The sequence below is a fragment of the Trachurus japonicus genome, chromosome 20 (assembly GCF_045865225.1).
Source record: "Trachurus japonicus isolate A0001 chromosome 20, Traja_1.0".
Lineage (NCBI taxonomy): Eukaryota > Metazoa > Chordata > Actinopteri > Carangiformes > Carangidae > Trachurus > Trachurus japonicus.
In genome coordinates this window covers 13,295,339-13,536,926 of record NC_140926.1, presented here as the reverse complement: position 1 = coordinate 13,536,926, position 241,588 = coordinate 13,295,339, and the positions used below count along the sequence as shown (strand labels likewise).

At 41.9% G+C, this 241,588-nt stretch overlaps 6 protein-coding genes and 1 non-coding gene across 13 annotated transcripts; 4 read left to right on the top strand and 3 right to left on the bottom strand.

The window, feature by feature from the left end:
* Nucleotides 1-1,494: 1,494 nt before the first annotated feature.
* Nucleotides 1,495-6,264, bottom strand: cops5 (COP9 signalosome subunit 5). The gene is made up of 8 exons (XM_085763083.1): nt 5,988-6,264; nt 5,542-5,776; nt 4,543-4,671; nt 4,066-4,131; nt 3,740-3,825; nt 3,476-3,587; nt 2,575-2,723; nt 1,495-1,798 (listed from the first exon to the last, which is right to left on the bottom strand). The coding sequence occupies exons 1-8, from the start codon at nt 6,122-6,124 to the stop codon at nt 1,711-1,713; spliced, it is 1,002 nt and encodes a 333-aa protein (XP_085619209.1). The 5' UTR covers nt 6,125-6,264; the 3' UTR covers nt 1,495-1,710.
* Nucleotides 6,265-7,169: 905 nt separating this feature from the next.
* On the top strand, nt 7,170-18,375 carry cspp1a (centrosome and spindle pole associated protein 1a). 4 transcript variants are annotated; one of them, XM_085763080.1, is made up of 29 exons: nt 7,170-7,187; nt 7,275-7,347; nt 7,439-7,536; nt 7,655-7,735; nt 8,599-8,700; nt 8,900-9,261; nt 9,376-9,453; nt 9,981-10,072; nt 10,207-10,303; nt 10,399-10,456; nt 10,758-11,086; nt 11,173-11,297; nt 11,898-11,988; nt 12,124-12,235; nt 12,587-12,734; nt 12,826-12,987; nt 13,101-13,171; nt 13,320-13,463; nt 13,544-13,708; nt 13,905-14,009; nt 14,106-14,166; nt 14,311-14,437; nt 15,009-15,145; nt 16,190-16,327; nt 16,406-16,440; nt 16,534-16,597; nt 17,188-17,261; nt 17,379-17,505; nt 17,787-18,375. In XM_085763080.1, exons 2-29 carry the CDS (start codon nt 7,278-7,280, stop codon nt 17,978-17,980), a joined length of 3,447 nt encoding a protein of 1,148 aa, XP_085619206.1. In that variant the 5' UTR covers nt 7,170-7,187; nt 7,275-7,277; the 3' UTR covers nt 17,981-18,375. The 4 variants fall into 4 exon arrangements, with proteins under 4 accessions (XP_085619206.1, XP_085619205.1, XP_085619207.1 ...); XM_085763079.1 differs by having other exon boundaries at nt 9,978-10,072; XM_085763081.1 differs by having other exon boundaries at nt 7,171-7,187; nt 9,978-10,072; nt 12,841-12,987.
* Nucleotides 8,009-8,081, top strand: trnar-ccg (transfer RNA arginine (anticodon CCG)). Its single transcript has one exon. It is a non-coding gene; the product is annotated as a tRNA-Arg (tRNA).
* Nucleotides 18,376-18,429: 54 nt separating the features above from the next.
* Nucleotides 18,430-71,518, bottom strand: arfgef1 (ADP-ribosylation factor guanine nucleotide-exchange factor 1 (brefeldin A-inhibited)). 2 transcript variants are annotated; one of them, XM_085763076.1, is made up of 40 exons: nt 71,170-71,514; nt 53,855-53,885; nt 49,619-49,775; nt 49,290-49,436; nt 47,685-47,864; nt 47,180-47,233; nt 44,734-45,085; nt 43,957-44,079; nt 42,817-43,082; nt 42,123-42,256; nt 38,780-39,014; nt 37,867-37,966; nt 37,431-37,570; nt 37,226-37,334; nt 34,803-35,004; nt 34,553-34,664; nt 32,838-33,043; nt 32,637-32,721; nt 32,350-32,515; nt 31,343-31,494; nt 30,708-30,836; nt 30,455-30,613; nt 30,195-30,339; nt 30,010-30,100; nt 29,601-29,641; nt 29,278-29,447; nt 28,573-28,724; nt 27,344-27,516; nt 27,060-27,220; nt 25,997-26,127; nt 25,613-25,742; nt 25,331-25,466; nt 24,840-24,978; nt 24,418-24,490; nt 23,995-24,148; nt 23,745-23,884; nt 23,078-23,249; nt 22,792-22,930; nt 20,728-20,845; nt 18,430-19,851 (listed from the first exon to the last, which is right to left on the bottom strand). In XM_085763076.1, the coding sequence occupies exons 1-40, from the start codon at nt 71,291-71,293 to the stop codon at nt 19,630-19,632; spliced, it is 5,850 nt and encodes a 1,949-aa protein (XP_085619202.1). In that variant the 5' UTR covers nt 71,294-71,514; the 3' UTR covers nt 18,430-19,629. The 2 variants fall into 2 exon arrangements, with proteins under 2 accessions (XP_085619202.1, XP_085619203.1); XM_085763077.1 differs by lacking the exon at nt 47,180-47,233 and having other exon boundaries at nt 71,170-71,518.
* Nucleotides 71,519-73,372: 1,854 nt separating this feature from the next.
* On the bottom strand, nt 73,373-90,320 carry cpa6 (carboxypeptidase A6). The gene is made up of 11 exons (XM_085763452.1): nt 89,922-90,320; nt 86,953-87,028; nt 80,603-80,727; nt 78,752-78,866; nt 78,073-78,174; nt 77,876-77,980; nt 76,615-76,725; nt 76,054-76,144; nt 74,828-75,030; nt 74,589-74,673; nt 73,373-74,492 (listed from the first exon to the last, which is right to left on the bottom strand). The coding sequence occupies exons 1-11, from the start codon at nt 90,035-90,037 to the stop codon at nt 74,278-74,280; spliced, it is 1,344 nt and encodes a 447-aa protein (XP_085619578.1). The 5' UTR covers nt 90,038-90,320; the 3' UTR covers nt 73,373-74,277.
* A 7,405-nt stretch (nt 90,321-97,725) lies between these two features.
* On the top strand, nt 97,726-185,646 carry prex2 (phosphatidylinositol-3,4,5-trisphosphate-dependent Rac exchange factor 2). Its single transcript, XM_085763607.1, has 41 exons — nt 97,726-98,226; nt 114,426-114,497; nt 115,554-115,676; nt 117,208-117,312; nt 119,385-119,486; nt 120,413-120,574; nt 123,493-123,626; nt 124,517-124,620; nt 126,167-126,316; nt 126,881-127,022; nt 131,552-131,652; nt 132,698-132,801; nt 132,895-132,944; nt 136,504-136,579; nt 137,664-137,736; nt 139,254-139,396; nt 139,747-139,839; nt 140,789-140,937; nt 141,026-141,111; nt 143,220-143,356; nt 144,799-144,916; nt 145,581-145,765; nt 147,507-147,668; nt 150,221-150,443; nt 150,585-150,792; nt 154,085-154,264; nt 154,399-154,493; nt 154,989-155,071; nt 155,876-155,966; nt 158,994-159,122; nt 160,168-160,209; nt 161,481-161,578; nt 161,666-161,812; nt 164,973-165,075; nt 165,230-165,373; nt 165,496-165,610; nt 175,671-175,737; nt 176,079-176,269; nt 179,488-179,590; nt 182,557-182,624; nt 184,587-185,646. Exons 1-41 carry the CDS (start codon nt 98,089-98,091, stop codon nt 184,630-184,632), a joined length of 4,842 nt encoding a protein of 1,613 aa, XP_085619733.1. The 5' UTR covers nt 97,726-98,088; the 3' UTR covers nt 184,633-185,646.
* Nucleotides 185,647-186,094: 448 nt separating this feature from the next.
* On the top strand, nt 186,095-240,552 carry c20h8orf34 (chromosome 20 C8orf34 homolog). 3 transcript variants are annotated; one of them, XM_085764091.1, is made up of 15 exons: nt 186,095-186,935; nt 198,045-198,189; nt 198,344-198,475; nt 200,538-200,657; nt 200,902-200,930; nt 201,857-202,020; nt 204,977-205,143; nt 218,408-218,543; nt 222,284-222,369; nt 222,509-222,582; nt 229,172-229,298; nt 232,918-233,399; nt 235,280-235,376; nt 239,215-239,253; nt 240,080-240,552. In XM_085764091.1, the coding sequence occupies exons 1-15, from the start codon at nt 186,867-186,869 to the stop codon at nt 240,085-240,087; spliced, it is 1,875 nt and encodes a 624-aa protein (XP_085620217.1). In that variant the 5' UTR covers nt 186,095-186,866; the 3' UTR covers nt 240,088-240,552. The 3 variants fall into 3 exon arrangements, with proteins under 3 accessions (XP_085620217.1, XP_085620218.1, XP_085620216.1); XM_085764092.1 differs by lacking the exon at nt 240,080-240,552 and adding an exon at nt 239,515-239,620; XM_085764090.1 differs by lacking the exon at nt 240,080-240,552 and having other exon boundaries at nt 239,215-239,288.
* The last annotated feature ends 1,036 nt before the right edge of the window (nt 240,553-241,588 follow it).

The following is a 241,588-nucleotide window of genomic DNA, read 5'->3' as shown; positions in this document are numbered from 1 at the left end:
TTTTTTTTCTTTTTTTCTGAGAGCCAAACTAAGCATAACATCACCAGAGCTTAGTGGGGATCATTAGGTCTAAACACTCTCTATATTCCTAGATCTATTAATCATGAGTCCTATCAATCTGTTGCTCTCTTGCTCGTGCCAAATCTCCCGGTCGTTCACCGTTTAATTTATTATTTTTTCAAACAGAAATGTACAATGTACATTCCACTGTAAATCTGTAATGACTTTTTTTTTAGTACTGGACGACATACTTTGCAATTATAAAATTGCTAATGTTAAAAGAATAAAGTAAAATTTACAGGTAATGAATTTTTTGGCTGCCCACAATTTGACTTGATTTGAATTTACATAAATTTTCCTTTTCCACCTTTAGTCATGCATATTAATGTCCATCTGGTGATAATCACAATATTTACATGCCCAATGAGTTCAATATGTTTCACTTATTCTTAAATCACCATGAAAGACCAAACATTAGGCGAAACTATTTTAAAAGTGCATACTCTAAATACCTTCTCAGTTCTGTGACAGCCATCCATGTAATACATTTAAATATCTGGCAAAAACATGAGCTATTCAGTAGAATGTGTATGCAGAGAACCTATACAACAATCTCAAAATCCTAAATTACATTAAATATAATCTAATAAGTTTCCTCTTCCTAAACCATTGCACTGAACACCCTCCATTTTGAGACATGGCCTAAATAATGGTAAAAGAAAATCATTATAAGAAGTGCTGCCAAAACTCATGTGAGTGAGAAAAAACAGACAACTCCTCTGTCCCACTGGGATTTTCTCCTTTGCAATACATGACATCAAAAATATACATGTAGCCATTACAATACCATGAAAAAGACATGACACAAACCTATGCCAAAGTGGCTGTCTGTAAAAAAAAAAAAAGAAGCAGACTCAGTGAGTGTCTGCGTCGATGGAGAGCAGACACGTTGGGTGAATAGACTCCAGTGTGTACGGCTTCTGTTTCTGCACTGCATCACTGCCACACCACAACCTGACGAGCTGGCCACTCTGACGGACTGTGTACCACCGAGAGCCAAACTGCGCTGGGAGTGACTCCGCAGAGACATCGCGCACATGGCAGCCGATCCCTTTTGAGTGTATGCAGAAAGTTGAGTTTGTTGTTCCATTATGTAACGCTATGACAGGCTACACTTGAAAGACTGACTGGTGCTAGTAGGTGTGTTAAACGTGACCATGATGTGTCCCTACATGTTTGGCTGCAGGAGAATACAGCCCCCAAGACTTTTAGAAAAAGACAAATCATGAACGGAATCAATGCTGCAGTGCCTCACACCCAAGACTACTGTACTATATCTACTGTATAAAGGACTTAATATGTTAAGACAAACCATATACCCAAGTGTTCAATTTCTTTAGTACAATGTATTATGTACATATGTATTATCTTGCACAATACAGCCCTAAATAAACTTTTTTTTAAAGTGTAAAATACTCACATACAGTGGTTGCATTTTTATTTTTTTTTTATGTTTTATTGTTTTCAGCATGAATCCTGGGTGTATTCCTTAGCTACTTCAAGGACAAAAGAAGAAATTGAATAAAAAAAAGCACTCCCAAGAGAACTCACAGATAATACTACTCTTAGCAGTTAAACCATAAACCAATAAGGGCTAGACATGCACGAGAAATTTTCCAGGTGAGATTCAAATCAGCTCGTAGTTCAGGTTTAATTGGATGTGTTGATTTGATTGAAGAGTTTGTCCTTTATGACCTGAGACATCAGGCCGTGAATAGCCTCTATGGTTGTCTTGCAGCTAAAACAAAGCACAGTGGAAAACTGAGATTAGTAATTACCCCAAAACAGATACAGTGCAGACAGAGGTGACATTTACACTGGTATCAGCAGACTTCAAATTGCACTTAGCAGTTATTTTTGGGTTGGTTTAATTAATGAAAAGAAAAAAGTAATAGAAAGGCTGGAATAGGCTTAGAGTTAGATGAGTTACAATGTTCTTTTTCAGTTTCTTTAATCATAATACTTGTTATTCAAAAGGTATAAAACCCTCTACATCCTACATTGAGTGATAAATCATAAATTGAATCTAAAAGGTGAAATGAGTACAAAGTCCATAAAAATAAAATAATCAGTAAAAGTTTTAATAATAACGTAAATATTTCAGTCATTAGCCATTTTATCTCAATGTAAACTCAAACTATGGGTATTTTTCTGAAAATTTGAAGATAAATCAATTAATAAATACATAATTAGAGAGCTGATAATATATGACCAATAAAAGCTTGGTTGTAGACTGAAATTAAACATTTAACAAGAATTTAGAATTCAATTACATATACAAGAATTTCATTTAAATATGCTCCTGTAATGTTTTGTTAAGATACAAAGAAAAACTGTTCTACCAACAAATTCAGAAGTTGCACAGTGATAAAACATGCTCAAATGAATTAGAAGTTCTTTTTCCGTCTTTAGGGAGATAAAATATTGAGAAAGCAATGGGAAGGCAGGCTATAGTACTGCAATTATACTGCTCTAAATAAATAAAATTCACCTGGTAATTGTAAAAATATTTACCTATCTCTTGTTGCTTTTGCCAGTTTGTCCTCAGACTTCCTGTCATGCGTGTCCAACCCGAGCATGAAGCTGCCTCTGCCCAGCTGAGCCTCCGACTGCTCCAGCTTCTCCGACAGGTCAAACACCTGGCCTGTGGTGTAGTCGGAGTTCTGACCATCCAACGCACACACACACACACACACACACACACACACACAAACCAATTCATGCACAATTTGCAAACAAAAGCTCGATAACAAATTTTTCCACAAAGAACAAGATTTTTTTGCAGAATGGCAACAAATCTGTCTAACAACCCATAGGAACACTTTGTGCTGTGGTGAATGAAAAGAAGTCAGGGGAAAGTTTGCTTAAGGTGAGGCCGTGTTTTTAGTGGAAAAGGTAATTAAAACACAATGACACAGGGGCCCCTGACTTGGGTGACAGTGTAGCAACTGACAAAGCCTGTCACCCTTGGAGCAGCTCCTTCTTGACATCTAGTCAATTTATCTTCATCCAGAATGCCAAAGAGCTAACTGTTTGGATAAGCCTGATGCCTATTTAGGCTGTTTAGTCAAGCCCGGGACAGAGTGACTGCAACCACAATGGGAATTCACATGAGGGGCTTTCGATCTTTGGAATGAACTGCGGGGGCAAAGGAGACGATCCACTGTGAACCATGACGCCATCTATATCACTGGCGTCAGGTCCAACTTTAATACTTATCTCCTTTGTTAAAAAGTTCAAATTAAGCTTATTACCAATATCAACAAACAAAGGCACTCTGCTAACAGGCTGTAATAAATCACTACATCACAAGCTGGTGACCACACGTCTCAATGAGTTATAGTGTAATAATTAACCATAAATCAAAATGTCAAACAATTAGCGAATATTTTGATTTTTGAAGTTGCCGACATACCGTGAGCAGACTTGAGGAGCTTAAGGTATTGACCCAATATTTATTCCAAAGGAGTTCCAGGAGCTTTCTGTCGAGGGATGACTTAAAGTAAGTTACCTCCAGGGCATAATACCTGCATGAGACAAATCAATGCAAAAAACATGAGACATACTGACACATGCAAAGAGCACAACTGTGATTCATTCACAAATAATTTACATACGGTACTTGTGCAAGTATTAAATATGGTGATAACAATGTAATTTGTTGAATATCAACACTCACTGTTTACAGTGTACACCAAAGTCTTCAATCTTGTTCAGAGGGATTGTCTGATATTCGGAGGGTCCTTCATCAGGAGGTTTGTAACCCTGAAGATTAAGAAGAGGAAAAGCTGAAAATAACAATGGAAAAAATCATTTCTACACTAACAAGAAACTAATAAACAAGATTGTCAATAAATTACAAGATCACACACTTTAAGACATATAGTACAATAAATAGACAACAATAAAAACAACCATAAACAAAAAAAGAAATTCTCCACAAGCCTTGACAGCAAATAATTTTAATACTTCAAAATGTTGGAAATACTGCTATATTTGCTTTACCTTTGGGTAGGTTCTGAAGGCGCCAAGGTTGACTTTCCCTGCAGAAATAGTCCGAGTGGGGTCGATCTGTTGGAAGCAAGATACAGTAGAACAGGAAAACGCAGTCAGGGGTCACACAGACCTCAAGGGACTACTCAAATGTGGCCACCAGGAGCCCTCTGCTATGGCTGTCAGTGTGCTGAAAATACACACTTAATTATACGACGCCCATGGCATTTAAAGACTGCTAAACCAAATGAAGTGTAAATAGCATATTTGGTTGCAATAGCAAATTATTCATCTGTACTACATAGAGACCTACAACTCATACATCAACAATCTCACCCCCTTCTCAGTTACACACGCATTAGTGTGTATTGTCATACTTAGAATGAAAATTTACATTCCTAAATACTGTTTCCAATGGCGTGTAATTAGAAATAGCTGTAAACCATGTGTTTGGCTTGAAATAACAATGGTTAATATTTCCTGTCTTACCACAACAGCCACAAAGGGCTCCTGAAACTGCTGGTTGAGCATCTGAGTGCTGACATCTATGCCCGAGAGCCAGCATCCGTAGCCTGGATGACTGTGGTACCAGCCAATAGCATTCTCCAGCCGACCAACCTGAGGGATTAGACGTAGGTTGTTACTCAAGACACAAAGCCTGAACCATTTCATGGGCTTATATAAGACCAATATTGAAATATATGAGTAGTATCATAATACTGATTGAATGTTATTTTTCTACCACTGGAGGCAAAAGTGTATAAATCGTAATTTTGTAATCTTTTTTAGGACTATGGCTGAGTTAGCTGAATTAATGACTCTGATAGACTGATTTGAACAGAATTTAAATATGGAAATAGAACAAACATGTCAGAAATAATTTGTTTAATGCATTAAGCGCAGAAATAGATGCCCGTATTGAACAATATACAGGAAATAGAGCTCAACGATATGGATAACTATTTTCAATCACACCGTATGAAATTTCAAAGTGTGATATTGCACCATAGTGATATACAGAATTTTATGGATAATCCATTGAGAAATTGTTTACGAATAAGGTATCCGGGAAGGAATATCTGCTTCTGACTAATTAAACAAATTAAATACTTTACAGCGTATGATGTTTTATCATACTGTAAAACAAAAAACACACATTTCAGTATTTCCATACAGTGGTAAAGCTATTTGACTGTTAGGTAGTCAGGATTGGAAAATCTCAAGAGTTTTGAAAAATGTATATCATCTGACGATATGATATTATCCAATTCTAAATCTGAGAAAATATCAGATGTGTGTATCATGTAAAATCATCAGGTTAGTGTATGGTTTCCTAAAACAGCTGAATGACATATACCTAAGTCTCACACAAAAACCAAAACAAACACGATTGCAATTAATTATATCTAAATAAGTGAAGCACCAGTTTGATTAATCATTTCTAAATTACAAATTAAGTCTGATGTCTCTTCAGTGTCAGTGTCAGACCTGTTTGGCATTTTCAATGTAGGCAGCCATGTATTCATAGGCTGCAGCCTGAGCGTTGACTCGGGTTTCCGTGCCTTCCACAGGTAAGGCAAAGCTGTCCATAATGATCATGGTTTCACCGTCGACCTTCCCCAGCATTAGGCCCATCACCTCCAGGTTCCCCCCAGACCGGGCATGCATCACCATCTTCAACAAGGCCAAAGCTGAGATCTTGCAGTACTTGAAGTAATGATGACTGTGGGGTCAAATAAAGACATATTCACATTATATACAATATCAAACAGTAGACTCGTATACGAATATACAGCTAGCTGTACTGCTGTTGACAAAGTGACAAACTGCTAGTTCACGGCTAAACATGTACCAGGACCATGCGATACCAGGAATTTTCTTTTAACAAACATTTCAGCTTGTTGCTAAGTACTACATTACTATTGTATACTTACTCCTTTGTCCATGGCTTCGCAGCGAGGATTTCTTGTTGTTGCTTTTTGTCATATTTGTAAATTTCATCTATGCTCTGAACTTCCTGCATGCTGTTCGATAGCTCCCATGTTTTCTGCGCAGTGCTGCTCCCCGCCATCACGACTTATCTTGGCACACAAATTAGGTCGTTTAAACTCCTATTTATGCTCGAGTAAAGCGAAGAAATGTTGTATTTTTCCAAGTATTTGATTCCGAAACAGGGCGAAAACATCCACTCTCTCAGGGAGCCATGACAGTGAACGATACCAATGCACCAGAGCGCAGTCGCAGAGGACTTTTGTAATCAAATGTTTTAAATATACACAATTTATGTGTTTATAAGCTACTAAACATGTCATCATTACAAATGTATCGGACGTGTAACAATATTTTACGGTTTGCAATATTTCTTTCCCGTGATTTATATTTGTTTTGAAGTAGAGTCACCCCTCTCACTGAGAAACATGGTATATCCTTGGGGGGACGTCAACTAACCGTTGGGGACGCACTGACATCTAGCGGTGCTTTCCAGGAAGACAGGTACTGCTGTTTAGGAGGGGTATGTGTACTTTCGGTAATTTAGTTTTGGAAAATGTTGTGGTGTATTTACGAATTGATAAAACTGAAGCGAACGTTTTTTTTTAAAGTCTTTATCATAAAATCAGTCACCAAGGCTTAAGTGGCCACAATGGCTAGACGGTAGGCTAATTTATTTGTAGCTTAGTTGTTTGTAAACTTGAGTTCCACTGTGGTTTATATTTCTAAAACTGTTAGACAAGCAATATCTGAAAGGTTACAACTGTCGAATATTGTAACAATAGTTTGAACCCAAAACGGACGCGTTTTAGAGATCTTCTTTTAATTTTATGGCTTGGTTTTAGCTACGTTAATTAGTTAGCCTCTCCTGGGAGGACGTTTGTGTCATGGTTACCCCTAGCAACGGAATGATGCTTTACGCCTTGTTGTCGGTCTAGACTAGGTTTTAGTGTGTGTGGATGTAAATAATTCAAACATGGATGATATATATTACAATGAGTTATACAAGATAATTTAACAGGCATACATTTGTTACATTGTACTTAGAAAGAGACGAAGATTGGACTTTTTTCGAGGACATAAAGAGGAAACACAGAAACTTATATCATCGCTGAAGCCGGATATACTCATTCACGAAAATTGAGGTATGTAACATATCAGTGCATTGTAAATCCCTGACAGCACTACAGTGCTGAAACATTTACTAGCCTGTATGTAACTTTTCTTCACAGTCAATGACCTGTGACACTGTAAATATGTGTCCTGCATCAGCAGTACATGGAATAACCCCTCATCTAGACAGAGGTACTGTGCAAGCCCCAGACAATGAACAGGTTGTGTTCTATGAGTATTGTGTTCACTATAACTTTTAGACTGTATATTCTGTATTTTCCAGGTGTGGGTCTTGCTTTCCTGCTAGGAACTGACTATGAAAAGAGAAAACAGAAACTTAAGCAGGAGCTTCAGCTGGACTTCAAAAATTCGCTTGCCATGGTCTGATGATGTTTTTGGAAAACTAAATGATTAGTACATACATGTTTGTTTTCAAGTTGCCTCAACTGCATTTTGTTGACCCAACACCCTAACCTTTGTTGTCATATTGTTCCTCCAGAAAAAGGATCTGAAAACAAGGGAATCACATCCCCATAGGGACGGTCTCTCCCTACCTATTGATGAGAATAAATCAGCCAAGGTGTGTGTCTGTGTATTTTGTTTGCCTAGGCAAGTACTTGGGCAAAGATTTCGTGTGTCTGAGTGTGACATAACAACAGGAAGCCAGGTACTGTAACCATCCTTGGTTGTCAAAACAGGATATTTTCCACTGGCTCGTTCACAACACTGAGGGACTTGTTAAATTGCAATGCCTCAAGTTAGGGTGATGTGAACTGTTAGTTATAAAGTGCTTTGGTTGTGCTCATAGGGCTTTGCTCACCTCTGAGTGCATATTAATAATCTTGTTTATCGAGACCCAGTGGCCTAATGGATAAGGTATCAGCCTCCGGAGCTGGGGATTGTGGGTTCAAGTCCCACCTGGGTTGATAATGATGGGTGCCTTCAGTGGGCTTCCTGAACTTTAGTGAATTACTAAATGTGTATGTTTAGTATTTGCTTTACTTACTCTATGAGTTTCAGAAATTGTGTGAATGTTGCTTCAGTTACACAGTGTTTTAAGTGAATTGTACTATACCAAAGTGTTGCTGGTGTTTATCTTGAAATACACCCCCGTGGTTTAATGTGTCTGCCAACAATTGTGTTAATTTTGATTCCTTGATTGACATATCTGAAAAGTACAGATTTTTGTAATTTTTATTTCCAGAAGGTGAGTGACTGTGTTCATTGTTTTGAATATATTATGTTAAATTCATTAATTAGATATCAAAACAGAATAAATTTAAAGCTATAAAGTAGAAGGGGTGACACATAATATTGTTAGTCAGACAATAATAGTCAGATTTAAATATTTAAATACAGAGTTGGAAATACAGCATGTAACTGGTGCCCTGCCCGAATGAAACAGCTACGTTGTAGACATGACTGCATTTGCTTCTCTCATAGGAAAAACTGAGAGAGGAGAGAAATAGGGAATACAACCTCTTCCTGCAGGAAAAAGCTCAAACCAGAAGGTTAAAGAGGGCAGCTCCTCCTGTGACTTCTAAGGTAATGACAACAGTCAATAAACAATGAAGCACATTGATTTTTACTTCTTCTTTTTTTTTTTTGCAATAACAGTAATTCTAATACTTTCCGAAAATGTGTTGTGCTACAGTATGTGCTATGCAACATTTATACAATACAATATTTACCTAATACAAGGTAAATGCTTTCCAGTTTAAACTTTCCACATTTTCACTTTCAGTCTGGACAGTTTCAACCTTCAGATGCTGCATGCATTTCTTCTCCAGCTTCTCATCAGCCCATCCTCAACACCCACACAAAAATACCCCCTCCTTTCAGAGAGCGCCCAGCATCCAGGAGAGATGCTGCCACTCTGACTGATGCTCTGGATAATGGAAAAAGGGCTGAGACTTGGGAACCAGGCTATCGAGGGCGAAGGCGTTGGCAAATCAGCAGGCCAAAAGAGCTTTATAGCTCTGAGGAGGAGCAACTCACTGACAGAGAGGAGGAGCTAGATTTCAGACACAGGAGGAAAAAGCACATGCATACTCCAGAGCCTGTGTACAAAGAGAAGAGGAGAATCAGAGAACACAGAGCTAACAGGTGTAGCTGTTTTGTTCTGTTCTTCCTAAATTTGATTTTGAGTTATACCCATGTTCTTCACTAGTATATATGCACATGGTAATATAACTCCTCTTCTGTCTGTGTTTATGGCAGAGCTTCTCTGGATATAAAGGGGGTGGAGGCCCCTGACGTTCATGATAACAACAACAATGATTGGCTTTTGAAGTCTGAGTAAGAAAGATTAATTTCTTTGTGATATTTTATTGTTGAGGCAGAGTGATCCTTGATATAACAGTATTCATATGCAAAGCTCAATAGCCAATAATATCCTCCTGGAGAGTTATATAAATTTTCTCTATCAATAAAAGAACATAGGGTAACTGTAACAGCAGACAGATACTGATTGTTTCTGCCATATCTACTTATTGCTCTTCAGCACTTTTATGCCATTATGTTGAGCTACTGTCAGTAAGTTGTTAACATGTGGGGTGGTGATCAAGGGTGAGACTTGGCCCAGGTCCAGGCAAACAATTACTCACCCCAGTTCTATCAAGGGGGGGGGGGGGATTTATTGGAGAATGGGGCTTCACTCTCCATCTCTGTGTTAGGGACCAGAAAGCTCTGCAGGCAAAGTGTAAGACAGCGTGATGTGAAATGGCGGCTGGGTGTGGCTAAGAATGAAACAGATTGCTGTGCTGTTATCCTTATCTGCTGTATAAGGGTATCTTGTGAAGTGTCTGTGTATCTGTGTTCAGTAGCCTGCAAATGCCAGACAGCAGGAGGATGACTGCAAGATCCAGACCTGCTTCTAGCAAAGATAAGGTTGAGTTTGCTACTGGACTACTAATTGGTAAATGCTAGTTTTTATTATCCTTATTTTATAATGCTTTCAGACACACGTGACTTGTTGGATTTCTTATTGAATTATGTCACTTGATTTTGATTTTCTGCATAATCTTTTGTATGTTTATAACTGTCATGCAGGGGCAACAGAAGAGCAGACAGCCATTCAGATGAGGAAAGAACGGTACATGCAAGAGCTTCAGAAACAAATTGCAGAACAGCAGAGGAACAAGATGAGGTAAGTATTTCTTCCCTAAATGAACATTTTCATGAGAGGCGGCTCATCAGGAGTTAAGGAGACAGAAACAATGAGATGATTTGCTTTGTTTTCAGGGAGAGGACACTTGAGCTGAGGGTTGCAGTTACTGGAGCCACAGATCCTGAAAAAAAGGTAGGAGAACAGCATTATAAGAATGCTATACTTTTTCTTACATTTTTCTTTCTAACATAACAATACCCTGTCTCATTGTAATACAAACATTATATTCATAACATTCCTCCAGCATCTTTCACAGTTATTAGAATCATGGAGTCATGCAGAGTAGTAGTTTAATAGAAGTGGTCTCCAAAGCTCAATACACAGTTTCTCATTTGCCACTATAACTATCATGGACAATGATGATTTGATGTTTTCAGAGATCCTTTCTAAATGCTCTTGTCTTACGTCTTGTGATTTTGCATCATCTCTTCAGCCTGACAGACTAAAGCAGTTTGCAGCTGTAAATCGCCAATATGACAACTGGATACGGGATCTTCCCAACAAGCAAGGAATGGAATCTCAGGCCATAGAGAGGGAACCAAATTCAAGGCCTAAAGATAACAAACCTATGGAGGACACAGAACAAAGAGGCCCTCTGAGAAGGTCCCAGAAGGACTACAGGACAGCTCTCAGTCAGCTGGCAGGAAACACAATGCCTGGGTCTGGGATGGAAGCAGCACAAGGTGTTCCCTCAGTGGGCTATTTCAATATGGACTATCACAGGGACTTCTCAAACATGCTCGGAGAAGTGGATATTCCAAAGTAGGTTACTGCAGCTTTCTGTTCCTATACATTAGTGAATAATAAAAAAAAATCTGCATGGTTGTTTCTTTGATTTTATTTTTCAGGGTTGCTGATGTTCCTCCTCCAGTACCTCCTATTGTAGCTAATAATTACAAGACTCCACATGATGCAGCTTATTTCTACTATGGAATAAGAGACCCACTGGAACCTAATCTTCCTCATTATCAAAGTATAGTGTTTTTTAAGAAAAGCTTTGCTTTTATGTCTTTTACCGGATGTCACGTATACTCTGTATTACTGCTAACCATTTTTGAAAGCATTTAAAAGTCTTGAGTTTTTGTATTTGTCATGATACTGGTCAACAGTGTGTCTGGTGTTTTTGTGGCCATAAAATGACTTGAGGTATCTGGCACTTTCACCTTAGATGGGAGTTATTCACATTGCCTTAACTAAACTCCCAGGCCTCTCTGCAGAGAATTACCATTTATTATGGAGCTACTTTATCACCATATCAATGGCCAAGAGGACTTGGCATAGCAATTCATAAATCTCATTTTACAGCAGAACTGATTTTATTACTAAAGGGATGTGCTGTACAGTTTATTGGACATGAGTTCAGCAGATCCAGATGGCCCTGACTTCATTCAACTGGTCTGTTTGATTACATACATTTCCTTCCTTTTTTTCATTTTACTGCCAAATTTCTGCCCTAGCTTGGGGAAAATGCAATGTTGGAAAGAAAAGCTGGCAGATGGTGGCAGCAGATAGCCGATGAAACTGTTCAATACTGTGTATGTATTATCTTGTGTTTTTGTATTCTCTTCATCAGATGATCTGCCTGGACGGGTGCAGCAGCAGTCTGGGACTGTCCAGAGTCCTCCTCAGAAAGCGCCTCCTGTTAGACCCAATTATTGCACTGAGTCAGTGTCTATGCTTCCACCTTGATATTTGCAATGGAAATGAATCAACTGAGATCATTCATTTACCATGCACAATTTTAAACAATTTCAAAATGCATGCAATGACTTATTAATTGTCACTCTGTCTGCCTCTAGAGCCACAGATCAGTATCGAGCATCTCCTCTGGATGTTAGAGAGTTTCCTGAAGACAAGTCCAAGCAAAGGAAAGAGAGTGTACTGAGCTACCAGGAAGCACTCAAGCAGCAGGTACAACATCACATCTATGATATGTCATGCAACACTCTTTGGTACAACTTTTACATAATGTCTTGGCATATTTGTTAACTCAGTCAAAGGGCAGAGAGAGGCCGCAGCATAGTATGTCAGTGACCCATGTAACAGGCTGTTTCTTACATTATGATGGCAGAAGAGCCCCAGGCTTTGGCTCATTTAAAGGACGGGTTTCAGTTCTTAGTAGTAGATCATGGTGGAGTCATGGGGAAAGAAATGCTTTGTAGCAAGATTAACAGACAGACTTGCACTCCACTATATCAAGAAACAAATGTGGTCTTTGAAAGTGCATCAACTTTTGAAACATCCTAACATTCTGGTGTCCAGATCAAAGAAAGAGAGCAACGTAGAAGAAGAGAAAAAGAGGAGAAGGAACGTTATGAAGCCAAGATAGATGCTGAGATGAAAGCGTACAATCCCTGGGGGCGAAGTGGGGGTGGCGCTCCAATTAAGGACCAAAATGGCAACCTTTTTCGTGAGTTGGCTCTCAGTTTCTCATTTCTTAGGTCTGCAAAACCTGGGTCATGATACATATTTACACAATGTGCTTTAGCTACTTGTAAAAGTCTCTATGCTTTCAGATGACTCTAATCAAAGGAACAAGACTAATAAGGAGTCATATCAGAATCCTGTGTTCAAGAGTAGTGAACAGACACCAAACTTTTTGGCGAGAAATGGAGAAACTCCTGGAGTTGAAGCCAGCACTCCTATCTCCGATCAACAATCAGGTAGAGTTCAGTGCCGTGTGTCATCTAAATTATTCAGTGTACTCTCTGTGTGTATGCTATGCACCTTCTTCTTCTTATTGTTTGATTATTCTCTGTCTCACTTGTCCTTGTAGGTTTCAAAGATCAGACAATTCAACAGTCGCTCCCTGTGAAGGACAGATACAGAGAAGCCCTGCAACAACAGGTAGGCCACAGTCTTGAAATGCATTAGTGTGTGTGTGTATTGTAAAATGTGAATATAGTTTACATGTTTACAACCACTGTTGCAGTACCAAGCACTTTGAAAAAGTGTAAATGAACTCTAACTTGTGTAACTTTGTCAATACCAACAGATAGAGGAAAACAAAAGGAAGCGGGAAGAGGAGAGAGAACAAATGAGGATTGAGGAGGAGAAAGAAGAGAGGAGGATGGCAGAGCAAAGGGCTCGCATACAGCGGGAATATGAGGAAGAGAACAGGAAGCAAAAGAGGACTGAGGTGAGGAGCCTATGTCTTTGATAAGGAGAATCCAAAGCGGAGGGGTTCTCCTTACTCTTCCTTTTCTCTACTGTCTGCAGCCGAGGCAGGAGAACCATCAGGTGATCAACAAACCTGGGATCAACGGACCTACAACACATCTCCAGGACAAGGAAAAGAAGAGGAAACCAGAACAAGAGACTGAAAGGAAAGGACCTGAGTATACCAGGGACAGAGAGGAGAAAGAGGCAGAGTGGAGTTATAAGGTACAGTAAACCTGAAAAGACACTGCTACTATGCTGTTCACCACTTGTTATTATGCTCAGATATTTTGGATTTTCCTTTATCTGGTTTTACTTTGCTCTTGAAAATCACTTATTCATTTTATTAAGAATAGTGCAAAATAAATTAAGTTGTTATTATTGTTATTAACATATTTGAAATGTGATTCTACTTATAAAGGTGCAGAGAGAGCCATCTCCTCCTGTCCCTGCCCTGCAGAGGAAGCAGAGAAACCCTGTGGCATCCAGGCCTCCGTCTGTTGCGAGTCAACTTTCTTCCAGGACTGTAAGTCAATCATTCAGCAATGGGTGCATATTCTTTCACATTCAAGATGTTGTGATGTAAATATATGATAAAAAATGTTCATAATTTCCATGACAGGAGCGCATTATGTCAGCACCACACTATCAAGCAGTCCCTGTGAAAATACCCCAGCAACAAGGTAAGACCGTCTTTATCTGTACACCAAACGTCTCTTAAAAAAAAAAAATCTAATCCCTGTCTTGTAAATCATGAAAGTTCCATTTAAACATTTGTTGTACCCATCTGTGTCTATGTCCCCTTTTGCTCCCTCTGCTTGTTTTAGAGGATCACCAGGAAGTGATAAAAGAGCTGTCAGCCCTCCGTAGGTACCTGAAGAATGAACAGAAACAACTTGAGATTCAGTTGGACCAAACAGAGCGACAGGAGAAGCACTACAACCCCCCCAACAGGTAATACAGCCAGACACCCCAGGGTGTCCTAAAAGGTAATGTGTAGTCTTAAAATGAGTCATTTAGAAGAGCTATTAGATATGCTCTACCAATTCCGATCTAATTTCACCTAATACACAGTGAGATGCATTAAGGTAAAGACACAATACTAATTCTGTCTTGTTTAATTGGCAATGTTGATTTGATTTGCTATTTATATATTTAAAAAGACATTCTTGTTCTAATGAAAGTCACCCAGGTCCGATTGGCTTATCTCCTCAGATTTGTTTCAGGGACTCATTACTGAAGTAATACAACAGCATGATCCCCAACAGGACATGTTATTTTCATCTGTCTTCAGCTTGTAAATTCAGCAGGGTCAGCTGCAGTTCAGGATCCAGTAGGGATTAAGAATATTGCTGAAGGGCACTACAGCAGGACATGTTGTTGCTTTTCTTGTCATAGATGTATGTATTATGCAAAAAGGGTTGATAAAGTAGGGAAATGGAAAACATTCAGATAAATATGCTACTGGTACATTTTCTGCATTATTAGAAGTAGCTCTAAAATGGGGTTTGCCTCCTTTGCTCAGGCCCAGGAGACGTCCGAGAGCCGATGCCTTTGAGTCAGCGCATCGAGCTGAGCGGCCATCAACAACAAGAACTCACTCTGATGCTGCACGCATCAACATGCAAAACATCAGGGAGTTCAACCAGCTCAAATACAGAGGTACTAAAATACACTTTTACCAAGTAGACACAGTTTTCACTTTATAAGGGGACATTTATACTTGCTAATCAGATCACCCTCAGGGCTATAATGCGAGAAAAAGACACCCTTGGTTAATTGTCTGCGTGATCCGTATGCCTCAAATCTCCTAGCTCACAGTATAATGTGCAGTGACCCTCTGAATGCCGATGCTTCCTTCTAAATTACTCAGAGGTACAGTCATTACTGCAAGAAGATGTCACTGAATGTTCTTTAAAAATGCAGTCAGACGTTTTATGGTTATTACTTTTTTTGTGAAAATAATATATTCTCATAGCTTCATCTTCCGAAACCCGTCTTTTCATGAAAAATTAGTTCATTCTACAGAACTGAAACCAATTCAGCACCGCTTTCTATGCCAGTATATTCTGAACCAACCCACTTTTACAACTTTGAGGAAGTCATTGAGGAACCCTTTTATAATTGCCTCAGTCATGGAGTTGATGAAAGGATGAAGGAGCAGGATCATTGCAGTCTTAAACCAGCTGGGCACTGCCAGATGGTTCAGACTTTCCAGAGCTTCATCAGTCCCCCGTCTCCCTCCAGCCACACTGAAACTTTAATCTCATGAGGTCATGGGAGGCGTCCATCAGTGACAGGCAGTTTGGCAGCACGGACAGAGAATGTAAAGCAAGCGACCGAGGAAATGGCTTTGAATTCGTTCCCAGTCCGAGTTAATACAGGGGTCTGAGAGACACGCTGAGCTGCAGCTTGTAAAACCTACAAAATTGGACGAAATTCTAGTTTGTGTCTTTCAGTTCACTAAATCACTTATCAGACTTACACGTGTAAATGTTTGAGCTGTTGTCAAACCTTGATGGGACGTAGTAATGTGAAAACTGTTGATTTGTTTCTCTGAGCTTTCTGACCTTATGATTTTTTTTATTCTATATTACCGTACTAATTCTTCTGCAAGAAGTCACTATATGATTTCAACTGATTCACATACTGGACAATATCTCAAATGTCAGCTCAGCTTCCTCTGCTTACCTTCATGTTCGTCAGACACTTCGTCTCGCAAGGAGGTCCTTCACATGTACCCCGACCCTCCCACTGATGCACAAAGTCTGGACATCCAGCAGCAGGCACTTCTGCGTGAACAACAGCGCAAAATCAGGCTGATGAAGAGAGAAGAAGAGGACGGTCAGCAAACAGACGCACAATCACAAACATCTCCTCAAACTGTTGTGGTTTTTTACTAATTGCTGTCTTTCTCTTCAGATTCTTCGGAGCAGCAACAGAGCTATTATTACCCTGTAAGTTTTTATGCATTTTCATTCCGACACTCAGACTTGCTCAGCTTGAAGATGTTTCACTGGTGCCTACTTTTTTTTCTCACCTTGTCTTAGAGAAACAAACCTGGGCGCTTCATCCACAGAGACTCCATATTGCCATCTGAGACCGTTTTTATGGGTAAGCCTGGCTAAACATAGTTGGTCTCTAAAGACTGTCCCCTGTTCCTCTTTGCCTTTTCTTTCAAACAGGAGAACAATGTTTACATCAGTGAGCACCCACGCACAATAGTGGTGGGATTTTTCCCTTTTTCCAAAGCTCCAGATGTTTTCTACAAAGGTGACGTGGCTTGGGAGGTCAGCTACATGCACCCTCACAATAACACACAACAACAGCCCGTGCGCCAGGCTAATTTACCTCTTTGTCGCCGTGCCAGGCTTTTTTGTGGCACGTGCCAGCTCGTGTCTCTCTGTGTTGCAGCTGTTGCCAATGCAGGGTGCAAGGTGCCCATGACAGCTGCAGGGTGGCGATAGCACAGTGCCAGGCTTTGGGAATGATGGCAAAACAGAAATTGTTGAAAAGCTTTATGTAGGAAGGAGAAACATTCTTTCCCTTCTACCCTTCCCCACCTCTTCTCCTCTCATTAAAAAGTTTCACTGGACAGATACATTTTCATCTTTTTCACATTACACATATCTGAACTGGATGAACTTTGAGTGTCCAGCTGTAAAGAGGCGTGTCTAATGATGGATGGCTTTGGGCTTTGTCAGATGTTTACAGTGGGGATGCATGTGAAGAGCAAGTTCCCCAGCAGAGATTCCCACAGCGCTCAGCGCAGCATCAGGTGAGGACAGCCCAGCAGAGGAGACGTGACGATGATGTATGTTGCAGGTGATTTGATGCTTTCAGTACAGAATCTACTTTTCTAATTTTACAACATTAACATGTTTCTGTCAATCAGAAGACGCATGAACCAGACACTCAGTCGCTGCAGTCATCGACCAGCCTGACCAATGAGGCCGCGGTCAGAGCGCACAACAACCAGCACTTCATGAGACAAGACACTGGGGAACGTAACAGCAAACCAGGTGAGATGAAACATTTATATATTGTTAATTAGAAACTTCAGCCAAATGTTTCATTAACAACAGAATATCACACAAACAGCTTTTAGTGCATGAAATTTTAAATGTGAGATCTCAGTTAAGCTGTTAAAGTGATTTCCCACATTTCAATCCTGATTCCAAACTGTTAACTAAATCCCAAAACAAAAATATGTGTTGTGTGTATACAACATTCTATATTTCAGCCTTTACCGTCTGACTGCCTAAAGAAATGTGTGGCGAATAAACCTCTGTCCTCTCTCCAGTGCTGCAGTCTGGTGATGAAGGGGATGTCTCATCTATTCATTCTGCTCTGGAGAGGCGTGTCTCCGTGGAGACTGTTGCCACAGAGCCCTGGCTGCGGCCCGGCACCTCAGCAGCTGTAAAACACTCAGCCCGCAGAGAGAGGCCAAGCAGAGGGAAGGAGGCTCCGCCCTGGCTGACAGATGACATCACGTAGCTCTCATTACCTGATCTCCAAGGACGGGAAGCTGCACCGATGAGGCTCGCTCAACTCCCTCTTCTCTAGATGTAGGTGGCGACAGGGAAAGAATATCCTGGCTGCATGATGCTTGAATCACTTTACACTGTTTTGTATGTTAAATGTGGGGTTTGGTTTCAGAGCTTCAAAAGCTTATGCAACACCAGAGATTTCCAGCTACAAACATCCATTTCTGTCAGATTAGACAAGAACCATTTTAGCCAAAACTCACTGTGGTTAGTTTCTCTCTGCAGGTGAAGGGCATATCTGTGAATGTACCATGAATATATACACTGTACATTTGAATTTAGTTTTTTTTAGTTAAATATACACACAAGAGTATTATTTTGTAATAAAAAATGCTATACAAAATACTATTATCAGTCTTAAATTATTTAGACGTCTGTGATTCAGCGTTTCAAATCAACCAAGTTCAAAAACTTTATTGACCTAGAACCTGATTAGGATGCCAGATGATGTATTGTACAGAAAGTTGTACATAATCTTTTTTGCAACATAGAAAACTTTACATTGCTGTATCATATACATTTTGTTTTCTACATCCATGAGCAGGAATGCATCCCATTCATACTTAAAGCACAGCTAACATTTGTCATTTTCTCTATACAGATACCTTTCCCCCAAACCAAAGAAAAAAAAAAAATTAAATATATTATTAACTTTTGATTTTGTACACAAGAGTGAAAACTAAACTCAAACATGAAAACAGACTAGTGAATCAAAAGCAGCTAGCAATAGGTTGCTCTCTTGTCTTCCAGTTTCAGACGCCCAGTTATCATCTACCTCTGGTACAAACCTAAGAACATATAAAATGGAATAATTTAACCCTTCACTTTTCATGGTCTTGTTCAATTACAAATCGTACTGTATAGGACAATCTGAAGGAGATGGTACAGTCAAATAAATTATCACAAAAGTAAAATCTCCAGTGCATTCAAAAAGAGATCAAGTGCAGCAAATCCATTAGAGGAAAAAAAAATAAACAAAAATAAATGAAATCTAGTGTTATAAGATTATATTACATAGCGGCAGATCTGTACAACTAGTTTCATCCAAGAGGCTATCAATACTAATGTTAGCCATCTGCGGTGCAGACAGAAAGATCATCACTATCAATGTGTGATAAAATGTCACATTTCATAGTTACTGAATATGTCTTTTTGCATGTTGTTGAAACCATTCATTCTTAATGTTTTAAATATACAGTAAGAAGCACACATTTTTTTTGAAATATAGTATTCCTTCTGAGCAGATCAGAGATATGGGTGACTGTCAGTTGTTTATCAGTAGTTTTATCCAGTGGAGGCATTGCTACACCTTGTACAAGACATTACTTTTTTTATTGTGATATCAAGTACTCCATCTGGGCTGTTTGAGTGTATAGCAGTGTGTGTGTGTGTGTGTGTGTGTGTGTGTGTGTGTGGTGACGGGGTTAAGGGTGTGGGTGGGTGGTAGCAAATAACCGATTTGTAGGCAGCTATTTAGGCCAAGTGTTCGGCAGAAACCTGGTGAAGGACACAGAGCCGCGGAGCCACGGCGCAGTCACACAGATCGGAGGTGGAGGCTTCGCTGGAGCTCTGTGTTCCAGGCTGTTTTGTGGTGCAGCATCACTGGGCCTCGTCCCCGGCCTCCTCTCCCACCTCCGTGTCCGTCTCCTGCTCCGCGTGCGTCGGCTGAGGCTCCGGTTCGGGCTCGGGCAGCTGTGCAATGTTGAACACCAGGCCGATCCGCAGGTAAAACTTTCGGAGAACGGCCCGGAGCTCGGGGATCAGGTCGAACTGCATGATCTCACACAGCAGGGGGTAATATCTGGACGCATGAGCCTTGAACTTAAGGTGGAAATAGGATGAGAGACAGAAAGGAAGACAGAGTGAGACACATGTACTGTACAGAGACATCTCAGTGCTTGGTGCCAAGCAGAATAAAGTTAACAACTTAAAGGGATAGCTCAGCATCTTGGCAAATTGGCCCATTGTCATTCTCCCTATAGTCTTAGAAGACGCACGCTATTTTTAGAACGGTGGAGCAGAGCCGCGAGCTGCTCAGAGCTACGCTACGGAGGCTAATGGGATTTCTTGGTTTCCCTCATCAAACTCATCAGATACACAATCCAACAACTCCAAAACGCTCTGGTGGACAAGTTGTGACCTGCACATTCACCACACTATGAGATAATAACAGAACATTACAAGACGGAGTTGTTTTCGAGGCAAATACAGAGACTGCTTGCCGAAAAACTGCCCCCGACGGGAAAGTGCATCAGCGGTTTTGCATGAATTTACGAAGCTACTCCTAAGACTATAGGGATTATGGCAATGGGCCAATTTGCCAAAATGTTGAACTATCCCTTTAAAAGAACCATATTGGCTGTTGAGTGACAGCATCACTCTCTGATATCTTATGTTGAGCTCCATAAAGAGACTCAAGTGAAAACATAATATTAAACTTTGTGCACATGGGTGGAACTGTACCTTTACCATTTTTTGTTGCATATTAGTTTAAGAATTATTCTTAAAACATAAAAAAAACACACAACATGATGATTTAATCCATAAAATGCAACCAATATTGTTTCTGCTCTGCTGCACTGCTCCCTCTACAACCTTAATGTGATCAGCATGTAGATTCCCTCTTTACTGAATTTGTGTATTCATAACATGGCCACTAAGAGTAAGTTTAAGAAGAAGAAGGTTTTGGCTCCTTACCCTTTCGTCGCTGATCTTGAGCACCTTGGTGAGGAAGAGCAGCAGCAGGTTGGTCCAGGCCTCTCTGTGGCTCTCTGAGGTCAGGGCCAAGAAGTAGGCTACAGCTTCGCTGCACACACTGCAGAACACAAAAAAACAAGAAAGAAAAAGAAATGCAAAATTAAACACCAAGCAGAATAAAGTGAGTGTTAGCAAAGACAGAGTAAAAGCCGTGCTGTTCTGTAATGTACTGTAGCAAATCAGCATCTGCTTCCCTGCCCCACATGAAAGGCTGCCTGGGGAAGGATGATGATGAAGATCGTCTTCGGCCAGTAACTGCTAATTAAAGCCACTGACTGAGGCTATTATGAAAACAATTAAGATATTTTTCCACACAGTTTCAAGCTTGAGGAAAACTGACGCGACCTCTGACCTTTCTCGTCTGACCCTGCGGCCCTCTGCTGACATCAACGCCATCTGTTAGCCATTCACCCCCCCTCTCCCCCTCTCCCCCTCTCCCCCCGCCTCTCTCTCTTCCTCCTCCCGTCCTCTCCTCCAGACTCACAGCTCCGTTGCACTCCAATCTCTGACATTAATCACCTCCCAAATCTGCCCTGCACTCGGCGCTAATCAAAGTTGCATGTGTGCCGTACATGGCCTCTGGTAAACAAGGATGTGTGTGAGTGTGAGTGTCTGTCTGTGTGTGTTATATAAGAATTAAGGTGTGTTTTTGTTGCTCCCGGGTGAGCTGCATTTTTCAAAATACAACCATGATGACAGATAACAGTGTCTCAATGAATAAAGATTTCTGAGCCACTCTCACATTTAGACGCCACCCCTCCTCCTCCTCCTCCTCCTCTTCTCTATAATAATGAATGCAAGTAGGATAGACAGGCGGTGATTCTGCCTTATCTTGATATCATCATCAATATCAGGGCGAGGCAGCAAGACGAACGGGGTGGCGGCTGTTTTGCGAGGCGCTGAATAAAGACGCGGCGATGACAGCGGTGCTGACTGAACAATGAGAGATCAGTGCACTGATTCTTTTTGGATCTGTGCGGCGCGCGGCATCCGTTTTCGGATGAACTGCCGAGCTGTGCAGAGTCAGACTGCTCTGCCTGTGAGTAACCGACTGCAGTTAGATAGCAACATCAAAACAAGCGTCTCCTCCTCTCCTCTCTCAGTGCCGGTGTCTTTTCGTTTCTCCTCCCCTCTGAGGTTTGGCTGTTGACGTTTCTGCCCAGAGAAGTGTGATTCCTGTGTCCCCACATCAGAGCCAGTGATGCTGAATGTGTGAGAGCCATCTTTAGCTTTAACCCCAGTTTGACCCATCAACTCAGACATATTCATATACTCACACACATATATCAGTTGATATTAATATTCTTTCATATTATTATAATATTTATTTTCTTCTGGATGTCGCAAATTTAATAATTATAATTGAAAGAAAATAGAAGTTTAAACTTCTGAAACCTAATCAGACCCCAAAAAAACTCCCATATCCATAAATCCACTGAAATTACTGAACCACTGTGTTGCTTATTTTATATACATGTACACAGACACGTTTCCAAAGCATTCATTATATTTCATTTGCAAGGTCTCTGAATCAAATGCAGCATTTAGTTTTTGAATTCTGTCAAAGTGAGGGCACTTTTCTAAGCTGCAACATGCACCAATCTATTCCTCAAGCTGCTGCTGAACATATGTTTAGTGGGAGTACAAGCAGTTTACCCCTGCTAGACATAAAAATGATAAACGATGGTAAAGGAATGCAGACGGCATCATTAGTGGGATGAAAATGAGCCGAGCGACAACAGAAGCCATTATTGAGATCAGGAGTTCAGTCTGTTTAGGGAGGCTCTTAATGCTCTGTGTGCGCTATAGTCATTGTCTGTGGGCAGGTGGAAGGAAGAGAGCTGAAGGTTAACTGCGATAATTTGTGTCAGAAAAATATTAGAGGAGTGTCAGTGGAGGTGGCTGAGTGGGCGTCGTTCTCTGATCCACAGATTTCAAGGAGGAATCAGTAAACGCAGCGGTGAAGCAGTGGAATAAACATGCGTCACTCGTGTGGTTTCTTACTTCAGCAGCCGTCTCTGGACCTCTGGCCAGGCGTCTTGGCGGCTCTCGTCTGTGTACATACGAAACAGAATTCGCAAGCCGCAGGCCAGGCTGCTGGTCTCCTGCTTCAACAGGTTGGGCTTTGACTTTCCTTTGAAACCTTGAACACACACACACACAACACACATGAAGGCAAAAGAAATGGAGAGCTGCCACAAGATGCCACACAGAATCCCCCACAGCCGCGCAACTTGGCGACGCGCCTGAGGTTGATTCAAGAGATGCAGACGCTGGGTTGGCGTCATACCTGCTTTCCACAGCAAAGTCCTCTGCTCGTTGTTGGAGTTGAAAGCTTTGGCGAAGCTGTGGGACTCCAGCAGGCAGTCCAGCAGCTTGAAGAGCTGCTCTGAGGTCAGGTAGCGATACATCCCCTGGTCCTGGGTTACCGTGGGGACGTCGGCTGCATATATAGCATCTCGCTTCAAAAAGACAAACACACAACGTTTAATTAATCTTTTAAGTCACATAGCTTTGAAAAAAAAACAACAACAAGATGCACAATGTTAAAGGTATAGTTCAACATTTAGGCAAATTGGCCCATTGCTATATTCCCTATAGTCTTGCGAGCAGGTTCGTTACCTTTAATTGTCGGTGCAAGTTATTTTTAGAACAGCGGAGTAGAGTCGCAAGCTTGTCCACGAGAGCGTTTTGGAGTTGTTGGATTGTGTATTTGATGAGTTTGATGAGGGATACCAACAAATCCCGTTAGCCTCCGTAGCGTAGCTCTGAGCAGCTCGCGGCTCTGCTCCACCGTTCTAAAAATAGCTTGCACCGACAATTAAAGGTAACAAACCTACTCCTAAAACTATAGGGATTATGGCAATTGGCCAAAATGTTGAACTATCCCTTTAAAGCTTTGAGAGAATACGGCTGATTATTGATCATGATTGTCACTGAACCACAGCTGTTTGTACCTGAGCAGCAGCAAAGTTCTCAGCGTCCTCCTTCTTACTGGTGGCAGGAAAAAACACAATGTTATCGATGGTCTGGATGAGCTCCAGCTGCACCACGCACTTTATCAGCAGGGCTGAGAATAAACGCTGCTCCTGGACTTCTGTGGATCACACAGGTAAACGGCCATCAGAACACACACATAAACACACACACATAAACAGACATGAACAAACAGTGGTGGTCTGTCTTTGAGTAAGTCAACAGACTCACTTGTTGGGGTCCTGCTCCTGTCCTCACACACTCCTGATGCTGTGCTGTACTGACTCTGTCGCCGGTTCTCCATGGCGATCCTGTCAGCGCTGCTGATGGAGTGCTGGTCCTCAGAGCGGGACTGGATGTCCACTGACTTCTGGGAAATGGAGTCCTGGTGGAAGGAGAAATTATACGCACAGAGCACAAACATATAAACTATGTTTAGAAATGAAAACCTCATGAAACGAGAGTGGCAAACTTTTTATTTCTGAGCAGTAAAATCGAAATAAAAGGTAAATTATAATATATGTAAATGATATTCAACAAATATCCCAAAGAAAAATATGTTAATTTCACAAAAATGATCGGCGCCATATGCAAAAGCAAGAACAAACAGTCATTCATTCACATGCAAAACAGAAAAATATTGTATTTCCTCACCAACTGTTTGTCTGACAGACTCTGTGTTGTCAAGTGTTCTCCCTCTGCTCCCGCTGGTCTCCACGTTAACAGCCTGGGAAAGAGGAAAAATAAATCATATTCATTCTTGTACAGAATAACAAATGAGTTGAGACACAGCAGAAAATTACCCGAGCCAGATAATACATCAAACCAAACAAGGTCTTAATTTAGTTTTTAAGTCTCTGTTGATTATCATTTCTACTTCCTTAGAGATATCTGTTTGGTTTGTATTTAGAAGAATCAGATTACACCAAAAACTCAGAGCAAATTGATTGTGGAAATGACACAGACAGTACATTTTATTTGCTTTTAATGACAGTAATCAAGGCAGAGTTAGAGATTTTAAGTCCTGGTTTGTGCGTGAATTATAAAGCATGTCTTGTCTTTTCTTTTTTCCTTACGAGTGTGGGATGGTGGTCTTGAAGATGTCCAGCATGCAGTTACACGTCTTGTCCCAGGTCTCCGGGGAAAACTTCTCTCCGTTCAGGATGACCACATTCTCTAGACAGTTGGTGCCTGAACGGGCAAGCTGCTCATTATCTACAGATGCAGGGATGGAGAGGGGGAGGAGGGGGAGGAGGAGGAGGCAAGAGGAGGGAGAGATAAGGGAGAGGTTATTTGAAAAAGACCGGAGTGACATAAAAAGGTAAGATTTATCAATAGATAAAGCTGAGATTTCATCTTTTGTCTGTTTTCTAATAATAGACACAAAAATCAATTAAAAGTTATTGATCTTTTGGTTAATCACAGCCAGTTAAAGGATATTTTCAGTGACATGATGACTGTTTCTTTAGCTTCTGAAACAAATTTGAGCCTTAATGGGCGCCACACATCCTGGAAATCTTGACTTTATCAAAATATCAAGATAAAGAAGAGGTTGCTGTGCACTCACCTTGCTGCACACACCAGTAGAGCTGAGCCAGGATATCGTCCAGCAGGACGTCATTAAGAGCCTCGAAGTATTGGGTGAAGACATCACAGATGGCGTAAAGTGCATGGTTGCAGGTGGTGGTCATCCACTCTGCTTTCTGCGGAACGCAAACACAAGTTCGGTCAAACACCAAAATACACCGAGAGACCACACAGGTTGTCGTGTTGTGATATTCTAGGTCCATTTGTGTGGATTTCACGGGATGTAAAAAAAAACGGCTGAGGTGAGAGAGCGGTCGTGTACCTCCGTCTGTTGCTCAGGCAGCTTCATGTTGTCAAAGATCCTGAAGACAATCCTGAACAGGTCTTGCCACCAGTGTTTTTCAAAGGTGTGCCCGTAGGTCTTCATCACTTCAAACATCACCGTTAGCCCCCTGAGAAAAACACACACACACACACACACACACAGATTTGTCCTTTTCCTTGATGCCGTAGCTGAAATTTGCTTTTTTTAGGGCACATTTTTAAAAGTCACAACCCTCCAGCTTCAGAGAACCTTCAATGAGACCACACGGAGGCTGCACTCGCCTTTATCTCTGCTTTTACATTCAGCAGGTGCTAAAACATTTCATAATTCACACATTTCAAGCTGTTTAAAAACAGCAGGTTAAAGGTGAAGCCCGCCTACCTGGTCCTGACATCCAGCTTACACCTGTTGATGATGCAGGAGAGCTCGAAGAGAATAGGGAACCATCCCCGCACCCACACGCGGTCTTCAGGCGCTACATTCATGTCATCACTGGTGTAGTCTTTGAAGGCCTGCCAGAGAAACAGGAGGCATTTTCAACACTCTAGCATTTCTGCCTCAGGGAAGAATTAACCCTCCTACACAAGATACGCGTCTCCGTTTATGCCCTCTATACACACAAACGTGCTCTCTCTCATGCCTCCGTGATGCACAGATCCTCCCTCTTTGTGTCAGACATGAGGAAAATGATAGTGTTCCACTGAATCTTTGCACAAGGCACATTTTAATACAGACTGGTATTAAATTCATCCTACACTTTAAGGAAGCACAAAGCCTTGATGATACGTTTTCAGTGTACTCAGACACATTGCGTCTAATAAAAGCTTCATCATCTGATCATATTTATTCCTACCACGGCCATGACTTGCTGCTTCATCTTCTACCTAATAGCAAACACAGAGCACCTTTAAAAGTAAGAAATAATAGAAGAAAACTGGCTCAAGACTGATGCCCCCAGTAACAAACAATGGATGTCAATTATAGATGCTTTACTGGTGATGGAACATCTTACATATAAGCTGAAAATGAAAGAAGACCTCTTTGTAAAAAGCTGGGGAAAATGGTTGTCATATAAGAAAAGACATGATTAATAAGGATGCCTAAACACATAATTACAAAACTGTACACAGGCTCTGTGTTTGCTCTGTATTGCTTTTTTTGTTTCTTTTTTGATTGTTTGATTGTTTATTTTGGATTTTCTACTCCTTAATCCTGAGGAGATTGTCTGGCAATGTATTGTCAAAATTGATATCCAAAATAAATAATTAAATTTGGTTATTATTGCTTTTTTTTGTTTCTTTTTTGATTGGTTGTTTGTTTTGTATTTTCTACTCCTTAATCCTGAAGGGATTGTCTGGCAATGTATTGTCAACATTGATATCTAAAATAAATAAATAAAAATTGTAAAAAAAAAGTGGAAGAAATAAAGCGGTTAGATATTGACCTGTGGCCTCTCTGAGACGTATTTGGCGCAGTGTCGGATGAGGCGGATGGCTTCCATGCTGGTGTCTGGGAAGGAGGCATTACAGGCGAACTCTGACAGACACTTAACGGCATCCTGGAAGGAGTCGATGGTGGCCGCAAAGTGCTTTTCAAATACATTCGCTGAGGATAAAAGAGTGGCAAAAGTAGATAGACGGAGATTAAGAGCAAGAATTTAGTATCAGATTTGATATGTGAAGTTGTTGTTACATGGTTCATAGCTGATTGTGTGTGTGTTGCACTTACTGACGATGTGGCCGGTGGTCTGGAAGGCCAGCTCTACAATGCTCTCGTCCTGATCCGAGGCGGCCAGGTGGAAGACAGAGAAGATATTCTTCCAGCCTGAGCGGATGTTTGCTGCCTGGGAATTTACCATCTGGGCTATACAGCGCACCACCATGTCTCTGATGGTGGGAGACCTGGAAAAGAGAAGACGGGAGAGTGAATTGGCAAATGGAGAGGAGGAGGTCGAGAGTCGTGGAGAAGGAGCAGATAGAAAGCGAGGAGACAGACTCAAAGACGGGAGTGGGTGAAGAAGAAATTAAGAAGCATGCGAGCTAATCAAATAAAATGATGAAAATTCATCTCTCCATTGAAGTCAATTAGCTTTGAAAGCTCTTATTAACATCCTCAATTCCATTTTCAGACAGAAACCTTAATTCAGCGCTGGCTGGTCTTGGTACGACAGGTTTGTACAGCAACTGTTGCCATAGTGAGGAGCGTTCCTAATTGCTCAGTAGTTATGAATGAGAGAAATGCTCTGCCTCCACTCACCATTACACACACGGACACACACACACACACGTAGGGGGAGGGCGGTGTGAGTGAGTCTAATGGACACACCGCGCTGCAGGGTTTACATGGCCGCCTGCCATCTCCTCTCCGTCGACGCTCTCGGCCTGTTCAACGTGTGGGTGGATTTAAACTTACACCGCTTCTCTTTCACATCAATGAAACGTGTGATGCAGTAAAACAGCTCGCCTTCAGACGTGCCGCACGCAGATAATTACAACAGCGAAGTCAAACTCATTTATAAATGATAGCTGTTAAATTCCCATTCAAGACAGATTCGGGCCAAACAAGAGGGGAAAAAAAGGGGCTTTTTCATAAATTCACTGAAAGAGTAATGCAAACAGACTGAAATGGGCCAGTTGAAATTGTCCTGTTGCTTTGCACTGAGTGAACAACCAAACAATATGCTTACTCACTGCAGTGGAGAGAGAGAAAAAAAAAGACGGATAGAAAGGGAATGAACAGTGAAGGCAGAGAGTTGCTACAGGGGCGGAGGAGAGGGGGGGTGGGGGTGGGGGGGACTTGATCCAGTGTTTGTCTGCAGCCCACAAATAGTCACCACTCAGCCACAATACAGACCCTGTCTTCACACAATCCAGCACTGCAGACTTGACACTGGTGTTGTAACATGAGCTCCGTCTCACAAATACATGCACTCTTTTTTTTCTCTTTTCTTTTCTTACCTGTTCTTTTTCATGATGTGCTCGAAAGGCCTCAGGAAGTCTTTCTGGAATCTGAAGTTAGCCAGCTCGCCCTTCTCTAAAAATTTCATGGACAGTTGCCTGAGAGAGTCCACCGCGAAAATGGCCACATCCTCATTGGAATTACAGCCGACCTGCGCGGAGATGAAACGTTTCGGTATCATAAAACTGGATTTTTAACATTTTTCATCATTTTTTCAAGTCAAGTGCAGCTTCCAATGAACAAACTGTCCTTTTAGTACAAGACAGGGCAGTGAAACAAGCAGCTAGGTGAACAGACGAAACAGTTTATGCTTCACGTAAAAAAATTTTTTTTTAAAGTTTTCTTAAAATCCACTTTCCAATATGATGAATGGCTGCTCTGATGATTTCATTTTACACACGCCAAAACCAGTTTGCAGGTTCTCAGTGAGAAAAAGAGCGTGTCTATGAATTCCAAACTGCCAAAAAGCTTTTCTGGCAACAATGTGTGTACATAAGTGACTGAAATCATCTTGCAAAGCGAAGGAGGTGGGAGTGGGAAAAAAATGTTTGCTGCTCAGTTTTTTCTTGTTTACCCTCAGGCTTTAGGGACGTCTAAATAGTCAATAATTAAAACTATTTAAACAACATTTTTTATCCAACGCCTACAACGTGCTTCTGTTTCTGAGTATCTGTGCCTGATGTGGGACACCATCCCTCACCCACCTTGTTGAAATGGTCTCCGATCACCTCCCAGATCCTGGACCACTGCAACCTGATGCGGCCCATGTTGTAGTAGGAGATCTCCACTATTTTTTGCAGGCTGAACATACGTGGGTGTGTCGGCGAGGCCAGCTCATCCATGGACACAGCGCACAGCCAGCGCACAAAATCAACTGACAAATAGACAGAAGATGTTGGCAATGAGCAAAGAGAAAAAGGTGCTTTTGTACAGGCAATGTGACTCACGATGATCAAAAATAGCTAGAATGCACCCGTCCTTGAAGTGGCAGGTAAGTACAGAGTGGAGCTGGTTCAGCTCGACTCACCTATCGCATTGCCATCCAGTCTGGTAGAACCAGTGAATATCCTGAAGCAGAGAGAGATGAGGATGATTGCTTAGAGACACATTCAATTAGCAACTTTTTAGACAACATAAATCTGCACTCTTTCCAAAAACAGAGAATACAAGGGGATGAGAACAATGTCTGATGCAAAAGAGAAGCATATGTGATCACAACATGCTGTCTGTTAATGTTCAACTGCCTTTGAATGCTTCAAGGAAATCTCAAGGAATCTTTTGTCCTTCTCTGTGCTAGAAATTCAATATTTGGTTTGTTATACCACATTATAGCAAACTAAGAATGGATTATATTTTTAAAAAAAACAGGCATGGGAGTAGAACCGAAGTATCGCAGCCTAAATTTTGTTATTTTCAGTCCAGGGTGACGACATTACCTGTCGACAGCAACCACCACGCTCTGAGAGCTGGTCTCTCCGATGGATTCCTGAATGCTGGCGATCTGCTTACGGTCCACCGTCCCTCCGACTGCAGAGCAAAGCAAAGAGGATTCAGACAGGATTCAGACTAAAAAAGTGCCAGTGATATTGTACATTTGTGCATTTGTAAGACAGTCACTGACCTAGACCCAGGTACTCGTCGTTGCTCTGCTCCTTTGTACTAGTGATAAAGCCCTCTTTGCCCCGCACCGTCCCTGAGATGTAGCGTGCCTTCACTCCCGTACCGATGAGCTGAGCCAGTTCCAACTGACTGATGCACTTCATGATCTGAGAGGAGACATATCAAAAACAGTGACACATTTGGAGGACAGTGAGAGAGCAATGGACATCTCTGCTGTGAGAAATCCGAGAGACATTTTAAAGCGAGGTAAGAATATCAAACCTCATGCCAGGAGTTGCCCAGGTAGTTGCCATCGGTGTGGGCCACAGTGATGAGGGTCTTGATGGTGTCGATGTTTTTCTGCTTCATTTCTGAGATGCCAGAGCTGGCTGTCAGCAGGGTGAACCGCGCCAGGGCCTGGACGTACGCATCCCTCTCCAACTGTAACAAAAATCAAGCCAGTGTGTCAGAAACACCGCAGCGTTAGCAGCAGGGCACAGCAATTATTCCTCCGGCTCTGACAGCCAGCAGTTACCTGTATGCAGAAGATACATGCTATCCTGATGGCGCAGCGGATTCCTTCCAGACACAGAGAGGCCACCTCGGTGTCGTCGCAGTCCTGCAGGCCCACGCTGAAAGCGGCCAGGAAGGGCGTCCATGCCAGCTGAGGAACAATAGAGGAGGGTGAGCTGTCCAATTTGTGTGTGAAACAGTGTGTGTACTGTAGTGGTGTGCATCTTCACTGGCCTCACGATTCAATTCCATTACGATTCATCAGTCTACACACATGGTCTTTTCATTATTTAACATAAATGGTCGGATGAATATGATAACTTTTAATTTACATAATAATATTTAAATGCATTTCCACAATACAGCAGCTTCCTTGGAGTCTGAACACACTAAGAAAAAGAAAAGGCCGAGCCTATTTAAAGGTGCACTTGTTAATTTCTCAAAAACAAAACATAAATCTTGGCATTGTGCTTTAAATTAAAAGAAATCACTGTCTCTGTATGTGAACAACATCATTTAACCTGAATGAATTATTTAAATCTAAAAATCGATAATGTGACATAACTGCATCGATTCAGAATCGATGAAGACGATTATCTTCGACACCCCTAGTGAACTGTACCTCACGATACATCTGTGTGTGTCTGCTTGTGTTACCTTGAACATGGGTCTGACGTGCTCCAGATGTGTGGCGCTGGTGAAGGGGGCCTGGACGTGGCTGACGGCCTCCATCAGAGCCTTGGCCGTCTTGGCCATCTGCTCCATCTCAACGTTGTACAGCAGACGCCTCTGCTTCTCGCTCGCCACACCTGAGCAAGAGTCAACACCACAGGGTCACACACTGCACAGAAACACCCATACAGAGATTTTTTTTCTTCTTCTAACAACCAAACTGCACAAAATTATGCTAATTTTGGGTAAGCAACTGTACTGTCTGCTGTATATTTTAATGAAGCTTCAGAAATAGCTGCATCCAAAGCTACTCCTCCTGTGCTTTATACAATGCTGCTTGAAAGTTTGTGAACCCTCCAAACATGGTGCCTGTGATAGTGCCCAAATAATTTGATTCTGAACTCATCTGTCCAGAGAATGGACATCCAGAAGGACTCTGGTTTGTCCAAGTGATCTCTGGGAAAGTTTAAACGGGCAACTTTCTTTCTTGAGAACAGAGACTTCCTCCTAGCAACTTTCCCATTAATGACATGTCTATTTATTTTTCGCTTGATTACTGTATAGACACATGTACATTTATCCCAGGTGCTGCCAGAGAGGTCTGCAACTCTCTGGAGATGAGATCTTACAAAACCTTTCCTAAGGATGTCTCATTTGATTGGTCTGCTTAATTGATTACTTGAGCACCCACGTGTGTTTCATCCGAGTCTATCACCCACTTGACTTTAACCGATGCAGCTGGGGTTCACTTACTTTTGCAAATCACGTTCACATACTTCACTGGCTACACACAAAAACAAGTGCATGGAATTGATAACCATAAACCTGACATTTCATAGATGTGATGATAAAATAAGAGACTCATGATAAAAAAACAAAAAAATCAAAACTACTCCTAGGGGTTCAGAAACTTTAAAGCAGCACTGTAAGTCTCATCAACAACAAAGACATCAGGTAGAAGATGATGAACGCGTCATGGCAGCCAGACTCACTGTGCTTGTTGGATTTCATGGTGAGCTCCTTCGTCTCCTTCATGGCAATCTTTTTCCCCGCGATCTCGTCGTAGATGGCCGAGAGGTACTCCTCAGGCAGGTCTTTGCTGTCGTTGATGCCTCGGTTCATCTTGATGTATTGCTCTTTTGTCATCTTATTCTTCACCTTTGCAGACGACAGCGAAGATATGGGTCAAAAGCTGCTTATGCAACCCCTCTGATTTATGTTGCGCTCATATCTGACTGCTGTCCCCAAGGCTGCCACCCCACTGAGGCGAAATGCTTACCTGTGGACTGTGAAGGTCTGTTGTCAGCATGATGATGGAGTAGGCAAGGACGTACGCGGTGTCAGCGCTGGCAAAGAGGGTTTGTCTAGAAAAATTGAAATGGGAGGGAGGGACACAGAGAACAGCATGTTGTAAAGTGCGTGGGCCAAATTAAATTCAGCTCTTTTCATCGGGATCTTCCAACAAGAAATCTAAGCTCACCCCTGATTGCACTCCAGGTATCTCGCTGCAAATTTCTCCATGAGCCTGTCGATCTTCTGCGCCTCTCCGGGGAGCCGAAACCCCTCCAAGAACATCCTCAGAGCAGAGACAAAGTCTTTGCCCTGGAAGTCCATTTGATCCACGTATGCGTACATCACCTCTTTATTGAAACGGTCATTATCCCCGAGGAACTCTCCCACCTGGGTCTGAAAAAACAGGATCAGACAGAGGTAAGTCTTGTGTTTTCCATGCATGGGAGTCTAAAACGATCACCTCTTATTTTCCTGTTCATAAGAGGGAAAAGCGGAGTGAGAAAATCGATTCAAGCCCTGCAGAAGAGCAACTTATTTGTCCTTTCTTATCATTTCCTGCCACTAGAAGCTAATAAGAGCCACTAATGGCAGGAACCCTCCAATAAGTGTGAATTGGATAAATACATGTTACACTTCCATGGTTACCCGCTCTGTTTGAAGCTGTGCTGCTACTGCAGCTGAGGGCCCTTGTTTTTAACGGATGCTATGAACACTCTTTATTGCTGATTACTGCTGTGAACAAGACGCCTTTGAGGCTGTCCAATCAAGGCCGAGTGTGCTCCTCACCACAGTCAACATTTAACATTGTGCATGTAACAGGGTTCCTACACATTTGAAATGTCCAAATTCCATACTTTTTCCAGACCCTAATTTCCAGATTTCTCGGTAAAAAATTCAAATAATTTGTGATATTTGAGTAAATAGTTGTGCAATATATAAAAAAAATCATGCAATTAATCATTTGTTTTCATTTGTATTCTGAATGTGTATGCCATTATGTAACCAAATAATTTCCAGGAGATTTTAGCTATAGGTAGCACATACAAAAATAATTAACCCAGATAACTTCAGATAAGACCAAACCCAGATAAGATATTAAGATAAATATATTTCCATACAATAATTTCCATTTTCCATACTTTTCCAGACCTGGAAATGTATAAAATCAAATTCCATACTTTCCATACTTTCCATACTTGCGTAGGAACCCTGATGTAAGATTCTGGGTTAGACCAGCTGTTTGCTGCTCATGGACAGACATTAGATTATAGTGCAGCCTCTGTGTGTGGTTTGACTAGCTGATACACACAGCAGAGCTGGACTGGCGTCAATTATCTAGTCTATCATCCACCAGGGGATACAGCAGTTTCAATGTCTTAGATCTGAGACAAAAAATTAAGTAGCACAAAGACGGAAGCTGATGATGATGTTGTTCCAAATAATGATGCAAATGCAGTAAGAAATCATCAAGAGTGCAGTTGCATCCAGAAATTATTTCAGTTCAAATTGTTTAACAAACAAACAACATTTTATAATCACACTTTTGAGGACATATAACAGTTTTCTTCAGATTATGCATCGATGGGTAAGATTTCTGTAGAATTGAGATTAATTTCTGTTTCTTTTCAATCTGATTCACACAACACATGTTTTGGAGATTGAATGCATCACATGTACAGCTGGCACAATCTTCCCATGTGCTTTGGCTGAATATCACAATCATTCGATCCACTCTTGGATTTCTCCAAGTGGAGAAACACTGTAGTCAGAACATCTTGACCGGGATCAGTTTGTACTGTCACAGAGTTAAAATGTGTCGTTGCGCAAGCAGCACAGCAACAATATGATTTTAGATCTCTCTTATAGAGTTTGGTTTTAGTCGAGAAAAAAAAAAATTGTTACCGAATCAAGTCTCTCTTCCTGGTGCAAGAACTGAGCAAGGTCCTCTGGGGTTGTACCCAGCATGCCTTGCTCTTGAAGGTACTGGATTCCTCTCTTTGGTTTCTTGTTGAAGCTGTGTAAGGTAAAGAAAACAAAACTCGATGTAGCCACAGTATCAATGGGACAGAATGAAAGATTTAACTGTGTGTGTGTGTGTGTGTGTGTGTGTGTGTGTGTGTGTGTGTGTGTGTGTGTGTGTGGTGACACGTACAGGTCGATGCCCTGCTCGATGATCTCCTTCTGCTGTTTGAGGACTTCAAACTGCTCGGGGTTGTCGGTGCCTGACATCTGGGTGCTGTAGCTGCCGATGCCAGACGAGGCCGTGGAGTCCAGAGAGTTAATGCTCCCATAGCGGTTTATGGTCTCGGGGGCCTTGGTCTCTGTGCTCTCCTGCTCTGATGGCTTCTCTTGACCTGGGGAAGGGGAGGGTGGTGGCAAAACAACACAAGATAAGATCACCCAGGAGGGATGAGTCAAAAACACACCAAGTGTCTCTATTGTTACTGTAAGAAGCAACCCCCTGACATCATCATGAAGATGAAAGTTTTAAATTGAAACTCTGTTGCTGGCACAAATCGAGCCCCGAGGCTTTTAAAAAAAGAGCTAACTTACAGCTAGAACTGCAGGAGAGAGACTTTAGTAATTGAAAGTGGAAACTGCAACAGGGATCAAAACGGCCCTGAGGCCCTCTTAATGATTGTTGTTGGCAGGGAGGGTCTGCACGCTCACATGCACGGCCTAACAAACACACACTTATTCACACCGACACACAGAGCAGGTGCAAGGCAGGGCAGGAGAGGAGAGGAGGCTGGTATAAAAGGTGGTTTATCTAAAAGGCTCCAGGGTGTCAAAGAGGAAGCGGCCAGAATTTAGAGGCTGAAAAAGCTTCTTAATCCTGCAGAGAGGAGCTGGGGGATCTGCTGCTGCTGGGGCGGGTACACCCTGTAGCCCTGAGTTAAGGCCAGGCGTCTGATTACCCGTCGGAAACTCTTTAAAACATTCAGGACAGTGCGGTAATGTGAGCTCGCAGTGCGCCTCCCATTCTTAGCCTTACAGAGTGGAGAGAAACAGGTGGAGGGATACAAAGGGAGGGAAGGAGGGGAAACAAACGGTGAGTTTATGCTGTGTAGTGGGGAAACGCTAATTTACATTTTCAGGAAAAACATCAAGTTGGATTTTTACCCATTTAGTTTTTAAAACAAAATGCTTTTTTACATTAGTTTAAATAAATCCAAACACGGCTCTGGTTACGGTCTATGGGGTGTGAGTAGGTAACAGGAAACCCTAAAAACAACACAGGTTATATGATGCAAGACTAATCCAAAACTGCCTAAAGCTACAAACACAACAGAGCTTAATATGCACGATTCCCATCACAGCAACATGTTGTTACAAACACCTCATACAGTTTTACCTGCTCTGGCTTTGAAGTCATCCAAAAAAAAGGAAAGAAAGGGGACAATTGAAAGAACGGAGATGAATATAGTTCTGTGATCCTGTTATTCTGTTGTTTTGAAATTAGGGTTTATAACTGAGTGAGAGGAAAAAATCCTACAACAGCCAACAGGGTGAATTTAACATTCAAATGTCAAATTCTGACCGATGAGCTTCTGCTACATCACTAATGACTTGTCATAAGTTTCGGCCTGATAACGTCCCTGCTTTCCTCTGCCCTGACAGCTTAGCCCGAGGGTAGCCTGTGGTTTCCCTTCCAAGGACTTGTGGGATATCTATCCAAGCCTTTTGCAAAGCAGCACTTTATTCCTCAGTTTGAGCTCCTCCTTCGGCAAACAGCAGAGACTCTGTGTTGTGCAAAAGACACAGGAGTCTCACACACAGGATCTGCTCCTGAAGGGCATTTCATCCCACTTGGGCCTGAAGGTATCGCTCTGTTTTAAAGCTAAACTTTCTGGATCAGCCTGCCTGTGCTGGACTCGGAGCAGTGTCTCGTTTTCTCCTCCGGCTGTAGCCGAGTTTGTGGATGCTCATTTTCCTTCTCAGTAGCAGCAGCTTCCCTGATGAATGCCAACTGTCAATCCTACGACTGACTGCAGCCGCTGCTGATGGACGAGAGCTTCATCGCTAACCTCAGTTAACCTCAATGATGAACTGCTGTCAGAACGGAGTGACCAGCGGAAAAAGACTAGTTTGAACCTCGGCCATCTCATCTATGATACTTTCAAAAATACAAGTTAAACTCTCCCTAGATTATTGAGGATAAGCGACAACCTGGATTTTTTCCAGGATGTGCCTTTTTAAAGTGTTAAAATAAATCCAAACTTACACTTTTGGACAAGTAATATATAAATCACATGCAGAACTTTCAACAATAAAACCAAACTCTCTTCAAATTCCTTCCAGGAATTACACAACACGTCCCCTTGTTTCATTCAGCTTTGACCTGAGTGATTGCACGACAGCTCAACAGCAACAGATTATTCTATGTGTCGTTACCCTGAAGTGGAGGATAAACATGAATTCTGACAGTGATGTGCCTAAAGACTAAATATTGGATCAGTGCGCAGAATGAGAATGAATTGAAAGGTCATTTCTTTCCATCTCGTATTCAGCTCAGGTGTGACAGCTGCCAGATCGTCCTGATGAATTACAGTCACGTTGGTTTTGGTGTCTTACCAAGGCTGGTCTGGGAGTTGGGGTTGACATATTGGTCTTTACTCCACTCGACCATGCACTTCAGGATGGACACTAGACATTCAAGGCCTTTCTTTCTCAGGGTCAGCTCCTGGAGACGTTTAGAAAAAAATGTAACCACGAGGTTAACACAACAGGTGTAGAGTTACACAACATCAGATTTAATGTTAGAGAAACAAAATATAACCTGTAGTGGTGTTGTGCCGAGCTCATGCCCGCCGCGACCCTGCGCGATTTTTGAGAGGTCGTTCACCAAGCGTTCAAATATGTTAGCAGCATTCAAGTCACAGTCATAGTTCACGTATATGTCCACCACACTCTGGGCATCTGAAAGACACAGATGAGAAACAGACGGAAAACTTGTGAACAACAAATTCAGACCATGTGCACTGTTTTTATGGACGATTAATAATCTGAATAATTATATAATTTATTAAGGGTTAGTTAAACCATTTCATTAATTGGAACCTTTATAAGTATTATGTAATTAGAGGTTTAGGTGTACTACAGGCTTCACTTCATTACTGCATCATTATTTAAGAGCAAGCTGTTATTATTTACTCACGAAATATCAGTGTTAGAGGGGAAATTACTTTGAAAGAAATGAAAACAGTGACACAAACCTGCACATATTCTAGTGAGGGTTTGTATGACCATCCACTTGTGGTCGTAGGAGCTCGTGGACGTCTCCAGGATGTAGAGGAAAATCTCCTTGAAGAAGACCTGCAGGCAGAGACCACGTGACGGTGAGGAAGACAACAGGCAGACAAAGTGAAAACAGCATCAGAAACCCCCCACATAAATTCACTTGTGTGGACACAGACAACAGAGCGGGTGCTGGTCACGCATTAGACACTCACAGAACAATACACTGCAGGCAATAGAAAAGAAAAAGGTGAGTGTGACTCAATTACAACAAGGTGGATGAATGTGCGCAGGCTCAGCTCTCTGAGAGTCCACTTCTTCTATATCATTTATGTCGGCTGCCTGCTGTATGGAGATGTTGGTGTTCTCCAACAAAGAAAAAGGAAAAAAAGATACTGAGAACATAAAAGAGCTTCTATTCTCACATATTTTCTATGTACATTATAACTTGCAGTAATAGAAATAACAATGCATCATGGAAAAATAACATTACGATGAATTTACGTTGCTGTGTTGCAATTAATATTTTGCACCCACTTTCTCACAACCTTCTCACTTCAGTCATGAATTTCCTGTGTTTCCCTGAAAGACTGTCAACAGCCAGAAAAGGTGTGAAACGGCTGCATGTGTGGATGTTTAAATATAGCCGCGCTTAGCCAACTAGTTCATCAGGTTTTCCCTGCGTACTCGATCTGAATCCAAATAGAACAGGACTAAAAAAAAAAAATGAAAGAAAAAATTGAACACAACACAAATTACCAAGTGGAGAGCATGCAGCAAGCAAGTATGTGAGTTGTTTCTGGATAGCCGTCACTGTGTCGCACTAAAAGCTTTTCAGTGGACAAGTTAAATGCCTTATGGTTTCCTCTGTTTTTAAGCACAGAATTTTACCTCGATTTGCATCTTGAGGTGCGTCTTGAAGTGGGAGAGCAGAGTGAGGAAAATGGATAGCGAGAGTTCGAAGACCTCAGGCACCGAGGACACGCCGTTCTTGGACAGGGCCACGCACAGGTACTGCTTGATGGCGTTGATGAACATCTCGTTGGTCTTGAAGATGGGCCCGGCGTTCTGCAGGATGGACAGCAGCAGCTGGAGGGACAAGACCTTCGATCGCAGCTCGTGGGACCTGAGGAAGTTCAAGCAGAGAGGGATCAGCGAAGATTTGACACTTACCCATAGAAATAAAGTTCTGGTAACGATGCGAAGTTCAATAAGTAAGGATGAATACTTTTCTAATAAGGGAAGAGATGAAAGTAAGAGAGCAAATACTGCCTGTGTGTAGTTTTGTTTGTTAGTGCATAAATTGCAGGTTCATGCCTGTATCTTTGGCTCTTTGCTTTGCTGTGTTCCCTAACAACCCTTTGAAAATGAGGCTGGCTGCTGCATAAAACAACTTAAAGGATTTTTTTCCCCCAGCCATCTGCTCAAGACTCTTAGAACACATTATCCAATTTGATGAGCATTAACATTTCAGGCATACAAACAAAAAAAGGGAGAAAAAAAAGAGAAAGAGAGGGAGAGAGAAAGTAGACTCACTTAAACCGAGTACTTATAAATGATGATATGTCCTTCAAGCAAAGTTACACCTCAAAGAAGCAGCTGTGTAATGCACACCACATCACACTGTGTCTCTCCATCAGAGAGTTACAATCTTCAACAGCCTTCAAAGAAATGCTGGGACAACTAAATCAAATCTCCTCTGCGTGTGGAGCTTCAGCTTGTCTGAACTGTTTTTCTGCAGCAGCAGGACAGGAAAAAAAAAATATAGCTAAAAAAAAACATACTTTCAGCTACTTTATATGCTGAGATCGGCTGCTTCTCTGCAACGTCTTCCATCTCTGGCGAGCAGACAAAACAGGATTTATGTGGCACAACAAAAACATGTTTCTACATCTCGCACTGCAAACGGCCAAAAAATATGGACTAGAAAAACCTGACACTGAAGTTACAGTAAGATCGTCATGATGAAATGCAACAGCAAACTGACATGGGTTTCCATGGTAACATGTCCTCAAAGCAAAATGGTAGGGAAGGGAAATGATGGAACAGGACAATGTAGAAGTGTGACAAAAACACATTATGTTTATCTAAAATGATGCAATTTTGAATGAGGGGATTATTGGTTGGGATTGGGACACATTTTACTTTTTACATTTTAATTTAAAAAAAATGCAGCTTCTGCATCACTTGGCCATATATTTTGATTATATTGTGAATTAATTGTGAAGATAAAATCTGCTCTTATCAAATGTCATTTACACATGAAGTCATGATGAAAGAATGCAAAGAAAAACCTAAATCCAAAGACTTGTATAAGAAACTACATTACCCATAATTCAGTGACAAAATCTTTGGTAGTTTTGCTCTTCCATGCAAATTAAGTCACTTGGGGTGTGTTATAGAAATATATGTGTTTATTTCACATCCCATCAACGAAAGTCTGAATTAGATTGTTAGCATTTCTAATAACTAACACAGTTTGGAGAATACAAAGAGGGAATTATCAGATTTGACAAAAGTCAGTTGAAGCCATTGTTAATAGGATGTGTCCATATTTGTTTTCAGCATTTATCCTTGTCTGGATTTGTGTGCCTGAATGTAAAAATCCATTTGACAACACAGGTCATTTTTGTATGTTTCGTACTAAAAAATAACCTCTGAGGTCTAACAGGAAAATAATAAGCCCTCCGGAGAGAGGAAGTGATGTTTTTAATGCACCATGAAGATACAAAGTAGTTTGTGATGGTTAAGGTCATAATAATGCTGCTGGTTATCCTGTGTGCTGTGTTGTATGTGTGCGGTTCAGAGAGGGAAACATCAGGCAGGGCAGCCTTGTTAGAGGAGTGAAAGGTTTCTGTCTGGCACTGACACGACACATCAGTGCTCAGGTAATTGACATGGCCTTCATCAGACAGACAGACGCAAATGCGCGCGCACGCACACACACACGCACTTTTCACCACATTAATTTTGAAAGCCATTCAAGTGTGCGCTAACATTTTGCCAACTGACATAAAAAATTTGAAAAGATGAAACAGATTTTTAAAAAAGTAAACAAACACATATCAAAGTCACGCAGCAGACACTGTGTGAATCGAGTTACACGCAAGAACCAGATGCAGGAAATCCTGTTTCACATAAGATACTGCTATCAGGACGAGGCAATCAGATGCCTCTATTTTGGCAAAGCAGAGCATGGCCAGAAGAAATATTGACTGTTGGCAGAATCAGATCATTCCTGTCTCCTTTATGTCGCTTTGAAAAAAAGGGAAATGGTTAAAGGGGGATTCTGTGCTTCATGAAAAAGAGAAGTGATTCATAAAGTGCTGAGCAATGCCTCATTGTCTCCTTCATCATTTTAAACCATGATGCATGTCTAGTCCTACAACCAACACACTCTTTTTCCCCTTTTGATATTCACAACCCATTCAACCAACACATAATAAGCTGGACATCATCCATGTGATTAAAAATAAATGTTCTGTCTATGTCAGAATCTAACATGGTGATTACAAGTTAATGACACTAATTATGTCCATTATTTTGCTTCCTCCATTGTGAACTGTGGAAATTCTGGTGTGTTTTTCTAACCAGGTTTAAAAGTTCACTGTCTGTAATGTTTAGTCAAGAAAAGCAGCAATAGTTAAAGGAAGGGTTAACATGTGGTGCTAAAGGTTGCTTTAAAGTTAATAAGTTGGGTGCAGCCGTCATAGAAAAGGATTCACCCAGATGCAGTGTTTACTCAAAGTTAAGACAGCAACTACTGATCATTTTGATCATTGCTGGAGTAATTGTAGTATAGTATTTAAAATATCAGATTATATTGAGAAATCTTCATCTGCCAGATCAACAGTTTAAGATCTTAAGATATTCAGTTTTCTTTTTCATAGGGGAACCAGCAAATGTTCACATCTGGAACCAGTACGAAATAATTTAATTATTAACTAATAAATAAAAGTGTTACACATTCAGATGATGAACTCATTAATCCATAGAAACTGAGAACAAAAAGTGCACGGTCTTGTTGAGCTAAACAGTGGACCAGCACACACAAACAGAAATCCTTATAATAACAAGTATCCTTCCGGTGTGCGCAAGTATATCTCTCTCATTTTTTGTGCAGACACAGAGACGAAGAAACAAACAACAAACCATGAAATTTAAGACCACTGAAAGATCAAGCTTTATAAATGCTAAACAAAATATGATCAAGCCAATCAAAATCCGTTCTTACTTCGGGTCAGGCGGTCCATCCGACAGCGGCTTCATCGACAGTTTGCAGAGTGAGCGAAAGACGAGGAAGGCATCTTTCTGGAGGATGTGGGAGAACTTAGCACCAGGTGGCTGGCCCGGTGCTCCTCCAGATTCCTGCACGGCAACAAAAACAGGGAGGGAAAAAAAATAGAAATCAGTGTGTAGTTAGTAACATGTTATTCAACTGAATGGAACATCCTCCAGCCCGCTCGTCATAAACAGTGTGATTACAAGCTTCCAGATCTATTAGTTTTGTTTGACCCTGATCACCACTGAGTGCAATCAAACTTAATTGCAGAGTTCATATATAGCTGAAGAGATGGATGATTACATAAGACATTCCAGGAAATATGTTCACTTTAATTACTGAGACTGGCTTCAGCGGTTCCCAAGGTGCGTGTGTTGACAATCTCATTCAATATTTTGTCTTCTGATTAAATCAAGTGGTTCATTTTCCTCTGGCTTACATCCAATACAGCTGTAAAATATTAATCAAATTAAATATGTTTTTTTGACAGGGCTCAACACACTTGACAGTCATGAGACATAAAATTAACACATATTTAAAACAATTTCTTGTGTAATTTACTTGCTCTTGTGTTATTCAGTGGCTCGTACTTCCTCCCTATACAGTAAATCATGTTTTGTTTCCACAACCGTGCTCCGTCCTTCACCTGAGTGTCATTGGATGAGACAGACAGTCTGTCATCAGGCAGCGAGGGGGTGAAGCTGGCAGAAATAGGCGTGCCGGGGATCCCGTTGGCATGGACGTGCTCGCTGTCGCTGCCCAGGGTGCCCTCGTCCTCCAGAGAGCTCTGGGTGCCCTCGGTCACCTCGGTCACCTCGGTCACCGCTTCGGCCGGCTCCGATTCTGCCGGCTCGCCCTCACCGGCGGGCTCCTTGGTGTCGGAGCAGAGGTTCGCAGGGTCCAGGCAGTGTCCTGTGGTGACGATGGAGTGGGGGGTTAGATTGACGAGGGAGACGCAACTATTCTCCCAATTTACTGTCCCCTTGCCATCCCCCCCCCTGGCAAGGAAACATTAAATTGTCAGTCTGGTATTTGACATGATGTTCTGGTCAAGTACAAAAAGAGAAAATGGGCGAGCGGTCAGGTTAAGAGAGGATAAAAGAGTCCATTTCTGCTCAATGTACCACCGGACCATTGCAGTCTGTTTGTCTATTTGCTGCTGAAGGGTAAAAGTGAACTGAAAAAGGACGCCAGAGCACTTTCCTATTGTGTGTGTGAGTTAATAGAGCTTTTTTCAACAAGCATAAAAAAAAAAACAAGATTTCTTTTTTACTTTAACACACAAAGAACGACTACTGCGCCTTCTTTTTGTCAGCCTCTGAGGAAACTTCAGGGAGCTTGACCTGACCTAAAATTATAGTGTTGCATCCCAGCAAGAGAGGGCTGGGTTTAGAGATGTTTGGTTCTTTGCCTTTCAGACACAATTTTTACCCAGAGGTGCTTGTTTATGCCGAACAGGAGCACCATCTTGGAAATAATTCATCTGTCATGTAAGGTGCAGCATGGATAGTCTGCATTGTGTCTCTTTCTTAGCTCCCTAGTTGTTCAGTGAAACGCTAAATGTACCATAACTATAAATCCACTCACTTGACGGTTACTTTAAAGGCAAAATCTATAGGTGAAGATTCATTTTGCGCGTTTATTTCTTTCAAAGGCGGTTGAATGACTCCTTCAACATTAGTGTGACAAATGTGCCTGAAGATAATTATGATTTGGGAGACCGTGTATTTTCCGTTCATAGCACACGCTGCAATTTAAAAATAGTCCCACACAGAGCATGACTCACCTCCTGCAACAGTATTGACGACCTCCTGCAGGATACTCTGGACTATTTCTTGGGCTTTCTCCTCATAGTTTGGAGTCTCCTCCTCCTCCTCGCCGGCCTCTGAATGCTGCTGGGCTGCTGCATCTGAACAACACATGCACACTTTCAGGGGACACACACATCATCCTTTTTTTTTATCTAACTAAAAAGGTGCAGAGTGCAACAGATATATTCTGCTGCAGGCATGAAGCTCTCTGGACCAGCGTGCATAGACTTACAGAATCACTGAATGACTGATTGTTCTTTTTTATCCTCCTCCTTACTGCCCTACGCCAGTTCTCTCAATGAATTTGGCATCAAATGTTTGGTAATAATAGTAAACATAGGTTCTGGCTGCGTCATGTTCTTTGACTGAAACTGCACAGGATGTGAAAGGGAAGCTTTTAATGTGCGTATTCAGGGTGTTCACTTCAACCAATGATGTTTCTATGAACACATAAGCCAGAATGGATATGAAAGATCTTTGTGTGTGTGTGTGTGTGTGTGTGTGTGTGTGTGTGTGTGTGTGTGTGTGTGTGAGGCCTAATGAATTTGAAGTCACTGTGTTAAAGAGTTTGACAGCGAGTAATGTGGTCAGCGATTTCATTTAATGTGATGGGCATGTGAAGGCTGAAAGGACGGGATTTCTTTCAACCGGTTGAAATTTCATCCTCGTATTAATGACAAGCAGGAAAGTGTAGTTTTCTGGTATTCTAAAAAATTCAAGAGAATAAAAGGATCCACTTCAGCCGGACTCACTCTGAGCTGCTGCAGTAGCTTGATCCGCCTCCGTCTGCTCATTTTCAGCCACGCAGAAATCCGACCCGTTCTCTGGATCCGGACTCTCGTAGACCGGCCCCGGCTCCTCCTGCTCCCCAGACACAGACCTGCTGCTGCCCTCAGGGGCCGGTGTCGACGGGGTGGACGGGGTGGATGGGATGGTGATGCTGGGGGTCGTCGGGGTGACGGGGCCGTTGGCCTCCGGGGTTTGACCCTTGGCCGGTGGCGGGTGGATGTGAGTCTGGAGCTGAGGGGAGTCTGGCTCAGTGTGCTGGGTGACCGGCGAGTGCTGCCGGTGCCGCTCTCTCTCCAGCTGCTTCGCCTCCTGCAGCTGTGGGACGGGGGGGGTGGGGGGGGGTGGGGGTTACAACACACGTACGCAAAAAATAAAAAACAAAACAAAACACACACACACACACATACACGAGCACACACGGAGGACGGCAAAAGCATTCATAGAGAACAGGCACATGCAACACACACGTACGCACACAGAGAAAAAAGACGGGTTAAGACGATGTAAACCAACTCATAACAACAATTACAAGTCTGAACAACCTGGCTAGACTCTCAGAGGACTGAGTGAGCCCACAGCAGGGCCGCAACACTTCCATATGTGAACGCAATGGGCGAAAGACAGCTATTGGGACAATTTCTCAAATTTCAGGAAAGTAAAAGCTTATATTAAATGTGTGTTTTCATGGTAATATATATGAATGCACTCTGTGAGAAGTAGGCCATGCCACTACAACTGCAATGAGACGAACTTTGTGGAATCAATTCATTTTGGTGGAAAATGGCTCGTACGGCCACGTCCTGACTCCTGGCTGATGTGGCATGACTGACAGGTATTACCACTGCTTCATATTGAGGGAGGGAAAGCGTTGCTGGGTAGGTCATGAGCTAAAAGTAGGTCACAAGAAATTTACACATGGCTGTGGTGTGCTGTCAGTGAACATTGTTGTTATTTCAGGTCAGAGATTGCCACACGGCAGAGGTAAAGTTTGGTTTTGAGAAAAATCAAACTATCTCTACGGCTAACCTCTGCTGATCGTAGAGGAGAGGGAAAAAAAACACTTTTATGCACAGTTACACATTCATAGCAAACACCAATACAAGTTCCAAAAACAGAGAGCAAACAATTACAAGCAGTGGAAATTCTCTCAGCCAAGATAAATTAACAACAGCCCATGGTGCATTTTCAGTCCAAGTGCATTTGTAGATTTGTTGGGCGTAAATGTTTGAAAAAAAAAAGAAAAAAAAAGACTTGAGTGACTCAAAGAGAAAAAGCACAGTAACTTAAGAGAGACATGGGTAACAGCTGGAAATATAAACAGTGTGACACATTTACAAACCGATGATGATAGATGGTGATCCTTCAATCTAAAACAGACTAGCATTTAAAATTCTTGACTGTAATCCACAATATAAATCTGCCAAACGCGGGAGACTGATGGCCAATATGAATCTGTGTCTGTAGCCATTCTCATGACACAATTATACATCTGTTCTACAAGCCAAACCAAAATCTGCATCTGCATTTCATATCTAGTTCCTGCACAAAACCCTTTTTATTAAACCCGCTGTGTCTCGTTATCTTCCATCGGAAGATTTAACCTCCAATTAAATCATGCTGCTGTTGTCACATTTAAATGTAAACACCTGAATTCAATGACGGAGCACTCTGGGTGCAACAATTTGTATTGGATATGAGCCACGGTAACAAGGCCAGACAAACACGCCTCCACTGGAGGGGACAGACGAGGCAGCACAAGCAAACTAAGCTCATTATTTAAATGCCACCTCAGTCGGATAGTGAAGGCCGTGTGAGAGTGAGCGAGACAAACCCTATGTGTGTGTGCATGTGTGTGTGTGTGTGATCATACCATGCTGAGCTGCAGTCAGGAGGACACACACACAAACACTGAAAGTGGATCTCCCTGTGCAGCAGCACAACACTATGCAGGCAGTGACAACACAACAATAGGCCTCGTCTCTATCGCTACCCCTGACTGTTCTGTTATATCTCTATGTCGACTCTAAACTAGTTGCTCATTGTTCTAAAAGAACTGCGTAAACCCTTTGGAGAAACAAAGTAACACAAAAACAGCTGTCAGGACCGAGACAGGCGGAGCTGACCTGTGATAAAACATTTATCACGCCCAGGTGAGACTGTAAACTAAAATGTAAATTGGTTGCGGGAGAAACGAGATGATTTGTAGGCAAGTCAACAAAAGCCACGGCAAGCATATGGTGGAAGAACTACACAGCATACCTGCTCCTGTGCAGTGTAGGAGCAAAGGAAGGAAACGGATGAGTGCATGAATGAATGAGGAAAAAAGCTTAATGTGCAAATACAGATACACAGAGAAGAGTTTGAAAAGAGTTCGGATCAGGCAAGTCACGGCAGTCCTGCACGCTTTACCTGGCGGTCACGCTTTCTGGAGGCCAGAGACCAAGATAGCTTGTGATTTGTAAGCTATGTGTCCAAAAGGAAGGGAGGGAGGCAGGTGAAGAGGGGGAAAGTGTCATTCAAAAAGAAAAAGATGACATTAGAGCAAGCTTTTCTTTTCTTTTCTTTTCTTTTTTTAAAGGCTAAAATGTCCCTCTGGACGTAAAGCAAACACGACTTCAATCAAATGAGGAATATGCGTTTTTGGATAAACCCATAAAGCAGAAAGCTTTCACACAGAATATAATGTATTTCAATATATTACAATCTAATCTGAATCCAAGCCAAACTAACTTTACAGATTAATAATTAGTTGCATCGTTTCAAAACTGCAAGCTCATATTTTTAAGTCAAAGAATTGCAGTTTGTGTTGGTACTGTAGAAAACTTTTCACTTTCGTAACTGTCCCCTCTCTGATGATGTGTGTAAAAAGCATTCTGTGTTATTACTGCGGCGTGTGTCTGAGGGTTGGACATACTGCTTGATTCTCCATGCGTGCAAAGATGACGTTGAGCATCTGTGTGAGCGTAGCCTTGGCTGTGGTCTGGTTGATGAGGTTCTTGCTGGCCAGGTAAATGTTGTAACAGGTGCGGACGGCCTGCAGGACGGTGCCCTCGTGGATTTCTATGTGCTGAGAGGTTACCGCTGTTAACAGAGCCTGCAAGGAAGGAAGAGCAAAGAAAGACTGAGTAAAATAAAGAAAATCAAACTGACAAGTGTGTTAAAAGATCTTTTACTTGGGATCACATGATAAAAAGGACTTTTAAGGGAAATTATTATTCTACACTTTTCCCAAATTTCCTAACTGAGTTTCCTGAGGCCTCATGTAAAAAAAAGGTAATTTGTTCCATTACAAAGATTTCAAAAACAAAACAAACCACCTCTATAGATGGATTGTAAATGTATGCAGATATAAATAGTCACATTGGCTATTCACACCAGGTGCAAATAATATTATTACTGGCTACCCACACCTGTGTGGAAATTTGCCTTTATTAAAATGTCATCGGCTAATAAAGAAATTTTATAGTCTTGACCTGGCATCTGTACGATTATTATTCTGAGTAATCCCTCGCAGAGTGTAATGGACTTGTTGGACAACCCTGTCTACTTCCTCTTTCCAGACCAAATAAGTTTGATGTGGCTCGATCTTTTCTTATCCTTGGCTTCGCTCTTTGGATAAGAGACAATACTTGGATAGTTTTATTAAAGGTCTGATGGAATCAAAATTTCTGTAATTATATTTATATTGAACTAATCAAGATCTGTCTCTGCACCATTATACTGTCTGTAGTTTATCATAAAGCTGTTACCTTTAACTTTTAACTTGTACCTTCACTTTGTCAAATGCCAGTATGTCTCTGAAGCCTCTTTTCACACGTGTGCTTCACTACATAAATGCTGTGGAAATTTCACATGATGGTGACATGTTTAAAAAGCAGCCTGAAGGGTTTGCCAAGTCCTTCTAGTAGTTCTGCTCAGGACCTGTTTCATTTTTTTTTTCTAAACTTCTCTCCCGCAGTTTGACAACACAAATGACTGTTTGCAGGTTTTTAAAAAGCAGAAAGTATTATGTGAGAAAAATGAACTTTGAACGAGTCCTGCAATTCATACCTCACTGATAATGAAACTGATTAACACATTTCATGGACTAAGAGGTTTTTACAGCCTGTGGGAGGTTTTGAAGCTTTTACCTACTATTGTTGGTCTGCAGTCAAGCCACGAGTATAAACAGTCAATCCACACTTTGAACAAAATCTAAAACCTATCACAGGGGCAGAATTGTGAGGGCTATTTAAGCTTTGTGGCAAAATATTCAACTTGTTGTGGGGACAAAACAAAGAAAATCAACCTAAAAGATTCAGAATGTTTTTATAGAAACTATGCTGCCTCTATATATATATATAAAATCACACTTTTTGGTGTGGAAGATGAAGATTGTCTCTCTCTAAATCATCCAAATCCCAATTTTCTTGACAAATAAATATTAATTAATAAGCTAAAAGAGCGCCAAGATCTCAAATTACAGTGATTTGCCTTTAGGAAATTACCGCTACAGGGAATTAAAAGAGGAGTAACACACCTTAATAATCTGTAGCTGAACGCCCTCATCAGTCTGCGGCCCTTGAAAACAGGCGCAGATGGTCTCTATGATCCTGTCGATGAGCTTCTTGCCCGGGGCCGTGTTGTCCGGGGCGCTCCCTGTCAGGTGGCCGTACGCTATCAGCTTCTACAAGTCAGATACATACGCAAACACAAATGTAAACACACGGGCACAACCTGTAAGGGAGAGTATGACCTGATAGCCATTATACGAAATAAGACATGGGTAAGAAACTGCATATAAAAACCATATAAAAACATGCATGCAAACTATAGGGGGTCTGCAGTCCAACGTGGCCTCACACTGACCTGTAAACAGTCGAGTGAGGTGATGACGATGCGGGGACATTTGGACTGACATGCCAGCTCAAACGGCAAGAAGTACTTGTCGGCTTCAATGAAGTTGGTCTTTGATTTGATTGGCGGTAAAGTGCTGGAACCAGATTTGCCGTCTCCGCTGGGTGGACTATAGAGAGGAACAATACAGAAAAAAACAAAAGAGATAGAGACTGTGAGGCGAACGCTGCGATCACACGGTCCAGTCTGTCGGCCGGAGTCACTGACAGAGAAGCGAAGAGTTCAGAAATCGTCCTGACAGACTCACACTCCCTTCGACATCCAAGCATGATTAACAGTGCGTGAACAGGTTAGTGCTAACAATGGTATGTTTGAGTGTACAGCCTCATCCTCAGCTCCAACAGGATATTAAACCTCCTCAACCTGAAAACGTCTTGCCCTGCATACCGCTCCTCAAGGGAAACTGCAGACTAACAAAATCTTTATTACACTGAATTTGATACGGTGCCTGACTGCTTGAGATTTTTCACTACATCTCTCTATGGGAGGGGCAGCAACCTCAGAGGTTTGTTATTCAGGCTCAGACGTTGCCATGTGCTCATGCTGACGAAGCATCTACCCGGCCTCAGACTGGTAACTGTGCCTTAAATCAAATGATACGACTATTTTCTTCTGAATTTTTTAAAACGCACAGAGACACAGACATAAAATATGGACCGGTGCTTTCAGCAGCCATGTGTGTGTCTACAGCTACAGCGTCCCCCAAGCACAACCACCACACCCAGACTGCACTAGCTAGCTGGAATAAGGAGAGGAGCAGGAGAAGAGTGAGAGGGAGGGAGAGAGGAAGGGAGGGTTGCTTTGTTTATGCCTTGGCAAGGGAAAAGGATGACTTCAGCTCTTTTTAGAGGGACGACCTCACTGAGTGGGGCAGGACACAGGCATGGAGAGAAACAGAAGAAGAGGGGAGAGATGGAGCGCCTTGTGAAGGAGGGGAGGCGGCTGAAAATACTACAAGAGGTCTATTTGAAAACAAAGACAGAAACAGGAGATGGCTAAAAGGAATTAAAGAGAAATTAACAGAAGAGACAAAAAGAAGAAGGGTGGGAGGTTTAAGAGCATAGTAGGGAGGGGAACAAAAGATAATCCAAAAAAAAAAACAACAGAGATAGGAATTAAAAGGAGTTGGAGAAGGAACAAGAGATATGGTGCGAAAACCTTGAATCTGTGTTAACACAGCGCTCTCGCCATTTGCAAAACCTTTTTTCCCGACAACAACATCAAAGTAGAGCTGTGATTCAGCAAAGAGCATCCATTCTGCCGGCTCCTGAGTATGGTCTGACCCAGTCTCCATCTCTCTCAGCTATTGTGTTGTGTGTCTGCGGGGAGCTCTCCTCTCCTCCTCATGCTTATTCCTGGACTCGGTGCTTAATGTCAGCCGGCCTGCTCTCTGCCTTATAATCAGCCCAATGTCAGACAGAGCCCGCTTAGAAAACATAATGTGGACATTAATTTGGTTTTTAGTCAGCAAGGTGCACATCCAGGACTGTAACTACTGGCTGCTTCGCTTAAAGCAACAGCGTGTATTTTGTCTGTGTATATGACAGTAGCCTAGTTGACAAAATCACATTGTCCTCATCAAGTTTGCTTAGCTGTCATGAGAATGCTAAAAGGACAGCATTACATTTTAGGAGACATGCTTATTGTCTTATATCCTTGTAATACCACAGTTTTACCTACTTAGAGGTACTTGCAGGTGGCTGGAAGCGGTGTTTGTGCTAAGCTACAGTGTCTGCTAACTGTCTGCTGCTTGTAGGATCCTTTATTCCCTTTACTGAGCTTGTTATGAGTCGACATGGAGATGGCGTGCTCAGAAGAAAAGCTCAGACATCTTCAGTACCATGACAACAGGGATATGAAAGCTCAGTTTTTCATGATAGTTAATTAATCAACTCCTTAGTCATTTAAACATAATATCTTCTTTTTACACCCAGAACCAGTCCCATTAGTTACTGTATATCGTTCTGACTGCGACTCTTGTGAGCTCTTATCCAGGTTCACCCAAATGTTTTATCTGAGTTAGATATGAGTCATTCTAGTGGGTAATTTTAACATTCGAGTAGATGTTCGTAGAGACAACCTGAACCATTGATTTAGTTCACTATTAGACTGAATCGAATTGAACTTTAAATGAACCCACTCACTGTTTTAATCACACCTTCAATCTTTTTCTAACGTCTGGCACAGAAATCGAAAATGAACATTTAACAATATTTCCCAAAACCCTCTTTTATCTGACCGTTTTCTATTAACAGTTCAGTTCACAATAAAGGAGTACACACCATTTGAGGGAAAAATCCATTACAACAGGTGTTTATCTGACAGTACAGTAATAAGATTTAGAGAAAGAATCCCGTCGGTATTCAGTCTATCATATGTCAGTACAATGGAGGGCAGCTATCTCATCCTAACTCCCACACAAGGTGGTGATCTTGTTGACAGCGCTGCAGCCTCACTGCGTACAACACTGTGGCACTTCTCAGAAAGCAGGTAGTGAGTCAGAGGATGCTTGCTTCTTGGTACAACTCAGAAAACGTGTCCTCTAAAGCAGATTTCAAGAGAGCTAGAAAAGAGGTGGCGTTCCCCTAATCTGGAAGAATTTCAAACACCTTGGAGAGATTGGCCATTAACATATGAAAAAGCCCTGTAAAGACAGAACCTCCTATGATTCATTGTTAATAGAAAGAAAACAAGTGCAACCCTAGTAACCCTCATAGTGATTTTTCTAAGCTTCTTTACAAATAACATTGTGACTACTGGAGAAAAGATGGCTGACTCAGATGACTGTAACTGCGTTATATTTAGACAGCTTCTCCCCTGTAGATCTCTATAATTTATTCAGCTAAACCAGTTTATTCAAAGATATTTTTCCTTGAATAAACTGTAATATTAGGTCTGATCAGCTGAACCGCATTTATAGCACAGAAACAGCTTTGTTACAGTTACCAATGATCTCCTCATGGCCTCAGACAGTGAACGCATCTCTTAACTTGTCCTACTTGTAGAGGAGCTTCTCCGCTGTCGTCAAGTGGTTTCTGTTTGTAGGAACTGTTGGTTTTCCTCTTAGTATCTTATTCTGTGAAGTACCTTGCGATGATGTAAATTACGATTTGGCACTTTACAAGTTAAGTTAAACTGGATTTTATCTAGTTAAACTGGATTTTATCTAATCTACTATTTCAACCTGATCAAATGAATTCAAAGAAAATCTCTTATATAGAAATATTCCTACAGTGATATAGAATTACATATACTGGGATGGATATTGCCTATTTCCAACTCCTACTCTTGGGATTTAAATCCGTCCTCGTATGCTATGCTACACAATTGATGTGCAAAGAGAAAGAACTTAAATGGGACGACAGGCCCACAAGAAACGTCTTCCTGTGTGTAGCTGTGACGCTACTGCATCTACATATGATGAAAAATAGGTTAGAGCTGCAAAGTACCAGAGATTAATCCAAAAGCTCCAGAAGCGGGAGCGTTTGAATGAGTTGGGTGTGGCTCATCATGGCTTCTTCATCTATCTATCTTTGATCTAGAAGTCCTAACCTCAGGGGTAAAATTTGGATGAAGTCGCTTACTGGTAATGCTAATTTGGAGAGAATAGAAGAGCTGGGGAGATATAATGGGCTTTGAAAATGGAAGGAGGGAAGGAGGGAGTGGGGGAGTGAGTGAGGGAGGGAAGGACTGTGTGAGAGTGAAAACAGTGAGGGATAAAAAAAAAACATTTTAGGGAAATAAAATGAAACAGCAGGAGGAGGAAAGGTTGCTGAATAGGAGAGGTGGCACTCGTGCTATGTTTCATTCCAAAGCCCACGTTACTTGGCAGCCCATACACGAGCATACCAAACACACACCAAAGACACACACACACAGTCTCAAAAACAAGTTAAGCATTAGGCAGGGGTTCGTGAAGAAAGCCTTTAATGAGAAGGCAAGGGGCTGTTGGGAACAGGCCAGGCAGAAAGACACAAACAAAAACACACTAGAGGCTTGCACACATACACACACACGCACACACACAATGTTCTAATCCAGTTTAGTTAGTGGTCTGAACACAGGAGAAAGCAACAGAGAGGCTCAGAGTTGAGCCATGAATTTTAGCACGCCTGCAGAAACAGACACAAAAACCAATTAAATGACCCTCGCTGCCGTATTGTGTTGTATAATTCATCAGTTGCTTACCTTAATTTTTCTGATTCCTCTTTGATTTCCTCTGAAACAAAAAGAGAAAGGGGAAGAGATGTTAAATTAGTCAATTATGAGCCACGGGGAATGTAAATTCTGCAGTATTTTACTCAGCTAATGACTCCATGGGGAGTGGAGCACATATCAGGCCTGGCAGCCACAGCAGTGGTTTTATTTATGAAGAAAGAAATCTTAAAAAAAAAAAAATCCTGAATTCACAACTTAAGTGTTCTTGCACATCAGATCAGATGATGCTGTTGAAAAGCTTTTTAAAGGCCACATTTCCCTCCCAGACTGCACAGCACTGTTTAACACTTTGCAAGAAAAAACAGTGAATTGTCAGACAGACATGACTGTGATGAAAGTATTCCAGCTGCATGAATGTCCGTGTTGTCATGGCGATCGCCTTGTTTACATCCCACCAGCAAGCACCACAAGTGCCTGCTTAATGTATTGCCTCAGCTGCAGTACAGTCGCCAAAAATGTAAATCATTATTAACTCTGCGTTGCTGTGTCCATGAGCCACCAGGCCAACATTTGTGTTTATTTCACAGATTTCCTGGCTTGAAAATAGTTGTATGAACTTGCTGAGCACTGGCACCGAAAAGCAGGAGTAAAAAAAAAAAAAGAAAAGGAGAGACAGACCCACATTGGGAGGGATAAGAGAGAAAGAGAGACAGAAATAGATCTCGAGAGAGAGAGAGAGAACGAGGGGCCAATTGGTACGAGACATTAAAGGGAGCCTTCAGTGAGGAAGCTTTTTAAAACACAGTGGCAATCGGCACAGTCCTCACAGAATTGCACCAGCCAGCATTGGTTGGAAAAACCCCACTAATACAATGACAGCTCAATTATTTCACTGCTGGAAGGCTAACGGTCCTTTTCAAAGAAATCCACTTGTCGAGAATATTTAGCACTTAACACTGCGTGAAATTAAATTAAAGCTGTTTTCCGCCATGTTTTACTGTACGAGCCATGAGGGACGTGATAACTTATTCATAATTTGTTACATTTGTTAAATAAAGACTGGTGACAAATCAAAGAAACATCCAATAAAACGGGTCTCGGTGAGGTGCTGGGCCAACGTGTGCAACCAAGACAGCTTCGGCGCACCGTCACCATGGCATCGATGCTACACAATGTTCACATCTCCCACTGGTGTTCAGTATAGGGTTGAGATCTGGTCACTGCACTCATCAAACCATTCAATGACCCCTGCTGCTCTGTGGATGTGGGGCTTGTCAACTCATCACCTGTCTGTACATGTCATCTGGCCTTCATCTCATCATTTCACAGTGAAGCAGGAACCAGTAACCTACATATTTGACATTTATTATGCTCAGTGAATGACTAATGAATGATTTAGCAAATAACAAAGAACTGTCTGGCAACGCAAATGTCATGTCAGTGAAGCTCCTATCAAGGCTTCACTGCAGCCGGTGTGGAAAGGCACTTGTTACCTGAACACAAATATCAGAAACATGCAGGATATTATTCTTCCAGTGCTTGGAACAACAGCAACTATTCCAAAAATTTCAGCCATATGCACTGAATTCGAAGCACATGACGGATAAACCTAAAGCGCGGTTGACCTGAGGTGCACTCCCCGCTGCCACGGTAAGATGGAAAAGGCAGCACGAGGAACGACGCTTAACAGAAACAAACTAAATCAGAGAGATGCAAGCGTGCAGATGGGGTTTGTGTAGATGGAAGTGGATGTGCCGAGACGCCAGGCGGTGCCAATTAACTTGTTATAATGATGACAACGTCCTCATATTGTCTTTGCCCCTCTGACTTTTATTGTGGGAGCCATTGTTGGGAAGCCTCTCATTATATTGTGTTTGTTGTGTTTTGTTTGTGTCTTGAGTGCAGCACTGAAATGGTCTCATTACAGAAATTTTTCATCCACCAGGTGTTGACTTGACTGAGTGTTTCTGACTGCTGCTGTCTGTCCTGCCCATAAACATAGCTACGATATGAACCAAATATCTTGTTTGTAATCGGAAGTTTTATACCATAGCTGCAAACTTGCAATCTATTACGTTTTATTATTAATTAACATGTGACCTGTTTATGATTATTATGAAATATAATATGACTATATGATATAAAACAGAAAAAGCTGCATGATCCCATATTTGAGATAGAAATAGAATAGCTTTCTCTTCTAAATATCAGAATTGTTGATGTATTTCCGGTTGATTAGCTAATCCATTCATTGAGAAATTGTTTCAGCAATAATTACCACAATCATATCTATTACATTATGATGCTCATGAAAACTAATCAATGCAATCCTCTCACTCTGTCTCTGCTTGTGGCCTACTCTACTCGCTCTCTTCAAACTACAGTGCAATCTTTCATCTTTCACAACAGACAGAGGCCACCATCACAGAGCCAGACCTCAAAGGACACCGGTGTAATATCACAATGTACTCTAAAGAAAAAAAAAACATGTCTCTCTTTCTCTTGTGTTGCTTTGTGTGAGCAGCATGCTGCTCTGGAACAAACCTGCTGCAGGACCCTGGTGCTCTCTTTCCCTGGATGTGTGAAATTACAAACATGCACGGGCTATTTCACTTTTAATATCAGCGTCAGTTCAAATGAATTCTGAAGTGCAGGGTTATCAGGATTTATGCAAATACACACGTCAAATGAGGAGATGGGCAGAGGCCACACACACACACACACACACACACACACACACACAGACAGTTGGATGGGAGACATGCAGATTGTCACATTGACTGTGTAAGTTAGCCATCAGATAATTAGCTCGGTGTGTCAGGAGCTTTGATGAGGAACTGTCACCCCAGGATTTGAACAGCGAAACCATGGCAACAGCGAGCGGTGGCGTTGGTGATGAGAAAGAATAGACGTATAAGTGCTGGATAGTACTTCTGGGACCGGGCAGACGACGAGCCGCAGATTAAAGCCGTGGAATCATGACTGATCTGTCAGCGAAGCCGTTTCAAAACAAACACACACAGTTACACGGCGCAGACATGTGCCAGAGAGGAGAGCACGGATAGCCAAGTGGGACTCAAAACACACACACACACACACCTCAAACAGTTATTTATTAATATGCATCATTTCTTTTTACCAACTGAGCAACGATATCTTCATCACAGATGGCTGATTTCACTCTGTTTAAGTTTCCCTGAATAAATCAAAAGCTGCCCAAAACATTCAGAACCATAGTAGCTTGAATACCATATGGGTAGAGGTAAAGTAACACATTTAATTCAGTGGACAATTTAATTAACACAGCCAAAGATTAGTGATAATATATTATAATAAATCCATATATGTATACATATGCCTATACACAGTATTAGAGAGATAAAGATTAGTGAAAATATATTAGAATAAATCCAGCTAAATAAATTTATAAATGAACTTATTGTATAGATTATAATGACAAGGAAGCTTGTCATTATAATCTAAAAAGTTTTACCTCTTCCAACTCCATTTCAGATATGAAAAGTCTAATTATTTTCATTTTCAATTATTTCTATTTTTTCATGTGCTGTCTTTGTAAAGTATTTATTTGTTATGTCTGTCCATTACTGTATTATTTCTTATTTCTTTTAACATGTCCGAAATAAACTGAAACTAACTAACTAACAAACAAACACTCTAAAGCAAACTGTATACAAAAATACTTTGCCTAGTTTTAATAGCAAATATGAGCTTGTGTTTCCCTCATGAGCCAGAAAATGGCAGCGTTTTAGTCACTAGTTTATCCAAACCTCTATCACCCTCCACCACCTCTCTGCAGCAGTCGTGCCAAATAGTGCTGACCTTGAAGACGTCGTGTTCTGTGCCCTGATTGTCCCAGGGCCGTGGTATAATAAAAAGAGGAAGAGAGAAAAAGACTTGCGACACTTTAACTGCTCCCAATAAAAAAATTTGAACTTTATTCTATCATAACATAAAGCAGACAACGTTTCAAACCTGCCGGCTCTTCATCAGGTCACTTGTGTTGAGACACCTCAGCTGGTAGCATTTATAAATAAGGGTTAATTTTATAAATGTGACCAATGTGTCGCGAGTCTTTCTCTCTCTTTTTGTCATTTTTGTTATCACATTTTTTGGACTCAGCACCTGATAACATGGATGTGCGTGTGTCTACCTCCTTTTAATAAAAAGAGAAACAACAGCAGCAGCAGCAGCAGCAGCTCAGTGGAGTGGGTAAAAACCTCCTCCACACACGAGGACAGTGATGCAGATGAAACTGAATGGCTCACCACTTTTCAATCTAATGAGTCCATGTGAAAAAGACCAGAGGCCCACTGAGGGGCTTTTGTGAATCAACTGGTGAAACACTACACCACGAAAGCCCACAATCGGTGCATTCATTTGAAAAATGTCCGTCTCGGTATGCGTAACATCTTAAAAACACTGTTTACACCGAGTCAGAAACAATTATGTGAACGATAACACTGCAGCGCAAAGAAAAAGTACAATAACTAAACAAAAACTTTTGAATCATAGTGTGTTTGTGCTGCTTTAGGTGAGGACAGGATTACAGCTGCATTCACTGGCCCTCGGGATGTGGCTGAAACACTCTCACACGTTGCCTTTACTGCACCCCACAACAGAGATAAGACACCCATTTCACTGACCAGATACATTAGAGGGAGCCGTCCAGCTCTCCCAGACCATACCTCAACATACACTAAAGCCTCTGAGAGCTCTATATAATGTATGAGAGCAGCCCACTAAGCCTCTGAGTCGCCTCGACAAATTTCCTCTTCCTCAAGATACTTTTCCTTCTCACTCTGACTTTGACCCAGATCCTTACAGTAGGTGACAGTGAGACTTTAAATGAGCATTAATGTCAGTGTGCCACATCCGCCCTTGGAGACAGTCATTTCAGGCCTACATTTCATATATCTTTCATCATCTTGAGACAAATGGGTCAAATGCATGCTGAAACCCCCCTGTTCTCCAGTGTGTTGTTATACATACAGTATGTTGGCTTCTAGCAGCCACTGACAGGTGAACCGCTTGGATTGAGCAGTAGCGTTTACAAAGGCCGCGGCTAACTCTGACCAAAGTCGCTCCAGATACTTTAAGTGTGAGCCTTTTACTCTGGTCTCAGTTTATATGGAATCCCATATACCCTGAGGTTGTCATCTATTCAAGGGCCCCCCCTAAAGCTGCCTCTAAGCTGTGGAGAAGGTCAGTCAGAAGCTGGCTAATCATTTCTCCACTCTGCTATGGAGCGACTACAGTCTCCAAGCCTGGATAAAGGCTGGAGTGGGAGGAGAGGGGGAAGATTTCAGAGAGCAGGCAAGAGCACAAAATGGACATGCATGACTGCCGCTGGGTGCATCCCTGCTCTCTCCAGTCAGGTACTTTCCCAGTGACAAATGATACTGAAGCACCTACAGAATTAACAGTCTTTGTCCTCTACATGGGGAAATAAAAAACTTCCTGAAATAAAATAATAGAGAAAAATACCCATCGCTGCAGCCTCAGCTATTGCCAACAAACCGTGACACCCATAAAGGTTGCTGCTGAGTCAACGGCGTGAACCGTCTCAACACGATATGTGAAACGTATCCTCCTTAGAATCGTATTTATTGTCGCGACTCTGCATGTCTGTCTGGCGAAGACGACGCAGCACAAACATCCCGGTGCATCAGCCTTAGTGACAGACTTATTAAAGCAAACATAATAGCGTGGGTCCCTCGGTGCGGCGGAGTCTGACATACGACACCGACAGAACAAGGCCGTCGCTGGTGAAAAATACATGAAGACGATGACGAAATCAAGAGGAAAGCTTCAGCACCTCGGCCTCAACTCGGCTCGTACAAAACAACCAAATACCACCTCAGTCAGCAGCAGCAGCAGCAGCAGCAGCATGTACGGAGTACGGCTGCTACATTCTTGCACTTAGATGGAGAAACATCATATCGATGGTCCAGGTGTGTTAAGTAGTGTACTCTGTATGTGAGGCGTCCTGAAACCCCAGGAGGAGGACAGCTGTTATTCTGAGACACAACGGAATAACACCCTCACAGCTTCAGGTGACAGCGTCTGACTGCGATGTCGGGATTAACAACCTGATCTAGATGGAGAAAAAAAAAAACCGGCAACATCGCACTCAATCGCTGAACTTGACAATGAGCAGGGACGTGTTTCTGCGGTGCCTTATATAATGCGCTGTTTCAAAGGGGCTTATCAGTGATCCCGTCAATCACACTTACACCGAGCTAAAGCAGAAGCTGATCGTGGCTTAAATATCATCTATACAATGGTGCAGTCAGCCTCTTAGGATGCAAATGTGCAGCTGTCATAGATAAGGCTGATGAATCAGCAAAAGGAAGTATTTGGGAACCTCCCTGTTAGAGGCAGGTCTGTGTGTGTGTGTGTGTGTGTGTGTGTGTGTGTGTGTGTGGGGGGGTTATCAGTTCAAATCCCCTGAATATCTGGCACTGAGTGTGAATGAGCAATGTGCTTCCCCTCCTGCAGCAACTACTACAACAATCCTTGGAGAATTGCAGTTTACACCCTCCCAGCTTCACTGAATAAATAAACACCAGCGAGGCCAAGACTAGACTGTATGTGCTGGAGGGAGGGGAGGGGTGGTGGTGGTGGTGGTGGTTGTGTTTAGCTACAATACATGATGGTGCATTTTAGAAAATGCAACATCCATTAAACACCTACAGGCAGAAAGGCAGTCCCCTTTCATGCTGTATCGCATCAAAGTCTAACTGCTTCTCAAGGCAGCATGACAAAACAGCCTGCTCCCCGTCTCCAACTGCTGACAAGAGCTGCTGGCAGGCTGGACCTCGGTGCTCTCCTCCTTCCTGTGGGTGCCGCCGCCCTCCCTGAATGGCGTGACAAAGCGCGAGCGCCCCGCTGGGAGTGCTCGCCACAGGGACGTCGGCTAAACCAGATTCATTAACACAGGAATCACAGGTCCTACAGTAGCTACCCCACCACCCCCCTTGGTGTGTTGGAGTTCATGTACTGTAATGCATTAAGCAAATGTAAGACACAGAAGAGTGAGGCTTCACAGGATCCTCCCCCCAAATAATGGATGTCATTTCGAGCATTGTAAGGATTCATTTATGTGACCCAAAACCCGACTGTGAAACGACAACAGCTCTTCAACCATAAGAGCTTCAATACTGTTCTATTTATAGTGACAGGAGGGAGACTGGAGCAGGTGGCAGCAGTTGGAGCAAAACTTAAGGGAGGTAAACACTGATGTTTGGGATAACAAACATTTTTTTATGACTGACTGAGTTCAGAACTTGTTTCATTGTGTCAAATTAGTCTTTATTTTGGTGACCACTACACAGTACAGACTTAACTTAGGTACTGCAACTGATTTGCCATCATGAGGTGTAAAGTTGTGATCATGACATTTTAATTGTCTTCATTCTTAATTCCTGGATATGTACAATTATATATCATATCTACACAAGAAAATGCACACTAGAAATTAGGGCTTGATTAAAATGGGTTAAAGGGATAGTTCAACATTTTGGCAAATTGGCCCATTGCCATAATCCCTATGGTTTTATTAGATAATAATGGAACGTTATGAGACAGAGTTGTTTTTGAGGCAAATGCAGAGACTGCTTGACGAAAAGCTGGCTTGCATGAATTTACCTCGAAAAATTGCGTGGTGAATGTGCAGGTCACAACTTGTCCACGAGAGCGTTTTGGAGTTGTTGGATTGTGTATATGATGAGTTTGATGAGGGAAACCAAGAAATCCCATTAGCCTCTAGCAGCTCGCGGCTCTGCTCCGCCATTCTAAAAATAGCTTGCACCGACAATTAAAGGTAACAAACCTACTCCTAAAACTATAGGGATTATGGAAATGGGCCAATTTGCCAAAATGTTGAACTATCCCTTTAAACCAATCTAATACACTTGACACCTTACTAAAACACATTGCCTGCATTCCAGCTTTCTACCATGTTTACAAGGGGCTCTATTCTGTTTTTGTATACCACCAGTGGAGAGTAGGTCTCTGTGGATCTGATGTGGTGCTAAGGTTTCTATTCATGCCAAACATAAACAAATACACAAGTCCAGCAGCTCGTCTGAGGTGCAGTACATCTGCAAAATGTTGCTGAATTCGAGGCAAAGCAACCATTATTTTAACCCAGGGGGGCCGCTCTGCTTGCTCTGCGCACTGACGCATGCTGTCAATGTGGACACTTCATTTCAAATCCCCGGCTGGTAGTTATTTGTTCATGCAGCCCTGCAGTTCTCTTGCAAAGCTGTGTGCCAGGAACACATTGAAAAAGAGATGGCACATTTGTAGCGCAATGGACTGCAATATACAAAGCAATACTGCAGATATATATCCGTTTAAAACGTCTTGATCATCTTGTTATGCTCTTAATCCAAAGTTTGGAAGAGAGGATGTTGCTTATCACAGCCTTACAATGAGCTGTGAAACAAAGTGCTCTCACTCAGTCACTGGCTCTGTCTGCTACGGAGAGCTCTACTGAGTGGCATCATCGTTTACAGGAGATTTCAACAGTGTGTGGAGCCATGCAATGACAAGTCTGGGAAGCTGAACCCACCTGGGCAAATATTCCTGCTGACTAAAGCTGTTGGATCAACATTAATTCAAGAAGTAGATATTCTGCCGGTAAGACGCTCGCCGTACACAGAATCTCAAACACGCACAGATACAGTGCACATAATATGCATACACATGCGCACGCGCCAAAATTCTCAGAAGCGCTCTAACGTTTCATCAATTAAGACACAGCAGAGCCTGCACGCGGCTGCTCCACCGGCGGGAGGGAGAGAGATAAACACACAACTCACTGGAGACGCTCTGCAGCACGTCACAAGACCGGCAGCAAGAAAACAGCTTGCTGGGAGGGGACGGCGAGTTCACAGACACGGAGTGAGGAGGGAAAAGGGGAGAGAGAGTGAGAGAAAGCAGGGGCTAAGGCAAGGCTGGCCTCCAAAACAAATCAGCTTTATAAACCTGTCTCACACCAGCTCCATGGTTTGTGTCCATGTGCAGTTTGCAGAGTGTGTGCACAAGGCTGCAAGACAGGGACAGTTCAACACTGTACTGGCACGTGTTTGGTTTTGTCTTGTTGTGTTCTGTGTGCAGCCATTAAAATGATCCAACAATGAAGGAAGGAAGGAAAGAATGTATATGGAAAGGCAGCAGGAGGGAAAGATGGAAGAGGATGGAGGTAAGGAAGGTAAAAAGGAAGGAAGGTAGAGAAGGACCAAAAGATGGAAGGACAAAAGGTTGGAAAGGAAGAAGGGGAGGATGGAATGAATGAAAAAAGGAAGGAAGGAAGGTTGTAAGGTTAGAGGTCAGTCTGAGTGAGGATGTGGAGAGGATAACCCACCTCCTGCCTCCTGCAGCACCATTTGCATTTCAAAGAGCTTAAAGCCCATCTGCATCTGGCTGGCATCCCACTGTTGGCACCCATCATTTCATATTCAGTGATCAACTAAAACTCAATCCAGTGCCATGTTTTAACCTCAGTAAAACACTGGCGTTTGGACCACTGACGGCGTGGTAAGTAACACACCTGGTAGGAGGGAGAGGATCAGGACACAAACTGTGATTTCATGATGGTGAAAAACAAACTTTTTTTTATTTTTTCCATCAGTCCATTCAGCCATTAATCAGATATCAGCCTTGTGAGATGATTTCTAATCGGATAATGTCCGCAGGCATAATAATGAAGACCACAATGTAGCTTTGTGCCACTAAGATAAGCTAATTTGAGGATGAATCAGCGTGTAGGTGTCCACCTCCGCCTCCAACAAAACACAGGGGCAGGGGGCGACCACCACAGAGAGCCTGAGAAAAATCAGACCCCTGACATTTCTTTTGTCCAGGCTGAAAGGAAAGGTTGCACAGCAGTAATTACATTTGGGGGTGGGGGGTGGGGGGTGAGGGGGGGGGGCACTGTCAGAGGTTGTCTGGACTACCTAATCGCGTGTGCGTTCATGAGTTTGTCCCCGCCTGTTTGTGTATGTTACGTCTCTGTGTGTGTGTGTGTGTGTGTGTGTCCAACGAGCCCCCTCACTCACTCTTGCATAAGCCTGTCTCTAATAACTACTCTCACTCCCATGGCTGAATCAAGGCTCTCATTTTCCAGCCAAAAAGTCACAAAGCACTCAGCTTCCACATGCCCTTGATTACTCAGCTGTTGGCTTTGTTATTGAAATGAATTCATTTTTAATAACTCTGCACCAGATACATGATTTGGCACTTTTCTGCTCCGACGCTATGAATGGCACTTTTGGACCTCTGAAATAGGGTTATTATTATTGTGCAGGACTGTGCGGCACAGTGGAGATTAATAGCGAGTCAATGGAGGATAAATATGTGTGCTAACCGGCATCCTGCTAAATTCATTCAAAGTGCCTTTCTCAGAGTGCCTGCTGTCGTTTTAGGCCCCAGCATGTTGGGAAGCAAGGCATCATGGGAGCAAAAAGTACACCCAAGAGATTTAGTTTGCTTTCAGTCAGTTGAATTATTTTTAGCTTGAAACATAAAACACAATGGTATTTCTAAAAGGGGGTAAAATCTAAGTGGCATTTGAAGGTTTTGTCTTTACACCTCTGTACCTTGAACATTTTAACATTCAGAAAGAGGAAGCTAGGATAACTAACTTTTTCCTCAAAAGGAGGAACCAAGTTGGCTGTCCCTGCTAGTACTTCCACAAAATGTTGCTTTCTATTTGTTTTTCTAATTGTTCTGAATTGAATACATTTTTAAGGCCAGCTGCATCCCTGACACCACACTCGTGTTTATTACACGTCACAGAAAGAATGCAGGCTTGTGAATGTTAGCTGTAGAGCAAATAATCATTGTGTCCAGCTAGCACAACATGTATTACATTAAACTACCCAGTTTACCACAAGACATTACCACAAGTCATAAAGAAAAGGGTGCTGAGTCATGGAATAACATAAGGCCTTGACAGGGCAGATGGGTCAAATCAAAAGTTAGCATCTTTATGCACATGGCATGGACGCTAAAACCACAAAGAATTAAGTTTTATTTCTACTACTGTATTCTGTAATTACAATGTTGTAAGTAAATATGCTGATTATGTCTAGTACATTTTGTTTAATTTTAAACTTGTGTTTCTGCTGAATAACACTGCCTCCTGACTTTCTTATTTTCAGAGTCCTTCCTCCTCCAACTGTAATTGTGATGAATTTTTAGCTCGCTACCAAATTCCCTTAAATGAATACAAACGACAGATCAATGCAGGATGGATAAAACAGATAATTAGTGAAATGAAACAGAAACAGAAGGGAGGAGAGAGAGAGGAGGGTCCCTCTTCATCCGCTTCATCTGTTTGCGGTATAATTAATTTATAACCTGTCCCAGGACTGAAGGAGGCATCAGTGAAGAGACATAATGTATTATGTATGGAGGTATCAGTGTAAGAAAGGAGAAAAAAACAGACTTTTCCTTCTCAGTTTTGAAGCGTCTCCTCCGTATAGATAAAAGGATTATTTATGCTTTCAGAGCAAGCACTGGCCGTACCATGTTAACTACTCTACTGCTCATTATCTGAATACCAGTCAACCTCTGGGGTTACAAGCAGCTTAAGCGTCTGCACTTAGTCTGAAGGGGAGAAACGAGACAGAAACCAGGCACTAGGCCTCACCCTTTCCTATCTCTCCCCTTCTCTCAAGGAAATGATGTACGGACTAAATGTTACAGTATGTTTTGGAAAATACTACGCATTCAGTGTCCAGTATTACCTTTGGTTATATTCCACCTGACTTCATGAAACTAACGCTGAAATGTAAGTTTGATAATAATAATGACATGCAATTAGTCCTTCAAATCATTTGTCTAGTAAAAACAACCAAACCATTGTTTAATGTTCTAAAATTTGAGAAATGTTGCTTTGTGTCTTTGATTTGTTACAAAGCATGGCTGCCTCACCAGGAGAGCTGACTTCACTTCCTTTGTTTGTAGCTCTGCTGTGGCTCAAAGTATGGACGTCTTTTTTTTCCACAAATGCACATAGTATATCTGACTCCAGTTTAAGTCAAGCAGTGGAACAACCTCTGGATAACTCATTCAGTGCCATGACCATTTGCAGCACCCTGGCAAATTAAGGCGACATTAAAATGCAGCTGACAAGTGCCATCTTTTCCCCTCGTTTACACTTTCTCATCCCCGGCAATGCCTGCTAGTTCTGTCAGTAGGTTACCTGGTGTGCCTCTGCTGAATGGAAATCAGAATGAAATTGCTTGCTTTCAACTTCAGGGCTGATACATTTCTGTCAGGAATATGAAGGATGCCGGCGCAAAAAAAAAAAAAAAAGAAAAGTTGTCAGGCACACAAATCAAAAAGGCTTTTATTATTCAGTCAGAATACAGAGAGCCCTCATCTCCTGCACTTCAGATTTTGGGAGAGTTGTGTCGGTCTTTGGGGAGTCACGGTAAAAAAAAAAAAAAATCTTAATTAACAAATGGGACCGTATATAGCCTGGCGCTTATCGTGGGTCAGCATGTGGTGGCTATGGTGCAGCTTATCACCGAGGAGCATGTGTTCACCATCATTAATGATCACAGGTCCATTTGTCCTGTTGCTTTCCCAACCAGGTTTTTCCAGCTCTGAGGGAATAGGAGGCTCGTCGCCGCAGCGATGGCCTTGAATTTGACGTGAAAGAACAGCTTGAGGACTCTTGTTGATTTTGTCTGTATTTACAGCTTTTATTCAAGGTTCCTTTAACCTTGGATGGAGAAATATTTTGCTACAGATTTTTTTTTTTTTTTTACCACAGACAGCGACATTATTTCAACCTGACATTTGGTCTGTGTGTGGTCTAAATTAAAACCTACAGCGAAGCAAAAAAAAATTCCACATGAAGCTTTTATAGTGAAGAAGCTTGTTTAAAATCTTGTATATTTCTGGCAGTGTTGCTAATAATTAACCAAGAATGTGGGTAAAGGTACTTTTAATTACTAACTTTTATAGATAAAATCAGCGATTTGTAATTGCATTAAATAACTGCAACAATATCCATGGATTACTAAGGAGATGGGGACTAATGAATCAGTTAAAAAAGATAAATCCTACTATCATAGCTTGCCCAAAGTCAGTGTACCATGTCAGAATAGCTGCTAGCTCTTGGTGTAATGCCATTTCTTTTCTTAAGACTACCTCTTGCTGCAAAACATTCAGATTTAATGCCAAACCTTCAGACCATGAGGTACACACCACAGGCACTCAAACTGTCAATACCTCGGAGCAAGTGAGCTGACAAACCACTTGACAGCACAACTCCTCCTCAAAAAAACAACTTTGCAATTCATAATTCAGATTCACTATTTACTTGACATGCAACTGTGCTGCTTATAAAACCAGAGTAAGCCAGTCAATCCAACTGTAGCCTACCTGCTCAATGTGAATCAGCTGAAGTAAACAGGCTGCTGATGAAGAAAAGCCATGTTTTTCATGTGTCTGCTGAATTTTTGAAAACATAATAACACTGATTTACTCTGTGATCTTTGGGACTGTCATAGTTGATGTGCAAAATGCCACTTTTTTTTAGGAGGATTAGAGGACATTCTGTTCAACTGGCCCTTGTCTCAACCCACTGAATCAGTTGCTGGAAATGAGTTGTCCTAGCACGCAGTTGCAAACTAAACCATCTTTGCTAACATTTACCAGTCAGATGATGGTTTCATGTTATAATTTGAACATATTTTTTTCTGGACAATTATTTGTTATCACTTTTAATTAGGCCTAATGTTTAATAAAGCTCCCATTGCATGAAGCATATTAGGTATTTGTGTATTTTTAAACACTTGAAAAATAACCCTTTAGGTATTTTTAACAAATAAAAATTGTGTGAGTAATTGTGATTAAGTATGGACACTTGTGATTAAATATCTGCCTGACAGCCCTTGGCGATTTTATAATATCATAACGGCGACATACTATTAATATTGTCAATAGTGCTCACAACAATCTAATTAGCTTGTGATATTGATGCATTTCAGTTTCCATAAGAAAATGACAAAAAAAAAAAAAGCTGCCACTTTGAAACCAGAGAGAAGACTCTCAGAAAAATGTCACTGTAACACTATATCTATACACAACTCCCACCACACACGCACACAACATATTGAGCCACTAAAGTTCAGCTATAGCTACGGGTTGAGTAAATAATTTAGTGGCAAGACGAGAACAAAGAAAAGTTGAGGATACAACAACAACTCTCTTCCCACTTGCTGCATGTGTAGGAACTGAAAGGAGGCGTCGAGGTTTCAGCTGCAACAGGTTTCAAGGTTGCAGTTACCTCCACAGCTGACCCTAGGATCATACACCCTAAGGGGAGAGATAATGAGCAGTGTGCTCAGCAGGGCTCTCTACCCCTTCATTGACTACTAGCCCGGAAACAAATCCTCACTCCTCTTTCTTAGCATGGCAATTCACACTGAGTGGCCCGAGTTAGTGTGCTACATTCACAGTGTGACTATTTTCCATCACCGGTACATGAAATTCTCAAGTCAGAGAGGACAGGTTGGGCTCCCAGACACCCAAGACCATTCACAAAGCCGGCATCATGAGGTTAACAATGCGTGAGAACAGTGAACCAAAGCCTCCATGCCCTCTACTAAGAAGAGGTGGTGGGTAGATACAGCCTGAGGGCCTTTGATATATTGAGTTAACTGTCAGTCTTCCCCACTTTCTGCTCCTTGCTATCAGACAGCTCCACTCAATGCAGCTGACAGTGAGATTCAAAGATAATAGGACCAAGCTACAGTTTGGGGGTATGTGAGAAATTGACATGCTATTCTTTTTTCTTTCTTTTTTCTTTTTTTTGGGGAAACTGCCGAGTGATATTTTGATAATCCAAGACAAAGGTCAGTTTGGCATTGATGAGGGTGGACTGTCTGGCGAACGTAGCCCAGTGAGAGGCTTTCACCTCATTCCTATACATACATAAGAAACCTGCAGTGATTCACAAGCAGGCGTATACATAAACATGAGTCTAAATCTGTATGCTGCTACACACACAGGAATTGATGGAAAAAACACTGTCTGGTGTTATACAAGGAAAATTTCAAACAATATATAATTTGCACAAAGGCAGTCTACAACAGGAAGACTTTTAGTGACAGCAAAGAGGTTTGACTCTGGCACAGGCACGCTCAGATGTCTCTGAGATGTCTCAGAGCCCCAAGAGCTACAGGGGATTATGTAAGTCACTCAGTATACTGGGTCACCAAGTCGTTTTTTGATATGCACTACTACTGTACCGATGCTACACTCATTGCAGAGATTTCATAGATTTTGAGTGTATGACTGAGCGCCACTGTCACGTTATACTCAGCATAGCCTACATATCAATAATGTCTGACACACTGCGGACATGCAATGGTTAAGGTTTTACCTGAATATTTATTCCCTTTTCTGACCTGAGAAGACCCACAACTGCTGACTGTGTGACTAATGCTGCATTTTAAAGGGAACGTACGCCCTAAAATAGATTTCATTGTTAAGTGGTGAATTTTAATCAGCAGGCCATACTAGACAGACTGTGAGTGAGTGGTGATGTCATTTGAGAAAAATATATGAGGCAGCTTCAGGAACTGTGAATAACAGAACAGCTCCTTAGATGCTATATGAGAGTCAGCAGCAACTATGGTTTTGCTGGTTTATGTTAATTTCTGACTCACAGTTGGAAGCACCACATTACAATACAACCCGTAGAGTAAGTGTGTGACTAATATGACTGTCATCAATTTGAATCTTTATGCTCGGATTCCCAGGTAAAGGAACAATATGCACTCTCTACAAATCACTGGTGTAAATTCAAATAATATGGTGTATACTATTTTCCCTTTAAATTCATGCTACAGTGGGCTATACTCCTTCAATGAAGCTTAACCTGTAACACTCGCCACCGTTTCTCTCTCTCTCTCCACTGACAATGAAGTGTGGGAAGGACTATATGATTTGTGTGGGTGGGTTGGTTTTGCAAAACATTAAAGCAAGCCCAGACAAACATCATCATTGTAGTGTTCATTGGCACTGCAGAACCCCTGCAAACAGCTGAAGGCAGCTACTGTTGGGACAGGTAGGCTCCTTGGCTATTGCACAACACAGACTCATTGTTTCTGTGGCAGTGTCATATTACTCCCATTGCAGAAAAAACGAGCTTGTTCCAAGACACAGAGTAGCCTAGATAAAAAATAATAAAAAGTCTGGCATGTGAGAAACCATTAACTATAGTGTTATTAAGGTAAACTGTTATGTCTAAGTTCCTATTTGGATGTCGGATTGTTGTTTAATGTAGACGTTTATTATTAATAGTCACCCCTAAGGACGTGTTTCGGAAAATACACCTGCTAACAAATAGATGCATAAAGTTACCCCATGTGGGTACGGTTAAAACCGGATCTTACGAGATTTGATTTCAAAATAAAAGCACACTCAAAGCGACAAGACCAGGTGAGTCATTGATATAAATGATAACACAGGTGCCAATTAACTAAACATAAATGCATTTCACTGTGGTAACTATACTGTGTAAAGTCGACCCCCAGTAACATAACAAAAGTAATTTTATTTCTCCATATTATTTTATTTAAGTCCTGACCGGAAGTCGGCTGCATTATTTCCGACAACTTGACAATGTTCTAGCATGAATGTGCTATTGACAGCTGTCACCTCTTGATTTACACTGTCCCGGTTCATATTGTAGTTTTACGACGGGGTGGGCACAAGTGTTTGAACTGGTTAATAAATAAAAGATGTAATAAAAGACAGAGATGTCTTGAACACTCCCTGTACTGACCGGCCACGGCCACGTCTCCTGTGTACCAGGAAGAGACGCAAACATCTCACCTTTACGGGGATAAAGCCATAAAATTATACAGTTTGGATCAACATAGTTTGCACTTGACGAATGTTTATAGTGTATGAGGTGTTAAGCTGGTTATTAAAGGAGGATACAGCCTCCAGAAACTTTGTTTTTCTGTCCGGTGCTCGGCCTGTTCTCACATCGCTACTAGTTTCGCAGCATCGGCTCGGTGTTGCAAACACCCACCCCTCCTGCTGCACCATTTCCGTGTTTGATACGGAATCGTTTCCACTTAGCCCGTGCCACGTCAATTAAATATGCAGGTTTAGATGAATTTTATCGCACGACAATGAGACAACAGCGACAGACTGCACGAAATGAATGGAAAAGACACTGTGTTGCCAAAACACTGCGACATTGTTGCAGGATATAACCGCTTAATAGCCTAAGTGAGAGGGTGCGTGACGTGTCTAAAATGTGATGCTAAAACAACACAACTTACCCAGTGCCACCTCGCAGGCTTTACGCAGTTGTGAATGGTGAGCCTTTTTCACCTCCTTGTCGGCCAGGATCTTTTCCAAAGCTCGTGTGAGGAACATGTTTTTCGTCTTTTTGCCCTCAAACATGTCGCACCGGAATTTGGGGCGAGGTGTGCCTGGTCCCAAAAGGGGGGTCGGGGGGTGCAGCCGCCTCGAGTGGAAATGTATTCCCTTACAAATGTCAGCCGCAGAGCCCCTAACAGACAAACATAAATAAACACAGAAGGTGGGGTAAATCCCTCAGATTTCCATTAACGACCTGCCTCCTGCGCCATGTTGGAGAGAGGAAACGACGTCACGTACGTTTGAGGACGGCCGCAGTGAGGCAGCAGGGAGAGAGAGAGGAGAGGAGAGGAGAGGGGAGTGGAGTGGAGGAGTCAGGAGTGTAGTGTCCCTGCTAAGCTGTATCCACATATGCATGAGCAAGAACACACAGACTCACCAAACTCATATGTAAAAATAACTGATATTATGTCATGAATTAAACCAATGAGCACCAGCTTCTGTTTTTTTTTTTGTTTTTTTTTACCATATTACATCCCCACTTAAATAAACAGAAGGCTATACCCACATAATGGTACATATAGTACTCAAAGTGCTCTATATATAGAATCTTTCTATCAAAGGTATTTCTGGTGTATCAAAAAGCCCACTTGATATATACAAGATAGATAAGATTTGACTATTACTTTAATTTACTAATTTTGACAATTAGTGGCAAACAAATAGTTGCAATAATTTCATATAATCCAAAAACAAAACGTAAAAAAAAAAAAAAAAAGTGAGAGAGAAAAGGTTACTCTCTTTGATTTCTCATTGGAGCAGTGAAACCGGTTTCACTACTAGATCTACATAATGTAAACAAACCTTGAGCCACTGTGACACTCATATTTGCTTAAGGCTATTTATACAGCCTAAAATATACTGTGGAGAGTTTGCTGCAGGCACAATCCAAACTGAAAATGTATCTATTATTTCTGTATTTTTGATTTGTATTCCTCCCAGACACTTCAACAGAAAGTCTATTCAAACTTTAAAAGATGAATCTCAATTATGACATTGTCAAATGTAATAATTCAAAATTTTAAAAATATGCAATTCTCATTATGATAACTGGTGGGAATGTTTAGTGGTTTTCAGTTTTTCTCAAATTTTAATTCATTTTTAAACATATCTTGCCTGTATTCAAACCTATAGAATCTGACAACAACATGTAAAGTGAGACAAATGTAATGAGTTAAATTTAAGGTCTTCTTGTGTTTATCTGGTTTTTAACTCTAATGTATTTGCAAGATGTTCTGCAAAACTTAATGAAACTTGATTAGTGAGAGGTTAGTAATCCCACATCTATTTTTTATGCTATACCATGATAAATACATATTTTTCTCCTCAAACTAATACTACTTGAATTTTTTTTTTTAATCCCTTTAGTAGAAGATTTGTTATGTGTTTCATGATATTTTAAGGGACATGATTAGTAGGCTACTCCATATGGCCTTCCACTTTTCGCAGCACTATTTACAAAATGGTGTGAAACATTTCCAGCTATTTTGTGTAACATAATTATGAAATGTTCTGATTTTCCCTCTCAATTCTGAATGTTTAGTCCTGTCATGACTGTTTATAATGCTACACCTCACCTGTAACACTGCGTACCTAAATGTTTGATTTTGCTACTGGGCCGTGAGTAACATTTAACAAATACATCCAGGAAATCTGGCAATTTGACAACACAGTTTTGGCAGTTGTGGGCGGCAGAGTTCACTTTCACTTTGGACTGTCTTGCATGTCAGTTCCACTGTTTCTGAATCCATAAATAAGAGCAGAGCTGCAGATTCAGAATGAAGAGCGAAAGAAAAAGAGGAGAGCTGGATGAAAAGTGCTTCAGGCTTTCATTTCCTAATTGAAGAGGGGAGTTAATCAAAATAGATGTCCCCTAGAAGATGATGTTTATTATTGAAGATGCCTATGAACACATGTACAAAAACAAATTACAGAACACATGTAATGCTGCAAATGTGACTTTTCTTTCCATGTTGGTGATATGAAAGTGGGGGCGTTTGTTTTTTTTACAAGAAGCCCGCTAGAAATAGTTCGTCCTTATAATAATGTCAAGAGTAGACCAAAATAAAAGTTGGGAAAAATGCGACACCATAAATATTTTCTGTGTTATATAACAACATTTATTCAAGTCTGATATCATACATTTATTAAAATCTCACATTAAGCATAATAAGCTGTAAAAGGTAAACATTTCTGATCCATACCTGAGCCAGACTTTCCAAAATTTGTCTGAACCAAATGAAAGGGGGAAAAAAATGTCTAACAAAATAAGAGAGGAGGAAATCTCAGTTTAAACCAAACCCTAGATTGTCAGGTGATAAGCATAAATATTGCAGTAATAAAGGCATTAATACATGAACAGCTTAGTTAGAGTCTGAACTGGCACATGGTAGGACTAATCCAAAATAACAACTAAACAAAGATGTGATGATATTCAGTAAAAACTAAAACTTGTGAAAGGTTTATTTTAATATAACCATCTTTGGGAAATATTAAAATCTTAAATGTGTTTTCAGAAAGTGCTGCTGTGTCATGACAAGTGCTTACATGACTGCCATTCACTGAAAAAGCTTATTTGATAGTAAAATCTGTTTATTTCTTACATTGTCACTGGAGAGCAACAGTAGATCCTGGGGGACAAAGGAAGAATAACGTGCTAGGATAAATTCTGGACCAGATTCAAGTTCATAACTTAGATGGCACAAATCATAGCTCACAGATCCCAAAGGATGCTGTTGGTGTCTGAGAGCTTTCTGTATGTAAACAAGCTGGCCGCTTGTAGGATTTTTGGTTTTCGGCACAAAAAACCCCACCACCATCAGTTCATAACGTATCAGAAAAGAAAAATAAAGTGAAGAGCCTGAAAAGCAACAAAAACAAATGATGCTTTGGCGGCCCGTTGCAGCTCTTCACCTGATAATATCTGGGATTAATATGAAATCTCAGAAGAATATGAGGTGTTCAGATAAGTAGCTCTGAGGGTGGGGCTGTACAGACCTACGTTGTGGTCATATGTATGGAAATCGGTCCCTGTCTGTCTCACACTTCTTCAGCAGACCTGATGCAATGGCCTTCACAGCCCTCATAGTCTCAGTGCAAGTCGGGCTGATCAGAGATTCAGGCAGGAGGAAGCCGAAGTATCCTGTGTCCCTTAGCTCAAAAGCAAACGCATAGGGGATCCCGTTCCTGTACGCCCAGTCGATAGAGCTGCCGGAGCTCACATCTGTGAGGAAGCGGGAAAAGTTTAGTTTCATAACAATAGCACTGTTTGGTTTGCTAAATTTGAAAGACACGGTAAAGTGAGGGGGCAGTTACTCACAGAGAGTTGTGGAGGCAGGTCCGTATCTGTACCTCACTCCATAGGCAGAGTACAGGGCCGTCACCGCACTGTGAGCTGCTGACTCCTAGAAAGTGGAAGCAAAAGCTCAGCTCATTCCTGCACAGTAGGATTTAACATCAGGTTGATCAGGTTGATTGGATTAAATAACACAGGAGCCCTCGCAGATGGTTAAAAAATTAGTAGGTAATTGGTTTATTATCCAGAAACAGATGTCTTACCACACAGCTGAAGTTGGGGATAGTGGCATACTTGTAGGAGTAGGGGTAAAGCAGCATTTGAGCGTAGGCATGGATGGATATATAAGCTTTGACTTGTTTCTTGCGCTTGCGGAGGAACTTGGCGACAGCCTTGACCTCGGGCTCTGATTCAGGGTAGGGACCGCAGTAGGTCTCATCACAGGGATGAGAGGAGGCACCCTCATCTGAGGAAGGAAAGGGCAGCAGCAGTCTTATGATTGAATGACTCCAGGATACATTAAGAAACAGATATGGAGGCACAAATTTAATTCTTTTTTTCCTCTTATTTCTATCAGATCTTCAAAAACGAAAGAGCTTTGGCGCTGTGATGTGGATTCATTATATTCTGGACCATGTCCAGCTACAGTGACTATGCAGGCAGTGAGAAGACATACAGAGCGGTATTGTGGGGAAAACAAATGCACACACAGATTGAAATCACTAGTCACATTATAAGAGAAGCCAAAGACAATCCAACTCCAAAACCTCCCCACTGCCAAGACCAACCAACAGACATGAATGTTTCTGGATGCTGTGGTGTTTGGGGCTCCAGCAGGCACACTGTCGCCATGTCTCCCACTAAGACACTACATTAGCATTTTTTATGCTTAGAACAGTCACCATCAGTGCATGTGCCCTTGGATGATGTAAATGAGTGATGCAAAAATAAACATAAACCTAAATGAGACCTTGACTTGTTCTGAAAAGATTTACTCAGAGAACGAGACAGCACACGTCACATGAATCACGCAAATCATATTGTAATAAATAGTCTTAAACACTAATGTACAATGTTGTGTGTGCTCTCAAGGATTTCAGAGGATGTGCACTCAGTGACAGTCGGTTTCTTGTAGAGAATCTGATTTTATGAGCTAATGTTCCTTCAGGCATGGAACACATGGTACTTCAATTTCTTTGTTTTGCAACTCATGTTATGTCTCTATATGTCTGTCTACACCACATAAATTCTGACTGTGTTCCCAGAGTGGTGATGATTCAGCAGAACACAACCCCCGCAAACTATCACCAACCACCCACCACCCACCGGACACTAAATGACATCAAACATAGACTTTTGTCACCACACAAATATTTTATCCACAGCTTTCACCCATTAATAGACAGGAAAGACTACATCAACAACAGACTACAAGCAGCCTTGCCAAACTGCAGTGTTTTTGTGTGTGTGTGTGTGTTGCGAAACTCACCACACCATTTCACTTTCCAGTTTCTGTTAGCATCCACACCTCGACAGTGGAACTTGTGATTTTTAGACCGTGTTTTCCTCCAGAACCGATCCTACAGGGAAAATAAAAAAGACACTGTCACTGTATGTCCACTTACTGTCAGACACATCCAACAGATACACTTCTCTGCCAGCTCTGAAATAATCCATCTGTCACTCACTGATCCCCAGTGGGTCTGTTACTAACAGACAGATATGGAGACAGTTTTCATTGGCTTTATTTTCACTCAAATATACATGGATACTCCTACAGAGATAAGCGCTGCATAATAAGAAACAATATATTATCTCTGTACTGTGTAGTTTTTCCATGAAAGTATACATTCAGATATTATAGAAGTTATGGGAAACCAGGTTTTACTCTCGAATATATAAAGCCCTGAATTCGGCAAAGTATCAGAAGAATATAACAGTATATATTTACTATGTCCTTCTTAGAAAATAATGAAAAAGTCAGATAAAAATCGAGGCTATCACCAGGGAGGTTCAGTCTGTGTTGTGAATATATAAAGACCTAATGTACCGTGGTCCAGCTGAAGTGATATCCATCCACATTGAAGACAGGCATGATGTAGAAGTTTAGTTGGTTGAGCAGTCGTCTCATCACAGAGTCATAGTGGTATGAGCTGATGGCCTGTAATTATATAATAAATCAGTATAATTACACAGCACGCTAGGCCGCATTTTAATTCATGGCACAGATCTAGATGAGGTCCAACAATAACAATCATATATCATTATTATGTGTGGATTGTTTTTAGCATTTTATAGGTCTAAATATGTTCACAATCACAGTTCTTTGAATGCGAGAGACTACAGTGGCTTAACACTCTGGTGACTAGTAGAGGTGGGGGCTGGGGAGAGGAGATCTAGGCTCTGGTCTAATGCAGCTTATAGCTTCTCATTAATCAGACTCAGGCCAAGGTTAATATGAACAAAGAGAGCACTCTGACCTCCAGTGGCCATCCTAAGCCACTACACCACAGTGAATCTGCATAGATGTGTTCGTGTTGGGCATCTTTGACTGTTCCCAAGTCAAAGCTTTTCCCATGTTTTGTTTTTTTTCTCCTCCCTTATTTACTTTTATGTAAATCTGTTTCTGATTTCCTGCTGTTTTTCCTCCTTTCTTCACACATGTCCAAGTTTTATTTTATCCTTGTTTAATTGAATTTCTCTCAGGAACTTTCAAATCCACATCATGACCAAAGGACTAATGATCTATTTTGTTTTTCATCTCTCTGATAAATTTGAAGTGATCCATTATGACTTCATCAGGTAAGTACTCCTCAAATCAGACCATGACCCTGTGTTTCAATTTGATATTCATATAGCTCCATTTAATTACCCAGACTGTCTGGCACTCATTGTCTTACAAATCCTACTCATGTGGCATTTAAGTAGTATAAACAAGCAATTACAGGTTCTTGCAGTTAATGTTCGACTCTGGTCCTGTACCGTCCTCACTACTAACTAAGACTTAAAGCCTGTAATGGAATTCGTGTAAATGTTTGATCCATGGTCAACATCTGAACAATAAAGGGTATTCTTAAGTATTTGCATAAGTACGCTTGACAACTGAACAGATGTTCATGTTTTGTGGAAGGTCGGGTAGACCAAACATCGCAGACCGCTTGCTGCAGGCCATCACTCAGGCAACATCTAGAGGCTGTTTTGCTGCTGAGAGTGAGACACTGTAAAAGCATGCAATGGTGCAAATAGTGCATACTTGTAACTTCAAACAATGGTTTAATTTTCAAATTTGTAGAGCAGGAAAACAAGACTACCTCTTTGACAAACCACTGGCAGAAGGCAGGTCCGATCCACTCTCTAGCATGAACGCCACAGTCGATCCACACAGCTTTCTTCTGGGGACGACTTCTCTTTCCTAGCTGACAAGAGACAAGAACTGTCAGTTTCAGAGTTGTGCGTGCATGAAACTGACTGATTTTTTTTTATGAGTGCCTCATGCCTTTGCTCCTACCTGAAGCACATACAGTGGTCTACCCTCGTATGATTTCCCAACGGAGAACATGTCAACCAGGTCTGGATGGGTTCTGTTCATCTCAAACATCCAGCTTTGGATCTTTAGAGCAGAAAATAATGTAGAGAAGATTATTTATGAGGGTTTTTCCAGGAATAATTCTAAAATTCCAAAGCTTGATTGAGTGGAAATTTGATGAAGATGCTGCTGTTTTATAATGAGTGTGATCTGTAACACATACAGTACTGTAAATGCTCACATTCTGCCTTTTTGCTTCATGACGTGTCCGCTGGATCTCACAGAGATGCATGTGTGTAAGTGTGTGTGCGTTTTACAGTGAAGGAGAGGATCAAAGCTCAGAGCACTAAAGATTTGTGTAGGCTCTCAGGATCTGTGTGTGGAATTCCTGCTGCTTCATAGGGCTTGACAGATTCATGAAGCGGGAGCACGATCGACCTGGGAAAATAAACACTCTAAAGCTGCGAAGTGTCTGAAGTGGAGTGAGTGTCTGTGTGTGAGAACACGGGGTTGTGGGAGAGAGACCTGTGGAATGGGGTAATTGGGACTTTGAGAGCACCGTAGGGAGGTTGTTTGTTTGCGCTGTGCGTGCGTTAGATTAGAGAGCATGAGAGAAGCGTGAGGGATAGGTAGGTGGGTAGATGGTGGGCTTCACATCTACCTCTTCCAGAGAGTGGTAAACCTCGTAGTCATACTGAGACTCTGACCTCCGCTTGCGAGAGGAGCGATATCCTGTCTGCTTTTCAATTTCCTTCTGCAGATTGGAGATAAACACCCTGCGGACGGGAGAAAAGCACTGTTATTTACGAAGAGACTCGTAACTTATGATAAACACCATAACTATGGGTAAATAAAACATTCGCTTTATAGATGAGGAATAAATCAGCGATAAAAGCATTTGGGTTGCCAGGTCATGAAAAGTACTGTGAGTCAGTTTATACATCCTCCTCTGGCATAACTCAGTCTGTCATTTAGTTATGTAATTTGTCATAATGGATATGATTTATTCAGAGTTTACTATACCTTAATATGAGCAAGTAAGTAGGTCAAACCAAAAAGGTCACATCCTGCTCTTATCTTATCTTATACAAATTTGAGAATGGCTTTAGGCTTGCATTGCTCCACTGCAATAACCCAGCAAATCTGAATTTTATTTATCAAATTATGACTATTCATGAAATATAAAACAACAGTTGCGAGTGCGACCTTTAAACATGGAAAAAGATGACTCATCAGATTTCATACACCAAGATGTATGAGAGCAATATAAAGTTAGTAGAGATTTGATCACTTCTGTGGCTGTAAATTGTTGTATATCCTAAACATGTCATTGTTTCTTTATGGTGTGTGGTTGCAATCCAGATCTCCTTTTTGTCATACATGTGCCTGTATGAGTGGCCTAAATATAACATTAAAATTCATAGATATTCCAATTTAATATTGTATAAGTGGGTCTCTGCTAGTGTAGAGTCACTGCGTAGTGACTGGATTTAATACATCTGCTGAGTGTTGAGTATGAAGTGGTGGCGCAGGGGTCCTGAATTTACTGCTGGCACATACTGTATCTAATACCAATTATACAGCTGCTCTCACTCATCTCTTTATTTTCCAGTGTTAAGCCAGATTTCACCACCACCACTCACTCTGATAGCACAAGTGATACCATTTATACCACTGCTGCCTACCAGTAAAGAAAATCTATTGAAAATGAGCCGAAACCATAATTATCACCATCATTATCTATCTAAAGACTTGTTTCCTGTCTGATCAGGCCCTATGCCTCTTCACTTCCCACGCCTTGCTAAAACAGATGATGGGAGCTTTCATCACAGCAGCTATGTGGGCAGCCATATTCTGCTAAAATATACTTCTTCATAAGTCCCTAGATGTACGTTTTTATCCATAACTTGTAGAGTAAGAACTAACAACAACTGGATTATATCTCTGTAAAAAGAAATTAGATGTTAGACCTCTTACAAAATCCACCCTCAAAACTACAACCACCTTCCAAAGACAGTGTCCCCTGCAGTGTAAACCGTTTTTGAATAATCTAGTCAAACAGAGTGTAGAAAAAAAACAACTCATCCTCAGATCTGCAATTCCTCCCTCAGGACAGATATGACAATGGAGTCTAGATTTGGCTGCGGCTGCTTTGATAAAACTCCATCATTTCAACGTTAATTTTGATGAAGGATGGGGTAGGGAGATGAAAGAGCTGCATTTTGGAGCACACTTGGGAGACAGGCTCTGATGTGCCGTGTGTATGTGTGTGTTTATGTGTGTCCCTGCTTTGAGGAAGTGTGAGGTCTTTTGCATGTTAACTGTGGCCGACTCTGCATGTGCAAATCATATAGTCTGACGAGGGGAAGCTGGGTAATTGCAATACCCAGCAGATGTATCTCTGGGTGTAAACGCTTTGCTAACAAAATCATATGTGCGAGTGCGCTAATGAGCACGCATGTGTGCTGTAGAATGTCTCTGTGCCTATGGCTTGTGGTCTTTTCAGGCTTACTGATAATCAATATGTTGCTGCTTTAAGCGTGCACGTAGGTCTCGCGTGTTGTTGCGTTTCACGTGAACATCCACGGTGGCATTGTGAGAGATGAGAGAAACACTGTTGGGCTGCCAAAGGTCCACCTGAAGGGACACAAGAAAGATATCAGACCAAGGGTTATTGTGAGATATATGGATGTGTAACGTTTAACATCACAATACATTCATATATTTTGCTTCAAAATATATATGAAGATATATTTATATAATTTGCTTCTTGTAAGAAAATAAACCATCTCATTTTTGACACAACATCAATTCTACTACTACTACTACTACTACTACTACTAATGATAATAATGCAGTAAAAAAAACAAACTAGAATCCCTCTATTACTCAGTGTATACAGTACATCACTGTTTATCCAGAATCATAGGATATTCACCATTTGTGTGACTTTGTCATAGTTGCAGTGTGAAGCAGCATGACTAAAAAGTGTTTTCTTTTTAGAAAACACTTTTCTAAAAGTCTCTCGACCTTCGACCATTGAATATCAGTTCATCTGAGTCACTGAAGTTACACTGAAGGACACTGAAGTTAGATATCATGTCCGCAGGGCTAAAGCAGTTTTCTTCTGAATTCAAGCCCTTGACCTTTGACCCCCCAACTTCTGCTAAGTTTTTCTTTAAATCTATAGTGAATGTGCTGAACTCAAAGAAGTTACTGAGATATCAAGTCCATGAGAATGGGATACGTACAGACACATGGAACAAGATGAAAACAATATGTTACATGGCTCCAGCTGTCACCAGTGTTGTGGCATGGTATAAATTAAAAAGAATAAAAAATAAAAAATGAAAACACATTCTGTACAATGCTGTATATCATGATGTGGTAAAAACAACAGAAAAACTATAAAATGAATGTCAATTTTTACCTGACCCAGTGAAAGAAAAACCTATAAGTATTTAACAGAAAACACAAGAAATCTGAATTTTATGACAACATTGACAGGAATCTGTCATTTTCTTATATTTGATCCACTTAACACAGATGGTATTGGTACAAATACGAACCTGACAGGACTGTTTTCCTTTTTACCTCAAAAACCACAGTGGAAATACTGTACGTCTGCAACTAATTAAACTAACAAAACTAAAGCCCCAAAAACAGACCCCACTATCTCATCTGCTCGGTGTTCAAAACAGCACCAGACATTTGGTGATTATGACTTAATTGTTCTGGTCAGACCTGAGCAGTTTAACATTCCTTTAGTCTCTCTACCCCCAAGTGACTGAGCAAATCAGGGGAAACCTGCCTCCACAACATTAATGAGACAAAACATACTCTGACATGTCCCATTAACCCAGCAGTGAACGGCTGGTCCACTCTCCGCTGTTTGACCTCATATTAGCAACAGAAACCTGTTTTCAGCACTTGTTATCAGGCCGTGATAGCCGGGCCTGTTAGCTTTAGCTGATATAGACAGCCCATTGGCCGATCTTGCTGGCCAACCAAATAAACACAGACACCATGTGGCAACTGAGATAAAATAACAGACAGAGGACAAGAAGCTAAGAGAAAGACAAAAAGGGGGTATTTTTTTGGAAAGCACTGATCTACAAATGACACACTGAGCGAAGAGATAGAGAGCACTGTAAATTCAGGAAGTTCACACATGTCTGTGTTTGTGAACGTCCTCAGCTGGCCTTCATTTGCAGCATGGGGGCAGAGACATGCAGGCTGGCACACATGCTTGTTAATGTGTCAATTGGTTTAATGGTTTACAGAATGCATACCAGATTCATTTAAGTTTCTTTAGAGCGTGGGGAGTGGAGAGCCCTCAGCTGGATCGTTTGGTGCCCTTGAGTATAAACCCGCTCTCTATTGCTGCACTTTTATGGCATTTCCAAATGGTTAAGTACCCCAAATGCTGCAGCAGTGCTCCTCTGTTAGCCAAACAAATCCAAAACACATATGTCCAAAAAGCACTAAAACATCTCTGATCAGATAATCCAATTCCTCAAAAAGAGTTCTCTCAATTTAAAATTTTATAGCTGTATTTATGAGCCCTAATATGTGTTCTTTGTCTGCTTTATAAATCTTTGATCTCTCGTCATTTTTCCTTTTTTTGTGTGAGTGTGTGAGTGTGTGCAGCTATTGAATTTGTTTGGTTTTGGTTTTGTAATACAGGCGTGGGCAGGACACGAAGGGAAAAGTTATAGTTCTATAAAATGAGTTGGCTTTTTTTGCTTGAGGCAGATGTGGTGAAGCTGCAGCTGAGTGTTTATATGTCAAGTAAAAAGAAATCAAGTTGAGCAAAGTAAACTGTGATTGAATGTGCGTTACAGGGCGAACCACTGTATGTTTTCTGAATCATGCCAGCTGTTTGACACTTTTCTATGCAATTGCACTTTCTGATTGACTTCTAATTGGTTTTTTTATGACTGTTCTTTTTTATTGTAACTATAGTATATACCTGTTGTGAAGCACATTGAGTCTGCCTTGTGCATGAAATTCGCTTTATAAATAAAGTTGAATTGAATTTATAGGAACAGTTAAACAATTTTGGGAAATGTCACTTTCTTACTGAGACTTACAGTAGAATATTAATGCTACAGCCAGTTAAAGCCAACCATGAAGACTGGAAACACAGATAATTGCTAATTGTTGTACTTGAGGTGATGTGAAGATTTTCTCTTTTTCTGTTCATTCTTTTGGGGTGGTATTTATGGACAGTTTTTCATTTTTTCTCATTTTGTCAGCTTCTTCAAAAATCAGCTCCAAAGCCTAAATATGTGAATGGTCTGTCTGTTTCCTGCCACTACAATAGATTCAGACCAACTTCTCCTCAGTCTGGGCTCAGAATAAGACACTACAGCTCTCATTTAGTTTGGGTAAACAGCTGAGGCATGCCAAGTCTCTGTATCAGACACTCTGGTTGGCTGTGACAGCACCTTCAGGAGCCAGTTGGATGGTCCAGTAGAGTGATGTGAACCTAATGCAGATGAGAATTGACCAATAAACATGGAAAGAAAGCAGAACTGCAGCGTTAAGACTACTCCACATCTTTCCCAACTTTTAATGTTAAAGTATCAATTGAAGTCTGCGATTCAGGCTTATTAAAAAGCACTGATGGAGAAAAAGTGGCACCTCTCTAGCTTAAACGGTTACTGAGTAATGATGGCATAGAGACAATGTGACATTTAGAGGGGTATACTGTATGCTCCAGGGCTTCACTCTATAGCTCAGTTTAAATAAATGTGTCTCCCCTCCTGCTCAGCGGAGACAGCCTGTGATAGTGATGTCATCTACAGACAAAAGCTGAAACCCCTCCATGGAAAGTAATAATTAAATAATTTATATGGTGCAATGACAGCAGCCAGGGTGATTTCACCAAGATATTAGTACATCTGTTTCACAGATTTAATCCTTGGAGCATTTTTTTTTGCACAACACTTCTACAGTATGAGCTAATAGAGAGACACAGTCACTGATTCTGTGTCACTGCTCCCATCAAACAACATGGGACCAATGGACATTTTTATTAAAGTCAGGTCAGGCACTGACTGAAACAATCGCTGTTTAGTTGAGTAGCAGTTAGTATCACAATCCTTGAAATCCTTTTTCAAACATGAACTCATTCCATCTGCTCAACTGTGATGAGCTTCTTTCTTTGGGACATAAAAATAATGAACTGAACATATTTCAACTTTAATGCGATTGTCAGATAAAACAACAAAGCAACAGTGTGATGAGATCACCTTGGCCTTTACTGTAGGAAATGGTAATCAGTTAAAAATATTACGAGTTAGCTGGAATGAACTGGCAGCATATTGTTCCCCATTGTAGACACAATCATTAACATGTTCTCCAGAAGCTGAAGTGGAAATGAAGCGCAAAAGCGTTTATTTAGTTTTTGTGAAAATGTAGAAACAGCTCATCTTCACAGTGCATAGCATTTGTGAGTCACGCAATGTGTTTAAGGCTGTGAGGTTGAATTTGTATCATCTGTTTATGCAGTTTGTTTCTGTTGGATTTTACAGCTCAGTGTGTTATCTGCCATTTGGGTTGCATCAGTTTGTCCTAAACTGCTGTTGTTTCTTCTAGAGATGCAAAACACATTAATTCTTGTGAATAAGGGGATTTTTCATTGGAATTACCCCCCCACCACCACCAGCAGGTGACTAAAACACTTCACATGAACAGGTTAGATGTTATGTCAGCCATCCACCGAGTGCAGCCAGACATTTCTTTTTCATATTTTACTAGAAGTGTGTTATTTGGTTGAAGATGGCTCCTGTGTTTGATTCCTTTGCAACTGGGTAGTAGTTATTTATTATTTCACCTCTTGCCTTGGCTGAGGCTGAAAACTTCGACTCTGGCCCTGGAAGCATGGCAGTGTGGCTAAGCTACTGAATACACATGTCCACAGCTGTCCAAACAGTCGCTGCCACTGCCTTGGTTGGCCTCAGAGCATCGTGTCCGCTGCCCTTCTATACATGAGACTCCAGGCCAGATCCTGACCAGCAGCCTGGCTCTCCACTAGTTTCCCTTGCCGCAAGTTATAAACATTTACTGAGCTCTCTTTTGTCCCACTCTGTCCTTTTCCCGCTCAGGGATGTGTTGGTCCTGGACCACTTGATCTGAACCTGGACAGAGGCCTTTCATATGTGCTGGTCCAAGCTAAAACTGACCACACTGCCTCTGGGCCAAATTCACGATTTTACACATTCATCCCAAACAAAGTTTCTAAAATCCTTTTAAATATTTATAGAGTTCTACTCAATTTCACATTATATTAAAGTTTTACATAGATTGAACTGTTTTTTAAGGGACTTGAATGCTAAAGACAAAATTTCAGATCTATGAAATAAATGAAAAAAGTAGAAAAAAATAAATAAAAAAGAGAGAGAGAGGGGAAAAAAGTGGTCTTAAAAGTTAGTCCAAAAAATAGTGTATGTAACTGCTTCCAATGCAAACCAGAAACCCCCCAAGCTCCAAGAAAAAATACAGAGAACAAGACCTCAGTGTCCTCATTGGCTGATATTTTGTTATGATATAATTACACCTAATTTCCTTAACTTTTACTATTACTACTACTACTGTTACTATTATTACTACTATTATTATTATTACTATAAATGTTTTCATCCACTTGCCTTCATCCACAGGATTGACAGACACTGATACCACTACAAGGATTTTGAATTATTCCATTAAGGATAAAAGATGAATGAATCCACATTCACATTCCATTCATTCCAATAAATAAAACATAAATCAAATACTATATCTCAAAAAAGAAAAAAAAATCAAAGTGTCTCCCACATACTGATAGACTGATTGATTTATTGATCATCACATAAGGCCCCCTTGTTAGGTTCTTTCATCTTCTCTATCTGGGTCAACCCGGGTCCTCCAACCTTTTAGTTTTATTGTCATCTTTGATCTACTAATCATTAGCCTTTTCTTGAAAATAATTACCCGCATCACACTAATATTCACAAATATGCTTTGATCTCTTAATGCCCTGTTCAACTACACACAGATGACAACACAGGAAAAGCTGATTTCTTTTTTTTTTTTTTAAATGTACAGTTCAATCAATTATTCAAAGAAGTTCTCTGACTCTTTGTTGAGCAGGAATTTCTTCAGCTGAGGGCAACCCTGGAATCGTATCGTGCTTTTTATGCTTCTTTGCAAACTAAAACAATGTGCAAAGGAAGGTCATACATGCTCTCAAGGCTGATGGGTAATTACTCCCAAATGAGTTTGGGAAGAGAGGCAGGGCCTTTTGTGTCCTCCTGGGTTTTCTCTAATTTCAGTATCTTTGAAACATATGTTTATTTAGTTTGTCAACGATAAGATATCCAAGCTGCGGATGAAAAAAGTTTGATATTTTCCTCCATTTTTTTCCTCAGTGAAATAAATACAGAGCATCTTATCAACAGTATCTCAGTCTCGCAGACAGGGAATATGTCCTGACTGTGACAGATGACCACGCTCGGCTGCTCGTTGTCGCTCTGTTTTCCCTATCGCTGTCCCCAGCCCTCTGTCACATCAACCCCCCTTTTACCACCACTGTCACGCCTCACTCTGTCTGTGACTGCTGTTGCAAGTGTCATAGAAAGATCAAAAGGGAACTACTGTGGCTGGTATGAGCAGAATAACAACAGAAATCACACTTTTAATACCGTATTTCATGGCAAAAAAGTCAATACAAAGTTGATTTTGAAGTCAGGTTATTGAAAATACTGTGTAACATATGTCACTGACTTGGCTCACATATGAATACAGTATATAATACAGCAGAAAACATACAGGGGTGAGTGTGTTGGAGGGAAATATTAGAAAAAAAGTGCAAACCTTCATATGTGCCAGAATTTTCTTGAGTACTTGGACCTCCTCATCGTTACCCGGAGTTATTCTGAAGACTTGATCACTGCAAAAACAACAGAGCTCTTCTAAGTGTCAGGTTACAGCTGGGATCAAAGTGCCCCAAAGGGCTTTTTATGCCACTAAAATTCACTGTAACAAGCCTTGGATCCATTTTCGCTAAGTGCACACATCATTTCCAAAACAAAAAAACTAAATATTCTGGGCCGCGGCATCACAGGTAATGCGACCACCTTTTTGTGCTGATTGAAGGTGACACTTATAATAGCAGATGTTTGATGGTGAAATGGGTGGTTCCCCAGTAGAGTCCTATAGATGACAGGGTCAAACCCCAGTCAAACAACCTGTGTGAGACATCATTATAGGATTATATTTCACCATTTCAAGCTCTGCAGGTAAAGCACCTGGGACTATTCTTTAGTGGATACAGTAGCAGTGGCTGTTTGGCATTTTCATTCTGCAGATACATCAATCATATTAATATGTAGACGGATCTTTAGACCCTTTCTTTTCTCAAGTAGATAAAATAATATATGACTAGTGAGTGACTATGCAGGTGCGACTCTGTGGGAAACTTTGCCAATGCCTTATCTAATGTTATATATTTTTTTCCATTGTGTGAATCAGTGGTGTTTATCAGACAGAAACAAAGTCTATTCAGAGGAAGTAAATCATTTATGAATATAAAGTGAAAGGCAAGACACTGCACAATGTCTGGGATAATTGTTACATAAAACCATAAACAGATGGTTGATGCTTTGTTGTGTCTTGTCTGCCAAATCTCAAAGTCTAAATGAGATTTAAGATGTTTAAAGATCTGCGGCCAAATTGCCTCTGTGCTGATTATGAGTGCTTCATTCAATTTAGTAAATCAAGAATCAAGAATTTATAATAATGAAGTTATGTATTTACTTCAGGGAAAAGTTGTAAAATTGGTTGTAATTCAATATAAAAATCGTAGTTATTGTTATTCTTCTCATGTCAGATTAGAAAGGAAATCTGGAAGCAGACAGAAGAAGCTCGGGAGCGTTTCTAACTGAATTTGCAAACCACATCTTTTATATTTTCTTACTATAAAACAAAGGCACTCTTTATTTTCATCATGAATCTTGCATAAAGTGCACAGTTTCTGGGGTTGACCTTAAACCTAACACGCTGCCAATAATTCATTACAGTCTCTTAATTATAATCTCTCTTTGTTTGTCCAGGTATCTGTCTGTCGCCCTGTTCTGTCTGTTCCGTGACCGCTTTCCTGTCTCCCTCTTTCTCCCCTCTCTGTCTTCCTTTCTCACATTTTCCTTCTTTCAAATCAAAGAGAGGTGTTTTTTTTCCTTCTTCTTTTACAACGTGTCACACAGGAAGCTGGGCCCCCTAAACAAAGGTGGCATTGGGCCACTCTGAGGTTCGGGGAACAAAAGGGCCAGGGCACCCAAACGTGAGCGGCGGACCCAGTTTTCAGTGACCGCAACACACAGACACACACACACTGTGCCGTTTCCATGGCAGCAGCAGTGATAGAAGCTGTGTGTTTTTGGTGGTAAAATGATTTAAATTGTGAACTTGAAGAGCAATATTTTCTCTATCTCTCACAGACATCAGAGGATTGTGTGTTAACAGATTCTCAATCTGAGAAGACGTGTTTAGGGGCTGTACTCAGCAAGAAAAAAAAAAAAAAAGTGTCATCACAAAGCTTTACAGTAATCCATATTGTATCAGTTTTGCATCTTTTAGTCAAAGATGACAAACTGTTTCTGCCACAATGCTGCTCTGACAGAGGCCTTTTGCTTTGTATCTGCCAGCTGCGGGGCTTTCTACACTAAAGCTGCCTCTAAGTTGTCAGTCTGTTGATTCCCACAGAAGGACTTTCTCTGGGATGGAAGCAATTTGTTTTTAAGACAATCTGGGCCCTTAAAACCAAGATTGTGTTTTGATACTTTGATGCATCACAGGCGTCCTCTCTCCATTTTCTGTATCCAAATCTCAATGTCCGATAACGTCAAGATGCTCTGGTTGATAAATATCTTTTAAGATTAGAGGCTCTTTGTCAAGCTGCATACAGGACAACACCCAGTGTGTCACTAATTTCCAAGTGAAACCCATCCAGCCGCCCACAGCGCTGAATATTGGGAGTCTGTGTCAAACCAGAAGTGGTGTGTGAGGTCTATGCACAATTTCTGGAGCCCATCCAAAATATATGTTGTTTGAGACAGACGAGGAGGGGGTTTCCAGGAGACGTGGTCCCCCTCTGCCTATAGGTTGAATAACATATTTTAAAAAATAGATCATAAATACTTTCACATGCTTCAGCCGTGCCTTCTGTATACTTGCCCAAATTCCTAAAGGTGTCCGGCCAGATGGTTACCACTGAAGATGTCTAGGTGGAGAAGTATGTGCTCCATATTTAACTGCATAAAACATGTTTATTTCCCTTTTTGTTGTTGAAAATTACTGCTTACAAATGTGTTGTTGCTCATAATTATAGAAACACACAGCTGCCATCTTACAACTACAATTTCTGAAATGATTACTCTGAGCAGTTTGACAGGCTGCTGCTGCTGCTGCTGCTGCTGCAAGCATCCCCACTGTCACCAGTGCATATCATGAACAATCTGAGTGTCTCTCTGCACACAGTCTTATCAAAGTAGCATTTGAAAACAAAAGCAGCCTGGGTAGATTATGGAGTAAACTTAAAACATTATATTATGTCTCACGCAGGAAGTTATGTCCCAAAACGATGAAGAAGATGGTGAACATAAAGACTTTCTTTGTTCCTCCTCTCTCTACTCTCAACATGAGATAAAGCCCGTGTTTTGATGTGGAGATCTCTGCAGACAAGACTGAAGTCTCCGTTTAGCTGCTCAACATGAATGAAAACCCCACAGTGTGGTGCGCCCAGGCTCCCACGAGTCCCCAGAAATGAATGGGGGGTCTTTACTCACCCTGCGTAGCGGTTGTTGTAGAGATAGGCACCGACGGGACATAGCACGTTACTGCAGATTATCACACAAGGCAGTAAAACCGAGGCGCGAAATGCGCTCCAGTGGTCCAGTGCCATCCTTGGCCAGCAGATCAAAGACGGAGGACACGATTACGCGACTTTTGCAGGATGCACTTATCAAAAAGAGAGAGGGGGAGAGAGAAACTCAGAGGACTCGGTCCAGCGCACCATCAGCAGATTGGCCAAACTCTCAGCTCAGTTTGCGGCGGTGCCCTCTCTCTCTCTCTCTCTCTCTCGTGCGGCTCTCTCTCTGACACAGAGGATGCAAAAAGGTGCGAAAGTCGGTCAGCCGGCACAAGGGGAAGCATTTACCGCCTCCCTGAAGCTCTGAGGGGGAATCACTGGGAGGCTGCAGCCCTTTTTAAAACGAGGAGGACCTGAGTCACGTGGCCCGGTGTCGGCGAAAAGTTGGTAACAGGATCCGTCTGTGGCGCGCACCGTGCGCTCAGGGGATGATCTACTCTGTAGTGTCTGATGAACACATAAACACGTGCTGTATGATTTTTTTTTAAACAAAAAAAAAAAGTCAAATTAAGAGTCTCAATGTTTTCATTTGATGCCCAAAGTTTTCTACAGAGACATGAAGTGTATCAAGTAACTTGTTTTCATCACCCCAGAACAACAGACTTATTCTTTCAGTTTGCTCAACCCAGACACAATCAGCTCTTCCCTTGTTTTGATAGGACATCTGAGGGCTGCCTCTGCTCTATCAGATGAACCGTGCTGTCCTCTGGTCTTCGTGTACATGATGCACAATAGATATAACTACCATCTAGTGACTGCATTTTGTTATTGGCATAAAATGTCCCAAATGAGCTCCCTTTTACATTTCCACCATGTGTTCTGCCTGTAGGTGGAAATAACATCTTGTCAGGGGGAGCCTATTATACTAAAAAAGAAATGCATGACCAACAAGTATGGATAAGAATAAAATATTAAATCCAGAAAACAATGAGAGTATTATTTGCGTATTCAGATGTTAAGAGCACATGGAGCTCCTGAATCCTTTGCTTCCCTTTCACTTATATCTCTATACCCTAAAGCCAGTGTGATAAGAAGCAAGCAGCTCTGACAGTGCCTTGGCCTCACTCCACCAGGAATCCCTCTGTGGAGCTTTAGGTGGCTCTCCCTGTTATTCTAGGCTTTCCGTGCCTCCGTTTGATCCTCTACTTATCACCCAACACAGTGATTAAATGTCTAAGTCAACCGCCAGCCTTTTCCTTTTGTGATTGCATGGCAGCAGCACATTTTTCACATGCTTCTCTCCAGTGTCAACAGTGCGCCACCTGTTTTACACCCAATTACTGTACAACAGACCCCAAACACACCCCTCTCCCTAACCCCCCTCCTCCTGAAACACACTTTACAGTAGACCGGACTGAAATGCAGTTGTTGACAACACCCACTTGAATGCACAGGAGATGTAGAGGAGTGGAATTAGAGACTTAATTATAGCTGAGATAATATTTACAGAACGCAGGTGCTCTAATTCATCATAGCAATAAATTGCTTGATGGCCCGAGGATGGGATTAAAGCTGCAGCGGGCTTATCTTCTCCAGTATTTACCTCATAAAGCTTTAAAAGATTTATTGATGGCCCCAACCTGAGACTAATAACCATGATGACTTTGAGATAGAATTATCTGTGTGCTTGATGTGATTTAAGGCATCTCAATAATAAGATTGTCATGTAAATAATACACCTACTGTCATCTGTCACTACTGGAAATATAATACAAAGGAATGCACGAACTTGGTATCTTATTCAGTATACCGAGTCAATTTGGAGTAAACGTTTTTGGTCTATTCATGCTTGGGTTAATAGCCAAAGTAATTGTTTAATCACCTTAATACTTTACAACTAATTTAATAAGAATTGCAGTGAACTTGATTTTGGACTAATAATATTTCAGAAATCCACTGGTGGTGATGGTTTTGCCCTGTAGTTCCATTACAATGGATTCTTTAAATAGGTATGTCTCCATAGGTGGATATCAAGACAAATCCTAACCTGTTTAGTGCTGAGAGGATTATGAAGCTGACAACCCTACCTATTCTGAAGCTCTGGTTGACCCCATGGTGAAGTATCACCATGCAGGTTAACACACTGTACATTTCTTCGTGTCTTTTGCAAACAGAAGTTCGTGAGCACATACTGTAGAAAACAGCAGCAACAGTAAACTGGAAGTCCCCGTTTGTGGTAGTACAGTAGTTAAAGCCATATTAACTTTCTTATCTACTCTGTGGAGGTGAGGAACACCTGAGCGACACATCAAAGCTGATTCTGACAGCGAATACTTCTTCAAACACCTTAAAAATCCTCCTCCACGACAGGAAACTTTGACAAAAACTTAAATGAAATGCATGAAGGTTTAAAGAGGGGTTTACTGACAGAGCTATTTTTTTTCAAAACTTACACAAACCCAGAGACTGGAGTGTTTTTGAGCACTGTGACAGCTGCACACAGAAGCATATTCATAAAATGCTTGCTTTGCGTTCCATGTATATCATGTTCAGGGATTTGTGGGGAGAGCGAAAGTGCTTGCATGTAAAGGTTGTTACGTCGGCCAGTCATTTAAGCGTGACGTGTTGGGTACTGAGACGTAGGTTGAGGGTGCTGCCGCCGCTGCTCTGGGAGTCAGAGTGGCGGTCTCAGTGTTGTTTTTAACACACAGGAACGTAGATCTGGGCGTGTGGCACTGCTCCGGGCTGTGGTCTGCGGAAAGGTGAAGAACCAAGCATCTTTCTCAGTCAGTGCTAAGTCTAAGGCTGCACAATCTTAGCGTGGCACAGAGGGCCAGTAAATAACCATGTTCCTCTCTGAGTCTCAAACTGTGCTGAGGTGAGTGAATGAACTCTTTGATAACACCTAGTCTGAGAGGGGCTTGAACTGGTTGTGGTGGTGATGGGGGTGAGGGGGGTTCAGTTAAACTGTGGAGCGAACTGCAGCTCTTTGTGATGTCAACTGACCCTGAGGAGAGCTGTGAGTGCACATCTATGACCTTTTGACCCAGAGAGGAGAAGTAAATGGAGGAGGGGGTTAAGTCTGGGCATTTGCACAAAACGAGCCATTTGGCAGCCAGAAAACAAATCACTTTCACAATGAATGAAGAATTCGAGGGTAGATAATCAGTGGCAAGGACTTTAAGATCTGACGTTTAATTGATGATCTCAAGCCTGAAGATAAACCACTCTTCGCTCCAGAAGTCATCCATCATCATGAGACAGACGTATATATCTATATATATATACGTTTTGCTCAGACATATCCAACCACAGATTTCCATCTGTGAGATTACAAAGACAGACCTGACAGTGGAGTGAAGTTCAGACTAAGATGGAAAATGCATAACAGGGGTCCTTGGCATCGGAGTATGTTGGTTAGGGACTATATACTGCTTATACACTTACTGCGTATTTACTTATTTATCAACTTGGTGGTGTTCAGCAATGGTAACAAAGCAATACTTTTTCTGATTCTGATCAGATTATAAGGGTTTCATTGCAGAAGAACAGAGTCTGCGGAGGTGTGCTGTATGGACAAACCATCAAGTCATCATACATTACTCAGCATGCAGCCAGACAGGCTGTCAAGAGTGTTAGGAATTACCAGAGGTTTATCCTCTCTATATATTTTGGTGATTACCCTTTTTTTCCCATTTAGCTTGAGACTCTGTAGGAGAAGCTATATTTATTCATTGGGCACAGAGAAGTCATTTTTCACTCATGCGTTTTTTTCCAAAAGTTTTCAGAAGACTGGAATGTTAAAATTATTTAGTGTTTCAGTAAATAAAGTAAATATAATAAAGCAAAATCAGACAAAATAAATGCATGTTATGTTATAAAATGTTTTGTCTGCTTTGCCATCTTATCTTGCAGGTCATCAGACTGCATAGTGATGTTAGTCTGAAGATTTTGCCAATATGAAACTGTGGCTTTGAAGAAAAGCAAGAAGAAGAAAGGCGAGGTGCAGATATTTCATATATGGTTTGGATTTGACACTTTTTTTTGTCTATAAGTAAATCTTTGATAATGATCATTCATCACACAACTGAATATAAGGAAAGAAGCCCCAATCCACAGTGTTTTCATTATAACATTGTATAGTCTGCTACTTTTCACTATTGGATTTTGATTAATAGATGTAAAGACTTCAGCGATCCCTTTGGTAAAAGGGAAACATCTCTATTACTTTTTTCTCACATCAGTCACTCAGGAAGAAGCTTTGCAGACAGAGGAGAAAAAATAGCTGAGCCAAAGAAGTTTAAGAATAATATATAGATACAAGTAGGTCTGTGTCAGCAGCCTGCCAGGACTTTATTATACCACTTATCTTGAATGTGCCATACCGCCGCAATATGAACTGGTGCCAATTAACCACAATGAAGAGACTTTATACTTACTACAGAGTATGAATGAGCTTTTTGTAATATACGTTTACCTAGTTGAAACTGTAGTTCAGTTAAAAACACGCCGATCCTTGGAAACTATCTTGTTTTTCTTTTCTAATCTGTTATATGTGGTATGGGCATTAAAAATCTGTCCCAGTAAAAGGTTTTATCTGATTGAAATGTACTGATATATATAGACCTATGAACCACTCATGGGCCAGGGCTGTAATAAAACTCTAACCACATATACTGTAGTAGCAAACCTGATTCAAAATATACTGTACCCAGGCCTCCTTCAGCCCCCCTCCCATACTGTATTTACCCTTTCTCAGTGTCTCAGTCTCCTCCAGTACATTGAAAAAAGTGTTGGACTGACACCACTGCAGATATGTGATAAAGGAGTGTTGGTTTTGGCCACAAGTTGATATCCTGAAGGGTAACTGAGTGAAAATACGCACTTACATGTCCATAATCAGTGCAAATTAACGCTATTATCGCCACTCGTGTTTGATGTGAATAGCAAATAATCAGAAACAGCAGCTCATATCAGCCTGACACCCCTTCTCCAATGTTAAGAACAAAGTACTTCCTGGCAGCACTCAAACCAAAAATAATAGAGGTTAATTCCACAGGCCAAAGTCATGGGCAATAAAATCTGAGGGTCTGGAAATTTACCTGGGCTGGAATGGCAAGTATAAAACCATAATGATGTCGGTGTACCACAGACGTCATGGAGGGTTCTCAGCTTTCTTTCACACAAGGTCTAACTTTAGTACATTTAGTGTCATTCTGGGACCCGGGCCTGCTCAGGATCTCAAGGAGTCAATAAATAGACCTATTCTGAGCTCCTGAACCACAGCTCTTGTTTTTTTTATCCAAATATTGGGATCAGTATTTCAGTCCAAAACAGTACTGCTCTCTGGTGGCAGTGGAGAGACAGCACAGAAATAAAATGTCTATACCTCAAAGAATCACCACCACAGCATCGTGCAGTACTAGATTTAACCAGCAGAGTATACTACATGTCAAGATTTAGACCAGTCAAACAGGCTTGTCCTTATCTCAACCCTCAAAACTGATACTAACCTGTGAGACATAAAACACCACCATAAAATAAAAGGAACTCCCTCCGGTGCTGATAAATTGGGACAGTAGTCATCAGTTACATTCATCTTCTTTGTCGGTGGTTGTGTAACAGTGCACTCCACAGACTACACTCCAGAATAAGCCGAATACATAACATAAAAAAAAAAAAAAATGTCACGGAACAAAACGTATGAATGCACTGCAGAATGGAGTTAAGTGACTCCCCCACTTGTTGAGATGTTAATCCTTAAATCATAATTGTGAACTGCAAATGGCTCCTTTAAAATCCTCTCGAAAGCCTTTCAAGCCGGGGAAATTAAAGCAGGTTTTAGTGTTGATTGTGCTGCTATTTACTCAGGTGCAAAATGACCCTGACTGTGTCTAATTCCATATATAAACACTTAACCAGCTTTTCAGGAGGCTGTTACTGCACTGCAGTGCTGGCGGGGTGCAAGGAGGGAGATCACACCTTTGCACCTAAAAAACAAGCAGAAATAATTAAATCCGCAATTTAACTGATCAAATATCACCGTTGGCATCTTTGCATGTCTCTGTGTGACCTCACCTGTGTATAATTTTCTCTCAAATATTCAAAGCCTACATTAACTGTCATATGATATTCAGTCCAACTTAATTCATATATTAAAAGCTTGTAGGGAGCTGATGAGCTGTGGCGTGAGAGCATCTGCCTGTTTAATTAAAAGAAAGTTATTTAGTCAAAATACCCAGGGAGGCACTTTGCCATAGACAGGACACATTAGTAACAAGAGTTGCAGCATGAGCATGTGCTGTTATTATTTTAGCCTGTCAAATAGAAGCAGATTTAGTGGGTATTACTGTGCTAGTTATTCATTATAGTCTTAATGCAAGGGTAGAGGTTCAATGTGTTTCCAATGCAGCTCTCCCTCATGAATTATAAGGAGAAACCTCTGTGTAGTCATTGCAACCCCTAATATTTAAACTTTTTTTCTCCCGACATCTTGTTGAGAATTAACTAAACTAAACAAACTGGACCAAGAGGTGGTCATTATGAGAGAAGAGAGACATAAGCTGCAGTGCAAGTCCATTTGTGACTCATTTTGTCTCTTTTTTTTGTCAGATATTGTAATGTAAGGTCCCTTCAGCTTTGCACAAGTGCACTAAGGAAATATCTGAACAGCTGTTTGTTTTAGAAGCAAGATACATACACAAACATAAGAAAAATGTAGTATATTCAAAGCTGAGTAAAATGATAGTAAATCACTTTGACAATACAACATAAATAATGTATGCACACACTAAAATGTTGCATTTAGCTATTGTACATTTGCATACACAGTCTATTGAACTGCAATTTGCAAATGGTATGAGACACCTGTTCTCCTCCCACATTCATGGTAATCTGCACATAATTACGTTGTTTTTGTATTTTCACTTCGCTGTCTCATAAGAACTGATTATTGTTTAAAGAACTTTGAGGTATGCAAGTAAGTTTCATCTCACAGATATTAGTGACAAACTCATTTGTAGCTTAATGACAGAGACTGGGGGTTTCATGACTGAAATTCATTACCTCATTAAGCAACTACTGTGCTTTATCACAAGGAGAAAGAAAGAAAGAAAGAAAAGCAATTAAAGTAATTAAACTAATATGGCGTAAATCTTTAATCTGTTAACTTTAGCAGTGTATTCAGCTTGGGCCCAGCAGGACTGGGCGTGCTTTACAGGCAGGTGGTTTCAGGTGAGGAACACTTTATTTCCCCCATTATCTCACTCCATCAATTTCAGTGGAGTGAAATTGAGTTAAAGTGTGTGAAATGAGGCAGGGCTGTTGAAAGGTATGTGCAACTCTGCTCTCTTCAGTTTTTATCTTCATCATATAGACAGTTAGCTATGCGAAGCTGTGCTGACCCAGGTTTGTGATCTTATGCCTGTTTGGTCATAGGGTAAAAAGTCAGTGAGCTTTTCCTTGTTCCTCTGCAGGATTCAGAAGTGTCAAGTTAACTATACTTAACCAAAATAACCAGTGAAGTCCAATCACTGTTCCTTCAGTATAAGATGGACAAAGTGTCAAAAAACATCATATATCAGGGTATCAGTTAAGATAATATGATTGAATATTAATTAATATTATGTAATTAATATTTTCAACACTTTCATACATTGTAGCTCTCTCTGGTTAAACCTGAAAACTGATATTTTTCTAGCAACCCTTTGCAGCACCTTTATTTTGAAAGTGACAACCGGAAAGCGTAGCGCGTGTTGCTGCAGGCTTGACATTGGTCCTTCACATTAAAGGCAGGAGGGAGGCAGGGTTATGATGAAGACTTCAGGAGTCACATGGACTCAACTTTGGTGATTGTTCTTCACTGACGCTCTGTGGGAAGATGCCTCGCGTTGTTGTCTAACTTTCATATTTGCTTTAATTTCATTTTTAAAAACTTTTATCGCTTTTTACCGGCGTTTTCATCCTGCACTCCTGTATTGTTTCTCTTTTTTTTTGTACCATTCGTGGACTTTGTAAAGACCGGTTCCTCCTTCACTTCACTTTCGACCATGCTGCAAACTTTTTCCCAGCTGAAACCTGTCCTGTGATGTGAGAAGCTCCGAAGAGTCTGAAGGGAACCAACACTTTGCATCTATTTACTCACAATGACTGAGGAGAGCAGAAGTGAGCACAGAGCTGAAAGCGGGAAGGACTTGGAAAAACAGCTGCGGTTGCGAGTCTGCGTCCTAAATGAACTTTTAAAGACTGAACGGGATTATGTTGGCACACTAGAGTTTCTCTCGGTGAGTTTTGACACAGTGATTTCTAACAAGAGATGACTCACAAGTGCACGTTTTAGCAGCAGGAGAATGAAACACAAACAAGCACATACACAAACTAACGAAAACAGCCACCCTGCTTAGTATGCATGGTGCATCAGGCTCCAGAGCAACAACAGGTCCACCAAGTGTTACATGTTAATTAACCTGTGCCACTGCTGCTTTTCCCCATGCACACAAATTGTCAAACATTAGAATAAACTTTATTTTTTGCTATAGCCTATAACCTGTGATAGTTTGTGAATGCACCCCCTTTGATGGAGATATTAACTTTTTAGACCCAAGTGTGAAATTGGAAGAGCAGCCACAAAGGGACATGGCACAGCTTTAGTTCCTGCACAGCCAGTGTGCTGTTTAATCCTCCTTCTATAGGCTGTTAGGGGCTCATGGTGGTTTGTCTGACAGTAGCTGATCAGACAGACGTTTAAGCCATTTGGGGCACTGGATCATTTTGTCTAATGGAGTTGCCTGATGATAAATAACAGGCAGATAAACCACAAATCACAACAGAATCAAATATTTATTGTCATGGTTGAACTCTGCCTCATGATTTCTCCCACTTAGGGGGGATATACCACTTGGAGTTTAACTGTATCAGCAAATATTGTTGCAGCTATCTCTATAACAGAACAGATAGAAAACTATAGAAGGATAAGATTTTTGCAGTGTCAGCTCACTGTCTCTGCTTCTAACTTGTGCACAGTGTTACTTTTCTCACCCCATTTCGCCACACAGTGTAGAAAAATGTTGGAGAATGCACTTTGCTGCCGCCTCGGCCAACTTTTGATCAAATTCAGAGCGAGCGAGTTCTGCCAAGGATGGCACAGGTGGCCTCAAATGAAAAACCACTGGAGCTCGGCGTTCAGTTGGCATCGCATCTCCAGCCGCACACTGAGTGTATAACGCTCGGCTGCCGCGACACAGGAATGATGTGCTGCCTGTCAGCTTAATGGTATCATATAAAATAACACCCCAAAACTTCCAAAACACGAGGGAAGAAGAGGGGAAGGCTCTGGAAATGTTTCCTGTTTGAACCTGAAATCTGTGAAAGGTTGTCACTGGTAATCAAGTATTTCGGCGGGGCCTTATTTGACAATGAAATCTCCGGCTCCTGAGGATGTTAAAAGTGAAAGTCAAAACTAATATGATGTAATGTGGACTGTGTGCTTTGAATGGCTTGATGGCTTTCATCATCTTTTCTCAGCAGTTTCAGTGGGAACTTTTGCATGGAAGTGGGGTTGAAGGGGCACTGTGTTATGTGTCATTAAAAGTGCTATTTCCCAGACTACATGTATGGATGTGAACACCCCGACCTCCCCCACACCCCCTGCCCTCCCCCTGCCCTCCCCCTCTCACTTCCCAGATGTTTCCAATGGAGGGCAGAGGGACGGCGCACTCTCTGGCCTTTCTTAAGAAGTGGCATCACTAGAGGCTTTTTACATTTGGGAGTGTGTCTTCTGTCCTAGTGGTGGGGGTTTGGGGAATGCAGCCCACCCCCCCCACCCCCCCCACCCTCTTTATCTCCCCTGTAGTGCTGGAACTGGAATTCATTTCAGAAATGGCTGACCCTTACAAGGCAACTCTGTTCTGGTTGGGGAAGTTGGGATGGATGCCTCAGATTGAGATCTGACAGTGGAAGATATTGTTAGTTTAGCTGCTTGTTCTAGATATGGAGGTGGATGGTTTAAAAAAAAAGAAGGAAAAAAAAAAAGACAAAGAGTCACTGTTATCTACTGTCTAATCATATGGCAGGTCTTAGGGGAGCTCGGTGGAAGATACTCAGGGTGATTAAAGACAGCCCTACTGTGGAGAGGGGTCATATTGAAGACTTTCATCTGATCACACACAAACACACTCGTGCCTCCCCCACTTCCTCTGCTGCCACGCCACAAACAGTTACAAACCATCCGCAGTTCTGTGTGTCCAGAGGTTAGAGAGGAAGACAGAGCCCCCCTCCCTCCCCCCTCCTCCTCCTCTTTGGGACTCCCTGGTGGGATAATCCAAGGAACTCCCAGTAACAGCAGAGAGAGAGAGATGTAGACGGTATATTGCTGGAGGGGTGAAAGGGAAAAGGGTAGAGCGGATCACACAGTAGATATTGCCAGGAGGGTGAAGGGTAGTTGGAAGAAGGAGGGGGGGGGTGGGGGGGCTCCACAAGTGGCTGGGCTTGGTGCCTTCTCTTGTAAACCATACTTCCTGGAGGAGGAATTCCTCCGAGGTTAGGAAATGCTGGGGAACAATGAGGCTCCGGTCAGTAGCTGAAGTTGAACTGTGGAGCAGAGATCATTGCTGCTGATCCGTGGGACCCAAACACAATGCACCTCACACATGCTTTACTATTAAGGTAGTGGAAAACAACAAGAAGGAGCAGTGGATGATCGGAGCAATTTGTCCCTGGACAGTCCGAACCTATTGTGTGACTCTACTTAACACTTCGTGGGAAAATATACAGATTGCATCTTAAAGGTGGCACTACGGGAAAGTCTAAATTTGAATTTCTGGGAATGAAAACGTCACGTCATCTTTTACACACCGTGAGCTGAACTTCCGCAGTAGTCCGATATGATAGGTCGGTCGGCTTTAGGGAAGCTGTCTGAAATATCCTATCTCAGGCCTATCTCACGTAATGAACAATTACAGCTGGAGACGGTGGGCGGCGGTGGACACTGGTGTTTATCTTGGACAGCTAGGAGCCAATAAAATGACAGTCATCCTTAGAAATGGCTCAGTGAGAGGAACAGCTCAGGACATAATGTAAACAGTGGCTCTAATGAGCTCTTTGCATCATTGCAGTTTCTTTTACTCGCGCTGTCAAATGAAATACTCTACTCAGTCTCTGCCATTGTTCAGCATTGATACAGAGACATTGGATGCAGTTTGCTTGCATGATAAGCACTTAGGAGGGAAAATGCATGGAGGGACAGTGGAGGAAACCTTTCATGTCCTGGTTCTGGAGGGAGATCTGAGCCACAAGTTAACTTAATATATTCCGAAGAGCTTTGCAGCGCGTTAAGTGGTCCCTCAGCTGCTGCCTTGCTCTCCCCAACAAAAACCTGTTGAACTACGAAGCAACCACCGACTGTAATGTTTAAAACATTTTTAATCCCTTGCATAAATGTGGGTTGAGATGAGAGTAGATCTTGTCTTTTTTTAAAGAAAACTATTGATTATCCAAAAACATTGTATAATAATGCATCCGCATATACAGCTGCATTTGATTGTCTTTGTTGTATTGTCTTGGCTGTCAGTTACATTGCTGGTCACTTGGAGTCAGAAGCCTCTTTTCAGTGAAAATGGCTGCAGGAAGGGGGAAATGAAGCCTAATGGAGAAAGCAGCCGCTAAGAAGCAGCGCTGGCCCTCAGGAACCCAGGTGTTCCAGTGAACTCTGGTGTATGTGTGTGTTTGTATATACTGTAGAGGCTCCACATCTCTCTCACTCTTCTCTCTTAGGATTTGTGTTTGTTTACATCTTAACTGAGACGGTCACGTTGGCCCAGACTGCTGAGCCAAGAAGTCTCTTTTTTTTCCCCTTGTTTGTAACATACGACCGGTGAGCCGTCCTGACGGAGGTCAGGTCAGGGTGGCACGACGAGAGGGTTCATAGCCTCTCGGCAGACAGCTCATGGCCCTAGAGGTCACATCCTTTTGTGCCTACCCCCTTTCCTGTCTGTCTGTTGATCTGCAGACTTCGTGCCATCCAGCTCGCTCCTGTGTCCTAATGGAAACAGGAATGCTGCTGGCTGCTGATGATCAGTGTGTCCTGATTTGATAAAAACAACCCAAACAAAAATGTGTAAACAGACATCAACCCTGTGTGTGTATGTGCGTATGCATCCAGTATCAGACTATATATGGACACAGTTAGATTCCTGTTAAAATGGTATTTATCAAATCTTCTTATACATTTAAGATGTTTCATCACTATACTGAAATATTTTTGTGCTTTCATGTGAATCATATTCATGTTTCGGCAGATGTTAAGTGAGGTTAAATATTGTCAGATCTGAAATAATTTGCAGTTTATCTGCAACGCTATTATAAAAATTTGTCAGTGTTGATGGTCTTAACAAGGCAGAAATGTTAAGATGTGTTGTCTGGATTTGTGGGCGGAGGAGTAGGAGGAGACGCTGGGTTAGAGGGCAAATGCTTAACTTGTTTATGCTAGCGTAATGAGACCGACACCACATGATACGGCCCCTTGTGCATATTTTACTAAGATATTTAAATAGCCATTTAAAGCTCCAGATCAGATAAAATGGAGTGTCCTCACATGATGCTAGTGTGCTGGGATTGAGCAGTTTAGAGGCTGAGGGCGAGTGCCCGGCGCAGCCAGCCTGCCAGCGGCCATTTGCCGTTGCTTACATTATTTTGTCTCTATAATGGGGCTGGATATGGTGATAAGAGATTCCACAGAGAGCTGTGTATTCACACAGGCGGCTGTTTATGTCCTGATTGCTCTCCTCTTTATTTCTTAATTACTGTGTTTATGTCTATATTTGGGGTAGATGATCTTCGCGTCCATACTTTTATTTATTCCACACCGGCCTCTCGTCCCCTGTTTGCTTTCAGTTACCTCAAATGTCTCTTGCTGATTCTCTTTCTTCCCTGGTGCTCACCACCATGTCTCAGTCAGAGCCTCAGCTACATTGACAAGAAGAGTGTATCTGTCCTCTCTCTTTCTGCATTTATTATGATCCCATCAGGCTGGGACTGAATGTTCCTTCATGACGGAGCATAATTTTCTGCAGATATCTTATGAAGGACAAGCTGCATTAATTCAGTTCTATTCCAGGTATATATAGGTGAACCTGTGGCTCCTCTGTGTGCATGTGTGTGTGTGTGTGTGTGTGTGTGTGTGTGTGTGTTTTGTAAAGCAAAGGAAAATAAACTGGAAGCAAAGAGAGAGAGAGGTGATGTTTTTCTCCTTGACTCTTTTTAATTGGATTCGGTCAGTCTCTCTCCTCAAAGAATACAGGCAGTTTCTCTCTTGTGTCTGCTCCCAATGTGAGGCCCCTGAACCAATGGAGTGGCTCACTTGCATTTCAATTTCACACCACTGCCACTGCACAAAGGGCTTGCATGTTATGCCATATTTGCAAGGACATTACCTCCAGTTCTGCATTTGCCATAGTCTGCGTCCTTGATGAGTCTAAATGCATTCTGGCTCCAACTGGCCGTACGCTAGATGTTTATTTTGTACGTGCGGTACCAATCGATGCATTATGGGACATATTTGTTTTGTAAACCCGTTTAAGATGAGATTGTTTTAGACCCTTTCTTAATGCTAAATCTGTCTTTAAGTCAGAAGATAAACGATAGTGAGGATTAGTTTGGCTACAGCCCTCTCCTGCTGAGAATTTTTTCGTCAACCTTGAGTCCCATATCAATTAAAACACTGAGCAGGATAATCCTTCATCTTCCCATGCTGCTTTGGGAGCTGTTGGGTTTTTGCAATTCTTTCAATATTTAATCCATCCGTTTTTAGAATAAAAAAAAAATCTAGCAATTTTCTAGATGTACCAAATATAATTACCATCAGGAAATATCCTGTCACAGGGATGCCTACATTATAGCAATTTGTCGAGAAACTAGAAATGTTGAATATTGCTATGTTCAGTGAAAGACGTGACGGTGAAAGTTAATGCAGGTTAATTTACAAAAGTAGTTTCATTTTATTTCCCTGTGTAGAACTTGGTATTGAACTTCCAATGCCTTAGGGGGCTAATCCACAGGGGTAGCGGGAAAATGTTATATTACTAAGTTGGTTAGTTCAGCTTCACAAAAAGACTGAAAACAGGTTTTATGTTTTTATAATGTCTGTCTCATTCTTGTGAATACGATACTTCACTTACCAATCAGAATGTAGCCATGAAATGACCAATCAGACTATGGTTACAAATTGACCAATCAAAGGGCAGTTATAAATTGAGTATAAATCATTTAAAATCAGAATGTGGCAAATCAACCAATTAGCGCATGGATACACATTACCCAATCAGAATTAGACTATAGACCAACCAATCAGAATATGTCTAAAAATAGACCATGGTTATGAACACAATATCTCTTGAACCCTTCAAGGGAAACTTCTCAAATTTGGCACAAATGTTTTATTTGATTTGATTTTATTCTGGTGGCCAAAAATCAAGTGACCTTACAAAACACAATTTTGATCATCATACCTCCATGATTCACACAGAAATTTAAAATTTTTACACAAATGATTAAAACTTTACTTTTATTTTACTCTTCAGAAACAAGGATTTGATCTGAAACCAGTCTAAGCGATGGGGGCATACAGCCACAAGGCAGTTCAAGCAGGATTTCCTTCCTTCCTGGCCCTGCCCATCTTTACATTGTGCTGCATGTTTCCTGCCACACACACATACACACACACACACTAGGCCAGGGAAAGTTTAACCACAGATGCCCATTTGGCAGCACGGAGCGTCATTGCGCATGTGATGAGGATGCAGTGACCCTGCATTGAATAAGTTGTGTGGCTTCGGCTCAGGGGGGAAGAGGTGGTGCTGTCCCGCTGCCCAGAGGAGAAGGCTGCCTTTGACTTGGTCAGCTCCAGCTGCCTGTTCACATGGTGCAGACGTGCGACCAGTGGAAAAGTGGCGGGACTGCAGTAGACACTTGTCAGGACGGACATGCTGTGTGAAAGGGTCATCATCACAAGGGGGTCTGTGTTTAAGCTGGCATGCTCTGCCTCAGGGAGCACACACACACACACATACACACACCGACGTGCACATGTGCTTGTTCAAAGAATGTGGCATGGCACTCTAAATCCTGCTTCAGTGTTGCCATAATTGTGGATGACACAGTTGGGAAAAATGACAATATGCTTACAAACCAATTAAATATTAGTGCGATGCTGATTTGCCCAATTAAAGTTAGTGCTTTTGAAAATTAAATTACCGTCCATGTGGTGTTGTCTCGTGAAGAATCCCACTGGCTTAATGCTGCAGCTGTACTTCTTTCTTTCTTTTTCTTTTTTTGATGGAGTGTCCATTGAAAACGTCTAGACAAGTTTGCGTGTTTTCTGTGGTTCCAGCTCACACTTTCCACGTCATTTCTGTCTCTGTCCATCCTGCATTTCTGGGCTCAGAATCCATAAACATCCAGAGCTGACCAGCCAGACATGATGGGAAATTCCACTTCATTCTAAATTATTTAATTAAGCACTTGGACAGGATTCGATATAGAAGCTCTGAGAGGAGACAAGTGTCCCTCTGTCTTCAAGCATGCTCTGTCTGCACACATCCTCTTTCTTTCTTTCTTTCTTTCTTTCTTTCTTTCTTTCTTTCTTTCTTTCTTTCTTTCTTTCTTTCTTTCTTTCTTTCTTTCTTTCTTTCTTTCTTTCTTTCTTTCACAGTGATCTGATCCCTTGCTTTCTTGCTATCTTTTTTGCTTGCTTTCTTGCTTTTGTTCTTGCTTTCGTTCTTTCTTGCTTTCCAGCTGTCTTGCCTTTCTTTCTTTCTTTCTTTCTTTCTTTCTTTCTTTCTTTCTTTCTTTCTTTCTTTCTTTCTTTCTTTCTTTCTTTCTTTCTTTCACACAGTGATCTTATCCCTTGCTACAATAATAGGAAAATATTAGTAAGAGAAGATTTAAAGTTAACGGGCCATAAATGTCTGTACTGTAAGTTGTAGTAATTTCCATTCTTGCTTATTTGGAAGTTGGCTGAATAATGCCAGGGTCTGGTGCTGATCTGATGCAGCCCTGCTGGCCGGCTCCCTCCTGCTCTGTCACTTCCCAGACAAAAAGAAAGCATGATATGCAGAACACTGGCAGGGGGTTCAGCAGCTGTGCTCGGGGTAGTGAGAGTCTGGGAGGAACTGTCAATGGAGAATTGAACAGCTACTCTGCCAGTGTCCGGTTCTGTCATGTGTAGGAGAGGCTGACGCTGCAGGTTTCCTTTTTTTTTTCTTGAAGTCCTGCTGAAATTGATGGTAGCACGGGGGGACATCCAGCAGATGAGCTGGAAGCTTGCGACTGGGATGAAATGAACTATCTGGTTGTGTGACCGTCATGCTTGGGAGTGTGCTACAGATTGGGAGACTGATGATTCTGCCTGGTCATCTTGGAGATCAATACAGGGTGCTGGTGTGTGGCGTTGATGGGAATTGCCAGCTATCAGTGGGTGACGGTTTGCTTGGCTGCACATGGAAATTGAGGCATGCTGGGCTTTGGTGTCTGAAAACCGACACTCTTCAGCTCGACTTATCTCTCCTCACTGTTTACGGTTTTTCTCAATTGCTTTGATGCAATTCACACATCAGAAAAACATTATTCTTCTCACAGCTCATAATGCAGTTCTCAGAACAGCATTTATTATTATGGTAAATAACCTGTGCAAAAGCATCTTAAGTATTCAAAACCTTTTGTGACAAAACCTGTGAAGTCAAGTCAGTTACCTCAACATATATGCAGTCAAATTGTTCATAAACAACACTGTACTACAGTTACAACAGTAACATGTTAGAAACATTACTGCAGAACAGTGTCACTTCAGAACACTGTATGATAATGCATGTAAGGCTATGGAGGATAGAAGAGCTTCATTCATATTCATTGCATGATGTTTCATTTTGCAGCAAATGTGTGGTACAGTTTTTAGATTTGTGAGTTTAAACAAAAAAAAAGAGATTAGAAATGATGAAAGTTGTAAAAACTATCTGCAAAATTAGAGTATGCTGCAACTGGACATACCAGGGAGCTATGCATTGAAAATAGCAATCAAACTTTGAAGATAGCATAAATTATTGTGCAATAATTACAGACCAATGTATGTGAGTGTCTCTTGCCTATTTGAAGAAAGCCTAAAGTGATTTGACTGAAAACAATGATGCAATGCAGCAGGGCTGTATTAAAGAGAGTGAGATATCTGTCTCCCTTTCTGAAAAAGGTACAATCTGTTTTCATGAGTTGTCAGTGTCAGATGAAAAATGCATCAGGAAGACGATGTGAAAACAATGTGTTTAGCGGTGAACTATGATGATAAATGAACTGCACCAAGAGTTGCATCCAAGTGATTGAGGATAAACTCTAATATCCAATTTCTCAAGTCAAAATATCTTTCCCAATATGCTGAGGTTGCCATTTATAGTCCCACGATGGGTGAAATTGAACAGACCCAAGGTCTGTCAGACATTCATTTAAATGGACATGACCACAAGCGTCGTTTTATGCTCATGTGCTCATTTCACTCAAGTGTCAGACATGCACGGCGCTCACCAGGAGTCAGGAGGAGACATTGGACACAGACATATTCATTAGATAAATTGCTTCATTCCAGCTGCTTTTGAATCTTGCTGGGGGCCGGGGTCAGTGAAGGGACAAGAAAAACATCAAGAGAAGATTTTTTTTTCTTCACTCTTCATGAAAATATTGAGTTCTTGGAAGTGCATCAAAGCACATTGCTCGGTTGATAAAACTGTTACTATTACAAGTTAGATTTCCCCCCCCTGTATTTTTAACAGAACAGGCCTTTGCTCGAACAATAAACTTTCAAAATACTATCTCAGAAAATATCTCTTGTAGTCTTGAGAGCAGCCCCTTCATCTACAGTGTTTTATTTATTTGTAGGAGTCTTCTGATGCTCATGCAAAAGGCCCGAATGTTCAAATGACAGCAAATAACTGCCCCCTTAAACAAATGGACTTTTGTTCACCACAAGATGCTGTGAAATAAAAAACTCTCTGTGTTCTCTGTTGCTAATTAAAACCAGAGACCCTTCTTTGGGCTGTGCAGATGAGCCTTAATAGCCAATCCTAAGATAGACATATTAACATTCCCCACTGTATTTATAGTGTCTGTTTCCTGTACACATTCCCAGTGGAGAGAGACGGGCCAGTTTGGAAAAAGTAGCCAGAGGACTAATGGGATGAGAAGCTCGGCATGACGGTGACGTCTGGAGGTGTCATCAGGACCTGTTGAAGACAGGAAGGGAGGGGCTTATAGCAGAGAATCGCTACAAAGAGCCTTTTCTCTCTTTTTTCGGATGTTCCCCAGTGAGCGCTCATCTGCATCAGACGCTGACTCTGTTTGTCTCTGTTCTGTAATTCTAAGGGAGAGGGTACTTTTTTTGCTTCCCTGGAATTCAGTGTGTGCATAGGTGTGTATAGGAAGCAGGAGATTTAACCCTGTAATGTTGAATTCCGCTTTAAAGGCAGTTCCCTTCTGCAGGAAGTATTGTAAAGGCACCATATCCTCCCTAAAGGGTTTCCATGTTAAAGAGTCCAGACAAGGCTCTCTTTTCTCCCCCCTCCCTTCTCCTCATTTCTCTGTTTATTCTACATGTCTTCTCTCTTTCTATCTCCTCTCCTCACTCATTTTTGTCACACTCACTCACACCGCAAAGCCGGATACTTGAGAGTTTGCCCGAGGGGGGCTGAACTGCCGGTGCACCTGTTACCTGCTGTCCTTTAACTGTTATCACAGGGCTTTTTACTGTGTCGTCCTGGAGGAGCGATATGACAAAGAAACTCACACAGAAGGACTGTTACATTAATGAGCATACCTTCACAGTCTAGTGATTCACTTCAGGGGGCTTTGTCATGTGGAAGCTGTTGTTTGTGTTTCCATCTCTGGCATTGAATGGCCTTTGTTTCCTATTTTTTTTTATTTGTTAACAAGAGCAGACTGTCATAGATGGTGCATTTAAATACACCGGATAACCTGTACGTGTGTTTGGTTTTGTTTTTGTTTTTTTGCAACAGAATGATGTAAAGTAGAAACGAGACTGTGTCTATCAATCTTAACGTTTGTTTGCCAATTCTCCAGTCGTGACAACAGAGCAGATCAGTGAATCATCGGTGGACAAAAGAGGCAGTTTGTCCAATAGAGTCTGAGAAAGGCCTATTCATTCATCCAGAGTTTATACTGGGGACTAGTGCCAATGGACTCACATTGGACCTTTTTCAATTGTGAGCAATAGATCCCACATTACAGCAAGAAGGGGTTGAACTTTTTTAACAGAGTAAGTTCTTAAAATTGTGCTGACAGAATGTATTATTGCTTCAAAAGTTTTTTATTTAATATATTTTCAGGGAGAGCAGGGTGTTCTACACTTGGACCACTTGATCTGCAGGGACCTGAAATGGCTCTTTTGCATGTAATACATTAAACGGACGCCGTGTTCCTGCCCACTCCTCCAATGGTATTAACTTGATTGCATAAACAGATGTTTGAGGATAGCTTTGTACTTTTGAGGCTAGATTGTTTTTTCTGTTTTTTTTTTCAGTTGGAGCAATTTCTTGCATCGTTTTGCTCTTTTGAGTCTGTTTAGTGCGCTTTTCCTCTTTTGGGTGGGATTCCTATTCCCCAACGCAGCCCACTCTGCAGGGCGTGTGGCTGCATAAACGTGATGAACAACATGCACTTGCCACCAGTTCACCCCCCCCCCCCACGCCCCCCCACACTTTGTCTGCTCATCCACTCAACTTCACATTCACTGTAGCCTCAGTTTTTGCAGCAAGCTTTTGCTCTATAGCTTGGCAAATGCGCTGTACAGTACACACACGCGTTATTTTGACGCACAAGAATGTCCATCATTGTCCCTCTGTTATATCACTGTTTGCTGTTGGAGGAAGCAAGTGGTCTCTTGTTTTTGCCAAACTCCTCTGGTGTGATTCATCTGTTTCACTGACATGAGGAGAAACATCTATAGGGGGCGTGGCTAGCCTTCCGCTGATTGTATCTTTAATATGTGGTGGAGAGATGCAAGGGGGAGGGAGGGGGGAGACGCTGCATAATATCCATTCATAAAGTGTCCTGACCGGTTGGCGCAGCACACACTCTGTTGTTGGCATGGACACAGCCCTGCAGCCAGTCTGTTTGCCCCTGTGCCTCACCTCCTCCCCCCGTCACTATATGACACTAAAGCGTGGAGGATGAAGAGTTTAATTTCAGTCTTTCCAGATTTCCACAAACTGCAGTTATTGAACGAGCTGTCACTCATGTGAGACCGAGGCAGTTTTCCACCCTGTGGAAGCACCTGCTCTGTGGCGTGTATGATTTGGCTTGCAGCTCTGATTTCAACTTCTTGATTTCAATTTTTGCTTGATGGCAAAGGTCAAAATTTTTCTTGCTTTGAATCTGAACATAACTGGATCGGGTGGCACGCCGTGACTTCCACAGGTACTTTCTTCGTAGCCCACAGCGTGTGAATCGGTGTTGATTAATGGCAGGTAGGGCTACATGCGGTGGCTGGACCAATCTATTCATCACACCCATCTGCTCTGTAGAATAATGAAAACTTTAATGGGCTTTTAATGTGTAGTCCCCTCCTCCCCCCCTTTGCCATCAGAGTGACAATCCAGGTGATTATACTTGGGCCTCAGGGAACAAAATGACTTTCTGCGAAGTGTTTTTTTCTTTCTTCTTCCCTGTTGAATGTTGTTGATTCATGGTTGAGGATAGAAAAAAGCATGTCCCTTATGTCCAACAAGTAGAAAGTAAACAGCTTGTGCTAAATTTCCTTGCAGAAAAAGATGTCAGTGGCTGAGCACATGCTCTAAATGAGTGACATATGTGCAGCCATGTGTGCATCTGTTTAGGTGTATGAGGGAGATTGGATGCCATTTTGGAGATGAGATGACTTTTTTTGAGCTGCCAATGGAAAGAACACTATAAAAAAAACACAGTTTTTATCCAACGTTTTCATCCTCTTTGTCTTCTTAGCTCATCCTTTTACCTCTTCACTTTTCCAAATGTCTCAGCAACCTGGCAGCGATAAAAAGCGCCATTGAACATTCATAAATCCACATCTTTCTAGTGAAACTATGAGGGTATTTTCTTCTCGGTTCAAAATGTCCGTCCATCTCTGTTCGCAGGAAGCGCAACATGGATCAGTGACAGCTCCTGTTGAGCTTTAAAATGCATTGATGTTTGCTTGCGATTCAGTAGCGACCATGGCGCCCAGACATGGTGGATTCCTGCTCAGAAAACACATCCAGTCCCCAGGGAACAAAATGTGTCCCTGTGGAATTCAGTTGGTCACTACAGGGCATGAGGATCAGGACGGCAACCAAAGTGGAGGGTGGTGGAAATGTTTTTCCTCTAAACTCACTTCTAAAATTTTTATGTGAGGTTTTAGGAGAGGAGTCATGGTTGAGCCTATAGCACTATAGCAATTTGTTAAAAATTGGTATTTATTATTGCCAGATATTATTTTGCACCTGAGGTTTTAACCACAGGACAGATGCTCTGCTTTGTGATGCAATGAGGGGACAAGTCCTGGACGTGCTCCACTCCCCCTGGGTTGTACTGTAATAGTAGATTTTTATGTCTTACACAATGCTAGATTCAGATACAATGCATTCATGCAAATAGCTGTGCATTTATGCACTGCATTGCAGTCAGTCACTGACTGTACAAACCTGGAAATGGGCTTTTATTCACAGTCACCCAGGGTACTGTTACTGTGTCCATAAATCCAGTCAGTCAGCTCCCCATTCACTGTCCATGGAGCTGCTCCAGGCTCAGTCTCTTAACGACATCAACAAGGCAGTCTTGGCCGCGATTTCGGAAGAGAGACATGTTCGTTTCCACAAATCAAGTCCAACCCATCCACAATTCTAGGAATAACTTGAACAGTGTCTCAAATGAGCTGTTCAGACTTTTTGTGTGGTCGAATCAGTTTCCTGTGAGGTGTATTTATCTCAAAGCTACATGAAACAACGTTTTTCAGTTTTACACTTCCACTTTTATGAGACCAAAACTAACACCCTCTTATCTTTTGGGCGATAACACAATTTATTATCATTTTCCAATCAGATTTAGACTCCCTGCATTCCATTATGCTGCGTTTTTATCCCCCCTCATGCTGCGTTTTCCTGATAAACATCTGCAGAGTGGCTCCTTATATTTCCAGCAGAGACCCCCATAGCTGTGGTTATGCTGTATAATTAATGCTTTGCAGATATAGTGATTATTTCCTGTTGGGTAGACTCTTCATTATTAAATCAGAAGTGATAGACTCCCTAATGAGTCCATGTTTGATGTCACACATCAATGATAGGAAGCTGTGTTTTAATGCAAATTAGCGCTACTTTTGCTCAGCTATGGGCCTGTACTGTAAGCCCTGTCAGGCCTATGTGAGGGTCTGTCGAAGTCTGCTCCGTGTTTGTACATATTAGACTTGCTAATCAGATGCTAATGCTCGTGAGTGGCAGAGTTGCAGGCAAGGCAGCTACGGAATGGTAATCAGCGTGGAGTTGGCCCACAACAAAGAGGCTGATTATTTAAGCCACTTTTTTTCCCCCTCCTTCCCCAATCACGAACATTCACATCTACAGTTTCTTTTGAAGTGTTGCTTGACGTCAGTAGGCTACAATGTGATTAAGATGATTTCGGTCTTTTTTTTCATGTCACCTTGGTTTTCTTCGACAGCGAACAGAAAACTGGCCTCGTAATTAGCAGGAGATGGCGAGTTTACCACTGAACTGGCTCCTCTGCTTTGCCATCTGCTCACAATTAATCAAGTAAAAAGTTTCAATAAGCTCACTGTAGTCACAACCACTCGCTTAGATTTAGGTGTCAAGGAATAATTCTTGGCTCGTGCGCTCATTAAAGTTAAGCTGTTTACATGCTTTGTGGTTGTATTCTTCCTGCTCGCTCAGGTCAGTCGGCCTGCTGTGCGGCTGCACCGGGCGACAGATGGCATTATGGTCCTCAGTGAGGCAGTAAAGGGATACCCATGGTTAGGGGTCAACTGCGGAGACAGATGTAACTCCTTACTGCGCTAACTGTGACAAATGCCAGGGCCGTTTTGGAGCTTGATCGTGCAGGTCATGTGTTTAGGGAGCTGCTGTTGGTAGTTTGTGTCACGCTGTACCATGAAATGACTCTTTGTGCATACTGAAGTGCTTTTCCGTGTCACAATGTTGTGTTGCATTGCACCAACGTCTCTTTGCTTACTGCTTACTCTTTTCTGTCATGTTGCATTGATGTTGTCGTGTAAGGAAGGACTAGTGTGAACAGTGTGGGAGAAACCTTTAAAATGCAACATTTAAAACCTTTGATGTACCACATTGACAGGGCCTCGTCTTGTCAATTGTGTTATGGAGAACACAGCTGCAGCCGAACATTTCATGGCTCACTTTTCTTTCATTTGGGGAATTTATCTTCAGTGTCACGAGTCTCACCGCAGCACTTTAGCTTTAGTATAATAAAATCCAAGTGCACACTTTATTCTACTTAGAGATCTCAGCCCTGCTTTTGTCTGACTTGAGCTTTTATGCCATTTGGAGGATAAATAAACTTAGCTGTGTGACATGGAATGAAACAAATGATGTTAACAACATGCACAAGTGTGTTGTTTGATGTTACGCCAAGGAAATCCTTTTCTGCCTCTTAACGTGCACTCACTCAAATTTGACAGCTGTATGAACATCAGGGCCTGTGCTTTTGTTTAACATCACGTCTGATGAAGCTGCAATTTGCAGCTATAGCTTCAGATTTCATCGCAGCTTCGCTGAAATGAAGGGCATTACAGACGGCAGTCAAAATGAAAATGCGGTGCAGCTAATTTGGTTTCCCCCCCGCTTTCTATTGAAGATAGATTCCTGTCTGCCAAACTGCCAAGCATCACGCACATAAACATAAAGATTCTTGTCCTGGAACCTGTTGATGGATGTCCTCGCCTTTTTAAAAGCTCTCCCTTCAGGCAGAGTTCGGAAAATGACTAATTCCCCCCTTAGCCACGTTTTAAGAATACATTTGAAGCACATCTCCTTAATTTGCCATTCTGAGAGAGAGTCCCGATGCAGTAAATGGGTTGTCGAGGGCTTGTGCAGTGATGCAGCCTGGGAAAACGGCATCCTCAGGGGACCGATCCGTCTCAATTCACAAAACCTTGCCCTCTCCAACTCACGTCTCCAGCCGCTTAACACCACCTTTGAAATAACTTGCGATGCAATTATAAATGTTTTTTCATCCAGTGCAAAGATTGTGTTTCACTTATATATCAGGTGTCCATTGTGATGGTTACCAATTTGCTGTGGCAGCCAAGTGTAGCAGCTGCACACAAAGCCTCAAATCTAGTCCTGTGTTTGGTGCGTTGAAGGTGCAGGCCACCGGCCGCCGAAACGAAATTTAACACCGAGGTTGTTTAAAAAATGTTAACTGCTGCTTTCCTCCTCTACTCTTCCAGGTGTTTCTACATCGTCTCAACCAGTATGCAGCCACCAAAATCGACAAGAACATCACAGAGGAAACGGTTAAGGTGAGGGTCAGACTGTGAGGTATGCGGCTGCATATTTTAGATCTGGAAAAATATCAAGGGCAATTGACTTTGACTCTGATGCTACGCACAAACCTTATTTTCATAAAGTAACTTGATCCATGAAAAGGACGGAAATTACATTGGAAACTAAATAAAGTGTGTCCCTTGTTTGGGGTCCTCTTTCAACCTAAAATAGCTTAAAGTTCTGAATGGAGAAAGAAGTAGTGGGCGATCCAGGAAGCAGCTGTAAATATAATCTATTTATAAAGGATTCCGGCTGGAGGATAATAAAGGATGCTCTCTCACAGTGGGAGTGGGAGTGACCGCTTCAGTCGGTTTGCTTACGCTTGAAGGTAAACACACATTCAGTGGATATTTACTGCATGTCCCGTGTTTTGGAAGATGTCTACTCATGCTATGTTTTGTTTGGGAACATGCTGTACAGAGAAGGTTTGAGATAACGCGGGGTCACTGGGCAGCAACAGGCTGTGATGTCGCCAAAAGCAGCTGAACGACATCCAGTCCTCCTGAGTGGAAATGGATTGATCCAATTTTACCAGATGTTTGCCTTTCGTACTATCACTGAAGAATATTTTGGACTTGCCCACTCATAAAAGGCTTCTGGTTTTCATGCTTTGACTTTATTTCACTAGCTTCTTCCCCAATCCAGCATCAGCATATTGTTTTGTCCTTTCATACGCACCACAAAACTGACATGAAAGGGGACAGAAGTCAACACCACATGAAGGCAGAGTTGCTTAAAAATGTGTTTCTTTTTTTAGCCTCTCTGTTAAAGTATCTCTAATAATGTTTTAATCCAAATATCAAAGACATCTCAGGCCTAAGATGCCCATTACAAAGAAACCTCATTCTTTATTCTGTGGCCTCAGAAATTCCCTTGCCTGGTGCCACTGACCACAATAAAGCAGCATATGCCAAAGATCTGATTGGGGCCATCTTAGGAGCTACACTGCATTGCAACATTGAAAACAAATACACAGAAAACACAATTTATGCATTGTATTGTATGTCTTTTTTTTTTCTTCTCCTGTTTAGGTTTTATTCTCCAACATTGAGGGGATTCTGGCCGTTCACAAAGATTTCCTGTCCATGGTGGAGGAGCTGCTGCAGCCTGACCCTCATGCTCACCACGAAATCGGTCGCTGCTTCTTGCACTTTGTAAGAAACCCGTGCATCTGTGCAAACAACCTTTCCACTTTTAATTCCTCCACTCTTGCAGGCTGAATGTCCTCTTGCCACCTCTGATTATGGCATCACCATCTCGTCCACACTCTTATCCCGCGACGTGCATCGACGGCTCCTCTGCTAGTAATCGTCCCTTTGCTCACTGGAGCCTGTAATCTAAAAGAATTTCTCTACTACAGTACTTTACTATCGGAGCTCTGATGCTCTCAGGTCTTTGAGCACTCCTGAAAATGATCAGATACGCCACATGTTGTCAATTTATCTCTCTGGATTATCCATGATGAGACAGTGCACATGTGTGATATGCTCGATAGGACTCTGATATACTGCTCTCTGCTGCAATAGATCACATTTCTTTGATGCAGAGCCTTGAGGCACACTGGCATATAATAGGTTTCAAAGTGTAATAAATCTTACCATCCTCCTGTTGGGCTGCAGGCAACTTCTCTCCCAGTAGCATCAGGCTGCCTCTAATGCAGGTGAAAGAGAGATGATCTAGCCGTACAGATGGTATAGTGATGTTTATGATGACCTCATAGAAAAAAGGGGATATAATTCGATGCATAACTAAAAACCCATGAGTCAAGGCCATAATTCAACCATGACTGATCATGTGAGTCCCCGGAGATAAGAGTTGGACATTTTCTTTTATTTTTCTCTCTGCTCTTTTCACCTTTTCTCCTATTTTTCAGCTTTTTTTTTAATTTATTTTTTTTAAAGAAAAGTTTCCTTCTCTGTAGTGGTCGATGACCTAAAGGTTCCAAGAGAATTACACAATCTAGCTTTACTACAGAAACACAAATAGGTAAAAACTAAGCCAACTTGGACAATGGTCCACTCACAGCAAAATCCCCCTCTGTGATTCAGGCCTGCAAAATGGTTTTCACTGATTCAAGACCCCACTCCTCCCCTTTGGACTACAGTAAAATCATCCCCCGAAGCCAAAAAACTTTCATAAACAGACTTCTTAGAACATATTATTCAAGAATAGGAATATACTGTACCGTCACAGAGTTGTCTTTTTGGAAGCGCCCCCTCTTGTTGTTATGACATTCGTGTCTCTCCACATCACCAGCTTTGTCTTCCGAGGCAGAACACCCTGGCTGAGGACCATGTACTGTACCATTTCTGCTGCTCTGTAGTGACTTTGTAGTGAGTGATTTAGAAGCTGTGTGGTCTGGTCCTGCTGTTGCCTCTCGGAAGACAAAGGAAGATTAATGTCAGAAGAAATGCTTCAGTGGAAAGTTGTCGGTCATATGGCTGCAAGGCGGATGACAGGATATAATCAGGGTTCCCGCCATACAAAATATACATTATGCATTTCATGATAGAGAGTGAAGAAGGACACATACTGACTACAGTATGAGTCCTATACTGTAATTCTCATAGATGTATCAGCCCCCCCTTTCTCTGTTTGGCTTTGTCACCCTCCTTCCTTTGCTCTCTGTCTAAAAACTTACTCCTCACTCGTCCTTTTCACCTTGTCTTTCTCTGGCTCTTGCAGAGGAGCCGCTTCCAGATTTATGATGAATACTGTGGGAATCACGAGAAGGCCCAGAGGCTGCTGCTGGAACTCAATAAGATCAGGAGCGTCCGGACATGTTTACTGGTGAGAGGGGACTGTAAATGTGCGCATAATGTACAAGTTGTAACATCTACTCTGCTGCCCACGCACTGTAAGAAGAGATCAAGTACATAGAGTCAAGTCTTAAAAGACCAGTCCAAGAAGAAAGAATAAACAGGTTCAGTTCATAATCACACAAAAAGGCAAATACAAATGACCACATGCATTAAATTATTTACTTCTGGATAATGCTTTAACACAGTCAGTCGTTCTATTACAATGTTTTTCTTTGTCCCATGCAGGAAAAGTATAAATTTAGAGTCCAAGTGGGGTCACGGGTGATTTGAAACTGGACTTGAGAAATCCTCTCATACGAAAACACGCCACCGCATTCTCTTAGACATACAAACACACAGTCACCCACACATGGCAGCAGCTGGACAGTGTAAAACCTTTGCGCTTCATGTTCCAGTGTGTCTGACAGCTGATGTGACTCTGCCCGATGTGTGGGCGGACTCCCTCTTCCTGTCCCGACACTCTGAGAGACTTTCACTGCCACAGGGGAGCATCGTGTTGCGAGAACAAAAGATGACTACATCCCCACTGCTGGCTCTCGCTAAACTATGTGTGTGTCTGTGTGTGTACGTGCGTTTATTTGGAGTGCGCGTATGTTCAAAAATGCTCACCCCTTTTTTTTCTTGTTGCTGTTTACACTCCTGGTTCCTTCACACTCTTTCCTCGTAGGCTTTGACAGTTTGTAATTCTACTCCTTCTCACTCCTTAGCCTCAGAGCGCCACACACTTGTACCACTCCACCCCGTCACCCCGTGTGTTTTAAGACTTCCATAAAAACAGAGCGCTTTGAAATCGAGATGTTCCAACGGCGTTACAAACCAAGGAGAAGCAGAGTGTGACCACAGACTTATTGATTGTCCGGTTCCGTGTTGAAGCCTATGACCTTTTCTTAGACCGTAATTGATGGAGTGAGAAATGAAACACAAGCACATGCACATACTCGGTAAAGAAAGGCTGCGAGAGATCCATGTCTGATTTACTGGTGGTGTGTGTCTTTAATCTAGAGAGCCAGAGGAGGCAAAGATATTAATTGACATTGATTTAACGGGGTCTTTATAGACTTGACCTTTGGCTGACCTAGCCTTCCATCAGGGCTGGATGCCTCTCATGTTACTCTCTAACCTGCAGTCGGCTATGAGCTAATATACCTCAGGTCACCTCCCTGGTCCTGCAGTGACCAGGGCGGGGATATCCGCTAACCTCCACTAAACCTTTTAACCGACTGACTGCTGTAAAGCCTGCTTTATTGTTTACGGCGTAATTCAGTACCTCATCTAAATTTCAGGTGAGAGGGAGGTGAGAATGAATATTAGCACTTGACCTCGTAACCTGTGGCCTTTGGCGCGCAGGTGGGGGTCACTTTGATCAACGGAGGGCAAATTCTGACTCTTAGTTGATGCTATATCTGAACGAACCATATTTTAGGGATACTGATTAGCATGCTAAACAAAGATGGTGTCAGTGATAATAATAATAATAACTTTATTTATATGGCACCTTTAAAAACACAAGTTTACAAAGTGCTTCACAAAACAACATATAAGAGACAAGTCACAAATGTCATAAAACCACCCAAGCAATACAGCAACACAGGCAATATGAGAACCCAACAACAAATTGAGACCAGGAGGACTCAAATTAAAATGCAGGATGCAGTTAATTAGATACAATAAATAAAAAGGGGGGAATACATGATAAAAATAGATAAGATGAGATACAAGAAAATAAGAAAAGATGGGATAAAAGAGTTAAATCAGAAGAAGGTGTAAAGTAAAACTAAGAGTAAAACTGTGAGATAAAATAGGTGACAGAAAGAAGAGGATGACATCACATTAAAGGCTGTAAAAGTGGGTTTTAAGAAGTGATTTAAACCTCATGCTTATCAGTGATAAAGGCTGATGAAAAGTGTAGAAATCACACCCACCACCACATTTATAATCAACACTACAGGGTTGGACCTCAATTTTTCTATATAGCAAATCACAGAAGTGTTAGCATCAAGTTTGTTTCACTTCCTTTTCTCCTCATCTCCTTTCCTGCAGAACTGCATGTTGCTCGGAGGCAGAAAAAACACAGAGGTCCCACTGGAGGGTTACCTGGTCGCTCCTATTCAGAGGATCTGCAAGTACCCATTGCTGCTCAGAGTGAGTATGGTCTTGTGCTCGCCAACCATGTATTACGGAGATACCACACCCTTGTGCCACCTCTGTGGGGCACCTTCTGCTCCTCCTTTTATCCACCACCACCTAGTCATTAGTTAGGGCTGTCCCGTCCTTTTCACATCAACCTCTCCCTCCGTAATGAAATGCTGCTCTCATATTCTGACACTTCCCTGCTTTAGTTCCCCCGGCACAACCGCATCGTAGGAAAAACAGCAGCCCTATCATCACCTCCCCGACCGAGCCGCGCGTTCAGACACTTTGACTGGGCTCATTCATACCTGCGCTCTCATTTGTTGCTTTTGAAACTTCCACTTCCCAATGTGAAACGTGAGCGAAATGAAATACACTTTCAAAGGCTTGTTTGAGTTGGTGATCTGAGCTGTCCCATCTCATTCATCTTGTTATGATCTATTAATTCACCCCGGCGTTCTCTAAACAGCACACCAGCACGGGGCACAGAGATGTAATAATAATAAGGGGGTAATCTGATGCTGCCATTTGAAGTCTTCCAGCTGCCAGGGCCTCCTTCTCTCCGTAAGATGACACAGATAGCCATCAGCGGCTGCAGATATATCCAGAATGCTGTAAATCAGCTGACACAGTGTTTAGACTATGATTGCCATTGCTTTTGCTAGACCTTTGCCATACCATAGCAGGGGTTTCACCCACTACGCTCAGGAAGCACTGGAAGGGTTAGGGTGTGCGGAGTGAACATGAAATGGAATATTGTTTCCTTTCATGCTTTTCATGATGTAAAAAATTATGATTCAGCGCCAGATTTGACGAATATTTGAGCTGAAGTTCTTAAGAAGTAGTCCAGATTAACCGCTCTCTCTAAATGTGGGCCTGCGCTATCATATAACATGTTTTCTTATGCGTGCGCACATGTGTGGTCTTCACATGTGCAGGAGCTGCTGAAGAGGACTCCTAGGAAACACAACGACTACGGCCTGGTGCAGGAGTCTCTGCATGTGATGAAGGCGGTGTGCTCCAGCATCAACGAAGCCAAGAGACAGATGGAGAAGTTGGAGATTTTGGAGGAATGGCAGTCCCACATCGAAGGCTGGGAGGTGGGCATCAACTAACCTGTGTACACTGTTAAACAATTTAATTCTCATCTAATAAGCTGTCAAGCCTTCTTGCTGTGTGTGTGTGTATGTTTTTTTCCCCGTCCCTTCAACTCATAGATGAGCTTTCCCCCGTCAAAGCTGAAAGTCATGACTTATTTAAAGCCACTTAGCCAATACGCAATTCTACAAGAATTCGAAGTGGCGTGACTTTTGTAGCCTTTTAAGCTTTCTTGTTCTCCCACAGAACAATGACTTGTATTCACAATGGCTAAATTCTTTCAAAGCCGTCATGCTTTAGGGTGACCGATCCAATCATCATCAGGTAGACCGCACTTCTTGGCCTGGAGAGTTGCCTTTTAGATTAGTTTTCTTCCTGAGTTCGGGGGATGCCTGAATGAGGGGTCAATAGACCTTGTTCTGGTTGGAAAGAGAAAACAGTGGTGGTAATTGTACGGCAAGACGCTGGGATGCTTATGTAATTGACCTGGCTTCACTGAAAGACGGCCTAAAGGCTTCCTGGACACATGGAGACAAAGAGCCGCTGCCAGTGTTGATACAGCTTCTGACGAAGGTGTAGGCCGTAACAGATTGTTTTCACTGAGGAGCAAACAGGCTTTCAAGCCAGATATGAGTAAGACAAGATAAGGTTCAGTGTGATTACGTTTCCTTGCATGTGTCCGAGAGGAGTTCTTGTTTTTTTTGTCTGGATGTGTTGTCTTAGGATCACTGACAACATTTGAAACTTGTTACACTGTTTGAAGGACATTTAACAGACTTTCAGTGTGTTTCTTTCCTTCATTGTAAAATATACCACAGAAACAAATATTTAAGCAAAGTGTCTGAAGCAGATAATGTGTCTTAGTTACACTTCAAACAGAAGTGTTCCTCTCATTATTTCTCCTTATACAGTGTATGAATATGAAGGAGCACAAACCCACAGAGCTAAAACCCTCAGAGTAAGGTGATCAGAATGAGGCTGAGTGTTGGGTGTGGTGACATATCTTTTACTCGACACGGTCCTGGCTGCAGCCACTCTGCGGTTTCTCATCAGCACTTTTATTAATTGTTCACATTAGCTCATTCTGGAGCAGGAATCCTCTGACTGCTGCACGCCAGGCTCTCTGGCTGCAAATGAGCCGGAGCTAAGAAGGAGAGAGGAGGAAAACAGGGAGAAAAGGGAGGGGGGAGAGAGAGCTGAGCGATGGTTGCATCCTGCATTTCTGTGTGGGTGTCTGAGGAATGATTGAGGGGTGAGGAGGGATTGTGAGAGCTGCTGTTTTTCCATTCCTGCTCCTCCGCCCGGCCTGATTGCTTGTTAGCGCTGACCTGCTGCACAGCTGGCCGCCCTCGGGGCATCCTGGCAGGTTCACCTCGCGTGGGAGAGACGGGGCGATGGCTCGCCGTGGTCACCATGGTGACGGCTGCCAGCATTTGTCAGGGCGGTGATTGCCAGTTGGTTGGTGTTGCAAGTGTCTGTGTTTTGTAACTGTGTACCATAGAAATATGTTAATTTTAGACCAGAGGGTAGCAGTTTTTTGTTGTTGTGTTTCACTCCATTCTGTTCTCTTGTAAGTTTAATTAGTTTTCTTAAAATCAGCTTGAGATGTAGGGTTTGCTTGACTTGGCCTCTTTACTTTAAAAGGATCTGAGTAAAATTCCCCCATCTCTCCAGCTAATTGACAAATACCACTTCAGAGTTCAGTATAAACTTTTCTTCCACACTTTTTCCCGAATTAATGGCACATCCTGTTTTGTCGTTCCCAATTCTTCAGTTGTTATGTCTGGTAGTTGTCTGCTTATAAAAATAGAGGGTTGAAATTTAGATGAAGCAAATGACTGAGGGGGTGCTTAACTTTTAAACTGAATACACCCTCTGTGGAGCTTTGGCTTGGAATGAGGTGGATGTGAAGAGTGATAGAAAAATGCTGCAGAGACGCAGAAAAACTAAATAAGGCCGCACCAAAACCAAGTACATGGGGGCAGTGGGGTTGTGTTAAAAGCATATGAAACACAAAGGGGAAGTATTGGTTCCTCCATTAAGGAAACTCCATTGTCTGGACCGGTGTGATTTTGGTCCCTTCAAGTGACCAAGGCCAGTTGGCCTCTGTATGTCTGGTGCACACACATTCGCTGGCTGCAAATTAGTTTAACATCTGGTCATAGGCTGGGGAGTTAAAAGGCCATGAAAGAGTGGGAGGAAAAAAAAGTGTGGAGGAAGGAATGAAAGAGATAGAGGAATAGTCTTAGGAATAAAGGGAAGGGGAAGGGAGGAGAGGGAGAATAAAAAGGGCGAGGAGAAAAGGAGGGAAAAAGCGGGATAGATTTTGGCCCGCTGATGTCTCCAGCAGGAGGAAATGCTTAGCACATTTTCCGGCTCTGTGCGCATGGGAGTTATTTTTAGCTCTGGAGGGCTGATCAAACGGGGTACATAAATTCCCCGAACAGGCAAGGTGAGGGAAACGACAGCACACTTTATCACTTGCAGCAGGACCCTGACCAATACGGGCACCAGCGCAGTGCACAATGCAACACATAGTTTGACTGGACGGGATGTTATTCTATAGAAGCTATTAACGGCTGCACATTTTAAAGTCCCACAGCAATCTGCTCCGAGGAAGCAGGGAGTGTTTTCACAGACCCCTGAGAGAGGTAACAGGAAAGGCTGGGATTTGTAATCCCTCCTCCTCTTCAGACACCGTATGTGAAAAATGAATGATGTAGAAGAAGATATTTGTCGAAAATTTCAGAAACATGGACTTTTTCTTTCTCTTTTCGTACAAAAAAAGTATTTTTATTTTCTAATTTGACAACTTTTCCCCCCCTGCATTCCTCTGTGTGTCAGTCTGTCTCCACACATCTGTTTTAGACTTTGTGCTTTCTGTCTTTTTTTGACCTTTTGCCCTTCTGTCCATTTCCAGGGCTCCAATATCACAGATACATGCACGGAGATGCTGATGCAGGGCGTCCTGCTGAAGATCTCAGCGGGAAACATACAAGAGAGGATTTTCTTCCTGTTTGACAAGCTTCTGGTCTATTGCAAGAAGAAAAACAGGTGTCTGCACCCTCTTTTAATTATTGCTCTGCCCACAAAATCCATAAAGTAGAAGATGAATTTTCAGTCCCATTAGAGAGTTTTGTTTTAAGCAACAGAATGAAAAATATTTTATGCAAATTTCTAATTTCTGATTTCCTCTGTGCTCCTACAGAGCATTTATAAATAATTCACTGCATCAGTTCCTTTACTATTTTAAAGAAAGAAGAACAATGCACTGTGGGGAGCATTTGAGTTTGTTTTGAAGGAGGAGAAAGAAAAGTTGTGCAGGAGAGGAGACTTTTTTTTTTTTAAACTTCTGACACTGTGATTAGTCTAGGAGGGGTTATAAAATACTATATGCAGACACATACTTCAGTTTGCCAAATAATATGACATTTATTACAATCAGTGCAAGTAGGGTCAGGAAACTTTTGCTGATTGCATTGTTGTGCCTAGGCAGAACTCCCTGATGAATAGGCTGCTCAGTCGGGGAAAAAAAAGTTTCTGAGTTTCACACAGAGCTACTGTTGCAGCTGCATCCATTGTATTTGTTTTTGACAGCTTTTGTTTACCAACCACCTGCCTCGATCAGCTTGTACTGTACATGCTGTATACAGTGTAGTGTCTGCAGGTAGTTCAGACCCCTACATCCATTCACCAGCATGAGAAAAAAAAGAAGAAAGCGATAGTATGCATTGCTTTGGCATTGCCAGACTTTCTAAATTAGTCACATTTTCCTCATTTGATTTGGTTAGTACATATTGGCAAACATCAGATGAGTATACTGTAATTAGTCTCTTGTAAAATCCTGAATTAACTACGAGTTAAGACTAATTATACAGTAAGTAATAACATGATATGATTAAACCTTGTTGTCTAATTCATGCGGTTGCTTTTCTCTATTTAAGGCGTTTAAAAAACAGCAAAACAGCCACTGAGGGTCCTCGCTACCTGTTCAGAGGGAGAATCAACACCGAGGTGATGGAGGTGGAAAATGTAGACGATGGCACGGGTGAGTGTTTCTGTAAAAAACGTAGATTTATTTTGGACAAATAAATGATTTCACAATTTGATTTTTCTTTCTTTCTTATTTGCCACTCGCTCACTCAGGTCATCATTTCTTTTTTCTTTTTCTTTTTTTATTCCTGCACTCCTGGCAGCCGGAGTTTAGAAATATGCCGTAATAACCCAGACAGGAAAGCCGACAACACAGTCCTTGGCCTGAGCCGGTGCACAAGTGTGTGATTTTATACTTGGATCGCTGATGGAAAAATAAGATTTACCTATAAACATTTTTTTTTAGACATCTATAGTTACGTATCCTCGGGTATGTGTTGCTGCTGGTACTGGGTGAACTCGAGCGCTTGTGTCTCTTGGCCTCACATAGCCGCTGATTATCATTTATATTTGTAGAAGCCATCATTTCCTCTCCAGCGGGCCTAGATGGGCAGTAATATTGGGTGTTTTTTGGTGAGAGATGGATGGGTTTGGGTCTGGAGAAGGAGAGGCAGGATAAACACGCAAGGCAGGCGGCGGTGCAGTAACTCGTGGGTGTTCTGCACCACAGGCGGGCGATCTCAATCTGAAATCCAGGGCGACAGGAGTGTTTAAGCTCAGATTCCTTCACAGTAAAAGTGTTTTTTTTCCCAGGCACACACTTGCTGCCTGAGGTTGAAAAACGCCCTGGAGGCGCACCATATAAAGGACACCACACTGTAGATGCTTTTAGACGTGATTGTAATTGATGATTGAAACGGTTTGCTTCTTGTTACACCCTCGGAGGGAGAAAATCAGAGGTCAGCCGGAGAGGAATTTGAAATGCCCCCTCAGAGAAATAATGCTTGATATTCAGCTAACGGTCAAAAGCTCACTTCCACTTGCTGGAGGGTTTGACATTCCTATCATCCGTATATGAGCGTAGGTGGTGAATCACAAGTAGCTATCGGCTCTGAAGGAGTATTCTGAGGACAGAGTAGTAAATAATGCTGATGGATGGTTCTTCTACTGCATGTGTGTCCCCTCGTTTATCTCATTAAAGGAGAAGAGTGATAATCAATGAAGCACTCAATAAAGAGCCTATGAGAACCGGCACAAGAGCAGAGAAAAATGAGACTGGAGCCGGTGCTTCCACTAATATAGAGTACGATATTCGCAGTAGTTTTATAGTGGATGTTGTTTTTGGTTATTAGAAAACACAGTGGTGAATAAAAAAGTTAATCAGATAAGGTTTGCTATTTTTGTCCTTTCCTGTATATGAACTGTACTCATTTGGCTTCATTTTCTCCGAGGCAAATCATTGGATTTGTGCCTCATGTTATTGCCGCGTCTAATGTGGTAAACCCTCGTTTACTGTGAACCTGACTTCCCAACAACTGTGTTTACAGTGTCACGATCAGTGCGACCGCTGATTGATGGCCCTTCCCCTTCAAACTCTCCGAGCCTAAACGAGTCAAATGAGTCGATTTGCCTCGTTCCACCCCCCCCCCGGAGAGAGACTTCATAAAAGTACTGGAGTCAAACTTTGTTGTCTGTCTGTGCTCTCCTCCTCTGCCTCGCAGCTGACTACCACAGCAGCGGGAACATAGTGAACAACGGCTGGAAGATCCACAACACGGCCAAGAACAAGTGGTTCGTCTGCATGGCCAAGACCCCGGAGGAGAAGCAGGAGTGGCTGGAGGCCATCATGAAGGAGAGGGAGCGGAGGAAAAGTAAGAAGGCGTTTCGGTGTCTGTATCAGGGTGGGGGTCGGCTCACTTTTAATATAGTCAGTGGGGAAAACTCATTTCCTTTTTACTTTCTTTCTTTTCAACATCGGCCTTGCATTACAATATGATATAATACATGCTGTGTCTGGAGAGAGCAATACAGACCAATTTATCCTGAATAATTAAAAAGTGAATAAATCCCTGCCATGATTAGTATGTGGGATAAAGCCTGAAGGAGATTTTAGGGCGTGAGAACAGATTAACAGGTTGTCACTGTTGAATTTTTCAAGGGAAACACACGGTGAAGGCGGCATATTTTCAGTTTCTGTTTTTCCTATTCTGCGATTGTGTACATGATAAACTCTTCATGATGTCAGTCATTAACCCTGCCTTAGACTATTAGCACAGACACTGAAAGGCAATGCTAATTATCTTGTGAAATTAGGAGGCATTAACCTTCTCCAGCTTGTAATTGATGTCACATCTCGTCGAGCTGAGTGCACGATTATTAACGCCACGATGCTGACAGTTCTTTTTGCACCCTCCCTCCCTCCCTCTGTTGTGTAGGTCTGAGGCTCGGCATGGAGCAGGATACGTGGGTGATGGTGTCAGAGAAGGGAGAGAAGCTCTACCCCCTCATGACCAAGGGTAACCTCATTAAGGATCGGAAACGCAAGCTCACCACCTTCCCCAAGTGCTTCCTCGGAAGGTGAGGCTCCTGCCGCTAATCTTTGACACTTTGGTTTGTCCGGTGAGGAAGCAGCAAAGTGTTGAAGTCCTCGTGGTTTCCTCTTTATCACAGCATTGTGAGATGTGTAACTGTGAAGAAATGAATGAGTGTCAAACTGGATGACTGTGTGACAAGCTCTTCTGTCTCACTCTATGGACTTAACCTTTCAAATTCTTTGTTCCATGTAAAATAGGTAGAGAGGCCTTCTACATCTACAGTGTCAAGTGCAGATTAGCCAAAAAAACTTTTGAAATAAAGACCAGTTTCCCCACCCCTGCTTTCATTTCAAAATTTTGCAAAGGATTTGTTGAGACAGCAGCTGGGAAGACGAAAGCATTGCCGCTTTCTTTTCAGGAGACTACGTGTTATGTGTATCTGCAGTCTCAGCCATGGGAAAATCAAATCCAGCCAGATTTAGCCCATGAATCTTATTTAAGGATTATTGGTGTGGTGTCTGGGGACGGATTGGCCATTGAGTGCCAGTCATAAATCACAGGGAGATATCCCTGTGCGGCTCAGCTGACTGGCGCGCTTTCTCCCTCGCCCATGTTAGATTACAATCAACCCTCTGTGAAGGTATCCGTGAGGTAAGTGACTGCAGAGGAGCCGTACAGCCAGAGGGCAGCTGTGTCTGTGGATTTGAGAGACATTCATTATTTTCTGGTGTCCTTGAGTTTTCACAGTTCATCCTGGGCACGTTCCATGTTTACTTTTAATGAGTCCAAATATGCCTGTGTACCTGGCATTTGATGACAGATGAATATTTACCGTAAAAGATGCTTTGCACAGGATTTTATCCTTGAGCTATTTTAAGTATGCATGAGCCTCAGTTTGCTTTTATCATATCAGATGTGAAAGTTTTGGTGTCATTCATTTTTCCCAGAGTTTAATCCTGTACAAGGAAACACTTCTTAAACTTAGTTCGGGATTTCCTGCAGTCTACTGCTGAATCCAGAGCCCAGGGCACACGCACTGTAGCTCCAATCACCGATGTACGTGAGTTCCTGTTATTCTGTTGCACTAACAACCAGAACCACTTGATCCTTGAACTTCCCACGGTGATAAAATATTCTTTTCACTGAGCCTGAAAGCTTTTTACAGGAAATCTTGATGGGGATATTGCACCTCTTGCTCCCCTAAGCTGGGAAAGTGCAGAAACTTGTAACCTCAATTCTTATGTCCATTCTTCAGATTCAACATGAGTTACTCTTTCACAATAATGTGCTGCCCACATTGGCCAAAAATGTGGGAAGCACAGTGTGAGACTGAGAAGGTGACAAAGCTGGATCTGGATAATAAAATCTACAGCTGCAGCTGAAGAGCTCTCCATGTTTGAAAATGAAAATTGCATGCAACAGCCAAGAGCCTTTTTATAGAATGATGGCACTGTGCAATTCAAAAGGGGGCTGGATCTTATTAAAACTGCACTCTATAATGACTTTTGAAATCCTATAACAAATTTGTCTTGTAAACGCCCCATCACATTTCACAATGACCCATGTTTTCCATTCGTTTTAAACTTTTTACAGAGATGTTTTGACTGGTAATAATCACACTGAAAATCACCCCAGCTTAAACAGTCATTTCAAAATCCCTGTTATTTTTAAAATCATGAAGAGAGAAAAAAACAACAACCCCAAAAGTCAAATTGGACATAGTTGTGGCCAAGTTACATCACATGGTGGTTTGGAATGAGTAGTTACTTTCTCCTTTGGTCCACGCAGACAACACCAGATCCCTTGTGGTCTGGAGGAGGAATGGATCTGTCAGCTAAAAAGATTAAAAGGATCAAACGTTGGTCATGTGTAGGCCCTTCACTGAGTCTGAGGAGATCATATGGTGAGAAAGCAGCTCAGGGAAGCTCCTTTTTAGAAACCTATCCCTCCGTGTACAACCTAGCCCACACCTGGATGACCGCTTGTGGGTGACAAGCCATCTTGAGCCCATCTGTACTTCCCCCGTCTGCAATGATTTTGGAGATGATTACATGTAGGCGTAACTGGTGAATTGAAACCAGCATGGTGTCCCTGATGAAAGCCACATTGCCTATGGCTTCAACTCAGCCCACTCCCTCCATTGTGGAATGCTTTGCCTTTATTCTCTTTCTACACTTCCCTTTTTTTAAGGTTCAAGAGCTATTTCTGGATTTCAAACTCCTCCCCTTTAAATAGTACAATCGTATTTGTGGTTTTGTTCCTGCAACAGTGTAATTCATCAAAGGAACTGTCTCTGACAGCCTCCTAGCTTGCAGTTACCCTACTGTTTAAACTGCAAGACAAAAAGATTCAGAGTTTTTATCATATGGCAGACAATGTTGTTGGCTGTTGTGATAGATATTGATGGAAAGTCCTTCAAGAGGGCGATGAAAAGGTTACACTCCCTGTAAGAAATAACCTTTGCCTTTGTCAGCTTCTGCTTTGCGCCTTCTACTCAATCAGCATACACAAAATCTGAATTTAAGGCGCAGAAGCTGAACCAAAAAGGGCATGAAGCTGTATACAGCATTTACAAAGTGCTAAGAAATAGATGTAGCCTATTTCATGTGTAGGCTATTTAAATATAATTATACTGTTCAGGTATTTGTGGAAAGATTACTATCACTCATGTCAGTTTGCTAAGTAGTTAATTTAGTTTGGCATAAATAGTGGAAATGAGAGGAAACAGGTAGAACTGCAGCATGGCTTTGTCCAAAGTGAACAATCAGTGTACCTATCACTTTTTTAAAGGACAAGTTACAGTTTTACACTTGATCTCAGCTACAGACTGGAAGCCTTTAATTGTACACCTTAAACACTTTGGTGATACAAACAAACCAACAAACAAGCTGTTACGTTTAAGTAATGAACTTTAGTGGTGCTACAGTCGTAAGCATATTTTTTTCCTGGACGGACGAAAGCCTTTATGCTAAACTAAGCTAACCAGCTAGCTAGTTTCATATTTGGCAGAGACCAGTCTCAAAGCTATAACTATCCTTCCTTTGGCAAAAACTTGTGTCATAAAATGTTCTTGACAACATTTAGGAAACAAAATTAATGTTTTGTTAGAAAATAGAGCCTTAAGTTCTACTTATATGGAGTCTAATAGTCAAAAACGTTGCCAATCTGCTTCATCAGGAATGTCATCATGTCGTCACTTGGCATCTTGTGTAAGGAGCATGTTTTCCAATTTTCAGCTTCCCAAACCATGAGTAGAAGACAGAGAAAATACGCTACTCTCATGTGAAATAACCCAAATAGCAAAACATCAAAAAGTCTTGTGTTCATGTTAGACCCTCATTACTTATTGTAGGGAGCTGGTTGACAAAATAGGTTTTGGCTGAATTAAAGTGAAATGAGACATGATTTTTTTCCCTCTCAGACCAAACACCCACAGTCATACTCTGACATGATCGATATGTAATGAGTCTAAAATAGTGGGTTGTATGATTCGCTCAATTTCTTCCAGCTCCACATGTTGACTTCAATTGCTTGAAACTGTTTATTGCAAATTTGACCCCAATCTACTTGAGGCCATGAGAACTCCCTAGTCAAAACGTTCAGGGTGTTTTTCTCTCATGGTTAAGAGGTTGACAATTTGACATTGTTACAGACTTGTGTTTTCCCCTGTGGTCTGTTGTGGAGAGAGAAGACTTCAGGGATGAGTGGTTAAAGCGTGTAAGATGTTTGGAGGTGGGGTGTTCGGTCAGAAGTTTCTCTGAAAAACGTTTCTAAATTCTTTGGCTTTTCTCTGACACCCGGCCGCCTCCATCATGGCCTGGAAGAAAATCCACAGAATTCCATTGGTGCTGCTGGTCGTGTTTGTTTGGCTTTTTGTGGGGAGACAGGACATTGAGGATGTAATTTGATAAGCGACTGCTACTCTGCCCGTTCTCCATCTTCACTCCTCTCTCTCTATCATGCTTTTGTTTCCTTGCTCTCTCTCAATCTCTCAATCTCTCTCTCTCTCTGGGAGTCACCAAATTATGGCAAATTATCCCATTTAGCTCATTTGGGCCATCAGAAGATTGGATGCCATTTGTTGATTCTGTGGTTGATTTGTTTCCTCTTCCCAGTTGTAAATGATGCGGCACAAAAATTTATAGTGCATTCTCCATGATAAACTTCCAGAGATCCAATTAAACCCTTCGTATTTGATAGGGTTACATCCTATTTCTTAAACAAATAAAGTTAAACTAGACAAGACACACCAGCTAAATCCTGCCGGTTGTTTTAACAAACACATGTGTCCCCCAGCAGTAAATAAATCATTCATCTTTTTCCAAGATAGTGTTTGTTGTCATAGTTGCATCAATTCCAAGTAAATGTTTGTGGTAACTTGTAAAACCTCTTTGGAATGAAGGAAATCGCCAACACTATTTTTTTCCCTCCATTTACAGATAATCTGGGGTAAATTCAAAGCTTTCTCCACTGATCCCACTCATTCTCCATTTATGGAGTGATGGGATTTCCTCATGGGGTTGTGTTTGTGTTGTCTTCTTATTCCAGTGTTGTGTTTTGTGTCTCCCCCAGTGAGTTTGTGTCCTGGCTGATGGAAATTGGTGAGACAGGCAACCCAGAGGAAGGGGTTCACCTGGGTCAAGCCCTGCTGGAGAACGGCATCATCCACCATGGTTAGCCTTGCACAATTTTTCCCCGCTTCACTCAGACCTGCTTAACATCCTTTGCTCCTCCATATCCAAATATCTACCACAGTCTAATTTACTTTGTGCTGCACGGTGTGAGAGCACGCCATTGCCTGACCTAACCACTAACCATGTCCAATGAATGTTTTTCATTCAACATGCACTCTGACAATACTTTCACTCCCTGCCTGGATCCTTCGATGTAGATGGAGCTGTCTTATTTATGTCTTAGCAGGTGTCCCATTTAAACTCTCCCTAGACACAGTGTTTAGGTAAGGGATTATAAATATTAATCTCTTCGTGCCGTAATGTTTGTGTAATATTTGCTCAGTGGCTGTTCTGTGGCTTTTGGTAACAAGTGTGTTTAGTGCATGAGGCTTAAGCTGGCTCAAGCTTTGCATTCACACTTAATGGCGCGTACTGCTGTGCATGTTTTTTTTTTTTTCCTCAAAAGAGTAGGGCCCCAAGCCAAGTTGTATCTTAAATCACTCGGGGGGTGCTTTATTGCTTCCTCACAGAGAAATGAGATTGGGCTTTCGAGCTGTTCCTGACAGAGAGGAATAACTCCAAGCCCCTCTGAGCTCTCTCACAGTGCAGGAAGAATTCCCCATGTGAAAAACGATGGAATATCTTTTCATAAAAACCTTTAATGGAACCTGAACGGCTGCAGCCAAGAATACAGAGCCAGCTGCTATTACTGCTGATAGGACTGTCTTTGACAGAGTCCCCTAAAGCAAGAGGAGCAGGGAGCTCTGCACGGCTCTGTTATCTGTGACCACTCGGTATGATGTTTGAGTCTCTTGTCTGGGAAAACTTGTTTCTCTGTGTAGCTTTGCTTGACTTAAATATGTTTCTATAAACTTCTTATACTTTCAAATGTGAAGCGAGACAAATATTGCCGCTTAAGGCCCTGTGACTTTCATTTGTTTCATATTTCATCTCCTTTCATGAACCTGAAGGCTCTGTGACTTTCATTTGTTTCATATTTCGTCTCCTTTCATGAACCTGCTTATGTTTTGTTCTGCATTTTAAGTCACAGACAAACACCAGTTCAAGCCAGAGCCTGTGCTGTACCGCTTCCGCTACGACGATGGCACCTACCACCCCAGAAGTGACATGCACGATGTCATATCAAAGGTAGACTCATTTAGGGAGACTCATTTAATCAAAATCACATTTTACACACCCATCGCTTCAATAACCAGAATCCTCGCTCTTGTTTTTTCTCAGGGCGTTCGACTCTTCTGTCGGCTTCACAGCCTTTTCACTCCCGTCATCAGGTAAGAAGCCATTTTCCTTTCCGCTCCATTGCCACCCAGCCAGGTGGGGATCCGGTAGCTTAGCATCTGGCTCTTGCCCCTAAAAATAACTCAAAGCTGTGAGAGTGGAGGAGAGAAATATCATGATGAACTATGAGCTCATTGTTTTTAAAGAGAGACTGACATAGAAGGAGTTGGCACAGATGGGGATGGAGTGCAGCAGGGCCCCGTGGGTGATCGCACTTGGCAGGTTTTATCTGCCCCGTCTCAAATCACAGATGCAGTGAAGAAGATTGAGTTTATCAGATGTTTCAAATAGTCTGAGTACATATGGGACACAGATAAATTGCCAACATTGTCTCCTGCATGGTGCTTCTGGGAGATCATTGCCAGCTTTTAATTGCCTGTTGAAACACTGGGATCATGAACATCTTTAACAAAAAGAATGCAAATACAAACCGTGGTATGTTGTTTTGAGAGAGTGTGGTAATGCATTGAATCAGGATGTATATATCAAAGCTCATTCTCAACCTTGGACATAGTTAAATTCATATTAGTAAACAATCCCTAACTCAAGGTCTACTTATGATTTGTTTTCCTTTGCTTTGAACTTTATCACATGGTCTTCATCAGCATAAAAATTCATTCTACCCCAGAATTTCCCCAATTTCCCCATGTCCTATTACTAGCTTTTTCTGGAGCTTTTGACTCTGTACTATACTGGATTCAATATGAAGACCTACTGATCTTGAGCTCGTCAAATGATGCTGAGCAAACAATTATCTGATGATGGTTGAAAGTTTGGAGATAAAGTAAAGTAAATGTACTTTAAATTGAGATTATTTTGTAAGAGTTCCCCTGTATAGTGTCTCTAAATCAAAACCTCCAGTTAATTTCTGGCCTTTCTACTTCCATTATTTCAACAGAGCTACAAGTAGCACTGTTTCTTTTATAAAGCATTTTATCACAGCCACAGTTTCAAGTGCTCTTATACATGCCACTAATTGTGTCTGGCAGCACATTGTGTCTTTCAGGGCACAGGATGGATGCAATTATTTAGATATACACTTTCAAGAAAGGCAATCCAGAAGTATCTCACAGTCGGTAATGAGTGTAAACATGTGAAAGAAGAAAAAAATCAAACATGCCCTTTGAATAGTCACTTATACCCAAATGTAGAACAGGTGGGGGTTTTTATAGCAATTTTGGCAAATGTAATGAAACATGTCTTTCTCTGACAGAATTAGGAGTGGAGCAATCTCATTTTATTGGAGTAATTTGATGCATGCTTTGGTTTTCAGTGGTGTTGTTCTAAATTCAATTTGAATAGTGTTTGAGGTGCAGGCTGCTAATGTGTTTCACTGCAAAACACTGCATTAAGGTTTCCTGCTTATGCGGAATTCCAAATGGCCCAAAGAAAAGCTTTGATTTCACACCAATAAAACTGTGCCATAGCTGGAAAGGGCACAGTGATCCTGAATGTATTCCAGCATAGAAGCTTCTCTGCATTTGTGTTTGATCCAGTGACTAAAAAGCCCAAAGGGTTAATTGTGAGTGAGTGTCAGGATTCAGTGTGCTGTTAGCTTGTGTGGTGGCCAAACCTCTTGACGTAAAAACTCTTGGTCGTTGTCCTAGAGTTGTGTGTCGCTAAGGCCAGCATATGTGTGCAGCGCGTTCTCACTGAGATCCCAATTCAATGCATCACAGGGCCTGGGAATGCCAGAGTTTAATTGGAGCAATCAGCCCCTGTCTAATCAGTGGAATTTCCTGGCAGAGTGAGAGACATGACGCAAAAGAGGGAGCAACTATACACAGCCCCCACACCCATGCAGAGCTTCTGTCCCTCCTCCCCATTTATATCTCTGTTTTCCTCACAAAGATGGCTGTGAATCCTTTTGAATTGTCCACTATAGGGTTATACTGTCCACACACAGTTACACCTTTTTAATATGTTATAAGAGGACTTCAGCAAAGGTTGCTCATAAATTATCTTCTTACAGAATGGAAGAAGTGAGAAATATTGACATATTTTCTTCATTATTCTCATTAGTCCCCCAGAAACTCAATATTTATGGATATGTGAGTTTGATTTTCAAAGTAACTAATGATATGCAACACCACACTTGAGTTATTCATCGGGGCTGGAAACCATTAATTAAAGCGCAAAACTTTCATCATTCTCTGTATAATATATTCCAAAAAAAAAAAGAAAGAAAAAAGCTTGGAAATACAACATTTCCCTCCATCATCCATTTACCCATCTCAAAATGTCAACGAAACTTTCTCCTTTGCACAGAAAGTTAAAAACCAGCTCTGTGACCTTTTCCGCTGTTACTCCTCAAGCTGCTGTTTCCTCATGCCGGACATATGGCTGCCCACTCGCCCAGTGTTTACCCCCCATTTTTCACTCTGACAGCCTCACTGTGCACCAGCCGCTGTAGCCCCGGTCCCCCCGGCTCTAGTATACCGTTCAGGGGGAAAACGGGGTGCCCCTTGCCCCTTCTGGTCGATTTGGTTTATGCATGGCACGGCAGGGTAACGTGCCTCACCGGCTGATATGAGCACTACAGTCCTCAACAGAGACCAACACAGTCTGTCAAATGCAGTTACGCAACAGAGTGCTCCATAGTGGGGGAAACAGGGCGGCATTCGACCTCTCACGCTTCACATTTTAAACAGCCCCAGACAGCTGAGATTGGACTTTAACTTGGCCCACATGTCATGTTTGACTGTCTGAACTCTGGGTGTGCAAGACAGGCGTGTGTATGTGCGGTTGCGTCTGTGTGTGCGTGCTCGCATGGGATGGAAGTGGTGGAAGTCATGGTGGTTCTGGACTTTCCCGGCCCACAGCTCAGCCCCTGCGCGTCCCCGGGGGGAGGCCCCTGTTTTCATGGGAAAATCACAGCTCTATTTCAGACGGCATTCCCGCTGTCTGGCAAAGTGCGGCCGTGTGAGTAACACTGAGAACGGCAACACTAGACTGACATGGGGCACCCCAGGGCCAAACACTGCCGGGGTCGTTACCCAGCCTTGCTTGGGGGAATGCTGTTTTGCTGTCAACAACTGTCAGAAAGTCACTTCGATTTATAATGCCAGTGTCAATGGTTAAAGAGTGACCACGCCTTGCTGACGGAGGAAATTATTAGTCCTCTTTTAGGCATTGTGTTTAAATAAACCAAGCAATTACTGCTCTACATGTTCCCCATCTGGATTTATTACAGCCAAAGTGAATCATGCAGTTGAATAGTAGAATGACACAATCCAAGTTTAAAGAGGCTATTTGTATGTTTTGTTGTGATTAGGCCAATGTTAGCTTAGTGACAGCACAGCCTGACCAGAGCTGTGTAAACTTAAGTGGAAGAGTGTTGGAAACAAAAGTAAAACCAAAAACCCTACACGACTGGAGACATCCTCTTGGAGAGTAAAAGAAAGTGATACTGATACTGAACTGGCAATGTTTGTGTAATTTTGATGCTAATGTTAGCAATGTAGCAATAGCAAAATTCAGAAATTGCCTCTTTTGAAGGTATGCCATGGTTTCCTTATCCTTCTCCTGTTTTTTGTTCTGGTGCCCATCCAGGGATAAGGACTACCATTTGAGGACCTACAAATCAGTGGTGATGGCCAACAAACTCATAGACTGGCTTATTGCACAGGTAAGCCCAGAAACTGCTTCATACATGGTAATGTAATGTTGTTGCTTTCAGTCAGTGGAGTATGATAATGATGAGGGTGTTAACTGTTGAAAATAATGTCAAAAAACTTTTTTTCTAAAGTAAGACATCAATTCAATTCATTTACATTCATATCTATGTATACTGTATGTATTGTGTGTATTTATGTTTTGAGAACAGGTAAAATGTAACACTCACCCGCACCCCTATAAGATCAGTCTTAATCAATAATATAGTGACATTTATTGAAAACATATTGCCGTGCCATAATTCACGCACATTATTCCAAATTACCCACATCAGTTTCTGAGCCTATTGGAAACACATTTGCTGCCTTGGAGCAAAAAGGAGAGGTTGAGAAAAGGTGGGACCGAAAGATGCAAGTGGCTATTGTCATAACAGTGGGGTCAGTGCAGATGTGCGGCAGAGAGAAAGGAAGTGAGACAACAAAGCGCTTCTTGCCGTCAGACCTGAGGCTCAGCGGAGCAACAGGAAACGAAGGGAGAAAAGCAGAATTGATTCGACAGCTAAGCTTTATTGACTCTGACAGGAAGCTTTGAGGTTGACAGATTGATAGTCCTGTCCAGGATGACAACAAAGAAATGAAACGTGTACGCCGACCGCTGCAGAATCAATGACAGACATCACATCCTTGTGTGCTCATGTAAATGCCCGCGCGCGTGTTTGTGTGTGTGGTAGTCCATATGAATGTGTTTGACCCAGACAAGCGGGAGGGCTCTTACCCCTTCAGTGGGGCTTGAAGAGCTGTCGCACTTTGCTGTGCAGACATGATTTTGGCTGTGTTTAAGATGGAGTGTGGAGGAAAGTGGAGTGGCTCTGGCTCCGAGTTGCCTTGGGGCTTTTGGATGCAGGAACAAAGAGGGGGTGTGAGTGTGACATTTTGCCCGTTCTCTAAACACACAATGTTCTTTGTTTTGTTTGCCTTTCTACTTCATTTTCTCTCAACATCTTTCGCTTTTATTCCCTTTACTTGTTTATTCCATCCACTCTTTGTGTTTTATCCGTCTCCATCCTTTCTCTTTCTTTACTCTGTCTTTTGGTGCAGGGAGACTGCCGAACGAGGGAGGAAGCATTGATCTTGGGGGTGGAGCTGTGCGACAATGGCTTCATGCATCACGGTACAGCGCTTTTCACTGCTGAGGATTTCAACAGACCAAAAAAAGTTCTGATCATGCTGTGCACAAACCGTGGAATCCTCTCCATCACTGACTAAATGAGAGTCGAATGCTTTGGAGAAACCACGCAGAGGGCGCCTGGCATTTAGCATCCTGTTTTAGAACACCACCGCTCTTGTTCTCTTTCCATTTCTACTTATAATCCCTTTGACACGCTACAGGAATAGAAGTTTTTCCAATCCAGTAATGAATTTGTATGTGTGCATGTGTCTGTGTGTGTGTCTATGTGTGTGTGTGGTTAGGGCTATGGCTGTATTCATGCATACTATCATTAACTTTATGCATACTTGTGTGCATATGACTTCACTGACCAAGTGCAGGGTAGATGCATGGTTTGCCTGAGCTGTGAGAACTTGGCAAATGATGCATGAGTGTTTGTAGGTTTAAGTGCAAAACTGTCAGTAGCCATGGTTACAGTTTGTTTATGGGAGTCAGACTTGTTTTTAACTCCACGCCTCCCTTGTGCCAAAGTCCACATCATACACGCTACAGTATGAGTCACAGCGTGCCTCCTTGTACCCCCATGATGTAACCAGTCAAACTACCCACAGTTCAGGCCTCACACTACAAATTACCAGCACATCTATGGAACATAACAGTCCCGGCCATCAAACTTTCTTTCACTTCCACAGCCTACAGGGTAATTTTACCATTCGTGCCAGTGAGTTATTTGGCCTGACGACGTAGCCATCAAAACTATTGGCGCTAGATCTGATCTTGAGGGGGATGAAATGAGGGAATGTTAGAAGGAAACTCTGTTTTTCCCCTCAGGGCTATTTTTCGTTGCGAAATTAAAGTCTTGTTGAAGGCGTTGTGTTGCTGTGGAGACCGGGTTCATTCAAAAGTGATACTTTACCATGGAAGTGGGGTGTCCCTTGTTCTCACCGTGTGTGTTTGTGTGGAAGTTGCTTAGGCAGGCTCCATTTGGCATGTCACACCATTGCTGCTGTTATCAGGCATCTTTAAGCCTTTTAACTTACTGCAAAATACTTAATTTCTACTTTTAACATTCTCTGCCCCCGCATAGAACCAGACACTGAGGTTAGAGGTGTTAACAGTTTGCACTTATTCTTCCTTTGCCCAAAAAAGAGAGGGAACACCAGCTGTTAAAAAGTCAAATTTGCCTGATGTAGAAGGTTTTTAATATTGAATGTTTTTACGCATATACATTTACATTTACTGGTTTGCAACTCTTTTTTCTGTATTCTCGAAATGTTATATCTTGTCTGAATTCATTTCAATTTTCAATTTGCCAAGTCTGCAGAATTTGTTTTCAAAGTTACATAATGGTTTTGAAATATGGTGCATGCATTATAAATTGGCTACTCTATAATAGTGCAGTATGCATTTGAATATTGGTGAAAAACATGTGTCGTATACATGATCAGAAGTTCTGCAAGTTTCTTTTCAGGCGTTAGTCCATTTATTTACATTCATGACTTTGTTGTTTTCTCCCTCAGTGTTGGAAAAGAGCGAATTCAAGGACGAGCCCTTGCTGTTTCGTTTCTTTGCGGATGAGGAGATGGAGGGCTCCAACACCAAACACAAACCCATGAAGCATGACCTGAAAATAGTGGAGAATGTCATCTCCAAGTCTCTCCTGGTGAGCTCTCACTTGCAGTGCTCCTCGGTGGCTTATTGATTCATTAGCTCCAGTCTGTCTAATAGGCTCTGACTTTGCTACAGTATATTGTCCTCACAACTCGGAAGAATCCAAAGGCACAGTAAATCATTTTGAAACACATGGCAGCGAGGAGGAAAAGTCATAACACTGCAAAAGTCCATTTTATACCTCAGTAAGCATTCTTTTCAGAGGAGTGAGCAAATACTACCGTAGCTGCTATCTCTGTGTACCAGTATCCTCGCCTGGTGTTTGTGTTTGTGCTCTGTGAGAATGGTCTCGGTGTGCTGGTTTGGGGGGGTTTTGATGATTTTAGACATGTCATTTCCCAGATAAGACCCAGTGATGGCGGCTATGGCTTCACCCTGGAGGAGAGAAACAGAGTGCCCATCATCAAATCTGTGGAGAAGGGCTCCCCAGCTGAGGTGAGGAATCACAACCGGTGACACTAGAAAGTTGGTGACGAAGACAAAAGTTTTGACTCAGAACCAGTGACGTTTTTTGGTGAACACATTGCGCACAACGATTTCATTGCATTGATTGAATTGAAAATGCTTTTAACTCTGCTGGAACCAAGTCCTTACTAAATGGATTTACATATTGTACAGTTATGAGTAAGTCTGTGTAATCTCTGCTGTAACATGGTGGGGCTCAGGCTCCGCGGGTGGTTTTTGGCGTCACGGTGGTTCAGTGCATCCGCTTTGTAATTCAGCATCATTCTGCTGCGTTTGAGTTTGTTTCCCGCAAATTATTCTACAAAGCTTCGATTCCCTTACAGCAGATGAACTCCCGTCAGCAGAAGCCTCTGTAGTTAAAATGTGGTTCTATCATCAGACATGAAAAAATATCAACCTCCCCACTCTTTGCTCCGAAGCTAAACCTGCTTCACAGTGATGGACACTGATGCTAACATTGGGGGCGTTTTTCGTGCAGGAGTAGAGCGCATTAAAGGCTGCCATGTTTTTGAGGTCTCTTTTGGTGTTTAGCTTTGATCTGCTAGATGAAAATGGGACAGAGGAGTTTGAAGGCAAAATGTGATCATTTGGAGCGCATGACCCATAATTCCCTCCAGCCCTGAAGTAGCACTGGAAGGTCTGGATTGCATAGAGAGTGGCATTGTATGCATTAGCTTTTAAATATTCAATCTGAAATCCACAACAGGATCCAGCTGTAGATGAAAGTTCTCCTATATTGTCTCCAATGAATGGGACTATATATGCTCTTTTGTGTCATGTGTTGAAATCCTTTAGGAATAATAATAATAAAAAAAAAGTATACATCAAACATTCTGTTTTATGTTAAAACGAATGCCTGGCAATACTTTTTTTTTTTTTTTTTCAGAATTTTACTATATCTGTTGTATTTTATTTTAAGATGGCTGGACTGGAAGTGGGAAAGAAGTTGTTTGCTATAAATGGAGACCTGGTGTTCCTCAGGCCTTTCCCTGAAGTAGAAGCTCTCCTCAGGCAATGTTTCAACAGCAAGGGACCGCTCAGGGTGCTGGTCAGCACTAAACCAAGAGAGTAAGTCAGACCTGTGTATCCATGCCGTCAAATGTGTCTAATGGTCTGCATTTATCAGCGTGATGAATTGACTTTCGTCCTCTTCCAGGACGGTAAAGATCCCAGACTCAGCTGATGGGCTCGGGTTCCAGATCCGGGGCTTTGGTCCATCTGTGGTCCATGCTGTTGGGAGAGGTAAGAGAGCACCGCCTCCACCACTTGAGCTGTCTGGCTTCATCAGCAATACTCTTCACATCAACTCTCTGTTATTGTGGCACAGCTGGCAAGCAGCTGCCACGCCAGTCTGTGGGGGTGTGCGTGACTTGGCCACGAGAGGCCAATTTCCCCCCCCTCCCCACTCCTCATGCTCTTCATATGGCTCAGCTGGTTTTTTGAATGGTGCAGAGAATTAGCTGGTTATCAGTCATTTTCCACATCACAATTATTGCCATGTACCTACTCGCATTTTTTCTCAACAGTTCAATTTCTCTGTGTGATGGAGAAGTGGTCTGCATTTTTTTTCTGGATCCAAATTCATCAGAGTACCTCTTTCCCTCCCACCGCATGTTTAGTAGCGCTGCTATCAGGGCTGGCACAAGATATGGTACAATCAGAAAATAATCCACGGCCTTGTCTGGCTGTTCTCAGGGGAATCGAAACTTGTTTTTTTCCCTTAAGCAATCTTAGTGGGATAGGAGGGTAGAAATGTGCTGGGTATGCGTCTCCATGTGTGTAAGTGTGTGTGTGTACGCACATTTTGTTAGCTTCATGGTGTGGTTGCCTGGGAACCTGCTGTGTGTCCTAGTCGATGCTCTGATCTGCCGAGACAAAGCTGATGATGTAGGAGGTGTCTAATCCCTTGGATTGTCATAACAGCTGCTGTCCCCTGGTGTCTGGGGTCAACGGGAGCAGGTAATGCCAATTAGAGCCAGACGAACTGAGAGTAGGAGGAGGTAACACAGAACTTCAGGCGACTGGCCACTGCATTGTTATTCTTCTCCATTGGCACTGTTGGTGGTCAGTCTTTTACTTTGAAACATGGTGCCCAGAGGTTGAATCCTAAATGATCCCCTCACTTTTTCTCTACTGCCACCATGCAGGTGCCATTTGTAGTTTTAAGTAACATGTCTTCAAAACCATTCAGTGGGTTGTTGTTGAGTTCTTGGTTCATTGTCGTTCTAATGCTAAAGTAGCATTTAGCTTAAGCACAGCTACACAAAGCTTCTATAATGGCTATACGCAGTGGGTCCCAACCTTTTTTGGCCCATGACCCCATTTTGACATCACAAATTTCTGGCGAACCCCCGATCACGTGACGGCCGTCAATCAAGATGCGCCAACTCACATAATTTTATATGCTGCATTTTATTTGAACTCGATTTATAGTCAAGAATGTGAAAGTATAGAATACAGTTGTTTAAGATTGTGCGTGGTATTTTTTTTACTAGGCATTTCAGGCAACCCCATTTGAATTCCAGGCGACCCCAAGGTTGAAAAACACTGGGCTATCGACTCGGTCTTGTTCCATATTTAGCAATAATAATAAAAAAACAAACAAACATGTAATTTGTGTAAATCTGTAAATGTTTCATAAAAAAATAGCTTTTAAACAGACAAACTAAAACTCAAAGTGAACACTGATATGTCAGTTTCTGAAATAAAAAGTGAAGAGCAGAGCTGCAGGTCTACAGTAGTAGTGTGAATGTTAGAGTTTGTTGTGTCCCTGCAGTCTGAACAGTCTCCATCGTGTCTGCTGTGTTGCTCTGTAGCCTGTTTCCCTGTTCTGGTACAGCAGACCTGTCTGTTGATTTACCTTCTCCCAGAGACACTTAAAAACTACTGCAGAATGAATTCACTTTTTTACAATGCATGAGCAGTGGTCTATATAGTAAAGTGAGATATTCATAGTTTAAGGAGCTATGAAAACAATCGGTAGGAATATTTAGTCTGCCATTCACTTCCCTCAGATAGCTGTAAACCTTGAGGTTCTCTCATGGTTGGAATCACATCCCTCAGAGAGGCCCTCGTCTACCCCAGATAAACAACTTCCCTCCTCTCCAGCTCTCCCTCACACTCCTGAGCTGCCAAAACAGGAAACAAAGTTGTAAATACAAAGACAGAAAAAAAAGGAATGTTGTTCAACCCAATTTTGTGTACAGGATGTGGAAGATGCATCTTTTTTTTTTTTTGGTGGGGTTGTGCTGGTGTTTGTTTCAGTGCACCTGCGTGATAGTGTGCTCTGTGGCTGTTGCCCTTGACGACTCTCTCTCTGCTCTCTTTCACTTGTCTCCGTCTCACGCCAGGCACGGTAGCAGCCACCGCTGGCCTCCACCCGGGCCAGTGCATCATCAAGGTGAACGGCATCAACGTGAGCAAGGAGAGCCACGCAAGTGTCATCGCACATGTCACCGCATGCAGGAAGTACCGCAGACCCACACAGGTGAGACAGGAGGAGAAGACAGGAAAGGGAAACCGATAATTTAACTCCAATTCTACTGCACTGTTACAAGCACCATTAGAAACTTATGAAAATAATACAGTTCCCTGACGAATTGGTTTCTCCAATTATATTTGATTTAATATGTTATCAAGGTTTTGGCCTTTGCAAAGATTACTTACTGGAGGTCAGCCTTTCATTTCCCATGACCTCACTGGTAGAAAGTTAAGATAATTTGAATTACACACTCCTTGATGTGAGAGTTATGCAATGAAACTAGAAGGGGGAGAAGTGTGGGAGATCATAAAAAATCAAAAGGAACAAAAAAGCAAGGACTAGTTGACCGTGAGAACCAAATTGCAGACAGACCTCCTAGCTCCCGTTTACCTTCATATCTCTCTCTCTCCTCTCTCTCTTTCTCTCTGACGCCATCTTTCCTTGTCTTGGGTCATTACGCAGAAATAATAGTAGTTTTGGCTCCTCCAGCTCTGACCCCTGGCTCACAGTGGTGGGGCCTGCTGTGGGAGACTGGCAGGCTGCAGGGAGAGGTGGGAAAGGATCTGGGGGTGGCTGGCGCTCGGGGTGGGTGAAAGTGCTGGAGGGACGGAGGGAGGAGAAAGACGGAGGGGGGGACCGGGGAACTTGCTCGCCCTTTATTTTTTCCCAGCAGTTGACAGGAGGCAAGTGTTTGAGGAGAGAACAAGCTTGAAGTCCACCTGTTGAAGGTGGGAAAACTGTGTGAGAATAGAAACCCAAGGGTGTGTGTGTGTGGTGTGAGTTAGTGTAGTGTGTCACTTTAATTGAGTCCCATTGGGATTTGAGGCTTAATGAAGCACTACAAGGTTCCAACACTACTGGAGATCTGGTTTACATCAATTATGGACACTGAGGAACCACCCTCTCTTTCTCTGTCTTGTTCAGTGTGTGTGTGTGTGTCTGTGTGTGTGGTTGTATACTAGGAGACCACAGCCCAGTAGGCAGGCACAGCATGTAACCTTGGCAGGAAACCCACTGTGGGTTTGGGTGTGGAGAGGCGAGAACAGACAGACAGATACAGTACATGGACACGGACACACACATACACTGACATATACGCACACATGCACGCACACACCCACTCCACAGTTTGTTGTGTTCAGTTTTATTTCTTTTCTCCCATCTTTCTAGTAATAGAAATGGTGCCTTCTAGCAACTAGAACACGTTGGATATGAGAAACGCTACGCTACAATCAATTTGTGTTGACAGTTGTGTGGGTGTGTACTGTAATGGTTGCAATTGATTAAATGTGAGTGAAAACACACAGTTCAATATAAGTTCAGTGTCAAAAAAGACATTTGATAGAGGAAGAAAACATTATCAACTGTTTTTGAACTTTCATGGTGCCAAAGGATTTTCAATCCACTTTTAAATATATGCAATTGTTGTATGTTTTTTTCCAATGCAGCAAGATACTATAAAATGGGTTTACAACAACAGTGAAAGCGCCCAAGAGGACAACCAGAAAACGAACCAGAAACCCACCACAGAGGAGAACGGTGACGGCTTTGAGTGCAAAGTAGAAGGTGACCACACTCACACATACACATTCACTAGTGACTACATGGGAATTACTCATCTGGGGAGAAAAAAAAAAGAGGTTCAAGGTGGCTGTGGATATAACACAGGCTTGTTCACTAACCCGCCGCCTGCTCCAGTTAACAAGTCAGACACTGCTCCAAACAGGCTCATCTGGAGTGTGTTAGTCTGAGAACAGCCGCCTCCTCCGGCTCATCAAGTGTTAATTCCCCCCTGCAATTTATGGATCCCAACAAGAAAGTAAAACAGGAAAGCTATTCCCTTCATACCAAACAGCTCCAGAGCCGGATTTATTGCCATATTAAGTCATTGCGTTAACATAGGGCCGGTTAACTTAATGCTCTAGGAATTGCTCATCATTTGTGGGGAGATGGAAGAAAGCCATGAGCAGAGGGTCTTTCCTTGAAATGGAGTGCAGATCCGGTGGTCTCAGACCTCCTACACAGCCACAGAGTGCAAAGATGACGAGAACACTTGCAACACAGTTACCACACATTTTGCACTTGAGAAAGGGGATTATTTGTGTTTATCGCAGAACATAATCACCACATCATTTTCAGGATTTGTGCCTCTGTGCAGCCGTGTCTGCACGTTAGCAGAAATCTGTTTCACCGCGGTCTCTTTCGCTCTTCTTTGTTTCTACCATCTCAGAGGTGATGGACAAATTCAACACCATAGCCATCATTGACGGGAAGAAGGACCACGTGAGTCTGACGGTAGACAACGTCCACCTGGAGTACGGAGTGGTGTATGAATACGACAGCACGGCTGGCATGAAGTGCCACGTGATGGAAAAGATGGTTGAACCCAAGGGATTCTTCAGTCTCACTGCAAAGGTATTCCAAAAGTTATGTGGGATAAATCTTTGTCATCTGGACTTTAAATTGGTGGTTAAACCTATGATTGGATGTTGGTTGAATTCTGTGGGATTTAGACGATTTATTTTTGAAAAATTCAAATGAATTGTAATTCATTCATTTTGATCTGTTTGGTCCAACCAGCAAAGCTTCAGATGAACTTTGTTGTTGTTACTTGGTGATGTGGCACTGTGGTAATTTCACCGAATTGCTAATTTTCACAATAAAAGCACAAAATATTTGCACTTTCACCTCAATTGGATGTGCTGTCTAACCAAGGGAGGCCCTGTGTCAAAACCTAGTTTTAAATCTCATCGAACGTGTTGTTCAACTAATGACAGCTACTTTGGTCAGAATTTGTGAAGCAAACTTTGTTGTTTAGGCCATGACATTATGCAAACAGTTGCACTCCCAGATGCCTGTGGTTAAAAGACTTAGAGAGACAAAACAAAAGTTTTATTACCTTTCAAGGGATTTATATTGCTGTCTGTGTTCATCACCTCAGAGCTGCGCCTTACTTGAAAAATAATAAACAAACCAGACAATGCTTTTGTTTCGCAACAGGATACACAGGAGCAGTAAGCTGATTGGGTGGAAGTGAAAGTCTCACTAGGATTTGCAATCATTTCAAATTCTGACTTTTTAATTCGAAAGAACTCTGTCATATTATTTTTCATCAAATTTAAAAGGATGCACAAATTGCACATTTATTTTTGTCTTGGAGTTCTTCAGTACAGAGACAGCCACTAAGCCCCCCTGCTGTGTAGATTGAGGGGGTTGATGCTAGTTAAAACTGACAGCTATATTTTCGTCATATTAGTTCCCAGCTGTGTTAAGTGCATGCTTTTTACATCCCGGCGGTGGTGTTCACAGAACGATCATCATTGATTTAAGACATACAGAGGAGAGAGTATTCGCTCAGACATAGATGTGTGCATGCTGGGGTGGAAAAATCAAAAGCGGTTTGCAGCATCTTACTGCCAAATTTCATGATGAACAACATTTCTCTCTTTTATTGTGAATTAGCAGTGGTCCTAAGTTTGTTTCATGTCTTAGGCGGATGTGGATTTACAGTACTTGTTTTCTGAAGTCTTAAAAACCACCATACTAAATGAAGTCCAGCGACATGCACAAAAATAAAACTTCTATCCGGCTGTGACTCTAAGTAGTTTCCCATTTCGTCAAAGTGAAAGCAGTTGTGGTATTATTATAAACATCTGCCGCAGCCGTCCATATTGTCCACAGAGATCTGTGTGATGTTGAATTTTAATATCACCAGCTCTGTCGGGGTGCGCATGCAGGTTTTCTTGTACTTCAGTCTCTTCCTGCTGTTGCATTTCCTCCCCTGCTTTTCTCTCTCCTCCACTGGGTAACTCATTAATATGGCTCAGGGATTTGTGTCTGTCCCCCTGCTCCTATCTCATCTCTGATCTGGAGAGTCAGTCTACATGCATATGTACAGCATATGTATCACAATCTTGGTCTATCTCAGAATCTCAGTGGATGGATTTATGAATAGCACATGGAAATTTTGGACATGCAAATTTAACTTCTCATGAAATTCTGCAGCAAAATCAAACCATCCAGCCAAATTGTATTTTTTTATTTGCCAATGGAAAAAAAAAATCTTGGTTCTTCTTTTACTTGCTGCAGAAGGGATTTTTGGATTGACACTGGCATATGAGTTAGACTTCCCTGTCTTTGCCCTTTCTCTGACCAGATCCTGGAGGCACTGGCGCGTAATGATGACACGCTGGTGCAGATGTGTGGCAGGTTGAGTTCTAGCTGTGATGTGATCCCGGAGGAGCTGCAGGTGCGCTTCAGTGCCATGTGCGGTGACAGGGTGGAGCACATTAATCGGCGCATCACCAACTACAGGAAGGTAACTCATCCCGAGCTGCTCTGCTGACAGTTGACGAGGCCTTTCGTCAGTCTCTCTGTTCCGGATGATATTTCTCTCCACCATGAGCTGCATAAGTATATTTTCACACAGCTTAAAATTGACTCCGTCTACTGCAATTCTCTGTAGACTGACAATAATAGAAACAGGATGCAGCTGGTGTAGAAAAACCACTTTTACATAATTTTCACTGCTGAATCAAACCAGCATGGATACACTGCAACAGAACCTATGTGGTGACCTCCACTGCACACTGGCTGTGATTGAAGAGAATCACCTTCATGTGCTGTATGACCTGGGAAAGCGGAGAAAACCCATTGAAAGCATCAATGTCCTTGGTCGTGTGACGACATCAACATGTCAGAGAGCATCAGTCCAGATGACACACTGCAAACCAGTTGAACCCGAAGCACAACAGCGTCTTCAAAATGTAATCACTGCTCACTGACCTGCAAGCGAAGAAGAAATATTTATCCAAGAGGTCCGTCACTGACTTGCACACTTATCACTGAGTGTGCGGAATGTCTGCCATATGTAGTATTATCTAGTGCGTATTTTGCAATTAGGTTACAACCAGAGTATTTTCATCACTTTTCATTCACATCTGCAAGCATGTGTCTATAGGCAAAACATCCTAATGCGTGCAAGTGTGCATGAGAGAGAGAGGGGGGAAAAGATCTGACTCAACATTAGCGTGGGCCTTGGATTAATTACCAGTCACTTATAAATAGCCATGCAAAGCCACAGCCAGGATTTTGTTGTGTAACATCCCCTCCTGCACTGGAGCATTCCTTCTCAGACCCCTCGAGAGAAAGGACATAGGGGGGGTTGAAAGAGGAAGAATGAGAGAAGGAGCAAAAAATGTAGACGGTGGAAGAATGAAGGACAGAAGAAAGATGGACAGTAGGACAGAGCAGAAAGTGATGATAACAGGGCCTGAAAATAAGGGTCCACAAACCCTCTATGAGAGGGTCAGCTCACGGTCCATCTGGACCATATCAGCTCAATACTGCAACTATTCCAGATAACCGAGTGGATGTGTTTGGTTTTAGTCCCTCAGTTAACATATACATTTTCTTATGCTTATGTTGCTGCCTAAGTTTCTAGAAACTGATCCGATGGTTTACAGCATCTGCTCTGTAACATTAAGACAGGATACAGGCCCTGTGATGGAGGGTTCAAGGAAAGTGCAACCAAATGTTGCAAAGGACTGAAATGTGTAAAATGTGCTGAATCAGCTCTGCTCCTTCAGGCTCCCTGCCGTGTATTGTGTTTTTCGTGGAGATGCTATCTCGCAGCACATTAAGGAAGTTTACCTTCACAGCGGGGTTGGAAGGAGTTACGTTATGTTCCTTCCTATAGCATTTAGCCACCCTGGAGGATATTTTCAATCACCAAACAGTGTATACAGGATGCATGTGATGTTAACTTATCTGAAAGAATCTTTATTTCATTTGATACAACACCATTTCAGTCTAAAATGTGTTTGATATTAGTCACAGTTCCTGTGGAACAAATTCCAAACATGACCACACTTTCTGAAGGTTAGTGAAGTTACAAATCAAATCACAAATTGTAGAATAAAACATATTTCCATCATATTTTCTTAATACATGATGATATGAGCTGCTATGCATCATGTTTAATTCAATTCATATCCATTTCAGTGATAAATGGTTATGTCAGGGTCTGGAGTTCGTCACATATGTGAGCAATGATGATGTTATATGTCTGTCTTCGCTCTTTCATTGGGTTAAATATTTGAGCTGCCACATAAAACGGAGGGATGTCAAATATATTCAGTAATGAATATTTATGCATATCTTCCACCGCCTGCTGTCATATGTGTAACACAAAACAGTAGACTGAGTTGACAGATACTCTGTCCTCTTTATGTACTAATATATTCATACACAGTTCCCCATCATTGATCACTATTGTTTATTAACCAGTAATATCTTATGTTGGCCACCCACTGCAATTGTAGTGCAAAGTGTTGCTAGTACAGCATTAAAGCAGCTTTTTTCTAATGACATTAGCAGCTGTTTATTTTCCAGCCTAGAGAAGATTTCTGAGCTTTGCATCAAACTTCATTTCTTCACTTGCCAACATCTGTCTCCAGTGGTGGAAAGCAACATCAGTGCGAACTCATGCTTATCATGTCTTTTCTAGGTTTCTAGGCAATTGAATCAAGTCAACTGGACGTAGTTTTTGTCTTTGAAGACGTTTCGCCCCTTGTGCAAGTGGCTTAATCAGTTTGTGTAGACTACGCTGGCTAGTCACACTAATGAAGCTACTTAGATAAGGGGTGAAATGTCTTCAAAGACAAAAACTAAGTCCATTTGACTTGATTCAATTGCCTAGAGATGCCTTTGACCTGAGAATTTGCACAGACACTTTTCTTCGTTTGGCATTAGCACGTTAACATGCCAGCTCCAACCTGTCCAACCTCGTTTTCCGATAGCGACTCACTGTAGCCTCCAGTTAGCCTTGAAGCTGTTGATGCTCAGGTGGCGTATTTCTGTCTCTATCAGTTTGCCAGGGTACTGAAGAACAGAGCATGGCCCACCTTTAAGCAGGCCAAAGCCAAGGTGTCCCCCCTCCACAGCAGCGACTTCTGCCCCACAAACTGCCATATTAACGTGATGGAGGTCTCCTACCCCAAAACCACCACCTCCCTGGGCAGTGCCTTCGGTGTGCAGCTGGACAACAGGAAGAACACGCTGGAGAAGGGAGGACGCAGCAGTGCTGAGCAGGGTGAGTTCAGAAGAGGAGGGAGGTTGCATAACAAGCATTTGCTCCGTGGAGTAATTTTCCATATTCATCTGCACCTGTTTTAAATTCCACACTTTCTTACCCGTGTTGTTTTTCTTTCCTGGCGTGCTTCCATCCCCTCAGGTAAACTGAACCCCATGGTTAATGTCCAGCACACCATCACCACTATGGCTGCACCGTCGGGTCACAGCCTGGGCAGGACCGAGGGACACGGCCTTCGCTTTCTGCTCAGAGAGGACGACCTGCTCACCCTCGACGCTTACCAGAAACTGCTCTACAAACTCACCACTGTTGTCAAGGAGATGGAGACACACGGCGCCCATATTCATGAGTGAGTGGCTACATGTGAATAATGGTACACACGTTGCATGCATGTAGAGATGCAATTGTTTACTCGTTTCTCATTTGCAAAAATCCCTGCAAATCATTCCCATGTGAGACGGTGTTGTGTTTCATTAACTGGAGCTTGAGATTCATCTTTTCTAACACTTTCCCCCCACAGCAAAACAAAGAGTGAAATTGATATTTTCAGAAACACTTCAGATCACTTTCTGTTTATGATGGCGAGCGATATCCTGCCACTGATTCTGTTTGACTTGATTTGAAATGTCCTGTGGAACCAGATTGCCTCATATAACAAGCAGTAACTTTAGCAGCCTGCGTGGTCAGTGTGCTGCATCTGGCACTTGGCGGGCATACATTTTGGTCATTATTCTCGCACCTGTGTGTGTATGTGTGTGTCTTAGATCAGTGTTTCCTGCCTGGCCCCTTCTCTGTTCAGCATGGTCGGTGGGTTCATTGTCTGGAGGCACACGAGGCAACGGAAAGGAAATGGGAAACACTGCACCATTCCTGCCTCCCCCATCCCCAAACAGGAAATACAGCCTCAATGAAGTAGAGGGCGTGTCACTAGGCCAGGTGCCCTCTGGAAATGCCATTCACTAACAATAGACCACCGATATGTTCAAGTGGAGTTGACAGAGGCGTACCTGAACACAACATAAACACACCACAAGAAACAAAGCCTCACCCCTCCAGTAGCTGTTAATAATCTATGGACATCTGACTGATTAGAATGAATGTGTGTGTGTTATGAATCTTCAGATGATCATTTGATTGATTAAGTCATTAGAAGTCTCCTCAGCTGTGGCGCCAGCATTCAGGGAATGACATTAAAAGTCTCAAGATGGAGCGGATCTGTCACCTGACCGCGGTAATAATGAGTGGAGTCCACAGCAGGATGCTTAATGACTCGGTCTGGACAAATTTTTGTCTTGCTCCCGTCACTGCCAATTAGCGTCGCTGCATCCACGCGCATCCAAATGGCGCGAGACACGGCTGTTGGAGGAGGACGATGACCTTTACCGTCCGTTAGCTGCTCAGACGTGCACGTGTGTACACTGGTGCACGGTCCAGAATGAGCTGGTGAGCGTGGAGCTACAGTAGCAGCAGTTGCAGGCTGGCTGGATGGCTTTGCTCTGACCGGTATGGGTGTGTTGAATCCTCCTGAGCTCTTCTCCATCCGATTAGTTCTGTGTGTTAAGCCGTTCTCTGGTGGCAGAGGGTCACTACTACTTTTTTATTGTTCCCACACTCCACCCTCCTCTCTCTGTGCTCCCTTAGTTCCTCTTTGTTCCGTCTTATTTCCTCTGCACACTGTCTGCACACGGAGTCACAGACATCCTTTTCTCTCTGTGTCTCTTTCTCTTTCCGTGCTGGGTGTGTCTGACTTTGACAGTGCTAGTTCATAATGATGTAATAATGAACTGCAGCAGCCATATTTATAAGAGCTCTTTTGTATGTTTTTTTTTTTTTTAAACACCACCATCCCCCCCCTTCCCCTCCACCATCACCTCCCAACCCACTCGGTCACAACCCGGAGTTCAGGGAGGAAGTGTGCAGTACATTCATAGAAGATTAGAAATATCCTCAAGTAATTTAGGAAAAGAAAACAACTGGAGGTGGAATGATGTTGCATAATTTCTTGGCTGATTCCAGAGGAATCCATTTTGAGGCAGCGACCTGTGAACCTTTGTCTCGGAGGCCACAGACGAGGGGTCACAGCTGTGTGTGGACGTGCCCGGTGACGTGCTTTTATATCAAGACCTCCTCCCTTCCTGGATCAAATACCCAACAACGCACACCTCCCCCCCTTCTCTCTCTTTCCTCCCCACTTCCCTCCTACTTTTTCATATCTTTTCCTTATTCAGCGTGCATCATTAATAGCATCCCGGCGGCTGCCAGTGGTTTCTCAGCTGTTGGGTTCTCCACTTTATTTACCTCACTATAGATTAAAGAATTATGCAAATGCCCTGCTGTGAAGCTGCCTGATGCGAAGCTTTGTAATGCAGATGCACTTACAGATGCAATGAAGGCGATTGACGTCTAATGGTTTAATGTGTCGAAGTGGGTTAAAGAGCTTCCTGTGAGAGATTAAGAGATCTTTCTGATTGCTTGGAATAAGAACCGGTGTACTTTGGCCTGCTCTCGTTCTCTTGCCTCCTGTTTTTTCCCCTTTCTCTCTCTCTTTGTTAAAGCCCCTTCCCTGATCCGGTCATTGTTATCCTCTTTTGCTCTCTCCGTTCGTTTGCACCCCAAAGGCCCCAAACTGCGCTCACTTCTTTATTAACCCATAGCCAATCACAGAGCCTGGAGAGCTTCTCCATAGTGATGGAATGCCTCTCTCCTTTGCAGGGGCATTGTAGCGGCTCCTGGAGTGGACCATAATGAGGGCATCTCTGTGGCCCAGTCGGCCTGTGAATGGGTGGAAAGGGGGCCGATGGAGAGAGAGGAACGGTTGGAGGGGGTGGGGGATTGAGAGGTGTTTAAAATCATAATGAGGCATAAAAATCTGAGATGCATTTGGGCAACACGAGGGAGACAGGTTGTTTATTTCACGCAAAGTATGAGTGGCCTCCAGCGGGCCCCTCCCCTCTGCCTCCACTTTGAAACGTCCTTAAGGCCAATGTTATGACACAATGGAAAATGTAAGCGGACACAAATTAAAATGAGCCTGAAATGTAAACAGACATCGCGTGTCAGAGTGTGTGCGTGGGGAGAGATCAAAAAAAGTCCGAGCCTAGCATTTATTGGAATATGGCTTTAAATGCCACCATGTGTTGCTGCAACTGTGAAAATATCCTGGCCGGCCTCTTCCTGCTCCTCTGATAGCCGCCTGATAGAACACAGACACAAGCAGGAACCAGCGAGAGGGGGAGCTGATCTTTGCAGCCGAGTTGCAGCGTGTTGACACAGCTGCTCTCCGCTGCACGTTTTGACCTAATAACATGACGCGGATCCCTGATCGTCTGAAGCTGTTGGTGCGGAAGCCGAGCACAAACAGGTTGGGGTTTTGTTTGGCCCCCTCGGTCAGCTGTTGGAGCCCACACACCGGCCTACGCACATGAAGGCACTGACTGTACATACATACTGCATGTAGCCTACAATTCACAATGTTACTGTGCCGGGGAGACATACGTACATACCTTCCTGTGAAGCATTAGTCAGATCAAAGATGTTGTCGTTATCATGCTGTCTTGAGTGTTGGTGTTGGATGAATGCTGTCGCTGCTTTATGTAATCCCTCCTGTCTCTCTTTCTACCTCTTTCTTTCCCCCTCTTCAGCATTCTGTCGTCCATCACCCACCCGCCAGCGTCCGAGGCGAGGACCCCGGAAAGTTACATTTCTGCAGAGAGCGAGGGGGAGAAGGGGGAGCGCAACGGGAAGAAAGTGTGTTTTAATGTGGCAGGGGACGAGCAGGAGGACTCTGGACATGACACCATCAGCAACAGAGACTCATACAGGTAGAACTGGAGCTAAAGGTGGTTACATATACTGTATGATGCAGACTGTCAGGGATGATTCAATACTCTGTTTTATTAAATGGTCACAGTGGGAGTAAGTTGTGTCATAACCTGTTGTTCCCTTTTTTCATCAGTGACTGTAACAGCAACAGAAACTCAATTGCCTCCTTCACCAGCATCTGCAGCAGCCACTGTAGCTCCTATGTTCACAGTGACGAGATGGACTCAGGTATGTGAATGCAACGCACAGATATATTTACCGTTAATTATGTTTATACAGTATATGGCTACATTCAATACACAGATGGGTATCATAATCCATAACCCCATTCAACCACATTGTTGCAAAATAGTCCCATAAGTGAGAGGTCATGATCACAATCTGACTGAGTGGTTACACCTCTGTAAGGCGAGAACAAAAATGCCTGAAGTTGAATCTAATTGGATGTGACAGGCGTTTGGCCACATGCCTCAGCTGGTTTAGTCATTAACGTGTTACACAGCTGTATATCCTGTCAAATATCCTCTCCCACTGTCTGTTAGGATGTCGCACACACAGGCGGACACACATTTTACATCTTTTTTTCCTTTACCTGAAGACCTAAGAGCATTGACATTTGAAGGAAAGTTAATTAAATGTGTTTGCAGTCAAGACAACACACCGTAATTGTGCATGAGACTGATACAGTACATTTGCTGATGAACTGTATCCATCCCTCCATAGGAGACGAGATGCCCTCCAGTGTGTGGCTGTCCCATGATAAGCAGAAGAGACTTCACAGCTTCCTGGAGCATCTGTTTAGTCAGGTGGGTCAGTAGCAGCTGGACAGATGTGACTGATGGGGCTATTTAGTGGAAACACTGACTCCCTCACTATCTCTGACTTTTAAAAAGCTGTTCTTGTCCCTGAACATCTCACAGATAAACAGTGTTTTGATTCCCCTACCAAGGAATAAATTGAACTTTTGTTATCTTGTGAAGGTTAGGGTCAGTGATTGTGCTGGACTGTGTGATAGATCACAGATGGCACTGGTTTAATTAGTCGTTTACCTTCATACGCTTAGGTAAAATGTGTTACATCATTATAATTAAACTAAGATCATTTCAAACAAAACAGCTTTGATTTTTCATTTCCAATGTAATACAGTATTTTTAAAGGTCAAAGTCTTATTTAGGCCTGTGTTTATAAAAAGAAAACAGTGATTGCCAGTGTGAGTGACAGTATTTTTTTTTGTGCTCAGGATGGAAAATTCAAAGCAAAGGTTGACCATATCTGATTTACACTCAAACCATCCAGAAGGAGTTTTATGAGGATATCTCCATCGACAGTGGAAAAGCAGAAAAACTATATTTTGCTGTCTCTGCACTTCTGAGCTGCTTCCTGTCATTTGTTTTATTATGGAGCAGTTTCCCCGGTTTTGTTTACATACCACACAGCAAACTGTGTTCATTGTTGAAATTATGTGAATATGTGGGGACAGAGAGAGTGAGAGAAACAGGTGCTGGTTGTGTTTGGGCAGCAGATTTTTGAACATGCTTTTGATCTTGGCCCGATTGCGAGGAAACTGTGTTGAGCAAGTGCCGTGATTTAACCTTTGTGCTTTTCTTCAGGTGGACTCAATCACCAGCCTGCTGAGAGGAGCAGTGGTGGCCCGGGCCTTTGAGCAAACCAAGTGCTTCACACCTGGAAGAGGATTACAAGGTAAAACACCGGGTCCGTGTGTGTCGGCATCTTGCAACACAGTGCATCTTCTAGTTGAGCCATTAAAGCAAGAAACACAGATTGTATTTATTTCCTGTGGTTTATGTCACGTTGTCTCACTGTCTGGTGCAGCAATACGACTTTCCTGTCAGTGTTATTTTATTTCAAATTGTTTTTTATTGAGTTTTCAATAAAATGTATTGAAAGAAAAAGAAAACGTGGAAAAATAAGGAAAACAAACAATCAAAACTGATGTAAAGAACCAAAAGACACAATTGCATTAATGCCCTACATGGATACAATATCCTGTGTGCATCGGATACAGTATATACATACATACATACATACATGCATGCATACATACATACATGCATACATACATACATACATACATACATACATACATACATACATACATACATACATACATACATACATACATACATACATACATACATACATACATACATGCATACATACATGCATACATACATGCATACATGCATACATACATACATACATACATACATACATACATACATACATACATACATACATACATAAGTTTCTTGCCTAGGGTTGCAAAGGGGTGGAAAATTTCCAGTAAATTTCCAGAAACTTTCCATGGGAAGTTAAGTTGGGGAATTTTGGAAATATTCCAAATTGGAAACTTTCCATGGGAATTATGGGAATTTATGGGAATTATTGGGAATTTATGGGAATGAACTGGAAATTGGAGGTAATTTAAACAAAATGTATTATATCCAAACATAAATGTAAATATTTTAAGCAGACATCCATGCAATACAATTAAAAAAACACGACATTTCAACAGATTTATTTGTGACTAGAACTTTTATCAAGTTTTAATTCATGTATGAACAATCAATTATTTTACTGAACTACTTTTGTAAATTTCGGATTTATTCCCGTTTATTCCCATATTCCTGTTAATTCCCATATATTCCCGTTAATTCCCATTTTCCAACCCTATTCTTGCCTCAGTTTGTTACATTTTCGATACCCAACCCATGTGCAGATATCCTGTCAGTGTTTATGCTGATGCTGTCCCCGGGTCTCGCTGGGCTGCACAGTGGGACCCAGAGAAGAAAGATAATATTGGAGAAACTCCCGAGCTGAACAAGCACAACGCTGAGAGAAAACAGAGCGTGTGATGAAAATGACGCAGCCGCCTGCACATAGGGGCTGCAGCTTCCTGTTGTGTAATGACTGCGAGCACAGATGTGACTGTAGAGACATGGGGGGGAGGGGGGTCGTGGTGCTGTAGGTGGATTCCAGCACCTAAAAAAAAAATATTCCCAGCCATTTTCTTATCCACTTCTTCCCCACCCCACTTCAGCTATTCCAGTGCTCTTCTCTCTGAAACACTTAACAGTGTTAAAACAGCACCACTCATCTCCAGTTCTACAGTTATTGCAGTGCCACTTACCAGTCAATGGAAAAACTGACCCTGTAGCTTGTGTGTTATCTGATTATTTTTCTTCTTTTTTTCACCACGTGTTTATTTGCCACCTGACCTCCTCTTGGCCTTGGTGTTAACCACTGCGGCTATTGTTACATTTTATCTCTCACAGGAAAATGTAGGAAATGTTGCTGGAAGGAGCTAAATTTATTCTTATCACTTCCCGCTACAAATACAAACTAGCTCACGGTGCCCTTTCATGATCCGTGGAACTCTGTGCAGACGACTCAGCCCATTTTGAAGATAAGATAGAAGAAAACTCGGCTCAAAAGCAACAACTGTTTTCTTTCTTTCTTTTTCTTATGCAATTGATGCAAGCTCGGTTCCCAGACTGTGTGATGATGATAACTATGTTTTGTGCCCATATGGCGTGTGCTGTGCCATGTGAGGCTTTTTACAAGCTGTGATATGAAAAAGTTTGCTTTTTTATGTCCTTGAAATTGACTTTAATAGAGTGTGGTGACTAAAAGCTAAAGAGCAGATTACACAGTTACTCTGTGCGCTTTGATAAGTAAAGCCCCCAAACATTACCCACCCATTTGGCACACAGAGACCTCGCTTCTGTCAGGCTGTCCTCAAGTGAGTACGGATATGCTAGAATTGAAACTAGGTCCGCTTGTGTTTTGTGTGTGTATTTGTGTGTGTGTGTGTGTGTGAGAGTGTGTGAATGCCCTCAGGAGGGATGTGAAGGCCTTGATCAGAGCTGATCCATCTCAACTCCAGTAATGTGTGTGGTTGATAACACAGCAAACAGGATTATCGCACAAGTGGAGCATTCCTGCATCCCATCTCTTACTCACACACAGACACACACAGACAAACACACACTCTGTTAAACAGCCACCTTTCTATCACAGATCTGCTCCCCTGTCTCCAGAGTAAACTTTGTTACAAGCCGTTCTGTCTAGTTTGGAGAGGGGTTACATCAGATTGAGGGGGTTTAACACTCGTGTTTTGTCACCGCAAAGACAAAATAACGAAAAGATGTAGAAGATTGCAGGCAGTCTGGTCTGAGGGACTGATGTGACCAGAGGACCTATTATTTTTCTCAGAAATAGAAATATATAAGACAGGGAGATGGTGACATGGAAAGAAAAAGACAATGAGCCTGATGTTAAGGAGACAGATTTAGAGCAGGTCATAAAGAAAAGCATGAATGGAGATGGTTCATGAGGGACGGAAAATAACAACAAAGAAGAGTATAATTTTATTAGTATCAGATATCTTTCCTGATTGCCTTTTTAGTGAATAATCTTTGCTGACTGAATCATCAATCTTCTAAATGTGTTGTACTTTGAAGGAGTTTGATGTTCTCTAACTGCCGTAGCAAAGTAATGGAAATTTTATGATGGCAATAAACATCTGTGAATTAAACTTACTTGTGTTTTGGATGTGAAGATGATAAAGGAAAATGCCCCAGGGTGCTCAATTAAATAATAAAATCCGTCTTTGTGTTGCAAGAGGCTTTATGATTGATTGATTGAAATATATCCAAGCACTAGGTCTCTGCTCATTCTTTGTGTGTGTGTGTTTGTGTGTGTCAGAGTTTCAGCAGGAAATGGAGCCCAAGGTGAACTGCACTAAGAAGCTGCGTCTCCACGTCAAACAGGATCCTTGGAACCTTCCCAGCAGCGTCCAGACCCTCACACAAACCATCACTAAATATGTAGAAGGTCAGCGTGCACCTGAGTCATTCTATACATGGCTAACACACACACACATGCACACACACACACAAATGCTGCTTTCACCGTGTCAGACTTAGACCCTAAAGCTTGCCCACACAGCCACATCCAATATTTATTGTGGAACAGCATGGCTTGCCCGGGCGGTAAAGTACATTAAATTGACCAATTCTTCACCGCACCTCATCATATTTATTAGATACAATAATAACCTCTGTTACAGTTGTGTATGTACAGCGAGTCCCAGACCACTAACTGTGCTGCTCTCTTGAAACTTTAAACCCTTAAACCATCCTGGGATACATCAATTAGAGCCACAGAGTTGGAGCTGAACACCACAAACTGAAAGAATTAAGGAGCTGCGCTGTGTCAGATTCCCTTCATGTTTTTTTTCTTAAATCTAGATAGGGAGTCCAGCCTCATATGTATACCCAACGGGAGTGTGTGGGTTTGCGTTTGTTGGCACACAGATTGAATAAACTGACACATACAGACATACTATATATATGTAGAAATGAACACACTAGGCTACCACAGTCAAACGTATATACAGATACAAACAGCCCGGACCCAGAACCGGCCACATGACACTCCTGGGAAAGGTGAGCTGGCGGTCATGACTGAGCGAGTACAAATAATCAGAGCTGATATTAATGTGCAGTTTGGCCTGTGTACACCATGGTTTTTTTTCTACCTCTCCCCATGATGGCTTTTTCATGCAGTGCAGTGTCCTGCCAAGCTACCCGCAGCTCTGATATGACTATAAACAAATGTGGATTTATGTTATTATCTTTGCCTTTGGCTGGTTTTTATGATGCTGTGTGTGTGTTTTTTTTGTTCTTATATGTGAAGATAAACAGCTGTGGAGCTGGGATGGGGCAGAAGAGTTATACAACACCGTCCTATTTATGACTTTAAGGGGTCGAGTTTATAGTATAGGTCAACCTGCTGCAGTGGAGGGGAGAGGCTCTTCGGGAGTTGATATAAGGCTGTTCGCTGCCTCACTGGATTTTCTTGTATTTGTTTGTTTCAGAGGTGAAGACAAGGCTGCTCTTGGTCTTACTACAGTACACAGGTTTGTTCCCTTCTCTGCACAGAAACAGAAACACAGAGTACAGCACCAACATCAATTTTTAACTGTAGGGAATGCATTTTACACAAACACACGCACACACACAAAAAGGAATAAAACATATTTTTCTAGAGTCATAACATCCCGCAGTGGTGAGCCACACTGTTTGCTCAGTTAAAATGAAATCACACAGGCACAAAAAACAACAAGTAAAGATAAATGAAAGAAGAGAATGAAAATAAAGTGGAAATGGAAATCATAAAGGCAGAGTTTTTATGAATCAAGCTATCAGCCGATGATAAAATATTCAGCAGACATTTGTACTGCACATTATTTTTACAGGCACAAAGAAGCATTACAACACTTACAAACACAAAAGTATAGTTTGAGCTCAATAAAGGCCAGACACCAATTTTGTAAATACACACCAATAGATTTAGTGATACATGAACAGTAGCAAAAGAAGAAAACTTTGCATTTCTGCTAGAAAACAACTTGTATCTTGTATTTTTTGTTGCATTATGAATGAATAGCTAGAAAATTAGAAAAATCTAAATCTGTGGGTTTACCTGTTACCTCTATCTTTTAACTTTGCTTGTCTTTTTTAAAATAATGACAAATAAAGCTTGAAAAACAGCAGTAGTGTATAAGATATATGATACGACTCCCATAACTATAATAAACTTCTCTTTGAATAAAAACCTATACACTACAGTAGGCTCACAGCACATATAAAGTGCCAACACCTTAAGAGAAACTACACTGATGAAATAAAGTCTAAAGTCCCTTTACCTACATCCTGGAACTTCAAACTGTAATAAGGAAAAGTAAAAAAAAAAAAGGTAGCCGTGTTTGGCAGGTGATGTTTGACTGGTTAATAGTGTCAAAGACTGTGTGGTCATTCCTTATGACACATTATTCATTCGCGAGGGGTTCATGAACTCATTTTTAACTCAGTGGAGTGCAGAACTTTTTCAGGGGGGCTATTTCTCAGGAAATTATGGCAGCCAATTATTTTCCACTTGGGTGCTCCTGTCATTTGCTCTCATTTTTCTGATACAATATTTAATACCCTGCAGATTAGAAAAAAGGCAGCCAGGGCTTTTTGTCACCTCACTGGAAGCTCAGAGGTTGCCATAGAACTGAGTCTGTGCAGTTACCTAAAAGGCTCAAACCACTCACTTCTTCCTCCCTCTTACTTTTGCTGTTTGTACTTTACCTCTTTTATGTCATGACTTTCCTCTTGGCCTCATATCCTTTTCTTTTCCCTCTAGACTCAGAGATTCAGTTGCGCCGGGATATGGTGTTCTGTCAGTCTCTAGTTGCAGCTGTGTGTGCATTTTCGGAGCACCTCCTAGCTGTCCTCAACCAGGTCTGTAAAATAAATTAAAAAAAATACCATGACACTTAAAGAAGAAGAAAAAAAACTCAGCTCACTGTTTGTTTTGTCTACTTTCAGTTCCACAATGTAAGCAGGGAGCCAGAACAGGACAGCTCGGACCCCCAGGACTGTCTGGAGGCTCAGGAAGCCAGCCGTCGTTGGCTGGAGCAGATAGCCAGCGCTGGGCTGCTCTTCCACTTCCAGTCCCTCCTCTCTCCAAATCTGGTAAGTGCCAGACCAGCCTCAGCTCTCAGTTAATCTGCTCAAACAGACGCTCTCAAACCAGGAGTTGTTGTCTATGTACACACATACATTTGCTATAAACTGACCACCCTTATACTACTACTATTATTTTGTCATTCACAATAACAAATGATCATGATCCGATATCAAAGTATATGAATCACAGCATCCAACATTATTCCTCCGCTCTGTGAGTATAGTGTGTATTGGTGAGCTACAGGTACACAAATGAGATGCGATCTACCTATTTGCATGTTTGAATTTTGAATAGATAATCAATCAAGATGACACATCCAGGCTGCACAGCGGCCACTGAGAGAGATCTACTGAAATGTGCTGAGTTTAAGGCTGAGTGTGCACACAGTCACCGTGCATGAATGTGGTCTGAATCACTGAGGTGTGTTGCTGATGTGCAGAGACCAGAGCAGCCGCAGCTGACCCCCTCTGGTGTTACTCCAGTAACAGACAGTTTCACCATCCTGTGGGTTGTTGCTGCTGCTGAAGGAACTGTTGTCTGGAAAACCAAAAATACACACACACACAAACTCAACCCTCAATATATAAATATTTCAGGCTTGGTCTATCTGTGCTTTCTGTACAAAGTGATACCCGAACTTATGAGTCAATTTCATAAATTTGACCTGAAGCAATTACTGTAAGACAAACGTCAAAACTTTTAATCTAAAGTTGTTCAGTTTTGCCATTATTGTGACAAATTGACAAATGTAATGATAAATGTATGCTACTAAAAGTGTATCTAAAACCTAAATGTCTTAAACTATATATATATTATAGAAAAGAAAAACTGAAACTTCCCCATTTGCCTTATTTGATGTCAGGCAGGTCTATTGAATTAAAGTGAGTCTGATGGAAAGAGACCATTCAGAGAGTTCATCATGAGCTGTGGATGGCTGAATGTGAGCTAAGCCCACATTGTGACCTCACTGAGGTCCTTCTTAACCTTTCCCTCCAATAAGAATTTTAAAGATGTCTTTAAAATCTGAAACTGAACTTGGAGTAGCTGAAGGACAGTTCACATTTTCTTTAAAAGTCGTCTTTACCTCACTTACTTTTTGTTTCTTTTCTGCATTTTGCATCATGAACAACATAGATTTTTTTTAGGATAAGACCATTTGATTAAGATTCTATTTCTGTCTTCTGTCACTGGGAATTATAAAAGTGTATTTTAGATGACTTTTTATTTAGGATTTAGGGCTGTGAGGCTTGCGTCACGTCCCCAGACATTGTTCACATTTCTGTCTTCCTGCTGCCATGCCGTCTCTCTCTCTGTCTCTCTCTCTCTCTCTCTCTCTCTCTGTCTCTCTCTGTATCTTACGGTGTCTCTCGCTCTCTTTCTGTCTGGAGAGATTTCCCGCTCAAGTGTCCCTGTGGAGCAAAACAGGGTTTCAGTCCCTGCAGGTGATTTCAGTGAAATCCAAGCACGCTCCTTTTTAGGGCACGACATGAAAGGCAGCACAAGATGAGCGTTGGATGCTGTTGGTGTGTGTGTTTGTGATTTTGTGTAAACTGAATCTGTGTGTGTGTGTGTGTCTGTGTCAGGGGTGTGTGTTTATATGACGCCCTTTGAGATAAACCTGCCCACACACAGCAGGCGTCACTTGGCAGCGCAGCAGGTACTCCTCTTTCTCATGTTGGACCATCTCAAATGTGTCCTTTAAAAAAAAAAAAGACCTTAATCCTCTTCCACCACTGCTGCGTTTATCCGTCTGCATGTGGTGGATAGAGAGAGGAAGAAAGAGAAGAAAAAGGAAGGGGGGGGTGATGGAGGAGTGCAGAGCGTCACAATCCAAAATATTCGAGCTGCTATCTTTGTGGCCACGAGCAGATGTGCTTGGTTGTGTGTGTGAGGATGCTGAGTGGATGTTTGAAAAGGAAACATATGCACGTACGCACGCGTACAGACCTTCATAGATATAAACAAACACAAACAAGCTAAAGAAAACACAAGAACAGAAAAAGACACACACACACACACACACACACTGTCATGTGCGTCAGCATAAGCAGACTCCTCGGATAAGCACATGAGCATGTACAATACTGTTTTTGAGTTCAGGATGGGTTGTGTGGAGTAGGTACTGAGAATTTGATCACACACAGACATTCAAATTATTCAGTGCTCAGGTATAAATGAATAAGAATGGTGGCAATATGACAACACCACTTCACTAAGGTGGTCATGAAGGATTAATGTTTAAACTCTAGATCATCAATAACAGGGCAGCCTGATCTTAAACCATCAAAGTCTGTCTTTTAAGTAAGAGTTGCTCTTACAGAACATGAGAACCACTCACAATGTTTTTGTCCAAAACTGGGTTGTACTGTAGGAAGGAGCTCTACATTGACTTTGAATACTTACAAACATTATTAATAATTAATAATAATAATTCATTCAATTTGTATAGCGCTTTTCAATAACCCAAAGATGCTTACAGAGAAATAAGAAGGGTAGTGACAGACAAAGAGGACAAGCAAAAGACAACACAGGGACAACAACGGTTAGAGGGGATGCGGGGGGTTGGTAGGAGAGTATGGAGGGAAAAGGGGTGAGTTGGTTAGGGATAGGGGAGGTTGTAGGCTTGTGAGAAGAGGAAGGTTTTCAAACTGCCAAGGAGCTTTTGATTTCTTAGTATGAACACTAATTGACAGCGCATATGGCGCCGACCTCATTCAGGAATTCTTACATCAGTAACTAAAGAAATTACAACATAACAATAGAGGTGGTGATGTAGCAATGTGAGTCAGATTATGCGTACAATATGTCTGTACTTTCACTTCAGTAAAATTTTGAATGCAGGATTTGCATGTTCTTGTAAAAACAAACCAACATTGTGAATACCGGTATATACACAGGTGTTATGAATTAAAAGGAAGCCCAAAATGAAAAGTCTTATAAGTGGATGTGTCATCATCACAAGGTTTCACCATATGCTTCTTTGCCATAATCTGGTGCCTGCAATGCAGTAAGAACACCAGCAGTTTGCCTGTAGACTCAGTAGTTAATCAAGTTTAGCCTGTAGTTAATCGGTTTTGGGCAGCTTCCTCTCAAACCACTAAAGGCTTTCTAATACTTCTTCCACCACTGCTTTCTGATCAGTACTCTCTTTCTCTCTCTCTTCAGACTGATGAGCAGGCCACGTTGGAGGACACTCAGGTGGCTCTCATTGACCTGGAGAAGGTCACATTCTACTTCCAGCAGTTTGAAGGGGAGCCGCTGGTTGCCAGTATGTAATCTGACTCTTATAGCCGACATGTGATGGTGGCTTCAGTGGAGGGAGAAGCGTCATCACATCCTCTCCAGTGGCACTTATGAAGTCTATCATATTAAGGAAAGCTTTCGACTCTGAATCACATCTCGGCTCTCCTCCTCTGTGACAGACATGCCCATTTCGTACCAGGTGGAGGGCACCCGCCAGGCCCTGAAGGTTTGCTTCTACCTGGAGAGTTTCTACTTCTCCCAGCTGCCTCACAGGCTGAAAAATGGAGGAGGCATTAAGATCTACCCTGTGCTATTCACACAAGGTACAGTCAGCACACTTCAGGAACATGTCAGCATGGAGATAAAAGCCACTTTATAGATGATCGTAAAAAAAACCAAACAGTGGCAGTGCTTTTAACACTTTCTTTCACTTTTTTCACTCTAGCACTGGAGAGTATGGAGGGGTACTACTATCGAGACAATGTTTCAGTGGAGCAGTACCAGGCCCAAATCAATGCTGCCTCGCTGGATAAGGTCAAGCAGTACTACAAGAGACTGAGGTATGTTATACAAGACGGGTACCCCCAAATATTACTTTGAGACTTGATATAATTTAGTAGTTTTTTAGATCTGATGTAAATCATGATGACCTGCGGTCCAGTTTGGGCCTGGCTCTCATCACGCAGCAGGGCCTCAAGGTGATTGGCTGAGTCAAACACAGCGGGGACATTTTTTTTATGATTGGTTGCGAACAAACGCAGCGGGGGCGACAGTGATTGGATGAGAGTGCCCAGCGTGTCACCACCGCTGATGTAGTGCCTCTATGCAGCTGCTGCACTCAGTTACCCCACACCCCATTGGTTTGTCACACACCGGAGACCCTCTGTGATTGGCCAGGCGTGGAGATTTAAATGAAGTTGAAAGAAATATGAAGAAACACACACTGTGCTACCGAAAATAAGGACTTGTGTTTGTCTTAATCTCCCGAATATATGAGGAAGAGTCAGACATGTGCAGGATGCAATCTGAATATCAATATTTTCTCGTAATAGATGCTAGTATCCTCTTCTGAAATGAAATGAAAAGAAAATGATATTTAAACCAGCTGAATGAAAGGAAGTGAGCGTGTAAGACACCTTAAGAATTCCTATTAAGAAACTCTTAGACTGTGTAATTAAGTATTTAGATGCCCTTTGTTGATGTTTGTGCAGCTCTATTTGGATTACAAAGCTGAGAGCCTGATAGATTTACAGACACATACCTCGCCCTCCTGAAGCCTGTTAATTGGACCCTTTGTAATCTTAAATCAAAGCTCTCACTGTCTCTATGTGTGAGTTAAGGCCCAGCTCGGTTGCCACTGAACTACAGATACTGTACTATCAAGATTTAACAATAGAGACTGAAGCCGTCTTGGTTATTAGATAGAATCGGACATACAGTACTATTGGAAAGTGTAAGAGGATGACAGGTGGACGCGTCGGCGTCGGCAAAACATCTGCTGCTGGTTGTGTGGATAATTAAAAACAGAGCAGAGCTCGCAGCAAAACTCATCCTGTTATTGCGGGACAATCTGCTTTAGGGGGTTGAATGATTTACTGTCGGTGACGACGCACCACAACAAAGCATGAATTTTTTACCAGGATTGTCTTCTGCTGAGAGTTTTTAATTTGTTTGCAATGTTTAGTTCAATGAGTGAAAAGACTTCCAAGTGTTTATCTGGGTGAGCGTCAGAATTCCCAATGCACAATCCAGAAAGGAGTTGTGCCGGGTCATTTCATCTTCCAGAGCGTCACGTCTCTCCAACCGTCCCTCCGTCTCTTTAAGTAATGATATTTTCTGTTGGATCTTCTGGGATTCCACAGCCTTTTAGTAGCGGGATATTGACATTTTGTGGCATCTCTTTCATTTTACTGACTCCTTGTTTGCAGACTCCAGTGTGGACTCCATGATCAATCTCTAAAATGTCACCATTCTAATTAAGATACCACAGGGAGGGACATGCTATGTGTTCGGCACCTGCAGTAATTTTGACTGGAGTAGAGTTGACTGGAGTCCAGCCATCTAATTCAGATCAGCCTGTGTTTTTATATATCTGCATGTGTACTGTACATTTTCCTTTGACCTGTAGAGAAAGAGGCTGATTGAATTGACAGCAGAGTCTCCGGCTGTAACACGAAGCAGATGTGTGCTGACAGGCAAACGAGTGAGGCTGGTGACTTGGGGAGCATTAAGGGGTGCTGGGTGGGGGGTGAGGATAGGCGGAGTGCTTCAGAGACCCCACCAGACTGTACGCCTCTCAAATACTCAATCTCCTTTTCAGTAAACCTGTCAAAGCCTAAAACTGCAGATCATTTCATTCTAGATCCAATAAGCAGAAACACACACAAACACACACACACTGGGAGAGCGGGGTAAGATGAGCCGCTTTTCACATTCAGGATCACCACATCAAGACTGTTATAGTTTTGTTGCTAACTAATATATCTGCATATATTTCATGATGTTGTGCATCCCTACAAACAAGCCGAATGAGTGTGAAGTGGTCTTGTGGCACAACTTACTCTGTGTATAGGGTAAGTTGATCCACCCCCTCCTTCCCTTCCATCCATCCATCCATCTCCCACCTCACCCTTTACTTAATATTCCACCTGTCAGGTTGCAGGTGAGCACAAACTGCTGGGACCTGCTGCTGAGCTAACAACTCGATGAGCTTTGGGTAGTTTCGCGATTATGACGCATCTTGGGAAGAATCCCTCATCTTTCTCTTAGAAAGTAAAGCTTGACTTACCATAAACAACTTTGCCTGTTTTCAGGAGCGTACATCCAAAATCTTGATTTAATAATTAAGACATTAACAGCCAAAATACACTAATTAAGTGTATAGGACAGGTGGCTCAACTTACCCCAGAGCTACCTTATTGACTTTATTACTGTAGTGCACTTTCATGCTAAGTTTACTACCTCATGTTGTAGCTCATAGATACCACAACTCATGTATAAAACAAATTTATAATTATCTCTTTTGGTCTAAACACAATTCTCATAAAAACTTATGATCGACTGAATTCACTTTCGAGAGTGAAAAATTGGTTTTTGGACATAAATGTCTAACCACTTCACTCAGGTGGTTCAGGTGGCTGCAACTATTGTTTTCGTTGTGGATGAATCTGCATAATATTGTCATTACTTGGCTTAATATTGCTTGTGTTAGACCCAATAATAGCCATTTTTTTTAACGTATTGGAAAGAAAAGTAAGTTAAGGAACTAATTCTCACAGATGAGAAGCTGCAACCAGCTCAATCTTGTTGAACGCGTGATAAAAAATATGTTGCTAATTCCTTTTGTTGATAGACTTTTGTTTCAGGTGTATGAATATCTACATCAATCTCCCAGTAGAACTTTAAATTCAACATCGCACTTGAACCATTCACTGTCAACACGGGGAAAAACATCAGCAGGCGTCTTGCCCCAATGAAACATCTGTCCTTGTATCAATTGTAGTAAAGTAAACATTCCCAGCTGTTCTTCAGCAGTGGGTGAACACAGCGTCGCTCTCTATGTGACATTACCAATAGTTTTCTTTCGCCGACTGCCATGTGTCTTTGGGCTGACCACAGGCCAGGCTGTGATGTCACTCCCCTCTCGGCTGCTGCGCTCCAACCTCAGGCACCTCGTTATCCTTGGAGCATGGCCACGGCAGTGTCGGGTTAAACCCACACTACGAGTCGGAGCTGGAGGCTGACTGACAGACACAAACAGCACAGCACACGCAATACTGAACCGAATGAACTGCAGGGCTGAGAGTCTCAAACGTTTTCATGTCATCAACCCCCAGACAGACTCCCATTGCACCTCAGACTCACATATGCATTTGGGAGATATTGTTAGCAGCTGCAATTGGATTTTCCATTAACATTGAATGATGGAGAAATGGTATTTATAAAAATGAACATCTTCCCTTACAAATGCCATCATCATTTGCACTGAGTTAATTTAAATGAGGAAGAAAGTTGCTCATTATTCTATCCCCTCCCTGGAGCCCTGTCAACAAGACATGCTTTTATGTGGATATAATTGTGTGTGCATGTATTTGTCCATGCAGTGTGTGTCTTAGCATTTTGTTTTCGTCTGCAAGAACTTGCTGTTTTGTCTCCTCGTTGTCTTGCTCCTGCGCTGACGCCTTTACTAGCGTGCAATGTGAGTATTATCCAATTTCAGAGCAGTAAATGATACCACTGTAACGGTTATTGTAAGATTTCCCAGCTCCGTCCCCGGTTTCCCGTCTCCGTCTCTTCTGGCTTTCGCTTTCCTTACCCACACCAAGATGCAGTACTGTATGATCCGAGCAAACCCATAGTGCCTGATGGAGTCACTCAAATCTTCCGCAAAACATAAACTCGCGGGCCAAATCATAAGCACATGGCTGGTCCCACAGGAGTCAGCGGTATATAGAGCCAGAACACGCACCCACATTTTTCAAGCTTTCATAAACCATCTCAACTGACATGCGTTTTAGCAGAGGAGATTTGAAACCTTGACATGCACCAAAGTGACAGTCTCTTGAGTCGCAGCTGTGTTGTTTGCTTAAATTTCCTGCAGGTTTCTCATCATCAGCATGATACAGTTGAACCGGGGGAATAGTAATTGTCTCTCATTTTTCTGTCATAAATTGCGAGATAATCACACAAATGCGTAGATTTTCTCCCCGTAGGAAGAATACAGTAAGAAAGAAAAAAAAAACAGGGAGGAAAGAACACGCTCTGGAAAGGAAGCATCTTTTCCTTTAGGACATAGTCAGGACTGAGAAGAAGGGGAGATTGAAAGGGGAATATAGATCACCAGAGCAGGTTGCAGAGATGGAAGGGATTTCAGGGGGATGTGATGAGGATGATGGGTTGAGGAGAAGGAGAGCAAGAGTTTGTCGAAGAGGGCAGAGTGGAGTGGAGAGGGTAGAACCGGGACAGAGTCTGCAAATGTATTATTCAAAGGGAGAGATTATTGCAGGCTTGTGGTTTCATCTCATTTTGCTCTTATTGACAGGGGGTTTCAGGAGGGAATAAGATTTTCCCCTCACGTGCTCCTTTGCTATTGATTTGAGGAGCACGGTACACTCGGAGGGATGAAAAGAATAAAAGAGAAAGAACTAGTACATAGCATCTGCTGGCTGCTGAATTGTTTACGTATCATGTCCGTATCATGTTCCTGGTGTAACAGTAACCTGTGAGTGTCAGAAGACGAGTTTAAATCAATATCTTGGCCTCCTTGGAGAGACCGAAAAGTTGCACTGCAGGCACTGGCTTTCCTCCCTAATTGAAATGCGTTTGGCAGCAGTGGGGATACGTTTGGCTCTGTGTTGCAAGGCCAATGTGAAATTCCCACATCCCATGGTACGTGTTCCTTTGATTAAAAAAAAAAGAACTTGATTCATGGGGATATTAAAATTTTACACAATCTTACAAACTGTGTGTAATGATCACACTGCAGCGGAAACAAAAGCGATAAATTTGTATGTACTGTATGGCACTGTACAGAAAATAGTACATATTATTATTATTATTATTAACGTTACAGACTTTTATTTAATGCTTTGTTAGCTCAACAGTCATCTGTCATCAACGCAGAGCGCTGCTTCCCAGTCATTTGTGCTCTCACAGTGTTTGCTCTTGCAGCAGCAGCAATGGAGAATTGTTATCACAGCGCTGCAGTGCAGTTTGTCTTGATTAAGCGAAAATGCCTGATTGTGATTTGCAGGCCAGGGTGTCTGTTTCAACACAGTAATGAGCTCCCTCTCTCCCGTCCTTTATCTCTCTTCACCTGTGGCTGGAGCAGAGATCGAGCCTCTCTCGCACTTGTTCAGACGTGACCTGGCGTTTAGAGTGTAACGGTGCTGCTCAAAGCGCCGACGTCTCCATGAATAATGTAGAAGTCGATCAGGTAATGACTGTTAACTCAAAAGAGGCTTCGTTTGTCTCATATACATAGACGGGCACATCCATCTCTAATTGCATCCTCACAAAAAGACACACAACTATACAACCGTACATAAAAGCCACTCTGAGCTCTCGTTTTGCTCGCCGTCTGTGCCCCAAAGAACACACAGTGTGCTCAGAGAACAGGACAATAGATGGTGTGACATCACTTGAAGTGGCTCCACACACAGACATGAATCCCGCCACAGCTTCCAACAACATAGCAGCACCACAAATCTGTAGCAGAGCTCAAAAAGCGTAGTTTCTGCCATATACTGTATTTCTCTTCCTCCCCTGGGGCGTAGCTATGTAGTGATGATTAATAAGCAATAGCTACTGCAGCAAGTTCCCACATCTTCCATCTGACATGCATTAGTTTTTTTCTGAGGCTTCTCAAACAGTAACATAACAGCTAGAAGTGCGATTTCTCGGATGGCTGCATCTTGTAACCTGAGAAGTAATTTTGGTTTTTCTTTGCAGAATGAAAAATCTGGATTATTTTAGGGATCGTAATTGATTATGGATATTATCCTAGCCTCAGCAGTGAGGTAATGGGAAATTTGGTCATGTACTGTATTCTCTGAGAAGCAGAAAAAGACATTTTTTCTCACATTGTACCTCCAGTTTACGAAGTGATGAAAATGCCACAGTCTTTGCACCGGCATTGGGAGTCCCAATCCACTGGAGCACTGAGGAAGGTGTGGGGCTTCGTTCTGCTCCAGCTAGTGTGCACTGAACCCCTGTTATGAAGCCTGTGTGGCTTACACCCAATTCCATTTATCATTTCTCTTTGACTCTATCGTTGAACAGCCGTGATGATGACAACCCTGCACTTAGTGATGGTGGTAAAAAAAGACCTTGACTCATCTCTTCAGCAGTTTCTATGCAATTAAATAAAAAAAAAAATCACCTTTGGAGGGAGCCAAGCTTTGCATCTACTTATGTGCAGCATCAGCCCTCATAATTCTGTTCTTTTTAAGCCAGTTGCTATTTTTGCGTTTGCGTAATATATTCAGTATCTCCATGTGTCCTTAGTGATACAACTGAACCACATTTAACACTGTAAAGGGCCAGACATCTGTCTATTGGTTTAGAAATGTCACTTTCAATTTAAATTTATACAATCTGTATTAAATTATGCATAGTGTAGGGATATCCATTATTTACTTTACTCAATCTTTTATATTAAACCAACAGCAAAAAACAAAACATGTCAACGTTACCCTCATATACATTTAGTATATCAGCGTGTTGTCTTGGAGGGATTTAGTGGCAGTTTTTTCTGGCATGTGCTTCGATATTAAACTGTGGTTGACATACAGCCGGTCATAAAGATTGGTTGGAAGTGTAAATAAGAAGAGGGCACCGCATAAAGAAATGACTGATGATCATCTCGCTGGGGTCGGTGCATAAGCATCAGCATGTGGCAATGTTGAGGCTCCTCAGGCCCTGAGCGTCCCCCAGGCAGCTCTGGTACACACTGCAGTGGTTTATCAGGGATTTAATAATGGCGAGTGTCATTTATCGTGTGTGTGTGTGCGTGCTTGTGCGTGTGTGTGAGTAATTTACATGGACCAGCATAAACCTCTGCACGGTCACACACATTTAATGTCATAAATCCTAGATGCTTAACTTGTGTCCTTGTGGATGTATGGGAGAGTATAAACCCAAATTCATACAAGATCCCGATTTTAACCCATTTCGCTTGTTTGTTTCTTTAGTACTTTTGGAGGATGGAGGATGTCTTGTTAATGTTTCCATTCCCACGCTGCCCCCTCCAAAAAACATCTGTGCCTTAGATCCCTGTTCTTTGACGCTGCAGCTGACCACTAATGCTCCTGTGCTGTAAAGGGCCTCGAGTGTCCTACTGTCATGAAGGAAGCAGAAACAAAGAGAATTAAGTATTCTCATTGGCCCATAAGAAAAAAGCCAGCTACACAGAGAGCAGGTCATCTCTGGCCTGCAGCCAAATCCTCCATTAGAGCCTCATGTAAAATTAGCCGTGTATGTGTGTGTGTGTTTTGTTGGTGGGGGTTAAGTTATTGCAGAAAGAGCTACAGGCCTATTACCTATGGTTCTCTTGATTTCCTCTCAAAGCCTGATCTCACCGACGGCTCCTGTAACCTTTTCTTATTTTCCTGATAGGTGATCGGTTGGAGTTTTGATTGGCGTACCTTCACCCCACTGTTTTACAATAAATGTGAAGGCTTTTTTTTTTTCGAGGGGGAGGCAAGAAAAACGATAACAAGCTTGTGCAAACACTTGAGGGCTTTCGCTGTCCAGCCATTAAAATGGAGCAGCTGAAGTTCACAGCTTAAACCTGAGAGCAACTGTAGATGGGAGAAGAAATAATGGACACCCAGTGGATTTAAACCTTGTAGCTAATATGAATGTAATATGTTCTTAGCCTCACAGTGAGGTGTTTGTACAGTGTGTGTGGCCTTGAAATTTAATTCATCACTCATAATAAATACATCGAAGGTGCTCGTTGTCCAAACCTCTGACAAAACATCATCAACTCAGAAGATGGAGTGCAGGTCTCCTTTAAACCACACATCACTTGTAGGCCCGACTGCTATTATTTAGTCATTAGAGACCTCCAGGAGACTCAGCTCAGTTCCTCAAGCTGTGGTTGGAGGTATTTTTAGAACAACTCTCACAGCAAGAGGATGAGATAATCAGTTGGTATTATGACCTTGCCTTTGAAAGAGGTGTGCAAGGGCAAGAAGTGGAGTTTCTATTTAGTCTAGAACAGGTAAACAAATGGGAGCAGATGAAGTGGAGTTATACAAAGTCCACTCCTCTATCATAGATTCTTGTGTAGAGCTTAAAGATCCAAGTCTGAGCAGTGGAGTGATAAGCAAGAGTGGGCAGATAACAGGTCATACGATATGAAGCAGAGTAGCAATTATTTCCTGTAAAGGTTTTTATATTAAATAAAGGTTATTCTTCGTTGTCATGTTTGCCACATTTTATCATCTCTGTTTTTGTTTGCCCTGTTGGGATAATGGTTAAACGGTTTTGTTTGGAAGCTATCGTGCATAAACACAATTTAAAAAATACAGATACCAGGTGTTAACTGTGCAAAGTCAGTGCCTCAAAAAATGGACCGTTAAACTCATAGATTGTTTAGCAGTTTATAGTCATTATCCCAGTTTACGTGCTTTTTATGAGTAGTTGAAGAGGTGTGCACTAACTGTGCTGTGACTCTATGTAACCACCAGTCTATTGTCTGCATCTTTTGAATGATAAGGCCATCTTGAACCAATTACATGGGCTGTTAGCTCGATCTGAACCTTTAGCAAACTCAGCTCACAGCCATTTATTAGAACACGCCACAAGGTTAAAGGATAATTTGCCAGATAGGGATTCGATACTTGGAAACGTTTTGACAAGTGAGGGTAGGAAACGGGCGGGTTACTCAACTGAATCTCTGAACAGATGCGAGTTGTACAACTGATTTATACGGGGAATTTAAAGTGAATAGGAAACGTGCTGTTGGAAGTTAGAAAAAAAACTGTGGCTCACATATCAGCCTCATTAGCCTAAATACAGGAGGGAAGTGCACTATGGGGATTAAGGGCTTTGGAATATGTTTTGCGCTTGTGGTTGCAGGTATGTTTTCTACACTGTGACTTGGCAGAGTGTGTCGAGTGCGTCGTCAATACTTGTGTGTGAATTTATGCGTGTGCTCTCAATTACTTCTCATTTCTACTCGGCTGGTTTGTAATCATTATAACATCTTGAATCAGAGTTGTGTTGACTCTGCTCTAATTAATTAATTTCATTAATATTATGTCAGGCAGAAAAACCAGAGGCATAATGAAAGCTTCCTTGGCCTGATTTTAATCACTTAATAGCAGAGTGAATGCAGATGAATGAGCCCTGCTCCACTGACTCTTGTAAACACTCTCCTCACCACCACGTCTGTTCTTCCCACGTCTTCTCCCTTCTCAATGAAATTTTTCTTTGACTATTTGTGATTTTTTTTAGAAATGTGGACCGTATGGGTGGCTGTGTGTTGTACATTACTATCGCTCCTGGCAAGAAGTAATGGAGTATGTGATTTTATTACATGGGGTTTAATGTGGTGTAGTGTGGCTATTTATAGCACACTGCTGGATTACTGAGATTTGATGGAGTCGCAGACTGCTGAGTTTGCACCAGTAGCGTTCCACCTCACATGGACTCATTGCGGCATACATCCTCTGTGTCTGCATAAGGACGCTGGTGCAGTGCTGCCTCCGGTGGATGAAAAGGAAAACGACAGCAAAATTGACTGTACTCCATGAATGAATGAGGCAATGGCATTTGGAGTGATGCCCAGGACAAGAGATGCTTAGTCTGTGTTTCTGCTGAGCTGTGCCCAAGTTACTCTGATGATTGATAGTCAGATGGTGGAGCTCCATAATGAGTCGGTGGCCTACTTTTCCCAGAAAGACAGTCAGTGCTCCTGATGACCTAATGGTGCATAGAAAACACATTTCAAGCAGAGCAGCAGCTTCTAAATAAAACAACCTGTGTGTGATTGTTGAATGAAATCTCCTGCAGTATGTCAGTACTTAGCAGATAGAGCCGTGTCTGTCTCCTGCTGCAGTGCAAATATCCTGTTAGAGCTGCTCCATATGTGAACTGTGATGTCTCCTGTAGGGCTTTCTACCTGGATCAGTCCAACATGCCACCCAGCTCTGCACCCAAAGCTGCCCTCATAGATAAGGTAAGAGCAACCTCGCACGCTGCATGACATAATGGAAAAACCGATGAACAGGATTAGATCTTATTGTTAAGTGTTTACACGTGTAAATCGTTGAAGCCTCCAGAGTGGAAATCGCTGAGTCACAAAACTGATAAGTGAAGCAGAGGTGTTGACTGAATCAGTTTGAATATATAAATACACAAAATAATATTCCCCCAAATATTTGCTTAGTCTGAATCTACTTTGCACAGGCACATCATAACCTTCACATCTAACGCTCACAGCCTGGCAGAGTGATTTCTTTTTGTCGTGTTGTATCCTGCGCTCACCTCTGTCCCGTGTTTTTTTTTTTTTTTGCCCAGTTGATGCGTCCCCTCAATGCTCTGGAGGAGCTCTACCGTCTGATGGAGAGTTTTATCAGTTGTCGTCGCACCGCTGCCTGCCAGTACACCGCCTGCGGGGCTTCTGGAGTGGGGCTGCTCACTGTGGCCTCTGAGCTCTGCTCACGTCTGGGAGCCACACACATTGTCATGTGCAACAGCGGTGTTCACCGGTGAGTGTGAGGGCACATACACCACGCAGCTCTTCTAGTCTCACCTTTAGCTCTTCTACTACAGTTTCTTGCAGGTTGTGTACACCTTCTCTCACCACTCAGGTTTATGAGATCACCATCGCTCTCCTGCACCGTGGGGATTTTCTATTAATACACTTTTCTCTGCATTAATTAACAGCAGGATATTCTGACTAATAGGGCCCATTGTTTCTCTGACCAGATTAGGGACTTTTAAGTAGGCATAGCACTTCACACAGGAAGGAGACAGGTCAATTACTTCCATTCTCATTGAATTCTATATACGGCTGCCTAATTCACCTGCTGCAGAGGGCACCATTCATCAAAGCATGAGGACAGAAATATCCTGATCGTTTGTCACCGCTGATCCCTAGTTCCAGCTTTCATCTTTCATCCCTACTCTTCTCCTCCGCCCGCCCACCCATCTCTCTGATACCCTCTTTCTTTACCCCGTGACAGTTTCCATATCTTTCTGTCTCACTCACATGCACAGGCGTGCGCTCACATGCGCCCGTGCGTTCGCTGGATGTGACTGATGGCTTGATAAAGTGCCGCGGATGGAGCCGCCTAGTTGCCTGAGCTCTAATAGAAAGTTCCTGTCTGTGCAATGACTGCTGCTACTTTATTAACCCTCAGCCTGTGTGTGTGTATGTGTGTATCTGTGCAATTATACACACTAGCCACAACTCACCCAGACAGGCAGGCTAAGTGTACCGTGACACAGCAGGTGACAAGGCCTGCAATATTTAGCAATATTTGTGAACTGGCTTTCACCCTAAACGCTGTTTTACCCTCCAAAGCTGCAAGAAGATGAGGACACCGGCTTCATAATCACACAGGGAGGAGTTAGAAATGCTTTGCCTCATGCAAGCCTCCTTTTCTGTCATTAGCTTTATGTATAACCCTGTTACTATTGACAGAATACAGATTAAATATAGATTAATCACTTTCACCGCTGACTCTTTATAATTTGAAATATTAAAGTATTTAAAAAATCTATGTATTGCTCATGTAAATGGTGAGCACACAAACTAAATCTGGTGTAATTGAAAAACCTATGAAACCAAGCCAGTAGATTAGTAATGTGGGAAATTGCATTATCAGTGTGGCAGCCTTCGCTGGCTGTATTGATTGGATTAGTTGGCTTGATGGATGAGTTTTAATAACAGTGAAAGCGTGATATTTTGGGGGCATCAGCAGTTTGTAATATTCAGCACTCCTCTCTGCTCCAGATTTTTATGTCCATCACCCCAACAAAAACCATTAGAAAGACAAAAGCAGGGTTCAGCATCTGACAGCAAAACAAAAACAAAGGGGAGAAGGTATTGGAAGCAGAGGCCTAATCCACATTCCAGGGCACTAACTTTCTTTTAAAAAAAATGTTTTCTTGTCTCTTCCAACACTTTTTTTTTCTTTACTCATCCTTCTTTTGTTCTCTTCATCATTCTTTCCGTCTCGTTGTGTTTGGCACCGTCTAGTTTCTTCTCATTTATAAGTAAGGACTCAGCTCTGGTGAAACACAGAGTGTAAATGGGATATGGGCTGGAACCACATAAAACAGATGGATATAAATCACATCATACTATCTCACCAACCCTAATGAAAAGGGAAACCGTGCAGCCACACACACACACACACACACACACACACACACACAGATTTTGTGCTCTCCTTCATCCTGCTCCAGCCTAAGAGATATTTAAAGATCCTCTGTGGGTGACTTTTTTTTTTTCTTCTCTTCTTTATCGGTGTGGGAAGCTCAATATGGGCGCTTAAAATATTCTGGGGTGGCCTGCAAAAGGACATCTTTCGCAATTTTTCCTACTGCGATACAGTATCTTTTGGCACACACTGGAGATGATTGTTGAGTTCATTACTTTTATCGCATCATGTTACTCTATCACAGAATTATGCAACCGGACCTCAAGAGGACTTTTAAAATCTTGATATGACTGACTGACTGAAAGAAACTGCTTCTGGCAGCAGTAGGTCTCTCATGAACATCTGCTTCATCATCTTTAGCTCTTTTTTTTAAAAACTTGAATTGCTTTGAATCTCTAGGAGCCCAGGAGTCAGATTTCTTAGCAGCCTCATGGTGATATTACTCAATGAAAGTGAGCCAGGCAGAGTTGGAGCTTTGGACAGTTCAATTTGCAGTGAAAAGCCCTGGGATCGATACACTCGTACAGCTTGTTATCATAGAAAGGTCACCCAACAGCCTTGACACCTGTCACTGGCTCTCTAAGGGATTTATCCACATGCTGCCATTTGGGTGTGTGTGTGTGAAGGCGAGAAACAGGAAGAAACCCATGTGTCTGTGTGTGTGTGTGCGTGCCTGGCAACAAAGTTGGCTGTAACTAATGAATCACACACTCACGTCAGCACTCATTTTACACACATGACACCTTCATGGCAGTGTGAGCGTATCGCCTCGGCCGCAGGAGAAACGCTGACTTGTCCTTGGACCCTTTTTCTCTCTGGGCTGCAACGAGAGGCATCACATCGGTCCTGTTGATGAGAAAACAGAGAAAGTCTCCTCACCAGCTGAAAGTTCACGCCGAGGTTTTAATCCGCATCCTGAATTCGGTCTGAAGCGAAGATTGGGAGGTTTGTTGCTCTCCCGACGCTGCCTGTTTGCTCAGTGTGAGTGACATTTCAGCGGCAAATGAAATGATTCATTAGTGAGGAGACGAGCAAAGGTGAAGCAGGAGGAATGTGATGGTAATGAGAAGGTGTCAAGAGGAGTAAAAAATGAGCTCGGAGAGATTTGAAGTAGTTCAAGTGAATTCTGCCAGAAATTCATCATATCTGAATGAAACCCAGAGTTTGAGTTTGGCTTGCTGTTGTTTCTGTCCTGGTTTTTCTCTCTCTGTCTTTCTTTTTTTTTTCCTACAGTAACTCTCAGATCTCACTTTCAGTCTTCCATCGGTTGGAAAGACGACTACATTACCATGAAAGCATGTCGAGGGAGTCGATGAGTGCACGTTGAGTCAGAGGAGGTGTTTATTGTCACTGTGGATGGTTTTTCTGGTGTCAAATATGCTTTGATAGTACAGCAACAGTGACAAAGGAAGTGAGGTTCTGCATCATGATTTCCCCATAAGCCATCCAAACGTCCATTTCCCTAGCGCTGATGAATGTGCCGACGGACTGAGAGTGTGTGTGTGAGCTTGACCTCATGTTTCCTCTCTGATCAACAGCTGCACCCTGAGTGTGACGTTGGAGCAGGCCATCCTGCTGGCCCGCAACCACGGCCTGCCCCCTCGCTGCATCATGCAGGCCACTGATGTCATGAGGAAACAGGTATGTCATGTATTTTGCACATGCATAGTTAATCAATATGTAACCTTTCTGTTACAGTATTTTTTTTTTCTTTTTAGCTCAGCATCCTGATGTTACTGCCAGAGGCTCTTGTCTCTTCAGTGACATTTTCTGTCTCGGAGTGAATTTGTGATTCTATCCACAATGCAATTTCTGCATCCAAAATCATTAGATAAATGTATGCATCATTGTGTCAAACTAGGCTGCCAAAATAGTGTTAGCAATAGATTTAACAGTGCCAATAGAGGAGTATTTACGCCATTTTAGCTCCTGTGGTCAGTGTTTGATTCCTCTCAGACACTATTACTTCAATAAGAATGCGATTTTAAAAGGCAGCCAACAGTAACTTTATTTCTTGGTGTCAGAGAAAGCTTTTGTCCGTCCGACTGCTTCGGAGCAAACCGCTTGTTTGTTTGCTTGTCTGCATGTCTGTTTGGGGTCGAGGGAAGAAATTCCCATTACTCTCTGGAGACATACACATTTTCACCCCACAAACAGCAACCGCCGTGACCAGATCTCAGCATGAATCTCAGAAGCTCATTAGAAGTTCTGTGAGTGGTGGTTAGTTTTGCTTTTTTGCTGTGAGAGAGAGAGAGAGAGAGAGAGAGGAGGGTTTGGTCAAGAGAGAGGCTGAGATCCTGCAGGAGGAAAGACTTTTCATTTCCACACACACTCAGAAGTGGGCTGGCAGCCAGGAGGATGCAACTCTGTGCATTGTTTGACCTTGAGTACTACTGTACTGTATGTGGCTGGGGGAAAAAATCCATCCTGTGGAAGGTGTGGTGTGTGACATTTTTTATTGAATATGAGAGGGGGCTGGTATTGAGATTTGAGAGAACTTTTTCATTATATTTTGATTGTGTTATTAGAGAGACTCTTGTATCACCATTGACCTACACACCACAGAGAAGAGGTTGTTTAGTGCAGATAGAGAGCAGAGGGGAGTCTCTGCTGTGTGTACGCTGTCTGTGCGTGTGTATGTGTGTCCTTGCTCTCAGACATCAGCTGATGAATCTGATGAATATGAATATCACTCAGGGTTTGGATGACGCCCCCTCTTCCTCGCTGAATAGTCATACTTACTCACAAAAAGGTTATCAGCGCAGCATCCGGTCCCAGCAGAAGCACCAATTCATCAAGCACCAGACAACATCATCCAGAATGAGGATGCATGAGTGATTTGAGCAAAATTGGTCCATTCACAGTCTGATTTGTAAACTTCTGCATGGCAATTTCCCATGCTTTTACTGTATAGGGAGTGTACGTATACAGTACATGTATATACTGTATCTCACGTTTCAGCATTTGTAAGGAATGTGTTATCATTTTCCCATGAAGTCTGGGAAGGATAAGAGGAATGTGCAGAAAGATCAACCATAAAACAACCAGATACCAGATCTTAGTCATTAAACAAAAACGAAATGTGGAAATGTAAAAAATGGAAACGGGGATAAAAAATGCATGCAGCTTTTTTTAAAGTTTAAGTGAATCAATATTTGTTATAAAACAGTGAGGGATATTTGCACTTTCCTGCTTCTTGGACAGCCTAGCACCATATTTTTCTCATTCTATCCAATGTGGATCGAAACCATGATGGTTGCATGGATCTGTGGATGGCAGTGTACTTCCATCAGTTCGTGAGACTGAAATATGTCCACGCAGATTGCGTTGCTTTGACGTCATTTTTTAAAGTTTTAGCGTCTTATATATCAAAAAAAACTTTAGGAATAGTTTGGTTTCTGATGTTGTCTCTGACTCATCTGATCTTCTCGAGTCGGGATGCCTCGTCCTGTAGGGACATCAGGGGGCATCTCTGTCTGGAGGCATCAGAATGGATGGCTGTGATGCACATCCAATAATTGCTGATGCTATCCTGCTATCTGGACGTAACTCGGGGCAGACGCTAAGACGGCAGACGGCAGAGCTGTAACCGAGAGGTCAGCTAATGCACTTTTGGCCGGTCGCTCCCTCTCTGCTCAAAAAAGGAGGCGCTGATGACCTCGTGGGATAATGATTCGATTGTGTGTTTTTTCGCGTCCGTTTGTCGTGTGTGCATCAGAGAGGGAAGAGCGAGTACTTGTTGTGAGCCCAGGTGTTTTCACGTGTCTAAATCAAAGAGAGGCTGAGTTGCTTCCTGCCCCCCTGCAGTTGTGTTTCTGCCGACTCTGTGCACCGCCAGCAGACTTACAGGAACATTAGCAAAGAGCAGGACGTGCACCTGACTGGGCATAATCAAACTGCAACACACAAACACAAGCTACATTAATCTTTCAAAGGGCTTGATGTTAACCTTTTTTTCCCCTACAGAGAATATTCTGCATGTGCTCTTTTGCACATAGAATAAAAAAGCAGAGAAGTGTAATAGAAAGGAAGGAGCCGGCAGCAGCTGTGGTTTAAAATTTTAATTCTCCAGATGAATCATCTACTACTACTACTACAGTACATCTACTTTAATATTTCTAGGAGCTGTTTAGCTCAGTGACTAGAACAATTCTGGGCCCAGCTGAATTTTTGAAATATGCAAACAAATCTGTTCAACCACCAAGTCCAAGGGGAAACCATCAACCTGTGAAAAGTTTTACCTCTAAAATCAGCAAGACCTCAAAACTTTTCAGTACCTTCCCATTAGAAAAAAAAGTTCAGTCTTTTAATGTCAGAAATGCACACTGAATTCCAGATAGTAGGGAGTCTGAATAATATTACTCAGCAATGTATTATATCCAAACAAAGGCTGAATCACCAGTCTCCTCACTGTATTTTTTTCCGCATACAAAGCTTTGGGTGAAAGCATTATCAATACTCAGAGGGCACAAATGTTTTTGGCTTACTGTCTAAGCTTTGTTTAAGCTCTTCTCTCTGTGGTTTTTATTCCGAGCCCCTATTTATAGCTGCTGCATTTCAGCCTCATCCACGATGTCATGAATTGTTGATGTCTGTTTTTCTATTAGGGGGCAAGAGTCCAGAATTCTGCCAAGAATCTGGGAGTGAGGGATCGCACACCGTCATCAGTCCCAAGGTAAAACTTCAGTCACGACCTGTCCGTGTGGGCTCACATCAGCCTATTGAATTATGGGGGCTTAACAGGCTTTGCATGTAATAGCCCATTATCTAGAAATCTTTTTACAGTATCTTTGACCATTTTTCACTGTTGCATGAATGTTTACTTTCAGAGAATTAAAATCTGCTTAAGAGAAAAGTCTTTTCTTTCCTTTGATATATAATAATAATAATTAGAATTTAGATTAATATAGCGTCTTTCAGGACACCCAAGGACACTTTATAATAACACAACAGAAAACAGATATAGTATGTGTTGTTGCATGGTAATGTAGCCGAAAGCAAGAACTGTTTTGAATTTTCTTTCTTCTTGGTGCTTTCTGGGACTCTGATTTGAAATTTTGTTAGTCTGCAGTCAAGTCACGACATTTAAAAAGCACAGAACTATTAATTCATACTGTTTTTGTCTCTGAAGACGGAAAAAAGCAGAAAGAAACACAACCATTTTTTTGGAGGGGGGGGGCTGAATTTGTATATTTCAGGATTTAAATGCTCCCAACAAAATAAACTAGTCTGTACTGTCTATTGCGTCTTGGATGTCTGACCTTACCTGAACTCACCATGAAGAGTTTTAAAAGCAGCTCCTGTTCTTAACCACTTTATCAAATGCCTGCAGTCTAAACTTGAAACCAAGTGTTCATCTAAAAGTACAGTGTTTAAATAAATGTTTAAACATTGTAGTATGCTTTCAACTACTGATACAAAGTGTCCATCACAGTGTCCACCACTGCGTAGTCAGCTGAATCCAGCTTGTTCAAAAGTGCATGTATTAGTGCATGTATTTGTGCAGCTGGGTAGCCCTGTGTATGTGTGCTTTTTCTTCAGGGCTGTGGCCAAATGGTTCCATTAGACGGGAGCTCCCTGTTCTCAGTGGCTCCAAGATGAGGACAAGGACTGCCTCAGCCATTTGGCTGTGACATATACGCTTTTGTGTGACAGGCAGCCCTTTTGAACCTTTTAGTGAAATTGACAAATACAATTAAGTAGCGGGATGATTAGTGTTGAGACATTGTGGTCACAGAGCAAAATTGCTGCACTCTCACTAGGTTTGTCATAATTGTAACGGTGTGAGTGAGTGCTGTAGAATATGGAAGTGTACTCGGGTCATGAGATATGCTAGTTGTTCACAAGATAGAGATCCACACGCTCACTGATGTGTAGATAAAAAGCGGGTAGTTATATTATGTGTCAGTTCAGCCTGCAGCCATGCGATGCAAAGTGAGTCTCGTAAAAACCAAAAGGATGCGAGTGGTGCAGCTGATTATCTACAAGAGTAGAGCTGAGTTAAGATGTTAGTCATGCAGCTCGTAATGGAGAAATTTGTGCTGTGAGTAGGGAAACACTGATCAGCTATCAATAACACAAATGTTTTCTGTTCATGAAGGCAGCAGAACAGAACATATCATTCTTGACTGTGAGAGGTGCACTGGTACTGTAGGATTGGAGTTTTTATGGACTTTGTGTGTATGCAGGGTTTCTTACAAATGTAAACAGCTGTAACTACTGTATAATTTATGTAGCACTAAAACACAAAGACCATACATTTTAGATTTTCTATTCATAAAAACTGCCTTCATGAAGGTTACCAGGCTTAAGTATATACAATTTACACAGCACCAACAGCATGTTTGTGGATAAAACTGAACTCTGAAGTCATTTTTCACTGTTTGAACATAGTTAATGTTGTTTGACTTTGTAGTGCAAAGCTGGATGTGTGTTTCTAGGGGTAATTATTTCTCCATCGCTGACATCTTTCCTCTTCAAACTGCAGCTACATCTTGTTACATTTTCTCTTGCTCTTAACAGAGATTTTTTTTAAGGAAAGAGAAATTTGTCACCGACTGATGATCGTACAGTTTTTATGGTACTATGTATTGGAATGCAACTAATTACCATTTTGCATGTGTGTTTTTCTGCTCAGGTTGTACAAGCTGTGCCTGCCTCCACCCCCAGATGGGGACCCATAATGCATTGCATCCAGGAAGTTGCTGAAGAAGTCCTGGAGAACTTTGAGTCCCAACCAACTTAAAGTCGTTCCTGCGCCCATGAAGAATCAACCTAATAAAAACAGTTATTGAACATTGTTACATGTTCAGCATAGCTGCCTGAAGTGTAAATAGAAATTTAAATAGTATTTTTAATACTTTATATTTTTCAATGTTGTTCTTTATACATATTTTGTTTCCTTTTGTGTGTGTGTGTGTAATGCATCTGACAAGAAGATGTTTCCAAGTGAGATACCGTGAATGGAGTTAAACTGGCTCATTGAAATGGAATGAACCCCATCAGTTCACTGTCTGCGCATAATGAGCTGAAAATCATATTTGTTTTCATGAGGGACATTTGCATTTTATGTTATTAGTTTCATTTACATATGAAATAAGCAAGATAACATTGATTACAAGGAGATTGGATGTAATTTGGCATTGTATTTGTTCAAATTAGCCAATAATTTGTCTGCTTCTCTTCTGACTCCATGCTTGATCAAGTCTGTCATTATTTGATAACCATATGAATGTGTGTTTTGTAACATTCCTCAATATGATTTCTATTCGCTTGTAAATATAGACATTTAGCAAAAATGATTTTGAATTTCTATAACTGTTATATGCATGCATATAAAGATTTTCAATGGTTTATCAGTATTAACACAATAGGTTTTTGGAAGTAGAGCTATGAGATATATTCTGTTATTTTATATTGACAGTACTCAGGATTATAATGTCTCTCTGCGTTACTTATTATTGGATGTTAAATCATTGTAGAGTGGATGACTAGCTCAATACTATGCAAACAACCAAGTGATAATAAACTGCATCTATAAGCTCTTGTAGTGTTCCTACATATAATGTAGGTAGCCTATGTCTGTTCATCAGTGTAAGAATGATGCTCAACTTTTGCTGCAGAAATTCCTCAAAACACTAAAATGCTGTCATGTAGGCTATACAGTATGTAAAAATATATTAAAGCTGATAACAGTGGCTGGACGCTTGTCATTTTTGCTTATTTGATGATCCACATCACCAAGTCACCATTGGCTTGTTTTTTCTATTTCATCTGATGTAGTCCCGTCCACATTGTATGACTTTCGGAATTCATTGTGTCTGAATCAGTACCTCCTATATACAGTAGTCCAGTCGCCTACATAGGGATCTTGCTGTTTTGTAGTACTTTCTGAATATAGCCTAGTGGATTCATAATCCTACAATGCATCTGGAAATTAGTGGTCACTAATCAACCAAGTGTTTTTTTTTTCTCTTTAATTTTACCAATGAGCTAACATTATAGCCTATAGTCCTCTACACTGAAATTCCTAGAAAGTGATAAATGAGTGATTTCGCACACTACTACTGTACCATGGGGGGTCAACCGGAAGTTGAATTAATCGGATGTGACTGACATCCAGATCCAGATTACCATACTATGCATACAACAAGGTGAATAGTTAAAAGGTAGCCAAACACTGGCTTCATGTGAATCGCTCTTTCTTCTATTAGGTAGCCTAACTCTTTTCTTTGGTGTTGTTTAATTATATCTTTGCATAAGTGGAAAATGAATTAATTTGGGATAAAAAAAAAAGAAAGACTTCAACTTTAATGTTTTCTCACGCTAATTAGCAGAACGAGCTACACCTGCCTTAAACCACTGCATGAGTGCACGTGCTGCTGCGCAAATTTATTACCGTGAAATCGTCTCCTCTCCTCTCGTGCAGGTGGATGCTTTACGAGACACATAATTGCGCTGAGCACAGGAGAACACGGTGGTTGCTGCTGGACTGGGCTGAGCTCGCTGGATAAATGGGAGTGGCGGTGGCACAGTTTAACACCGGCAGCCAGTGAGCGGAAGATTTGTAATCTCTGTCACAGAGCTGCTGTGCCATTGGCTTCTACCGGGAAGCTGCCGCTAGAGAGTCAGTGAGGCGACAAGCTGGGGACGGTCCCGGGCTGAGTCTCCACAATGAGCCGGGCTCAGAGCCGCCTGCTCCGCACTTGACGCAGCCCGTCTGAACTTACCGTGGCTCCACTGCAGCTCCCACTTGATGACATTACATGGTTTTTATTTTTTTATTTTATTTTTTATTTTTTTTGCACATTTATAGTCGCCGATACGCCCCCTCCTCCCCCGTGAAGGACGAATGACACCGGCTCACCCCATGATTTCATCCTGCTAAAAGCTCTTGGCGAGGCACATTAGTTTCTTCATGGCGTCTCCGCAACAGTCAAGAATTCAGTCGTATCTGGAGAAGAATAAAATCGGACCCTTGTTTGAGGTGAGTGCTCAAATACAACCTAACAACTCTGAACTTCTTGGATGCCAATTTGAAGGACCGCCGCTTTGCACCAAGACAACGTTAATCAGCTTTGATTTAGTTTGTGCTAAATGATGAGCGCACATCTGCAATGGGAGCTGTCACACTGGAGTAACTGAGGGATACACTGAACTGTAACATCGCTTCCTCTAGTCTATACACTTGTATTTGTTTAAGCAACCGGCTCATGGCAAAGGGATAGGCGTTTATTTTTATTCACTTTGGGTGTCAGATTGTCTTTACACTGAACCGTCCCGCTGCGCTCCCTTTTTTTGAGATGAGACACTGGAGTAGCTACAGAAACACAAAGGTTTACTGGCTGCTGTGTTTGCCCTCACATTTCCATGTTAATCCCTTCCAGTGATTTACATTTCAAAAGATGATGAAATAAGATGAGATGATGTAGCATAACCTGCCACTGCCTGACTCAACACTGTTTCAGTTTGTTGAAGTTGGGGCCACTCAGGGAAGCCAGTTGTAATTCATATCTCAGGGCAGGATTTGCTTTGCTTTGCTGTGCTGCTCAGCTACAGAGGAGAGACGCAGCCAAACTACCTGCCTCTCTGTCTGTTTTGTCAGTCAAGGGATCTGTGTGTTCATCCCGGGGTTATTCTCAGTGTGGCATCTAAGCAACCCAGGGGAGAGCATGACTTCATCCTTTGTTTGCTGTTGGATTTAGGCTATCAGGACTACAAAGGTGTGAGGCACAGTCAGAGCAAAGATGGAAAGACAGATAGGCTACAACATCCAACTGGCTTAAGGGTCGAGATGCAGCAGATCTGTGGGTCTGTCATTCTCATTTTAAACAAGGATGACAACTGTAACATCATCACCACCGCTGTGAAAAACAAATATGGATTCAGTAGACGTGTTCAGTGTTCACGGCAAAGCAATATTCACAAGCACATGATGCGTTTTGCAAAGTGCTGATGCTACAGTTCTGTGCTTCAACTGGATATATAGTAACACACACACACTCTCAAAAGCATGAGCTGCATGTTAAGTGGATATAAGCGCAGTAACTGAGGCTTGTTTCAGCACCGTGGACAGAGAACATTACGGCCAACATGCTTTTAACCGGTGAAGAAGACAGGAAATCTTATTGAGAGGCCGCAGCAGTCACTGAGGCTCAACTGCACAATGATAGTCCTCTGTGTGCTCTCTCTGTTTGTTTTTCCTCCCTCCATCTTCCTCTTCCACCTGTCTTCCCCCCTGCTCTCTGCCTCAGTCCCGCTGCCTGTGCTGTCCATTTATATTTTGCTTCGGTGTACAATTAAACTGTGTCGCCCTCATCTTACATTTGAAGACGATTAAAGTGCTTTGCGTGACTTTAAGTTGCTCCTAGTGGTGTTGATCAAATGACACCTTTGTTCCAAAGATCAATGGGCTTATATGCTAATGCATTTTCATGCTTGCCCTTAAAATACCATGCAGGCTTTTGTTTTTTTATTCTGACCAGCAATTACACAAATCATTGCCGAGCTGTTCACAGTATTTTGCCAGTAGGCAGGGTATTGTGAGGCAGAACTGTGCTGGGTGGATTTGCAAGGGAATCTGACAGGTTTTTGAAGGTAGTAAGAAACAGGTATAGTAAGAGGAGATGCTTCTCCCCTCATGAGAAAATGCTGGTGGCTGCTACTCTGGTGCTGCGCTTGACAACCCTTGGCAATTTCATTGTTGTCGCAAAGAAAACCCATCCATGTGCGCTCAGGTGTGAAGAAACAAGTTTTTTCTTTATTGGGAGAATCCAGGAGAAGGGCTGGAATTCTTCTCGAAACTTTCTTTTTGATCAGATGTAGGGAATTGGTGCAGCAAATGTAATCAAACAGCCGTTCTGCTGTGCTGCTTAAACCAAAAAGAGCTCACTGAAACAGTGATAGCAATTCAGCCTCGAGTACAACACTTGCAGGTAAAATGCAGGAGCTCAAATGGCACAAAAGAACTTACAAGTATAATGCAGCAATATAAGTATTTTTCTTCTTCTTCTTCTTGCTTCTGTTGCTGAAAATACTTCAGTGTATATTGTAATTTTTTCTTTTTTCAGATTTGTGATTTTTTTGCTCACATTTTTTGAGTGGGATTATGACACAGAATTTGCAATAGAAAACATTATGATGACCAGTAACGGAACAGTTACTGGCTATAACCTAATAACTCAAGGATTGAGGCAATGCACTGCATGGCAGTGACACCACACTGTGAGTTTCTGCACTAAATGACATCATTTCCACAGAGAGAATAAATGAATTGCCTCCTACTGATTTGGTTGTTTTCCACATGTGCAGAAAAACTCCAATCTTTTAAAGTGTCGTTCATTAAAAGGCGATCTTACTTCTATTGTAAATGAGGGTGTTTGGTAACACACACCAATGAATATACCTAAGTAGTTACTGCACAAGTATGTTCTGTAGCAGTGTGTCCTGAGTTTGCTCTCTCTAACAAATTAACACCGAGTTTCTGACTTCATGTTGCGTAAACACCCCCTCAGTGTGATCAATCTCTTTACCACAGACTGTTCTTTCTCTTTATTTCCCCCTGAAACTCATCTGCAAAGCCCCCATCACTTCCTAGTACCCAACGCACAGCTGCAGCATTAAAGCGTCGGTGTAACAAGAGTGGGGGGGTTCATTTACTCACTCTGATGAGACACAGCTTATGATTTGCCAGAGAATTGATTTTTTTTTTCTCCTACTCACTAATGAAATGGTTGCTTTGCAGAGATAGCACGCTGAGTCAACACCAGTGGAATATTATCTAAAAAGTGAAGCTGCCTTTCATAATAATTGAAGTAATTGCACCCCAGATTATTGTCAGCTATTTGATATTGATATACTTTTCAAACACCTACTCTCCTCAGTTAAAGTGCAGCATATCCTTTGCCATCAGTGTAGACATTAAGTACGTTGAAGGCCACTTGTTCACAATCCTTTTTTATACTCTCTATGGTATAAAGATTTAAAAGTTACCCATATGTACACATGCGTTACTTACAGCATTATTGCAACATACAAAGGAAAGAATTCCTCCGTGTCTGGCATCGTCATTGCAACAGATTTACTTTCAGTTGTCTGACAGAATCTGTACAATTCCTCAGTCTCTGTATTATCAAAGAGGATTTGCAGCATTCATGTATAAACTTCTGACATTCAAACTTGTGTAACAGAAGCAGGTTTGTCTTTACCACGGTACTAAACATGCTCTGTTGTTCCTCCCTGCTGTGATCTCTGTCAATCATGTCTGAAGCAACACTACTTCTGTATTAGAACAGTAAACTCATGGGTCATGGAAATGTAGTTAAGACCTAAAATTGTCATTGGATCAAAGTGGAATTGATCTTGAAGTCAAATGTTGAGTTATGACAGTGCTCTGTGGAAGAATAGGTGTCACTGTTCATGACAAAGTCTGACTTTTTCTTTAATGACTTAAAAATCTTAAATATAGTGCTGCTAATAGAGCTAATACTACTGGTCTCAGCTCAGGGCTTTTTATTATCACTTGCTGATATTAATGAAGCCCTGATGAGTGATAAACTTGGATTGGTATTGGCTCTGTTACAAATTTTATTGCATGGATCGGTTTGCATTACTGTTTCTTTTCTTTTTAGAGGTTTCATTGGTGCAGAAAAGCACCTCCAACATGCACAATGAGAACATAAAGCACTGACACTTACAGAACAATTTACGTAGCAATGGTCCAATTAATCACTTTATGCTTCTCTTGTCATTCATATGCAGCATTTCCCTCTCGATAAATAAAAAGAAATGAGATCAATAAATAAGACGAAATGAATCAGCACTCCGTTTCAGCCAATGCCTCAAGGAAAGGTGTGGGATTTCAAATCAGTAAGCTGCTCTCTTCCTCCTATTGATATGCTACTTATAGTGAAGTTAAATGACTTTCCTCTGAGGGAATTATACAGTATTCATCCACATGGAAAAAAAGGTTCGCTCCAGTCTGCTCAGCTATGTAGTTCTTCTAATCTGCTGTGCTCAGAGTCTCAGCAGCGCAGCCCTGCAGTACTGGAAAGAAGTCAGTCTGTCCACGCAGGACACACTGCCTGACCTATTGATCCACTCCCTTAAGGGATAATTTATTGGACTTGGTGTGATTGGGTTCAGGCTACCTACTGTACTGGCAATATGCCTTCTACCTCCCACAAAAACTCTTATTTCTATACGAATGTTATTTGATTTTTGTGTCTTTTAACTGTAATTCCTGTATACTTGTTGAGAAATTGAAGCATATCCGCAAACTGTGTCACAGATAAGCAAAGACAGAAACATGTGCAGTCAGTTGAGCACACGCAGGGAGGTGGAGTTATACATCCAGAGGAATCCGTCAGAGGCCTTATTACATCTCCAGTACAAACACACCTGGAAACATTTCTCCGTCATTGGCATTCCTCCCACTCATTAGGTAATGAAAACCCTGACATTTTATCTCAATGGCTGGTTGCTTCGTTATTTGGTTTGTTTATTTTTTCACCTCATCCTGCAATTCAAAGCAAAAATATCTGCAGAATGGTTGTTATACTGACCATTAAATATTGATGTGCAGACTGATATGAGCACATGCTTCAGAGCTGGGCCCTTCATTACCTAATGCGTACATGACTAAGTATAGTGTCTAATGAGCAGAAGAATGATTTGTGCTCTCACTCTTTTGCCCTACTTTTAGCCATTCGTATGCCAGAGGGTTATTTTGGCATATATTTACATCTAAACACAGAAATGCTCACTCTAATTTTGATTTTTAAAATCCTATTAGCAAACTGTGAAGGAACACTAAAAGTCAATACAATCAGTTTGGGGTAATATGCATTTGCAATTTCCTGTGGCAGTTTGTTATGGCACCATGTGAAAACCAAAATGAGGCCATTCACATTTGTTGTGTCTGGGGTTCAAAGGAAGACCTAATAACTGTCAAAATTCAAAGGAGAAAAACAGTTTGTGATTGGTTAAAGTCTGGCATAAGCAATTAGTTTGGTTTATTTTCTAGATACCATTTTAATTCAAATTCAGTGACGACCTCAAGTTTGATGACTTGGTATGACAGAAATGCATGGGTTAATGCGGCTCCCCTTCAGGCACACTTGGAGTAATTACTACAAGACAGGCAGCTGAACAGGCAGCCCAAGGCCGGGATGGTCCGGGGGGAATACAGGAGGGGGCGAAGAGGGAAGACGAAGAATATCTGGGAGATCAAGCAGTGAGAAAATGAGTGACGTGGAAATATGAGGAAGATTTAGAGCATGCAGCGTAAGGTGGTGGTGGTGGGGAGTGTCCATGATTTGCGAGAGTACGGGAAAAAGAAGGAGACAGAGTACAGTGCCTGTGCTGCATGCTAATAAAGTTATCATGTCCACTTACAGCCTGAGGATGGTGACGGCTTACTGCTGAGTGTAATTAAGAGTCACGCTGGTGGTACGGGAGAGCTGATCATCTGATACACAGACTTGACAGTTAACCTATATTTGTTCAGCTGTTGACTAATGGTTGTATGTGACTGTCTGTTTGCTCAAAGCGTGATTAATATAGTATGTGTCTGCACATGTGTAGAGTATTATACTTAACAGGGGTCCACCAAAGGGTGTGCTTTGTGCTGAATCCTCTCAGCTTGAGTGGTGAGGCCCTAGAAAAACATTTTAAACTGAAGTTTTACTTCACATGAGATTAGATATAGATTTTAATTTGTAACCGTTGGACTGGGTTCTCTGGAAAACGCAGTATCATGTATTTCTGTGCATAAATGATATTGTATCAATCTTCAAAAATGTGATGACATGACACCCACACAGTCACGAAGGCGCCGGTTAGCTTTGTTTTTGAGTGTGAAGCACTTAATTGCTACTGTGACTTGACTTTTTTGCTACTTCAGCTGAAATTGTTTATCCACTAATCCTGTAACAGATAAATGAAAAGATATTTAGGGACATCAAATGTTGCATTCAACCACTACTACTACCACCACTACTAGGCTGTAATTCCTTGTACATTTTATAGTCTAATCTATTCTTTTTATTACCCTTTGCAATTTATCACTATCTGGATCAAAACAGCTGTAACCAATGTACTTATACCAAACAACAGGTTCATGTTTCTTCCAAGTCTGTCTTTAAACCATGGCCAAGTGTCCATATGTACATAAAAAACAGTTTTCGCTTGCTGCAATCATTCATACTGACTGTGAAATGACCTCTCCTGGCAGTAACATGTTCCTAATGTATTTGATGAAAGACAAAATCCACTCATTCTGTGCATAAAAACTGTTCCAGAGCTTAACTTAAGTTAATATGAGCCAGTCTCAGTTCATCAAATCGAGTAGCTCGATCTTCCAAAGTTACCGTCTTTTGAATACACGTTGAGCACTGTTTTCTTGATGAGCTGCAGGGTAGGATCAGTAACACAAAGAGAAAAATGTCCCCCCAAAAAATACACATCCTAAAATATGTTAGTTTGATTTGACTAACAGAGTCTGCTGAGATCCCGTATAAACTTGAAACTGAGTGATATGTAGCACTTCACAATTCAATGCTGTGTTTATACAGCTATGTGAAGTATGTCAAGGAGCCTGTGTAGTTGAATGTAGCTGATCGTGACGGAGGTAGAATTGCATTATTATCTGCCGGATACAAAGACATCAGAATGGAGCAAGAAGAAATGGCAAAGAATTTTATTATGGCAGCAGAATGAAATCAAATAAGGAGAGATACGATCTTTCTTGTTTAATGCTACAAAACCTGATTGAAAAATGATTGAAAAGATTTACTTCAGCCTAAAAAAGGAGGGGGAGGGGGGGGACACACACTCCACCGTGGTTGATTTACATTTATATAGTCAAATGATAACAAATAATGAGTCAGTCCCCCATTACCAAGTGCTAAAAATGCCACCAAAGAGGTAGGACCATATTGAGGAAAATGGACTTTGGGCAATGCAGCACGATGGAGTGAGTGAAGCAGATAAAAGCATCTTCTCTGAGTATTATCTAGTAGCAGCAGCCTGGTTAGGTGACTTTGCCTCTCCCACGGCCTCCTATCCTGCTCTTGTCTGCCATTCAAGGTCTGGATCTCTTCCAGTGGCATCTTTTCCTCCCTACTCCCTTCTCATCTTCACCTATACTGGCTCGTCACGTTCTTCTCCTTTTTCTCCAATAATGACCTTTTTTTCTGCACACAAAGCACATTGATCAGCTGCACAGACGTCCCCTTAAATACCCTGTGATATGACTCGGCGTTGCCATATTTCACTGACAAGTGGCAGGTAAATCAATGGCAGCCAGTGGCTTCTAGTGCAGGCGACACAGCGACAGGAAGCACTGTTGGGAATCTTGGAAGAACTGTTGCTCCATAAGAGTCACAGCTTCAGAGTTGTGTATTGATTAGGTTTTAAATCTGAATGCTGCTGCAGGTGATGGAGATTATTACAGAGAAACTATATTCTAAATAGATAGTATTTAGCTGCAATGTCTGTGTTTATGTACCATACTACCAGTTGTCTCATTTCAGTAGATACATTAGTGGATGACCACCAGCCCTATGCCTGTGGTTGGATGTATCCTCAGAATCCAACTAGGAGGAGTAAGAGTAAGAGTAAAGCTTAGGCAAAGTTCTTTGTAGAGTTTATGTAGCTGTGATATCAGATTTTGCTCTTCATGATGCTTTCTTTGATTATCACAAAAGAAAGGTGTCCATGGTTTGCTGTTATGAATATGTCTTGTTGTAATGGTATAAGGACCTTTCAGCAGCATTCATGGTTTCTGTCACCAGAGACTGAATTTTGCATTTGTTACTCACCACTACTGTGTTGATGCTCTCTTCCTTTTTTTTGGTCTTTTTTCCCCTACACCATTTTATATAAAACTCTCTCTCTTTCATTTTCTCCCCCAATCTACCTCCTATGTATGACCTTCACAACTTTCCCTTTGTCTTGGCCCCTTCGTCTCCCAGACTCACGTCCACTTTGCGTTTGTTTAAGTTGCAGAGAAGCCGGGAGCGTCAGTGAGAGTATCATGATTGTCGTACCCAGAGGGAGACCTTGAGAGCTTCCAAGGACACGGGTGTTTTTTAGCTGGCTGACAGCCGCCGCCAAACCAAACTGCCTGGAGGCGCGCAGATATCTCAGCCCTGGTAACAGCTCTGCACACATATATGGACTACAGTACATGTCTCAGTTGCTCATGCCACCTATTGGCCTGCTTATAGAGGAGAGATACAGATCCTGAAACTCTCTGCTTCTCTTAATCTCTCTCATACACTCATGCACGCACGCACACACACACACACACACACAACATATGCTGAGGATGCTGTTCTGCTGATGCAAGTCACTCCAAATCAAACAGTATTAAAGTCTTCTTGTATATAGAAATGTTGACCCAAATTTTAGTGCACATCTTACTATGGTTCCTGTCACAAAAATATGATTACCAGTCAAACTCCATGAGCTTCTCAAACAGGACTCATGTTATTTAAAACTCCTCATTACCATAGAAAGTGAAAGTGTCAGACACAGTTACCTTGATCTGCTCTATACGTGAGTTATGTAATGTACGCTTATCCACGGTGTGATTCGGTGGGATCAGTTTCTCATAATATGTCTTTATAATAATGTCCTTTTTTATGATGTTGTTGGAGATGTTGAAGGACACAAAGGTACGAAGGTGCATCAGCTCATTCAGCAGCTCGTGTCATAGATGCAAAACACTCTGTAGGATATTCAATCAATATATGTTGGCACAAAAGTGTTTTACAGCACAGACGTGGGCAGCATACAGATGTGCCCACATGTGCTGCAACTTTCTGTCACAGTCCCCTGAGAAGGCACTGTCTGTCCATCTGTCTTTGCAGTTTGCTGCTGTTTATTTCATGCATCCAACTCTTGCGTTACCCTCTCTACATCTGTGTGTGAGCGCTCTCCACTGGGAAACACAATCCTGAAAATCAACACTCGGCAGTCATCCATTAAAAGAAGCGCACATCCTTCCCACTATACCCACTACCCCTTCCCCACAATATCACTATTAAGACTCGGAAACCCCGGGGTAGTGCTAGTTTTCCTTCCTGTGTGATCCACCAAATTACAGCCTTCGTTTATAGACCTCCTGTTGGTAGGTTAGTTAAATTACCCACAGGAGCTACTAAGTAGTAATTACAAGTTTTACGTCTTTGCATCATTAGTGGTTTATAATTGTTAGACACAGGCCACAGAAATACATTTCACTTTTGAGGAGAGACGCTTTTCTAGAAATCTCAATGTGCTGCAATTATCTTGCAGGATTTTCTCAAATGGCTATTTCTCTTCAAGACTACTTCAGCTACTGTGTATCTCTGACAGCCAGGCAGAGGAGTGGGGCTGCTCCATTCTTACACCTGCAGTCTGCAGTGAAACATTTCAGCATGATCCTTGTTTGTTCCTACACACAACGCCTTCTGTTGGAGCTGCTGTAGACAGTGGGGCCGGGCAGGAATGTCCCCCTGACCAATTACCTGATTAGCTTTCTGAGCACACACAGTGCAGCCAAGGCCAGTAGCCAGCTATAATGCACACACGGGCTGTCTCCGTGTAGCCATCCCCACCCTCTGAAAGACACACACATGAGCATGAGTCCGCAAGGGCAAATACATACAGTACCAGCCATGAAAGCACAGGACTACATGACTTTGTTTTTCTGCTGTTAAATGTAATGTACTACTCACACAGAAACCTGCAGTCTCTCTCTCTCACACACACACACACACACACACACACACACACACACACACACACACACACACACACACACACACACACACACACACACACACACACACACACTCATTTTATCCATACATTACATTACATCACCAATTCACTGCAGTCCACTAATGACTTTCTTTGCTTTTCTGCAGCAGTCATCCTGAAGTCAGCTAGACTGCTGTCTCAGACTGCTCAAAGTTTATTCTCATGCCACATCTCACGTACTACACATGCACACACATGAGCTTCAGAGGGTCAGTTGGTGGCAAAAATATTTTTTATAGTATCGTGTGGAATGTGATCATTGCTTCCCTCATCATATTTGTCGTTTTACCTTGTCTATAAGTTAATTTTGAATTGTGTGTTTTGTAAAGCTCAGACAGGACATGATTAGTCATGGCATGACTGGTGCATTTGAGACTGAATTCCCATCATGCATTTGACGGATTTTGAATTAGCATGCGGCGTAAGATGTGGCCTTTACCCCTCAGCACCTGTTACTGTGACTCCCTGCGTGCTTCCCTTCTTTTTCGCCTTCTGCAGTATTTTCCTCTTTTTTGGCTGTTTTCTGTAGTCGGTCAAATTTGTCAGTTTGTCCTACGAACAACTGACTCATCTCCTTATAATATAATTGGCTTTCTCAATATTTTACCTTTCATGTCCTTGTAGTGCACTGTCTTTACCAATAACTGTCTCAAATCTAAAATAAAAATAATGGTGTGTCTTTTTTCCTCATTGTAGTGACACAACATATTTTGGGTGCTGAAATCAAAAGTTTCTGTGTCATCACTGAGTCCTGATCAGTCCATCTCTACAGTTTCATGTTCAGACTCAGGGCATCATGCTCATTTCTTGAAACTGGAATGGATTGCCTTTTTGCTTCATACAGTAGCAGCACTTCCACCAACATCCACTGATCCAAACTCTGCAGTGTTTTGTTTACTTTGCCCTTGTGTCTTGACAGACTGATCTGTTTTTGATGGAACTTGTGTGACATGTTTGTTACTAATTGATATAGAAGGGAAGTGCTCCTATCATGGGGGACATGTTGTCTTGTTTGTCTTGACTTTTTATTTTTTTATTAAGGATACTGACACTGGCTGTAGCATACAGTATTCCTGCGACTACTGAAGAAGTGAATATTATCACTTCTTTGGCCAGTTGCCTCACTCTCCCTTGAGAGTGAGGTCAACTACAAAACCAGACTTATGCAGCATGTAGGGATTGATTGTCTCTACTTCAGCTGGGTGGTTTCTCCACTGGCCATTCTATTTCTTTGCCTTTGTAGTACCACTTTGGTCTAACTGCTTTCTGCTTTACTCTGCTCCTGTAGGAGTTGATGACCAAATTGATAACTGAGACTCCAGACCATCCAATCCCTTTTCTCATTGATCACCTGCAGACCAAGCAAGACAGCCCTGGCAAGTTGCACAGAGCTCTCTCTGGCTCCGCAGCGCTGTGGGCACAGAGCTCCCCAGGTCAGTACGCACGTACAGAACACATGCATGCATAATGTACACACACGTTGGGAATAAGATGTTTGTTTTTTGCAGCTACTCGACCAGTGTTTACGCTCAAGATTTTGCAGAGCAAGGCGTTCTGAACAGTAATTGTTACTGTCTCTCCTGACAGAAAGCAAAAACACTCGAAGGGAGTGTAGCAGCTATGAGAAGCCATGGCAAATTCACCCAAAGAAACCGAAGAAATCCAAGAGTGACTTGGCTGTTTCAAGTATCTCTCCTCCCTCACCAGAATCCAAATCTTGTGAGTTTCTTTTTTTGTTTCATATGAACTTTGAGTTTGACAAAGTTTTCTACTGTCTGCTTCCCTTTTTTTTTTTTTGTAATTACCTTGATCACAGACACACGCACAATCCATTTCAGATTACGAAGCTGCAGTTTTGCTACCTGTTGTATGGGTACTATCCCAATTACACGCTCCATTGGCATTAATCTCCATTTTTAATTTGATATAATTATATCTAATTAAAGTTAGTCACAGTGTGTAGTCCAGCATCGCCCCTTCTAGTCTCCCAGGGCCTTGCAGATGAGTTAGTTAGAAAGTGCCACTTTTTACACAGTTACGTCTGCACTCCTACACACTGTAAAGATGAGCTTTTCGCAAAGTTCTCATATTAATGCAGAACGGAGGCAGATGAGATTTTTTCTGGTGATAACTTTTAGCTCTGTAACAAATTACTATACTTACGATGTTAGAATGAAGTACGGCACTTGAGACAATGAGGCTAGGTCAGATGGGGAGCAAGCAGAGCCATAGACTCTTTCAATAATTTAACATTGCGCTCTGTCACTGCCAGACCATGTCTATTTCCAGCCGCGGTTGGAGAATTACTCACAATCAAAAGGAAATGGGTGTTGAGATGAGTGCATGAAGTGAGTCAAAGAAAACAAGCGAGAGGGAGAAGTCGGGATAAAGCGAGCCACAGTCAGCACACAGAGGTGTACTTAAGTGAGGAGCATTAGCAGCATTCCTGTTGCCCCTTCAGAGTAAGAAGCCTTCAAAGCTGCATTTAAAGTAAAATCCCATTAAAAATACATGCAAAGGTGTCTTGGTGTGCGAGGCTCATGAAAAATTTAAATCAAAAGAAGTACCTCTCATCATTATTGTACAATGTAGCAAGAGCAACACAACAGCTGCCATAAATATAGGGAGGTACTACTTATACGAGGATCAACATGAATTCCTCACTGTTACATGTAGGCTCCTGCTTTCTGTGTACAGTTTAGCAAAGGGTTAATGTGCTTTGGCCTCACTTCTGATGCTTTAATGGGCAGCCCCAGTGGGAATTGAAATCTTAACCCTTTATCTGAGGTAGAGCACAACCCATTGCCGCTGCAGCACAACACGCACAGCAGAGCAGGGACGACTGAAAGGCGCTCTTAGCCGGAAGTAATGAAAGTTTTTTTTTTTTCTTTTTTCTCTTGCATTTGGCAGAGACATTTGCTCCATGTTTATGGCTGTTACAATGCCAAGGAGCTTAGTCAGGGTAAACAAGGGTAGAGGAAGCAGATTGTTGCAGCGGCGCCGTCAAACATTCACCAGCTAGTTTATTTATTTGACGGTGTGTTTGTGCGTGCAAATGCAAACAGAGGCGTGATGCTCACCTATTGCACCTGTCAACACACACATTTTTCACTGAAACATGGTTCAAATTCATTGTAAAATCTTTTGCATAAAATCCGAGTTAACATGTCTGTTCAGGCAGTGCAATGTGGCAAGTAGTTGAGAGGACAACCAGTACATTTTGTTTGGCATCTGCCCATAGCCCACCGGTTTCTTATGTTCATTTAAATTCAGATGTGTTAGAGCATAAGAATATTAGATACAGAGAAACCACTTGTAATCCCCTGCCTATAAAGGAGTATTGCTTTATAAATAATGTCTGAATATAACAGTTTATGAATTAACCATCATATAGAAGCCGGGGGAAGGTGCCAGAGGACGTGGGCAGGATGTCAGTACAGTATGTGGGTCATTTCCTGCCCCTGTTTGAGTTGTTTTGAGTCTTAATCAAAGAGACTGACAGACCCTGTCCCCTGGTCTCTGGCCAGTGAGCCCTGCGCTTCTGGAAGAGACACGTTGACTTTTCTGCCAGTGTTTCTGTTCCACTGCTGCAATATGTAAACAGCACATCAAGCTGTGGTGTTTACATATTAAATTAGAAAATGGTCGGTTTTCCAGGTGTTATTTATAGAATATTTGCTCAGCGCCTCTCTTGTTAGCAGCAGATCCAAACGATCTTTATATGCGGTGCTTTCTGGAGATTGTGTGTTTTGTGTTTGTGTTTTGTGTTTGCGATGTCCAGTGCCGCGGTCGGTGGAGTACCCGTCCTGGGACTGGAGGGAGAGTCGGGACTTCGACGAGCTCAACCACATTCTGCAGGAGAGCAAGAAGCTGGGCAAGGCCCTGGAGAGCCTGTCGCGTAGTGAGTGGCTGCGGCTCAGCAGAGTGCATGCTTACACCATACGGAGCAGCGTTTTTATACATCGTAACATACAGAACTAAAGTGTAGACCTTTCTGTAAATGTCACTGTAAATCCAAAGAGGAAAACGGATCACGCAGCTAATCTTACAAGCTCACCGCTATAAGCTCAGAAGCAGTCTAAGCTGGGATTTTGAACCGCATTAGATGCTTCTCTGCGCTTTAAACCATTTTCTTCTCTCCGCAGGCATTGCCATCTCTGATGAGCTCGACCAGGTAGATATTAACTAGACCGGAGTCTTTTGATAAACTCGCATATACAGACATTAAAGTTGTGTCAAAATAGTCCTTGACGCTCACCACACTGCAGTATTGCTCATACATCAAATAAAAACCTGTGTTTCATAACTTTCACTTGGTTGACAGAGCAGCACAGCTGTTTTTCTAATGATGAACCGCTGTCTCAAGGGAGTGATATGTGACTTCAGTGAACATGTCCTCCATCTTCTACTTTGCCGCTTCACTGTGCATCCTCCTTGCAAAGTTTTGTCTGAGCTCTTCCTCTGTCCTTGCCTGGCCCCAATTCTCTCCCAGCACAATAGTACAGTGGCTGCCTGGGCTGGACATGCACCGAGCTGCCCAGGCTGGACATGGAATGATTTGGAAATGAGAGGTCTGGATGAGAATTGCAGCATATGTTTTGACAGGGGCTTTACTTTTTGCACAGTGCAGCAGTACATGTTCAACGTCCTTGGCTCTCAGCCCAGAGATTTTCCTTCTTTCTTTCCTGTGGGACGGGATGGATTGAATATGAAACACCTGCTCTGATCACATAGACACAATAGAATTCGATACTATCCTGGATTTAGTCAAAGATGAGCAGACATATCTTTGCCTTTTTGTGTTGAGCACGTTTGTAAATGTGAGCTGGCTGGCTTTAGAAGCAGAAATGGAAAGAGGCAGAGCTCAGACAATATTATGCTGCTTTTTAAAATTCCACCTTCGAATAAACACTGTTATTATGATGAACATAGTCTCGGTGTCATTATGATTTCATGCTGAAGTTGAAATTGCATAACGTTTAGAAAATATTATATATCAGTTGCACTCCTGATGTTCCTTTTCTCCTGTTGCCCGTTTCCCTCCTTCTGCATCATGTCTATGTTGTTTTGCCACTTAATCTTCATGTATTGCTATTTTAGAACTTGGGAGGCTATAACTCCGTGTTGCGCCCTCGGGTGGTGGGGGAGTGGGTTGGTCGTGAGGAAGAAGACGCAGATCCGCTCGCTGCTGAAATGCTGCACCCCCCTGTCCCCCGGGCCAAAACTGAAGTTTGCTGGAGTGGAGATAGCAGCCCTGCTGGGAGGTTAGTGTGCGTGTATGCGCACGTGCGTGTGTGTGTGTGAGTCACTTAAATACAAAAAAGTTTGAGATTTGACAAAGCTATTGTTGGCTCTTTAAAAATGAGGAGGTAGACTTCTAACTGCGGCTCCTGCTGCCTGAGGAATGCCCATCTGAATGGGTTTGATAATCCCATTTCAAAGGCGCGATCAAACATGCTTGCCATGATACTGCTTCAACCCAATTTCAAATTAAAGCTAACCTCATTTCTGTGCGCTCAAGGCCAAAGAATTTTGTGCTTGTTACTTGAGAAATGGCCTCTCTCTGACAATACAACTGCGTCATATATTGAACTGTTAAATCATTTCTCCCCCTCTTAAATTTTTTTTTTTTTTTAATTTGTGCTTGTGAAACAGTGCAGGTACCAAACGGCTTGGTTCCTTTAGGACCTCTCTGCCGGATGTGTATGCGTAATATAATTTTCGGTTTCTTGTGTGTGTCTGTGTCACATGGACTGCAGCTGCTGATGTGACTAATTAGACGAGGATCGGATATAAAACCATAAATCATGTGCGGGCCTGAGCTGACATACCCAGAGTGTTAATCTCATTAGGTTACTGTATGGGTGGATTATAGGGAGAAATCACTTAGTTAGAAGCCTGAGCTGGGAGATAGGGATATGTGTGGGCTCGCTGCTAAGTGTGTGCACATAAGTGATATGTTTTGTGTTAACCTATGAGAAACTTGCTGCTGTGTGTTTGGGATGGTGCAGCACCCATACAAACCCAGCTCTTTTTGTAATTACCACAAGGAGTACTTCATCTGATAAGTCACTTATATCAGTTCTTTTAATTGCATAAACTGGGATCGTACTACCTCTTCAGATTCTGTTTGGAGATTGAGACCAGTTTTCAGTTGAAGGTTACAGTCTGGTTCCAGCTAATCAATTCCAGATCAAGTTTCTCTAACTCAAGGATTCGGTTAAGTGTGTAATTTGTACAAGAAGAGCTAAAAATGACCACTCTGGGTGAGTGGAAAACTGGCAAAGACCAGCACTGCCCTCTCTTGAAATCCCATCCTCTCCTTAATAGGCCATGCCCTCTGGTGCTCAGACACTTTCAGACCAGAGAAAAAACTCCTCTCACTTTATAAGTCAGTTTTTATCTTTGATCTTCCTGCCTCTGCCCCTGATTCCAGCCCACCTGTCACCAAGGACCATAAGGAGAGCTGACAGGTGCTGGTGACTCTGTATGACTGACTGCAGAGTCTAGAAGGATAAATACAAGGGGCACATGGGAAATCAGTTGCAGCTGTGGCAGAGCTATATTCAAGAAAATGGCGTGTTTTGATGGAGTCTGTCCAGTGGGACTTTCTCATCCAGTGGCAGTCAGAGGCTTTTACTGAACTTCTGTCTTCCTATATATATTCATCCTCTTAACAACACAGATATAGAACACTTGTTGTAATAGCAGGGAAAGGTGGTGATAAATAAGGTTGGGAATGCCTTACACCAGTGTTATTTTGTGATCATATTGTCTTTAATGACTGGTGCACACCACCTGAGGTTGGTCCCTATAGGGAGAATATACAAGTAGAACTACCAGCAGGCGTATGGAGATCAGGATTCTAATAAAGGGTAGGAGCTTATGTTGCAGTGCAATGCATAAAAATAATAACACAAGATACACAAGTCTTCTCCCTCTCCATACAGTATTTTTGACTTTACAACAATGTTAAAGTTTAATGTCTTGAAATATATATTTTTTTCTCTGAGGAATATATTAAGATTAATATAAGACATTAGACAACTATGCAAAATGGCAAATGTGCAGAAATTCACCCAGAACTTTGCCTCGGACATATTAGCGGATATAATTATCAGAGATACCATGCAGAGAGGATGAAGAAATATCTGTCATCCTTTGACCCCTTCCCATTATCCGTAAATAGAAGTCATTAAAGTGAGATTAGCATCAAATTAATACTCTGGCTCTCTAATCCAAGCCCTCAGCTACTGTGATATGGAAATTAATTTTCTCCAATGTAGAAGTAATGCATAAGTCAGCCTTCATGATTGTATCGGTATCTTTAACTAGGAGACAATTTGGCAGAATGAGATGACACAATTTCAGCTGAGGAAGATGCAAATGCAGTATGAGCTGAAATGTTTGAGTTCTTCCCATCCATTTATTATTGATAACAGACTATAAGATGTAAAGCTATACAGAGCTGTTACTAAATGTTCATACTGTAGGCGGGAACTGAGCTGATATATATTTCCACAGCTATATCCTGTGGGAAACAGTAAATAATTGGGACTGAATTTGTGATATCTTTACATTTTATCTGTGTCTTCATACTGAGTCAGTATGAGACTGGAAACAAGTGATTTTGATGCCTTTTAAATATTTCATTATTTTGTTAAAAGATCAGAGTCCATGTGTATAAAGTCTATGTCTATATCTCCCTGTGCTTTATTTGATTTGGTTTAAAGCAGTACCTACAGTAACTCCTCCTGCATGTCTGTGGGTTTGGATGTGATTGGTTTTCCTACTGATTCCAAACTACAGGGAAAGCTTTCAAGTCAAAATACTAAAGATCACTGCTGATGGTTTGTGCTTAGCGCAGTAAAACTACTGCACAGTTGCTCATGTCACAGCCATTATCCCTCCTTATCTTCCCCCTGCTATCCATTTACAGTATGTTGTACTGCACCTGCATGGCACTTGAAATTACTGTATGCTATTTTATCCCTAACAACCATGGAATGGCTGCCAAGTGCAAGCAGTGGTGAAAGACACTTCATATGCATCTGCACACTGCCGAGGTAAATGCAACATTTTGTACATGCTAGAAAGCCCGTGTCTGTTTTGATGCAAGTCAGACGGAAAAGGAGAATGCAATTACTATAGGAACAAAGGTATTGTAAAAGGTATTTGCTCATCTTAAGCCCTGCTTCTTCTCTTGTATGTCTCCCTCAGCCTGAAGATGGAAACAAAGAGCAAAGGGCTAAGGGAACAGCAGCAGCATCATAAGAAGCTCCTGGCAGCCATGTTGTCCCAGGACTCCTTTGATTCAGTCCACAGCCCGGCCCCCTCTGTTGCAGAGGAAGAGATTGAGGACGAGGACGATGCCATGGAGCTTCTGGGTAATGTCAAGTAGCCTGTTTTTTATACCACCTATTTGTATACACAGACACAACTTGTAAACAATGTTGCTCTCTGCACCTCAGTGAATCAACATGAAAGATTTTCTTGCTGCTGCGGCGTTCCACTAAATCAAAGTTTGTTATGCAACTGCCATTGATCATAGTACTGAGCTGCTTGTGAGCCAGACTGGCTCACTGCGTGCATCAGCAGATCTCCTGATGTGTGTGTGTGAGACGGACACCTGTTTTCTCACCTGTGTTTTTTCTTTCTTTCTTCTGAATATTTCACTTCGTATACAGTAGTATAACAAATGTTATATTTTAGTTACTAAATGATATTGAAAATGAAATTTTATTGCAATTCTTCACTTCTAAGAGCCTCAGTCAAATGGCAATGGAAGACGTGACTCCCATTTCACTGCAGTACATTTTTGGCAGTAGCCAGCAGGATCTCTGCAAGCTTAATGGAATGACTATGTGTAAGATTAGATTTTGATAGTTTGCCCAAAAGGCATATCTCGGGATCCGTTGGGAAGGTAATTCCATGAATTTTGGATAAAGTATCACAGATCCCCTGCCAAAGACCTTGTAGTTTACTGCACTGCCAAGTGGAATGAAAGAAAGTGCCCTGTATGGGACCACATCTAAAACAGGGGATAAGAGATTGGGGTTAAACCCATGTAGCTTGGAATGGGTAAAATATCGTAAAAAATAGAATTCAATTAACCTATATCTTGAATTTAGTGTACACATAATACAATTGTTTCACAAGCCGCACTACAGTTTTGGCTCAGACTCACCTGCCCGTTCAGGTCAATGAGAAAGTAGTCTCCAACAGTTAGGGGTTTTTGAGCAGAATCACATGATCACATCCTAAACTGTATGATGGAGAGACAGTGAGTGCTAAAAAACAGCAATTTTGAGGATATAACAACAGAGTTGTATCATGTGGGTGTGGAAAATTTGAGTGGCCTTCTTGTAGACAACCCAAAAATGCACCAGCACTTTTTACTTCTCAGAAAATCATCACTGACTAAAAAGAATCACTGAGAGAGAGGCAGGCTGTTTTTGAGGAAAAGTAAATGATTCAAATGAAAGGGTAAGAAATGTCCTTTTGAAGTATAGGGAGCATCTCAGAAGGAAGGTAATATTTGCATACTGTATGCAGATCTGTAGAGTCATACCAACCGTATAGTGACAGGAGGACTTGATGAGCAGAGCAGCAGCTAGTTTATGTTCTGTACTGTAGTAGAGCACTTTAGTGGAAGCTGTTAAAGGAAACTGTGTCTTCAGTTGTCAGAGTGAATACCTAGACTCAGTGGCTGAGGACATCTGGCTAAACTATGTAAACAGGAAGCATAAAGTAGCTCCATCTAGTTACTTTTTGTGCTTTTTTAGTGCTGTGTGTGTGTGTGTGTATGTGTGTGCGTGTGCTCACATTTCTTCATGTCGGTCATACCATCATGCCCCGACTTGAGATGAAGGTATGTGACAAAGAGTGTGACGTGACATCTTGTTTTGTCTTTATGCAGTGCAGGGTCTGATAGCTCATTGCCATCTGTACAGACTGACACAGGATGTTGTGCGTCATGCCAAATTGACTCTGTTGACAGAAATGCTTTGTAAGGCAAAGCTCTCTCTGTTTGTCTCTTACTTGCTCTTCTACTTTGTCTTTTCCGTGTAGTAATTGTGTAGGGGCGATTCTCTGGAGTAAATTACCCCATTCCTGCATAGTAGCACTCCTGGAAAGGAAGGTCAGATAAACAGATGCATACACACAGGTTCGATAATCAAAGCGTCACCTCAAAGATTTATTGCACCAGTAGCTCTATAAAACGATCTATCATAATGTTAATTGTTGAAACTCTGTGGTGCTTTCACCCTGGTTAGCTAACAAATCTCTGACACTCAGAGGAATAACAACCCACAACGTGTTCTTTTTTATTTCCCACTGCAACACGGGCCCCCAATTATAGTGCTCAGTGTCTTTCCAATCTCCGCAGAGCTGCTGCTCTGTGGTGACATACAATCCATGTACGCCTTCACTCTCTGCTCTGCTGTCAATGCACTGACGCACCTCTGCTTGTTAGCAAGATCTTTTCATCAGGGTCATCCACAGGGTCACGTTTCTTTATTGATGTGTGGGGGGAGGCCCACAGGTTGCACAAGTGGAGCTGCAACAAATGACTGTTCTCACTTTCAAAGCTGCTGTTTTTTTATTTTAAAAATTAATTGCTCATTTAGAAATGAAATATCAAATACTACCTTTAATCTCAAGATACCTGTGCAAAAAAAGTGCCTATTTTGTCTGAAAATATGGAAAAGCTGTGATTAACTTGACCAAGTGTTTAATTGACGGACGCTGTGAAATTGGCTCGACTGAATCTGTGCCTAGTTTTAAATTTATCTTCTAACTTCTGTATTTTTATGTTTTTGTGTGTTTCAGATTCATAGTTGGCCGAGTATGGTGTAACACTTATGAAAGAGCTGATTTTATTCCCATAGTTCATGTTGACCTTAATTACTGTTAACTGCTCTATATCACTGTGCTCCCCTGATAGGTAGGAGACGATACAACAACACCAAGTTTTTCTTTCCTTTATATTAGGAAAACACAGTCATGACCCAGGACAGCAGTATATAATGTTGATAAATAGAGCTATAAAGCAGGATGCTGATGGTCTGTGATGGTCCTCCTTGATCATAGCTCTGAAACTCAGGCGTATTCCCCCCGTGGCTTTTACACTACGGTCCAGGGTCGTAATTCAAAGCAAGTAATGCAGCAAGGTCATTGCTGATTCTTCTCTGTCAAGGCCTGGTCATGGTGCTCTCTGCAGGGACCTCCACTACTGTGCTGACTGTCACTCTGAATGGCCTGCCTCAGTGCTGTGGACTTGATTAAAGTGATGCTAACATACAGCATGCGGTGGCAGCTGGTGGGCATGTGGAAATGAATGACCCCCAGGAGGATTTCTGGACCTGATTGAGAGAGAGAGAGAGGGTCTTGGCACCAGTTTTGCACCTACGACCAAATCTATGTTGAAGGTGGTGATCTTTGTTAGGAATAGTGATGGTATATTAATCCCTAAAGGAGATATTCATCTTTTTACATACCTCTGTCCTCGTGAGGATTAAACCATATGATCAGATGCTCAGCGTGTAACTAATGTTGTAGTAACTTGCACAGTTTCTTTGTTGTATAGAAGGTCCTCACTGTCAAATTGGTTGAAGTTAAACAGAACATTGAAAATTCTGTGCAAATTCTGTGACACAGCAGTTATCATGACCTATACAGTTACCTAAAGTAAGAGGTTATTCTGCTTAACATTGCCCATTAACTTCCACATTTGAGCTGTCTAATATCTTAATTCCCCCATATATGGTGCATTGCAACATGTTAAGTTAATGCGCCTTGTGGTCTATCAGATGCAGCTATACAACCACCACTATATAAACTGTTGGCAGCGAGTGATCTATTTAAGCATTTGTGTAGGGTGACCTCTAGTGGCTAAAATATAGTATTACAACTGCTGTGACACATTGAGCTGGGCCAGAAAAGTATTTTAAAATGGTTCATTTGGTGTCGGATTTGAATTCAGGTAACCTGGCGGAAAAATACATCACAGTGATCACACACTTCCCCTGTCTGGCACTGAAAAGACAGATCATTAAAATGATGTTGTTGGATCTTTTTCAAGTATCCCGCACCGCTGCGCACACTAATTCATTTTCATACACCTACATATGTTTAATCTTCTCCCCCACATGCACTCACACACATTCATGTACCATGAAATGCTGATTAAAGACACTCGTCCCAAAGGGGCATATGTTAACTCCAGATGCACGTCAGTAGTTTTTTCATGTACTTGTATTATGTCATACTATCAGCTGAATGGAGCTTTGTTCATCACTCCTGCTAATTGGCTGTTAGTATCCTTGTTGTGTTGGTTACTGCTGTAAAGGACGACACACTACACAAATGAGAGTGATCAGTCATGTTTACATGCCCAAACCTCTGGAGGATGAGGAACACTAATCACATTGCAAAATGTCCACTGGGAGGCCGGAAAGGAGATCTAGTTTGTCTTACTGTGTGTAAGACAACTACAACTTCTGTGAGAGACTATGATGCATAATATAAGGGATGTATAATATAACGGGCTAAGAAGATGGAGGAAAGTTAGCAAGTAATCCCCATTTTCATATTGAGCAGAAGGGTTTTCCAAACTGAGTCTTTTTGCCAGCACCTGGATAAGGAGCTTATGAGAAAATAATAAGATCGTCTTGGAATGGTTTACAATACTGCTCGCCAAGGTTTTCCAGATTGAATACAATTATAAAAACCAAAAACATGGCTTAGAGTTGATTTGTTTTCTTCAGATTGTTCCAAAAAGAGAAAATAAAATCAGCTTAGAGGTTAAGTCTTATTGATTTTCTAGCTGCTCTCAGGGATGGTACTGTGTTTTCCCTGTTGTTTTCATTAGTTCTGTGCTTAATATTTACCACAGTCAAAACCATACTGAAAATTAATATGTCTCGCATGCTCTTGTAGAACCGCGGAAAATATCAAGATTTTAGCTTTCGCTAGATGATGAGACCACAGCATTGCACTAATCTGTAATAAGAAACAAGCTGAGTTGAGCGTGTGGGGAGAAACACCCTGTTTTTTGGCCTTGCAGTGTTATTTTATGGTAAGTTAATGAGACGAGTTAGCCAGTTCACCACTGTACCGTTACTGTTCTCGTCATCTATGGTGGAAGTATCCCGTTTCAGAGACAGACCCTCTGATTTCTCAAAATCTACTTTTGAGTATAAAATGCGTGATTTACGGTTTCAATTAATGTTGTGTATTTCAAATTAATAGGTTTCACCTTACCAACTTTTACCCTGTTTCAAGAAGTTAGTTTGTAAGAAGGGACACATATATGCACATACACACACATTTCCAGTGTTGCAAAGGGTAACGGAGTGTGTCTCAGTACAAAATACATGGCAGTCATCAGATCCCCTATACAAGTCCACAGGCCCTCTTTAGTGTGTCAGCCCACTCTGGCATGATTCCTGAAACAGGAGAGGAGGACGTGGGAGTAGATTTACTCACTCTCACTGATTCACAGTGACAGTGAAGATTTGGTAGGGACAGAATGAGGGTATGATAAAACTCCGTCTGATCTTTGATACACAGAAAAAAGCAGGGACTGATGGATGAGTTACTGCTTGTGTGTGGCTCTTTTGTTTGAGGACGTTATATCTTCCTTGATCAAGCGCTGCGTGAATAACGATACAATGGAAGTTATATATGATATACAGTATACACTTTGAGTTGGCAAGAGAAAGTGAATCTTTTTTCTTTTTTTACACAATCTTCATAATCTGTATTTTCTGTCTAAAATTCAAGTTTTAAAAAAATCAGTGTTAGAAGCAAGAGAGGTCATATGCAGTTAAAGTACAGAGATTTGATCTTTCAATGGAGACCTGAACAGTAACTAAGGACTGACTTTGTTTAAGTCCACAGTGAAACGGTAACCTTTTCTGCCTCTTGCAGATAGACTTAAGTTGACCCTTTTATATCAGTTATTGTTAAAGGCTCTCTCAATCCCACAATAAGATTTTTTTTTTTCAGTTTTTCATTTATTTGTGTCTGTGGCTTGCCACATATTTGGCATTATAAATTGTTTAAACATACTTAAAGTATCAATGGATCGTGCATCAGTGTTATGTGATCATAAGGCTCAGCTAAATTTCTTGATAAGTGTTAATATCAGCATGCTAATATACTAAATCAAGACAGGGAATGTGGTAAACATTGACCACTAAATGCCATCATGTAAGTTTTTTCATTGTGAGCTTGTCAGCATGGTGACGTTAAAGCAGAAGTAAGCGATATTTTTGTGTTAATATAAGTCTTAAATAGTTATATCTTCCGACAGCAATCACTTACATAGAGTGTTTGGACCGAACCCCGGTACGTCAGTCACTCTGCTCTGCTCTGAGCCGAGGAGAAAACTTTTCTCGTATCCTACAAGTTTTATCCAATGAGGAGAGAGAACGGCATGAAGGGCTGTGTGCAGCCAAGGGATGCGCCTGAATGTGGTGACGTAGGGACGAGGGCGGTTATGGTGCGTTCAGGGCAGCCCGTAACTCGTGTTTTTCCGACCCGTGAACTCGTACCAGTTTGATCTGGTACGAGTTCACGGGTCGGAAGTTACGAGTGGCCGTTATAGTGACTTTCACAGGTAAAACAGGTCGGAAAAACACGAGTGGGTTGCCTGGAACGCTACAAAAAGTCGTAAGTTGTGACTTGAAGCTGTAATTTACGGTTTCAAAAGCCTGCCTGGAACGCAGCATTAGCCAAAACGACCGGATCGCTTACTTCTGCTTTAAGTGCCTGAAACAGTGCTGTGTCCCATGGAGCCTCTAGCATGGCTATAGACTATTAGCCTTGTTGTTTGTAGGTGGCAAAAGTGGAGCTAATTTGTTTTACATAGTTTTATTTAGTTTAAAAACCATCAGTCAGTTGTTAAAACATATTTATATTATACCACTTAGTGTGTTAATGTAAGTCGTTGTAACTCTGCTTCCTTCCATGTGTCTGAATGGACTGATTGCTTTGCAAACATGGCTAAGAGTTGTCTATTTGTCTTTTGCCTTAGGCCAAATTTCAGATTGCCAGTGCTGGCAGACGAGGCATGTGCTCCCTGACGCCAGCAACAGCAGCAACAGAAACAATTCTCAACAACAACAACAACGACAGCGACACACACAGAGACACTCTCATCACCCCCATCTGCCCCTTTTACCCTTGCCCAAACAACCAAAGACACAACAGTTGCCCTGTAAACAATGTAAATGACAACACAGCAGTATCATCGTGGTGCTATGAGGGAAGAGGAGGAGGTGGATGAGAACATAGCCTGTGTGTCAGCGGTGCGAGTTGCTTCAGCATTAAATCTTTCACTTGAAGTACGGGCTTGAAAGGGCCGGGCTCACCTCTGAAGGTTTCACTGGCCTGATGGTGAAAAGAATGTCCCCAGTAAAACTCTAACTGCGCCCAATTTGACGCCTGTAAAAGGCTCCGTGGTGCAGATGGATACGTTAATCGAGGGGCAAATTGCTGCGGTATTACGGTGGTATTACTGGAAGCAATTACCAATCGGCAAGTAGACTGCTGTGATCATACCATAAATCTAGCAGTAGTCATTACGCAGACTATGGCCTAATACCAGCCAGTGTATGTACCTCTGATGTGTGTGTAAGCGCCTTAGATGAACTGAGGAGATTATCTTAATAGAAGGGAGCTGAATGGACACAGCGATGCTGTATTGTGGCTACTGTAGCCAGACAGAAGTAAAAGATGGAAGATAGACACACAAGGATGAGCACAGTGGATAGGGTTGTTATCTAGGATGACAGATAAGGGACTTGCATGAATAGACGCCTTGTGTTATTATAGGTTTATTATAGGTTAATCGACCAAAGACCACCCCAGACAGTGCCGTGGGCAGCTTTATCTGAAAAGAAATAACAAAGTGAAATTTGAAAACATTACATCACATCACATCACATCACTTTTCTTGGCTCCTATCTGCACCATGGTTAAGATTTAGGAGACAAACAGACGAGTGAGACTTTGTCATTATACAGTAATTGGTGTAGCCTATAATCAGTAGTCTGTGTCTGTGAGTGTGTCTCTTTGTGTGTGTATTTCTATACTGTAGGTGTACATTATGCAGATGTCTTAACAGAACTTCTGTCTGAAGTTATGTGCATGCGTGTGTGTGTGCTGCTGTATCTATGTGTTGATCATAAACAAGCAGGAAAACTACTGAAATGAAAACATTATTCCATTACTCATACTCACTAAGCCTAAGTTATGCTTGTTTCTTTTAAATAACAACCACTCGGCATTCCTCTTGCACAGGCAGCCAGGCACATTTCTGATTTGATGAATTACTTACCGTAATTCTTTGGTGATTATTATTACTGTTTAAATTATAGATGGCAGCTTTGATCCTGGCAGACAGCCGTTTTGATATAAATTTACTATCAAGTATATTTAAAAAGAAAAATTCTGCCTTGAAGATCAATAGTTGAGTAGTGATTTGAAGTTCATTTAGAACTTTTTCCAGAGCAGTCAAAGAAGTGCAGTTACTGGCAGGGTAATGCATCCATACATCAACCATCATCCCCTACTGTGTCTCCCATGACGCCCTAATCTCTACAATATTTGCGGTTAGAAAGTGAGTTAAAAGGAGTTTTGCACCACGGTCTGCGATAAGACTTTCCACAGGCGTCGGAGCCGTGATGTTACCCCGCTCATGTACGTCCCCATCTGATTCTGATCAGCCTTTTTTTTTTCTTTCTTTTTTTTTACTGCCGCACTCAAGGGTTGTAGGGACTTGGAGCCTAACAGGCATATTTTTAGGCCAGAAGGGGAGGAGGGTGGGGAGAGGAGGGGGGGGGGCGCTATTGAAAGCCGAGACATAATTATGAAATGTAAGTTGGAATATTGTTTTTATTACAAAGCCAAACAAATGCGTCTCCGCCGCGACTCACATCAAAGATGTCTGTGTGACGACTAACCGCCGAGTGGAGGCTTTGTGCTGGAGGCTTAATGAAACACAAATGCTGCTTGTATGTGTGAGGGCAACGAAAGTGTGAGGTCTGCAAGTGTCAGTGTGTGTGTTGGGTTGAGTATGTGCCGCGTGCCTTTTTATCTATACGTCTGAGTATGTTGCTCACACATGTGGGTCTGTCTGTGTGAGTGAGTGCTGCTTTTTTTTTTTTTTTTTTTAACTGTAGGCTACATTGCAAGGAGCAAGGCATCTATCACTTACAGACTATTAATTGGAGCCCAGTGTTATGTGGCGAGACGCCGTCACTGCTCATGAAAGAATGGAAAGTTCACTTTAGATGAGACACAATAACTCACAGCACTTGATGAAATGCTTTGGATTTGATTTGGGAGATGATGAGGTGTGTGTGTGTGTGTGTGCGTGCTTATGCCTCCCCTTCTCCACGTGTGGGGTATAGTGCATTAGATGATTCCACTCCTGCATCTGTCAACGCAACTTCCAAGAAGGTGTATATTAAGTTATTTGTGAAGTCGGGGTGCTAATTATGACTTCAACTTCGTTTTTAGCCCCATGAAAAGCAGCAAAGAGCCAGCCAGTCCGTCGCTATCTAAACAACATTAAATTACATGGAAACTTGGAGAGAGGAGCACACAAACACTTTATCTGTGCACTGTGCTCCGCTCCTTCCCTGGCTTCGCCGTGAGTGAGTGATTGCGGCACGGAATTCCTCATTGCTCGGGCCTTTTGTTGGGATTGCATCGCTCGAATAGTTTCCGTCTCCCCCGCCGATCCCCACGCGCCCTCCACTCCCTGCCCCCCCAGTGCAGACCCATTTTATTTATCTGCCATGTCTCATCGTTAGACAGGGGGTGGGGGTGGGGAGCATGCATGGCTGCCCCGGTGCCCAGGGAGTGGAAATGTGACGGGCTGACAAACGGGCGAGTGTGGACAGACGTTTGTTGTGTCTAGACGGAGGCCTGGGAGGCTGTCATGGTCTCAGGGTAAACTGGTCTCACTGGAGACACACTGTAAACTTATCATGGCGGTATTGTGTGGGAGGCATGCTGGGCTCTATTGTGAACCTGGAGGGTGTGCATTCAGTCATACGTTTGACTAAATAGACGGAGAAGAATAGGACTCTTCACTCACCAAATGTGTTCACCAAATCTGACATGAACATGGACTTTTAAATTAGTTAGCTAGTAAGTTAGTTTTCAGTTTTTAATGTTACATAACTTATATTTTACATTGTACGTTTTCACAGTTTTTACACAAACCAACAATCCCATGTTCACTGATGGAAAGAAAAACATCTCCATGGTCATAATTCAGGCAGGACACAGTGTGAGCAAGTGTGTCACAGTACTTGTGCACGTAGATGCAGCCATTTACAACGCTAAGAGCCAAACCTCAAACTGCATTCATCGCTTCAGCACTCTGCTCGCAGGCCTTCCTCTGAGACAGTGTGGTGTCAGCACAGAGATCTGTCACCTCTCTCTCACTCAGTCGAAAGTTCAGGGTTGGGTTCAGCATCGTACGGCACCTCAGAGGGCTGAGGCTTTTGTATTCCCCCTGTTCATTTACGAACAGATAATGTTTTAACTTCAATGCAATCTGTATAAACATCCATAAAGCATCAGCATAAAAAAATAGTGAGGCTGTTAATCCTCCCTTCTTACCAGCTTTTTATAGAAATTCTCAGAAAATGATGTCCTTTTATGTTTCTACTGTTCAAAAGCACATGCTGTTTCACGTGTAGAACAAGTTGCTCTTGCACAAAATGTTGTGACTCCTCGCTAAGTGTTTCAACTTGAGCTACATTTCACTAAGACACTCTAATCTGTTTTTTGTAAGCGATGCTTTGTTTACCTCAGTGACCTTTGAGTGGCTGAGATTAGCTCTCTCCTCCCTCAGACACTGAGGTCTTTCTCGCTATTATTGTGTCATTTTATCTTGACCAGAAGGAAATAACATCTAAAACACAAAGCGGGAGTTGAGGTGAGGAGCAGCTGTGTGTACACTGAGGTCATGCTCTCTTTCAGCGTCAGAGCCGGTCGCTGTTATTCTTTTGGTATTTCATGAAAGCTGCAGCTTCGCAAGTGAATGTTTCCAAGTGTCAAGTATGGTGATTTGTATCGCAGGCTATGACCCAACAAAAATCTGCCACGCCACATTAGTCAGTCACCAAAAAGGGAAAATGGTTTTTGAAAAGAAAAAAAAGGAAGACGTGAGAATGGACGAAGAGAAAAGAGGAAAAGGTGAAGTCCCAAACTTGAGCAGTTCTCACGACCGGCGAGTTGCCCTAATCGCTGGTGGCTGTCTCTCTGTCCCCACCCCCTCCACCGCGTTCCATGATGAATGGGGACATTTAATATTGCCTTGCTTAAGGGTATTACTGGAATGTATCTGTCCTTCTCAAAACACTAAAACAACACTTGTTCTCAGACAGCCTGGACACGGACTGGTGTCAGTGTTCACAATGTGAGAAAACCCACCATCTTTAGTTTGGTAAAGCCCCTGAACATACACTATATATAGATTTAGACTGTGTACAGCAACTACTCATTGTTTGAGGAAACATAATCCATCACTAATGATTATTCAAAAAGTCTGTCTCCCTAATCTGTTAACAAGGATAAATGTCTATACTGTAGCAGTCATTGTTACTATTTTAGTTATGCATGTGAGCATGATAACCTTTGCCAGTTATCATTAAAGGCAAAGTACTGTAGAGCAGAGGCTGTGGAAATGTCATTAGTTTTGCATGCACAATGGTCATAAATTCAAATTTAAGGTGATGGAAAGGTCAAAGTTATTCAGAGCAAATCCACCCAATAGACAAGGTAATAACACTCAGACGCTCCATGCCTGTTCTGCCTGTATTTGCTTCTCAACTGTGCTTTGTGGAAAAAAAACAAGTAAGTAACAATCGACACAGGACTTTGCCTAGTGGACCTGGTTAGAATAGAGTCACAAATAGGTGGATTAGATAGAAGCACTGCATTTAGAAGTCTTGTTAGAATGATTTCCTGACACCCAAAGGAGATGCGAGACAGGTGAGATTTCCTGGCTCTGCGCCACGCTGATGGATGAAGGGAGAGAGTTCTCATGAGCAAGTGTCATCCAATCTAATCCAGGTGATTAGTCATGCATTCTCGTCTTTCAAGGTGTGAGGCCCTTTTTTTTTTTTTGCACCCGCAAAACCAGGGCTCTGGTTATGTGATCCCAGAATGAAAAGTATCAATGTTGGTTTCAAATAACTATCTACACACATACATAGAGAGACAGGCACGCACTGCACTGTATGCAAAAAGAGCAGAGACAATGGTAGCGAGAGGTGAGAATGTACCATGTGTCCTCACGTCGACCCACCGCACTGGCAAAGCTCCTGAATTCCTCTGGTTTGATGGGAGTGAGTGGGACAAATATTATTATGGTGACCAGTCAAAATGTTCTGTGTGATTCAACACGTGTTTAAAAAGCTTGACCAACACACTTAACCGAGTAAGCGCGCAGACACCCACTCGTCTGTTCATTCTCATAACACGGAATGCACTGCAATATGTTTCATCTCTGGAGGATGCGTTCAAAAACCAAAAAGGTCTGGCCGCTTCAGACTCTGCCCTTTGATCTTCTGTAATATTTAACCAATGTGTTACAAGTCTGCGCTTTGCTACGAAAAACACTGACTTCATATTATTTTACTCCACTGCTGTTCTTCCATAAATCTTTTTATTGGCACAATTCATGCTTTCTTTTCTTCATCATGCAATATTGCAGTGTCTATTAAAGAAACATGTATCACGCTGTCTTAATGCCGAAAATTCGGTACCCCGATATGATAGCTGATGATCCTGTTTAGTCTTGAATCGCATCCAAATGTCAAACTTTGAGTTGTTCCATGCGCTGAGCTTTTCATGGAGAACAGCTGTATTTTGAGATGAAGCAGATATCTTTGAAAAAGGGGGAGGGAGGGCAGACAAAAATAAAGTTTATTTAACATGTACATGAGGAAAAAAAGTGATAAAGGACCTCTGCACCTGTTAACTGCGTGTGTGTGTGTGTGTGTGTGTGTGTAGGCAGGTGTTCAGGATGAACACTGCTGGCACGTCTGATACATATGGACTTCTTTATGGAGTCAGATGGAGCAGGGTCCATGTGAGCGCGCTCAGGGAGTATTAGCTCTCGAGGACACAGGCAGAGATCAGACGAAAAACAGCCATTCCACAGCTCCGTCTTTCTCTTACCGCTCATTTTCCCTCTCCGACTCCATTGTTCTCTGTCCCCTTCGACCTCGTCTTGTTAACGTACCCTTCCTGTGTCTTTTGCCGCCATGATGTGCTGCTGTCATCGACTCCTCCTCATCGCTCCCTACAACAAAGAGTTTTGTAATATAGTTTTTAAACGCCTAAGTCTCTGACTCTGCGGTTGTATCTATGTGCGTGTAAGGGGGGCACAGCGGCGGCCCTGGGCTGAGAGTGTTTATTTACTGTGATGTGCTTTGCTCGCTTCTCGGGCTCGGAGCAGACTGTCATCACCGGGCATCATATTGACAAGGGAGAGACCGCGATGATTAATGACTGTCCTTTCTCTCCTTTTGTTTTCCCTCCCTTTTCCTCGGTTTCCTTCCCCTGTCTCCACTTGTGTCTCTTTTCGCCTCGCTCTCCCCCTCCCCACTCTCTCAGAGGACCTGGATGACCTGCGGATGGAGGGCGTGACAGGCTTGGCTCCATCCGGCAGTAAATTCAGCCAGGGACGCAGCTCCTATCAGCCTGAACCGCAGGCCAAAGTGACACTCAACATCTGCTCTAGGTGTGCCAGGTAAATGTTTGTCCCGTCTTCTATCTGGTGGTGTCTCGGAGAGAGATTGAGTTCAGGAAGAGAGATGAGGGGATCGATACCGGCGTCATATCTGCCCAGTAAATATACAGCTTAGCATAACACAAGGACAGGCAACAGGAGTAAACATGAAATCTCTCTTCTCTCAGTCTGTGTGCTACAGTAAGCGGGGCTGCTGGCTTTTTCCAACCTTGTTTTTAAACCAGTTCATGACCCCACGCCCACCTTCTACTCCCACATTGCCTCACTTTGCATTTTGTATCAAAGGTAGCATACCTCAGCAGCCAAAACAGAGAATAATATCACATCTGAAGTGCATTCTGGTGTCGCTTGTTTTCACAAATGTGCCCTATCGCGGATAATCATCTCCATTATCACCCTTTCTCTCTCTATCACTGTTTTCTCTTCTGACACATTTCCTGTTCCCCCCCGATCCACAGCATCAGTGTAGCGCTCAGATTTCTGTTTGTTGGGTGTGATACCGCAGGCAGGTGTGGGCAGGACTCTTCCTTGATGCCAGTCAAAGATAAACGGGTATCTCTTCGATGAGACGCCAGGCACAAATCTGCCTGCACAGCCCCCTCTGTTTGGGGTTTGGAATTTGTTTGTTTCCTTCTCTTCTTTCATTCTCGCTGCTTATCAGTTTGGTTCCACGCATAGGCTGCAGGATGTTGTCAGAGGTCCTGCAGGAGGATGAATGGTATCGCTGGATTTTTTTTGTTGGCAGATCATCGACTGGATGTTTTTAAGCAAATAGTTTATACCTCTGGCACATCGTTGAGTTCTCCGGTTGAATCAGTGGCAGAGCAAAGCAGCATCTGTATCTGGAGTCCTTTTTGGCTCCTGCGCTCAAGTTTTTTTTTTTTTCCCCCCTGACTGAAATGTCAGACATCTGTTCTCCTTCTCTGTCTTCCTCTCTTCTTCTAGTTCAGGCCAAATTCTTGCTGCGTCCTCTTTAACCTGACCACCAAACCCTTCCCAAGTTTTACTGGCGAAGGGATCGTGGTCTTTCATAGTCATTTTTGGTGAGCGAAAGGGTCATAAACAGATCAGTAAGCTGGAAAAGTGTTGCACGCATGGTATGCCTTTTGTGCTGTTACGGAGACACAGAATTGTGGAGTTGTGTTGCGGAGGGCTTCGTGCATGCACACACACACACACACACACACACACACACGGATATTCGTGAATCCACACATAAAACATGTGCATGCATGTCCTCGCACGCATAATGACAGAGTGTTGTGAAAGGAAGATGTGTGGGCAGAGGTCAGGGAGGAGTTTGGAGAGGGGCAACCCTGACACAGACTAACACAGACTTCATGCTTTATGTACATTAGAGGTGTATTGATGGGGTTTCCAGAAACACCTTTTAAACATAGCTCAATATGGGGCCAACCTTTAAACCTGCACCGAAGAGGACTAACATGTCTCTTTCTTGTGCTTCCCACCTGCAGACAGAGCTACTGTACAGATGTGACCTTATACTCAGGCTTAATAAATTAGTTTGAAATGAAGGCCTTAAAAGGAGCAAGTGGTTTCTTTTGATATTATATAACTGTCACAAAGATAGCACAGGGTTCTTTAGCTTTGCATGGACGAGGACGAACATTCCCCACATACCCATCAGCCCTCCAGCAAACACATTAGAATTCAGCTCTATTTTTTTTCTCCATATGAGCAGTTACGGGTCAGTTGAGGTCGGTCCTTCTGCGCACCATGCCTCGGTTTGAAAGCATATGCGCTGTTTTTGTTCCCACTAGTTGTCTAAGCGGTCAAAAGAGACCAAGTACGCAGTCGCTTGGCCCGACTGCGCACTGTACCACTCAAAGCGAAGGAGAGGTGCCGCTTACTTTCACACCCACAGCGTGAAGGCGACAACTCTGTTCCTCCCCAACAAGCCACCAGCACTCATGAATTTTACTGTGTTCCCCATCCAACTGTAACAGCACAGGTCACACCAAGGAGTCAACACTCCTGAATAATTATACTTCAGGAACATCGCACATACACAAAAAGAGTTTTTGCAATGTCTCTATATAGTTCTGTAATTTTATTCCCTTAAATTATGAAATAAATCTTAAAGTAATTCATTCAGATGGAGGACTGTGTGGCAGTAACACCACTCTACTCTATGAACTCATTGACCCCATATTTAAAGTGATCCCAGCCTTGTTAGTCACCTCTCTCAGCCTTTGTCCTTTTCCTCCCCTTCTGTCCAGACACTGTCCACACCAGCGAACAGTCCACTCAGCCTGTGTGGCTCCTAACTAGCAGTGGCAGGTCAGGAAACACGCTGCTTCCTCTCTGCTCTCCGCTGGTTGGTTGAAGTGTAAAGTGCCATGTGGCCTGTGTGTTGTGGCCATGTCTGTGTCTCTTGGGCTATAGCTGTGGTCGCACCAGCATTTCATCCACCTCCTTCATGCATTCGATCAGTTCCCTTTTTTAATGGCTATGTGCCCCTGCCACAAAACCTCCTGTGTGCAAACGCATCCCAGATCTCGGGCATAGTCCGGAGCAGTTGGCGCAGCTGTCCAAGGAAATGGATGGATCTCTTCAAACCTCTCTTAGGCTTGTAGTTCTCATTAAATTAATTGCTTTCATATCAGGAATGTACTGAGGGAATAGTAGTCAGGACTTGCGGCTACGAGCAGCTTTTGTTCAGAGAACGGGAAGGCCTTGTGATAGTCATCTCGGGTATGGGTTAATGGTTTTATAAAGACCATTAAAGAGAAGGAGAGACAAGGAAAGGGATGTATAAAGAAGGAATGAAACAGAATACACTTTAAAAAGCTGTGCTTTGCTTTTACCCTCATGGTAGAGGTAGAAACCAAGAGGCCCTGTGGCTGTGACGGAATGCAGCCGTGTATGAATTACTTTCCTTTGTCTCCAGCTCACGGCTGCACTGATGATATGGAAACAACATGCAGCGCAAGAATTTGGAGCTAAAGTAGTGTATAATTACAGTTAATATGTGGCATGATTTTATGCTTTGGAAAGTAAATGCTGGTTTAATTCCGTTTTGTTGTTCAGAGTGTGTGAATTAGTTAGTAGATGAATACAAATGTGGTGTTTATCTTCTCGCTGAAAATGCATTTCAGTCGCTGAGTCGCCTTTCTAAGGAGAACTCAAATCTTTTATGACCCGAAGGAGACAACCAAATCTCTCAGGCCAGCCTCTATTTCAGTTCAAACAGATACCGCTGCAAAAAATGTTTGGAGCACATTTTGACAAACAACAGTAACTGAAAGATTTAAGGGGAAACGGAAACTTTGTGCCAAATTTTCAGTTTTGCTTTTTCAGCAAATCTCAGAAAGGAGAGAGCTGTGCACAGTTTTATTCTGTGCACCATATGTGTGTAAGTGCATTGCGATGGTTTGATTTAAAAGAAAGGAATATTTCAGCTATATTTGAGAGGCAGTGATGAATAGGTTTGGTTCGTGCCCCACAAATAAACCCCCTTACCCTCCCTTCATGTCACGCCTTTCTCTGTACCATCCCAGGGTTTTGCAAAAGAAGAGATTATAAACTCACTAAACACTTCCTTTTTGTCTCATCACCTCAGACCAATAGCAACTTGCTTGCCTTTTTGTTATCTGACATTCAGTTTCTAAACATGCGTTGCAATGTTGTGACTGAAAAATGCTGATTTGAGAGATTACTTAAATACCCTCTGTTGCCAATGTGTACAGAAGTGTATATATGGTACGTGTTGTTTCTAGGTTGCAGGGGGACAGTTTATCGGACAGCAGATCTGAAGAGGAGCACAGGCCTCACATATCTGAACAAGCTGTACCTGACATCTCCTGTAAGTTGTGTCATGCAGTTCAAATTCAAAGTTGTTTTTTCTTTTCTTTTTTTTTCTTTTTTTTTTTTTTACATTTTTGTGGCCTCATGTTCTGCTCTGTTCCTCTTTTTTTCCCCTGTTTGTGTGTTGTCTGGACCAGCTCCATTGCCCGGGGTGGACACAGTGGCGGGACGATTGCAGGAATGCGAGGCCTCGTCTCAAGTGTCAGCCTCTGTAAGTGTCCTCCCTACATCCATCACCAAACAATTAAGATCACTATACAGCCATCAGTTACCACGTCACTCTCTCCTTTGCGTCTTTTGTCCGAGAATCAGCGAAAACCACCTCCAGCTTCTTGTTAATAGGACGAGAGCCAGGAAAAACCGATACATCCTTATATGTGGCCATTTCATCTTACACAACAGTCGATAGTGCTGAACAATTGATACCCCAATTAGAGATCTCCCTGTATCACTTTGCTTACCTCTAAGGGCACTGGAAGGAACAAATGAAAAGAATATCTGGTGACACGGTGAAAGTTGAAGCTGATTTAGAAGTTTTATATAATAGAGCTAAATATTTATGGGTTATAGGAGCACACACAGTTTTGTTCAATAGGAGGGACTCTGTGATAACATCAAATGCTTCAGGGAAGAAATCTATAGAGGCCTAATGTGGCACACACCAGACTCAGACGCAAACACTCACATGCTGTTCATAAAGCGCCTGTACCTTTGTATAATTACACCCCTCAAAAAAAGGCCAATACGTTCTTTATAATTGCCCGATCTAAGTGTTAGACAAGGCTTTTTACGGCACTTTTTAAAGAAAGAAAGAGGTTTGGAGCCAAGGCATAGCTCCGTGTGCGGAGCAGATGCAGAGCGGCTCCAGACTAACTGGGAGCAGACTTTCACAGACTGAGGGACCTGTTGAATCAAAGCCTGTAGTCGGAAGTCTGACAGATTAGACCAAATGCAGGCAAGGCATCTACAAATTACAGAAACTCTGCCCTGTATATCAGCAAACTGCATATTTTATTCTCACTGTTCTGTTATATAAACTGGCTTTTTTTCTATTTTAAAAAATGTCAGCTAACTGATTTAGCTTTCACCTTCTCTTTCTTTACCAGTTACCTTCAGATAAGCCTACTGTATGTTTCAACCAAGCAACTTAACACTCCATCTACATCTCCACAGGTTATGCCCTGTCTGGCACACAAAAGAACAAGGCGCTAATATGTCCCATATGAAAACCACAAGACGCTGCCTGTCACCTACTGTACTGTAGCCAGCCTGATTGTTTGGTGTTTAGTTGTTTATGTTTGGCTCTCTTTGAAAGGCAAAACCCATTTGTAGTAGCTTCTTAGTGTTACTGGTCCTTTAGGGCCATGTGGGCCACAAATGATATTTATTTATTTTATTTAACCTTTATTTAACCAGGTAAGTCAATTGAGGAGCAGTTCACATTTGTAATGATGACCTGGGCCAGAGGCAACAATTATAACGTTAAACATACTGTACATGGACACATATAAAGCATGAAGGAAATACATAAAGCATGAAGTAAATTTACACAAATTTCATATCAAAATGCTAAGTGGGTACAGAAAAGAAACCTTTAGAAACACACAATGGATGAAATTGAAATGTATTTACAGATACCTTGAGATGAACAACCATCTCGTTTACGATTTTTACCTCCTATAGCTAGTTGTGTTTATTTAACATAGAAAATATGACACAAGCGTTCTTTGCATTGGGAGAAAAGTGTCCAATTGTTACCTCACTTACTGCACTAGTAATTAGTGTCGAAGAAAGGATCCATATAACTTTTTTTCGGCTGAAAGTTTTGAAGTCGTATTTTATTATTAGCACATTTCAGCATGTATACGGCTGTCCATAAATGTAGTGTGCCTCAAAATTGTATATTGCCCTGGTTTGGGCAGTAAAAGCTCGGTGATGTTGGAAAGTAAACACTGTTAATGGTTATCATTATTAGTCCGACAGGCCCCCTGCCTCCGCCAGCTCCTTTAGGTGATAATTGCCTCATAAAGACAAATACTTTCCTAAAGCAATCGCCAGAGCAAATTCCCCAAGAAATTCTTCTACACTTTCCTTTGTAAGTGTTAAGTGATATGTTTTAATCAAATTTAGACTTGTATGGGTGTTACCATCATAAAGTCTGCCAGGGGAAACTGTTCATTTGTATGGTCGAAATAAGATAATTGGCGTGATGCAATGCCAGGTGTATGATACAAGGCAGAGACATTGTGATGGTTTATTTCTGTTTCCAGGGGAATTTGAGTTGGAGCCAAGGAGTGTCTGAGCCGATACACTATGTGGCTTTTTATACTTGGCACCAGTCTGCTCCCCACACCTCCAAAGTCATATATGCATGGTTATCCTCAAATTTCTGTACTTTAGAGTGTATCTAGTTCAATTTTCCTCTCCAAAGGTGTAGGATTTACCCTCTCTAAAAGCTACTGGTGTTTATCCGGTCTACAGTTGTGGTCGTTTTGACGTCACAGTCATCATATTATATTTAATCGGTAATTGTTTCTCACAGTGTGCATTTTTGCTCCTGTCATATATGGGACTACAGATGGAAATGAGCAGAAATCTGGTGCAACTATCGCCTCATTTCTTGTAAGTGAAACCCTAACCCTACAAAAAAAAGAATAAAAAAAAGTAAAACTCCAATAGATAATGCAGTAGGAGATTTGAAGAACTTTGCATTTATTTATATAAGTTGTTAAGTTGTTAATTTCATGGCACACACCCTTGAGGTATTTTGAATTATACTTAAAAATGTGTATGGACTGTTTAGTGCTTTTCAAATCTAGCTTCTTACCAATATTTGTTTGATTAGTAAGATCTTTTTTCCCTTTCTTCTTACTTCCTTTTATTTGCTCCCTTGCACTTTCTTTTTGGTGCAACACTTGACTCTCCCTGTTGGTTGTTCTTCTCTGACTGGGGGGCAGGCAGTATGTCATATAACCTGTCTCCGAAATACTTGAATTTGAGGATAATCATGTGTTATTGTCAATATCCTCTTTGCTCTTGGCTGTACTAACATATTGGTTGGGCCCTTGAACTGGTGAGGTTTTGTATATAGTCCATAAAATCTATTAGGTGTTTTCTTCTGTGAGCCAAGACAAGAGGAACTCATTAAAAGTTGAGTGTTACCCCTCACATGCCATGTTCTCCAATGGCTTTGCAAGCTGGATGAGGCTGAAACAACTAAATCTGTTATTTAGAAAACATTGTGTCTCCAGTTTCTTACAACTGAGTTTATTTGATCAACTCATTGTAGGATTTTAATTTGGAGTATAGATATGAAATAGATATTAAATGTGTCATCTCTATATTTCCTGAGGGGTTCAGGGACCTGACAAGTATGCTTCCTGGGGTACTATCCTATCTAGCCAGTGAACGCCTAGGTTCCCCCAGGAGGAGCTGAACGTGCTGCTAGAGAGTGGTGTCTTTTGGCATAGCTGAAATATGGACGTTTTAAATTGTTTGACGGTTTGAGCTACATGTTTTAAAAAAGACAATAACATTTAATACAAGTGGCTCGGGGTCATATGAGTGAGAGAGTTGTCTCTGCCTGCTTGTTTGAGCTGCAAATCAGAGACTTTGTTGTTTAGTTAGAATGATGATGACACAATGTTGCAATGCACAACCTTCTCTATCTGACACATGCAGATCAAATCTTGATGCTGACAAGATTCTCCCTGCCAGGATGTTCTCTTCACTCCAATATCAACCCTTGCTACACATGAGAGAAAAGAAAAGAATCAGTTCTTTCTCTGCTGTTTTTGATCTTTGTTCTTGACTTCTACATTTTCAAAGTTTCTCATTCATACAGTATTAGCATTGTTGCATTTATAATATCATTCTCTTTTGAGGGAAAACTTACTTTATTAAAATATTAGAAGCTATTAGTAAGATGGCTTCTGCTGCAAAATCATGGTGACTGAAAACCTATACCCAATATTGACAGAAAAATGTACAATGAGAAACTCAAACTGTAGCAGCACAATTAATCTTTTAGATCTATGACCTATGTCTTTTAGTCGATAGTGCGAGAGTGTTGTAGATTTAAAAAAAAAAACATCAATTACCCGCAGGAACAATTAGCTCTAATATGTGTCAAATTGCAAAGGTAAAAGTCAAAAATAATAATATATGTTTTGTTGTATATGTCATTGTGTGTATCTGAGTGTGTGTATGCATTAGTTCCTTTGTTACCATGGCCCGACCACAACAAGAGAGTCCATCAGTTGTGCTTTGCAAAGCCAGCAGTAGGCTCAAACCTCCAACCCAGCCCAGCCATGTTTGAGGTCTGTGACTGCATGCACACATCCCAAACAGTTCTTGTTGTGTGGAGGGCAATGTTGGACCAAACCCCAGATTGCGGTGATTATTACTGGTGACCACACACGTATAGCTGCACACATGCAGGCTATAAAATATTTAACTCTAGACTTCCATGCTCTCTCTTTCTGTCTTGTTTGCTCTCAACATGGAATCAATTTTGCAAGAAACAAGATCCATGTTTGTTAGTTGGGCAGAAGCATCACCAGAGGGTTTTTCCCTTCTCTCTTTTAGGTCTTTTAGTTTTGTCATAGTGGGCGGGAGATTATACAACTTCGGTTTTGCGCCACTGACATTAATATACTCATAAGTCATTGCAAAATCATAGCCACTCTTTATTTTGGAGATGAAAAGGAATTTGCCTCATCTCTTTGTCTGCGTAGATTAAAGCGTCCAATATAAACATCCATACAATGGAGAAAAAAAAAATCCTTTGACCCATCTGTGCTCATGTCATACATTGTTTCAGATAAGAGCAATGACTGTTTCAAACCACGGTGAAGGAAAATCACTTTTCATCACTTATTTGTGTCTCTTCAGTGAATAATCATCTCCATCTTTTCCTTAGTTTTTTCCATTTTGTTTTGTTTTTGCCCTCATCTACCACACAAAGCTATTTTGTTTTGTCCATTTTTTTTTATTATGCAAGGCTGTAGATGTTGATGTTGTCCTAGTGACTCTGTAAATTTGTATGACTTCACTCAACTTGATGAAACAACATAGTATCATATTTTGATCGTAATGTCTGTTTATTTATTGATGTTATCTGAGGAAGGGAATTGCTTGCAGACTGTGTTCATCCTGTTTGTTTACCTAGCCTCAGGACTGTACAGTACCACCAGCCTTAGCCCCTAGTATGCAGTCTCCAGGATATATGGTCCTGATTACACCGTAGTCTTTGCTTTAGTGGACAGAGGAGCTGGAGGGCAGCAGCAATGCAAATGCTGCGCTATGGATATTCCTGATAAGAGTAAATCTACGCACAGCAACTGGTCTTATGAAGTGAGACTGGGCCTTTTTAAAAGCATTGCAATAAAGTAGTATTTTAATCAAATCAATGTGAAACCAAGACATGGATTTCCAGACACATTGTAGCAGTAGCATCTTTATATACTGTATAATAACTTACAGTGTAATAAAGATTATACAAGTACATCTAGGAATCTGTTGGTGGCCTTGTTTGCTATTGCTGAGAAGAGCCAGAGCCAGAGGAGGACAAGATGAAGTCATGCTATTGGATTTGGGGGGATACCACCAAAGAGAAAGAAATGAAGTTGGGGAGGGGATTCACTTATAATGTTCCTCCTGCCTTGCTCCTTTATGAGGGCTGTAATTAAGGAATGGCTTGTGGTGTCGTGGTTCTGCTGCCACAGAACGCCTCATGTATCTGACAGACACAAAGATCAGTGCCACAGACCCTGGGAATCATGTTCTGTCATTTATCACAGGATAGTTGCTTCACTTGTTTTCCACCATACCTCCTCTCTGGAAAGACTTTTCATTCCACTTTGAAGCCTGAAAATCATAAAAATGAGACGCTTGTTACATCCCAGGTCTGCGCTGAAAGACTGCACTGTATGTATATCACAGATCACCCAGAGCCTCATTCTGTGTCAGCACTTTGTCAAGTCAACTCAGTCTCTCATTAAGTGCTTAGCACATCAAGTGATGTAAGTGCTGGCATCAGTAGTATCATAACTTACCTAGTGTAAACCAAGCTTGCAGGAGGTGGAATTATGCTTGACAGTTTTTATTTCTCACCTGTGCCTGGAGATTGTGTGCACTTGGTCCATTGGCTTAACAGATCATCTGGCCACTTGTGTCCCATCATAGGAATAAATAGAAGGATTAGGCACGCTGCCATTACAGGACTTGGCAAACCCCAGTCCGTCTAACAGGTCCCATTCCAAATCAAACGCTTGGCCAGGAAGAGGTAGGAGCAAAATAGGCCAAAGCAGCACTAATCTGCCTTTTTTGGGATTTCTTTTTACTTTCTATTCTTTGCAATCAGCTTTTTTTTATTTGATGTTTATTTTTGTATAATGCCAATATCATATGCGCTTAGGCAGCTATTCAGAATGGCTGATTTATTGTTGCTTAACTTGTGGTGTAAGATTTTGCTGCTGTCAGGCTCTTGGCCAACAGACTAGTCCGCATACAGCTCCTATAGATTTACTGAAAGTTATACAGAACATTCCTGAGCCACTACTGAAAGTCTTACATCCCTCATCCTCTCAATAGACTGCACTGCAAACTCTGTGCTTTCATCTACACTTGTTGTGGTTTCTTGTGTTTTTCTAAAGCCCATAAAATAATAATTGCCTCTTTCTTTCCAGGAGATATGGCTCAGATATTTCCAGCAATAGCCGAAAATAATATAAAGAGTTAATTGAAGGGTCTTTCGTCTAATGTGACTTTCTCTCTTTTGTGTTCTCCTTGCTAACTAGCGTCAGGCTGTCTGGGAGACTGATCTGAAGGCTGTGAGAGGTGGGAGCTCTGCCGGGCAGACGGGCCTGCTACTAGGGGACTCCCTCTTTTCTAAAGAGCTGGAGAACATGGGCAAACAGCTCGCTGGTAGGCAGCTTTGTTTATGTCTGTGTGCGTGTGTGTGAGTGTCTGCTTTTGTCTGACTGTGTGTTGTTCCTGTACGAGTTGAGTTTGTCGGTGCTTTAATGATGAATTGTATGAGAGTGTCAAATCAAATAGTTTCTTTGGAACACATAGCATCGTCTACACTAGAGATGTGTGAAATAGAAAAGCCCTGTAGAGAGCACTTATGAGGAGTGGGAGGGGGAGAATCCAGCCAAAGAATGCACTGCTTTTGGCCAAAGGATTTTCTTGGATAATTAAAAAGTTAAATGTGTCAAGACTAAATAGAAAAAACTAATTAAAGTAATTTCCACATGCCAGGAATTCATCGCAGTGCCAGCTTTGACAGGTTTAATCAGTAAGCCGAACTCTGCTGAGTCATTTGGAAATGATTGAAGCCGGACAATGGCTTTGTCTGACAAAAAATTGTGTGGCATTTTGGAAATGATTATTCCTGCGATGCTCATCTTTGATATATGTGACGTCTGTGTGACTCAGGCTGCGTTTGTTGTCATTACGATCCGGTATGCGTTCACTTATGAATCACATGAAAGGCTGGGATGGAGGCCAGGGGGAACGTCACCATTCGCCATCATGTGTCAGCCACTCGCTTGTTTATGCATGTCCTTCCTCTCCGTTTTGACAGTGTCACCGTGTGAGAAGACTCCGTACGTGCCTCCACATACCAGGCCTATTCGAAGCATATTCATCCCACTTAGTGAACCTATTACTGTCACCCAACAGTGGTCCCAGCTGCAACAACCTTCTCAGCTCATCTACACATCTGCACCGAAAACACTGGTTGCCTCTGTGAACACGGCACAAAACGGCAAACTGGTGCTCGGGACTATTTGTGTTAACAACAGACCGAACTTTTCCCCCAGAGCTCTTCAGATGGCATTGATTGTTTTATGCTGAGTTACTGAATATTCAGGCTTAGGGCTCCCACCAGGCATTTCAGTGAAGCTGTTCTAACAGCTAATTCAACTCTTTTAAGCCTCTACTAGCTGCTAATACTTTCCATGATTAAAGCCAGAGCCTCACTGTTCATCTCATTATTACCCCAATACTATGGTTGGGCAATCATCTCTTGTCTCCTTTTTTTGTTTGTCTTTGTTTTTCATCATTTACATATAAATTACTGCTCACTGAATTTGTCACCATAGTCCTGTGAATATTCTCATTCCCACCAAAGAGTGTTTTTTTTTCTTTTTTTAAAACTTTCTGTCATTGCTGATATAGTCAACTGTTTTTGGAAATACTTTCAATCCCTTTTGCCATTTTACAAAAACAAAAACATGCTGCTCTGCCTAATACATCAGTGTTTACAGAGTAGCTAAACAATTCAATGCCAGCTTTAGAGTTTTGGCACTTTGCAATGTCATAGATATATTTTTGTTCAAAAAGTATTGAAGTTCAATAGTCATACCATATTGGAAATTTGTCCCTTTGCCCATTCCTGTACTTGTCCAAGGACAATGACTGGTGTTTGAGTCTATCCAAGGAAGCAGTATATTGCACCGTTGCAAGGCTGCAGATGAAATACAGACAAATGATATGTCATTATGGCATTGGTTTATTTTCAGAGAAGGGACCTAGTAAGGTTTGCATGAGTTCTAAATGGTTGTATAGCGTGCTCTGGCCCTGTACTCTCTCCCCACGTGCAACTGCTGCTTGATCAAAGAGTTTAATAGATTAGATCTGTTTCCATTTGTTCTTGTCTCCTTTTCTCTGTCTCATTTTCTCCACGTTTTCCTTTTTCCTGTTCTTATTACTGAATGATTGAATCAAAACCTATCAAAGATTCATACCATATGGATTTTGATGGTACGTCTTTGATCTGTAGGAGCTGTCATTATTTATCAGTGTCTGCGAGATGGGTTATAATATTTCTGTGCTTAACACGGTCAACTGCACAGAATTTCAAAATAAAGGCCACTTATCAATGGCAGGAAGTCGAGGGAGGCATTTGGTTTACAATAAAATCATGAGTAAAACTTCCATCTATGGAAGGCAGGAAGGTTTTCACAACAAAAACATGTGGTGTTTATCATTCTGACGGTAAATAACTTGAGATTTAAAAATAAAATCAACTTTATGGGAACAGATTGCTAATGAACATATCCTGTTTATGATCTAATAATAACACCAGTCGTGGTGGACATGGTGTGTGTGTGGTTAAGTGTTTAATGGAGAAATCATTGAAGTGCTTGCCCCTCAGCAGGTCTTATGGTTGTGATCTAACTGTTAAACAAACTTTTAACCCTATGACAAAGCTGCTTTATGGTTTCTACTATAACGTTATATACATTGCAGTCTTACCACTTCCACAAGCTGATGTCATGATATGCCCTGAACACCCCAGAGAGTTAATTTTCTTTCTTCTCAGTCAGTCAGTGTGAGTAAAGCCTGGCTGTGACCTGTGCCTTCAGTTTGCTCTCTTATTATTTAGAGAAGTAACACATGTACATTGTATTATGGTTAAAGCAACACAGACACAATGTCATGCAGCACGTATGCAGATCATTGAGCACATGGGCAAGGCCACATTCAGTATGTGCTCTGCAATGCATCTCCCTGTAAAGGTCAAACTCCATATAATCAAAGCTGATCAAGCACAGAAACAGCAATCTAATTATCCATGTCAGGGCATTAAATGTATTTGATCCCCTAAGGATTGTATACAAAATAGTCTGGAATACATTTCAAATCAACCCAGTAATGTCCCAAAGCTGCATCCAGAGTAGTGTTGCAGACTCTCACTGCTTTGCATACTAAATGGATATTTGTGAGTGAAAAGCAGCATGTGTTTCACATTTTGGTGTGGAAAAATGTTGTTTGTAAAAGGTGAGAGCACCATTTGCTCAAAAACAAGGGAGTCAAGGTTTATGAAATACTTGTCATGCTTCCTTTTGTTACTTATTTAACGTCATACGTATACAGTTTTCCAGAAATACTCACAGCTGATGAGTCATCGCTGAAATTATCCCTCTCAAATGATAACTCCCAGACTGGTGTGCCGAATCCTGATTGCCAAGAACTGGAACGAAAGCATGAAACACGGAAAAAATGACCCAGATGTTGATCACAGAAGTTGGCAGCGTCACTTTCTTTTACAAACAGAAATGTTTTTGAGACTACCAGTGAGGCAAACAAATGTGCTTTTGTCAGCAACAGGGAACAAAAATATTACCAGGCTGTGCTTACTGTATGTCAGCTTGGAAGCTTTTCTGACAGAGGAAGCTTGATTCACCACAATTTACAAGGTCTATAAATATTGTCATCATTGCCCAGAAGAAGGATTAAACCAAGCAGTCTCGCCCACTTTATTTCTTCAGTAAAGTTTGTGAATCATCAGGACACCAAGCTCCACATCTCTGTGTGATAGAAAATAAATCTGACTCTATCATGGAATCTCCTCGTCCATTTGAGCAATTTGTTGCAAAATGGTACAGGTAGCCTATCTTTGTATACGAAATACAGTTAGACAGTGTGAAAGTACACCATCTCAGCTGTTCAGACAGGGTACTGTATGTATTGACTGTTTAAAATTTGAATTATGATGTCTATAAGGTGACTTGATTTTGTTCTATTTCTCCTGCAGAGGTTGAGAAGGATCTGGCCAAGCTGGCAGAGGCAGGGAAGATGACCATTCGGACCTCTAACAATCTGCACAGTAGTCTGCTCCACACCCCTCTGCACCACCGGACGCTGCCAGACACACTTCCTCTGCCCAGTCTGGTCTCCAGGCCCCAGTCTCCAGGCAAACCCTGTGGTGTGGGTGTGGGTCTCCCTTTGCTGAGCCCCAAGCCCACCTCCCTGGTCATGGGTCGGACTCAATCTCCCAGCAACCCTGGGAGCAGGACTCAAACCCCAAGAACACCCAGCAGGCCTCTGACGCCAAATAGTTTACTGACACGCTCCACCTTTAACCCCGGGTCTCACAAGGAGGTGACCTTCAGGAGGTCGCGGAGCCGTCCCGTAACGCCCACAAGTCAGCCCATGCATCCTCGACCGCTGCTCACCCCCCCTGGACTAAGCACTACAGACAGCCTTGGAGCCAGTCTCCGGGCCTATCTGTCTGAGGTAAGACCTCAACATGACAGGTATACCTTCATCTTCAAAAACACGTTTATGCTCACTGTAGCAAAAAGTGATGTAGGCAGTAGTGCATGAAGTGCATCCATAGGGAGAAGACAAAACCACTTCAAACACAGACACAAGTGTAGTTTTATCAAACTTACACCGAAGAGATCAGAAAGAAAAACTATAAAGGAATAGTGTAACATTTTGGAAAATACACATCTGCAGAATAAATACAAAGTCATCGCCAGGACACAGTCATCTGAACTGAGCATAAAGAATAAAATTAGCTAGCCTGGCTCTGTCAAAATGTAACTACATATAGATTACGGAAATTCATCGCCAGCCAAGAAATAGCCTTTCAAATACCTCCCATAAAACCAGAAATGATCATTTATTATGCTTCAGTTTTGCTTTTTTTTTTTTTTTTTTTTTTACCTTTGGCCACAGATGGTTAGATGTTACGTCATGCTTCTAGTCTCTATGCTAAACTAAGACTCCTGTGGCTATAGGTTCATATTTAATGTACAGACCTGGCAATGGCATGGATTTCATGTAGCTGTTGGCAAGAAAGCAAATAAGCACGTTTCCCATAATGCTGAACCACTCCAGTGTCTTTCATGGCCAAGGTGTGACATAAAGTTCCATGTTACAATTGAGCTATTTCTTACATGTAAGATTTATCTAGGCATAAAACAAGGCCACTACACCAAGAGTGTGTAAAACACGAAGTCAAATTGTCATAAACTTTGGGTCAAGGACTTGAAAATCACTTCGGCTTTATTGTAATGTCTTAGTGTGAGTGAGAACGAACGTGTGTGCTGAGTGTCAAACAGGCTCGATGCCTAAGTAAAGCTGGCTGTAGAACACGAGAGCCTTTACGCAGAGAGATTATGATGGAGCACAGAACACACAATATCACACATGTGCATGCCCCTCACAAACACAAATACACTCATCGTGTGGGGTTTAGTGCAGAATCACGGAGGTCTGTACAGTAGTATGTCATTTCACTGTGGAAAAATGAGTCTGGCATAAAAGGGAACTTTCAATGGCATTTCTTTCTTATATTCCTTTCATGATCTACTTAACAGCAGCGCTGTAAAATATGAGACCTTTTTGAAGGCTTTATTAATGGTGGGCAGGAATTTTGCCGTCCCTCTGTATACGTTTTTTTTTTTTTCTTCTCTAGTTGACACCTAGTTAGATTATCCAAAACACAGCACCCAGTCTGGGTTTATTGAGGCCAGCTGGTCCCGTGTACAAAGACTGAAGCCTCTAAATGAGGCCTTGTTAGAGAGAGAAGGATGCTTGAAAAAGAAGGAAAGGATGTTAAAGCTGATTTCTTCTTTTTTGTTTATTTGTGTAGCCATTTAAACTTGGGGTTCCGTTAGTTTCTTGTAGGCACATTGGAGAATTTCATACATTTAAGTTGTGCTCCGACAGCTCCCAGTATGCAAGATTCAGTAATGCCATGTCTTCTGTGTCTCAGTATTTGTTTGAAAGATTAAATTAGGGGATTTGTACAATTCAGTTTTTTGACCTGCTGCTCCCTTTCATGGGGTCACTGCAGCTTGACAGTGTAATAGCAGAGTGTCAGCCTGACAATGACTAAGAAAACATGTATCTACTGTATTTGAATTGAGAGTACATGATTAAAATCTGTTTAGCTTTGATGTTCCGTAACAGCTTAGTAAGATCCTGCAGCTGCACTGAACACGTACAGTAAATGTGGCGAGATGAATGTGTGGATAAATAAACAGACGGACGGTTAAAGATTCTTTTTTCTAACCTCATTTTCCATCTCTATTTTCCTCCGACTATTATCTTCAGTGAGTAAGGCTTCTCTCCCATCATCTCTGTTCTGTTTTGTTCCATTTCAGGATGAGTTTTACCAGCAGTTACAGGCCATCAGGCAGCCCTGGCATGTTCCCAGTGACACAGACAGTGACATCCTGGAGCCTCCTGAGCAGGATAAGAGTGAGTGACCTAAAGTACCTTCCTTTCGCTCTGTGTTTTTAATTTTTTTTTAATTCAACAGCCATTATTTATCATCTCCTGATTCATGTGCCCCTTATTAGTACACGTTTTCCAAAGCCTGTCAGTTAAAAATACATCTCACAAATCTGACTAATTTCCACAGTTTTTTTTTTTTTTTTCACTTTGTAAGACGTGGTGCTCATTTCATTACAGTAATGTCACTTTACCACAGAGGATAACTAATACATTAAAGTGGCAAATTTAGATCTATTAAAAAGTGAAGATTAATGTGCAAGTATTCCTTGTAAAAATCTGAAATGGAGCACAAGGGCTGACATATAAAAAGTTCTATATTTCACAGTTGGGTGAAATCCTGGGGGGTGTCACCGAGGGGAAATGTCATGTAAAATTTCCCTTCCTGGCAACATGTAATAGATATATTTCTATCACGATCCAGTCGATAGACATGAACAATTCTTGGTGGAAAGTCATAAATCCTGTTATATTAGGGGTCTGGTTGATAAATGGTACAGAATATTACTCCAGCTTCGAACACAACAGAGCTGCATCAGACCTCCTCGAGCGTTCTGCTCCATAAATCACATGAATGTATGTGGCAGTGAGGAATGATAGTCAGAGGCTTTCCAGAATTAAATTAAGATTAGCTCCCAATTCACTGAGGTCCACTAACAAAGAGTCACATTTATGCTCTCTTAGCATTGGCTAACATATGACTAAACTCCTGCGATGTTTGGAAGAATTTATACTGTAGCTGCACTAAATAAAAACTTATGTAAATATTCCATAGATTTTCAGAACGTGGCAGCTGTGTGGAGGAAGGAGATGTTGGACAAAACAAATAGCACTCTGAGAACTTTGCTAGTCTTAGAGCCTCACCAGTTGTTAGTGGTGCCTGGAGAAGTTGTGTACTCCACTTAGGAAAGTATAAACACCCTGTGTTATAAACAGTGACATGTAAGAAGTTCACCCAAATCCAGGCCAGCAGTGTTTGGACATTGTCACTTAACCTCTGCTGCTTGACTTCAGGGAGCAAGGATCATGAAATTACATTAACATTATTCACAAAAGAGATGTAGATTTTTCAATCAATATTGGTCCACAGGGAAGTAGTCTGTTGGTCTTCAGGACAGGTAGTTGCCTTTTTGTCTGTGAGGATAACAAAGTGAAGATATAACCAGCTCTACTCTGCCTCTTATTGGCCTAACCTAATCAACTCAACCAATGATGAAGCAGGTATACACAGTGCCACCTGCACTACCTGCACTACCTGCATTTACCTGCACTACACAACTGCTACTTGGACAGAACATTATGTCCACATCTGATGACTGAAAGAAAAAGGTGTATGAATGAAGTCAATAAATCCAACAGGGTTCATCCCTTTAGAAGCCTTTACTCTGCAAATTTCACAATAATATTAATGATCAGATTATCTTATTGTGTGTGAGGTTTATTATTTGGTCTTTAAACAGACGCTCATGTGGAGTCCTAAAGGTTCATCCTGTGGGACCCCTTGTGGATGTGAAATTTTGACTCGATCAAAATTTAAAACTAAATTTCATGGTAGCCTGGCTTGTAGTTGGTAGGATATCTTAATCAATGAGCTGGATCTATGGCATTAATTTATGAATTCATGTCTGCAAATGATATATTGTATATAATGATATATTTCATACCTTCAGAAAGGGTCTCAAATTAACTAAGCCCTGTTTTCTCAGTAAACAAAGCATCAGCACCAGCTACTTAAACTGAAAATCAAGTGCATGTGGGACTCAAAAAGACAGCTCTCACTGACGTTATGAAACAAGAATTCCAGTCAAACAAAGATCAATCAGGCAAATGGTTGTCACATGGAAACATAACCCCTCTGTCAAGCTTCTCTAGAGGGTCATTGTTTTGCCAAATGTGTATCTTGCAAAATAAATGGATACATTTTCGTAATAGCCCCTGGGGGCCTGCTTTAATCCTTGGCAACAGTAATGGCATGTTGAGAAAGGATATGAGCCACATATTGAATTAGAGAGGTGGCTTAGACACAGGGAGAGGAGACTGACAGAGAAAAAAGACCCAACAGCCACAAGACGTGACAAAGCACTTTCTGGCGTGAGAGAGGGCCCACAGGACTGTTTGCTGAAATCTGGTTTGTATGTCCTTGTGTGTGCTCATGTGTATGTGTGTGTTAAACATGTGAGTGATTGTATTTGTCTGAGGACATAAACATTTTTCCAGAATTTTTTTTAGTCTTTTCTGGGGTAGTTTTTTAAACCTATGAAATACTACTTTTGAATTGCATTTGAATTTTTGATTTTATAAAAATTAGAAGGGCAACAGTCACAGAAATTTCCCACTGCTTTAGCCTGTTACTTAGACAGTTTCCAATTAAAATTACTCAATTTTCCCATGGCAGGAAAAGGTAAGAAAGAAAAACAAAAATACATCTTGCTTCATGACACAAAAGCATTTCAGACATCACAGTGGCCACATTTGTCCATAAAGTGGTTTCGAGTCTGTCCACATACCTGTATGCACATGTGTCCATGAATGTGGGGCTCGTTTAATTAGTGCAGTGACACCCTCTTCCCAGTATCACGGCAGATGTGTCAGAGCTTGCGCCAAGTGTATGGTGAGAGCTGAATAATGGGGGAAAAAATCCATAGCTATTTCCTGTTATTCTATAAACTTTCACAACAGGACAACCGCACATACCACAATGGAGATGAAAGCGTTCAGTTCTATTTCTCACTTCACTTCACAAACCATTTGTCCTGTATGGCTCCGGCCATCCCACTCAGCACATGAGTGATTTCAATACAGACATGCACAGTGAAAGTAAATCAGACTGTTATGTCGCACCTGTCAAGACACCTCGTTGGGTTCAGTATGTTGAGTTTGCAGTATTAATCTTCCTAAAATCACATTTCATAATTGTAGGAACAGTGTTGTTGTGTTGTTGCACATGGTGGACATGGTAACCATTCCAGCACACACACACTCAGTCCTCTCCTGCTGAGAACATCAGCACTGCTCTCATACCTGCCTGACGAAGTTACAGCCAGTTAGCTTCACTTAGCTTATAGAATGAAAACAGGGGGAAATGGCTAGGCTGGCTGTGTTCAACGCTAACACAACTCACCTGCCAGCAACATTACATCTTGTTTGTTGTTTCTGTGCAAAAGCTGAAGCTTAAAGGAATAGTCCCCAAAAAATGAAATCCAGTCATTATTGACTCACCCTCATGCTGATGATGAATACTCCATACTGCACTCAAAGTTCGTAGTCCAACAAAATCCTATGAGAGTCAATAGCGCTTAACACAAACAGGTCCATAAAACTACACAAAAACCATGTAATATTCCTCCATACTGCTCATCCGCTGCAATCCAAGTGTCCTGAAGGGATATAGTCCAGAGTTCACTAGACACTACCTCATTTAGGACACTTTTACAGCCTAAGCAGTCCTGTATTGAATTTGCCTTGCTCTGACGTTCACGCGCGTGAACATCAGAGCGCTAGACTATATCTATATATCTATATATTGTGTAGTTTTATGGACCTTTTTGTGTTGGGCGCTATTGACTCTCATAAGGATTTCGTTGGACTACAAACCCCCCTCCTGGGTCTCCAGATGCACTTTGAGGAATAAAAAACTACTCCGGAGTATTCATCAGCATGAGGGTGAACTATACCTTTAAATAATGCAGGTACTGTAGGTACTGTGTTCAGTGACGCAAAGCGCAAAGTGGTGAATAAGTGACCCCCAAAATGTAAATAATAGTCATCATGCCGGTCTCTGACATATCTTCTGTCTTTTTTACAGGTGGTGCACGAGATGCCAATAAGAGATCTGTGTTTTCAGGTGAGAATCTGAACAGTTAGAGGAGACACAGCCTTAAAACCCAGAGACAGATTCATGTCTTAAAGTGCTGTATCCCATGGATGAGCAGAAAGCAGCCATCTGAAGAGTGCTGCTATTGTAAGCATCTGTCTTGAGAGAGCCTCTGTGTCTGTCAGTGACCTCACTTGTAGAGCCACAACATGCTACCTAAATAACTACCAATGGGTGACTTGCTGTGAAAGCCTCCACCTTCATTTATGGCCCATTCAATTACCGTCACAGGCTAAATGGAGGGCACAGTGGCTCTGAAATGTGATTGGTGGAGGCCGGCCATGTGTGGAGAGAGAAAACGCTGTTGCCCAGTTCCATTAAGTCACTTGGGTTCTGAGTTTACACGCAGCAGACAGCGTCAACTCTCAGCGTCAACATTTGGGAGAAGGAGAAAGTCTGTCTGGTTTGAGGTTGTCTGCGGTTCTCCTTCTTGTGGCTCCGGAGGTGCCCACAGTTCCCAGTGTCAGTGTGCCAGTCTGGAGTGAGATCTGAGAGCAGGCTGCTGCTGCTTGGCTATCAGAGAGGCCAGAGCATTGCCACGGTAACCAAACCCAAAGCTCACTGCTTTAAGTCACCCCAATCACTGCTCTCCCAGAACTTATTATGAAATATAGTCGTTGGAACCTCCACTGGGCAGCACCAGGCCTCATTTTCCACCTCATGTTTGTCTATGACATGTTCAAATATTAAATGGCTGTTTCATAGTAATTGCCTCAGTTATTATTCTTATTAGCGGTTATATGTGTCTGATTTTGGTTACTAGGAGACTGATGTTTTTGTCTTTTACTTTTCACAGGCCTATAGTGACGAATACCAGAGACATTGATCCAATCAAACTATTATGCAAACCACTGGACATTTTGAATATGTGTACAGAGACGATTATTTTTATAATTCATATGAATGAGGAAAAAAAAAAGATTGTATACTTTTTTCACAGATATTTCATAGGCATTGTACTGTAACTGTATGATACAATGTGAAAATATAACTTCAGAGTATGGAATACAACATTTATTTTTGTTTGCTCTATAGCATGCCATTGAATTTCCACATGGAGTCTAGAAACAGATGCATTTTGTTGTCGACACACTCTTTTTCTAGGCCTAGTGCATATTCACATTGTGAGGGCAGCACACTCATGTTAAGAAAAACCTTTATTGATATGCACTGTTGAAGAGATGTAGTGTTTTTTTCAAATAACAAATATCCAAGTTAGAGTGGAGGGAATACAAGGAATGCTGTTATCTTAATTAAAATGATCTGGTACTGTACACATGTTCCCTTTCTGTTTATGTGCTTCCTTTTGTATTCAGAATCATTCATGCAAACAGTGAAAGAGGAGTTAAACGGTGGTGCTGATGGAGATGTAGAAATCTGTCTGGACCATGAACTACATGTGTTTGCCTGGGCACGTTTTGGTTAAACTGTGGTTGTCTGAGTGATACACGTGCAACGTCAGCACCAGAGACACACACATCATGGACACAATCTCCACCCTGACACAGTCTGATCCCTCCATTTGAACCCTACTGAATTTTGCGGTATGGTGTACACCCCGCCATGCCAACTTTCGAGTCTGTCTCTCGGGATGTGGTCAACACAAGGCTCAAATCTCCTGTCTCGTTTCTTTGAGGGTGATTTGCTGGATGTGTGAGAAGACTAATTACTCAAAACCCTCTTGTAAAACATGCTATGTGGATTAATGTCCCGTGCATTTCGGCACATTTATTACTCATTGGAAAGGGATGTGGTTTTGAAAGGTCTGTGGAAGAATTCGAGGACATGGCATAATCGAGTCACACTGGTGCCTTGACATAATCTTTATATCTCTATGAACAATATTTTCCTGTCAGAATGGGTAAACATCTTGTGTTGCATATTCCAATTTTCATACTTTATATTACATTTTCACTTTGTTGGAGGGCAGATCAGTCCGAGATTGCCATCTGTTCTTGTCCCACAGATCACCAGTATGCTAACTTGGTTTATACTATCAATATTTTCTTTTAGTTCATATGTCTGCCTCAGTTTTTCAGTTGTTATGTCAGCATAATATCAAGGCCTGAGGAGCTCTGAAATAAGACGAGACAGTTGAGGACTTCAATTACTGCCACAGATGTCTCACAAAGACAGCGCTCTGATGCTTTCCCCCCCTGTGTATCTGTGACGGTCTCCACACATCACAGCCTATAAAGATGAAATGCTGGCAACATTACTGATGCATCTTCTTTGCATTGTATTATATTTCAGATTATAGCCATATGACTTCTTTATGATTATTCCATGATTGTTCATTTTAATG

Bases quoted from the DNA above. Each gene is read 5' to 3' on its own strand.
- cops5 (XM_085763083.1), bottom strand. From the start codon at position 6,124: ATGGCGGGGAGCAGCACTGCGCAGAAAACATGGGAGCTATCGAACAGC. The intron at 5,777-5,987 runs GTAAGTATACAA...TTGACCCCACAG, and splicing joins GCGAAGCCATGGACAAAGGA to TCATCATTACTTCAAGTACT. The intron at 2,724-3,475 runs GTATGTCGGCAA...TTGGATGGTCAG, and splicing joins GCTCCTCAAGTCTGCTCACG to AACTCCGACTACACCACAGG.
- cspp1a (XM_085763079.1), top strand. From the start codon at position 7,278: ATGACCTGTGACACTGTAAATATGTGTCCTGCATCAGCAGTACATGGA. The intron at 12,988-13,100 runs GTAGAGTTCAGT...TTGTCCTTGTAG, and splicing joins TATCTCCGATCAACAATCAG to GTTTCAAAGATCAGACAATT. The intron at 14,167-14,310 runs GTAAGACCGTCT...TGCTTGTTTTAG, and splicing joins GAAAATACCCCAGCAACAAG to AGGATCACCAGGAAGTGATA.
- arfgef1 (XM_085763076.1), bottom strand. From the start codon at position 71,293: ATGTTTGAGGGCAAAAAGACGAAAAACATGTTCCTCACACGAGCTTTG. The intron at 49,776-53,854 runs GTAAGCAACTGA...TCCTCTCTATAG, and splicing joins GAGGAATCAGAAAAATTAAG to TCCACCCAGCGGAGACGGCA. The intron at 35,005-37,225 runs GTAAGACACCAA...CCCCTTCCCCAG, and splicing joins CAACTCCCAGACCAGCCTTG to GTCAAGAGAAGCCATCAGAG.
- cpa6 (XM_085763452.1), bottom strand. From the start codon at position 90,037: ATGGCACTGGACCACTGGAGCGCATTTCGCGCCTCGGTTTTACTGCCT. The intron at 77,981-78,072 runs GTAGGAGCAAAG...GTCTCTTGTCAG, and splicing joins GACCACTGTATGTGCTTCAG to CTAGGAAAGAGAAGTCGTCC. The intron at 74,493-74,588 runs GTGAGTAACTGC...GCTTCCTCACAG, and splicing joins ACCTGCCTCCACAACTCTCT to ATGTGAGCTCCGGCAGCTCT.
- prex2 (XM_085763607.1), top strand. From the start codon at position 98,089: ATGACTGAGGAGAGCAGAAGTGAGCACAGAGCTGAAAGCGGGAAGGAC. The intron at 155,967-158,993 runs GTAAAACACCGG...TGTGTGTGTCAG, and splicing joins ACCTGGAAGAGGATTACAAG to AGTTTCAGCAGGAAATGGAG. The intron at 165,374-165,495 runs GTACAGTCAGCA...TTTTCACTCTAG, and splicing joins CCCTGTGCTATTCACACAAG to CACTGGAGAGTATGGAGGGG.
- c20h8orf34 (XM_085764090.1), top strand. From the start codon at position 186,867: ATGGCGTCTCCGCAACAGTCAAGAATTCAGTCGTATCTGGAGAAGAAT. The intron at 198,190-198,343 runs GTCAGTACGCAC...CTCTCCTGACAG, and splicing joins GTGGGCACAGAGCTCCCCAG to AAAGCAAAAACACTCGAAGG. The intron at 235,377-239,214 runs GTGAGTGACCTA...TCTTTTTTACAG, and splicing joins GCCTCCTGAGCAGGATAAGA to GTGGTGCACGAGATGCCAAT.